The sequence below is a fragment of the Dermacentor albipictus genome, chromosome 2, assembly GCF_038994185.2.
Source record: "Dermacentor albipictus isolate Rhodes 1998 colony chromosome 2, USDA_Dalb.pri_finalv2, whole genome shotgun sequence".
Taxonomy (NCBI): Eukaryota; Metazoa; Arthropoda; class Arachnida; order Ixodida; family Ixodidae; genus Dermacentor; species Dermacentor albipictus.
The window spans coordinates 111208478-111496835 of NC_091822.1; the positions used below are offsets into that span (position 1 = coordinate 111208478).

General features: G+C 45.2%; 11 protein-coding genes across 12 annotated transcripts in view; 5 read left to right on the top strand and 6 right to left on the bottom strand.

The window, feature by feature from the left end:
• Positions 1 to 15367: 15367 nt before the first annotated feature.
• Positions 15368 to 34872, bottom strand: LOC139056041 (transport and Golgi organization 2 homolog). The gene is made up of 8 exons (XM_070533854.1): positions 34664 to 34872; positions 34301 to 34443; positions 33170 to 33295; positions 29563 to 29677; positions 29392 to 29465; positions 24541 to 24697; positions 18948 to 19055; positions 15368 to 15747 (listed from the first exon to the last, which is right to left on the bottom strand). Exons 2-8 carry the CDS (start codon positions 34440 to 34442, stop codon positions 15618 to 15620), a joined length of 852 nt encoding a protein of 283 aa, XP_070389955.1. The 5' UTR covers position 34443; positions 34664 to 34872; the 3' UTR covers positions 15368 to 15617.
• Positions 34873 to 36463: 1591 nt separating this feature from the next.
• On the top strand, positions 36464 to 48142 carry LOC139056042 (protein HGH1 homolog). The gene is made up of 5 exons (XM_070533855.1): positions 36464 to 36737; positions 39461 to 39887; positions 42554 to 42675; positions 46508 to 46698; positions 47862 to 48142. Exons 1-5 carry the CDS (start codon positions 36653 to 36655, stop codon positions 48096 to 48098), a joined length of 1062 nt encoding a protein of 353 aa, XP_070389956.1. The 5' UTR covers positions 36464 to 36652; the 3' UTR covers positions 48099 to 48142.
• A 5060-nt stretch (positions 48143 to 53202) lies between these two features.
• On the bottom strand, positions 53203 to 64903 carry PIG-L (phosphatidylinositol glycan anchor biosynthesis class L). The gene is made up of 7 exons (XM_070533858.1): positions 64403 to 64903; positions 59982 to 60081; positions 58556 to 58646; positions 58397 to 58464; positions 57603 to 57634; positions 57380 to 57510; positions 53203 to 53963 (listed from the first exon to the last, which is right to left on the bottom strand). The coding sequence occupies exons 1-7, from the start codon at positions 64632 to 64634 to the stop codon at positions 53841 to 53843; spliced, it is 777 nt and encodes a 258-aa protein (XP_070389959.1). The 5' UTR covers positions 64635 to 64903; the 3' UTR covers positions 53203 to 53840.
• A 113-nt stretch (positions 64904 to 65016) lies between these two features.
• Positions 65017 to 128055, bottom strand: LOC139056043 (Fanconi anemia group J protein homolog). 2 transcript variants are annotated; one of them, XM_070533856.1, is made up of 26 exons: positions 127812 to 128055; positions 127220 to 127335; positions 126302 to 126413; positions 121837 to 121881; positions 119391 to 119981; positions 118704 to 118807; positions 112213 to 112412; positions 109100 to 109189; positions 105159 to 105258; positions 99924 to 100046; positions 96904 to 96999; positions 95987 to 96122; positions 95119 to 95165; positions 93582 to 93734; positions 92356 to 92516; positions 90188 to 90230; positions 89545 to 89628; positions 87067 to 87207; positions 83412 to 83531; positions 79245 to 79316; positions 76157 to 76283; positions 74053 to 74159; positions 73892 to 73927; positions 66241 to 66371; positions 65957 to 66021; positions 65017 to 65593 (listed from the first exon to the last, which is right to left on the bottom strand). In XM_070533856.1, exons 2-26 carry the CDS (start codon positions 127328 to 127330, stop codon positions 65379 to 65381), a joined length of 3210 nt encoding a protein of 1069 aa, XP_070389957.1. In that variant the 5' UTR covers positions 127331 to 127335; positions 127812 to 128055; the 3' UTR covers positions 65017 to 65378. The 2 variants fall into 2 exon arrangements, with proteins under 2 accessions (XP_070389957.1, XP_070389958.1); XM_070533857.1 differs by having other exon boundaries at positions 99948 to 100046; positions 127812 to 128054.
• A 3440-nt stretch (positions 128056 to 131495) lies between these two features.
• On the bottom strand, positions 131496 to 181549 carry pasha (partner of drosha). Its single transcript, XM_070533860.1, has 16 exons — positions 180381 to 181549; positions 179814 to 179956; positions 176654 to 176759; positions 171047 to 171136; positions 167123 to 167192; positions 166473 to 166533; positions 162154 to 162235; positions 160556 to 160657; positions 160345 to 160443; positions 157561 to 157649; positions 156495 to 156595; positions 149687 to 149786; positions 148145 to 148201; positions 144046 to 144129; positions 140775 to 140885; positions 131496 to 137671 (listed from the first exon to the last, which is right to left on the bottom strand). The coding sequence occupies exons 1-16, from the start codon at positions 181066 to 181068 to the stop codon at positions 137582 to 137584; spliced, it is 2073 nt and encodes a 690-aa protein (XP_070389961.1). The 5' UTR covers positions 181069 to 181549; the 3' UTR covers positions 131496 to 137581.
• Positions 181550 to 181722: 173 nt separating this feature from the next.
• Positions 181723 to 185471, top strand: LOC139056045 (BLOC-2 complex member HPS3). Its single transcript, XM_070533859.1, has one exon. The coding sequence runs from the start codon at positions 182156 to 182158 to the stop codon at positions 185435 to 185437; it is 3282 nt and encodes a 1093-aa protein (XP_070389960.1). The 5' UTR covers positions 181723 to 182155; the 3' UTR covers positions 185438 to 185471.
• A 4819-nt stretch (positions 185472 to 190290) lies between these two features.
• slx1 (Nuclease slx1) lies at positions 190291 to 200572 on the bottom strand. Its single transcript, XM_070533861.1, has 4 exons — positions 200241 to 200572; positions 199413 to 199464; positions 198692 to 198877; positions 190291 to 192947 (listed from the first exon to the last, which is right to left on the bottom strand). The coding sequence occupies exons 1-4, from the start codon at positions 200405 to 200407 to the stop codon at positions 192591 to 192593; spliced, it is 762 nt and encodes a 253-aa protein (XP_070389962.1). The 5' UTR covers positions 200408 to 200572; the 3' UTR covers positions 190291 to 192590.
• Positions 200573 to 200814: 242 nt separating this feature from the next.
• LOC139056048 (uncharacterized) lies at positions 200815 to 202192 on the top strand. The gene is made up of 2 exons (XM_070533862.1): positions 200815 to 201385; positions 201681 to 202192. The coding sequence occupies exons 1-2, from the start codon at positions 201111 to 201113 to the stop codon at positions 201778 to 201780; spliced, it is 375 nt and encodes a 124-aa protein (XP_070389963.1). The 5' UTR covers positions 200815 to 201110; the 3' UTR covers positions 201781 to 202192.
• A 28706-nt stretch (positions 202193 to 230898) lies between these two features.
• Positions 230899 to 251766, bottom strand: LOC139055508 (uncharacterized). Its single transcript, XM_070533015.1, has 6 exons — positions 251717 to 251766; positions 245929 to 246084; positions 239107 to 239219; positions 235862 to 235938; positions 235675 to 235746; positions 230899 to 231117 (listed from the first exon to the last, which is right to left on the bottom strand). Exons 2-6 carry the CDS (start codon positions 246067 to 246069, stop codon positions 230930 to 230932), a joined length of 591 nt encoding a protein of 196 aa, XP_070389116.1. The 5' UTR covers positions 246070 to 246084; positions 251717 to 251766; the 3' UTR covers positions 230899 to 230929.
• A 5069-nt stretch (positions 251767 to 256835) lies between these two features.
• Positions 256836 to 277237, top strand: LOC139056049 (Na(+)/H(+) exchange regulatory cofactor NHE-RF2-like). The gene is made up of 4 exons (XM_070533864.1): positions 256836 to 256892; positions 265159 to 265431; positions 273208 to 273465; positions 275817 to 277237. The coding sequence occupies exons 1-4, from the start codon at positions 256863 to 256865 to the stop codon at positions 276819 to 276821; spliced, it is 1566 nt and encodes a 521-aa protein (XP_070389965.1). The 5' UTR covers positions 256836 to 256862; the 3' UTR covers positions 276822 to 277237.
• Positions 277238 to 282258: 5021 nt separating this feature from the next.
• LOC139046637 (uncharacterized) overlaps positions 282259 to 288358 on the top strand; it is a 57148-nt gene continuing 51048 nt past the window's right edge. The window contains exon 1 of the mRNA XM_070533866.1: positions 282259 to 282470. The gene's annotated coding sequence lies outside the window, so the exon portion shown is untranslated. The remainder of the gene's footprint in view (positions 282471 to 288358) is intronic.

Sequence of the window (288358 nt, forward strand, 5' to 3'; positions counted from 1 at the left end):
ATAAATCTGTTACACGGATGCGGAAAGACAGAGCCCTTTCCCAGCTGCCGTTTGAGGCATAGTTTGAGGTCTGTCTGAGTGTCCGTGGCTGTTAGATGGCAATACCAGTAGCGATATTACTTTTTTATTATTAAGTAAAGTAACTAGTGTCTCATTTCAAGAATCGGCAGCCGCTTGTGCGCAGGCGCGAGTACGAGCAAGTGTGAGGGAGAAAATCTGGGGGCTTTTGTGCCTTGATTGTCTGAATTTGCCTAGGTACTACTGAAGAGAAGTTTCTTTCAAGGAGGTTACATTTTGTTTCTTTGCTCGTTTTGTATGCGTTTGTCCCTAAGCGTCCCGAGATTGCTGTTTGAGTTCGCCTGTGTGTGTGTAGATCGTCCAAATTTTTTCATCGTGCTCCTTGGATGTTGCCGGCGAGTTTATTGCGTTTTCTCTTTTTATATATTCTTTTAATTTTTGTTCCTGCAGCGGCAACACAGGAAATCGTGTGACAGTCGCGTGGGCACCACTGAACCTGTGATATTGACGACGAATCGGATAACCTTAATGCTTTGGAGCCAGAGCACTACGCCGTGCCCGTGTATTGGTTATCATGGTTATCAGTGCGTGTGTACATGTGTTGACCTGCTTCTGCTTGAATGTTGCTGGCGCAGTGCAATGGCTTGGGCAACTGTTGGCAAGATTGCGCGCGCTGGCTATGCCCATGCACAGTTTCTTTACGCTCCGACGCTGGATGCCGGCATGGCGAACCAGGTGACGCAGTGAGCACTGACTCCCCATTTGGTGATCCGAACACGCGTGCACTTGCATTGGAGCGTATCCGAGGTACGTGAAGCAACTTACATTGCTTCAGGATGCGCTACGCAACACTGTGCAGAGGTTGTGCGCGTGCCTTTGACAACGCTATGCCCTCGCTGCCGAAAGCCGCTTCGCTCCGTTTCCGACGACGATGGAAGCATTCATGCGGAAAGTGGACAGCGCAAAGGAAGAAGACGGCGAGACGGTGGAGCCATGTGGTGAGGCCACAACAATAACGACAAAACGGAAACTTTTTGTTGCAGTTCAAAGTGCATATCTCCGAAGCGCAAGTATATACGACTGCGTAATACTTACGTCGCAAACGTTACGCAGTGCGCGCACTTATCTGAAACAATTCGAAGACACACAGAGTGACTGAGCATATGCGATGCGGAATGAGAAGCACGCATATATTTGCGGATGTGTAACCTTGAGCACTTCAAACCATAAGCACTTCCTGCTGCCACTCGCGAGGCGTGATGACCAAGACGGTACGCTGTCATTAAAGGAAAAGCACGTGGCCATCATCTAATTGTCTCGTCTCTAGTTAGAACAAACGTAGAGCAAGGATGAAACTCTACAAGTTTACAGAGCTTGTTGTGATTCTTAAAAGTTATGGAAAAAGGCGAAGCACCGATTGAGATAGCAAATTAGTAGATAGCTGTACGAAGTAAGGATAGTAGATTTATCGGCCGTATAAACGTGTAAGCATTCGCTTACTAATTAAATTCGCAGATCGCTTCCGAGAAACACGAGAGCCGGCGACGCGTCCGCATACGGCGTCCGCCAAAGGCGTCTACTACGGCGCCCGCCTTTTTTATGGCGCGACAGCGCATATGCCCTGCCCTCTAGCAGATTAGTCTAGAAACGTTTTGGAAGAGCCGCGATTGGGGGAGAGTCCCCCGAAAGAAACGCGTGCAGACGCGCACTGCAGCAAACACTCGTGCCGTGTACCGCGTTGGAACTCCACTGGTATATAGCTATACGTTGGTGCGGGTGCATGCTGAAAACGTGCTGACGGCAGCTCCACTTGAAAACAAGTTACCAACGCCGTAGTAGACGCCACGGTTGTCTCCAACATCGAGGGACCCTAGCAGCCAGCGGAGAAGAACGCCCCTCCTCCCTCGCCTGACCCCCTGCATCGCGCGCGACAGGAGAGGGCACGCATCCGGGCCTCGCTCCCGCACGCGAGATTGAACCGCGTTCGCCGGCTCATCCTCACACGCTTTCACCCATACGGAACCTCACGGCGACGCCAACGGCAGAAATGTGCCTCGAGTGTCCATATGATTGCTGTCGCAATAAAAGAAAAACGGTAATTAGTCATGGTTTCAATGCAAAGCAACTGTGCGATGTGGCGAAGTATTCAGTGTATTGCAGTGAAGCGAAGTGAGAATTTTTGCGCGTGCAAGTGTAGTTTCATCTCAGGTGCCCACCCTATAGGTCTCCGCGTGAAGCATACAGCGCATTGCAGTGAGGCGAAGTGAGAATTTGCGTGTGTACTAGGTGTAAGCAACGTATTATTTTCTCAAGTATGCGCAAATTCTCCCGTCGCTTCACTGCAGCTGTATGCTTCAGCGCAGAGGCTTCGGGTAACGCCTGATATGTTGCTTACACTTAGTACGCGCGCAAATAGTTCGCTTTACTGCAATACACTGTATACTTCACCGCGGATGCCTCGGGTAGGCACCTGAGATAATAATAGTAATAACATGTTGCGCGCACTTAGTACGCGCACGAATGTTCACTTCGGCTTACTGCAATACACTGTATGTTTCATCGCATTATACATATGCAATGCATTGAAGCCATGAGAAATAAGTTTTCGTTTCTTCCCATAATTTTCAAGAATCACAGCTACCTCTGTGTTTGAGTAGTTTCCCCCATTGGTCTACATTTATTCTAATAAGAGACAAGACAATAGCCTGTTGGCCACGTGGTTTTTTTTTTCGTTTAATGGTAGCGTACGGTCATTCCTCCTCAGGCGAATGCAAAGCCTTGCAAGTGGCAGCAGGAAGTGTTTATGGTTACGCTTAGGAAGTGTTTATTCGTGGTTCTCATTCCGCATCGCATGTAGACAGTCACTCTGTGTTTCGCCGAAATATTTCAGACAAGTGCGCGTAACGGTTGCGGCGTAAGTCTTACCTCGTTAGTACTTGCGTTTTCGGAAATATTCCCTTTGAACTGCACAGAAACCTACCGTGTCGTCGTTATCGTTGTGACGTCAACACATGGATCCATTACCCCGCCGTCTTGTTCCTTTGCGCTGTGGCCGTAGCCACTTTCCGCATGAATGCTTCAGCGTCGTTAAAAACTAAATGACGCGGCTTCCGGCAGCGTTGTCAAAGGCATGCGCACAACCCTTGCAAAGCATTTCCTGAAGCAATGTAAGTTGCTTCACGTGCCTCGGATACGCCCCAATGCAAGTGATGCGAGTTCCTATCACCAAAAGTGGCGTCAGTGCTCACTGCTTCACCTGGTTCACCATGCCGGCAGCCAGCTTCGGGGCGTAAACAAACTGCGCATGGGCATGGCCAGCGCGCGCAGCCTTGTCAACAACTGTCCACGCCATTGCACTGCGCCAGCACCGTCCAAGCAGACGCACGAGGAAAACTAGTGGATGGCGCAAAGCATCACCACACGCACACGACCCAACACCGCAGTGCCGACACGCCTATGGAGAAACGCATTCAAGACGAGCAAAGAAACTTCTCCTCCATAGTACCTAGGCAAACCAGACATTCAAGGAGCAAAGGCCCCCACATTTTCTCTCTCACACCCTTTTGTACTCGCGCATGAGCACAAACGGCTGGCGATACCTGAAATGAGACTCGTTATGCCAGTACTTTGTAACAGTGAGTAGTTTGTTGGTACACTCTACTAGTAAGTACCCCGAGGTGTGGTATTTCCGGAGGTGCTCAATGTTTGTGCGCAGGCGCGAGTAAGAGCGGGTGCGAGCGAGAAAATTTGGGCGCCGGCATTGCGGACGGAGGACGCATGCTGGCCAGGCCCAGAACCAGGTGAAGCAGTGGGCACTGACGCCCCATTTGGTGATCGCTGTGCCTGAATGTACGCCGTACAGACCCTCACGCGCCTCCGGCGCTCTACCTTCAAAATAACATCACTGATTTTCCCGGGAGAGCAGTAGGGACCGTTGTATAGACGCCGGGCCTGCTCACTTGGAGCAGCATCGTCGCTCACGCCAGATTAAAGATACGTCGGACGTGCCCGCTTTGCTTCCGTTTCGCTAGCTCCGCGGCTTCCACTTTCCGATTTTCCCACATGTTTGTTCACGAATACGTTTATTTCGCTCAAAGGGGATCATTGAAAAATGCTCCTGAAAAGTCACGGACAGCAGCATACGAAAAACCAGGCTCAAGCGAACATTCTGCTCCAGGAAAGTAGACTACCACTACGGCCCCTACTCTTCCTCCGGGAAAATCAGCGATGTTATTTTGAAAGTAAAGTGCCCTAAAGCGCGAGAAAGGTGTAATCCGGCATGACTGGCTCAGAACACGCCCCACAGGCGCGGGAAAGTCTGTCCGACGTACCTTTAGCTTCTGGAATTCGCGTACGTCCGGCGTACCTTTAGACACAGCGATCACAATATGGGCCATGAGTGTCCACTGCTCTATCTGGTTCACCGCGCCGGCAGACAAACTGGACCCCACTCCGCAATGCCGGCATGCCTGTAGGGACAAACGCATACAACACAGCAAAGAAACGTCTTCCCCGTATAGTACCCAGGCAAAGTAAGATGTTCAAGGAGCAAAAGCCCCCAGATTTTCTCTCTCGCACCCACTCTAACTCGTGCCTGCACACAAACTTCGGGAGCCTACGGAAATGCCACGCCCCGCTGTACTTACTAGCAATCCGCCTTTTTCACGGCGCGACGGCGCATATGCCCTGCCCTATAGCGGATTAGTCTCGAAACGTTTTGGAAGGGACGCGCGGCCGCGCAGCCTGATACCGGCGGAAAGTCCCCCGAAAAATATGCGCGCAGTCGAGCACTGCAGCAAATACTCGTGCCGTGTGCCGCGTTGGAACTCCACTGGTATATAGCTATACGTCGGTGCGGTGCATGCTGACGACGTGCTGACTGCAGCTCCACTTTAAAACAAGTGGTCAGGGCTTCGTCCGGACTGCACCGTGAACTACGTAATTTCCGCCTTCCATTGATGGCTAGCAAATTTATTGATAGGTCCCTGCGCTTCACTTTGGCGACGCTTCAAAAACATCACGTTGCTGACGAAGCCTTCTTGCAGCGTCAGCCCTCTCTTGTGGTGGTGGCAGCGCGTGCCTGACTTCGGGTACTCGTTTAAGGCGCGGTAACACTGTGTCGATACGACACCGACAAGATGCTGACGTTAACTATTCAGCATAGTGTGTCGCTGGGACAATTTTATCCTAATAGGCCGACAGCGACGCAACCGATGGGCGTGAGTTGTCGTAGCGCGACGGGCTTTCTTGTCGATGGCACCGACAATAGAGAGAGAGAGAGAATGAAGAGGAAAGGCAGGGAGGTTAACCAGATATGAGTCTCCGGTTTGCTACCCTACACTGGGGATAGGGGATAGGGGTTAGAAAGATGACAGAGAGAGAAAGGAAAAAAAAAACGAACGCGCACACATGGAGACACATACACAAAAGGCGTTCCAGTTAAAGTCGTTCACACAGGCCGGTAGATCGCAAGAAGCGCAAAAGCGCTTGCACGGCCTTCTTCTGTGACGGTAGGTCCTTTCGATGTTGCAGAATTCTTTTTTCAGATAGCGGTTGGTCGTCCAGTTGGTCTAGTTCCTGGCTGAGGCATGCCCTCTGTGGACTGTACTCCGGGCAGGTGCACAAAATATGGCGAATTGATTCTTCATGGCCGCAGTGGTTACAGGTTGGGGTGTCGGTCATCCCTATGCGGAAGGCATAGGCTTTAGTAAAGGCAACGCCCAACCAAAGTCGATATAAAAGCGTGGCGTCTCTACGGCGAAGCTGTGATGGCGCTCGAAGACTTAATGTTGGATCAAGTGAGTGCAGTCGCGGATTTCTTAAATGTGGCTCATTCCATTGCGACGCGGTGCACTGCCGAGCAAGTAGGCGGAGCTTCCGTGCAGCGTCAGTTCTAGAAAGAGGAATGGGGACGTAGCGCTCCTCAGTATGGGCTGAGCGGGCAGCGTGATCCGCCCGTTCATTGCCGACAATCCCGCAGTGACTTGGAAGAAAGGTTATGTCGTGGCCTGCATCACTGATATGGTGTAATGTCTCTGTAATATGGAATATTAGTTGTTCGTGCGGTCCGCGTCGTAGAGGTGACAGTAGAGACTGCAGTGCCGCCTTCGAGTCACAGAATATAGTCCATTTGTGTGGCGGTTCATCACCAATGTGATGAAGAGCAGTAAAGAGAGCTGCGAGCTCTGCTGCTGTCGATGTTGTCGCGTGGGTCGTCTTAAATTTGATTGTTGTAGCTTTCGCTGGTATGACGATTGCCGCCGCGGAGCTGCTTGGAAGGACAGATCCATCAGTGTAAATATGCGTAGAGTCACGGTAGTTCTCGTACAAATATAGTAGCGTGAGCTGTCTAAGGGCTGGTGATGACAGATCAGCTTTTTTCGAGATACCAGGTATTGCGAGGTTGATTTTCGGCTGAGCGAGGCACCATGGAGGGATCGAAGGTCTCGCAGCCGGAGTGAAACAAGCTGGCAATGATTCATCATATGCAGTTATCGTTTGGCTGAAAGATGTGTGTGGCCTGTCCGCTGGTAGAGAGGCTAAATGGTGACAAGGAGTCCTGGCTAGATGCCTTATATGGGTCCTGACTACTTCAATGTCAATGTGGGTCTTGACAAGGTGGTCTCTAGCGATTGCTATCGTAGCCACTGTTGAAGCACTCTGAGGCAGGCCTAGACAGATCCGGAGCACTTGACCCTGAAGACTTTGTATAGTGCGTAGATTCGTTTTGCCTGTGTTGATTATTGCTGGCAAGCTGTATCGCAGAAATCCCAGAAAAAGCACCCTGTACAGTTGTAACATGGCACTAGGCGACATTCCCCAGGTCTTGCCAGCGAAAAATTTGAACAGGTGGCATATGCCTGTCAACCGTTTTTTCACGTAAGATATGTGTGGGCTCCATGACAAGTCCCTGTCGATTATGACACCTAGAAACTTGTACGATCGGACCCGTCGTATTACTTGGCCATTTATCGTTACACTGTAGTTTGCCATGGGTTTGCGCGTAAATGGCACTAGTGCGCATTTCTCGGAGGAAATTTCCAGGCCTCGACTACGGAGGTAGACAGCAGTTTGTGTCGCGGCTTTCTGAATTCTCGCTCGCAGCTGTAGGCGTGTTACTGCAGATGTCCATATGCAGATGTCATCCGCGTATATTGATAGCCTGACTGTGGTTGGCACGTGCTCAAGGAGAGCAATTAGTGTTAGATTAAATAACACGGGGCTAAGTACACCGCCCTGGGGGACTCCGCGGTAGCTATAATGTAGAGAAGTATGGCCTTCCTCGGTGCTTACAAAGAAGGATCGCATGGATAGATAGCTCCGTATCCATTGAAACATCCGACCACCCACTCCTACCTCTGCGAGAGCAGAGAGGATGGCTTCATGCGTAACGTTGTCATACGCCCCTTTAACGTCGAGGAATAAGGATGCGCAGAGACGCTTACGGCGTTTCTCATATTGAATGTAGGTGACCAGGTCGAGGACGTTATCGATCGATGATCGACCGCGTCGGAAGCCCGCCATGGCATCTGGGTAGGTGTTGTGGTACTCCAAGTACCACTCCAGGCGTCCTAGGATCATCCTCTCCATTACTTTGCCCACACAGCTCGCCAAAGCGATCGGGCGATATGAGGAGAGCTCCAACGGCGACTTGCCAGGCTTCAGCAGTGGAACAAGGCGACTTGTCTTCCAGGTTGTTGGTAGCGTGCCATTTCTCCAAAATTCATTGTACACCTCAAGAAGAACCCCTCTCGCTCGCTCCCCCAGGTGACACAAAGCTCGGTAGGAAAGTCCGTCAGGTCCTGGCGCTGATGTGCGCCTACACAAAGCTAATGCTGCCTTAAGTTCGTGGATCGAGAATGGTAGATCCAACCGGTGATCACGTGGTGGGGCACCGACAAAATCAGCGTGCCGACCATGATCCCTCGACCGAACCACATGCGATCGGCCGTCGAACCTACTACGCAATAGCCGCAGTGCCTTGAGTCGAAACGTGCCTTCTAAACTCCCCAAGCTCCCCAAGCTCCCGTCCTCTCAAGCCATGCACATGAAATTTTAGCCAATGTTGATCCATGTTTAGCGAAGGTAGGGTTAGGCCTTGCCCTGTCGAATTCGTGTGTTCGCTATACCGATGGACCTGGACTTAAAAATAAACTGTTACGACGAAAGAAACTGCTCCTTTAGTTCAGTTGTGGCAATGTAGCGATTAGATATCAATTACTGCTCACTTCTCACGGAGCGTTTCCAATAAGCGGCGAGCGGCGACACAGCGCTATGGCAACATATCCGTATACGTACACGTCACGGCTGTTCCCGAAGAATGCCGGTCGCATTTGCTAGATGTGTCGGTCTGTACGTGTTGTTATGCTGACACATTTCTCAATTCCAGAGAACTGCTTACCTTTACGTCAAGCGGGAAAGAATGAAGAGACAATTCATTCGCTACAGCAGCACCAAACTCGCTCAGTTACCAAGGATGTCAACGATGGCGTCCGCGTTTTCGCGAGAGAACTACACGGCCTATAAGTGAGCGCTTATGCCGAGCACAGCTTTCTCTAATAATACTTTATGGCACGCGCAAACTGTAAGTATGATGAAGTTAAAGCAAAGCGATAATCAGTAATAACATCCCGTAATAAATGTGTCTTGATAATAGTTGCCGTTGTTTAAGTGTCTGGGCCGCTCATATTGCATCGTCTCAGGATGGAACAACGTGGCTAATATGCGCAGATATGTATGTTTTGCTACGTTCTGACATTATTCCATATCAGTGAGGCGCCGTTTCCACAATATCAGAAGCAAACAACGATCTGTGGCTGTATACGCCGATGTAACCAAATGCACCGGTTTTGCAAATACGACGCGGAAGGCTGCGTTCTTAGACTTCTTGAGTTTGCGAAATGTGTAATGATCGTGCAAAAGAAATACAAAAAGCGAGGTGCAAGAGCACACATCGGCGACAACAAACTCCAAGGCAGCCGCGTCGGCAGACGGAACTCAGCGTATACCTCTACCGGCCGCGCTGTTAGCACAACAGCGCACTCAGGCCTGATCACCCAGTCGTCAATGAGTGCTACATGATTTCCAGGAACAAGATATTGCCCCGGAGAAGCCACTAATAATTAATAGCGATCCACAAAACGCACAACACAGGAACATGGAAAAGGCGGATTGTAAAAACGCCGTACCGGTAGCACAGCATACATGTTCATCCTTGTACGCCATCCGACTAGCGCAAGTGCATTATTGAACTAATTTAATTTCTGAAAGTAAATGCGTAATAAAATTCGTAAAGTACGACTTAACACAAATTGCCGACATGTTAGCATCGTATTGTAATCGCAATATACGAGAAAATAGTTCTCTTACGCGGAAGCTCGAACACATACCCCTTTTCCAGCTGCCATGCCACGAAAAATCCCGACCAACTAGAGGCTAATAGCTTCGCCGTATAAAAAAAGGGGGGGGGGGGTTACGTGCCAAAGTATGGTACAATCCGGATTAAGTTTGACAATCTCGGGTTCCTTGCCGTGCTGTTGGCATCCCACCGATGGCACCGGTTGTTGGAACCTCAGTGCTGACACCCGTTATTGCAGTCGGACCGCTGGCGCCCGTTGTTGCAAATGGGTCGCAAGCCCCAAGGGTAACGTTGGCCTGGCGGCCTGGGGCACTACTGGAAGCATCCGAAGGTCCTGGCAAAGCATGAGTCGACTGCTAACAGAACAACTTGTTTATTCTAGCATCGCAAAAGAGCGGCCGGTCAGGTCGACCGAAGTGGAGAGACGGGAGAGCACGCTTCTCGACAGAAGAATTCGGAGCCTCCCTCTTGGCGTCCGGGGGCAGCTGCTTTTATACTCTTGGCGTCGCGGGCAAGAAGGAAGGTCACAGGATGACACCACGTGACAGCGAGGCACGGACGAGCTGAGAGACATGTAGAGACGAGTGTAGTGACGCATCAGCCGGGCCGGCGCCGGTCACACCTCCTCGCTTCACACTTGGGGAGCTCCTCTCCCCGGCTGCCGCGCTTTGACAAGCGTGGGCACACACACACACACGCACACACAAAGACACGTGGCACTGAACATGCCGGGACGCGCTCGGCGGGGATGCGTCGCGGCCGCTCCGAACGGGCCAAAATGTCCGCCGCTTTGAACGAAGCCCCGGCGTCCGTTGCATCCGCGCCGGCTACACCGCGCGTCGTAGGCGAAACGTAACAGTGCACACAATACAATGTACACGAGCGTTTTTGCATTTCGCCCCCATCGAAATGCCGCCGCCGTGGCCGGGATTTGATCCCACGCCCTAAGGCATAGCAGCGCAACGGCAAAGCCACAACACGGAAATTCCGTGACCTGTTTGTTGCGCGATGCTTATAAACTCAATGTCGAGAGCCAAAATGTTTTACGGGCCTTATCTCACTGTGTATGCGACAAATGTAAAGCAAGCGCGAAGCACCGTGTGATGCTGTTGGGCACTGTTACGATCACCCAGCGGGGGTATGTGACCTTCTGGCCTCTCCGGCCCCGCTGCGACGATTCGCTTCGTGAAGCAAACAATGCGCCCCCTTCGGACAGCCTACGGCGCCATAAGGCGTTTGGCGTACCGTGTATCGTTAGCTGGTGCGCTGTAGCCTTCGCGACCAACTGGAGCGAGATAACTCCTGGACAATGGTGTTCTACGGCGTTACCCCAGGGTCTCCGGTAATCGTCACGGTCGTTTGACAGACGCGGCGGCTAACTGGGGAGTCATCTCAGGAACCAAGACGTGCCAGCTTCAGTCAAGCGTAACAACCCATGTCTACGAAGCTCCACTCCTTTCGGTGTGTTCAGTGAAACAAGTGTGCGAGTGAGAGTGTGAACCCTCGCCCTTCGACGACTTTGAACGCTGCGATAGAACAAAGGTTGGACGGCAGTTTCCGGGGCCTAGGGATCTAGGGAGGACAGAGGGGGTTTAAAGGAGCCGTTTTCGGCTCTTCGGTGTGCTTCGACTTCAGTCATGCTAGACTGATGAAATGTACCGTTCTCTACCATTCATGCAGATATATTGTAAATAAATATCGTACTCCTCCTGTACTTCTCCGTACTCCTCCTTGGCCTGGATAAGTGGGACGACGACATGGGCCAGCCTACCCCTTTTGACATGCCCGACCCCAACTCTTACAGCACCCACGAATCTAAGTGCCTCAGAGATAGCAAAGCAGTGCGGCATTGTTTCAGAGTTAATGAACAAAAACATTTGTCCGATTTTGGGATCGAATCTTAAGATTCGATTGGTATCCAGCAGAACTTCCTGATGCTTTGTAAGACCGCAATCGTTTTACCCCCAGCCTACGTATAAGAACGTCTGAAATTTCGGGTGGAAGAACCCTTGGCCATCTGACTTTCCCAACTTTTTGCCGTGATCGCAAGTCCTAAATGCCGCTAATCACAGCCACCACCACCGCCAATTTGATTACATCGGCGCCTCGAACGGCGCTCTCGCACGCACATCCGCTAGCAGCCACCACCGCGGCTACGCTAAGCCTAGCTATTTCGACGTTCGCTATTTAGCTTCTTGCCATATTGTGCCGTGTTTTTCATTGAGCGAATTCGCCGCTGTCAGCAATGACACCGACTCCGCCTTTGTGGTTCTCGCGAATGTCTTCGAAGCTCGGAAAACACGACGCGTTGCATAATGCCGGTTTCCGAGTCAGCTTCGCCTCGATACAGCAATGCTACCTGGTGAAGCATACGCAAAAGTATTGCAGTGAAGCGCAATTGTGTGAAGAGGGAATTGTCACGGGAAACTGTGTATTCCTTCATTACACACGCGTGCACCCGCCATATCGTGTCACAGTACAAGCACCACTATGCCTATTAAGTGTGCTGGCAGGCATTCAGAGCTTTTTCGGATGTGCCTGCGGCGAGTTTAACCCTTAAGGGCAGTAAAAGACATGCATTCATTTTTTCCGACTACCTGAATTTTCGGACGTTTTCGCGGCCCCTAGGGAGTCCGAAATATTGGATGACTGTACAACTGACTAAGAGGCTGCTTCTAATGGTCCGTGGGGCGAACGCGCGTCGGAAGGAGGACGATAACAGGAGGGACCTACGCACTGAGGAATGAACGGGAAAGAAAGCATGCTGCCGCTTCTTTGAAGGAGCTTGAGCTCAAAAAACAGTCTTGGGTGACGCTGAGATGCAGATGGCCCTAATACAAAACAAAATAAACTCTTTAAAGCAGTAAAATGCAGCACTGAGACGTTGTGCACTGGCTGCGAGAGTATGTCAGGTCAGTTGAGGTTCAGACACCAGCTGTTGAGAGAGGATCTCACCTGTGACAAAGTTCGGGCGTCAATGAGCTTGCTATCAGTTGACAGAAATAGCTCACCTTCGAAAATATTTGCTTCTGTATGCATCTCCGTTTTGTTCGTATTTGGGGAATGTTCGACAATGGGTTTTACCATTTTCTTTCGATATTTTTTTGCTGTGCATTTTGCTAACCCCTCCCTTCTGCTTTTTTTTTTGAATAAAATAAGCACTACTCCTTACTATTCAAGCTGGATTAGGTCTTTTTTATTGCGCTTACTAGAGAGTGACACCATCAGGTGACATTGTGTCAGCCTGTCTTGACATAAAGTTGTGTGTCACTCAGGGAATTTTGTAAAACCACTCGGCAAAAACCTGGAAAGCTCAAGGGATTTGGAAATGTCAACTTGGTAGACACCCTGTAGTTTTATCGCCCGTATGAACTTGTAAACATTCACTTACTAAGTTAACAAGCACGGTGTCACTCATGCACAAGCAAACTTGAACACTTCTCCCTCGATGACCGTGCATACTCGCTGACAAAGCGCTGGAGTGATAAAGTGCAGCAGCAACAGGCACAAATTGACCTTTGTGCTGCCTCTCACTTAAATGCGAACTAAGCGCACATGAAGCCACAGTACTCGGCCATCAGTATGCATTCGGCGGTCGACAGTATGTACCAAGTGCACCAATTCTGTTCGACACAAAAACTTTGTCTTGTCCAGTAGTGATGGACTAGTGCCTGAGTTCATCATCTACACAGATAAAGGAAATGTTCATGAAGGCAACACAAATAAACTTGACCTTGAAAGGGAACTTATGAAGCACCTTCTGGGAACAGTGCTGATTGAGCAGCCCATCCATGTTTCTACCGACTGCATTTTTACAGGCGTGGAGGTGGCAAAATTCCTCCTCGGAAAGATGTATATCTTACCGGCACAGTATTGGCAAATTTGACTGGAGGAACAGCATCAGAAATTACCAAATAATAGAATATGCAACAAGGTAAATCATGTTCCCTTGTCTACATGGATGGGGAAATGTGTGGTAAAGTGGACACACATTCGTCACATTCCATTTGCGGCACACGTGTGTCACAAAGTGCAAGTATCGAACATCAGCCATCACTCTTTCGACAGCTTCTGACATTACCCCAGCAGAGACATGTAGCAGGCAGTGAAAAGAGAAAAATGAAGTAGATATTTCACAGCCACGCTGCATAAAAGCGTATTAAATGAAGATGGAGAGGTAAAGATCTTGTGGACAGGTATGTGTACCATTACAGGACAGCAATCCATACAAAGAAGTGGATCACTAATGTCTTTGCCCACTTTCTCTAGGTGTCATCCAGGTGTCACAAACTCATAGATCGAGAACTGGAAGGACTGCAAGTGCACGGATGTTGTAGCAAATGACGCACTCAACCAATTTGAGTTTAAGAAGGAAATTGCGGAAACACCCATTGACGCATATGTCAAAGAAATGCCACAAGGGCGAAAATGTAGTAGAGAGCTGGAAGATTACATCGATAAGCCTGTTGCAGTCTCCCAAGCACACAAAGGCGACTTAATACCACCCTATTAGGTCCAGTTTGACATGCATGGACATTTTCCCGAGCATGTGCTCCTGAAGACTCGGATGAAATGCTGAAACCAAGGTTACAGCGGAAAAACCTGTGTTAGATGCACTACATGCAGACAGTTTTTTTTTCCATGTAAACAGAAACTGCTTTCCAATTTTCACTCGCCTTAAACTTGATGTATCCAAATTGGCACAGCCATTTTCTCTTCAGAAATTATAGTTTCAAGTTTTCTGTCTTGAAGTATTCTTTCATCACCTTAAAATAGTTGCAATAGACTGTTTATAGGAGTTCATCTCGACTGCCTTTATCTCAGGTCAGAAGAAGTTATCAGACGGCAACAGCTGTGACGCACGACCACGCACCAGGAAGGAACATATGGAATGTACTCGACCAGGCCACTGTGACACTGCCGCATTCGGAAGCACCGACACAACCATATCAGCACACAAAGCCTATATGCACAATGGCAGTTTCTGGTGGTTGCTTTTACGCTCGCCACTGTCTAATTAGTATCACTTGGCGTTTTCTACATTAGAACAGTTCTGCAGGACATACTGAAGTGGTTTGTCAGCATGGTCAGAGTTTCTGCTGGGATTGAGGCACTCAGAGCACCTGGCGCAATGTGTGTGCGCGTTCAAACCTACAATCAGCCTAGAAGATCAGTTGTGCACTTCCAAAAATTTGTTTCACAAATTTGCCGTTACAGCAAAATTTTCACTGCGATTCTAGGCTGCAGTTTAGCAGCCACAACTAGTTAAGAAACACATGCGACGATCATAAGAGCACGGTACACCGCTCTGTTACGAAATAAGTTGTGCTGTTTACTTTCACAAGCATTCTAATTGATCCCTGCAGACACACTGCAAGACTACCTCATTCGTTGCAAGTGGCTTCCGCCCACGAATAAAATTCTTTTGATTAGAAATAACAGCGAACCGTGCAGTGTGAATCACACTTGTCGAGTGGTTGAGCAGCTCGCTGTGTAGACGAACAGTGGCGTGCATGCTCAAACATTCGCGACCACCAGTGATCACGCTGGAAATAGCCAGCGCATTTGACTCGTCAATCAGATTTCAACAACCCATAACAGTGCTCATCGCCAGTCCTTAAGTGAGAGGCATATAGGAAAACTGAGTGCCTTTGGCGCCACCTCTCGGGGAGGAATATTTGTTCATGCACCTCCAACAGGAGCTTGTTTAATGAAAAATGTTTTACTCAGCTTGACAGTTTCAAGGACAGGCTCCACATTACTAATTTATATTAACCAGCTATGCGCAATAAATAAAAAGTTAGTGGAACTATATTAATTACCCACATAACTGTGCAAATTATTAATTGTCTAGAGACTGCCGATCTGTACACTCAAATGGTAACAACCAAGTCACCAAGATTTATATTGCTCCAATTTATAATTTTGGTAGTTAAATAAAAAATTAACAGCTTGCATAAAAAATTAAAATAAAGGCATGACCATTTCCAGTTCAACAACACGCATTTATAAAATCTTTAATTGCCAGCATAACAGCAAAGATCTTCATAAACACAGGCTCTTGGCTTCACATACAATACATCACATATATTATATCCTCCCAGAGTATTCAGCAATATCTAAAAAAAGGTGTGCGATTCCACCTAAAAAAGTAAAACACAGTAAGTATAACTACGTACACTGGAACACATCCAAGTGAAAAAATGGTGACCTAATTTTGTGTCTAAGAAATATCCATAAATTATGCAATGTCAAAGGTGAAGGTCCTTGTCTCCCACTCTACTTTAGACCGGATGTCAATAGGCTCCTTCATAGTCTTCTCAATAAACTCTGCCTTGCCCGCACCGTTCACAAAAAGAACACTATGTGTCCTGAAAGAAACAAGAAGTGAAATGAACATACATGAACTATGCATTTGTTCACACTTTTCACACATTGTTATCATTGAAGTACCCATAAAAGGTAATCCATAACTAGCAGAAAAAGCTAAGAGTAATAAAAATGTCAGAAAAAGTGAATACCCTATTTTGGCGCGCATAACCCGCCATCGTGCATAACCAGCACCCCAAATTACAACAGCCCGGTAAGAAGAAAAGAACTATCCCCATGTATAATCCACGAAAGTAACTGCATACAACACTGCTCAAATCTGTGCAAAAGCAGTCTCCATTCATGGATGCACGACTTACGTCGTATCTTCAACCAGCGGCTCTGTCCCCCCCATTCTTCAGCGATGCTGAAAAAGCTGGATTCACGCGCCAGACATTTCTGCGGACGAATCAGTCGCATGATATGTGACGTGAATCGGATCACTCAGCAACTAGCCCTCGCACGACAGCGGATAACAGCGTGGATGGAGAAGCCCTAGCGTCGGCGATGGCGATGAAGCAAACACAACCGAGCCGAAAATCTGAACAGTGACTTGGCTTACCGCCGTATCGGGAAGCGCTTCACGCAGATTGAGGGAGCGCCATGGGAGTGGGTGACGTATGAGTTTGCCAGTGCAGTGTGCATTATTTCCTGAGTACTAAATGCAAAATGGTGACCCATAATGCGGAGGAGAATGGCAGACGATGACAGAGGGGAGAAGAGTGCTTAAACACGCAGGGGCAAGGAGAAAGTGGGGTTCCTTAGGAGCTAACGAAACTGAATACCGGAGAACTTTGCCTTTAGCTGTGGCTTCATGGCAGCGCGGCACATGGTGCAGGTTATATGCGGGAAAATATGGTAAATTTGTCACCGGCAGCTGGCGCTTCAGTTGTGTCTCTGTTAATGATGATATGTGGCTCTACCCTTAGAAATGAGTGGACATCTATATGATGTGATAGCAAATGTTGGGCCACAACAGCAGCATCTCTTGGTGACAAAGGGAACTACTTGGGTCATAAGATATTTTCGTTACATAAAAATTGCCATTCCTCTGTGCATGTCCGTGAAAAAAGCACCTAACAACACTACATAATGTAACTTTATTAAATTTTTACATCTGCTACATTTCGGATCATCCTTAAGATACATTTTGAAAACTAAATCACTTTTATGAAAAAATTGCAGCCGATCTAACAGCAAAGTTAACTATAGTCACCAAAGTTCTGCAAGCCTACAGACTCAATACTTATTACAATGTCACAATAAACTGGTGTGCCTTTTTATGCTAATATCATAGTTTCTTGATAGTTTTTCTTTCTACCCGCCGTGGTTGCTCAGTGGCTATGGTGTTGAGCTGCTGAGCACGCGGTCCCGGGATCAAATCCTGGCCACGGCAGCCGAATTTCGATGGAGGCGAAATGCGAAAACACCCGTGTACTTAGATTTAGGTGCACGTTAAAGAACCCCAGGTGGTCAAAATTTCCGGAGTCCCCCACTATGGCGTGCCTCATAATCAGAAAGTGGTTTTGGCACGTAAAACCCCACAATTTAATAATAATTTTTTTAATAGTTTTTCTTTCTGGTCAAAAAACTTCTATGCCAGAGTTTCAGTTTTCAGCCTAAAATTATCCATGACACTGTGCAGCATCGTTCAGACGATGCGAACTTGAGTACATAGTATTCGCACAAGCTGTGTAAGGCGTCCTATTGCATTCCTATAGCATGTATCAGAAAACACAAGAACCACAGCATTCAATCAACTATGACAAATTTACAATTCGTTAGACACTACGAACCGCTTGGGGCTCTAATACATGGCAAATTTCAATTCAGCTCTACTCATGGAGACTAAGTTATACCAAAGTTGGCGAAACATCGTCGCTACACAGCTCTAATGCGATGTTTACTACTGTGCATTTCGTACTTAGCAGGCAATGAAGTAGAGTGATCATAGGAATCTCACTTTGTGCCTTTCACAGCGCAATTGCTGTTGATCTGCAAGACTTCTTAAAAGGAAGCTTTAGCTCGGGTGCTCCTATGTAAATACATATAAAAGGAGATTTCGTTTTTCTCGGCAACCACTGCACTAAACTTGACGGGGTTTGTTGCATTTAAAAGAAAAACTTAAAATCTAGTGACTGTTGGTTTCGAATTTTCGATTTAGGTCGTCAATTTTTTATTAAAAATTGGCAAAAATCGCAAATTTTCAGAAAACGAAACTATCAAGTTTACAACTTCGTAACTCAGCAAGAAAAGATGATATCGCAATTCTGTGAATTGTACCTAATAGCACATCTAAAGCGGACAAATTTGACATCTTACACATGAATCTCAAAAAATTTATTAATATGTAATTACAACTTTTGCAGAACCCTCGTAAACAACGTAACAAACTCACGTAAGATGTAAAATGACATGTGAAATTTGTCCCCTTTGAATGATCTAATGGATGCCATTTACAGAACCGTGATATCTGTTCTTGATGCAGAGCTATTAGTTTGTAAACTTCATGCTTCTATTTTTTTCAAACTTCTCAATTTTTGAAAATCTTTTTAACAAAATTCAAGCCCTAAATCAAAATTCCGCTTCTAACAGTCCTTATAATTTAACTTTCGATCTCAAATGCAACAAATTTCATTAAAATCGGTCCACGGGTTACCTCAGAAAAATGTTTTTGCATTTTTACATGTATTCGAATAGGCCACGTCGGAGTTGGGCCCGAGCTAAAGCTTCCTCTTAAGGAATAACTACTCCATATATATATAGCCGCAATTTTTATAGCAAGGATGTTGTCTAGACAGCATAAAAAATTCACTAGATTTGGCTAAAGATTCTCACGAATCTGCTGAAAGTGAGCTAAAGAAACTTCATGCAAATTACATTCTATATATATATATATAATAGTAAGAAGCCACCAAGGACAATTAATGGAATTGAAACTGGACGAAAAGACAACTTGCAGCAGGTGGGGAACAATCCCACATCTTCGCCTTACGTGTGCAATGTACATGTAATGCATGCATAATTTTTTGTACGGAGTGAAATTTGCATGAACTTTCTTTAGCTCACTTTCAGCAGATTCACAAGAATGTTTAGCCGATTCTAGTGAATTTTTTATGCTGTCTAGACAGTATCCTTGCAAGAAAAATCGCGACGTTGGCAGTGATGATGACAGACTACTTTGTTAACAGAGAGGTAGTACCTTGTGCCATAATTGTAGTCGGGCAAGATGTACTTCATCTGGTTCATCAGCCTCAAGTTTGACTCAGGCTCTTGTGACTGCTTTCTCATGGCGTCATCCACTGGGTAGCTACAAATGAAAACTGCACATCAATGAACTGTAACATGAAATCTCAAGAAGTGACACAACCTCAATGGCTGAATCCTAGCCCCAATATCGCCTGCCTTCTGCTCCTCATTCATTTGCACTCTGCTGCAATATTTTAGTTTCACATTTCCCACAGACTGCATAGATACTCCTATTCTGACACAATCTAATGAGTAAAACCTCATTAATATGGATTTGCCGGGATCGTAAGAAAACTGACTGAATTAAGCAAATGTTGAATTATCAAGGGTATTAAGAGAACAATAAACAAATGCTTACTGCATGAACCCACTTATTTACTGAATGAAACAACAAATCTGGTAACCCACCGTGGTTGCTTAGTGGCTATGGTGTTGGGCTGCTAAGCACGACGTCGCGGGATCGAATCCCGGCCATGATGTTCGCATTTCGCTGGGGGCAAAATGCCAAAACACCCGTATACTTAGATTTGGGTGCCCGCTAAAGAACCCCAGGTGGACCAAATTTTCAGTCCCCCACTACAGCCTGCCTCACAATCAGGAAGTGGTTTTGACACATAAAAACCCCATAATTTAATTTAAATTTAACAAATCTGGCTTTCATTCAGCACAAGAGAAGTGCGGAAGCCGCAGTTCTTGTCATCACGTAACTGCTTAGGGCTCGCAACGGCAAAGGCCTCGCAACTTCATTTGCAGTGCGGTGCAAGACCCACACTTTTATCTGGCGCATGCTTTTCACCGTGCTTATTTTTTTGCCAGTGAGCTGGTCAACAACATATCGTTCATCCAACGCGATTTAGCTGGGGGGTGGAATCGCTTTTCATACCGGACAGCTTCCCTGTATTTGTGACATTTGCGCAGGCATTGCATTTCAAAGTAAAACCATTGCTCGCTGCAACCACCACAGACGAAACCATGGTCATATCGTCGCAATCATGGATGGTGACTACACAGTTCTGCAGGCCCGCAGCCAACAAGTAGTAAGTTAAAGGAAACTACGGTTTGCCACAACCATTGTCGCTATTGACATGATCGCAGATGGTGCCTACGCAGTTATCAAGGCATGCAGCCAATGCGCACTGCCATGATGAAAATAAATGAATGTCTGCCACAAGTGCTGCTGTGGATGAATCCCCAGTCATTATCAAAGCAATCATCTCATGGATGGTGACTATGCAGTTTTGAAGGCTTGCAGCAAACAAGCACTGGTCAACACAAAACACCTTAATCGCTGCAGACGAAAATGTGACTGCTATCAGTGCTACCATCAGGGTGTCTACCAAGTTGACATACTAAAATTCGCTGAGTTTTCCAGGTTTTCCTTGAATGCCTTTGCAAAATTCCCCGAGTGACACAGAATTTCATTCTATGTCAAGACGGGCTCACAGCATGTCGCCCGATGCTGTCACCTTCTAGTAAGCATGCTAAAAGATAAAAAAAAACAGAGTTAATCCAGTTTAAACAGTAATGAGCAGCGTTTATTTTGTTCAAAAAGAAGGCGGAAGAGAAGGGTTACTAAAATGCACCACGAATAAAATATATTTGAAAAAATGGTACAGCTCATTGCAAATCTAGCCGAACGTTCTCAAATATGGATAAAAAGAAGATGCATACGGACACAAATATTTTTGAATATTCCTTTCAGTCACAAATTATGATCGACCGTCGGTACATATGCGAAGCATAGATGGTGCTTGAGACTCTACTGAAAGCAAATCAAGGTGGCAGAATGACTGTTAAAGCATTTTATGATGAGTCATCATAATTACAGAGTAATTAAATATTTGAATATTGTAAAGACAATCATGCTATGTTTCTTCATCAAAATGATTAAATCCCCTGCTCGAATTCAAGAAAGAAAAAATATATTTCAAGGTTGCTACCGACAGGCCCCTAGCCAAACATCACGTAGAACATGATAGTGCGTTCACCAAAGTTGTATTCTGTAACGATACATATCATTCAGAAGTAAAATGGAAGTAATTTAGATTCTCAGAATGTGCAATTTACCCTACACTTAATGTCTGCTTTATTCCTTGCTACCACTGCACAGAAAGGGCAAAAATAGGTCGCGTCCACAAATGTGGACGCTGTGACTGAAGGGGATATGAGCTATTTCTATCAACAGACAACACGCTTATTGGTATGAGGCCTGAACTTCGTCACAAGTGAGCTTCTCTCTCAACAGCTGGTGTGTCAACCTCAACTGTCCTGACATACTCTCAGCCCGCGCAAAATGCCTCAGTGTTGCATTTCACTGCATTAAAGAGTTTATCTTGGTTTGGATGAGCTACATCTGCATCTCGGCATCACCGAACACTTTGTTTTTTGAGCTAAAGCTCCTTGAAAGAAGTGGCAGCATGCTTTCTTTCAGGTTCATTCCACAGTGCATAGGTCCTATCTGTTATCGTCCTCTTTCCACCATGCATTTTACCCACGGACCATTTGAAGCATCCTCTTGGTCAGTTGTATAGTCAACGTCTAATTTTTCTGACTCCCTAGGCGCTGCAAGAACGTCCAAAAAATCGGGCAGTTCGAAAAAATGAATGCAAGTCTTTTATTGCCCTTAAGGGCTCAAATCGCCACGGGCACATCCGAAAAGGCCTGCCAGTAACTTATTACACATATCGGTGCTCACACTGTGACAAGAGACGGCGTGCGGTATCGTGTATAATTAATGAATACATACTTTGTCACGCGACAATTGCCCCTTCCCACGCTAGTTATGCTTCACCGCAATATCTTTGGATATGTATCACCGCACAATATTGCTGTATTGAGGCGAAGCTTACTTTTGGGACCGGCATAATGCAACAAGCTGTGCTTTCCGAGCTTCGAATCCCATCGCAAGGACCACAAGTCGGAGTCAATGCCATTGCTGACAGCGGTGAATTCTTTCAATAAAAAATATTCACCGAACGGCAAGAAGCTTAATAGCGAACGTTGAAGCAGCTAGGCCTAGCATTTGCCACAGTGGTGGCTACGGCTGCCAGCTGATCTGCGTGCGAGAGTGCCGGTTTGAAGCGGCGAGGTAATTAAAATGGCAACAGTGGTGCCTTTGATTAATGTCGTTTAGAGCCTGCGGACTGCAAAATGTCTGGAAAATTGGACGGCGAAGGGTTCTTGCGTCCGAAATTTCAGACATTCTTAAACAACATTGACTCTATAGGATATGGTGATGCCAAGAAGCCGTCCGAGTTATCGGGCGTCCGGAAAGTCGGTCGCTGACTGTACACTGGCAACTCCTCAAGCCGACGGCATGGCATCCGAGACGATTCATTACGATCCCTATCTGTTGCTTGAGCCAGCAATACCGCGAGTTTTGTTCCCTCTCAATAAAATTACAGCTAATTTTCCCTGACAGAAGCACAAATTCCCCGAGTTCTTTCCTGAGTATTTCCAGACTATTCCAAGATCCCTGAGAATTCCCGATTTTCTCGGTTGGTAGACACCCTGATCATGGATGGCAGAGTGTGCAACTCTGAAAGCACACAGTCAATGCGGTATCATGCGTGTTGGTAAATAGAAGAATAAAGGTTTGACAGGCCAAATAGGCACTAAGCATTCCTGCATTCTTGTCATTCCCCTACGATTTCCATTGATGGCCATGGTGATGTGGAATCAGCCGCTTTGTTTCAATTTGAATCTAGCGCCACGTTTGCTTTTTGGCATCACCAATTCGGGTGCTCTAAGGGTTGCCTGAATTAACTGGAGTGCAGCCAAATACGTCCGAATTAACGAGAGTTTGATGTTACTGAATAACGCATATGCCTGCTGGGACCAGAGGACTATGAATTATCCCACTTTCCCAATCAACAAGGGTCGAATTAACGAGGGTGCACTGCATTTGATTTGGGAGAAAAAACTTAAAATTTTGCTTAAATAGACATTTTAAGAGCATGCATCGACGTTACTTCTGAAATCTTCATTCATAAGATGAGAAATATGGCATGCTAAAGAATCAATTGACATAGATTTTTTTTTAAATGATGTTTGTCCATTCAGTGTCACTACTAAAGCTCAACTGTGCCAGTCGAGCCCCACATCGGGTGCTGTGGCCCGCATGCGCTGTTGTAATGCATAGTTCATGGCGCTGTGGTAAAAAGCCCTATTTTAAGTCTATCGTAACTTTTATGTGCTCTTTGTCTTGTGGGCGGTCAAAAGTACCCTTTCACATTATGATTTGGGCATACAAAGTTGTTTAAAACAGCAATACTGTACACTTCCTTTAAGGTGAACCCCGTTCACAATAACAAGCTCTCTGACAAGTCGAACAGTTTGGGAACCCAATGTCATAGGTCAGCATACTGAGCTACCAGCACACCGACATACTCGATTTCACAGACGTGAGTTACAGCACTATTGAGTGATGAAGGGTGGGAGCATGAATGGAAGTCCATGTTGGCGAGTTTGAGTCGACATTAATATGAACAGGAGCGACTGCTGGTTAATGGGAGTACAAACAAAGGTCAGTGACGCTGATTCTGAGTGAATGCGAGTATGTATGTACGTGAGTGTGAGCGAACATGAGTACAAGCCTGAGTGGGTGCCAGTAAATGCAAATGGAAGCGACTATGAATGCAAGTGAGTGTTGGCCAGTGTGAGTATGCATGAGTCTGAGGAACTGGTACATAGCCTGCGAAAAATACCACTGAGCAAGTATGAGCAATGATCTGCCTTATTCTGCACCCCTAACCCCACTATTCAGTTTCCCAAGAACTTGGAGGACTTCTGTATGGCTGACCTTCTCGCAAGATGGCCTTCTCGTGTCCTAAATGAAAGGCAATTTTAGATGGTACTTCTCCCAGCACATGATGCTTCCTTCATTCCTCATATCAGAATGCACAGCAATTTTACTGCACGATGATGACAGGTTTTCAACTGAGGTCGAGGCTGAGGCCTCGCCACGTAGCTACCTGTCTTCATCACCATTACTCCGAGCTAATTCATATTTACTCACATAACACTCGCACCCCCCGTATTGGCCATCAAAAATTTGAATTCCTCTTTCCTCTCGTAACCATCGCGCCATCGAAAATTACTGCAGCGGCAGTTGGCCGAGTTTCTCTATATCAATATTGGCATCAACTACGAATAAGTTGGGACCGAGCCACTTTATTTATTCGTTCAGTGACTACGTTTACTTGGCGCCTGCAAATAAGGTCCTTCACCATTCCTCCTTGTGTAGAACCTATGCTTTTATTATAAAAGCAAGTGGGTTTTCGAAGTAATATTTCGTTTGAGTTTATAGTAGCTGGTGTGCAAAACCTGACACAAAGCCGCTTCATTTTTCCTTTTTTTTATATTCAGCACTTAGAACATCTTAGCAAAAAATTTTAGCCACATAATTATTGCACACCCCCAACTTCACATCAATTTTCCGTGAGAAAAGGTGCGAGCATCATGTGACAAAACATGGTACAAGGAAAAACAGCTACAACGTTCACAATTGGAATAACTGCACTGGAACAAAATATGGCAAGCCTCACGACGTTGGGTCGTCCAGGAAATCGTATATCTTCTTCAGAAGTTTATCCTTTTGAGAGAACCGGTTGTTTTGCCTGATGAGCTCCTCAAACTTCTGTTTGCCATATCTGACCTTGGCCCAAAACTGTGGGGGTACGCTGTTGCCAAACGCATAGAAGCCTGGGAAGAAAGAAAGAAAGTAAGTCAAGTCAGAACTTGAAAAAGCCATTCCAGGTTTTCTACATATAGTTAATTTATAGACCTACTGAAAACTAGCTAACAGTACTAATTAGATACTGAACTTATCTCTGCAAAAATCCATTACACAGTTATGAAGAAGTGTAGAAACATTATCATCGCTGCTATGACTGCTCTACTCAAGGAGGACATAGTGAATTAGCACCAACACCAAATAATTAGTGCAGTGTGCTTAAAATAAATGGAATGTTCCATCTTAGTGACATACATAACGTCCTTCTAATATGAAAATAAACGTTGTAGAGCTAAAAACGTTGTTGCATGTTTTGAAAGCTGGATGAAATTGTTAACTCTGACAAAAAAATGAACAAAACCTTGTCATCACAGGCTCGAGAAGCAACTTGCACTGAGCAATAATGGGGCACAGATGCTCTGCAGCTTTTCAAGGAGATAAACTTAAACAAGTGCTCTCTGTTAGCGGGGAATTCTGTGAAGGGAATGCACTTGCAAAACTGAAGACGTTGTTATAGTGCAAAGAACACAGAAAACGCTTTTGTGTTAAGGTCAATGTCCTCATTTCAATGAGGTGTCAAATTAGTCTTAAGAACAATAGAAGCGGGCACAATCTTAAGCTCCTAAAATACGTAACAAGAAATTGGAGATTCCCATAAGTGAGCCAGAAAAAAAAAAAAAGCAAAGTCCCTCTAAAGGAGTAATGGCACAGCATTTTCAACTGGGCATATTTTTGCATTAAGTGAAGATCCAAGCCCTGGTAAAAAGAAAAATAAAGGCAAGCGTCAGAGCACCCATTTACTTGAATACTTATTCTTGTAAACCAGCTTTAGTTCTGGCACCCAGGAGGTTGGTGCAAAGCACTGGTTCATTCTGTCCCTGCAGCTGCCATGCGAGATTGCTGCCAGAAGGTGCACTCTGTTCAATGTTTTTCATAAGCAATATCACCATGCCTAACTTCGATGCTACACTATGTCAGCAAACTTGGCTCTTTCTCTGTGCCATGACACTAGGTCAGGCATTTCGAGACCAGCCTTAATATTAATAAAGTGAACATGTCAGGTAGCCTTGAACTAGGGGATAGCGTAAAAGAAGAGGATTCAGAAGAGGCACACACTGTGTGGTTGTTGTGTGCCTCTTCTCTGTCCCTGTCTTTCGTGCTGTTCCCTAGTTCTAGGTTTAATATTAAATTACCATCCTATCTTGCATAAGTGTATCCTAACCATTATAGTACTTGCTAAGCATCACCCTTTTATGTATGAGAAGCACATAGTAGTTGTTCAACAACTTCAAGTGTCAAAACTCCTATAACATAAGTGGCTTTGGTGTCCTTGGTTGTACAGGTTAGAGTGACCATAACTATCTTGTTTTGTTGTTCCTTTTTACAGGGATATACAATCTCATATACAGTCGAACCCGACTATATCCAACCCGTTTATATCAAATTATTCTATATCTCGAACAATTTCTGGTCACGGTATAGTTACAATGAGTATATATAGCAAAAATCACGCTTACATTGAATAAAAATAGCGACCCCCGATATATCGAACGTCAAGCGGCGGTAATGTACCCCCAGAAGTTGGCTTTCCCTCGCAGTAGCGGGGCAACCCGGCGGCACGGCTCCATCCAACTGCTCTCCCTACCGTGATTGCGCTGCCTCGGGCTGCTCGCGACACCCCCCAGCAAAAAATTATTCTGGCTCGCCCGCAGCACTTGCTCAGACAGCCAATCAGAGGCTCTTGTGCTCTCATCATGCAAGATGGCAAAATTGCGAGTTGTGTTGGTGCTTTTCTGGTTCATTGTGTTTGTGCCTTATGGGCCTTCTCCCGCAGTGTTGCTGTGATGAAGCCTTTCGTCGTGAAGCTCGAAATCATTAATCGGGTCAAACACGATGGGAAGTCCGATGTCCCTGTAGTGTGCAAGATTCCGAGGAGCACTCTCGGCACGATCAGGGCTAAAGCGGCCAAACTCGCGACCCGGTGCCCGTGGCGCCCAACGCGTACGCGCGGCCGTGTGCAAGTGGTTCTTTATACGTGCCGGTTTCCGCGTGCTCAGTGATGACTAAATTCTGATGAATACGACGAAGCCGTTGCCGGTGTTGCCAAAGTTTGGAGCGAGCTGTCAGAATTTCCGGAAGCTGTTGACGAATCAACAGTGGACGAGTTTGTGAGTGCAGATGGTGTCGCAACCGCGGAGGAGCCCGAAAATGAAGACTACATCACCGACATCGTACCGAGCACAAATGAAAGTGGGCATAATGAGGAAAGCAACGACAGTCCTTTGCCCCCATCCTCCGAAGTGATTGGTGCCCTCGCACTAGTCTGGTGCTTCTGCGTGGATGCGGAAGGTTGTGGCCTCAGCTGCTCCGACTCCTTTTCACGATGTGGGGAAGTGCTTGCGTCACAGGCAGCAAAATTGTCCAAGCAGAAGAAAATGCAGGACTAATTTATGTGAAACTAAGCTATTTTCATCAATAAAGTGATTTGATAAATGGTATGTGCTTTAATGACATTCCAATTATTTAGCAGGCTTATATCGAATTATGCTCTATATTGAACTGATAGGCGTTTTCTTGCGAGTTCGATATAACCGGGTTCGACTGTATTACTGTGCTCATCATTTTAACATTAATTGTAAGCCAGCATTGTAAGCTATTAATGCATAAAGCAGGGTAAGAAGCTGGCTTTTAAACTGATGACACTACTTCCTTTCCTACTCCTTCTTCTGATGCCATATACAAGTTACCCTGCATAGCATAAAGGATTCAATTAATACCCCCGCCACATGGCATAAGTAATGTCATTCACAGCGAATGAGATTAAGTGTTAATGCTATTTTTGTTGCTTCTACACGGGCATAGTGAATGACATTCACAGATAATGGCATTCACCCCTTGAATGAGTTCCCCGAGCTCATGCAAGCGCGACTTGAGTAATCTTGATGACAGGGGCTTGGCAAAAATTACGAAATTGATAAGTAAAACTGAAACGTAATCAGAGTAAAGGTTGTCATAATTGCTGTTATGAATGTTTTAATATTTTTATGATGCACAGCGCGATTTCTGAAGTAGTTTGTGCAGCTATATTCTTATTCCCAGTCTCCGACTGGCCACTAGCACCTCTTTTCGACCATGTTTACAAACGCTCATCTGTGTTTTTTTTTTTTCATTTCTGCGTATTGTTTTCACAGTTGAGCTACACAATTGAGCTACACTAAAGCCTATCCACCAACCACGGAATCCAGCTCCACAGCTTTGTCAGCAGAGAATGAGAAGCGAAAAGTGCACTGGACCGACGATGAGACGTGTGCGCTGCTGAAAGTGAGCGAAGGCCACCTCACCGATTTGCGCAAGCGCAATCTGAAAGTATACATGTAGATTGACGAGTGCCTGCGCGCGCAAGGTGCTAATAACCATCACCATCAATTGTGAATGCCATTTTGTATACCCGTGTAGATAGGGAATGCAAGACTGCAATCACATTCGGTATGAATGTCACTTACTGTGAATGACATTACATGTGTCATGTGACAGAGGTATAAGAGTGATCTCAAGATCATAAAGACCATTTTTGTTTACCACCAACAGCTGTCTCGCACGTAGGCTGTTCCTGCCAACTCCTCAGTTGTTCATGCAATGCGTTCCATAGCTTTATCATGCGTACTAAACAAAATAGCATGGTGCTGCTTAATTTCTGACCAGAGTAAGCAGCAAAGTCTGATTTTGAGCCACTTCCTTTCTTGAGGCCGAAAACTCAAGTGAAGGCACACAGCTGCTTGCAATTGTTTGATCCGCACCGATGGCACCGGCTGTTGGAATCTCAGCGATGCCACCAGCTGGTGGATCCTCAGTGATGACACCCGTTGTTGCAACCGGACCGTTGGCGCCCGTTGTTGCAAATGGGTCGCAAGCCCCAAGGGTAGCGTTGGCCTGGCGGCCTGGGGCACACTGGAAGCATCCGAAGGTCCCAGCAAAGCATGAGGCGACTGCTAACAGAACAACGTGTTTATTCTAGCATCGCAAAGAGCGGGCGGTCAGGTCGACCGAAGTAGAGAGACGGGAGAGCACGTTACTCAACAGAAGAAATCGGAGCCTCTCTCCTGGCGTCCGGGGGCAGCTGCTCTTATACTCTTGGCGTCGCGGGCAAGAAGGAAGGTCACGGGACGACACCACGTGACAGCGGCGATGGACGGACTGATAGACACGTTGGGACAAGGAGGTGACGCATCAGCCGGGCCGGCGCCGGTCAGACCTCCTCGCTTCACACTGGGGGAGCTCCTCTCCCCAGCTGCCGCGCTTTGACAAGCGTGGGCACACACACACACACGCACACACGAAGACACGTGGCACTGAAACATGCCGGGACGCGCTCGGCGGGGATGCGTCGCGGCCGCTCCGAACGGGCCGAAATGTCCGCCGCTTGGAACGAAGCCCCGGCGTCCGTTGAATCCGCGCCGGCTACAGCGCGCGTCATAGGCGAAACGTAACACAATGCATGAGCCTGCTAGTGCTCGTAGGTCTTATTTCACATATCTTGTTGCTTTCACGCTGATACATATATCACATGCAACAAAACTATTGAACGGCAACTCGGCTGTCTTTCAAGAGACAGCAGCACTAGTAGGGCAGCAGGCACAAGCTCTCAAATTCATGCAGACCTCACCTGGCTCTGTTTTCACCGGTTTGCCCTCTTGGAGGTTGCTGTAGTAAGTCATGGAAATCTTCTTCTGAAGAGGCCTGCAACCAAAAGATCAAAATGTGGTTGAGTACACTGGGGCAGGCATTCTGCACAGAATCTACACTATGCCAATGTGAATAGTACTACGAAACTTACTTGGCCTCAATGGCGACAAACAGAAATCCGTTGAACTCGTCCTTCTCCTTCATCAGTTTGGTCAGGTACGTGTTCCCATCCACTGCAGACTTAATGAAATCCACCACTAGGAAGCCTGCAAAGAAGTTATATACCAAAGTTATGACAGTTTAGTTTCTCAACCAATGTTTGCAAACGTGTACCCTCTGGTTGACAAGCCTTTTCGGGATGCCTAGGCATAATCCAAGTGTACAAAAATACAAGAGAATGGAAATTCTATTTGACATGTTTGGTGGGAGAGAAGGACACAAGAATAAAATACTTAATTTCAGAAATATTAACAAAGAACAAAACCAAACATCAAGAAACAACAAAAATGCAGTCAAACACTGCAGTGTGCTTCAGGTGGACACGAGGAAAAAAAAAATGTGATGAATGGTTAGAAAATTATGATGGGTCATATCACACCATCAGTCTAAATACAAGACAAAGGCCACTCACAGAGATTTCCAATAACCCCTGCCCTGCATCAGCTAATAAAATCTATGCCTGCAAACTTACCACTCTCGCCACTCGAGCTAATCCTCTGTTGCCCAGCACAGCATCCCCAATTTCTCAGCACCCATTCTGTTACCGAGACAACCATATGCTCTATGCGTTAGATGACCTGCCCTACCCTACTATTTCGTCTTAGTCTTAACTTCAAAGACATGCAGCTGTGTTTGACCCATGCAGTTATCTTTCTGCCTTTTAATGTTATGCTTGTCCTTTTCTGTTCCACTGCTTATGTTGCATTGAACTGCGACACAAAAGAGCAATGAACAGTGGGCAAAGGTGGAGAACGCCCTTTCACGTCTTTGTTCTAAGCATAACGCTGAGTGTTGCTGTGCTGCAGTCCAAATGCTGTCCCTCTAGGCTGGTTAGTATGGGTCACGTCTGAAGTTAATGTTGTGTCATGGCCACCTGTGGCTAACTGGTGAAATTACTCTAATCCGCCACCCGCGCCATCGTTGTAAGTAGTGTCGTCTCACAACCCTGTGCGACTAGTGGTATTGCTGCAAAGAGTAGTCCTGCAAGTTGGCCACAGGTGGCACAACATTTAACCTCAGCGTTGAAGTGAGCCTTCCGAACTAAAACTCCTCTGCCTTGTCAGTATATGCTGCCACATAAGGCATTATTTAGTGGAACAATAATTCTGCAAGAGCAAGGCAGCTGATTCACAATAATGGGTCTTAAAGATGGTTTGCAACAACAGTTAGGTGCCAGAAACAATCATCATTGTCATTTGTGAGAATTGCCAAGAAGGTAAAACGTAAAGTGGTGCATTGCCTGTGCATATCATCAGACTTATTTAGTTCTAGAGTTATAGAAAAGGTTTTTGAAAAGTATGGCCTTTCCTTGTGAAGGCCAGTAAAGCAGTGATTACACATGGGGCAAATTAGAAGCTGTGGTTCTTGACTTTGCGTTATTGTGCCTGCTAGCCTTATATCTTCAGTCAGTTTCCCTTTTGACGAGAGATTTCAGCATTGCAAATAGCAGTGGCACTGAACAACGCTCATTGTATAGCCCTGTCCTTATCTCTTTGTTATCAGAGCTGCCAAGAGAATTCTCCTTCAGCGCGTGAACAATGTTTGCTGACACTTGAGTTGGCTCCAAAGTGCTCAGCCCTGAATCAGTAAAGTACACGGAAGTGAAGAGACCATACAAGCAAGCCCCAGTAACAGCGCACACAGGTCAGATTCCTGCCTCACATGCAGTCTCTAAGGCTTTCAGGTCATAAAACAGAATGGTAAGAGGGCCACTGAGAAACCACTTAGAAGAGTGTGCAAGACATTGCAAAATATGTTTAAATAAATTATGTATAGCACTAGACTCACCCAGAAAGTGGACTACACTTTTCAACAGATACTATCAGTGCAAGATTATTTGTCTGAAAAGTACCCAGTGCTTGTCAGCAACAAGCGTGACGATTTCACCATAGGTACACAAACAACTGCCACGCAGACAACGGCAGAAGTAATATGCTGTGTTTATGACTTGAGCCCCTCAACAACATGCACATTTCAATATGGTGAAGATTGTTGTGAGCAAGTTAAAGAACAGTTTCCAGCTCATCAGAGGAGAACAATTTGTCATGTAAGACTGCAATACAGCAGCTAAGAATTCAATGCCACCTGCGATGTGATGTGCCCAAAATTAGAAAAGAAACTGTAACTGACAAATGAGAAACTGTTCCAAATTTAACAGTGCAATTTACATTTCACAATGGACAGATTGCACGAAACAATACAGTGCAGGCAACATATATGTCAATAAGGCTTCTTCGAAAAGACAACTTGATATGTCAACAAATACTGAAAAACAGGTGTCGTGTGCTTTAGGCACTTCCAGTGACATTGCAATTACTCTAACCCTTATGGTTTAAAGTAGTGAATCTTTCCTAGTTCGATATGCATCTTTGATTCCTGCAGTGTTTTTATCAGGGGCACAGAGACTTTATGGTCCACCAGTATATTATGAGAGTTTCTGGCACTAGTCTCCAAAGGATATAACCTCACCTCTTACGTCAACTTGATGCTAATTTCTCATAAAAATTTGTTATAATAGCAATGACTAGTTACACTTACTCTCTGAGGGCTATAAGTTCACTATTTTCAGTTTTCACATGCACACTTCAGAAAGAAGCAATTTACTTGAGAACCCACGGTGCTTGGATAATTAGTTGTTAATTTACCAAGGTTTCGTAACATACCGGCCCGAGTTCAAGGCATTCTGGAATGAGGACGCCTCTCTAAAGCTACATTCACATCATAAAGATGTTTATTCTCTCTCTTTCAGAATATATGGACAGTGAGTAATTGACATTTATTGCATCAAAAATTCGGAAAGAAGCTGAATTATCATTTATGGTTATTGATTTAGCTACAACTACTACCATGGATAAACAAAGCACTAACAGGAAAATACAGAGCAGCATACCTCTTAGGAAAAACAACTGGAAAAGACCAATTTGACAACACTACATATCCTGTTGTCAAAGATAGTGCAAGCCTCAAACCACGCATACCAACCGAAATAATGCCAAAATCTCAAAAAGTGCAAAAGGCAAAATACGAAATAAACCATTCCGGTTAACCACAAGCTCACATTTCTTTGTCTGTGACAGTATACACAGAAAAAATAGGCATGGTGCCAGAGTGCTCTCTAACGATCTCTGATAAAGGCTTCACGCAATATGTAGGCAGTTCTTTTTTAGGCCCTTTATAAAGGCAGGAGCATACTGGACACCAACGTTTGACTATCATGTGTTTCAGGCAGCCAACTTGCAGCCACGCAGCTCACTTGCTATGCTGTTGCCCCTTTTCTAAGCCACTTTCCACTCTCTACATTGCACAAACAGAATGCACAATGTGAAAATAATCACCCTGCTGTTCTCACATTCCATTATGGCACTTATGTCATTCCTGCACTTGCAGTTCCCTAGCAGTCACTGCTTTGGCCTGCACCTCCGCTGATACCCCCATGTGAAAGCCAGAACTGTAAGCCTCAGCACCCAATGACCCTTTCTTGATTTCACTCATAAGCACTTGGGTGGCAGTCACTGGATGTGGCCCAGATGGAGGCTCACCTCGGCCGCGCTTTGTTGGATCCATGCAATGGGCTGGCTGGAGGATGTTGAGCAGCGCAGCGATGCGGCCACTCTTGGACACAGCCATCCACGTGCCCCCTTCACGGCCCTTCTCCTGATCCTGGCCTGAAAGATGACCACAACTGTTTAGGAAAACGCTATTCCATGCTTTACACATGATTCTTGGAAAAGCAGTGAAACTAAAATGTGTTTGTATTGGTCAGACAGAAATGAACAATTTCCAAGACAGCATAGTAGATGAAGAAAACTACACTATATGGCAACCTGCAAAGAGGTAGAGAACATCAGAGGAAAAGGCCAGTATGCTGCCCATACATAGAGGAAGGTAAATGCATTTTTCACAAGCTCATCTTGAAGCGTAGGCTCCGCACTGGGATTGACAAATACACATCATGTCTTAGACACGCTGATGCGCCCTGTAGAAGACCAGATGTTTCCCTGACAATGAAAACACCTCGTTTAAAACTTGGTCCTTGAACTAAGGCTCATCTCTTCCATTTTAGTTCTACCCCAACTGCACAAGTTTCTCCCTTTGGAAGTTACAGTAGCTTACATTTATCTCTTATAAGAGCCATGACGGAAAGGCTGAACTCTAGCCAATAAGCGTGATTGCGATGGCAGGAATGGCTGCGTCTAGGGAAACCTACTCGGCAACAGTGCTTGCACTAAATTAACGATAGCCGGTAATTCAGCTTGTCCTGCGTCAATGCAATTGAGAGCAGTTGCCTTTTAGATAAGGTCTACGGCAAAATAATTTCACCTGTATACAAGCAGTGTCAAAAGTTTACGAGATGCTGACCCCCCCCCCCCCCCCCAAAAAAAAAAAAAAATTCTGAGCCTGAGCATGCAGCCTGTACTTCAAATGTGGTACTACGGATGTACATGACTAACATAGTGAAGTACTGTGAGAATGGCTGCAAGCGAAAGCTAGGCTGACATTCGACTTCTTATGCGAAACCAGTATCGCGTAAAATTTTGCATATGCATCCCGCATATAGCTCGTAGATCAGACTAAATAGGTCGCACTTAAGCGGCTAACTGGCAGTTAAAACGCCGAATGCAGTAATGTTGCCGTAATGTAAAATAACATATGTTTCACAATTAATGTACCTCCGACAATATTAGGATCGTCCTCCCAGAAAGACGCTGGCTTCGTGGGGCGATGGAAGAACTCGTCCCTGACGTTAACCAGCACCAAGCTGAATTCGTCATCGTCCGGGTCGGGATTAGTGTAGACGAACAGCAGGCACATCCTGAAACGCCGTTAGGGGGATGACAAATTGCAGACAGCGGCACAGCAAGTCATGCAGCCACGGCTTCGCGATCGCTAGCTGCCGCTAAGTGTCACGAGATTTGCAAACAGCGGCAAAACCGCTGCTTTTTCAACGCCGAAAGACAGGGTCACGCAACGCACGAGATCACATGCCAATATGCGTTCGTTGTCATTGCGACAAACGTCATCCCGCCGCTTACGTGGTAGCCGAGAGAAGACTGCAGCGAGGAAGAATGAAAAGGCCGTGAGAACCAGCGCAAATTCCGCATTTATCACGCGATACAGCGTGCGACTACCGTTATGCGCGACGAAGGTCGCGCCAAAGTATTGTTATCGTCACAGAAACGCATCGGACGCTTCTGCGGCAAACCGGCAAGCTTTTTGGAACAGCTGCGACTGACGTGACGGGAGTAACGGGAGATAGACTAGAGGAACGACACTCGCATTGCTGGCTGGAATCAAGATTGTAACTAACGCCAAGCTGTAGTTCTGTGAAACTGCTCACTTTACTTTTATTTGCCCCATATAAACTATAATGTCAGCCTAATGTTTTAATTATCTTATTTATTGTCATTTTAACGCTTGTAAGCAAGCCAAAGGCTTGCTGAATTGATGTGCACGACCTACTGAACTACAGACCTGCACAGATCTCCCTCCTCCAGCACGCCTGGTCTAGTTCGCCCCTTTTGCCGCTAGGGAAAGAACGTACGAGCAGAGTGGCGCTAGTCATAACCTGTTCGCTGTCGTCTGCTTCTGCGATCTGTTCAGCGCTTGTCTTGCCATTTCGGCAGGCACAAAGCGCTTGTTTTGGCGGTAAATGAATAAATTCACAAATATACAAAAGAAGACATATTTGCGAATGCTTTGCGTTTGAATAGTGAAACTAGAAGAGGATGAGCGGTGCAAGAAATGTAAACAACGAGCATAGGTGGCCGCTGCAATGCTAGATCAACGGCATAAATTTCCCTTTCCTAGCCTCCTTAAGAGACTGGAAAAATTGTTTAAAAAGATTCATAGGATAATCCAGCTTTCTTTAGTTGATTACAGACAGCCTAATGTCGTAGATGACATTAGGATTTACTACTGTGTGCCGTAGTGAAAGGAAGATGATCTGGTAAAAGTATAGTAAAAGTAATCACTAGTAAGTCCTCCACCCGATATGTGCAACAGTCTGATCGATTCTGCTTCAAGGGAAGGTGAGCATATCTTGTTTTTAATATCGTTGGATGTCTAGCGCAGTAGAAAGCACGCAAAAAATTAAGCGATCCCAATGCTTTAAAACGTGCTGCAGTGCAGGCCTTAAAAATCGTGTCACGGAACTCTTTTCAAACTGTAAAGCTAGCTTTTCCGCGTAGTACGGCGGCAGCATAACGGTGGTGCTGAAGATACGTACGCAGTGAAGCTGTGTGCGTAATTCACTTTTTGAGCTCGTGACGCATTCACGGATAACATTTAAGAGTTAAAATGAGTGGTAATCGTTCTGTCGTCGAACATTACGGTGGCTTCAAGTTTCTAAAGAGCGCAGACGCGAATTTTACAACGTGTACAATGAAACTGTTGGGTACGTTGCGAACTCTATACACAATGGGATTTATAATAATCTCCTTTAAAAAGGCAGTGGGAGCGGCTATTTAACGCTATTTTAGAGAGCAGCGGACTACACGCTCCGACATTTTTTAGGTTCGGTGAGTCAACTTTTGGAGCCAAGTGACCGATCAAAGCCTTGTGACATCTCTGTCACTGTGTTAGCAAAAATCGTCAACTAGAGAAGCAGTTCGTGGCAACACAACAGCTGCCGTACTACTTACAACGCCGCACAACAGCCCACCTCGTAGCAGACGAACAGGTTATAAAAGCGCCACCTACGGCAGTCGGTTGAACGAAAGTGGGCGCAAGCTGCTCCCATAGAAGCCGGATATCTGTGCAGGTCTGGAGTTCCAGTAGGTCGTGTTGATGTGCAGGTGTAGTCGTGTAGTAATTATTTGCCCTGTGGTTTTTTTGGCGGAAGTGATCAACCGGAAGTCAGTCAGGTGCTCTTGCTTCGCACACAGAGATGACAGAGATGTGAGCCGTGTGAGCTGTCGGCGTGAGGGTGGCCTTGTAGCCAGCGACCCAGCACGTGTTCGCATTTGCTCGTGTTCATTGCCCTGGGTCTCGATTTTCGCGAATGCGATCGATCTGCGATTAGCATGACACCAGTAAATGAACTGGTTAATTTTTTGGCCCAGAGCGCGCCGACCGAGGCGAAGAATCAAGCCCTTGCATACATAGCAGGTTTGTGTATTCTCTGTTCATAGAGAATCTACCAACGACATTCTTGCTGACGTATTTTGCAGCTCTACGTTTGCTGGAAATAGAGTGTCTTCGGTGAAATAGTTACGCGGCACAATTTCATTGTTGTAGGTGCTTTAAGGCCGCTATAAGAATATCAAATTTGTGCTAATTGATATCAATGCTTGCTGCTTGCGAGAATGGGTAGTGACAACATTACCAAAGTTTTAATGCACGTCTGAGCGAAGATAAATACAGAAAGATGTCTGCAGGATTGTAAACCGAATACACATTGGCGACATAGAAATTAGTTGTCTTTGACAAATGACTGCTTGAATATCTAAACCGGATCGCCCAGGATCTTGGCGCAAGCAGAATTAATGCCTTCTTGTTCATCTTATTCTACCTCTGGCTTCATCGGCTTCACGCTCTGTAAATCGCTAATATTGCAGGCATATCTAACGTATGTGCCCAGAAAACTATTTGGCTCTCCTCCACAAAACCCGTAATTTGCATGCCTGGCTGATAAGGAGCAAGAAGTGAGTGCCCCAAAATTTTTGTGCACTGCATTCAGTGCTACATATATATGTATATATATATATATATATGTTCCGGCTTATAAGCGTTTTATTTCTAGACACAGCACCACAAATTGCGGCTAAATGTGCAATGTTTTCTTACTTTCCACTTTCGTGAAACCTTACATCCATTAGTTTGGAAATTTTGATCTGGATGTATCATGATACACCATGCAATAGGAATTTATAAAAACACAATACAAAAGTAATTTTACAGAGCTCAAAGGTACAAAAAGGCGTTGCTGTGTGTGGTATAAATGGGAAGCAAGAACGTGATCCTAGGAGTTTTAAAATCAATTTCTAGAGTGGCAGTGGGCAGCCCCCGATGCTTCTAACCAGCAGAGGTGGAGCCAGTGCTTGCCCCTGCTTCACCGCGGAAAGAGAGCTGTGCCTGCTGGGGTGTTATTCTGCAAGTGTCCACATAATAAACATCTCCATTTCGTCTGCTGCTGAAGTTGGGGTACATGTGAGAAGGAGACAGGTCCCCCTTGCCAATCAGCATTTCAGTAGCAGACGAAATGGACATGTCCACTAGGTGGGCACCTACAGGATACTTCTCCCTGGAGTCTGCTCACAGTCCAAATGCGTTTGCACTGTTAACGTAATTGCTGGACTAATTGGAAAGTAATGCCCCAGTGTTGTTCCTGGCCAGAACATTACTTTTGGCTGAAATGGTACCTATATCATGGTTTCCCATAACATTTTTCTGGACGTTAAGGTTCCATATTCTACAACCAGTCACACAAAGGTATACACATGTAACAGGATTTGTGCAGCAAAATTGGCCATCTTAAGCTCGCAGGAATTGAGAAGGGCTTCCCATTCTCCACCATATGCCATTTTTAAACCAACTCGCACCACAAGCATGAACACCAGAGATTGGCTGGTATTAGGAAGGAGAAAGCTCGCAGCACACACACACACGTGCAGTAAGAAACGTTTTGAAAGGTATTCTCAGCTTCAGCCACCAAAAATTAATTAATAAATGGCTAGTGCTTGCTGGTGCGTTGGCTTATGATGAGGCGGCCAGCGGAATTCAGATATGGAATAGGGTAGAAAGGAAGGGTATATTGGTCATGCCCCACCACAACCCCCCATGGAAGCGCTGATCAAGAGGTGAGGGGGCACAGCAGCCAGGAAGATGTGCCATAGAAGGCCGAGTTGATTCCTTGCAGACATAAATATTGACTGTGTCGAATAAACACCCCCCTTCCCCGACATGAAAGAGGGTCACATCACTATGGCACAAAATATATTGACTGGCACACATTTTCACATTTTTCCCTTTGAGGGGCATTTATCATTGTGCACCTAATTTAACTTTATTTTGCTGTAGTGCAAGTGATAGAAAAAAAATAGTGGGGTTTTACATGCCAAAACCATAATTTTATTAAGAGGCACACCATAGTGGAAGACTCTCGAATAATTTGGACCACCTGGGGTTCTTCATCTAGTACAAATGATATTAATAGGCAGATGACAGTGTAAAAAAATGTGCATAGTTTAGGAATTCCAACGCTGCATTTTGGCAACTTATCTCTCACATTGTAATCATGGTCTCTTAAGAGAATGCCTCAGTAAAAAAAATGGGCTCTGCATGAAGTGATGGTAGATGCTATCCACGTAACTATAGTGTGGTGGTACAAATCAAGCATGATAGAAGTGTAACCTCGATCCCACAGTTTTCTTGGCAGCACACTGCAGCAATTGGCCTGACAGCAGCATATCGTTTCCGTGAAAAATAAGACCATTTTTGCCTTTCTAATGCACTTTCTGCATGTTTTGCAAATGTTGGCTAGGAGTGATGGTAGGCATTCATTAAGCCACAATAGATGAGTGGCCGAGCAGTGGTCTTGGAACACGCAAATCATTCACTTTGCATTCTTACGTACAGCATATGTGGCCCTGCTGGGTGCTTACAGTTAGTGTCATTAGTGTGCACGCAACTGCCTGGTGAGCAATCGCAATGTTTACACTTTTTGTCTTGGCCCCAACAATTTATCCAAAGTGGTCTCGTGCCCCACATTAAAAGAAGAAAGAAATAGGGAAAGGGGTAGGAGCGAAGATGGCAAGTGAAAGTGACATGATAGGATCACACCCGACTACCTTTCGCTGCCCCCTACAAGAATAACGAAATTATGTTTGCAGGCCTCCCAGACTCGGAAGATGGGCGTTCTCTCCTGCTCAAAAACTCTGACCTAGTGAAAGCAGTGGCCCTGCTCGTGCAGGATGAAAATGCAGAAACTGTCTCAAGAGTGTGCAAGTGCTTGACAAACTTCACGTCTGTCCCAGCCATTTCGGAACACCTTGTAGAGCACAATTACGGCGACCTTTTGGCACACCTGGTGGACCGATTGCTGCGGTCCGAGAGCGAGGACTCCGCTGCTTGGCAGTGTGCGGCCACACTGTCGAACCTCACCAGAGGCAGGCAGGGTGCTGAAAAGGTCTGGACGCTGCTGAACTCGACCAACAAGTGCGACGACCTCCTGGCGGCGCTTTGTTCCAGCATTAACAAGAACCACGACCACCTCAGCTTTGTGTTCTCAAACCTCTCTCAGCTGGACGAGGTCAGGAGGTGAGGGAGTCAGGCCGAGTATGTGCAGTGGTCAGTGATGGGCCGAAATCGCCGCAGCAAACGCTTTTGGAAGAAAAAAACCAAATGAAGCCAACATGCAAAGCAGCCTTGAAATATTGTGCGAGGGTGTATTGGCTGGATCTCTGCTCAAAAGCTCACATTACGCTTGCAGTTGGCAGCACGTTTCACACTCGCCACCATGGCTATGAATGACGCTGGCAAAACACTCTCACATGTACGTTTGCCACACAATAAGTAGACGGCAGAGACAGCCGCCACCGTAGCTCAATTGGTAGAGCATTGCGTGCATTGTGCAGGCATGGATCTGGCTCCCATTGGTGGCAAATCGTCTTCCACTTTCACTGCTCTTTCTACACTTCAGTAAAAAAAAAAACTGTAAATTCACTCTGTGCTTCACTTGGCTTCTTTGTTGGCTTCATTTGCTTGTTACAGTAAATTGACCCTTTGATTCTTTTGATGCCTCTCCCTCATTCTAAAAACAAACTTGCTAGAGCAAATTTTTGCATCTTACTGTCTGCCTCCTTTCTCTCTGCTGTTCGTAACCCCGCACTGTTGTGGTGTTTAAAATAGCTAAAAAAAAATAACTGTTGAATTCATAATGCATCACCCATATTTCAAATTAGTTTTCTATGCATTGCTTTGCATTACCTCTTTTGTGTCTTCCTGGCTTGTATACCAGTTGAGTGTGCACAGACATTTCAACTAAGAGGTCGTAGCACATGCAATATTATGGGGTGCCGACTACCCCCTCACATTAGTCATTCTTTTGACACACACATACGTTCTGCGTGAATGTTGTAGAATATGTGACCTGCTTTTGTGGCGACATATTTTTATTATTATGATTAATACGGCCATCTAGAAAATTCACTAAAGCAGTTCGTGACAACCTGTTGTCCTATGCAAATATTGGTGGCACTTTCCAAATTACGAGGCTGATCATGTGATAGAGAGCACTTAATGTAAGCGTAGCAGCAGAGACGAGAAGTGGGCTCGAGGGTAGACTGAGAAAGGAAATCAGCCCTCAGAAATGGTAGAAAAGTGTTGGCATACACGGTGGTGTTTTGCATTGCTTTACATTTGTATCAAGCAGAGAAAGGTGCTGGCAGTCCCGTGTTGGCATTTAGTTGGCAATTGTTCGAACTGTTAGAGATAACCACTGTCGCTTGTACCAAATGCTATATTATATAAACAAGGGAGTTACTCCCAACTAAACCATGGGCCCACTTGTACTCGAGCTTTGCACAAACACGGTATTTCAGTGTGTTGCACAACTTGCCTATTCTGTACAGGATAAATCACAGCCACCTGTGGCAGGTACATGGCGATGCAGAACAGCCTCAATGAAAGAAACAGCTTTGCCATCTGTTATCATTATGGGCACGCAACATTTGCTACTTTAACCATTCTCGGAGCTCACACCGCTTGGTTTATTTGATCGCATCAACAGGACCAACAACGAACAGGCAGCCATGTTGTAAAAACTTCTCTGTGTACACAATGGGCACTTAACGTTATTGGCTGCAGTAGTTAATGTCAGTGGGTTGGTGAAATCAGCGAAGGATGGTGCCGAGCTTAGCAGATATGTGGAGTAACAACGTTGTCGAATGTATGTTCTTGTACGGCCAGCACGAGTACGGCACGAGCAACTGCAAACAAATGTTTGTTCACGTTTCCGGTAATTCGCTGTGCCACCAGTACCACCCACTTGGTGCAACGGCTCGTTCGCACTCAAAATTCCCACAGAGACAGCATTTACCGGTGGATGCAGTTTAATACCATGTCTGCATGTTGCCTGCTTTATCCAGAACAATTCATCATTAAAGTAGAGTCTGCGCTGACGAAATGGTGCATTGTTGGGGCAAAAAACATCCTGCTGTAGAACACACTTTACGCAAAGCACGTTTGTTATGTTGTCTTCTGATGTAGGCCATAAATGAAACGACTGCAAACATAATTTTTTTTTCCACCATACTCTCGCTACCGCGTGAACACAGAGGGTGCATTATACCATTCTTATAGTGGCACAGTGGTATTATACATGAACAAAATCTATGCATCATGACAGTGCCATTTAGGAAGCTTTCTCGGATGTGCTAACAGGGCCCCTCCGAGTGCCTCAAGCTCTGTGGCATGATGAGCAGCAAGTGAAATTCAGAGTTAAGCCCAGGAAACTTAGTGCAAAGCCCAAAGTAATGTTTTTGATATGCTGGAACAAGATTTCAGCTGTGAATAGTTATGCAAACCATTTGCTGATTAGTTATTTACTATACTAATTAACTTTTTAGTCAGTAGCCTTTCATTGCTTTCTTGTACAAATGTACCCCACTCTATGGCCAGAAACAAAGGTGAACAAGTTCTGTTTTTTCTCGACGGTGGAATGGTGTTCGGGCATTGCAAGGTTGGCGTAAAAGCTGCAACTAGACGTGTAGTGTTTCTCAAGGGATTAGTGGTTCTTAGCACGGTGGAAGATAGGCTTCCATCGTGGTTCTTAGCTACTAGAGTTGCGATATTGCAAAACCATTCAACACGTTTTCCACTTTTAACGTGCGCTAAGCTTACTCCTTTGCAAAATGTCCCAGAAGCTTGCTGTTCTCGCTCCACTGGGATAGTGCCTGGAAACTAAAGGTACGCTATTGGTGCAGGTGGCTGCTGGACCAGGCGGCCAGGAGGATACACCAGTTTTTTCCTTTCCTCACCCTGGAGACTTCAACGGTTCGGAAGCATGGTGCAGCCGCAGTACTGCGCAACTGCTGTTTTGAAACCGGTATGCACTCAGTTTTTCTTTTTTTTCTTTTTGCCGCCAGAATTTACGCATTTCCATTTTTGAAGGCTGGTACGACTTCTGACTGAAACACTGCGTCACCTCTCGGGTGCATTCATCAGCAATTCTGCTAATTCCCACTGGCCAAGTAACTGAAGGAATACCAGAGAGAAAAATTGACTACTTTATACTAGTAGAGTGTTCTTTGGAGATTGGTACATGTGCATTTAATTTGCAGATAATGGTCTACAATTAGTGGAAATTGCGAGTGCCAGACTTTATATTTTTAATTTCTCGCTGAGACAAGAGCTCTAATGTCTTCAGTGTGGTGTGATATATTACATGGTATGCAAGGTTTCTTTTTTACCCTATTTTTCACACAGACAAAAAAAAAAGTTTCTAAAAGCTCCCATGCCGAGTTGCTCCTCGCTTTTAAAAGCAGTGTCATGCGAATAGGAAACAACTAGGAGGGAGCATTGCACAAACTTTTACAGCGAAATGAGTCGGCCCCACGCATGGTCATCACGCGAGAGCATGCGGTAGGTTTGAGTGCTTGCGCTCTGTAGGCAGAGCTGTCGAACAACTGCGCATTGGTTAAAAACTACCGAGGCCAACTTTTTGAGGGAAAAGAAAGTGAAGGGAATGACTTCACAAAGAATTGCCTTGCCAAGGCTGGGCTGCATGGCATTTCCTTCATTTCCTTCAGTTCATTTCCTTCCTCTGTGAGCAGTGTAGTCCATTTCTTATTTTCATAGGCAACTAGTTAGCCCCAGACAGCCGCTATAACATCACAAAGAGCTTGTACAGGAGTTTTATGGTGGCAGCACCTCCCATCTCTTGCTTATTTGTTCCTTTGTGGCTTATGAAGCTTTAACAGCAAGGTAAGCCTATTTGATGCTCTATGTATGCTGTCCAACAATCTAGTTTAAGGGAATTACTTTAGTGGCCCTCAGATGTTAGTTACTTTTCATTGATCCTATCTGTTTGGCATTGTTAGCACATCACTTTTGTGTTAACTTTCCTGAAAATTCATACTGCCGGGGCGAGATTCAACGGCACAGTGACAACCATACTCATGTTAAAACAACTATTGGAGCAACTATGAGCAAAGTTGTGTGTGTCCTTTCACACTACAGCACAATAGTTTACGGGATGCAAAGCTTTCACCAAGCCGAAAATCCAAGCTTAAGGAAACAGCGACATCCACAGAATGTTATCTAGGCCTCCCTCTAGGCCTCCCTCTAGGGTAAAATAGTTTATACATATTCCAAGCATGCAAAGACAGACCTTTTGCCGTACTTCACAGTGACCCAAAAGTCTGGGCACCTGCCTTTAGAAGCTAGTGTCCGTTCATGGGTCGTAGGAAGCGTGGAAACAACTCCGTCTGCTTTGTCTTGCTGGGGCGATGGTGCATTGTGCTTGGTACTCAATATGTGGACATACAGAGGCCCTTAATGATCCCCAGCCACGCACCATTAACCGTGCTTTTTGTGTATCATGCAATTTGGTGGAAGGGCATTGGGCCTACAGTGTGCGTGCATGTGTGTGTGTTACCATTGCTGCTAGAGTAGTCTTTACGCGGTCCTTTGCCTAATTGCGTGTGAAGATGGTGCGCATTTTTCTCATTTGCATAACAAATGAGGCTTGGCGAGTGCCCCGCCAGTGATAGTAAAACAAGACCAAAAACAGAATGGGAGAGTATGGCTTTGGCCAAAGTGCTGACCAGAAAAAATTTTCACTTGCATGAAAAGCCGAATTTCATATAACACAGATATAGAGCGGACTGCCGAGCGAAATTTGACACGTGAAAAGACGAGTGGATGCGTCACAAAAATGGATGCTTTCCATGCCAGAACTGGAAATGAACAGCAAAAGAAATGCTGCTGTTACCGTTTGCCAGAAGTGATGCGTAGCCCGGAACATTGAGAACCAGTACAAATACTCAGAAAGACATGCAAGAAAATTGGGCAGTTACCATCCCTGGCCGCTTTGGTAAGATTGCTTCAGTATATACTGTTGATTTGTAACCAATTTAGCCTAAGTGAAATTTTGTTGCAGTTAGCCTTTGAGCATGAGTTACACATGAGTAGTGCAAGTACTTGTCACGGTGGCACTTTACTGTATCGCATCTGAAAGTTGTAGTATCATTGTAGCCCTGCCTAGTTGTGATGTGGTCAGTACTTTCATTGATTACGGGAAGGCCAAGTGGCACTTAGATTCGTGCTCATCTGGTAGCAGCGACGAGATAACAGGCTGTTGGTCTCGTGGCAGTGATGGTGGCAATGAACTTCTGTCACAGCTGGAAACGGTACTGTACTCATCTTTCCAGCAGAGGAAATGCAGAATCACATGTAGCGAACTTATGTTTTAGCAATTCACATTTGTTGCACACAGACAACATACAGGTGCACTTCAGTGCAAACCACAGATGGACGGGACACTGAAGTCACTGAAGTGTACGTGATACCATACTGACAGTTCAACAGTCTGTACTTTTCAACATACAGGTATATGCTTAGACGTTGCTCGCATAATTACTGTATCTCTCACAAATATCAAGGACTGGCTTAGTTTGTTTGGATCAATAAACAACTAAGAAGTAGGGGGCGTAAAAGTCATGCGAAGCGATGGCTTGGCAGGAAGAAAATCAATTTATGGTTATCAGTGGCAGTTAATATTTAGTTTATTAATGTGCTGTTTTGCTTACAGTAAATGTGCAGCAAAGACAACTTACCCTCAAACCCACTTATAACTATATTCAAGTGCCAAGAAAATTTATTTGCTATAGCTGATAATTCTCATAACCAAGTTGCACGAAGACAAAAAAAAGCAGGAGACGTTTTTTTAATTGACCAAAACAAGTACAGTCGAACACACAACGTTACCAGCTTTAATTACTGCCACGTTACTGTGAACTTTAATGTGTGTTCTGTAGGCGCCTACTATGCACCGTAATGTTTCAATTCCACGTTACTAGCTATAACAATTAAATCTGGCTACTGGGTGTCTGTGCCAAAAGAAAAAGGAACGCAAAATCCTGGAAAATAAAAAAAAATGCGAGCTGCCAGGCACACTACGCATCACATGCCTCTTTCCTATCTCACATCCACTCCTCCGAGAGGTGACTGTGCCCCCTCCCCCCCGTCAGCGAGTGTGGGTGTTGGGGCAATTGGCACAGTTGACTTGTGTTTCGGAGGGGTGGAAAAGAGACGGCAGAGAGGTGCGCGAGGCTGGCGATGCAGCAAAAATGTGCTGCGTGCACGGCACCCAGACGGGTGCAGTGGCTTGCTGTGCTTTTTTTTTTCTCTTCTCCAGGGTTTTGCATTTCTTTCCCTTTTAACACAGAAACCCGGTAGCCAGGTTTAATTTTTAGAACCAATAACGCAGCATGGGAACATTGTACGTAGTAACCGGCTTTTTTACCATAGGACATACACAAAAGTTCACGGTGCCGCAGCTTCTTGTTATTGCATACAATATATTGTTTTCAGTAGGTTCAACCGTACTGAAAAGCAAAAAATAATGAAAGGTCATCAAATATATTCCAACTTCTTACTGCTTGCCACGACTTAGTGACTGGCGTTTCGCTGCTGAGCACAACATCAAGAGTTCATTCCTGTGCATTTTAGTAAAAGCGGCCTACTGATATTTTGAAATCCTGCATAACTAGAATTAAAATCGGAGCTCTTTTTTGCACTGTCTGTCATGCCGTAAGTGTCATTCTGGTACACCAAATCCCACGATTTTTTTTTCCCCCATTAATAGGCTATTCATTTCACTTAGTGGATTTTTCAAGGACTTCACTTTTCTCATTTTGTTCCACCCGTGTCGGCAGAAAGCAACGAATGGCTCTTGAGTACCGACGTGGACATCTTGTCCCGGCTGCTCTATCCACTTATGGGCCCCGAGGAGCTGGACGACGACGAAATGGAAAAGCTGCCCCTTGATCTTCAGTATCTGGGCAACGACAAGCAGCGAGAAGGTAGCCCAGAGATTCGCCAGATGCTCATCGAGGCGATCACACAGGTGCGAGACTTTGTGTTAACTTAAGCTATCACATATTTGCATGGTCTCACTGGCCCGGCATATAATTACGTTTTGCTTAATTAAATGTTTCTGTTAATTTGAATCTGAGTGTAGTCCGTGGTAAGTGTCCATACATTTCCATGGGCCAAAAGTTCAGAAATTTTGTTATTTCAATCTTGAAATTGGCTTTTGCTAGATAATTTGAACTTGAGTGGTCAGCGCCCATGCACCTAATGCCTTTGGTGACCCTTGATCGTGACCTCAATGGCTGCAGCGTCTATCTCGGCAGCACTTAGAAGATGCTGCATTTAGGTATAAATCTGTGTTTAGCACCAGTTTTGAAAACCAAGTCTTCAAAATATGTGGCATTGGTGTTCTGGTCACTCCAGTTGCCATAGTGCAGTGTGAACTGAAACATCAGTGCATTATTTCGCCACAGATTTTCAAGGAGTTATTTCTCAAAGCTGTTATTAATCACAGGATTTCTGCTAAATTAATAGTATTACTTCATTACTGCTTTGAGAGGCTTCGTTTAACCACCCCTGATGTAAAAATTCAGTTATGACCTACACACCCACATTGTGCTCAAATTTCTCTAGACGTTATTAAAGCATGATAGTACAGGGTATCTACGCTGCAAATAAAGTTTAAGCATGCTCAGACTAAGCCAAAGTGCTGATCCAATGTGATCGCACTGATTGCATAGTTGCGCTTTAACATTGGTGCAAAACTCGTTTTTGCTGTTAAGCATTGTTCACATGCTATGTACCAGCATGCAAGCCGTGATCAAAGAGACCCTTTGCTGCCTCATCGGGGGCATCACATTTGGCATTTCTTTACATATACTCCATCACATTCTCATTTCTTTTCCTTCACATTAGTACATATATAATGAATATAGGATCTCACAAGGGTACCTATGTGTTGCATACGACTGTTATAAGCAAGACTTGTCTGCAATTTCAGCTGATACAAAATTAAACGGACACTATAAAAAAGTGCCAGAACCAGTGTACAAGAACATAGACTTGGAACGTCTTGAAAGAAGTGTTTGTATAAAGTCGTGTCGGATTTTACTTTGTTGTAATGTAGTTTGACTGTATAGCTACATTGTTTACAAATTGCTATTTGCTGTTGCCCCCCCTCCCCCCCCTCATTTGCAGCTCTGTGCCACGAAAAAGTGTCGAGAGCACATCAAGAACTCGGGGGCCTACTACGTGCTAAGAGAACTGCACAAAACAGAAGGCTGCCGCCCTGTGGTAGTCGCATGCGAGAACCTTGTAGACATCCTGATTAGTGATGAACCCGAGCCTGGTATGGAAAACCTTAAGGATGTCGACATACCCGAGCACCTTGTGAAGAAATTTGAAGCCTTTAACGAAGAGCTGCTCAAAGAGTGAATAACGATTGAGCCGTACTCATTAAAGGAGTTAACGATGCGATATTTCTGAGTTAATTTTTTTGTGCGCTGGAGGTCCTCGATCTCAACATCCTATACAGTGCCGAGCCTCAGAGCACACCAAACGAGTTACTCCCAATAGCTTTTCAACAACCTCAGTTTCATTTCACGAAGGTGCATGTGTCCTGACTTGAAACCGGGTGTTTAGGCTATAAAGAATGCTGTTTTAGATGCCCATAACAAGCAGTAAAGCTGTCACTATGGCGACGTATAGGCACCAAATGCTATCCTTTAGGCATCTATAGGCACACATAGCAACTTCCGCTGTGCAACTGAGGATTAATTACGATTATACTGAGGAACACTAAAGCCCACTAAAGCCCACTAAACCCGTTTACTTAAATTCACTATTTTCTCAATCAAACGGAATTAGGCAAGTTGCATAGGTTACAAAATTTATATGAAATTGAGTGTGCCTAGACACCACGAGAAAAGTAATGAAAGCAGTAACAAACAAGCACCACCTTAAGATACTCTGATTGCTTGTTGCACCTTTTTTTTTTTTTTTACTGAGTATTGGTTTGTACAGCAGAGCTCTGTTAATTCAATTCTGACTGAAGGTCCTAGCCGGTGCCCATGTATTTCTACGGGCTCGAACTTACATTATTTCGATCCTAATATTGCCCTTTGCTGGATAGTTTGATCTGGATCGGCATGCAAGTGCTCGACCCCAATGGTGACCCACATAGCGACCTTTCGCTGGCCGCATCTGTCTCGGCAGAGCTTAGGGAACAGTGATTGCATTGAGCACACATCAATCTCCCATCGAAAGCGCCTATTTTTAGCCTGCCCTAGGAAGATCTTCGAACAATAATGGTAGCCCTTAAGGTCTAATTACTGTGTTTACTCAATTCTAAGCGTACCTTCTTTATTTTTTTCCCAAGAAAATTGAGCCAAGAACCGCGTTCGCAACGTATGCTTAACACTGCCGCAGTGCAACAGAATTGACTTTAGGAAACTGGCCGCCACTGTGCAACACGTATTAGACCCTTGCCCATTTTTCTTGCTAAAAAACCGGGTGCAATAAATTTATACTTCATCCCTTTCACACACAATTTTATCCCATTGATTGAGAACTTGCTTTCACCATATCTTTTTGCAATTTCAAAATCATAGAAAGTGTACAGCTACAGAAAAGATTAAGAATTTTCAGTTGTTTAGGGAGTTTTGTCAAGTTTACAGAATGTAGACTCCATGTGAAAACTGACTACAGGAACTTGATATCAAATATGAAAACATGTAGTACTATTTTGTGTTTTGAAAAGCTTGAAAAGCATTTATCCAGACACTTAAAAAATATGCCTGGTGCATGACATTGCAAAAAACAATGAAAGATGTGAACCCACTACATAAAACATACTGACACTGAGTAAAAACACCCAACCTTCTACCTTCCCACTCATTTTGCTAAAACATTGTTCAACATTGCAGCACAATTCCAATTATAAGTGTTTTTCAAAGTGTATGCAACACATTTTAATTATTACTTTGCTAACCCTCGGGCACCTGGAAGACCAATGACAGCTCGTCGCCAGGGCCAAGAGGGCAGTCGAAGCCAGAGGGTTCCTGGACTAAGGAGCCTTCCCACCTTAGGGTGATACCCGTCCTCGCTCAGGACACCGTTTCGTATAATAAACGTTTCTCTCTCTTCTCTCTTTCATCAGTGCTTTTGCTGTTGATGCACTATCTTGCTGTACACAATTGTGCACACAGCATCTGAAAGGGTTATTTAGGAGCTTTAACTTTATCTCTAAATTAGTTTTCTACTTTGGGCAAATAGAAAGTTTGCACACATTTCATTTGGAGGCAGGTTAGATTTGGGCAAATACTGACAAATGAATCAGCAGTGCGTTTTCAAATTTTTTTCTGGAACTTGTTTATGGTAATTCGACCAACCAGACAATTTAATCCATTTTGTCGGTTCCATTAGGGTCAAATTGACGGAAGCCGACTGCTACAGAAAAGGAATATTCAACATCCACTGAAGCTAAGAGCACCTACTCGAGGAGTTATTTATCCCAACTGTTGTTAATCACGGGATTTTTGCTGAATGAATTGTATACTTCATTACTGCTTAGGATGGGATAGGCATAAACTCTATTTGTCCAACAGTTATTGCTGTTGGTGCCCGGGGCTAGGCTGCCAGTATCCATTGCTCGAGGAAAATCTCCCGAGAGCCTCGGCAATGGCCCTGGCCTGCTGGACGACCTACTCCTGGCCTTCGGGTGCCTCGCTGAGGAGGGCGGCTTGCCATCTCAGTGAGGCACCCCGCTTCAGATGGTCCTGCTGTTGTCTTCCCCCTTCCTCTTGGTCCTTCCTCGTGGTGTTGGCATTCCCAAAGCGCATGGGCCATATTGGCCCATTCGTGCTCGCACGAGCATCTTCATTAAGCCACCCCCGATGCAAAATGGAATTATCACCTACACATCAACATTGTACACAAATTTCTTGAGTTTTTCTAGAAGTTATAGGCATGATAGCACAGTATATGTAAGTGAATAAAGAGCAAGCTGAAGTGCCAATCAAGTGAGATCGCATCAATGGCATAGTTTCATTTAACATTGGTGCAAAACACATTTATGCTGTTCAGCAAAACGGGAACTTGGGAACCTTCAATGATCCAACACCCTCTGTAATTCCAGAATGCTCTTCGGTCAAAACCTTGAGGTCTTTCATTACTGAACAATCTGGATTTTCGTGCGAGGCAGATTGAATATTTGAACTATCAGCAACAGGTCCATTGGGTATGGTGGCAAGCTTTTCCTGAACATCCTAAAAGCTGCACATTCCTGGTCAGAGTTGCGCCCAGTCATCACAGTTTCTCGATGATGGCGGCTAAAAACATGAAGCATGCTAAGTCACCTTCAAGTGCATTGTCACGTAGCGCTGTTTGAGCCCTTTTTCACAGCGATGCTCTCATCTACAGCAAAGATGTTAAGAGCCTATACAACAGCAAAGTGTTTATAGTAGTAATCGGCTGGCTTCAGTGAAGTTCCCCAGCAGATAACATTTTAAACAAAGGGCTAGGATAAAAGAACAGAAAAGGGCATTTTCAGGCTCTAAAAATCTGACGTAGGTATTAACATCAAAATAGGCATTTATAGGCACAATAAATATGCCCTAAGATGGTTCTAGACCCATAGCTTGTGCTTATATGTTATACAAGGTGATCATGCTTAAGCTCTACGAAATTTTAAGATTGCCTGTGGCAGATAGCATAAATTTTGCCGGTGAGCTGGATTATTCGAAGAGGCAGACATAACTAGCGTGCAAAATTGAAACACATACTAAGTTAGCAAAAGCTAATTACTTCTTTACAGCACATACTGGAACTTACAAATTGTAACCTGCGAGTTTGCAACATGCATCCACTTGAAATCAATTTCCAGGATTACACCAGTTGGTGATATTTTCCAATATGCGATACAAAATACATGGGCATTCCAATTTTGTGCTTCAATGCATAAAAGCGTCTTGTTGAAAAACTGAGAGGACCAACAGTGCATTTTTACGGCTAGTTTGATGGCGCATCTCTCCAAACTGGTGTCACTTTGGAGCTACGTGCCAAGTGGATAAGCCTGACGATCTCACCTGCTACAATTTGTAAATTGCAATACATGCCGTAATTAGGAAGTTAATTATTGAATTTTCATTAATTAGGTCAAAATGCATTTTGATTTTTCATGCAAGTAATGTCAGCCTCTCTGAACAATCCAGCTCAAGAACTAGGAGTATGACATCTTCAACCAGCGATTTTTAAAAATTGCGTAAAACATAAAAATGATCACCTTATATAGCCCAATAAGGACGTAAGGAAAAAAATAGGCATCTTGCCTAAAGTTCCAGTCTCTGGTCGGAACATATAGAAGGTTTTTCATTTGGGAGAATAAGATGGAACGTTTTGGGGTTCTAGCTGTCTGCTACATGGAGCCACGCGACAAGCAGCAGCACAGAAGACGACAGAGCGAGTGGGAAAATGTGGCGTGTTCTGCTCCCATGTGACCACCATCTGCAGCACGACTACATACACCTCCTGGAAACAAAGCCAAAACACCCCTATGGCTGCACATAGATTTAGAAATAGTAACGGCGGTGCCGCTTGGCTTAGGTAACTATTTCTGTTCTGGCGACGAATGATTTGACCTGTGAATTTTTTTCGACAGATGGTACAGCCTGGGCCATGTTTATGTGGTACATATATGCCTTTCTCACCATTCCCACAGCTTCCATGGTATTCCGCTTTTCCACCTGGCCCGGCAGTAGCTCAGTGGCTATGTGACTGATGATCAGCGACTGATGATCACAAGCTCGATCCCGGCCACAGGGGATGCATTCTAATGGGAGCAGAATGCAAAAAACGGCCGAGCACCGTGCGTTGGGTGCATATATTAAGGAAATCTAGCAAGTCCAAATTAATCTGGAGTTCCCCGCTATGGTGTGAGCCATTAATTAAACTGTGCTTTTGGCACATAAAACACCGGAATTTTTTAAAATTCGATTCTTTCACTCAGGAATCTTGTGTAGCACATAATATGCGTGGCCGAACTACAGCTTGTGCAAAACAAGTGGATGGGGTGTTTCGCTGCTAAGAGCAAATTCTAACGGGGACAAAGTAGCAGTAGACATCTGTGTGCCAAGATTACGACACTTGTTGTGGAACTAGACATTCATCTGGTTGCGACAAAGCGCCAGGAAGGAAGCTCACTTGTTACATCAGTGTTGTATACTGGAATTGGTTGTGTGACGCCATTAGAGATGGCATCGCGACCTGTAGCCAGTGATGCGATGTATGTAAGTGCACTGTGCAATAAAGATAGTCGGTCGTCGGTAGCTCACGGCGGCGTTCAGTGTGGCAAGCCAATTTCACCTGAAAGCAAGCTTTGCAGCCTAATAATTGATCATGAAGCTTCCTTTGTGAGGAATTGAGGGATCGGGCATCGCTACAATTTCCTTAGCATTTTCTGCATGCAAAAACCAACTTAAACCCTTTTTTTCAAAGTTACACTAGACTGTCATACGCGACAGGAAGTCCCTTGAAACATACACAAAATATTGAGCACTTTATTGTATCATCTCCTTCAAAAATAGTTGAACATGATACAGCTCAACCAGAGAGATCAATTGTGTAAAAAAGTAATAACACTAACCTATGGCATCAGCCCGCACACAACAGTGCTGGCCACTTGGATTTCTTGAGTACCGTATTTTCCGGTGTATAAGACGCGGTTTTTTTCCAAAAATCTTGCTGGTGCGTCCTATACAAGGGTGCGTCTTATATGCAAATTTTTCGTTTTTTTTTTGCGGGCTCAGAAATTACTCAGGTTCATGCTCAAGCTTTTTTCACCGAAAAAATATCACGACCAATGATGCGGTAGTAGCACGGTTAATACTTCAATACGGGGACCGCCGTGCGCAACTTTTTTTAGGTGAACTTTATCATGAAACGGCGGGGATGACGGCGGGTGCGTCTTATACACGGGTGCGTCTTATATACCAACTTTTTCAATGAGAGCCTTCATATATGGCGAGTGCGTCTTATACAAGGGTGCGTCTTATACACCGGAAAATACGGTACTAGTATTCTGCGACTAAAGTGGGCGCAGCCTCGGTACTTGGTTGACTACGGAAAAAACAGGGGCGTAATAGGACGGAGAGGGTTTGTCTTTCCAGTAAGACTCGCTCATCAATTGTCTTTGCTTTGGTCGACTGTAACTTCTGACAGCGTGTTGACGACCATGTAGCGAGAGAAGCAGCTGTACAGGTGACGAAACCACAGCATCTGACTCTTGTGCTTGTGAAGCGCAACCTGGAAAACCCACGGCACACATTTGGTTTGATGAAGTCCGACGAGGCGTACACAATGGCACAGCAGCACTAGGTCAAACATTGTGGATGCAGACAATTCAGGGGACGTATTCTGAAACGTTCGCCGCGGCGAAGTTTCGCACTGGCCACGCCTCCGCTGTTGCGGCGCGCGCTGAATGGCTGCTTTCACAAAACCGGAAATTCACTTGCGCCACCTGAATTTCCGGTTTTGTCAAAGCAGCCATTCAGAGCGCGCCACAACGGCGGAGGCGTGGCCAGTGCGAAACTTCGCCGCGGCGAACGTTTCAGAATACGTCCCCAGTACACGACAGACAGAGGGCCTCTTCGATTTGTAGTCCAGGACTGCTCAAGGCATCGCCTTCAGCTAATGAATGTTTGCATATGCAGCTTCTAGGACAGTCCGGAACGACAAATTGAAGAGACCTAGTGTGAACAGTGATAGCTAAATAGATTAATAACATATGGTACAGGACAAGTGGAAGGAACAGATGAGTGCACAGGCCATGTTGCTACATTCCAAAGAAATTTCGCCTCTTTCGCATTTAGGAGAGGCACCCAATTTATGTTTTATATTTTGCCCTGCTTGTTTCTTTCTCTGTTCTCCTTTTCAGTGCCTTTACACATTGCCTTATGCACAATAAATGTTTGGTACAGAATTTCATCCGTTGCTACGCTTTGTGCTGTCCCATTTACTGTTACAGCGTTTACCACAACATGTACCAACCAGTGTCAATGAGAAAATTGTAGAGTAACATGAAAAACTCCTGATACAGCTTTTTGTTTCTCAATATGTGCTACACAAAAGTGTTTTTCCGAGCGTGAAAGAAGCCCGCGAATACGCGCAAAATGCCTCGAGTGGCCAGTCGCGCGGCTATTTTGCATGTATTCGCAGGCTTCTTTCATGCTCAGAAAAACACTTTTATGTAGTACATATTGAGCACCAGAAATCTGCAGTGGCAGTATTATGTTGCTCTATGACTTTCTCATTGACGCTTTTAATCTAATTATAATATTTCAGAAACTGATTGATTAATTAAGACTAATTATGTAATTAGGCAGAATGCAAAATAAATAATCTGAGTATCTCCAAGCGACGGCAAATATCATCACCTTGGTTCAGTTCAGCTGTGTGGCATTTGCACATTTTAATATGTTGGTGCATGATAGTTGGGCCACACCGTATAATGAAGCTTATTCGTTGATGGCTGTGGACGTGTCACTATTGCAATTGTATAGCGACACTCTCAAAGGAAGGTATCTAGGATTATTTGCCAATGGACAGTGTCCATGGCATAGCCCCTCAGCGGAGTTTGTCATTCCGAGTGTTCGAAAGTCACCCCCCAACCACCAGTCCTCACATGTATACATAAGGTGTTTCGAGGGCCCTTGACTCTCTTTTTCCAAATTCAAGGGTTTTCAAGGAGGTGCATTGCAAGAGCTGCACTGGGCCTGATTCAGTGCGGGTCAGCAGCACCGGTGCAAAACAGTGCCGAGGCCTTTGATATAAGGAAACCAGTCAGTCCACTTTTTTTTGCAGCAGTCCCGCTTGTCCCAATGTTGCTACGTACTGGCCAATTTTCCCATCTCCTGCGAGAGTCAAGCTCCAATCCAGTTAGGCATCGGCAAATTCCTCTATCTGCTGAAGAGGAAGCTTTAGCTTGGGGGCTTCTATCTAAATACATGTAAAAGGAGAATTTGTATCTCTCAGTAACAACTGCACCAAATTTGACGAGGTTTGTTGCATTTAAAAGAAAAACTTAAGATCTAGTGACTGTTGGTTCCAAATTTTTTATATAGGTCATGAATTCTTTACTAAAAATTGGCAAAAATCAAAATTTTTCAGCAAACGAAACTATCAAGTTTACAACTCTAACTCAGCAAGGAAAAACGATATCGCAATTCTATGAATTGTATCTGATAGTACATCTAAACCAGACAAAATTCATATGTTACACATGAATCTAAAAATATTCAGTAATATGGAAATAAAGCTTTTGCAGAACCATTGCACACAATGTACAAATTCATGTGATATAGACTGACATGTTGATTTATCCACTTTGAATGATCTAATGGATGTCATTTACAGAATTGTGATATCTGTTGTTGCAAATTCTTTAAAATCTTTAAAATTTAGGCGCTATATTGAAATTCCACTTCCAGCAGTCTGTAGAATTGAACTGTCTCTCTCAAATGCAATAAATTTCATTAAAATCGGTCCAGGGGTTATCTCAGAAAAGCATTTTTGCATTTTACATGCATTCGAATAGGCCGCATCGGAGTTGGGGCCGAGCTAAAGGTTCCTCTTAAGTGCTCACATACGAACCTCTTAGTTGTGCTATCTCCACTATCTTTCTTTCGCAACGCGATCTTAATGGAAAGGACAATATTAGGAAGGAAGCAGATTGCACATGCTCTCTTCTACTGTCAGCACCCTAATAGAAAGAGAAAATGTAACCAAGGCAGAAATTTGTACACACAGCCTTTTCCGGCAGCAGAGTGGAAAGCAACATGTCACACAAAGGTTCCCTGCTAGTTCAGCTGCATGGCCAGTGCACGAGTTTTGAGAATAACAAATATCCACAGTACTAAACGGTGAAATTGTGGAGTTCTGCCACATATTCTGCCATCATGCCGATGCTGTAGCAGAAACTACAAGTACGATAGACATGACAAACACGAAGGACATAGGAATGGCCTACGAGGCTATAAATTAAGCATTCTGTTCACTGACAAACTTAAACCTTGAGATAAGCCTCACCTTCAGTGCACATGATCCCTCCTTTAAGCCACTGACGACACCTGAATGTGGTCACTATGTCAGTTTAACCTTTGCAAGATGCGACATTTAACGTGACGTGTGAACACATGAATTATGCGCAGTAATAATAGTTTCCTTCCCGACTCTTAACTTGGCGTGCTTTATCACTGCTGTTATTTTTTTAAAAGCCACATTATGTGCTATACTACATTATGCTTTCCCAAATAAAGCCAACATCCTATATATACACCACTGGTTCTTATTTGTGACTGACACACACTTTATGCTTTAGCGACAGCCGATACCACAACTTTTCTATTCCGAAATCTACGACCCATTGTTAGACTGACAAGGTGCCGCTTCTACTTCACACTGGAACCTGGCATGGCAGAAGTTCTACTTCGGGCAACAGAAGCCGAGGGCTCAAACAAGAGCAGACATGCAGTGCTCACACCAGTCGCTGAAGCCATCGTGGAAGTTTCTTGGGTGGAGGGCATGTATAGTTATGCCATGGAGTAATGTCACGTTACAATGGCACTGATAACACGAGCAGGCTCAACTTTTAAGTGTGGCTGCAGATTCAAGCTTTCAGAGTAAGTTTCAAAGTGGCAGAGTAATCACGAGATCAAACTCACTTTGACGAGGGACACCATGCTCCAGGGCAGCACGTAGGCGTGCTCCGAAAGGAGGTAGCTGAGCGGTACGTCCAGTAAGCCGACGTACTTTCTCAGCTTGTTCACCGACTCGAGTACAAAAAGTCTGCAGCCTTTTTTTTGGGGATGAAAGAAAAAGGCAATCAGGGAAGCCTGTCTCGAGAAACCTTTCCGAATTTGCAACAGTGCATTTGCCAACACCTACCTGCGGGAGCGAGGTCCTTTTTAAGTATGCCCCTAAGAGATAAGAAGAATGATGCATCAATCATCACACAGTTGCACTAAAACCATACAAGATTATGCAATTCAGTGCAAGCTGAATTTTACTGGTTTGTGAATTAACTATCATAAGGTGCTAACAGATTGCAAGGCCATGATAATGTAACGATTATAGTATATTCCAATTCTATTCCTTTTCCGCACTTTGTGAGTGGCTTTGGTTGCGCACTACCTTTCTTATCACTACAATAAGTTGGCCATTCAGAGCAAGCTAACGCATATTACACTTCAGGAATTTACTATCCTAAGATGCCAACAGATGCTTATCCCATGGAAAGGATAGACGAAATCAAGGCCAATATTCTAGTATTCCAATTCTATTCCTTTCTATGCTTTTGTCACAGATCTGAACAAGGCTCTGCCTATGCTATCGCTAGGATCAGCTGATCGTGAGCAATGAATGATAAGAAAGGAATACAGATGACTGAAAAGAATAGTTTACATTATATCTTCCAACCTAACTTTAATTTTAACTGAAATAAAATATTAAATTTGCTGCACTTCTTTTCAATTCAGAGCTAAAGGGGCATGAATGCAAAAGGAAACACCTTTTTTGGCTGAGGTTTAGACTTGGACATGCCTTGCTGCCTCAGTACCAAGCCAGAGAGCTAGTACTTTATGCATGCTATACTATAACAACACATTACTGCTGCACACATTTATTGCACATCCACTAAATAAGTGGAAAATGTGTTTCTGCACTTTGGCATTAATACGTACACGACACCCTTGTGAACTGCTATGTGATTAAGGTGGCCGCTCACTCCAGACTGGTCGAACGTGATGACCTGCAAAGTGCAAGTAGTCTATAAACGCTTGCAGTGATAAGAGATGAAGTTCTGGCTTCACTACTGCGCCAATACAGCCGACTAGACTTACAGAGTCTATGCCGAGGCACTTCACGTATTTCTGCACAATCCTGCCCACAAGGTTTGAGTTCCACATGCACTCTGGATCATCAGGCATGTTGCTGGAAGAGAAAACAGAAATGGAATGTCAAAATAACGACAGCAAGGCGAATTGCATAAGGTAATGAACTAGTGACAAAAGCTCAAAGCTCACTAAATGGCGTGCTGATGTAAAGGACTATAACATCACAAAAAAATTTTTCACATTACTGTTTTTGCAGTTAAACATGTTTTATACTACATTGTACTGTTCAGATGTATTGTAGCAAGGTACATGTTATTTGCTGTTATTATGCATAAACATGTTAAAATTGTCCAAATTATAGTGTCCTTGTAAACGATATCACTGTGTAGATCACCTTGTACATCTGACACTGCAAGTGTTTGTACTGGAATTTCCAAGGGGAGGCTGAGTTTTTGCCATGCTGTGATGAAATGCCGTTAGTTCAATTTCCCTTCCCTTGGTTTGCAATGCATTGTACAATATGAAACTTTATTATAATTATAAATACAGCAGCGGACACGTTCCACGCACAAAACTGCACTTCATCTGCCCTCTGTGCCTCCGCACTCCAAAATGTAGTTCCCAAGCGACGCTGATGTTGAAAGAAGTTATAGAATTACATGTTTCTAACTAATCGACTGAGTGGAAGCTTCATGGAAAAATCAGTGACACACAGTGGGAAGGACCCCCCCCCCTTTCCCTCCTTTGTTACCCGCCGTGGTTGCTCAGTGGCTATGGTGTTAGGCTGCTGAGCACGAGGTCGCGGGATCGAATCCCGGCCACGGCGGCCGCATTTCGATGGGGGCAAAATGCGAAAACACCTGTGTACTTAGATTTAGGTGCACGTTAAAGAACCCCAGGTGGTCGAAATTTCCGGAGTCCCCCACTACGGCGTGCCTCATAATCAGAAAGTGGTTTTGGCACGTAAAACCCCATAATTTTTTTTTCCCTCCTTTGTCTTAGCAAACAGCTGACCTGTGTTGACGCTCTTATTCCTCTTCATCAATCACCCAAACGACAGTTTCCCCCTATTGTCATCACACTCATGACCTTGCTGATGTCGCAATGTGCAAAGATGGGACTGGAACAGCCCAGATTGGAGACTGTTTTTTTTTTTTTAATTGTAGCTTATCCGCTGCACTAAGTGCTGCCACGTTTGCCTAAGCTGGTCTTCAGGGCATTTTGCACAAGATTCATGTTTACTGAAAGTGTGTTCAAAACGCCAGATGTGGTTAAGGAGCCCGTTAAGTATTTTCTTCTGCCAAAGATGACAAAAATAGCTTTGAAAAAATAACCTGCCAGTCTGAAATTATTTAGTTTCTCTCCATTAGTGCCTTTCCTCACAGCTTTTACAGTCATTCCCACTGCTTTCAGATGATTCAATGACACAAACCTGTGTTGTACTATGATCAAGTTTTCACTTGGGATCCCCAAGGAAACACAGCTGCTCCACAGTTCTTCCTTCCTTTCACCGCCTTGGTGGTAGTAGTTGCCTGCAAACATTACCAACACTGTGTTAAAGTGGACTGTGTGCAGGTTCTACAGCGCACAGTAAAGCCACACCAAGGTCAGCTCCTCATATTGTGAAGCTCCCTCTACAGACCAGATGCGCACCTGAAAGCAAGATGAGCATAGTGTACTAAAGCACCTAGTTGGATATGGCAGTGGGCCTAAAGTAACAAATAAACATGTGCACCGTGGCAGCTCTTTTTGGAGTCCCCGTACCTGCGCGTGAAGACGCACCAATGGGTCACTTGTCACATTCCTCTGGTGCATCATGGCCCACAGATGAGTTACCGGGGAGTTGTGCTCCTTGGAAACTTCCTCAAGGTGCGGAGAGATGGCACCATGGCACGTCAAACCAGAAGCAACAAGAATTTTTCTTCTTCGTCAATTTTGCACAGCAGGGAAGCCCTACACGGCAGCACAGCGGGAATAACTGCCATGACCTACATTGCAGTGAACATGTTACACTGACCTCACTGTTCTGCACCTTTTATTTCTTTTATTTATTTATTTTGTTTAAACCTGTGGCAGAAATTTTTTAAAATGTGCTCCCAAGCATTAAAGGAGTACTGACATGATGTTTTCGACTTGCCATACTTTTAAAATGTTAAATGAAGTCCAAACCATCTAAATCCTAGAAAAAATACTAGCAAGAGTCAGATCGCCCTAGATAATTTTCTATACACAGTGGAAACTCGTTGATACAATCTTCAAGGGAACCGGAAAATAAAATGTATCTGAAAATCATTATTCAAAGAAAGTTCGAAAAAGTATGAAAATAGGCATACTCAGTGACAAATTCAATATCAAAGGTTCGTATGGCATCAAGTAATGCTGCTCCACATAACACGTTATACGGAGCCGCATCACTCGACACCACACAAACCGCAGCCAACCCAATTTTATTCAGCAACGTTAAACTAGCTCGTCAGTTTGCGTTGAACTTTCTTCTTTTCAATGCCCATATAAAAAGTTCTGGAAGTTAAAAAATTATGCAGATCCCACGCACTGTGGGAACCGATGTAAGCGAAGCTTCCAATGCTGGATGCTTTGATTGACGATAATTAGCGGTGACATTGACGGTTAAACCTTAATTTCTTCGACGTTTAGGCTCACACAGGAGTGGCGAGTTGATGTTAAACGTTACCTTGCATGCACCACAGCCGGTTGTCTGCATAGTACACAGAACACACAGGGAAAGATGTTTGCTTGAGGCGTTGTTGTGCACCATATTTTATAACCTTTCAGAGGGTCGAGCATTATTATTGCCTCACATGGCACATCGCATTGTGGCAGAAGTATTAAACTTGAATTGGATTATGGGGCTGTACGTGCCAAGACCACAATCGGATTATGAGGTACGCCACAGTGGCGGACTCCGAATTATTTTCACACCGTGTTGTTCTTTAATGTGTCCCAAAATCTAAGTGCACGTGCATTTTTTATTTTGTTTCCGATGAAATGTGGCTGCCACAGTTGGGATCAAATCTACGACATCTAGCAATGCCATAGCCACAAATCTACCATGGTGGGCACAGAAGCGTTGATTTGACAGTCACCCGCTTCCATAGTGTCTCTTGGACTCTGCAGTACGCTTTAATTAATGTGGCTGTGTTTCTGCACGCCCTGCCTAATTCGCCCACTTGACATATTTGCATGGCGTTTATTTTTCAGACATAGCAACAATGAACTGTCGATGGCCAGGGAGCTCCAGAGGGCATTGTGCACATTTGATGCGGTGGGTGAAAACGAGTTTCTCCCATCGCCTTTCCTCTCCGACTCGCGCCTGTCATCTATATACACGCTCTGAACCATCCCTCGACGCAGTGTGCGAGACAGCAGCAGCAGAGGTAGCAGCAGCAGTGGGAAAGTCGAAGGAAGAGACAAAGAAAGCTTCGCTTTAAAAAGGAAGCCACCATTTCCTTAATGAACTGAGCAGCGGCGAACCACCAGTCGGTGTGGCTGCAATGCCACAGCAGCGTTTTACCGCCATCAGCATGCCGCGTGCGTTATTGCTCCAGTGTGGCTCGGGCTTAACATGTTCGTGAGCCATTGGAATGTCATTTAAGCTAGTACACTGGAATATAAAGCTAATACCTTTAGAAATAACAGTAAAAGCTCACTTCTACAGTCATATTATCCAATTTCAGGTGAAAATGCAATTGCAAAAACCGTATGAAAATACATAGCCAGCAAAAGATAACTGTATTATCCAAAAAAATGTATTATGCAGAATCGTATAGACGAGATTCCACTGTACTCGTTTCTATGAAGTGATCAATGGCAGTCAAACAAGATGTCTCCACAGTCTTCTGGAGCCCACATTTCAACAAAGGGAGCTAGCTGTCTTTGTCTGGGCCACAAATAAATTTCAGTACTCAAGTATAAACTGGTTTTGGTACCTAGGTGGTGAATGCATCATGACATCATGACATACAGGTTTACTCCATTCGTGCGACTGCTGCATGCAAGAGCAGCAGGAAAAGCACGCAACACTCTTGTTTAATTTTTTTTATGGGCAATGTAGTGTAACTAACCTTACTGCCACACAATAGCAGTGAGTTTTCGTCTGTATCATTACATTGCAATAATGTCAACGATACCTGCCATGGGATTTCTACATCAAATTTAGTACAGAATAAAAGAATTTCGAGTGTTTCTCAACTTCCTACCTAAGTTGCTGTCACCCTTCCATATGCAAGAAGCATATAGCAGAGTTTCTAAAACTTTAAATAAAAACGTGTGTCAGTACTTTAACTCCTAATCTGTGCAACAGTGACTATTACACGAAATATCAGGAAGAAACAACTCTGTCACTAGAAAGCTTCTACAACCCTCTTCCTTCCACAAGGAAGTGTTTCTACAACTTCGAAAACGTGTGTCCAAACTCTTTAACGTTGTCTACTGAGAAAATATATGACAGTACAAGCTCGTGTAAATTATATCGCAAGCTGATGCATGGATAGTTGTCGCGTGACATTGCGACTGCAGCTTCTCACAGTGCCAGTACCCAAACATGGAGGCCGTGACGACATCAGTGCACCGCGCTGTCACAAACATTGTTTTGCTTTTCGATGGGGCGCATCTGTCATGCTATCATGTTTGTTGATTACACAGCTTGCAAACATGCTAATACACCAAGATGACAGCCACGAGAACGTCAATGCAAGCCACGTATGCATGAACCAATAGGAATTATTGTTTTACCTGGGCTGAAATAGAATCGCATCACATCATGCTGGAACTTGTGAGCAGTAAATGCAAATGCCAGTCTCAACAATCTCAACAATTACAATGCTTCCAAAGGCAATCTAATTACTTGCTAGAAAGTCAACACTGCCCAGCTGTTGCGATAAACACTAGAAGCGTTGGTGGCTGTATACAAGCTGTAAACACTTTGCAGCAATTATTTATGTCAAGCAGCAGAGCTTGATGTGGGCTTGTTGGTCTAAATACTTGAAGAAAAAACAGTGCTAAAGAGACCAGGATGAAAAGAACATACATACATTGTACATGTTCTTTTCGTCCTTATTTGGTGCTGTTTTTTTTCTTTAATATGTTACTTTATGTCCATGCTCTCAGAGCCACAATGTGAGTGGCATCTTTCAAGAGAATCTTCAGTTCACCTGCAATCAAAAACAGAAAATATGTTTCTGACGTGCTTTTCCAATTGCCCTTGAATGCGCAAGCATTAGCTACTCAGCACAAATTCATTTATCGGTGCTTCTGAATTAACTGCTACTAAGAATGCTTTTCATTAAGCACCGGCGCTATCGTGGTAGCTACAGCAAGGTCTAGAGTGATTTCGTTTACAAAGCTTGAACTGTAGTGGCAGTTTCGCTCAGTCCACACACTATGTGCCCATATCACTCTTGCCATGAGAATAATGCACAAAACGATGCTTAAACAAGACTTTCAATGTGACAAGTTTAGAAAACGCTCGCCTTATATAACACCACTCGGAGACGTTAGTTGAAGCGGGTTATCTTTTACTGGCATCTTATATACCACTGGTGCTACACATGTCGCGTGGTATGCTCAGTACTAAGCTGATTTCCAATTACTTCGCGAGTTTATCAGTTTACGAAGTATTTTTCAGCCCTTCTGGACGAGCGACTCGGTACTCTGCGGCGAGCAGTGCATACGAACCGCACCCACTTCGACATTCCTGCGTCTTCCGAGGTCGTCGTCCGTAAACATTGGCTCCAATACTGTCAGCTACGAGAAAAGTCACTACACGCAACACGCACACATCGAGTAGAAGCACCACTACAAAGCACAGCGTAACACGTCGCACCGGGGGCTCACCGTTGGAAAGGCACAGGAGATGGAGCTCGCATTTCCGCTGCAGCAACCCGAGCACGGTCGGACCAAAGAACATGCACTCGTCGTCCGGATGAGCTATAACAAGCAGCACCCTCCCCACAGAACCAATGTTCTTGCGCGTCCTCAGTCGACACACGTTGCACACGAACAGGTAAAACAGAAGCAGCACCGACACAACAAAAACAGCGAGCGACAACCACCACCCGTACTCCATGGCCACCGGGTTCGGCGCGAAACCAATTTATCTCCGGCCTCTCGTCGTCGAAGGAATACGAGGCTCGAACGCTACGTTCATCGTTCGCTAGGCTTCGTCGAGTGGCATAACTAACCGGCGCGTGCCGGTAAAGGCTCTGTCGATGGCGAGCATCGGTTTGCCGCAACGAAGAGAGCTTTCGAAGAAACACATTTGACAACACATGCACGCCAAGGTCCTTTTAAAAAATGGCTGCTGGACGTCATTCATGTTGCCAGACTTAGGGTGGCTACGGGCCAACCGTAGCGAAATAGCCAACCGTAGCGAAATGCGCGTAAGCAGTGCAAGCGCGCACAGAAGCGACGCACACGTAAAGTGCGACACGAATTCCTTGATACGAAAATACAGTGGATACTCTTTATTTGTATACTGCGTCCAATAATCGAAACAAGGCGTTCAGAATCAACATACAAGATAAAATTACACAGATTAATGTTAGAAATTTATACGACGATTTGATGCAACTCTAAAATAGATTTAAAAAAAAATGATAAGAGGCTGAACCAACGAGAAGCAAAGCTTCTGGTCACAGCCAATATCTTAATGTTTACAAATATTCGCATTCTGGGTAAACCATGCACATCTGTACATCTGTATGTATGAGTTACTTCAAATGATGCAGATCACAGTCACTGCTGCAAGAATACAGCCACAAGACATGTCATTAGTCCAATGTGACTACAGGCTGACACTGCCAAGCCCATGTCAAGACATGCCTGACATGAACATTTCTTCACTGCTATCATCAGAGAGTTCAAAGGGCTCTGCTTGGTCCACGGACATGCTTGACGTTTCCCCTGCTGGACAGGACAGCTTCCTGGCTGCGTTCATTTTGGACTCCATAAACGACTTCAGGGAATCAATGGCTTCATTGTAGCATGGAAAGCACTGGAACTGTTCCCGAATCCACTTCGACAGTGCTGCAAAAGGGAACAAAAAGTATGGTCACTTGAGTGTAAAAACTGTTCCTGCTTAAGCCTTAACTAAGTAAATGTTCCTTTGTACAGGCATTATAAATAAACAGTGCAAACATGGAACGACGGCTAGATGACACAGGATACAGCTCTTGTACAGATATTGATGCTGTAGGTTTTGTCTTTACTGTCATAAGAAGCATTAAAGGGACACAAATCAAAATGTTAAACCAGACTAGTGTGGTTAAACTGCCCTCTCAGAGGCCTCTCAACAGAAAAATAAACAAAACCAGGCAAACATTTTCATTTGAAATTTCACTTCTGTGCCTGCAGAGTTGCCATGCTGTCCTTTCCTAACCAGCTTGTTACCTTTTTGAAACTTTGGTTGCTGCGAAAAGCGATGGTCTATTATAATCAAGGCACCCCAGTCGTCCCTGCAGAAACAAGAGAAACAGGGAATGGTGAGGCAAGAACAAATTGTAGGCATTGTAATTCGGTACAGAGCCGTTACAACTGATTTCGAGCGAGGGCATCTCTTTTGCGGTGCATCAGAGTATTGATTAATAAGTGCTTACGTTAATATTTATGGCACATGGACTATTTCTTTTGCATGGACTATAACAGTGATGTCTACACAAACCAAAGCAAGTCACCTGTGCCGAATGCATCTCCCCAGGGCCTGATTAAGAGCACGGAACGCCTGCGTCTCATACCAAGAATTTCCATTCATCACTGGCCTGCCAGACCTCAGCTGCTGGTCATTATACTTGCGTTTCAGGTCAACCTAAAAGAAGAAGAGCAGGCATCCATAACAAACCTTGCGTTCCATATGCAAAGCAAAAAATAAGGACAGCACAGTGCACAGATTTTATCTTATGCAGTGTCTGAGACAGAAGAGTGGGAAACAAGTTCGAAATACAATTAATACCCATGCACTTTTAGAAGATAACAACAATAATAAATAAATAAGATCCGAGGCGCTTGAAATGTCATAAACTTGTATGCTTTCTTACAGGGACAAAGAAAGCAAGCACATATTCAATGAAACAAAAGCAACAGGCCAGTGTTTCACGATGCACTAACATCACTTTTACCAAAAACATAGCTGCCACTATGAAAATATAGTACGAGCCACCGTGACATAACATGCACTGTTTATATATGACAAGTTGTAGCCAGCTACTGATAATAAAGTAGATTAGTATCTCATATTTCAACATATTTCAGCTTCTGGGTAGGGGTCCAAAAGTGTTTGTGCTTCCTGTATGAGCTTCTGAAAGGCAAGAAAAGAAAGAAGGTGAAAGAAAATGCCATTTGGTTACTTTTACCAGATTTTTCTGCAGAGAACTGATTGATGCTGCATGTTCACACCAGCCAGTCAGATCTATCTACAGGGATCTGGTGCCTGCTCCAAGCGTGCCTTGGACTCAAGGCAAGTTGTAGTGCCCGATCTTAACCTCTTAAATAGCTGGCACAGCTTCAGAGACCTCTGTACATTACTACAGCAATCATGAGTGGCTTGAACTGTAGAGCAATTGTGCGGCCCCTTTCGTTGCGCTTTTCTCTGCAACTAGGTCGCCTTCTGGGACAAAATAAACACTATGAGGTTTCTAGAATGGTAATCTGATGTTATAGGTTCATATAGTGTTTGGCGGCACTGGCACAAAAGCCACACCCAGAAATTGCCAACCCAAAATTGAAAATGAAAAAAAAAAACACATAACTGCAGATAAAGTCACTGCAGCTTGTCTGAGCTTGGATTCTGAATGCATGGTGGGGAAGATGACTGCATCCACAAGCCTGCTGCCGAACCAAGGCTGAGAAACGGCAACACCGACAGTGGTGAGGACCGTATGGGCATCATCAAGTGTGTGAACAAATAAATGCATCATGAAAACAATAGCGTTCTCTGTTTTGGTGCAAACAGATTATGGGCATTATGCATAGCTGCAAAAACTGGACTGAAATGGCCCGTTCCTGCGTAAGAAGCACACCTCATCAAGATAGCAGAAAGAAAGTGCAGCCCTTGCAGAATTGTACACGATGTGTTAACAGTCACTAAAAATTTTATCTTACGTGTCCGAAGATAAGACTGAAAAATTCTATGTTGGGCTGTCATAATGCCCTAAACACTGCGTGTAAAATGCAATGCAACAAGAGAGAATTGTACCACACATTGAAAAAATTTTCATTGGCTCAAAAGTTGCGATTATCATTGGGATCAGCCACTCAGCATTACAAGCAATTAAGTGAAGGAAAGGAAGCATTGGACAACGAAGTGTCACAACAGGTTGGATTGTCGTTGGGCCTTGTGTGCGCATGATGTGGATCAATCAGAGAAGGCCCAATATTGGTGGCACTACGTGATAGGCCACAATTTGGCCACATGTGGGTAGGGCGTGCCTAAATGCGTGGTGATGGGACAGGCAGCCAGCGAACAGGAGATGGTGGCCATCAGCCAATGAGTATAGGTGTGGCTGAGATCCCTCCAGCCACTGGACCAGATGTCCTCAGCAAGGTCCGTGGCTTTCGGTGCCACAAAAGGTCTGAAGCCGACGACCAAGGCACCCAACCAGGACCCAGTGAGCAGAACTTGGTTTTGTGCTAGCGGGTTAGTACATAAAGCAATAATCCAAGCATTTATATGACGGACATAAAAAACTGACAGAATGAACCCTACACTCTCAACAGGTGAGTGTAGTGACCCACCACGAGTGTAGCATTTGTCCCATCTCCTTTTACAGTGAAGCTGTGAGCGCCTTGGTTGTCAGCATTTTTTGTGTCCGCGTCCGTTGCCGAAAATGTGGGTCGATCTCAGCGGCAGTGCAGCGCCAGGACCAGTGGCTTATAACCCCGTAAGGCAGAGGCTTCAAGCACTCAGCAAAGTGAAGCGAACAGTGCATACATTCTTGGGAATCACGCATACCACATACAGAACAGCATTCTTTTCAACAAAAAACAAGCATAAAACAAGCACCCGAGCCACATAATTTATGATAAGGTACTTCTGATAACAATGTAAAGCATGTAGCACTCCCCACACGTTTCCCGGTAAAGATTCGTGTTGCGCAAGCTGCCGCGGTGACAGCAGCTTGCGATGTGGGGAGTGACGTCCCTAGCCTTTTGCATATAAAAGAACCAGCCTAGTAACTGATTTCATTGTTGTTGTAGCACCGCTATGGGTGCACAATGCATAGTTAGGACTCCCAAGGAGCAGCGTGAATACAAGGAGCTGCAAAGGGAAAACAAAATGGCAATACAACCAATGGCGGTGTGCTGTCAAAATTACCATTACTGCTATACTATCATTACTCTAAATTACCATTACAGTAAAAGCTCATTAATTTGAACTCTGTTAATTCGAACTTACAGTTAATTCGAACTGACCCCTTGGTCCTGGCACAGCACTGTCTATTTCAATGGAGGAAAACTCCTGATAATTCGAATGCTTCAGTATCCACAATGGTTAACTTGAACTAAGAGTCCCTGGTTTAGAGCCCTAAGTTTACAAGGTTAGCGCCATCTCTGTGTCTGCGAGTGCAACTTCATGGCTGCGGCCAACAGCTGTTTCCATAGTGCATGCGCGCTCCCTGTCTTGCATGTGCCCGCACCATTTGGTTAGCGCATGCGCAAGTTGCTGCAACAGCTACGCTTCTGCAGGAGACAAAGAACTGCAGTCGTCGAGCTCAGCTGTAGCGTGCGCTGGTCGTCGTAGTCCTGCTTTTGTTTGTGCCGCGGTGGGTAGCCAGTTTTTTGTGTCACCTCTTTCGCTGCCTCTGCAGTTCGTCAGTGATGCCTCATTGACTATGCCAGTAATGGCGAGTTGGGGAAAATACTCAGCAAAAGGACCTAAAAACGAAGATGTTGGAGGAAGTAGAATGTGGTCTCATACCCAAGACTGAAATCGCAAGATACGACATCCAGAAGAGCACGCTTTCGGCCTACCTGAAGAACAAATAATCAATCGTGGAAGCGTTTGAAAAGGAGAATATGGAGCCCTCGCGTAGAAGGCTACAGACATCGGCAATTTCGATTGCGTTAACCCTGCCCTGTAAATGAATGTGTTTTGGAGCATAAAATGACTTAATATATTTCGACATTAAGGTTCACTCCTTACATGAATGCATGTCGGTGCTTGTTTCTGGCGTACAACTGACTGATTAATTTTGTTTGCCGTTCGAGCTACATGAACTTAATTTATGAAATGACCTGCCACAAACGTGTAGCAGCGCCTATTTTGCGATAACGAGTCCAGAGGTGGCTTCTTTGGGTTCTGTCCACGCAGCGTGACGTGATGGCTTTTCATTCTAGCACCCGCCCGCTAATTCGAACTCCGCTAAATTCGAACAATTTTATGGTCCCCTTTGAGTTTGCATTAATGTTTACTGTACTCCCATTACACTAAGCAATAAAGCATTGCAAAGCCCCCTCACCAGTTGTGGTGGTGGTTTTCCAAAAGCTTCGCTGGACATCCACTTTCACAGGGCCGAGATGGCAATTCAATTTTTCTTGTGTCTGTTGTTTATCGTGTTAATGCTACAGTTACTGCTTCAGGACTTGCTGAATGGGAACCAGGTTCGGGGCAGCCAGACTACCCTTGCCTATCCAAGTTCATGTGAACTAGCGGTAAGAGCATCAAGCTTTTTTTTCTTTTTTATCCCGGCTTGTAAGCCGCACAAGTTTGTATATGGCAGTTCACATAGTAAATCCTATAACCTTTTATATTGGTACAGACAGCATTGTTGTATTGCTGTGTTTTGCTTATAAGCATGTTTTCTTTTTCTTTATTGTTATTAAGCCTGCATGTCTTTCCTGATGACCTCCCTGCAAAGCACCACAGAGAAAAGCCCTATGGAAAATGAAATGGATTGTTACAAAAACCGGCTTCTGCTCAGTTTCCCATCAAAGTGAGCTGTTGACACGAAGTGGCTTAATGTAATTCTGTGGTATTACGTACCAAAACCAAGATCTGATTATGAGGTCCGCCGTAGTGGGAGACTCCGGTAATTTCAACCACATGGGGCTCTTTAGAGTGCACCCAATGCACGGCAATACAGGCGTTTTTGCATTTCACCCCCATTGGAAAGTGGCCGCTGGGGCCAGGATCTGACTTCACGACCTCGTATTTAGCAACATAATGCCAAAGCCACTAAGCAACCACAGCGGGTACAAAGTAGCTCGCAACCTGTTACAGAAAAAAAATTTGGTGTTTCACCAGCTCTTTTATTTATTAAAGTTTATTACTGCTGTCACCTCAAGTGATTTTTTCAGCTAACCAATGGCCATTTCGGAATCGATGCCTCAGATATCCTTGCTCATTCTGCAGGTTATGTCACTTGGAAACAATACAGCAAAACAATAACACGGTTAACTTGAAATAATGTTGCAAGTGATGATGTATTACAAGATACACTTTTATTGTTTAAAGTCACTTCTCTTACTCTTATTTTATGTTATGTATTGATAGGTAAAATTGTTCTTTTATTGTTTGTTCTCTTGCAACGTGTCCTTCTGTGCCCACCTTGCATCTTGTACAAAATAGCAGCCTTCACAAATTTAAAATTTTAGGAAGAAAACACCAAAGATGATTGGGCGAGTTGGCATTGCACTCTAAAACTGGCACAGCACAACACAGAAAGGAAGAAACAAGCCGAGCCGGCCAGATAAAGGAACAGAGCGCTGACTTCCAACTGATCTCATAGCAAGGGCTGGCGGCATGTGCGTTAGCGCGCCATCTTTGTGCCTATTTCCACTGGAAGTAAGATTTTTTTTATCAGTTTAACCTTGCATGACAGAAGTGCGCATTCTGTGACTCATGATGGTGTAGCTTTCTATCGGTGTGATGCTTTGTGAAGTGTTGTGACGACATGTCCCGATGCTTTCTTGTAGCTATATATTTCATGCACCTTGCCGCTAAACCACTACAGTTAATTGCCACTAAGCCAAGCAGATTCGGTCCCAAAACTAAAAAATACCCTACTGTTGTGCGCCGAGTACATCGCTTTCTGCGGGGTTCAACACCCGTTCGCTGCAGCAGTTCAAAACTCCCATGTCCTCGCTTCGAATACTTTGTCGAGCAACACTGGTCTTTTTCACCACCGCACGTAGCTGCATGCCTTTGCACAAGAAGCAGCTCACTATCGCACTTCTCCACTGACCTCTCTCTCTCTTGCGTGTGCCTGGCTGTGCAAGACGTACAACAATGTGAAAGACAAGCAGCAGTGCAAAAGGTTAGTGCATTCACTTCTACTGCGCGCCGCACAGGCAGCAGCAGCTGGGCGTGGCCTCCGAGGTGTCCCCAGCACTGTCTGGGGGGTCATGCGGAAGTGTGCACGAGTCGACATCACACGGAAGTGTGTGCAAGCGAATTTTAAAGCAATTATTTAAGGAAATCTCGAAATCTTACGCAACTTTCTTAACATACGGGGTGTTCTTTTTAGACCATAACGTAACTCTTTAACAATCGCCTGTAGCAGAGTGTAACAGCAGACCTTGAGCTGGATTACTAGAAGCAGCAGACATTACTCACACAAGAAATAAACATGCATGATCGACTAAACGAAAATGCACTGATTAATTTTCTAAATTAATTACTTTATGGCAAATATTGCTATTTGTCAGTTGTAAATGGTGAGTTTGCATGTCATAATTGCTGGTTTTGAGATATTTGCCGTCAAACTTGCAAGAAAATGCACGGTTTTCTACTTACTTTTCTAAGAAGACATCGTTTTATGCATTGACACACAAAAGTAAATGGAGCACCAATGTACTTCGTCACCAACTTCAGGAATTAATAACTTGAAACTGGTGTATCCTGAAAATTTGTGCTAAGTGGATACACCTTGCGAACTCACCGACTACAATTTGTAAATTATAATATGTGCTGTAAAGTAATTAGAAAGTTAATAAGCAAATTCTGCCTAATGAGTAGATTATGCATTTTGATTTCTCATGCAAGTAATGTACACCCGTGAGCAAAAGTATACGGACCACAAGGTGTTGAAAATTTCAACACTAAGAAAACCAGATATGCCCTGAACAATGAAACCTTTTGAAGAAGCTCCCTCCACGTCAGTACTGTGGAAAGACTGACAAGTTCATCAACCAGCAGCAATATTTGCTGCCACAAGCACAAGTTCAAAGATATATGCGAGAACTTTTGGCCCAAAAGGAAGATCCATGTGAGTGTTGATGTGAACAAGGTACCCACTGTTAGCTTGGGGAGATACCTGCCAATCAGACACCAGTGTGTCCAGTGAGCAGCTATTTTTGGTGTATGAAGGAACTGTGATGTGAAAAAGGGTGTTGCTGCTCCCTGTACATGTTGAGCAGCTATCCTTCCTTCATGACAACATTAAATAACGGCGGTTACGATGCTGCCAAGCGAAAGTGTCGTGCTAGAGAACTTTGTTGACCACAAAGCATAATTTTCCAGTATATATTATTTGCTGTGCAACAAACTCGTTTTATTTTTTCACACCTCTGGTTGGTGAATAAGATTGCTTTCTGCAAAACCAATAGTACTGGTATCCAAATAATAACAGATTCAATTTCCACTTAGTTTTCACTACATGTATTCCAATTCGATTGAAGATTGAAAATTCTGCATTCACACACCCTTAGTCAAAACACCCGTCAAAGAGATGCCATGTTGAGTTTGACTTTAGCGTAGTGGTAGTCTCTGCTTTTCACTCAGAAAGCATGGCCTTGATTCCGGATGTCAATGTACTTTTTTAAAATTTATTTATTTAATCCTAGGGTAGAGAAAATATTATAAATAGTCAATTTCACCGCATTCGCAAGTCAGCCGCAGCTTTAGCCTAGCTGTCTGTAGCAGTGCTTGTTTTTACTGCTGACGGCTAACAAGAAATCTTGCGTTCACAATAAAGAGACAATCATGAACATACATTTTGGATATTTACATGTTATTTACATATTATTGAGCCAAAATAATACTGCAAACAGCTGCTTTGTAGTCTCCATCTGCCATGTGGGAACACACTCGGTTTAATTCAACCTGAAGTAGACAATACTTGTAAAGCCGCATGATGTTATGGCCGAGGAGATGGGACACAGCGATGGCCACACGGAGTTAATGTTCAGGGGAACGCCACAGCTTGAGAGATGGGCGATGTTCAACCGCTCTTACTTGTTTTATTACAGTGTGCTGACACAAAACTCTTGTGAGAAACCGTTCCGTGACATCTACGTCTACAAACGTTCCGTAACTTTTACATCTAGACATACAACAAAAATTGTTTAAGAGACCCTTTAATAAATAAGCAAACACAGGCCATGTCTTACCTGCATATCCTTTACATTTGGAAATGGAATGCCAATCTGCAAAGGTGAACCAAAGTACAGCTTAGACCCAAGAGTGTGAGCACAGTGCTACTCTAATCCGCATTCAAACAATGTGATTAACAAGGAGGTGTTGCAAAGAGGCAATTCCACGACTATCTTACCGTCACCACAGCCCTCGCACTGTTGTCTGCAAAGTCTAGGCCTTCGCTCACTTTGCCCCGACACACCGCGAGCAGGAGGGCTCCTCCCCTGTCATCGTCATCACAGCCTGAGGATGAAGGAAAATATGAGGACACTGTGAACTGATTGAAGCTCAAGAAAATGTCACTAGAATTATATCAATTTTACGACAAGGAGAGAGACAATGACAAAAGCTACGAAAGCCTGAAACAAACAGAACTGAAGAAAGAAGCTTTTCGCAGTGTAAAATTCTTTCTACAAATAGTACATATGAAAAACAGAGCGCAGTAATCACAAAAAGACCAGCACAAAGTTATAGTTGCAATGTAATTGAACTGCATGTAAGATATAACGAATTATCAGATATAGCGAAGTAAATTATTATATTTACTTTATTCTATTCTAATGGGCCATTTCTTTCCGGCAAAATTTGTTTAAAACATCACATGCGCATTAGGACCAAGTACGAAACCGATCCCGCAACAGTGACAAGCTATTGTGGGTGGCATTCAAGAGTGCTGTAATCCAAGCCAATCCACACACTGGCTCCAACACTGTGTGTGCCCACTTGGGAAGTTTGTTAGGCTGCCATAGTCTGCAAGGTATTTATGCAGAGTCTAAATTGCCACGGACAGCACTGAAGATGAAATGCCATAGGTTGTTTACACAGTAGACTTCCATAAATTTGACTCCGGTTAATTCGATCTTTCAGTTAACTGAATCCCAACCAGACATCCTGGCTGGAAGCCATGCATATTTATGGGCCCAAACTTTCATTATTTCGATCCTGAAGTTGTTCTTTGCCGGATGATTTGAAGTTGACCAGTCAGCACACTGTGCCTGATCCCTATAGTGTCCCAGTAGTGGGGCACTATAGGGGTCAGGCACGGCAAACGACAGCAGAGACAGAGAATGCATTGAACACGTGTCATCTCTTGTCAAAAACACCTCTTTGTGGCCCACCTTGGAAAGATCTTTAAGCAATAACCATACCTCAAAATGTCTAATTACGGTATTTATCTGACTCTTAGGTGCGCCTTCCTGTTATTAAAGAAAATTTAGCAATAAATTGCCAGAACGGTGCAGTTGGACACAAAACCAAAACCGCCTTTGCAACAGTCGTATGCTTTACTGAATAACCCAGGTTACTGTGCGGAGCTGACTTTGGGAAGCCGGCTGCCATCAAGCAACCATTCTTTTTGCTAAAAAATCAAGTGCGCGTTAAATTTCCACTTTGTTTAGGAGATTTAATGCCATTCCAAGGTTACTTTTCTACTTTGGACACATAGAAGGTGGGTGCCCGTTTGATTCGGGAGCGTGTTTGAATAGGGCAAATACTGCCAACTGAATCGCAGTATGTTTCGGCGTTTCTTTGAACACCGTTTAATTTGACCTGCTGGATAATTCGATCAATTTCGGTGGCCCCGTCAGGGTTGACTTAACGGAAGTCGACTGCATATTGATAAAGAGGCTTCTGACAGCGGCAACTAGTGATTAGTGTTGCTCAGATGCACCCAAACTTTTTCTTCCAAGTGAGAACAAACTGTCATTGCTTTTTCTCTCACAATGAAAATCTGGTAAGTTAAAAATCAAGATCATTGTATTATTCATTTATGGCTGTGTAAATAAGGTGCATGCTACAACCGAGCGCATACAGTAAGTATGATAATTAGTATTCTCCTGCTGCAACAAAATTAAAAATGTGGGATTCAAAGTGGTATCAGTTACAGCAAAGCAAATTTTTGCTTGCACGTGGTTTATGATATGTACCTATACAGTTGCCGACCATTTTTTCTGACGCCCGATTTTTAAAACTTGCTTGATTGTATTTCATTGTACCCTCTGGCATTGCCACTTGCAGTAAAAATAATGTATAATGGTGGCTGAAATTTTGGATGCCATATAGTGTGCTGCATGATTTTTCGGATAAGACCCATGCATGTGATGCCTTAAATATAGCAGCTCTGTACAAAGTTGGACCATGTCAACTTGGAACCAAACTTCAACTTTACCAGAGACTATAAATAAAAATCAAGTAAATAAAGACAAGCATACTATGCTATTGTTATGCTGGCGGATAATTACCATCACTGCATCCAGAGGCGTGGTTGAAGTACTCAGTCATTGTGTAGTCAAACGAGTTGGAGTCTCCCTTCTGAGGTTCCACAGCGATGTGCTTTAGCCTTTCCAGCCTGTCCCACAAACCCGTGTTCTGAAAAGTCAGGAATACCAGACCGTGTTTAACACTAATTCTACAATATCTTATAAGCAGGGAGAGAGCCGTGAGATTTCGCATGTATGAAAAGAAGACACTATGAACAGACATGCCAAAGCAGTTCAATGAGCCCTGAAAAATAGTTTGCATGTGAAATTCCATAAGCAGGCTTCGCTGCGCATGTTCACGATCATCAGAGAGTCTGGCATCGAGTGCTTGGAACCATTGGCCAGGAAGCCAGGCCCTTGTAGAAGCAATAACACATGGCACGACTGGTGGTGAGTTTTTAACTATGCCTGCTAACCACGCCTGCTAAAGAGCCCGCTAAATAAGGACAATTCTGCAAGTCGCACATTCTAACACAAAAGCAGTGCTTCCACAGACATGGAAATCTGGAAGATCGTGCTAATGGTGGTGTAAATGTAATGCCCATTGTTGGCTCGGATTGTGAAGAGATACCTGCCGATACCAGACACTGGTGTGCCCAGTGAGCAGCTCTTTTTGGTGTCTGAAGGAATTGTGATGTGAAAGAAGGTGTTACCGCTCCCTGAACAAATTGAGCAGCAATCCTTCCTTCATGACAACATTAAATAACTGCGGTTACGATGCTGCCAAGCAAAAGTGTCGTGCTAGAGAACTTTGTTGATCGCAAAGCATAATTTTTCTGCACGTTATTTGCTGTGCAATAAACTTGCTTTCTTTCATACCTCTAGATAGTGAAAAAAAAAAACTTTTGCAATATCAATAGCACTCGTATTACAAAAATATTACAAAAGTGCTCTATTCGATTCACATTTGAATTTCATTATATCCGAATTCGCTTCAAAATTGAAAATTTGATATATGCACACATCTAGTAAATATACTTTTGTGTCTTTTTCACGTACGCGTGCATAATCCTCGTCACAATATAGTAGTTAACAAGAATATGAGGAACAGAGGGGCTTGGTTTTTGTTAGTCTCAACCATATGAACCATGTGCACCAATCATATTATACTGGGTGCACGAGGCATTCGAGAGCATAATGATGACTTCAATAATAGCAATAATATTGCAATCAAGAATTGAAACATTCATTCCCAATTTGACAGTGTTTCTTTTACCGTTGTTTTTTTATTGACTGATTTCAACTTCCATAACAGCTGCATGCTCGAATCACCTAGCGCATGTTAATGTTAGGTAGCGCTTCCCCAATAGCAGCCATTACAGTGAAACCTAGTGACTACAAACACCATATTAACAAATTTTTCAGATTAATGAACATTTCAGAAATCTCCTGCTGGCTGCTTATCGTTTCAATGTAAAAGTATTGCAGTACTGTGAACTTTAGAATATGTACCGACCTTTTCGGAACAACGATCTTGGTTCAGTTCTTGCGTCATGTTAACAATGCCTCGGTACTACCAATTCATGTTCCAAGATCTGGGGAATCTTAGATTACAGTGTACCCTTCATGGCAGTTGCAGCAGAGGGTTAGCAGACGACACCGTGCAAACAGTGCACGCCATGGCGCAAGGGGTCGGAAAACACGAGACGACACAGGAAGAGAAAAACGCTGGAGGGGATTCGTTTTTCGATGTCGGAGGCGATGAAACAGAGCTGCAACTCTTTCCTCTATAGTCCATCTTTCTGTGCGTGCCTCTTCAGCTGTTATGCGCAGGGAAATATGTAACCTCGAAGCTCGCAGCAAGGATGACACGCAGCCTGTCCTTTCTGGACAGAGTCAGTTACACGCGCTTGTGCTGTGGAATAGTTCAGGTGTCTGCCTCAAGCAAGACAGTTGCAGCGTTTGCAAAAAGGGATGTAAAAAAAAAAAAACAATCACTGTACTTTGGAGGCGACATGGAGCTTCCTTTTTGTCGGTGGTTTTGTAGGTGTCGTCGTTTTTTTTTTGTGTGTGTGCACACCACTGCTAGTATACGGTGCATTGATGGTGTGCAGTGGCGAAATCTATGAAAAATGGCAGCAGCGTGAGCCGAGAGCCAACACTGACGTTTTCGTGGACGGCCCATACTGTGAAGGTTTGATAGGTGGAATGGTCAATTTTGGAGCTTTCACTATAACGCCCTTTCAGAATAAAGAACAATTTGCCATGGTCCCCTAAGGTTTGTTATATCGAGATTTCACTATGATGTGTTTTTAACTTTTAAGCATTCTGTGGCTGCTTGTCAATTTTCATCTAAGTAACGCGACCCATACATAGCTGCGTAGTAGGTTTATGTTGGGGACTAGGGACGCCGCATTGAGGACGACATGGCCTCAGAGATTCAGAGCCGGCCCTGTAGGAGCAAGCACACCAATTACTTGGAAGTGGCACGTCATGATATCGAGCACAGAAGGTTTGGCTGTTGACTCTGACAATTGGTGGAGCTCTGCAATGGCCACAATTAGCTTTTCAGCATTCCCACTCATAATGGCCTCTACCTGCTGAAGAAATTCCAAGCGCCTGAATAGCATCTTACCACTGGCAGAGCTTATTTATATTTGCACCATCTGGTAATTTGCCATAAGCTGTTTCATCAACCCAAAATCAAGAAGGTGGCAATCTCCAAGCTACTGTGGTATAAAGTCTATGTGTAAGGCAACTAGGACAGCTTACGGTCCCGTCTCCTGTGTCTGACTGGACCCTGGAATAAGTGTGCTGAATAGGTGACAGAGGGGTTTTTGTGAAGATGTAATTAAAAGCCTAGACAGATGAAATGAGAATGTTGATGTCTACGGCGCTTAGAAGCCGTGCCCTCAAATGTGTCGCGTACCCATTAGTAGTTGGCTCATGAAGAATATACTAACTATAAGCGTCCGCTCGCATGCAAAATGCATGCGCAAGTGCGTGCGAAAGCATGGAGAACCAAACTTTATGCTCTAGCCTCTTCCCTGTACCAACTCAGTGACACACACTGCGCATAAACAAGAGATTTATCATTCTAAAACTTATTGGCAAAAGGGAAGATCACTACCTGCCATCGCTGTGACAGCTTGTTCATCATCCCATATGATGGGAAGAAACATAGCACTCCATAAGGGACAGCCTGGAAAAGAAGAGAGCAAGAGAGATTTATCGCACAAGTTATTGCTTGGGCAAAATTCTTCTTTAAGGGAAAGTCAGAAAACAAGCTCATTGTGCCACCTGCGTCATATAGCAAAATTACAGCCAGCTACTGGAAAGGCCCCCATACAGTGACCATTCCCTTCCAGGAGAGGAGGAATAGTTCAAAGGAGAAGTGTTAATTAAAGGAGTACTGACATAAAGATCTGTCGCCCCGCTTTTTCCGCTTCTTTAGATAGCTGTTGACGTTCTAATTAGAGAGTTTTAGAATAGGGGCCCCAATAGTTTGGGGCCCCAAAGAGCTTTGCAGGTGTTAGTGTTGGGGCACGTAGGAGAGAAGAGCTTTAGAATAAGGTTTTACGTTCACGGATAGCGTCTTGCGCTGACAGCGCCACTACGGCGTCAAAGAAAAGCTATCAGAAATAATTAAATAAAGTATACCATTTTATGATAGGAATAATAATTTTGACTTTCGTGTATACGCATTTAATTACAATTTAGAGGTTATTCTATAAGCAGCAAACAATTAGTTGCGCTTAGTTTTGAGCAAACCAACTTTACTAGCCTTCACCAGCTAAGCTTAGCCGTGTTAGGCCTACGAGCCATAAAATCCACAATCGAATTCAAAATCAGCGGCATCTAATGAGTCAATCTTCATAACACACGCTAGTTGAGAGAAAGTGATAACCGCAGTCACTTCTCCTAGCTTGCGAACTTCACGCGTTACCGCAAATCGAACCCAGTTTGGGGCTAGGTTAGAGTCGTCGGTTCGATGGGTGCCGCCATGTTTGCCGACGCAAAACTTTTGGGGCCGCTATTTGGGCTCTCGCTAAATCGGTGAAATAGTGTTCCCAACGCAAAACCCAAAGGCAGTTTGCGTCTTGCGCATGCGCAGTGGCTTCGACGCTATTTCTTTGGGGCCCCAAAACGTTTGGGGCCCCTATTCTAAAACTCTCTATTATATAGTATGAAACCTCATTTCCATGAGAGTGTCACACATAAGTAATTAAAGCACCTTTCCAGCAACCTGTTCAGAACACGCGCCAAGTGTAACGCGGCTTTGGACGTGAAAAGGAGACTATATTCACTTCACCGAAAGAGAAGGTGGCGGTCGTGTGGCATGATAAACAGCTCAAGGATGCACCAGTCAGCCCGGCACAGATGTTGAAGTCCATACAATGACCAAGTTGTCAAAAGCTGCCAAATTGACCCCTCCAATTCTGCACAGCAGAACCTGTTCTCCCCTCGTGTGTTATCAAGTGGCGAATAGACTTGGCTTTTGGTAGCACAGTCATAGCATGCGTGTACACGTCAGAGGCGTCTGGTGCCACAAGATCACCACATGGGGTTTCAGCGACGTGAATAGACTCCTTTCTCAAGTTCAAAGCCATGCTGCACTTGACACACTCTGCACTGGTACATTAAAACATTGAAAGGTGACATAATTGACTATTTGTTACACTTTTGAGGCATTGAGGCTTCATGGTGTAATTACCGAGTCAACAGCTATACAATAAAGACATAAAAACGAAACAACAATATTGTCAGTACAGTAAAATGCCGTTAATTCAACCCGTCCTCTGGTCCCCGCAGAAGTAAGCATCATTTATTAGAATCAAACTCTCATTCATTCGGACACATTTGGCCGCACATCAGTTAACTGGGAAAACTCTCAGAGCTTGGCGAATGCAGAGCGCCGCAAATATGCAATGCAAAAGAGCAAGAACAGCGCTAGCACCCCACCAAAGCGAAGTGGCGCAGTTTACATCGCCATAGTCATCAGCAGAAATCGTATGTGAATGATAGCAACGCTGGAACACTGCGCCTATTTGTGCCTTTAAAGCCTTTATTGTTGCGTTTACCACCGCGCATAACAACATGCAGTCCTTGAGCCTTCATAATTGCATAATTACTATCCACGATCATGTTGATAGCCACCACAGTTTCATCCACAGCAGTGATGGCAAACGGTAGTTTTGCTTTTCCTCCGTGCGTGTGTCGGCTGCTTGCCTTCATAATGGCGTAGTTGACACCCATGATCGCTTTGATAGTGACAACTGTTTCTTTCGCAACAGGTGCGGCTAACAGTAGTTTCGTTTTGACTTGGTACACCTGCTAGGCCACGTGCCTTCAACACTGCGCAGTGATGATCACGACAACAGTGACCACGGTTTTGTCCGAAGCAGTTACATTAGTTTTTTAAATAGACTTTTTGACTCGGTGCTGTTGGGAATGAAGAGTATCAGATATATCGCGATGGACAGAGGAGCTGTTGGTGATCAGCTCACTGGTGACAAAAATAATTGGGATGCACGCATGGCAGTGAAAAGCCTGTCAAAGATGAACGTGCCCGCCGCAGCCGCGCTGCGAAGGAAGTCGCGAGGGCTTTGCCGCTGCGAGAGCCAATCAGTTACAAGATGACGAGAACTGCAGCTTCTGCACTGCTTTCATTGTAAAATAGAAACAGGCTTTGCTCTCCTTCAATCGGTAATAAAGGCGTGTTGACGTAGTAAGCATTTCTTTACAGTTTTCTTGATACCCTCGATAATTTGGCACCCGGTTAATTCAGACATTTTATTCAGTCCCGTGAAATCTGAATTATAACAAGGTTTTACTGCATTCACTTAGAAAACATAATAAAGACATAATAAAAACAATCACTGAGGATTGCAGAACAACACACTTGCACACACGCAAGTGGAAAGGTCCTCAAGAGACACCTGCACACAGGGACGTGTTTGAGAAGTAGCAGTCAACTGGGGGGCCATGGAACAGTGCAAGGTGAGCGCTTTTGTATTAAGCATACAGAACTGTCGTACCGTCATGCCTCATAATAATAAAATGGGTTATAATGAACTAATGGATCTAATGAAGTAATTGTAATTCCCCTGAAAATTCTCATGAAACCAAGGTATTTAAGGTCTAGTTTTAACGAAGTAACCATCTACTAACAAACCTTTTTCTAGTTCATACGAAACATTTTCTAATCATTGTGCAGCGATTAGGTCGAAATCTGTCGGCGTGCTACACTGCTTTTAACTGATCTGGTTCAGCAGTTCAAGGCTGTCACAAGGATATCTGCAGAATTTGTTCTCTCTCTTTATGTCCCACGTTGGCATGCAGTTTATATCACTGATCAATAAACTGGAAATAAAGAAATGCAAGTAGCACTGAAAAAAAAAAAGCAATCATACGACAAAGCGTATGAGTGGGCCAATCGGTACTCCTAGACAAAGCATGATATTAACACGTAAACGGCAAGGGAGACAAGAATAAGCTCCAGCCACTGAGTTTTCTTACGTGAAAGCAACACGATTTACATAGGGTACAGGGGTGAGAACAAGAACTGTGCTGCACGCTCTGCGATGGTCGTGCATTTGCTTGTTCTTCTCACATCTGCACATACAGGGTGTCCCGGCTATCATCCACCACGCTTTAACAAAAACGGAAGCCTTCTATGTGCATTAAATCAATCGCATGCCATTAGCAGTTGCATTAGCAGTAGCATTAGCATTTTTACATCATGTGTCACAAGCACCGACGACCGCACACTTGAGAACCATCCCAACGTGAGACACCGCAGGGCTTTACTTTCTCACTGAGTTCATCAAAGAGTGCTGTCGTCACTGTGTGCGGGCACATGGTCACGTGGTGTATTTTTGTATCTTGAAGGTTTTCTTTAACATGCAGAAAAAGAAGACCTGTGCAAAATATATTGTGTCGAAAACTATTGAAATTGATGTTTCTGAATTCACTCCGGTACCTATTATTGACATGTCTGCTGTAAATATAGTAATTAAAATATTCACTAATTAGGAAGTAATTAAGTAATTAGGAAGAACATAAAAAAATATGCCACAGTTCTTCTGGTTGCTGCTAACAACATGGAATTGATTTCATCCACATTGAGGGTCTCCTAGTTCTTAAAAACTTGGTGAATGTTAGCTGGGAAACTGTACATGTAGCCACATTGTCCTCACTAACAAAATTCGGCTCGAACCTATAGCTGGGTTATGTCTATTCAGCTATCCCCAGCTTCAACTTGCACTCCAAGAACGGTAAAAATTGGAAAGCTTACCCGGCAGATGTCCCAAAGAATGGACCCTATCTCATCCTGAAACTCGAAAGTCTCCGCAGTCCTAAAGTTGGCAGTGAGATTTACTTTATTGGGACCAAACGCAATGCCTCCAATCCATACCTAGATGGGAAAGAAAGCACAAGGCGTATGTCAAGTACTGTAGTGCATGATTGTAGTGCTGCAGTACTGCATGCATGGTGCATGCATGCATGTAACCTTGAGTGACATTGATTGACCTTGATTGCAGAATAAACTTTGTATTTGCTCTAACAAGGATCTACTTCCATTTCCAACTCCAGTTCTGTGTGAACGATTCAAACAGCTCCCTCAATTCACTGTGTTGGCCTCTCATACACAGCACACGAGATGCAACTCATTTGGCAGTTGATATTCACAGTTACTGATGGCCTCAATGGTGTTAAAACTTGCTGGGTACGAAATTCACTGCCCCGACGTACTGTATATACTCGTGTATAAGCTGCCGCCGTGTAAAGCATGTACCCCCCCCCTTTCGTACGCAAAAACATGGAAAAAAAAAAACACGCCAAAAGCGCACCTATTCGCACAAAGTGCTACAAGATGGCATCAGTTAGTTTTTCCCACTCACCACATACTATTATCATCATCGTTGCGCGTCGACCTAACAGACTGAGTGAAGGCTTGGCTGGCCAACTGCCCTGGCAAAGCACCATGAAGAAAAAAAAGGGGGGGGGGGGGAGGATACAGTAGAACCTTACCCATAGTATAAAAAAAATGCAAGAAAAAACACTTACCAGAAAAACGTATGATCTGAATTCAGTAAAAAATTTGGCAGACTAAATTTTAGTTGATCTCTACGTAATGCAAAGCATTGTGTGAATTGTTGCAGCACGAGACACCGATGCTCACCAAGCTGGTGGGGTCCGAGTTGCCGGAGACACGCATTGTCATTTTTGCAGCTTCAGTAAGCCCCCTTATGTCTGCACTCCTTGAATTCGGCCTGGGAAAGCAGCCTCTTCAAGCAGGGCATTTTAACGAGAAGCTTTGGCGTGCCGACTCGGCGCAAATCGTTGTGGCACGAGATGCCGACACGCCTCAATCAGGTGGACCCCCAGCGACCCAAGATGCATTCTGTCATTTTCCAGTTGTATAGTGTTTTAAGATGGCAATGGGAAACCGAAACCAATTCAAGCTCGTGGGCAACGCCGGAATTTGATGCTGCCAAAGCAAAACAGGATGCTCCCTTCACACTGCCTGCAGAAGGCTATGGCAGCATGTTTGGCTTGTCGCCTATTCAAAATGTGAAGTGCGCTTCCAATAGCACTACTGCATGCACTCTGACACAGATAACTAAAGATGCTTAAAGCTATAGGGTTGGCAGCAATAGGTGTAAACGTGGCATGTGACAACCCTCAAGGAAATTTGCAGGTAGGAAACTGAGTGCACACTGGCGCTTTCAGGTTACACCGGCAGGCGAGTACTGCGGGGAAGCTAGCTGCTGCAGCATATAGCTACTATGCACCTCGTGCCTTTTCTTGTTTGCATGGGATCTAATGAATGAAAAACGTATCATACCATTGCGGTTGAGCGATGTACTGAATGTTGGTGCCAAAAGATTGTGTTTCCCGGGAAGTTTTCAAACGGTAAAAAAGAAATGTAACTGTATTATGCCATTTATTGTGTTCTTGATCATGAACATTGGCACCAGAAAACTGTACGTAACAGAATCATATCAACAAGGTTCTACTGGACTCGCTGTGCTCACAGTGCCACTGTAAGGGCTCAGGTTTGATGGGGGCCTAGCCATTGGTACGTCTGCTCCCTTGAAATTTAGATCCTGGGGTTCTATTCGGCAAAACCACAATCCGATTATAAGGCATGCCGCAGTGGGGGACTCCAGATTAATTTTGAAGGGACACTAAAGGCAAATATTAAGTCAATGCACACTGCGCAAAAATCATACTACAAACCTCGCAGCGCTTCTTTCGTGCCACAAAAAGACTTAATTTAAGAGAAAATCGCATCTGAAGGGTCCGCATATATTTACCGCAATTCAATTCATCTGCTTCCAAGCGGGGAGTGGCGAGGTTGCATACGCCATTATCCGCACTTTACTGCTGTCGAGGAGCAAAATGCCATCTAACAGACAGTGCTGCGTTTTTGTTTTTTTTTTCCACAAAAAGAGACCAAGTCAAGACAGGGTGTCAGATTTGCCATTGCAGCTGCTCTTGGTCAAGTGGTGTGGACTGTTCGGGCATCTCACGACATCACATGGACGTGGAATTCTCTGCTACTTTGCAGTTTGTGTGAGTTTACCAAGCCAGCAAAATCAGGGCAGTGCTACGCGATAACGAGACTACTGAAATGCGAAAGCGCGGGCAGTGCAGAGTCAAGCAAAAACGAAATATTTCGACCACCCACGTTGCTGTCATAGGTAACGTAAATGAGTACCTTTTTCTAAAAATTGAATAGAACTGGACAAGTAGCATTTTCTTTTGTCTTATAATGCAATGCAATGATCTTTTCATTATGAGTGGCTCAGTGCTACAAAATACTAATGAGGACTGCCTATGTGATTGAGCTAGTACTTGAACATCCCGGGAGAGTTTCTAATTGTGTCTTGCATTTACCTCAATTTTTCTATAACTGAAGGCCGACCCACATGGAGTGACTTTCTGCCAAAACAGTGTTGGCGTCTGCCCGGAGGCCGGCAGCCAGAATGGAGCTATTCGCCCCCAATCAAGCCGGGCTTGATATCGTCAGCCGGCAAACAGTTGCCCGCCAGAAGTGGTGAACGCAGGATGTAGCGCAGACCAATCAGGGCTTGACTGCATCCAACTTCCAGTTGCCAAAATATGACGCACCGAGCCATAAAATGAGTATGGCCGTGAAACCTACGCATGTCACATCGAACCTCGTTGCCGCTACACCCAATCCCAGTTACCACTGCACAATGTGCGCAACTCAAGCAATTTTATCGCCTTCTGCAGTTTAGGTTCCGACAAGAAAAGGTCAGATTTGTAAAATTAACATGAAAGCTAAGTAATAACTCATTCTCCATGTTGCCACTATATAATAAATGGTCTGCCTGTAAAAATAAAGCTACTTTTGTTTTCATTTTATGGTGTAACAAACCATGACACTTCTAACAACACTGAAATCACAGCAGCTGCCACCGGGTTTTTATTGCATGTGTGTGCGGCTCAACGAAGGCACGCTGCCGTGCCGCTGTGCCGTGGCTCGCCGCCAAAAGTTCGCCAGGAAAGGTTGCTCTTTATGGGTCGGCCTTAAAGCTTTGTTTGTGATAATATTGACACCTTAGCTGTTCTCGAACAGTAATTTCTCACTTTAGCTTGACTTAACTTTTGCCTTTAGTGTCCCTTTAACCATCTCGTGTTCTTTAACATGCACCCAGTGCACGGTGCACGAGCGTTTTTGCATTACACTCTCATCAGAATGCAGCTGTTGCAGGTGGACTTGAACCCACTACCTCGAGCTCAGCAGCGCAGCACCATCGCCGCTGAGCTATCGCAATGGATACATCTGCTCCCTCAACGAAATGAAGCCGTCCTTAAAGCATCAGGATTCTTTGAAACTCAGTTCACAAACTCCTGTATTAAACAAAGGAGCAAACAACCACTGAGATTCAGCACTAATATAGAATGCTTTTTCTCACCCCCTCACGTGGAATGACATGGTTGGCCTGCAGCTGGCTCTTGAAGGGCATGTCCAGCTCCGACTCAAACGACTCCATGGGTGTTAGCGTTCCTGATGCCACAATCAAGGAGTGCACCTTGTCCTTTATGTCTGACATGGCCTGTTTTTTTTTGTTTGTTTTTTTCGGAAACGAGGAAAAGAGGAATGAATGAAGGCATGGTTGCTCTTCTTGGTGTGCAACCATGCCAAAGTGGTCCAAGCACAGCATGGTCTGACACGGGCGTTTGTTAAGTTTCAATATACAGTAGAATATCATTGCTACGATCTCCACAAGAAACGGAAAATAAAATGTATAATGTGAAACTCGTATTATACAACGCAAGCTCCAAGAAGCATGAAAATAGGCTTACTCAGTGACAAACTCAATAGCAAAGGTTCGTGTGGCGCCAAGTGATGCTGCTCCGCATAAAGCGTTATGCGGAGCAGCATCACTCGACGCCACGCGAGCCACAGTCAACGCAGTTTTATTCAGCAACATTGAAATAGCTTGTCAGTGTGCTCTGAACTTTCTTTTTGTCAATGCCCATAAAAAAAATTTTCTACAAGTTAATACAAGAAGCTGCCGTTTCCTCAATTAAATGAGCAGCGGTGCTTCACCAGTTGGTATGGCCGCACTGCCGCAGCTACGTTTCACCGGTGGCGGCGCACCACTTGTGCTTTTCTTCCAGTGTGGCTGGGGCTTAACACGTTCGTGGGTAGTTGGCATGTTATTTAATTAAACAGAAAGAAGTACAGGCAAACCCACTTACAAGTATTACCACTTTTGACAATAGTGAAAGCAATAAGTAACAGCTTGGGTCCCTGGTTTCCCGAACAGAGGAATTTGGAAGTGGATATGTGCAACTGGGTATGTGCTACTGGGTATGCACCCACTTTTGGTGAATCCCCAGAATGGATGTGCCAATGTGGCACTATGGGTGTGAAAGCTCAAATGTATTTAGGTATGTGTAGCACACTTCTCTGTGCATACACTTCTTATCAACATTCTTCCCTCGACAAGCATCGCACATTGCCTTAGTCCTCGTGACACAGGCTGCTAACAGCTGTACAGGCTGTGCTTGCACCATCCGCTACTGCTGCTACCCCGCCAACTCAGAAAAGCTTCGCGTCTTTTAGATACTAACATGGCGATGGATCTGCATGTTTTCCCACTATCAATTAGGACGTTGTTAGTGGCACATCAATGTGGTTACAACCTCACAGCCATTCATGCAGAAAATTTAGCACTAAAATCAGACAAAGACGAAGGGTGAGAAAACAATATGAGCGCTTACTATTAGCTGAAGATTTATTTTGGAAAGATGGGTACACAGGCGACTCTGAATAGTTAAACCCTGATAGGACCAACAAAACTGATTGAATTATCTGGTGGGACGAACTAAACAAAACATGGAATAAACGACAAATGGCTGATTCATTTGGCAGTATTTACCTGATTTTGACACGTCCCAGAATCAAACGCGCGCCCGCTTTCTGTGTGTCCGAAGCAGCACACTAACACAGAGCTAACAATAAAGCTTCTCAATTAAGTAGAAATCCAATGCGCGCCCAATTTTTTAGCAAGAAAAATGGTCAAGAGTATTACGCATGTTGCACAATAATTGCTGAAGTCTTCGCCGCAACGCATGTGTGTTATGCGGCAAAGCATACTACGCCGCGAACGTGGTTTCCGGCTCGATCTTCTTGGGAAAAAAAAAAATTCAGGATCCAATTAATGAGCGTTGAAGCCTATAGAAATACGTTGGCGCCCCCCTGAATTTTTAGTCGGGTACGAAAGAACTGAAAAATCGAATTAACCGGAGTCGAATTAACGGAAGTCTACTTGTATAGAGAAAAAAATTGCACGTGCACTTACATACGGTGAAAAAGACGAACAATAGACAAGACAAGCTTATTTCTTTCATCCCTCTTTTTCTGTCTGTGTTACAGAGTGCTGTATAGTCATTGCTACGAATCTACGCCAACTTGCACACCGTTCGACCATTACGCTTATTAATCGTGACTTTAAGCAAGATGATCAGATCAGTGCTTTTGAGCGTACGTGATCAGGTCACAAGCTGCACAAAGATGAGGTGACCATCAGAAGAACAGACTAATGGGCTATAGAGATGAACATGCAAGCCCACAGTATAGTTGCAGCAACACCGTGAGTTGACAAGGATGCTCACTTTATAGTGCGATGGTGAGGCATAAGCATGTCACTGTTTTTCAGTGTGTTTTCAACAACAGGCACAATTCATACCATGTGTTTAATAAACTGCCTCAAGATACTTTTTTTTCTGTGGTGTGTATGCGTTCTGTTGTGCACACGCTCAAAAATGCACCAAGTTCTAAGACCTTCAATCAAATAAAAAAACATTTTTTGGTGGGAAACAGAGAAGCCCATGAAATGCGCTTGTATTGGGAGCCACCAAAGCACGGAAATGGAGGAACTCACAACAGCAGGGTTGAGGCACCAGAAGCTCAGACTATGCGTCCAGGTCACGTTAAACGTGCTGCCACCTGATGACCGCCTACCAGCCTGACAAAGACAAAAGTGTAAAAAAAAAAATGTCATCAGAACAACATCATTAAAAGCAAAGCCTTCAAGCATGTCAGAATGCTGGCAGAAAACAACTGCTCCTTTAGAAGTAAACGCCTTTAACATGAACCCTACAAATTTTAATTCTCTGTTAAGCTAAGGTTTAGGAACCTTTCATTGATTCCTGATGATTAAATACACTTCTCTTAAAAGGCAAACTTTTGATAAGACACACAAGTTTTCACAGTTCCTTTGTGTTTATCTCGAAAGCAATCTACAGTACAAGACTTTTCACAGCATCAGTTTGTCTCAAAAATTGTATGACACATGTTGCGCTATTAAAAAATTAATGATTTAGAGGATTTAGAGATGCCCCAAGAAAATCTTCCAGGTGATTCAAAGAAAGATGACGCGCAACATTCAGCAACCATCGCAGAGAAACACGGAAGCACAGAACAATACAAATTGCACTATGGAAATGCGTCTTCAGATGACGAACAGTCGAGTTTGCTCTAGGATTGTCCATGAAATTAACAGGCTCCAAGCAGCTCCCACGCACCTCTGTCTGCTTTTTCTTCGAAGGAGCCTTCACCATAGCAGCTCTGGAACAAGAAAAATGAGTCACTCGGTGCAATTAAGAACAGTCATGAATATATTACATTAAAAGAAGGTCTGCAAGAGTAGATAAGTCTTCACTATGAACTTACGCACCTCGCATTACACTGAACGACAGAACCACATAAGTAACCATATGACAGTGCAACAAAATGCCTTCACAACATATGACATGACCAGGATTACTTAGCATGGCTGTCAATTCCATTCCTATTCCATTTTATGGAATGTCGCAGTGGCATAATTCCGTAGCTTTTTATTCTGTGAATGTCTGGAATGAGTAGCCGATGCACCGTCAACTTCTGCATGTGTTCTATGTCGAAACAAGCCACTTACTATACAATGTTCCTGGGCTGCATTATTGTCTACAACAAGTAAGTCCGCCGACTGAATGTCTGCGCCAATGAGAAAGGAATACAAAATCTAGGAAAAGAAAATGTGTCCGATGATTACGATACTCCCCAATGCGAAATTTGAGTGCAGCTCGATATGTGTTTTCATTCCGCACTATATTGAGGCAAGAAATTTGACACCGAAATCACCGCACCGACTGGCAGCGGGCCAATGCCGTCATCTGCTTTGCCGAGGAAGGGGCAGTATTGGACATTGACATGTTCAGCAGCCCCAGAGCCAGCCGTGTGAGAAGGCGACAATGAACGTGCGAGCAGTGGCACGAGCACGAGGGGCAGTATGAGAAAACTGGCATGAAGAGTGGCAAAAGATGCAGCTTTGGTAGAAGACGAAGACGAACACGCATTTACGTGGTTACACCGAGGGACACCGGCTCTCAACCCAAGAACAAGCACCTAAGAGCTGTGCTCTATGTGTGGGACAGTGCACTGCACTCAACTATTCTCAGCCACCTGCGGCATGTGTGAAAAATGCCCTTTCTGTTATTGCAGACAGCCGATCTTATAGCCAAGCACAACCCAGCACACTCTGACCTCAGTGGGCCCAACCCACAGACCGCCAAGGTTCCAGCTTTGATCCTCCCGCTTCCCCTTGGGTGCCCAGAAGATCCTGCACCGCCCATTTTATCATAATCTCAAGTGCTCTCTTGAAACTTTTATTTGCCAATTTTATTTTTGCGAGCCAAATTAACTACAATGCGTATCTGTATTGCGGTGAAGCTTACTAAACCACATCGACCATTATGGAATGTGTATAAGACCCACGCCCTTGCTTGCTTATGGGCCACGCTTGAAACACGTAAATTTAAGAGGAAGCTTTAGCTATGGTGGTCCTATATAAATACATGTAAAATGAGAATTCGATTTTGTTGGCAACCACTGCACCAAATTTGGCGAGGTTTGTTGCAATTAAAAGAAAAACTTAAAATCTAGTGACTGTTGGTTTCGAATTTTTTATTTCGGTCATCAATATTTAATTAAAAATTGGCAGAAATAGAAAATTTTCGGAAAACGAAACTATGAAGTTTACAACTCCATAATTGAGCAATGAAAAATAATATCACAATTCTGTGAATTACATCTACAGAACATATAACGTGGACACAGTTGATATGTTACACACGAATTTCAAAAAATTTAGTAATGTGTAAACACAGCTTTTGCAGAACCCTCATACAGAATGTAACAAATTCATGTAATATGCAAATTGACATGTAAAATTTGTCCGCTTTGAATGAACTAAGAGATGCCATTTCCAGAGCAGTGATATCTGCTCTTGGTACGGAGTTATTGATTTGTAAACTTTGTGCTTTAATTTTTTTTGAACTTTCACATTTCTGAAAATCTTTGTAACAAAATTCAGGCCCTAAATCGAAATTCCACTTCCAACAGTCACTAGAATGTGACTTTCTCTCTCAAATGCAACAGATTTCATTGATATCGGTCCAGGGGTTATATAAGGAAAGCGTTTTTGCATTTTACGTGTGTTTAAATGGGCCACGTCAGAATTGTGCCCGAGCTAAAGTTTCCTCTTAAGGGAAAAAATTCGCAACCCTTGTATGACCATATATAGATATGCTAAATGCTTCTCTAATATTGTATAAACGATGACGTGCAGCTTATAACAACACCGTCTTTTTCTTTTATTTCTCTCTCTCTACATAACTGCAAGCAGCGCATGATGCTATAATATGAAACTTACCTAAAATCACCAAGATACTTAAGATTGTCTCTGTATATAAAGTCCAGGATGATGACAAGATTTTGCAAAGTCGCAGATGTCGCTGCATTGACTGTGGGGCGAAGGAGCTCCGGATCCTTATCAGGCCCTTTTTCAACAGCTGTGATGACAGTAACAAGGTTCTAAGGAAAAAAAAGAAGGAATTCACAGTAATCAACAAAGAGCTGCTGCACTGAACAACATGTCAGGTAAATGTGGTGCGCGCGACTGCCACACAGGGGAAAAAAATGTTTTAGACCTGACCGCAACAGGTGCGAACACCTTTCGAGAAGAAACATGTATTAGCAGTTGTTTCCTACATCCACCAGGTATCTCACAACTTAAATAAAATAGCTGCACAAAGCAATGTTAAATTGCTTTTCAGCAACCAGTAAGATAGGCAGTTTGTGTAAAATAACAGATCCCACAAGGAATCTGAAGGGTGCATGTCAAAAAAAGCCCAGAAAAATTTTCATTGAGTGCAAAACATATGTCACCTATCGTATCCTGTTGTCCTGTAACCTATATTACCTCAGGAAAACAGGACGCTGCATAAATGAATGGCTAAGAGAGGCTAATAAAAGGTTAATAAAACACCACATGATGGTTTTCTTGTGCTACGTTGCCAGAGGGGTGGGTACAAACTCTCTTTTAATAATGCAGTTATTGCTGGCAGAAACAAACGTGAAGTCACTTGCTTAATAATTGAGGTCTATCAAATTCACTATTATATTGACGCATGTATCAATAAAGCTTCCTTAACCTTGACTGACAAGGAATTTACGACGGTTTATCTTTTCTGAGTTTTTTTGTTTGCTCTGTTTGGTTCTTTTTTGGTTTTTGATTGTAGTGAGATTCACCTGATCTGTGATGCCATCCCCTGAAAGTAGCTTTATTTGGCTTGCGAAGAAATAAAGATCATTGTTGTCAGTAGCACCTGTGTGTCTAATGTGCCTTCTTTTGTCCTCGAGTTTCCTTGTGCTACACCACCTTTAGTCAAAATGCACAGATAAGCTCACATGGCTACCCTCGTTGCATACTTCGGCTTGTTTTAATTAAAAAGGCTACTACCTAGCCCCCTCAACGTTGCCTTAGTGGCATGATGAACTTGTACCTTTAGTGCCATGTTCATGTAAGAACATTGTGAAGCCTGTCCATGGCACGAAGATTTACCCTAAATGGTATGTGTGTCTCTTGCCAGGACCAACCTTGAAATCCTTGAACCTGTCTGGACTCAGGCCAACGTCAGTCATAAAAGCAAGGATCTCAGTGCCAGCCCAGACTTTTCCAGACTGTTCAAAGCTCTTGTAGTCGTTCAGGTGGTCCGAATGTTGCGTTATCCACAGACTGAGTTTGGACATCTGCAACGTGGGCAAGGTCATTGTAAAAACAGCAACAGGTAGGGCGGACACAGAACGCAATTTGTGTGACCTGAAACCGGCACAGCCGATTAAAGAGATGCCACTACGAAGGGTTCTGAATTAGTTTTGACCATCCGAGGTTCATGAATGAGCACCAAAATTTAAGTACCACATGAGTGGCTTCGCATTTTTCCCACATTGATGTGTGACTGCCATCAAACCGTTGACCCCATGCTCAGCAGCTCAGCTCCTAGTTTTCTGCAATATGCATGCGGAGGGTGGACCTGCCCCTTTCACTGCAGCCGATCTGGTGGGGCACCGAGCAGCTAGACACGCGCACTGTTGTTATTGTTAATTCGGCAAGGTTACATTCGCGCTCCTCAAATTCGGCCTGAGTCAACAGATTTTGCGGGACAGTTATGACGTGCCCTCTTGGCGAGAATTGTTCCAGCACGAGAGGCCAATGCGATGCGATGCAAACCAAGATGCATATAGTTGTCTTAAGGAGGCGACGGGAGACCGAAATGAAATCGACCTGGTGAGCAATGCCGAAATATGATGCCACAATGCCACCAGAGAGGAACGTGACACTCGCTTTGCCCATCAAAAGCATGCAGTACCCTTATAATGGCGCCACGCCCCACGTGCTGTGAAACAGATAGGTGAAAGTGCTTATCGGCCATCCAGACCAATAAAGACGTGTTACTACACTGCACGCTACTTATCACTGTAAGGTTGGTGCTAATGGCCGCGAATGCGGTATGTGGCTACCCAGGAGGGGATCTGCTCGTTGAGTGTCGAGCAAAGTCTGCAGGCGAGTTGCACACACACCTAGGTGGGATGGATTTGATTAATTGCGGGGCATCTTTCCGCAAGCACGCCGTACTGGCAAGCAGGTGTTAAAAGTGAAATGCACTGCTCTACTGTCTGCCATCCAAGTATGGGACCCTTTCTTGACACGAAGAAAAGCTCTAAACAATCAATAACATTCAAGTACTCGTTCAAAGGCAGTAACACTAGCGCTGCTACATGTCCCTGCGTTTAGGACCTCTTGGTCAGTCATGATGAAGTGAACTTATATGAATGATCCCTTTAATTTTTTTTTAATTATGGGGTTTTACATGCCAAAACCACGATCTGATTATGAGGCACACCGTAGTGGAAAACTCCTGAACTTTCGACCCCTGGGGTTCTTTAACGTGCACCTAAATCTAAGTACACGGGTGTTTTTGCATTTCGCCCCCGTCGAAATGCGGCCGCCGTGGCTGGGGTTCGGTCCCACGACCTCGTGCTCAGCAGTTCAACACCATAGCCACTGAGCAAGCATGGCGGGTATATGAATGATCCCTGAAAGCATCTACGCAGCCATAAGTGAATGACTCACCACTCTCGCAATGGCATGGTGTTCCATGGGCATGATCTGGATACGCTCTGAAAGAACATCGTTTTTATTTGATCAATTGCGAGCTAACCCAGTTTCACTCGCAAGCAAAGAAAGAAATATTCTTTCGATGAAAAAAGAAAAAAAAGCTGTCCATGTTTGTCAGCGCCCAAAAGAAAACGAAAGTCATAGTTTCATATTTAGAATTTCATGCCACAACACCAGCGCCGATACGGCATGATTACGTGAGAAATTCTGAAATATTTTTTTTTTGTATGTGGGTTGTTGTTATTCGGTAAAACTTATTTAAATGTGTTAAGGGCCGTTTTCAGATCTTTTAGAATACAATGTATTCTACCTTTGGCGATAAAAAATTAACTAAGCCCGGGCAGATGCCATACAAATCTGTAACATCACGGCGTGTTGGTGCAGGAACGTCAAGGCACTGGTGCTGCCTGTATTAGATTTTGTGTCTTTTCTTACTTACCACGCCTCTTCTCATGGTAGGTTTTTTTTTTTTTTCAGTATTGCACAAAGGTTATATATATATACAGCTCAAATGGCTTTTTTTTTTCTTTAGTGTCTTTTATTATTATTATATTATTGCTAGTGCAATGAAATTCTCTGTTGACTTCAACCCACAGTGAAGATTGTTCAAAGGCAAGGAAGATTGTTTATCAGCTTCCTTGCCTTTAGCTCAAGTAACGTAACACAGCTGGAAGGCACATCTGTGCATTTGAGCAACAAATTGAAACATATGGTATGTTGTCTTGTTTTTGTTTCTTGTGGTGGTTGTGAACAGAACATTTCACCTCGCCTAGAGAGGAGATCAGCGTGTGTGAATGCCACAGCATTAAAAGAGGCGGCTCACGCATTTCCTCCAGGTCCATGATGATGTCCCGAAGCTGGTCTTGCGTCACTGTAATGCTCATCACTTCCCTACTGATATCTTCAATGTTGTGCGCTTCATCAAGAACTACGACAGCATCATTCAAATCAATGGACAACTAGGAGGAAAAAAAAAAAAAGAGATGTTTAGAAGATAGGAGGCAAATGGAGACAAGTGAGCGTACTCTAAAACTGAAACTGATTTAAACACTCATTTACTTGGGACCCCTCATCAGGGCAGTCACTCGTCAGAATGACAAGCACCATAAAAACGATGCAGCAAGGCTGACAGGCACTTCCCAGTACAATACGTGGTCTGATCAGAAATGTTTGCATGTGTAAGTGTTTTGTACCACGAGGCAAAGCATCATTCGGAGCCCAGGCACGGTAAAATGTTCTGTCAACTTGGAGTTCTCGAGCGTATGCCTAAATCAATGCACCACACGGCTGGGAATCGAACCTGCGACCTCACACTCGGCAGCAGAACATCATGGCCAATGAGCCAAAGCAGACGGTATGTATGGCTGCCGAGATGTTGCCGCTTTGACGAAGGGCACAAGTGGCAGCTTTATTCATTTAAATTTTGTCCTAGGTCCCCATAGCACTCTACAATTCAATATTTACAACTGATAGGGTACCATGACTACACCAGTATAAGATATTCTAATACTAGTGCCACAGAAAAAATGATCAAGACAACAGTGCTCCTGTTACATTCAAAATATTTGTTGCCATTACAGTAACAGGTGTTGTCTATTGTAGCTACGTATATTCCTACTTAGTGCCTGGCCAGACTCTTGTAAACATCAGCAATGAAGCATTTGCATTAGAGAACGATGCACAGAACGGGGGTTGAAGAAAAAAAAAGCAATGGTACGTGCAGGAGCAGCTGTTTCTTACACATTTCCTGATCACTGGATCGATCAGGTAGTTATAGGGGCAGAAAATGATGTCCGCGCTCGGCATCAGATCTAGACTCCAGTAGTAGGGGCAAATCTGAAATAAAGGGGAAAGCCATGCTTCTGTTCACAAGTGCATTCGTATACAGTGAAACGTCGATATATTCCTGCTTACATTTTCCTGGCTTTTACACTCTGAAATCCTGGTCCCGTTCTGTTCTCATAGGGTCATGCGTATATTAGCTTTCTACTTGTTACATTTGCCTTCCCAGTTGTTACGTCTAAAACCAGCGAATGTGCACCATAAATGCGGCACCATCTGTCTGCAGTGCCTACGTTGACTGTTGCAGGTCATAACTGAAAACGGCCACTTCTCCCCAGCGTAGGGTAGCCAACCGGATTTTTTTTTCTCTGGTTAACCTCCCTGCCTTTCCCCTTTCCTCTCTCTCTCTCTCTCCAGGGTTTTCAATTGTTTGTTTAAATATTTTCAATTTACCTTGTTTTCGACAGCTTGTTGGCTTCCTGTTCAACTTCAAGTATTTCTTATGAGAGTGTAGCTTTCTGTGTAATCTGTAGTGTTGCTGCAAGTGTTTTGGGACATTACAGTTCCTCAGACAATGTGCTGATTTCCTGTGGTACTCTAAGAAATGTATCAATGGGATTCTACTATAGTCAGACACTGTGATAATCAAGCACACAATACAGTTCATTACTGAATTCACCAAGCTGTTATGATCACATCCAATATTGCTAAAGAAAAAGGCACATTGAGTGTGCTGAAAGAAACTTTCATCAAAGCAAACTCAGAAAACATTTACTGAAATTTTATCAGCAAGTTTTCCTTGTTCTGGACACTTCAATTCGTGTACTTATCCAAAAGTTCAACTTGATGTTGTTGAGGCTGCCAAAAGCCCAGACTATAACGTTTTGACAAGAAAGCTGCAGAAAATCAAACGTGTCTTTTGCCTCACTAGTTGTCATCCTTGGGCGAAACACATCATCACAGCATAAGAGATTGCTAGCATTTTGCACACGTGAAGTGTCAAAGCTGGCCTGCAAGATCTATGACCACGGCATAGTGGGCTCAAGTTTGTGTTGCCATGATGCCTGAAAACCATGCAGTCATTGGCGCCAAGCCATAGCCATCAAGGGACAGTGGCAGGTAAGAAATAAGCCCTGACCTTCACCATCACTTGTGCTGCGAGATGAGCTACCATGCCATGCCACGAAACAAAGGAATGCTCTTTCCAGCAGTCTCGTTACACTGGCATCAATCATTGTCGCATGCTTTCCAACAACGACAAACGAGCCCTCCAAGAAAGTTTCGGAATGCACCTGATATTAAAGGGCAGCGCTTCACAGATGCTTTCCAACACGTAGTTTTGAAATACACCTCACAAGAGCAGAGCTGTTTGCAATCAAATGCTACCCTTGCTACTCCTTCAAAGGCCACCTCTCTATTTTTTTTCTTCTTGCTGTACTCGAAACTCTTTCGCTGAGTTGACGCCCAGTGACGTCTGTGTCACTGCGTGATATGGTATCAGCATGGCCTTAGAGATTTGGTCACACAATAAGTTGATCTTCGGAGGCTGTACAAACCTGTACAAACTTGTACAGAACCTTGTTCATATGTTTTGGAAAAGAATGTGAGAAAAAACGTACTAAGTGGGAAAATGCATGGCCCAAAGTCGATAAAAAATGTTGCCAGACAATTGTCGCTGACATCTACTCAATTCGAAGTGTTGCGCAAATCGTTGCAGCACGAGATACCAACGCATACAGAGCTGGTGGGGCTCAATCAGCCCGAGACATGCATAGTTGTTTTTGCTACTTCAGCAAGCCCCCTTATGTTTGCACTCCTTGAATTCAGCCTGTGTCAGCAGTTTCTTTGGGTGGGGCATTATGGCGGGAAGTCTTCATGAGCCCACTTAGCGAGAATTGTTGCGGCACGAGCCGCCGACGTGCATTGAGCTGGTTGGGCCCAAGAAGCCTATGACAAGCTTTGTTGTTTTAAGACGGCGATGGGAAACTGAAATGAAATCGAGCTGGTGGGCAATGCTGAAATATGATGCCACCAGAGCAAAACATGATGCTTACTTAGTGCCACCTGGAGTAGGGAATGGCGATGCGGTTGAGTTATCGCTTAATAAAAGCGTGCAGTACGCTTCCAGTGGCACTATGCCGCATGCACTGTGAAACAGTTAGGTGAAGATGCCTATCGCAATAAGGTTGGCAGCGATATCTGTGAATGCGATGTGCGGTGAACCACGAGGAGATGTTCTGGTACCAGGAGAGGAGACCGAGTATGTGCTGGTATTTTCATGTGACATGTGACATGGGGGGGGTGAGCACTGAGGCAGCAGCCATGGTGGGTGCCTGCTTGTCTCAACCATGCATGCTTCGCACCTCTTCTTGTTAACACGGAATCTAGCGGCCGGAAAATGCACCATGGGATCACAGTTTGCCAATGTACTGAACGTTGCTGCCGAAAGATCGTGTTTTCCAGGAACGTATTAACCAGTAACAAAAACTGCATAGGGCCATATCTTTTGTTCTCAATCACGAACGTTGGCACAAGGAAATCCCACGAAATGGGATCGTATCAACAAGGCTCTACTGTAGTCTGGACACCTATCCTCCACCTATTCTGCAACCATTCTGCAATTCTCTTATTTTCCATCCCTAGATGCTTTGTCATTGAACATATTTCTGTTTTTAGTCCTTCTAGAAATGTTGCTTAGACATAAGTGTCTAAAAAATTCAGCCCATCATTAATCATGCTTATCGATGGCTCTTCATTAAAAAAAGGGAGTATACATAGCAGAGGAAGATGATGAAGGAAAAGGCACGTGCCTGTTTGATAGACATTGCAGGCCACCTGCTGCGTGTGCAATAATAATACTATTTGTCCGAAGTGCTCTGAAATCATTGTCTAGTGACTAGGCAGGTTTACTTGCAAAGCTTTCTGTTCAGCTGGTTTTGAGCGTGCTCACAAAGCCAACTGCAGTACCAATAACGTACGGCAAACAGGTAGGCCAAACCAACCCCGATCTTTCTCCCAATCTTGACAAGCTCTTCCAAATCGTACGGCTCCATTGCCGGATTGGGGGGCGCCCTCTTCATGTTGCTGTGGAATCTGCAACCCTAGAAGAAACATTCATCACATGCGTCAGACAGCCACACCACGAAAGATAACCAAAAGCTAAAAGTGAAAAGAACTGAAATGTTTCACATTCGCATACCTGCCAACCTGTGAACTTTAAAATTGGTAAAAATCCCACATACACAATGCAGGGAGGATGGCATGCACTTCTTTCTTTAATTTGATCTGAGCACAGACGTTTTGTGGGATAAACACACACTTTATTATAAATGATGATTAACCTTCAGATGCAGCATGCGAGCAACAAAAACACTTGTAACAGCAGAGACTGACTGGCAACACGCTGTTTTTAGATCACAGTGAATTTTTCAGCAACAATCTTGCTGATGTCACCAGCTTCTAGAACTTTTCTGAATAAACATGCCCCAAGCAGGTACCCCACAAGGGTCCTCTCACACTCGTAAGACTTTCTGGGGTGTGGTTGAAGATCGACAAGCAAAATTTTTCTGGTACTAGAACGTATTTGTGTATAGCACAGTCCGCTCTTAAAGGCAACACCAAATTAGTATTAGGGCTGGTTACAGCTGTTTTGCACAAAGGTATAGCACGCAATTCTAGGCCATTACGCATCCACTAATGTGTCACATCGAACACTGTTGTGATGTGAAGTTCATGGTACACAAAACTTATGTTGATTTGAATACTGTGGGTCGCGCTGCATGTTACTAGTACCGAGAATTCGATGGCCCACTGCAGTGGCATAGTGGCTTTGGTGTCGCGTTTTTAAACTCGAGGGCAAGGGATAAAATCCCGGCTGTAGCGGCCGTATCTTGATGGGGGCGAAACGCAAGAAGGCCTTGTACCATGTACTGGACGCACATTAAAGAATCTCAGGTGGTCAAGATTAACCCAGAGTAATGATGTATCATGCATAATGTATCAGTATGCTTAATTTATTCCCTTCGGGCCCCAATATTCCCGTCTGTTAAAATTCAGCTTCAGGATGCACCTTGCATTCTGTACCTATCAGACTGAAGCATACCGAATAATAAATTTTGAATTTTCGTGCAAGTTGGGCATAAAGTCCACAAATGTAAACTTGACTCCCTATGCCTGAGCTAAAAAAAAAAGAACATTTTATTTATGAAAACCATGGGGCACGCTCACCAGGACAAATATTTTGCCCACATACACTTGACAATTGCCAGCCATTTAAGCGATTTCCCTTACATAAGTTTATACAGTCAAAAGCAAGGAAAGAAGTGAATATACAGCACAAGACTATGCCCTGCCTCCAGCAGCAATCAACTAGGAGCCATATTATGTAAGGATTCTTCTTTACTTCTATTCATCTTCTGCCCAAAGGCATGCTCCCGCACTATCCAGGATGAAGAGCAAAAGAAATGAAAAAAAGAAAAATGGAAAGAATTATTACATAAGATGGCTTCAGGCATCAACTATGACTATGGTACTTTTTTTTCCTTAACATGCTTCACCAATACGATTAACCTTTGTAGCACAAGTCTAATCCGAACCATCATAAAATGCATGCAACACGTTATAGTAAGTGGAATAATTTTCATCAGTCCTTGTGCCTCCGAGGCGTTATCTTGCAGCGGCAAAGCTTTGGCAACAGCGGCGCGTTAAGCCTAGCGCACCCACACTCCATCTTACGCACCCACTCGCCAGTTTCTTCGAAGGCAAGCTTGTGCACGAGCAAGCTTCTTGGCCCTTGCACGCGAATGAGCACATGCAATTCAGTCGGTGGTAGACTACCGAGACATCCAAGCTCAACCTCCTCCAACTTTTATTCAAAAAGGTGCGCTGAAACACTTTTCGAACACTGTGAGAGAACGTTCCTGGTCTGCAGACAATGCTGCCGTGAGCTTGCGGGCCAAATATTGTTCCAAGCCAAAATATTCCAGGCAACCTACAATTTTGTATAACAGATTGCTTGCTCTCTCCTGCAGCTTTCCAAACACCTGCTCTTTCTCAACCTTAACAACCTTAAGCAACATTAGCGATGATGTTACATGAACTACGACAACCCAAAAATCCAGTCAATGGGCACATGCATGCATGCCCTTCCAAATCTGCTAAAAACTCAAAAAGTGGAGGTCGTTAATGCATCTCAGGTTTCAAGAAAAGTTGTCGTAGTGCCTCTTTAAAAACTGTGATCAGTTATTCTTAAGAACATTTGTGGAGGACCTGTAAAGAAAACCTATCACTTTCAAATTTATTATTGGTGATGTTTCCAGATTGTCAGAATGCCATTCGCGAAAAAAAAGAAAAGAAAAATGTGTGCTCCTCGTTTTTATTTATTTTTAAGTTTTCTATTTGAAGTCTGCCCAGCAGCACAGACTCTTGACTATCACTATCACTTGACTATCACTCAAATTGAACAAGCAGGTGCTATATTTACTCAATTTTAACACACACTTTCCCGAGGAAAAGGTCACTCAAATATGAAATACACGTTAGAATGGAGTACGAAATCAAAACTGCAATACATGGTGCCCAAGTCCCACCCCCCCAAACCCTAAGGGCATGCTCTGCCATAATGTGGGTGCTGGAAGCTTCTGCTAGTGCCAAAAATTTGACATCGAACGCCACCTAAAGCTCCTGTCAAAATCTCAGTTCCAACGGTCTTAGAGTACTGATAAGTTATCTCAATAGCTTCGCAGTTCCGTATTGCAAGCACTGGAACTCCATCATGGCTGCTAAATATTGCTGTCACACAATCCAATCCATTCCATACGTTGTTGCAGCTGTAGGAGATTCTTGAAGCAGGAAAATAAGTGTGTGCATTACAATTGAGAGCATTACATCGTCCATTTCTGGCCGTGTAAAATTTTGTGTGCGTTAGCATCGAGGGCAGGCTGGAATAAAGTAAATACGATACAGTTAAACATTGATAGAACTAAGTCAGTAAAAGCGGCACTTTACTTAATTGTACCAACATTTCTTTATATTGAAATTTGACCTCTTATGCAAATAATTACAGTAGCCAACCTGTTTTTCTTACACGCAAGGGGCCATAAAAATTTCCGCATTATCTGGCAATCTAAAAAAAAAGAATTTCAATGTCAAAAAACAATTCTTTAGTTGAATTGGAGAGTCGGCGACCAAAGGTACAGTTTTATGCCGTTCGAAAATATATTCGCATCGACAGCAAGAAGCAAAGCCTATGAGGCCTTCGCGTCTACTCCGCTGCCACACCTGACAGGCACCCGCAGGGGGCGATGCTATCAGAGGTCCACTCTCCACACACTCCAACCGACGCAGCATCAAACCTGTCGGGCGCCACAAAGAAAAGCTTTGCTTTAAAAGTGCACGAGATTGAGGCAACAGGTGACAACCCATTGTTCACGCCTGCCAAGTTTGCTGTAAATTTGTGGCATTGCGTGCATGTGTCATGTATGAGAAATTGAGCAAGATTGAGCATGGCATTTGAAATTTCGCTAGCCGTTACGTGTTGTTTTTATGGCATTGGTTCTACGAGTAAAAAAAGGTGTACTTTCGTCCAAAAGGAGAAGCATTGATAACAATACCACTGTGTTGGGCAACTAACAAAGGCTCATAGTTTTATCGGCCACATAAGTTGCAGTAAACATTCCCTTACAAACTACATTAACAGCATTGTGGCACAGCAAACGCTTCTCTGAAATGCAAGATTATGTGTCCTCCAGCACTAAACACATATTCAGACAGCACATTAACTCCACGAATAGAGTGCACAGGCAGCATATGCTCCCACTCATCGTTTTTTCATGCCTGGGAAGGCAGCACGCCTCAAGCCACCAGCCTTCTCAGCTCACACTCGCACGCTGGGCACGTTCGATTCGCCTGCACCACTTGAACCAGTTCACGAGGTGCTGCACCCTGCCATTCGTTTCAGCGGTGCAGCAATGGCGCCCGCAGAACCACGACGTTCGTTTCAAAAGGTGCAGGAAAGGTGCAGAGCTGGTTCATGATTTTGCTGCACCCGCTCCACTGTCGGTGCCGACTTGGTGCAGGCATAGAGGTGCGAAGCAGCGGCTCAGCAGACGACGCAGCACACGGGCGCGAGCACCGTTAAAACCACGCTTACGCACGTCTGATGTGTTTACGCAACCGTGGTGTGTATTTAAGCCCCAGAAACCGATCACACCTGCAGTTCAGGACCTGTCAAACTTACGCACTCCGTGCACATTAGTCTGACATAGCATAACGCCTACACCGCCTCTGCACCTTTGCATTCGTTTCAACTGTTTCGCTGGGCCTGCACCTCCGGAATCGAGCTGCACAGTTTCTGAACCTCTCGTGAACCGCCGTGAACTGGTTCACAGTGGTGCAGGCGAATCGAACAGACCCGCTATCTCTCACACTCACAGCACAGGTGCCATAGGGCCTTATCGCACTTGGACCTTATACTGAACATCAAGGCAAGAAAGTTTTGTGTTGAGATGATTGTGTACAATACTAGTACTGCTACTCATGTTTATCAGACACTACTCCACTTCGGCAGCCGCTCTCTGTCATGCTGCACGTGATTTCAGGAGTATGTTTGCAAACATGTAATTCAACTATTTGACCACCTGTGCCCGCAGCAGTTTCCATTTATTGCCTCAGTATTCAATCTGTGAAGCTCTTGCGCCGTCGCATGGGAAGGGACAGCGCAATGTTGGGTGTCTGCAGGCATGATGGCTTCCCTGGCAGCTTGCCAAGATAAACTACCTGAATGAGGAGAATCAGAGGGAGCCAAGAGCCCTGATTTATTGTTAGCAACGACCAAATGAAGCCAATAGGCAGTGAAGCTGCTGAAGAAAGTATAAGAAAAATTAACTGTAGCTTTATAAACTCACATGTAGAAATGTAATTCATCTGGTGAACCAATGACTCACATTTTAACTTCTTACTCAAATTTAAAAATTTTTGGTGTGGGTTATACAAATGAAAATACTGCATTTGATAACCAAATGCAAGTGTAGCAGACTGTTTGCAGTGACATTTGATGTGCTGCTCAAACTATGTACTAATTTGTAAACGTTTCTCATTTTCTATAGGTATGACTTTATTGAACACGCATGCTCATTTGTTCCTGTAAAGGCTGCTAGATTCAAAACATTTCACTCAAAGAGCGTAAGGGAGAAGCAAGTCAATTCATAACTGACCATGTCGTCAAGCAGCTCTTTGCACAACTCGTTCTTGTTTGGTAATTTTGACACTCTTGGGTGGATGCAGGTCCTCTCACGACTGGACAGGATACACATCCTGGACAACGGACAAAGACGGCTAGGGTAAGCATTACATTACACAAAGTGCACTGGTGCGCTACAATGCACGCACTAAGCAAGCTTGACAAAATGAAGTTGAGAATTTGTTTGTTATGCGATTAGCATTCCTTAGTATACCTAACACACTTTACGTGGGCTAACTTTGTCTCCATTTTACCGCCAACACCGGTAACTGTGCAATCCATGGTCCACCAGATAGCACGTTGGGCTGCTGTGCTGACGGAAGTGGGTTCGAAACCATTGGCCTAACTTGGGTCACTGGGTATGTACCACTGAGTATCTGCCAATCATTAATGACAAAAAAAGATCCTTTAATATTTCTCCTGTGCTGGGCAGAATTGAAGCCACACCGTACATGTTTAAACAAGCTTGTCTAAATATATATTCACACACACGCCATGTGCATACTTCACAGTCGCAGAGCTAGATGGTGCCGAGAGTCCAGAGGGAAGTGCAAGAGAGGAGCCTGACAGCATACAGGTCTCATGCATGACGTGTTACGGCATTGGGAACATGGCACGTCGCCACACTGCTTTCAAAGCTAATCGCATTAATGACAACATTCATTGCGAGATGGGTTCTGTCGGAATCTTAATGCGTTAGCAATCTTAGGGTACTTCACATGGGCTATGTTTGTAAGTATGTATGCATCTAACCATTTTGCTGCCTACCTGGGTCACTGGGTAGTCTAATGGGTAGCGCATCGAAGTGCCGTGCTGAGGCAACAGGGTTTGAAACGAACCGTCAGACCAGCTTGTGTGGCTGAGTGGGCAGCAATGTGTACATATGTGCCGGTCCTCTACGAACCTATTTCACGTCGACCTGGGTCACTGTAGATGCGGGACTGGATAGGTACCACTCTCTTAATGAAACTCTTCGACGCCAACATGGAGCACTGGGTATCCGCCACTCGGTCTGTGGTCTTCCATGAACCTCTCTGATGCAACTTGACTCACCGGGTATGTGCCAGTAGGTGTTTGTCACTCTTCAGTGAACGTCTATGAAGTCAACTTGAGTAACTAGTTATGTGCCCCTGGAAATACGCTACTCTACAATGATGAAAAAGATCCCTTCAACTTCTCCGATGTTGAGTGGAATCAAACCAAAGTCACAAAGGTTCCTCAAAGACAGCCACCCGGCGTTTAGCAGGCTGCGCCAGAAATGCACTGGGTAAGTGCCGCTCTCCAACGAACATCTCGCCAACTTTGACTATGTGCCAATGGGTGTGCGGCAAGTGAGGGAATGATTCTCAGAGTTCACAGGCACCTGGCACTATGCTTCTCCTCTCAGAAGACACACGTGGACTTCTTGGCAGCGCCCCTAGATGACGCAGTGCGTCCAGAAAGAAGCATGTGAGAGAAGCCCATTTGCCGCGTGACGCCATGGTTAGTGTAACTGCAGTTATTGCCGAACATGGTTAGCACAGTTACATAGCAGGCGAAACGACAGTTAGGCCACTAACCATAGTTGACTTCAAACTGAGCTTGCCGACCTCTGTTCAGAGTAACCAACATTTCCCAAACGGTCAAGATGGCAATCAACAGAGTATAGCATGCACCCCTCGCAGGTCTTTTAAAGCAGTATGAACTGATTTGATGCAACCATGAAGGCCATGATAATCAGTTGGAAGGTACTCTGGCCATTCTGTGCTGAACTACTTGGAATGTGCACTTCTGTATGCCTAGACGATGCTACTTGTAATTCAACCATTTGACTATCTGTGTTCACAGAGGTTTCACTTTACTGTCTTGGCATTTCTTCGCAGTGGCAGTGAATTTTCGTTATATTGAAGCAATGTATAAACACACTTCGTTATATAGAAGTTTTATATACATGGTGCTCCATGGACAAGAAGTTAAAATACTTCATTATATTTAAAATTTTGTTATACAGTAGAACCTTGTTGATATGATCCTGTTAAGCATGATTTCCTGGCGTCAATGTCCATGATCAAGAACACAAAATATGACCCAGTACACAAAAAATCACCCAGTACAGTTATACTTAATTTTTACCAGTTCATACGTGCCCGGAAAACACAATCTTTCGGCACCAATGTTCATTAGATCACCAAACTACAAACGTATGATACGTTTTCCGGCTGCTAGATCCCGTGTACACAAGAAAAGGCGCGCACATGATCGAGAGCAATAGCTGCCCACCGCGGCAGCTTCCCCACAATAATCGCCCACCTGTCTCAGGTGAAAATGGTGGTGCGCACAAAGTTTTTTACTCTGGCACCAGCAAATCTCCTCCCGGGTCGTCACACAACACATTCACAGCTGTTGCTGCCAATCCTATTGCGATAAGCATCTTCCCTTATCTGTTTCACAGCGCTTGGGCCACAGTGCCATTGCAAGCATACTACATGCTTTTAAAAGGCGATAACTCAAGAGCACCACCATTCCCTACTGTGGGCGGTGCAAAGGCAGCATCATGTATCACCCTGGTGGCACTGTATTCCGGTGTTGCCCACCAGCTCGATGTTATTTATATTCCGATGAATCTTAAAACACTGCGCAATCGGAAAACAATAACGTTGGTAAAAATGACAATGCGCATCACGGGGCCACTGGAGCCCCACCAGACTGGCGCACATCGGCGCCTCGTGTTGCAATGATTCACACAACGATTTGCATATAAAGTAGATGTAATCTACAGTTGAGTGAATTTTTTAGTGATTTCCGATCGTACGCTTTTTCGATTAGTACGTTATTTCTTGCATATTTTACAAGATGTATGAATGAGGTTATACTGTACTGAAGTTCTTTATAGTGAGGTTTAACTCTGCGTGTGTGTGTGTCTGTGTGTGAGTGTAATTTTTTTTTCACTTCAATTGTGTTTTGGCAGCATTTGAGCTTATAAATTAAGAACGTTTTGTGCTACAAAAAGAAATTTTGCACACTAAGAACGCTAGTTGGTCGCAGCGTTTTTTTTGTGGCACTGTCGCAGACATGAACACAATTCTCCCATTGTTTTACAGTGCAGATGACACACTTCACCATTCCAGAACACCATACCCATGTTAGAATAAAGTCAGAATTAAAAAACGCACATACAATAAGACTTCATGTGATGTTAAAGCATCTGAGATGGCCAAGATTAGCCTGAAGGTCAACAACAACAGGACAGGATGGCCTTGGTGGCTATACCAGCCCTGCCTCAACATAGAGTCAATCCATTCTTTAAAAGCTTGCTGTATTGGATTGTCATTGCACAGCATCATTCGTACATTGCTTCAACATGTGGATGATAAATCAACACTTCTTTTCTTAGGCGATCTCTTGTATTAAAATGTTCATTTCTCAGTGACAAAGTCGTCCCTTGGTTCAAACTAATGCCGAGACATTTTGCGGATCATAATCGATCACTATGAAAACCTAATGTTTGCTTGCTCTTTGATGATCCTTTAGGAACAGACACCCCGTGACATGCTTTCCTCTGCGACAAAGACATGCTACCCAAACTTTACATCCTGCATGATTCTGAGAAATCATGTGGCTCTTCGCCGGACTAGATGAGAGACCATGTGAAACTGAAATCACCCTGTAGATAAATATCCCATGAGTATTTACTGCCCGTATCATTCGTTAATACACACAATTACGATATTACTGCTGAGTGAGCAATTGCTTCCCAGTGTAAACCACATTGTGTTCAATGTTGAGTAATGGCAAGTTTAGTATGATTCTAAACAGGAACACACAACTGAGATTTCAATGTATCTTCTACTCCTACAACAATTTAAAAAATTGCTGTCTGGAGTGCTTCTGTGAACTTTTGATTTGTGGCATTGAGAATGAGCACTGACGTCTCACCTGACATTGCCATAGTCAGTTTTCTTCAGCTCCTTCACTACCTGCGCTATTTGCTTGTGGGTTCTCGTGCCATAGTAGATGGTGGGTACCCTTGAAATAAAAAAAAAAAACACGAATATACAGCAAACGTCATCAGGAGAATAAATTATGCTTAAATAGTATTGACATGACATCTCTGAACAAGCTTTTTTTCTTATGCTTGCATGTGTTAAATGGAGGTTCAAGCCCTTTAATCTGTAGAAAAAAATGCTGATAAGCCTCAGGACACCCTAAAAAAGTTAACCGTAGAACTTTTACTTGTTTCTGTGAATACAAATGAATAGTTTCTAAGAATATCTTTACTAACAGTTTCAGTAAAAATGAGGGGGATGCATCATGATGTCATGACATTCAGGCTCACTCTATCCCTGCAAACGCTGCGGGTGCTACACACGAACTGAGAGCCACAAGATACGCACAAATCAGTTTTTGTGCTCACGAGGGTCTCGAGAGAAATTCAGGGAGCAGGCTTCTTTCCCAAGCGTATCAACCCTGAGAAAAGCCAAATGCCAGGCTGGGGTACACTTGTGTGCATTTGAACCAGTGGGCGCATGGTGGTGGTGGGAATCGAACCCGCAACATCCTGCAGCCGAGGCAGGTGCTCTACAACTGGGCCACGGTTGCGGAATGTTAATAATGAGTAATGACATCATACGGAGCCTTATTGCTACACAGCTTCAGAAAACTTTGCTCTGTGTCGTGCAGTCACGATAACGTTGACGATGCTCGGCATACCATTTTGAGACCAACTTTAGTGTGAAATTGAAATAAATGAAGTATTTCGCCGCACTCACATTTGCTAACTGCCACCCTTCTATGTATGAGAAGCTTGTGACAGATTTTCTATAGTCTATGTGTCAGTACACCTTTAACATTTCGTCTATGCAACAGTGGTATATATTACATGTGAGACTTAATCTGGAAAAAGAGAACTCTGTCAATATGATGCTTAATCTCTGGATATTCTATGAAAATACACAGGAGTGAAGAGGATGTTTTGTTTGTTTTAGCATTCAATGAACTAATCTAGATGAAATTTGCAGCATATAAGAGCGAAAAACTAGCAATTACTGGACGTATACTTTTTATTTGGACCATAGGTCTTCTTATAATAAAAATTTCCGATAATCAGAAAGTTATGAAAGAAAGAAAGGAACCCAGTTCACAAATCTGAAACTCAACAACGAAAAGCAATGCATTCGACTTCTGTTAAGTTGCCCTTGATGAGACCTCCGAAAGTGATCGAATTATCCGGCAGGTCAAATTAAACAAATTGCAAAGAAAATGCCAAAACACACAGCTGATTTTGCAGTAGTTGCCCAATTCTAACAAGCCCCTGAGTCAAACGTGTGCCCACTTTCTATGACTCCCAAGTAGAACAATAACGTAGAAATGATATTAAAGCTCCTAAACAAAGTGAAAATCTGACAGGCACCGGATTTTTTAGCAAGAAATATTGTTGCACAATGGCGGCTAGTTTTTTGAAAATTAGCTTCGCCACATAGTTTCTTAAAGTTAGCTTCGCCGCATAACTTCCCGTGTTATGCGGTAAAGCATACATAAGTTGCGGAGGCGTTTTTGGTTTCTTGTACGATTTCACAACGCAGGCAATTTTCGGCCCAATTTTCTTTTTTTTTTTGAAGAAGAAAGGCGCGTGCTAGAAACGGGTATATGCCATAAACAGCCATTAACGACAAGAAAGGGGGGTTAACGGATGGGCCCGATTTTTGTTAGTCATATCATAAGAAGCCAAGAAACACTGACACCAAGGGCAACATAGGGGAAATTACTTGTGCTTAATAAATGAAATAAAGAAACGATAAATTAATCGAAATGAAAGTGGAAGAAAAAACAGCTTGCCGCAGGTGGGGAATCTAGTTCTGCAGTTTCGATTTAACGAAGTCCACATGCCTCGCATGCATGCACGCTTGCATTTTTGATAAGCAAAAAAGAAAAGGAATGCCACCCAACAATGAATTGACTATTGGGGTGCATTCTTTTATGTGCAAGCGTTACCAGCGAGTAGCAAAAAACATCGACCATCGAGTGCAGGACAGAATGCAATGCTCCACTATTTGTTGTGCCAATACAGGAACTGCATTGGACCTGCACCTATCCACTACACCCTTGCAGTCTTGTTGTTATGATTCCAAATATACGCTAGTGGTCAGTCAACGCAGCAGAATATGGACTGATGTAAAAGTAAAATAAAAATAAAAGTTTATTTATTTGAAAATATGCACCACAGCAATATGTACTTGTCACAGAAAGGCACAGGAAAAACATGAGATGCTTGTTTTATGACAAAAAAATATCATATCAAGAGTACTAGTTACATTTGTTACTGACAGGTGACACTTCAGCTGCTCCGCCACTTCCCTAGGGTCACAACAGTGCCACCTCTTAATGACAAATGGAACTATTCTAGCTACAAGATTTTCAGTCGCTAAGAAAAATCCCACTTTCTTCTATGTATTGCTGCAAAAACGACATATTGATATGGTTTATAATTTTTGAAATGATTAACATTTTACTTTTTCTGTTACTCCTGAGTCACCCTGTACATCATTCCTTGGATTTCTATGGTCAGATTGGTTTCAAGCTAGCCATCCCACAGACAACCTCAACAGGACATCTAGCCTAGTGATCCAACCAAACTTAAGAGCATGGGGGCATGGTCTTCACCCTAACTCGCTTTTCTCGTACATAATGGAGACTGACCTGGATTCTGCATTGTAGGAGATATTAAAAGGAATGAAATGCACGAATGTTTGTTGTTTCTTTGTGTATTTTCATAGAGAACAGAGTCGTTAACCAGCAAATCTGCAACGATAGTATAGGTGGGCAGCAAGTACGTCTTAAAGAGCTATAATAGTTGGCGTTCAGTAATGAACACACCCCGCAACTCGGGTGCGCGAGATCACCTGCCTTTTGCATTAATGCCTTGCATCGGCAGTGAAAGTCGAACCACCACCAAACACAGACCACGAAAACGGGTGAAAGAGCCTGAGAAAGCTATTCAGTATGCACTTTAAAAGGCATTTATATGCCACCACCACCTACAGACAACTCACTTCTCCAAAGGTTTGTCTGCAATCCCCTGAGGCCCTTTGGATGGAGTGGAAGGCTGTGTAGGAGGAAGCTGCTGCTGTTGCTGCTGCTGTTGCTGCTGCTGGTATAACTGGTCAACAACTGCAGAGATGCTGGAGGCACTGCTTGTTGTTGGAATCTCCTGCTTTGGCGGTGCAAGGCTTGCGACACTATTAGGTACAGGCTGCAAAAGGAATCAATATCTACATAAGTAAAAGCAAGGTAAGCTTGCTCACAAAAGCAAACAAAGTTCAGTTCAGGTCAATTGTGCTGAGTGCCATAAACAGCATCCTATACTCCATAACTACTTTGTTTAGTGCATAACAACAGACACAAGAAAGTCTTTCTTGTGTCCGCTGTTTTGCGCTAAACAAAGTAGTTATGCTAGAATAGCAGCTTGCACTTGTTGGTTTTCCATCCTGGTGTTAACAGGAGACGAGAGGACACGAGACGAGAGGACGACAGCACAAGCGCTGAAAGTCAGCGCTTGTGGTGTCGTCTTCTCGTCTCGTGTCTCGTCTATGTTTTGCACTGTTAACACCAGGAAAGGAGTTATGGATTTGCACCAACTAGCCTGCCAACGCATTGTGCTATCCTGTACTCCATTTCATGTTTAGCAGGCAACGCTGTGGAAGCTGCGCAAGTAATGCGGTCGTAGAAGTCTCACTTTGCACGCTTCATAGTGCAGTTGTCCTTGATCTGCAACACCTTCTATGGAATAAGTGCATACTTCATAAACACTATAGGAGTCATGCACTGATGTCGTCAAGGTCGCGCTACTGTATTACATCCAACAAGGTGAAAAGCTGCTCGTTATCTCCCACGGCACACTGAAAGCTGTGAATAGGACCACAACATGGCTCCGTGTGACGTCACGTGAACACTCCCTATTACATAACTTGCGGATATAAGGCTTTGCCAAATCACAAATTTTGTACCTCTGCGCTTCCAGTATGCAATGCACTTATGCTATGGTCACAAATGCAGGTGGCGGCCGCTAGTGGCAGACATGCGCCACTCTACGCATTCAATGGTAAGTGGATTCAGATCTGCCATGCCTTACATCTAATAATTAGGTCGTATTTCGCAAGATAAGAGTATGAGACTTAATGTCAGATTAAATTAAATGACACATGCGTTTATCTTTCGTTTAAAGAAACGCACCATGTTTTAGGGTGAGAATACAAGCAGGGAGAGAAGGCTAGAGCCTTCGTGCTGTTGCCTGCTATGTATGTAATGGAGTATCAGGAAGAATGGGGCTAAACATGCACATATGCTTAAGCCTACCCTGACAAAAGAGAGGAGACGTATCATATTTATTCTAAGGCACCTTCGACTGTAATATGCACCCAGATTCTCATGCTTTAATAAATGATAAACGATAAATGCAACATTCTTGATATACCACAAACTAGTTTTTCCTGGTAAGAGAGATAAAGTAATGACAATTTGTCACGACTTTACAAAAGAAAGTTTATAGCATCTGAGCTACAGTGAACCGGGCATTGCCTATTGTCACTGCCAGAGGCCTTCTTATCCCTAACAGCCCCAGAGCATCTCGTTTTTCATGCCATCTATTGCATTTGAGATGTCACATTTCTTAAAGGGTCCCTGAAAGGATTTTGACAACGTAGTACAGTCAAATCTTGTTAATTCGAACACGCTTAATTCAAAATTTCGGTTTATTCGAAATGACACTGTGGTCCCGTGAAAGTTATGTGTATTCGAATGGGCAAAACGGCCAATAATTCAAACGCGCATGCATTTGCGACAGTTAATTCAAACATACTGCGCTCCGTCAATGCTCTCAGCAGTGTGCCAAATCACATGGTGGCACCTCCGATTAGCATTGCTCTGATCCAACTAGAGGAAAAGCTTAGAAGAGACCCCTCAATGCCGCGGGCAAAGAAAAAAAAAAAACATGGCGGAAATTTGTGCGCAGGCTTGTGCAGACGTGCATCCCCAATTACTTCTGTTAGTGACGGGTGTACTGTACAGTCAACGGCTGGTTTTCCGGACCCCCAATCTTTCGGACATGCCCGATAATTCGGACGCCTTCCCGGCAGTGTTATACCCTGTAGAATCAGTGTAAGAGAATGTCTGAAATTTCAGACTCAAACAACCTTTCCCGTCCAATTTTTCGGACTCTTTATTATGACCGCAGGTCCGAAATAGTATTAATTGAAGCCACCGCCACCGCCATTTTGATTACCTCGCCGCCTCAGGCCGCCGGCCTCGCACGCACATCCGCTGGCAGCCGTAGCCACACTGCGGCAACACTAGGCCTAGCTACTTCGACGTTCGCTACCAAGTTCTTGCTGTTCACTGACGTGTTTTTAATTGAAATAATTTGCCGCTGTTAGCAATGGTACCGATTCCACCGTTGTAATTCTCGCCAATGGCTTCGGAGCGCGGAAAGCACGACGATTTGCATAATGCGGTTTCCATAAGTCAGCTTCTCCCCAATACGGCAGTCTTAGGCGGCAAAGCATACCAAAAGTTAGAAGGGGCAATTGTTACGGGACATTGTATGTTTCCTTGAATTATACACGCGTGCACCCGCCGTCTCTTATCACAGTACGAGCAAGATGCGCCTAATAGGAGCACTGGAAGGCCTTTAGAGCATTTCGGATGTGCCTGTGGTGATTTGAGCTCTTGGGGGCAATAAAAGACATGCATTCGTTATTTTTTTTTTTTTGACGTTTTCGCAGTCCAATTAAGGGAGTCCGAAAGATGGGACGTTGAGTGTAGTTTGCAAACACGTGTGACTAAATATTCTGGAACTTCCCATTCATGTTTTAGCTCAGTTCGCATGCGCCACTGCAAGTAAGTCCTCCATTCAATTAGTTTCCTTTAATTTGAACTTTTATTTCGAACGAATTTTCAGGCCCCCTTCAAGTTCGAATTAAGGAGATTCGACTGTAGAAACGAACTGAGTCATTAGGGTAGGTCCTTCTGATCATTAAGTGACACAAATATGTGCTCCGCGAGAGCGTGTAATTTATTATAAGGTCTTAAATATGCGCATTGCTACCGATAGCAGCGACGCCATTGTCCCGAGTTTTCAGTTCCCTGCTACGCTGCGGGAGCGTGTGACAACAGTTGGTCGACCTACACGATTGGCTACCTACGTTGCGTCATTGGAAATGCTTGAAATATGCCACTGCATTAAGCTTATTTTTAACACAGGGTGTCTACCAAGTTCACATTTCCAAATTCCCTGAGGTTTCCAGGTTTTCCCTGGGTGCCTTTGCACAATTCCCTGAGTGATGCAGAACTATGCTGTATGTCAAGACGGCCTGAAACCATATCGCCCGATGCTGTCACTGTCTAATAAGCATGTGAAAAAAAAAACGATTCAATGCAATTTGAATACTAAGGAGTAGTGTTCATGTTATTCAAAATGAGAATAGAAGGGAGGGGTTAAAAATGCACCGCAGATAAAATGTCTTCGAAAAAAATTGCAAATTGAGTCGGACATTCTCAGATACGAATAAAAAGGAGATGCATAGAGAAGCAAATATTTTCGAATATGAACTATTTCTATCAAATGATAGCAAGCTCAGTGGCATGAAGCCCGAACTTTGTCACAATTAAGATTCTCTCTCAACAGCTTGTAAGCCAATCTCGACTGTCCTGACATACTCGCAGCCCGGGCACGATGCCTTAGTGCTGTGTTTCACTGCTTTAAAGAGTTTATTTTGGTTTGGATGAGGGGCACCTATATCTTGGCATCAGCCAACACTTTGTTTTTGAGCTCAAGCTCCTTCAAAACGGCGGCAGCACGCTTCCTTTCCCGTTCATTCCTCAATGCGTAGGTCCTTTCTGTTCTTGCCCTCCTTCCGCCACTCGTCCGCCCCACGCAAAATTTGAAGCATCTTCTTGGCCAGTTGCACAGAACACCTCCGATTGTTCAAACTCCCTAGGGGCCGCGAAAACGTCCAAAAAATCGGCGAGCGGGAAAAAAGAAATGCATGTCATGTACTACACTTAGGGGCTCAAACCACCACAGGCACATTCGAAAACTCTCTAAAGGCCTGTAGGTGCACGTATTAGGCATATCCGTGCTCGTACTGTGACAGGAAATACCGGGTTCACGCGTGTATAATTAAGGAATACATACTGTGTCCCGTGGCAATAGGTCCTTCCCACGCTTCTTATGCTTCACTGTAATACTTTTGTGTATGCTTCACCAAGTAACATTTCTGTATCTAGGCGAAGCTGACTTTCGGGAACCGGAATTATACAACGCACCGTGCTTTCCAAGCTTCTAAGCCAATCGCGAGGACCACAAAGAGTCCGTGCCATTGCTGACAGCAGCGAGTTCTTTCAATAAAAAACACGGCACCCAACGGCAAGAAGCTTCATAGCGAACGTCGAAGCAGTTAGGCCTAACATTGCCGCAGTAGTGCACATGGCTACGGCTGCCAGCCAATCTTTGTGCGAGAACGCCGGTTCGAGGCGGCGAGGTAATCAAATGGCAGCGGCGGTGGCTTTGATTAATGCCGTTTCGGATCTGCGGTCACAGCAAAACGTCCGGAAAATCGGACGGCGAAGAGTTTTTGCGTCCAAAAATTTCAGACGTTCTGATGCATTGAATCTATGGGGTACGTGATGGCGGTGCCGTGAAGCTGTCCAAATTAGTGGGAATCCGGGAAGTCGGTCGTTGACTGTACACTGAAAACTCCTCCGGCCGACAACAGGGCGTCAAAGGTGATTCATTACGATTTCTCTGTGTACTCGAGCCAGCATTACCGCGACTTTCGACCCTTTCATTAAAATTACAGCTAATTTTCCCTGATAGAGGCACAAATTCCCTGAGTTTTTCCAGACTACTCAAAAACCCTGAGAATCCCCGGTTTTGCCGGTTGGTAGACACCCTGTAACAGCGTATGTATGCATAGTAATTTGTGTACCCTTAAAAATAACTACACAAATGTAATAAATTTAGATGCTACAACTAATGGCAACTTTTAGCCTGAGAATGAGCTGTCTGTTACTGCTCTGGCAATGGGGCAGCCAATGCGGCACAGAGAGATTCTCACATCAAAATAGGAACAGCGATGTCTTCTTTGGCACCCGGAACATGAACGGCACCAACGCTGTATTACGCTCGTCTTGCATTGCCAGTGTGTGCAGGGAGTAAAGTGCAGTGACTAAACTGGAGAAGACGCGAGTGCTGCAGGTCAGTGTGAACACCAACCTTCTTGGTCCATGCAGCCATCACCCGCAGTTTTGAGTTTTGAAAACAAAGTCGCTTTCAGCGGTAACCACAGGTTCAGCATTTTTCAGAAAGCTAATTATTAGTATATAGTAATTTGCCAAGAACGAAAATAGAAAAATATCCAACAAGCTGAGATATGAAAAAGAAGCATTGCAAAAGGTAGTTGAATGTGCTTTACAATGCGTTAAAATGTCCATCAGAAAGCTGCCATCTTGACCTAGACTTTGGTGTAGTGGTGCCATCTTTGCCTACCACGCTGAAAGTGTGGGTTCGATTCCCGGTGGATTTATTCTGTCTTTTCCCCCTCAGTATTTATAATTTATTAATTAATTTATTTATTTTGTATTTTATATTTATTTTATTAGCGAAAATGCTGTAAACAGACCGTTTCACTAGACTGCTGACGGCTGCAAAGAAATGTTACGAGCGTAATAAAGAGACAATCGTAAACACACATATCAGATATTTTCACGTTACAGGGCAATTATCAAACTGAAATAATACTGGAAACAGCTACTTCATAGTTTGTACATTGTGTACACTCTCGCAGCAATGAGGCAAACACCAACGGCAGCATCCGTCTCTTATTGCTTCCTGTAGCATTAAAAAATAACAACAAGCCAGCGAACATGGTGCACAATGCTGATGCGCCTGCATCCAACGCACATAGTTCGTCTTTAAATTTCACTCCATGTAGTCCCAGCTTAACGATAAGTACGGTGTAGAAAAGACACGCAGGAACGCACTTGTTTAAAATGAACTGGAAGTAGACAACACTCGCGTCACTGCTTGAAGGAGACGGGACATAGCGATGGCCGCATGGTGTTTTTTTAAATGTTAAGGGGGAACGCCATGGCTTGAGGGGAGGATAATGCTTAACCCCTCATACCCACGTTATTATAGCATGTTGACACAAAAGTCTTGTGAGAAAGCATTCCTTGAGAGATACTCCCTGTGTCTAGGTGTACGACAAAAACTGTTTCAGAGACCCTTTAAATGTATACCGACTGGTTAACAGAAAGCAACCTTAGCCACTACAGCTGTCACAATGTGTGGATTTGATCGCGAGAATGTTTAATGCCAACGACCACAGCTTGTCGCTACTGCAATTATGGTTTTGTGGTCAAATTTAATGCGCGCACAGACATTTCGTCAATCTTTCAGTGAGAAATATGCACATTAGAAACAAGTAAATATGGTACGTTGCATCACGGAGGCAATATGGCTAAATACACTGAGGGCATGGCTCACAATGTTTGTAGATTGGCGTATTTTCTTCGCTGGCTTAAAGTCATCATCGTCGTCATCCATAGGTGGAAAAGAAGTTCGAACAGGCTGCACCTTCGCTGGTTCACCTGCAAGTTTTTGCAAAGCATAGTACTCATGCCTCAATACATACATGCCACAGTCCATAGTGAAGCGAAAAGCATGACAGCAATAACAAAAATTACTTGGCATTTATAGCTCGCCAAAACAGACCACAGCCTTTGGAAAAAGTGCACGGGCCACTACGCGTGTGACTGAGGGCCACAACTTCCTATTGATTACTTTCAACAATCTGACTTGGCAAGCAGACCGATTAGCAAAACCTGTGGAAGAGAACAGAAGGAAAGAAATTTACAGGCCCTCATCAACGCCTTTTACAGTTCACGTGTTTTGCATTTGGGACACTAGAAAACATGCACAGCATCAATACTGCTTGCCAGTGGACTTGGAGACTGCGGGTATAAATACACAACAGCTGTCACAGCAAAATATTATTGGCATATCAATTAGTGCTTCCTTTTCTTCTTGTTCTTTGACATGAAAAAATTATCATCAAAGCAGAAAAGTACAGGAACAGCGCAGTGCACGTAAGACAGCCCAATATGCATCCATGGTCCCAAGCCTGTCAGCATAGAATAAAACAAAGCAACACAAAAAGCATTTTATACAAACCAGCCAATTCCTGTTTGGCAGGTGTCATTCGGCTTGCCTGGATGACGACCATCTGCTTACTTGTCTTCAGCTCAGGCAATGACAGGATTGTGTTCAGGTCCAGTGCTCGGTTGGTGCAGTTGCGAACGACGACATATTTTGCGCCTGGCTTTGGGGATGCCGGCAGCATACCTCCAAGGGCCACAGGAAGATGGGCAGCTAAGGCAGGAGGTAACGCAGGCGACGAACTTGCCGACACAGACATGTGGCTTGTTGAAGCAACAGCCTGGCTCACCATGACATGCTGACTTGATACCAGCATCCCCTGATGGTTTGATGGCTGGATTGCTCCACTCGACACAACGCGAGATGGACTGTTTGCCTTTTCGGAGAGCTTGCTGGCCAACGTCACTCCTGGCTCGCTTGCTGCCATGACAGAATGATTTGGGTGTGTGAGGGGCTTCACAGTTTGTGGCGACTGCTGCTCCTTCAATGGTGTGGCAGAGCTCACGCCTCCATGCACCCTGGAGCCTTTGCTTGCGGCACTGCCCAATGCCACAGCTATGCGTCTAGGATCATTCAGGGGAGTGCCTTCCATGTCATACTGCCTGGCTGTGAGTAAATGAAAAAAAAAGAGAAGGAAGACTAAGATACCAACGCCCGAAAAATGTGCAGTCACTATCAGATTAATTAGCTGAATCAGAAAGGAAGAGACTATTAGAGTTGACGAAATAGATATATTACTAGCGACTCTACCAGATGGCGGATAAAACTTTATGCAAAGCTCGTATAGCAAAACTAGCAGCTCTAACCAAGCTGTCAACTGGCATGCTGGTTTAATTGTTGTGAATTACCTATAGTTTACAAGAAAAACAAAAACTGACACTGTGCATGACTCACGAAGCCCTGCTTACAGATAGTTTGCACCTGCATCACTGCCAGAAATTCTGGGACACCGGTCCCCCATGACGAAGTGCCACCGGCAGCTCAGCTGACTCGGCAGTGAACAAGCACGAGCGTGTTTTCTACTGACGTTCTCGCTGGCCATGGTCCTCCGTGCTGTGCTTGTGTGCTCAAACCACAGCAAAATGACGAGACGGGAGTCAGTGAACACAAACCTCTTCTACCTGCCAACAACTGTACACGATCAGTGTGAGCATTAGTGCGAAGCAGCACATTTGTGGCTGACACGCACGCCGATCTGAACCCCAAAGGTTGCTGACATCTGAATGTGTGGGGGTGCCTGCATGAAGTGGGTGGCCACTTCACGCAGTGCACGGTCGAAAACATTTTTCCTCACTAAAACTCTGAGGCACCGTGCAAGAATAGCACAACAGGGAGGCCATCTAAACTGTGAGAAGAGAGGAGTCCAGGTTGGACGTCGATTCTTCTGCTGGGATACGGCGGGCACCACGAAGGCCCAGCAGGCTAGAATCGTGCAGAAAAATAAAGCACTACTAAAGATGAATAAGTGTGAGGCTTATGTGGTGGTGGTGGATGCGACGGATTGAATTGGCAATCCAGTAGGAGGCCAGCACCAAATTAGGTGGCACTTCGTGGGGGCACAGCAGAGGGTGACAGCGGCACAGGCACTCACATCCCACCCTGTTTACAGCTAATTATCCTCATTTCTGAATATATTCTTTGTTGCTGACTATTGCTGTGTTTTCAGCATGGAAAAGAATCAATTGATACCACTGATGCCATTTTCACGTTCATACGACATCTACAAGTCACATAACCAACCATTTTTTTTTCTCGAAGTGGCTGCAAGATAATGAGATCCCAGATACACCAACCCTGTGGGGAAGTCTGCTAAGAACATCTTGTCTTCAAAAACAGTCACCTAAAGAAAATGAACTAATAAATGCATTTCACTGAATATTTACTGTTTCTACTCAATGGTCTCAAATGGGAAGTTTCATAACTCCAAAGTTCTTTCCTGTAAAACAGCAAGAAATTTAACATAGAAATATTTTTCTTCATTTGACCAGTATTTCGCATGTATGAAAAAAAATGAATGAAAATGAAAAATATGAAAAATGAAAAAATATGAAATGTGTTATTTCTCGTACTCTATGAAAACACTGAATAACAAAACTTGTCTTGGGCAAGAGTTATTCTCACAACTCATTATAAGTCCTGAATAACATTCTCTCAACGCATGACAGCAATGTAAACAGAAAAATAACACGCACCAAGTGCTTAAACTTGGCAGTAGGTGGCAAGTTGAGCCACAACATGTGACTCAATCACAACAAGCAAAGGAAAGGAAACTGAGCCACGAAGGAGTAGGATTTGTCCGTGACGATATTGGCACAAATCTGTAGGACGCGTGCAGACAAGAGCACCTATGCAGGGCGAACAGTTACGAAAGGCTATGGACAACACAGTCTGCTACATCAAGGCACCTATGTATGCAACAAAAAATGTGAGTGGACACGGGAAGGCAGAAAGTGTGACTTGCCTTGCATTTCCTGCATCATCTTTTCCACCTGAGCTTGATAAATTTCTGAAATGCAACAAAAGATGGGTCGCTGAGCAAAGAAGAGAGTCGGCAGTGCACCACAACTATCACTGGCAAACATTTCATAAAGCCTCGTAACATGCAGATGAACTAAGGAAGCGATAGCCGAGCGTGCCCTTCTTATCAGCTACTTCTGTTATAGATGTAGTAAGAGCACATTTCTTTCTTGCATACATACGCAACAAAAGGACCAGAAGCAAATGGTGCTTGTTGTACCTGACAAAGGCTTCTGTACTCGTAGTTTGCAATAGGTACACATTTTGCGCACAAAATAACATGCGATGTATTATTGCAGGACAAAATTAAGGATAACAAAGTGAGGTGCGAGACACAACAACAACTGCAAAACTAATGACAGACAGTTTTCATACTGAAGCAGACAAAAAAGAAACACACAAAATGCACTTGTGCCTCTGCATGAGAAAAATAGTGTATCTTAAAAGTCAAATATGATCAATACTGGCTAGTGTTCACAAATAATTTGTTTCATAAACAAAATTTCTATAGCCAGATTCTTAAAAAGCATTTGGACAAACACCACAGTACCAGCTACTTTCCAAATGGCTAATTAACCACATTTTCTGGTATTGCATGGTTTGTTTTCAAATATTTATCAAATAGCTTTTGGCATTCCTTCAATGCAATTGCCCTCTGGCGGGATAAAGCTATTTTCTTTGTGTGTGTACAGCGTATTCTTATGCACCTCTTTTAGCAATTTACATTATTTATGTGTGGCTTTCGACAGTCGATACGTATAAAAAGTGTAGACGTGTGCAAACAATCAAAACTACCATTATAGTTTTCATAACAATGTCAATACAGTGAAATGCTTCTGCTGTGGATGCCTCCACAACTAAATTACCTCTGTAACAAGGCATGCCGTACGTCCCAGCCAAATTTCATATCTTTCATATGCACCGCATATGCCTCTACAGAAAAGCCAAAGCAAGTTTCCTTGTACAATCATGGAATTTCCTCGACAGCTGATTTGTTACTTTACAATGAATGGATGTAGTAGTTGCAGCTTCAACAGAGCTTCAGTGCTAGGTGGTTGTTAGCACCCTCTGCTAAGTTGCAGGCCTGACCACCACCTCGGTGATGTGCTCCTCAGCTGCTGGAGACTGAGGGCCAAGGGTTACATGCAAGATTCGTAAGGGAGGCAGTGCCCAAATACTGTGCCAGGGAGGCAAATTTCTATTTTTCTTCTTTTCTTTAGGTTCAACGAAACTTTCCGATATGGTTGCACCATGAATAATATAGCCCACTGGCTCTCAGTGTTCATTTTTGCAGTTTCAGGTCTCGCTTTAAGCCTGAAAAATGTAGTGGCCTTGATGAGGCTACGCACTTGGGCGCATAGAAACCTGATGCTGTACCTATGCTCCATGACACTGTGTACAAGCTGCTGCACCACCACAGTGCCAAACATTCCAAGTCTGCTGTTATCACAGATAGATTCAATATGGGTACATTTTAATATACAAGGGCGAATCGTAGTCTTCAAACCTATTTTATTTTTTCTAAACCAAATTACAGGTGCAACTGTGAAATCAGCATATCCATTCCAAGTGGTGGACCTTTGATGGAACCGCCCGGCCTTATCTGCCGGCAGCTCCGCAGCCCAGCGCTGCTGTCAGTTGTTGAAGGTGAGGGTTGTGCTTCGCAAGTCCACAGCGTATGAGTAACAAAGTGTGATTAGTTTTCTGTGGAGCAAGAGATGAACACCCATGGACATCCACGTGGAAATGCAGCCTTTGTATGGGGAAAGGTCTCTCGCTTTGAGAAGTACGAGGTGGTGGCGTTGTGAGTTCACAAAAGGCCGTGAAGACTTGCACGACGATAAACATTTGGGGAGACTGCGTGCGTCGCTGACTGACATCTCTCAAATTTAGCGCTGTGATGGGGCAAATGTCTGAACTGATGTGGGGACTGTGAAAAAATAGTGTAAGGTACGTAGAATTGTATGTATATTTGCAAATACCTGTATGCACCTTATTTTCGCTGATAAAAAATAGGGGCAAGGACTTTCTGATTCACCCTCGTATAAAGCTGTGCCTTCAATATACCGTAACTGTGCCTGCACGGCACAGCTGCCCACGTTCAAATTTAATAAAACTTGGTAAATCATTAACACGGACATTTAACTGTGGTGCAATTCTACAGTTAATGAAAACTGTGAGAATCACACCCTTACATAAAGCTAGTACACGCAAGAAGGTTGGAAATTACAGATACAAGTATTAGAAAAACATTTGTTAATCATTATGACAAGCTTCTTAGATAAGCAGAGCCTTATGTCCCCCCAACAGTATGGTTTTCTAGAAGGCCATAGCATGCAAGCTTTGTTAGATCATTTTTCTGATATGCTGAATTTGGCTTTTGTGAGCGATGAGATAGCCTGTTCATTTTTGCTTGTTGGGCATAAAGCGTTTGACACTGTGTGTCACACTATTTTGTTAAAAAAAGCTTTCATTGCTTGGATTCAGAGGGCACTTTCTACTTCTCTTAGAAAATTTTCTGCAAGGCCAGCAACAGTACGTCTACATAGGAAAATTCCGAAGCTCTCTCTCCAAACTAAAGGTCGGGGTTCCACCAAGATCAATATTAAGGCCATTGTTATTTAACTTGTAGTATGTCAATGATCTCGCCAACGCTATACCTGCTTTTGTTTATCAATATGCTGATGATACTTTTTTATCAGCGCGGGCATCAAGTTTATCCAGATGCCATTTCCACTCTGAAAACTGGAGTTATAAAGGCAGTGGACTGGTGTGCAGCTAACTACCTATATTGCTGTAAATGTTTCTACAACAGAGATTATTTCGTTCCATAACATTTACACGCGTTTCATTTGTTTGCTATGCAAATGTGAACCTGTGAACATCATGTCTAACTACGAAATAACTTGGTCGTTTTTTTTGTCAGCAACCTTTCATGGAACACCCATCTAGCTTACATACGTCAAAAGCTGTGTATTGTGCCATGCATCATATATAAGATACCTTTTGACCATTATTGATCTGAAAGACAACTGCACATGCTTTAGCTTACAGCATCATGCGGTATGGCATGACGGCGTACTGACATTGCTCAATTCGATGGCAAAACATAGTGGACTGTCTTTTGCTTTCCTTGTTAAAAATTATTGCCCATGATATAGATATCTGTAATCAAAAACACCTATGTTGCGTACTGCTTTAGCCTGATTTCGATGCGTTGTTGACAGAGACAGTTGTTTTCAGGTACTTTTGGGTAAGCTGCTTTAAGGTTGCCATACTCTGTTGCTTGCAGTCTTAAACCAAATCAACGCTATTGAATCCCCAGGTGTTCAACTAGGTATGGAAAAAGGTGAGAATTTTATACACACTTCTTTTTTAATCGACTGTCACAAAATGTACTTGATGCTGCTTCCAAGGACAAACTTAGAAAGATCCCTAATGCACACTTCTAATTAACCACAATTTTGTGCTTGAACTTGTCATGACACATTTATGTACTATCATGTCACATACCTTTTATAACTTGATCTTTTCTTGTGAACTTTGCCATACTTTTATGCTGTTTCCCTTCACTATTTGCTTTGCTGAAAGTTTCGACTTAGAATTGCAAGCATCCCCTTGCGTTTTCTCGCTGACTGCCAGTCAAGCCCTCTGTGGCTTCGGCAGGCCTGACTGATGTATTTTATGTCTCATTGTTAATAAAGGTATTATTATTACTATTATCACAATGGTCTGTAATCCCTGTTTCAGAGAACATAAGGATATATAAAAAGTTTCAAGACAGTATTTCTAGGAACGTTCTGATATTGTTGACCTCCTTTCTAATGCTTCTTGCATCTACATCATTGCAGACAGAAATTATTGCATAGACACCTGGAATTTACGTCAGCAACATTGTGAAAACAGTACAAAGGTCTTCTTTTTCCTTTGTAGGTAGTCATCATGAAGAACAAATAGCAATATTGAAACACACAAGAAAGGCCACTTTTAATTTTGTTTTTTAATCAGCTTGGCAAGCAACACAGGTCACAACAAAAGACACATCTCTACAATCGAGCACCCTACCACTGGAAGGCCAAACAAATTTCCATTTCCTTCTTCTTTTGCATGACAGCTGAAGGCAGCCCCCTGTACGTGCGTTAGGCTACGACTGCTATGCACTTGATGCCTTAGGCCAGCAATATTGGTACACATGGAGTTATGTATGAAAACCCCGATGGCCTTGACACATGCCTACCAAGCCAGGGTTGCACTCCAATATAACAACTGCTGGGATATGGCACATCAGACCTTAATCAGAACACGTTAATAATTGTTGATACTGTTGAGCAAAACAGTGCGAGTTCTTGCTACAGCGAGGAACACACATAAGAGAGCATTCTTCCAGTAAAACGTGTGCTCTTGCGTACCCTTCTTTTTCTTCTGCCAAGCCAGGCATGAGCACAGCAGGGCCAGAGTCTTTCCACTCCCTGTGGGCGATTCGATGAGGCAATTCCTTCCATTCCTCAAGCCCTGCAGGACCTGGAAGGCACAGTGGAACAAAGCACTTGTGCAATGTTTTTCCAATTTGAAGTGAGAGGCACAAATTTAGAGTCATCACCCCTTGTAAAAAAAAGAAAATTGCCATTTGCACTGTCATTTATTACTCTTGATTTGCCATGATCCCAACTAATGCACATCAGTCAACACGGGTTTATTTAAAGTACGTTAGTAATAGACACCCCTATTACTTGGGACAAACTGGTAAAAAGCCACAGGTCTGCACGAATGAGAACACAAATGACAAAACAGAGTAAAATGAAGTGATACCTTTCTTGCACATAACAATGCACAAAGACTTTTCTAGTGCAGCTTTTTAGGCAGTGTGATAAATAGCCGAAAACACAAAAGTGTTGCTTCTTATGGAAACAGACATTTGTGCCAAAAAGAAAAGCTCTATAGAGAAATGCTTAGGTCAACTCGTCTCTCACCAAAGTGTTTTACCAAACGTCACCTAACCTTCATGAAGGCTTGTATCATGTTTTGCGCATCTGCACGCGCTTTGCAATGTCAAAGGCTACTATATAATCGGCTCTACACCTACAAGGCAGCTCCTTTTAGCCGAGCTGCACCTGTACTTGGACCTTACAGCAGTGCTGGTGTGAGCAATGGTGGCGTTCTCAGCCTTCTTCGGAGAAACTGGCCCGCGTGCGATTGCGAATGTGGTGCGCAAGTGTGCTAGCTATGTACGAATGCATCATTTCATGTGTCACCCTCGTCATTTAGAGCAGCCTGCTAGGCGCAGGGCAAACGTCACCAGCACAGATTAAAGGATTTTTCGCTCTCACCTTTATGATGACCATCTTTTGGGATTGGTACGGTGTGTGTGGAAAGTATACAGCGTGCGACTCGATGTAGAGGGGCTCCTTTTTAGCAGAGCTCTCCGCTTCCACGTCCATCGTATCTTTAAGTCAAAGACCATAAAAAAAATTAATTAGGTTAATCGAAACCAACACTGGCAGGGCGCTAGTACAAGCTCTTAGTTTGTACGACCACTGCGCCGAACTACCACAGAATGAGGACGACCTTATCGCGTAAGTGAACTTTAAAAAAAACACACAAAAAAACTGACCAACCATTTGCATGCACGCACTTGGGAACGGCGGAAACATGCATGCAGGTGACACAAGCAACACACGACGCCCGTATATAAGGGCATATTCGGCAATACGCTGGCGCGTTACTGCTAAAGTTTATTGTCACGCGGGCACCGACGAACGCGAAATGACACACGCCGTCACCGAATTCTTTTATTATTTTACTTCGAGCATGTACATACAGATTCTATCGCGTCAACGAAACAGCTCCTGTAAATTAAACAACTACACAGGCCTCTCCAACAAGGGCGGCAGTGACGGAAACCAACATAAACTTGTTTACCTGACGCTTTTCGACTGGCAGCCGTCAAGCGCCAATTTCTCCAGATCTCAAACCGCTGGGTCGTGCGGGCATTTTAACCATCGATAGGTTGCCCCGCCGTAGAATCAGGAAGCAGCCGGAAGCGGTCGGTCAAGTCATAACACGCATAAATCAGCGCGAAAAATTGCGCGCCATAGATATCATATCACACGGGAATGGAATCGTAGGCTGCGACCACGGCTGCGACCGTGGATACAAATGACATTGCATGCGACTGCGCTTGGATTGGCTCTGTTCTGTCTTGACAAAAAACGTTTCGGTTTCGGTCGTAACTTGTGCGTGCCCAGTGATTGAAATGCGATACTCGGACTGCACGGCGGCCGGCGCTTTTTCTTTTTGCGCCACCGGTGAGTGTTGAAGGATCGCTAGTTGGGGGAGGTGGGGGGTAAGTCACAGTGCATAAAAAAGAAAAAGAAACTCTCACTTACATGTAATACAAAAATACATCAACTGAGTGTCTCCAGCGTCCAGCAGTGGCGCAAAAAAGTGCCGGCCGTCATGCTGTCCGAGTACTGCGTTTAATAGCTGAGCACTTTGCATGCTTGTATAAAATGCGTTCATCATTGACGCTGTATGGCGGTCAGGGCCGGTAAAAATAAAAGGAGTAAAAGCTTATCAGGACTCTGGTGCGCGTTAGTCGGTTCGTGATCTTGAAGCAAACCTTCACCAGCGCAAAGAAAACGAGACAAAGGACGAGGAACACGAAGAAACAGTATACTCTTTAGGCCCCATCTGCAAGATATTTATTTTATTTCACCCTAATTTATTAAAAAGAAATTGCTGACAGTTCCTTCACCGCCCGATTCATGACCGAATCCGCGGAGTGGGTTGCACCATTTCACTAGGGAACAAGAGCACAGACGAAGCGCTGTTTCCAATTGTTCATTTCATTTAGTAAAAGCAGCCCCGAAGCAGCTTGACCAGCCCACCGGATGATTATCCAGGCCGCTTCTTTGTGCATCTCGCAGAAAAGATGGCGCCCATCAAGCCACCATGCTTCTCCGTTCACCTAAAGCCCCTAGATATTTTCTGCTAAAAATTATCTAGGGAGTTTAGCATCACCCTCTTACGCTTTTCAATGCGCAGAGGGCGCCGTGGGGCGCGATAGGATCTTACCATACTTGGACTTAATTTATACGGAACACCACGGCGACGACGACGACGGAAATTAGCCTGGAGTGTGTCTATGACTGCCATTGCAAGAAAAGTTGTATTCTTACTAGATGTATTTGCGGATCAGGATCGTTTCTTCAAATCTTTCTGACCATTACCGTAGCCTCCTCCCTAGAGTGTGCTCCTCACCAACTGTTGTGGTGTTCTGTGATAAACGGAGTATACTTTTCGTTCCCTAAGGAACCATCATGTCTTTCAGGGCAGTGCCTGTGCAGGCCAAGGAGATTGTTTAGCATTACAGACAGTTCAATCTGACGGTTGGGTAGGTCCGGCAGGAAGGCTAGTGAAAAATGATCCTTGCCAAGGGAGGTGCACCTTTAGCCCCCCCTAAATTAAATATTATGGTAAGCTTTCCTTTTTAAGGTCAATAGCTTTCTTTGGCTCCTTTGCGCATTTTTGTAGTCGGTGGTTGGCAGTTGCTGATCGAAGGCTGGAACAAAAGTTCCCACACAAATAGTGGACATGCAGATGTTGTGGAACACGTGCTGCTACCACCAGAGACGTGCTGGTTAACGGCTCTGTTCTCGACAGAATTATGCAAAGAAATGGCAAACCCTACCTAATATCTCCATGCAGTGCTGCGAATGTTGTTAAGCACATCAGTCCTTTAATGAAATTGACAGTCCAATGACTTTTGCACAGATTTCTTTGTGCCTTTCCCGCTTTGTTGCACATTTACCCACGCTATACTCAGCTTATTACATTGTCCCAGCTTTGAGCAATTGCGACTTCAGAATAGACTCACCGACTTGATCCACTTATGTTCATTGTCTTACCAATGTGGGTCTTCTCCAATCTTATTGCATAGCTATATCTTTTGTCTTTTCTATTAGACTTTGGCCTTCAATACTTGCTCCCACTACTAAATACATTTTTTTATGAAGCGGAAAAGGCCACCAGAGACAATTCTCCATCATACAATACACCAACTCAAATTTTCGTGGACAAAGTCAAAACAATCTCTACCACCTTGAAACCACTTATGAATTTTATATATAAACCAGTTCAACGACCTATGTTATGTGAAATACTGCAGATTCCTTATTCAGTTTTTGTGGTCTATGGTACCCTCTCCCTCCCTCCCAAAAAGACTGATTGTCCAAAGATATCCGAAATTGCCTTCAGCAGAAACGCTGTGGGCAACTCCAGGGATACTTTTTGGGGGGGATTCTGAGACAATGAATACATCACAACCCCTTTTTTGCACTATAAGTAAACCTAAAGTCCAGGAAACTGTGAACTGAATAGAAAAATGTGCTGCATTCTAGGTCATGACATCTGGAACCTTGCTGGTTGAGCTTTCTTGCGCACAGGCAGCATTTGCTAGTGATACAGTTTTCTTGTGTCGAGCCTCAAACAAGTGAAAATGAACAACGTCCTTTCAGAGCTCTCGGAATGTCACAATGTCAATGTACTGGTGTCAAGAATGGCGAGCTGCGAAACAAGATTGCCACACAGTTACGACAGGGCGACACGACGCGCACCTCCCCCTCTCCGTCGCTGCAGCGGGGAGGCGTTCGAAGAAGCGGCCTTTGTGCTGGAATCCGCCGCCTTCCACCCGCCCCATCGACATTGTGGCGGAACGAGTTCGGTGTTTGAACAATGTTTCCGGAGTTCCCCAACGCGGAGCTGATTTGACACGCATGGACAAGCTGCCGCGGGAACGACGTATTTTTGTGCTTCTCACGCTTCGGAGTGGCGCAGAACAACGAGCGACCCTCGAGCGGCCCCAATAGTTCCCGGAACGGCACCCCGCCAACGCCGTCGTCGGGCATCAGAGCGCGGTTGCCTTTGTGTACGTAAACTGATCTTCAGAGCAGCTGCGAGTTGGTGATGAGTAAACGGACAGTCGCCGCGTCGTATGACCGGCGGATCGAGTGTATAAAAACTGTGGTTGTGCGAATGCTGAGGACACTTCTCTTGAGCAGTCATGTTAGACTGAGTCACTTCTCTCATGCAGTCATGTTGGACTGTTACTCTTTTTCTCAAGCAGTCATGTTAGACTGATTTAATTTCTGTAAATAAACCCTTTTCCTCGTTCTCGATGAGAAGCAGTTCTTCACTTCATCAACGATCTCAGCGTAAATAAGTTGGACGACGGCATGGGCCAGCTACCTTCGAATTCATGCCGTACTCCAATCTTGGCAAAGGACCACGGACGATGGGATTGAGCCCCCAATCCTGACACTGGTCACAAGTGAGTCAACAGAGAATGTTTTCGAAGTGCACGCACGTCACAAACTTAATTTTTGTGTTTTTGCAGAAACAAATGCTCCATTGCTGTGCAGTTTATCATGTATGATTAGGAATCGTAGCAAAACATGCACTAACAGTACATACCCGCAAGATGAACTCTTTGAGGCTATGAATGGTAAGCCTGTTCAGAAAGATATGCTGAAACAGCAAAATATTTGCCGTACAATGGACTCAAGGGCATTGCAAGATGCTTGCTAAGTAAGAACACCACCACTCTTTCACAAACGGATGTCACTTTATTGTGTTTAATCCACAAAGGCATAAACGCATGACAACTAATTGCTAAGGTAGACTAGACACAAAAATTCAAGGGCGATCTATAGCTGCCTGACACAGGGATGGGAACAAAGAAATGTGGATTGTGCAATTTCTTAGAAAATTTATGGCTCACAAACAAGAAACACAGAGCCAACCACCAGACAACGATCAAGACAAAGACAATTACAAAAAGCTCATTTGACAGATAATCACACAATCCATGTGTACAAGGCTGACTTAAAGCGATGGCTTTGCTCCTGTTGCCTGGAAAATGTGATTGTAGGCAATGGTTGCAGCGATCGGTTAAAATATTCATCAAAACAGTTTTCAAACACCAAGAAAATGAAAGAAAAAAATACTTATACGCAATGGCTGACATGAACAGGTGGAGTTCAGAGGGCAAAGGCTGCATGTATATTGTCAAACACCACTTTTCACCGAATCCCGAAGCGTACTGAATTACAGCAGCAAAAATCGGCCTAATACACACACAAGCAAATGCAACTGTAACTTGACTCTCCTGAGGTGAAATTTACTCAGATGTCCCAAACCACCACACAGCTTAAACCAGTTGCAGTAAACCCACAACAAGAGGCTGTTGCAATAAAGAGAATTTACCTTTCTAAATATTAAGCTACAGAGTTCAGTCGCTAAAAAAGAACATGGGTAGAATTGACGAGAGAAAGGGGGGTTAACCGAGGGGCCCAATTTTTATTAGTCATATAAGTGTTTATTGGCTTCTTATGATATGGGTAGAATCGAGTTACTTTCAATTAACTCCTAAATATGCAGGTGCTTGAAACAACATTGCATGCTTTGCCAAGACAAAAATCACACAGCAACCACCAGGTATACAAAAGATTGTAAAGTGAGGTTGAACGGTCATTTAAAATTTTAAGAGATAGAAATTAAAATTGGCTCTGAAAACCACAGGCCAGGTGTCCTGTATAAGCTATTCTTTGTCTCGACATGCTGAATATTTGTGCTCGCATATACATGGCCCCCAAAGCAGAACAGAACTACGGCATCATCGTTAACAGCAGTGTCTGCTGACAATGACATGGCTGACTATCTGGCACTACTTCATGGATTGCCACCATGATGACCTTCTTGCTATGCTAACCTTACCCTTAAGTCAAAGCCATGCAGGGAAATACCTTCTGCTATTAGAGGCCAATTACAATATATTTACTACGAATTATTTTTCACAGCATGAAAAAACATGCTACATAGAGAACATGACAGACACTTGAGCGTGTCGTGTTCTCTGCGTGGCGTCTTTTTTTTTTTTATGACCGCTAAAAGGATCGTACTACAATCAACAACAAAATTTTAGATAGCGCAAAAAGCCTCGCTTCACACAGTGCAGTTATAGAGCCTCGTTTCTAACCTACACATTCGAAATATGAGCGGCTGCATTACGAAAAACTTGGAAATTAGACATTTTGATATAAATTAAAAGAAAAAAGAAACACATGCACACACATGGCCATTGCTGCTGGTTAGGCTGCTTATCAGACGTGTAATTATTCCTTATCTTCGTTAATATAGCGGAATTCTTGCAATAAGTTTGCTCTTTCTGTGCCCATTAAATTATCTTTTCTTGCTTCAAATGCATCAATGTGTGATTAAAAAGCTACCAAGGTATGGCTCCTGCATTTAGCTGATTCGATTGCGAAATCGCATAGTCCTACACTTTCATGAATCACAGCTCTCAAGTCATATCATCATCATCATCATCATCATCATATGTGCACTGACTAGGGGTAAGGCAACTGCTGCATTTCCTAAGTGGTTTTGTTTTGTTGCTTCTATTGCCGCTGCTTCCATCTCTGTGTACGACATAACCGTCCATATCCCCGATGTAGTTGAAGAAGGTTTGCAGTACTTAAAAACAAAACAGCCTAGTAAAAACGGTATAGACTTCCATTAGGATGGCGAAAGTACTGCGCATACAAACAGCAAAAGGTTCGTACGGCGTTTCCGCAACCATCGGCCACTCCACATCACGCCAGTAAATGTGCGGCAAGTTCAATGACAAAGTAAGAGCTCACTAAGTAGCTGTTATTTTGTCATCAAATAGAAAATTTAATGTGCTTGAGAAATGGAAGGGCGATACAGAATGTACAGGGTAACCGACCCCTTATGCTTTGTGTGAATGACTCTTTGAAGCTCTATGCCGCATCAATCCGTGTAGAATGTTTCGCGACATCCAAGATGAAATTAAAAAAGTCATTTGCACTGTTTCCACATTAAACAACACGTGAAGGTAACAAGCAAAGAACTAGAAAAATGTTAACTGTGTATATAAGAAAAAATGGCAGGCTAAACAAGGCACCACAACACAAAATGAACAGAGGCACACACGCATCAATATCGCCATCTTGTGACAAGTTAAAAAGCAAGCAACTGTGACAGGGTCTGTGACACCTGATTATTGATCATTTCCTGATGCTCGTGAAGCTTCTACCAGCGAGTGACATAGGAACAAGAATGCTCCCAGAGGACCCGAACAAGCATGTCTCTTCACGCAGTGAGAGTCCATAATGGAATGCTGGCACTTAAGTAGTACATGCAAAACCGCAAACTATTGGGTAAAAATTCATATTAATCGCAATGAGGACTCTCACACTTAATGACAGAAACAAGGAATGAGTTTTTGAACAGGAGACACAACAACAGACACACTGGTAGCAATGTTTTGGAATGCGCAATCAACCACAAAGCGCTAGAAATGTTCTTGTGCTACACAAGTCATCTCATTGAAAGTCCTGTTCCGGTGATCATGTTGCTGCCAATACATTTACTCCATCAATGATTGGAATACCTTTGGTCATTTAAATACAATTCTAGTGGATTTTGGTTGATTAAACAAAGAACCCCGAGATGCCCCCACTGGTGCTGTTCCCTCATGCCTACGACCCCACGCATCTGGGAGAGTACTTCCACTTCAACAATGCTAAAACTGTCTAATATAATGATTTGTGCTTTTGACTGTAGCAGACTCGCCGCACCATTACCACTTCAACCAACACAGTAAACCATTCAAAAGGAGGACAGGACACTCTCTTTGACATCCTAGCTACGGCACACGACGTGGAAGCCTTTACAAGTGGAAGAATTGTTTTTCTACGCACGTGTTGAGACAGATGCCAGAACAGCATCCAGAACATTATTTGGACTGGCTAGCACAGAAAATGAGCTTCACTTCCACACAACAGGCACACTTGATACTCCGTATCTGCTCCTATTGGCAGGATGTGTAAAATCAGCATGCAATTGTTTGATTGTTAAAAGCTGATGAAGCAGCAGAGTACATTTTGAAAAAAAAAAAATAGTAGTAGTACTTAAACCCCTGTCACAAATCCTGAAGCTTCTTGGAAGCAAGGAAGAGTGACACTTTTAACCCTTTTCCTTCTATTTGTACCGACAAAGCCCACGAATTTATAATTGTCACACACACAAAAAAAAAGATGCCTCACAGTGTGAACGAACAATGATATATCAGTCAACTTGTTTCTAGCTGCAGCTTCCGACACTAGATGGCAATGCTTGTCAATGTTACTGGCATTGTATGAATATTATTATTGGCTGCTTGAATAATTGAATTAAAATCACGACTGCCTGCGCTGCATCTCAGAAATTTCAGCAAATTTGGTACAATTTTCCTTATTTCCTGTGGAACAAAAGGGTTAAAGGAGCATAAGCTAGCTCAAGGAAGTTGTGGCATTTGCCTCATGGTTTTCAAACCAGAGTGCTCTTAACATCAACTGCTGCCCCGCGTAAACAAATGTTTTTCAGGAGGAAACAGTGCAAGTGTGCTTCAAAACCCAGATGGCAGCTCCCTCAACTCAAATTCCTTCGAACTAGACGTTCCTCAATGCATCCTTCTGACACTGCGCATTCTTCATTGCTTCAAATGACATCAAAAGTGCTGCCGTGACAAGGATTTATCGCTGATCTTCAGTAGAAACAAAGTAACTTATTGAACCACAAGCATTCGTAAAGGGATGTAGACATGAAGCACCTCAACAGCATGCTTATTTGGGCTGCTTTGTACATCTTGGTAAAAGGCAGATTCAACACCACGACACGGGACACAGAAAAAAAAAAAAAAATGTAAGGAGACAGCATTATGTCCTTGTGGTTCTTTGTGTTTGGCGTTGTACTGTCGAATCTCCTTTTCATTGTGGAATGCCTTACATCTATTGCACACACTAGTCATTCTCTAAGGTACGAAACATGCCTAGCCACATGTTCGTAGCATTGAGCGAGACTTCACACGTTTTCGGCTAACCTTTTAACTACAGGACACTGCTGCTTATTGAAGCAATCTACGCTGCCAAAAAAAAAAAAAAAGGAAAAGGACGGTGGGGGGGGGGGGGGTTTACGTGCCAAAAGCACTTTCCTATTATGGGGCACTGGAAATTTCGACCACCTGGGGTTCTGTAACGTGCACTTAAATCTAAGTACCCACGGGTGTTTTTGCATTTCGCCCCATCGAAATGCGGCCGCCGTGGCCGGGATTCGATCCCAGGACCTCGTGCTCAGCAGCCCAACGCCAAAGCCACTAAGCGGGTCTGTCAATAACAGTCACGACTGGGCATTGTTGGAAATTCAAAGCGCAAACTATCACTAGTTCTCCACACTGTGTGGAAGGAGTTTCACAAAAACGGAGTCATGCCACAGGATAGAATGATGTCCAGTGAAGTGTAATACCTCAGTCACATGGGCACTTTCAAAGTCCTTTGAACCAAAGATCCTTTACTTCAAGGGAGAATGCGCACTGTCATACAGGCACAGCAAAGGCTCCCTACTGGAAGGGAGCTTTGAGTCAAAGGTGTGCGCATTCGTCTTTTGAAACCTCAAGGCAATACTCTTGAGCCTAGAGGGCATCCGACAGCAGAAAAAATAATCTCTAAACATATGGAAGCTCAGTTTTTTACCTTTTCAGAACAAGCTTATAAGTATTGCATACTATTACTAAAGTACTAGACACTTTCGGGACACCCGCAATTTCCATCATGAACGCGCCTGTACAGCAGCACTGGCACGGCCTGTCGTCAGCAGCAACATTGACACAACACAGGTGGCATGTGTGATTTGGTTCTTTGGTTTGCGGCTGCTAGGCATCCTCAGTCTCCTTGGTGTTTTTCTGCGTGCCTTCTTCCCTTGTCACTTTTGTTTTGTAGTTCGTTATTTTACTGCATTTACGCGTACCTACCACTGCCTAGCCACAAGGAATGAAACAAAGCAGCTGAAGCAAGGGCAACACCGAATAACCCACGCCAACATCTGGTGTACGAAGCGGTACACATGGTGGCCATCATTACAATAAATACGTTCTGTATTTGGTAAAGTAATGCCTTTACTACGCATGCATTTGGTTTTGATGTTTCTATGCATATTAGGAAAAATAAATATTGCTGAAACAAAACAAAAAAAGACGAATTTATTATAAGACGCATTTGGGTCATATTTTTTTTATTACTTTCGAGGCGATGGCAGCGCTAAGGATACATTGCGGTTTCTGTTAAAAGCTTCAATGGAGACCATCTGGAGACCGTGTAACACCGATACATACCCCTTGAACTAATGTACCTTTGAAAGTTCAATGCTACTTAACTTTAAAGGACCTTTGGCATGCTCGTGTGACTGGGGTATTATAAACAGCTAAGGACAGAAGGATACGAAAAATGGCACTGGACACCACTGACAAAAATCACTAACAGATGACAGCCCTGTAGGCCCCCTTTCAAAGTTCTGCTTTGGGCACTCATTCCTTTCTCTTAAAACAACTTGTGACTGTGCTTCGTAACTAGATGGCTCTGTGCTGGCAGCTCCTTCCTTGCAATATATAAAAGCATGGGGCATTCGTTGCAAAAAAAAAAGGGACAAGTGAACGCAAAGCTTCAACATATGTGCGTGTGGTCGATGAGGCAGAAAGCCACTGATGGGGGGGGGAGGGGGTAGAATGAGCACTGGAACTTGGCGGTGAAATCCGCGTGACCAGAATATGTTTGACTACAACCGCTGCAGCAGAGTCACAACTCAACGACTTTCAGGTCTGCTGCTGACGTTGACGGGAACTCCGCCTCCTGAGGAATGAACTTGCCAATGGGTTTCACTGCCTCCTGCAAAGGTTAGAAAAGAAGAAGGTAGAAGAGAATATTATTGTAAAAAGCATGAAAACTGCTGATTTTCGTTGCATATTGAAGAACGTTTGCGAAAGGTAGACTCATTCCACCCAAATTCTTCAAAACTTGCGCTTAAGAAATGCTTGATCAAAGCGAACAGTTAAATAAAGTTTAGTGGGGAAAATGCCGACATTGAAACCATTTTTTAAAAGCTTTTAAAAATGATACTATTAACAAATCTTTACATCCCTGTTCTCTCTTTGCACTGATATCTAACATGGTATTTATTCTTGTGTAGGTTTCATTTCACTTACTTCCACTGCTTGAGGTCACAATTAAAAAAAGAATTCCATCGTGAAAAATCACTTTGATGGCATGGTTAGATGGGCTAAGGGGGAAGAAATGAAATGCTGCAAGCAGATTTTTCAGTCTTCATTTCACAAATTAATAATTTTATAATGTTCACTGCCCCAAGGTTGCCATAACTAAACAGGCTGTAATACAGCTAATTATGGTCAGACAGAAAACCTGCCTCCACAACATTTCATTCCTTACTCTTTCAGCTGAAGTTTTTTATCGTATGGGTTGTGGGGAGCACACGCACCTGTTTCCTCCTGTGTACTCAAGCAGGCACGATTGTACGCTGCGGACAGCTGGCCTTCAGCCCTAGTAGCAAGCCTAGCATACCCTCACCGGCTTTAAAGAATGGAATATACAGACGAACCCACTTATAGCAACATTCAAGTGCCATGAAAATTCCATTGTTATAACCAGGTTGCATGAAAAAATCAAAATAGGAGAATGGCAGGGATCATGTGAGAAAACTATAAAGGCGGGCAGGCCAGTGCCCCTCCCCACCACCTCCCTCTATGCGGCTGCTGATTGTGTTCACTCGTTTAACTGCTTCCTGGGCACTCTAATCGCGTGTAACAAGCCGTGGGTATTGGCGTTAAAGAATGTCACTACTATAGCAACTGCAAAGAGGGGTCAGGGGTGGCAAGTGATATGCGAGCACCGCCAAGGCATCGCTTTGGTGGTCCCAAAAGGGGCCTTTTAAAAATTGCGAGAAGGCTGCTGTGGCAGCCTGTCAGCTTGAGAAATCCAGAAGAAACGCTGAGGAGAGATCACTACAAGCATCTTGCCACGTACTTCTCACTGGCTTGCACGAGAAAAGCCTATGTCCAACAGCCTAGCATGCTTTACGCGAAGCTTGCCGACATCCTTCTTCAAGGTATCCAAGTGCTCCACATAGTGCAGCGGAAGGTTCCTTGCGAAAACGAAACCCCGGAAGGACTGCTTTATCTGCCAGGCCTCCTGTGAGGACTCTGTTGAGGAGCCTGCCCTACTGTGTCATCGCTGCCGTCGTCACCATCGCTATTTGACGCAAGCGTGTTCGCGACAATCGTCTCATCGGTTAGAAGCAATTCGTTTACAAATCTATAGCCGTCTGCTTTCTTTTCACCAGCAACATCGTACATGCAGATAATCAGCGGGCGGATCAGCCATCTTCCATTTAGGCGGCGAATAAAGCGAGGCTGAGAAACCGCATGGCCAGGAATGACTTCGACACAAACGACGAAGACAAACACGGGCGATTTAGCTGTGTGCAGAGCTGTGCTGAACAAGGAGCCAGCGAGTAACATGCGAGCGTTCTGCTTGCAGCGCAGTTGGCACGGTCCATTTGTGTTTCAGAGGGTGGTGTGGCGTAGAGCTATGGGCGCAGCCCACTCGTGTTCGGAGGGGTGGAAGGGCGATGGGAGAGAGCCGCGTGGAGATGGCTGGAAAATGAGCACGGCAGCTGTTGGAGCAGCATGCAGTGGCTCGAATTTCTCATTTTCTTTTTTTTCCTTTTCAAGGATTTCACATGTGACTACATTGTGGCTCGGACACCCAGCAGCCAGACTTCATCGTTATAACCGATAATGCGGCATTAGGGCATTGTAGTAAGCAGGTTATTTCACCATGGAAAACATACAAAAGTGGACGGTGCAGCAGCTTCTCATTGTTATAACTGATATATTGTTAAAATGGGTATCATTATAAGTGGGTTCGACTGTATGTTAATTATCTTATGAAGTAATTGGCACACATCAAAACTTATTACAAATTAATCTTTGCAATAAATTTAACAGGAATGTAGTTTCATTATTGATAAAAAAACAAAATACAAAGTGATTTTAATGCACTAACGTGCACCCTTACTAGAACATGTTTTCACTAGTGAAAACCTAGAGCAATCCCAACTCTGCGATTACCTGCACATAGAGTAAGGACTAGCAAAGATCAAGGTGTCATTAGCAAATGGAACCTCAACGTAGACCAATATCACATGAACATGCCACTGGTAGTGAAATGGCAATTACTACCCCTCCTGATTGATTCTAAATATTGCTCCATTACATTCAAGCTTCTTGCCAGACCATGTGTATAATACGGTCCAAATCGCAAATCTTAGCTGGACATTACAGAACACCACAAAATATGCGAGATGCAACACCCATTTTATGCCGCAGGGCAAACATACAAATTAAGGAAAGAAAGGTATTTCTTACATTGCCACATTGCGGTGAGCAAACAACAAGGCAGCGCCAGAACTGCGAGCTACCAATCCAACTCTTTATTGGGAGAACTTGCGCCAAGAAAAACAAGTGGCACCAAAAAGTACAGATTCTGGTTTCTGAAACCTGATCTACGGGTCAAGTATGCCAGCTATTTGTACATAATTCAATGTACATTTCAGCATACTCACTGGTGCTTGCAGAAGTTCTAGAATGTACAGGCGCCGACAAAAGTGGTGTACTCCACGCAGCGGGAGCCGGAGCAACGGCAAACTGCATCGCAACGCCATCTACAGGCAGCATCTTGGATCATGTCTGCCAACAATAAAGGGCACCCATTGGCTGTCTCGATCCCAGATGCCGCCTGTAGATGGCGTCGCGATGCAGTGTGCCGCTGCTCCGGCTCCCGCTGCGTGGACTTTTGTCGGCGCCTGTACATCACTACTTGCTCTCTGCATGCTGGCAACTCTAGTTGCAATGCCATCAATGTAGACTGCCTAGGCACCTGTAGTACCCCGAGATACACGTGCAGACCCACTCACCCGCCGCTCCTTCAGCTTCGCCATCTCTTCCTTGAGCTTGTTGAGGATGCACAGGTTGGGCCTGTTGGCACTGGCTTTGCTCTGCAATTCTGTGATGCGCTGCTCTTCCTCCTGCAAGGCGCCAGCGCCCATTTGTACAGTACTGCTGCAAGCAGGGCTGAGGCAGTTAACTTTTCCGATTTATTAATTGACAATTTAAGTGCTATTACATTCACCATTGGTAGTATTATATGCGCAGCCCTTTTCACTTGCGGTGCTATGTACAACGTTCATTCATTGCTGTTCTTTTTTTTTCAACCCTCTATGTAATGCCTGTGGAGGGCCTTTAGGGCACGTGAATAAAAAGCTGACAGGTTAGTCAGCTGAAATGATGTAGGCCGGAGGAGCTGCACCTGGCTTCTTAAAAGGATTGTATAGCTTAGCCCTGGAGAAAGAAAGATGGAAAGAAAGAACGAACAAACCCATGCATGTATCGAGTTTCTGTGCTATTGTTTATGGCGATTTGAAGCCGTGTTCTCAAATACCTCACATACCCAGTATATATGGCTTTCGGGTTGCCCATTACACCAATTTACTCATCCACGTACCATAGTCGCCTTGTTCATACAGTAATCCCTCGTTACAACGAAGTCAGCGGGACGGCAAAAAAAAAAAAGTTTTTAAAGCGCTAATTCGATATAAGCGACGACTCGAGAAAAGCTAAAGCAGTCGAGCCTTAATTGCACCACAACTGCGAGGAAGTCAAAATACAACGTATTCAATGAAGCAAAACTTTATTCAGGTGCAAAAAGAAGGCAGAGAGCTTTGGCTGTTTCAAGTTCTTACAGGGCGTGAGCAATCCCCGCTCTAATTTGATCAAGCATTGCATGAGGCCGTGGTCGCCGCCCTGCATTCAACCTTATTTCGAAGCAGGCCTAGGTACTCCCGCGCTTACACCATAGTTGGCACTTCACGTGGCTCTTCATCCTCGTTGGGACCACACACTGTGTCAATTAGTATCCCTGCATCCGTCGCTGCGGCAACCAAAGAGCAGCAGCATCAGCCAGAGCGAATGTCTCAAAGTCACCTTCTAACATCTTGGCCAGCAATTTTATGAACAGCCCCATACAGATCGCTGCAAGTCCGGTCATCGTCAGGCTGGTCATCTTTCTGTTCCAAAGCCGGACACTTTCGCCCAGAGACTGACGCAGCGATTTATCGCTGTCGACCACAAAGGCAGACACGAGGCACACCTAATGAAGCACTCCGAATAACACACAATTGCATAGCCTGCAGCATGGATCCAAATGCATGTGATATTGGCGCAAAAGTGGGAGGCAAGGAGTAGACATGAAGGCGTGTGAGAGAAGTGACTGGCATCCAAATGGTTTGCAGATTGGAGAGCAAATGAGAAGGGGAGGGCAGTGGCTGCTTTTATAGAAGGGGTGTGGAGGTCATGGAAGACTACCAGATTATCGTGCTAGAAAGGGCTGCAAATGCGATGGCTCGAGTTTGCGGTTGTGTTTGTTGTGCTCAAAAAATGATTAGCCGCTCGTTGTGGGTATGCAGTGCGGATGTGAAAACTGAACGCTTTCGCAGTAAGGGCTCTGCATGATCACTGGGCAATTTTTTTTTCCCAAGGTGTACAGCAGTAAAGTTCGCAAAACAAGAGTTTTTCGGTGCATCGTTATTGACGACACTGCACCAATTCTGCGGTTTGAGTGTCGGTGTTTGCACACCGTTGTGTCAGTGTCATTGACAAATGTCCAGGAATGAAATTAAATGACCCTACCACGCATTTAGACTGTTTGTCTAAAGTTGGATGGCGCGAATTGAGCATGACCGGCTCGAGAAAATCACCGGGGCAACACCAGCTTGCGTTGACTCGCCATATTGACAGGCTGACTCGCCGCTGGAGACGCTCAAATTTTTCGCGTTGTCGAAAAGCTATCTGTCGATTTTCACCGTCAAAAGCGAAACGAGGCTAGAAGTGGCGTTTCATTGTGATGCAGGCCGATTATGGTGAGCAGCAAGCAAATTCCTAGACCGGCTTCCCCAAAGTTGTCTTCCAGATTTGTTAATGTAGCTCCTTGCATCGAACATGGCCCTTATAATCGGAGAGACAGTTCTTTTGTGCTTTCCGGCATGTTTCAGTGCCAGAACTGCTCTATAGAGTGGTAAAACATTGCTCATCGAGAGCACCCCATGGACTGCCACGGTGCAAGTCTGCCTCTGGTCTTTTGGCCACTTGTTGCCAGTCCAAGAGACCGCAGATTTCTGGCATCACAAGGTGTCGGGAAAACTTTACTTTTTGTGTGGACTCTATCCCGGGGAACACCGGCAATGCGACTGCGACTGAGAATAACGGTTCAGGCGCGCAGCACCATGGAATTTGACCGCTTTCGTTCGCTCCGCTGTAAACAGTTGGGAGTACTCGGCACTCCCTTGGTACCCGTTACTAGGTGGTCATCGGTCGTGGGTTTGGTACCTTTGTGGCCTGTTCTGTGCCTGCATGAGACTAATTCATCGGCGGTATTAATTTGATGCTGCATGCGCAAGAGGGTCGCCACCACTCCATGGCGGCGATGCCTACACTCGCCACTTCTCTAACCGGGCTAAACGCTTCGTGCACTGCATGCATGCGTTTGGATCGGGACTTGGAGAAATTTTGAATAAAGCGATTTCATTATAACGAGGGATTACTGTAATTTGTGTTGGACCATAGCAATAGGCACACACTATTCCCTTTACCTTTATAACCTATGGACTGGAAATCTGTTGCCCCGGAGTCCAACCCCTCGTGAGGCACTGCAGATTTTATTTATGAACTATTCGCAAAGCACTTTGACTGCTGCGACGGTAACCACTGGACGCCGACGAACGAACAATCAATTAGGCGAGTGAGCCTATGAAAGCTATAGCTTTGCTTTGCTTATCGGTCTGTTCACAACAAAAACACACTACCTTGTCCAGAAATTTCAACTCAAACTTGCGTTTTGAGGAGTCTGAATTTACTGCCAGGCGATCTGTAGTTGTGCTACAGAGCGGGGTTTAACATCCTGTTACTGCAAAGTGGATTATGAGGGATGCTGCAGTGAAGGGCTCTGAATTAATTTTCACCACCTGGGGTTCCTTAACGTATGCATGAAGCAAAGTGCAAGAGCGTTCTTGTACTTCGCCCCCATAGAAATGTGGCCACCGCAGCTGGGTATCGCACCAGCAACCTCGCACTGAGCAGCAGAATGTCACAGCCACTGAGTTGTCGAGGTTGGCACAAAGTGAACGGACTCACCTTCTTCTCCTTGAGCGTCTTGCAGGAGCCCTTCCCATAAAGCCTGAGTAGCGAGCCCCATGAAGAGATATGAGGATGCAAGCCCTGGTTGAAGAGTCAAAGAAGCAGCAGTGAGAGACGTACAAGAAATGTATAGAATGTACAACACTGCATAAGGTTTCTCGCTGAGCACCGTAAATACCTACGTACAATACGATGTTTTTATTCTGACACGTTAAAGTTGGACCCCATATTGTGTACGAAAGCAAACAATTTTCAGGCCGAATCTGCGGTACAGGTCCTTCTATAGCCAATATCATCATTAGGTTTACTAATGAGACGAGGCACTACCGCGCCATTTTGACCACCTTGTCACAATCAGCCCAACTGCCCAGGTCGGGACCAGGGAAGCAATGTTTAGGTGCTCTTAAAAGAAAAGTTACCTTAGTCGCTGAAAGCACGTGCGAATGTACCGCAGGTTCTCAAGTGTTTGGTGTTCATGAGGAACACATGATTTGAAACACACTCGATGGCACCAAAGATGAGTTTCTATAGGAGGACATCTCTGACAAGAGACTCTCTTCCGAAAGCGCAACCAATGAGCATGACTAAGGTACAAACAGTCATCAAATAATATGTTTATGTCGAGGGTTTTCAGCTCTGGTGTTGTCAATTTTCTTGACTTTCATTGTTGCTGTAGTTCCTTTCTTTTTTGAAAATTTTCACGACTCGTTTATACGTCACATAAAACGTTTCTTTTGCCCCCATTTTTACTGTCCCCAGATGTCATCTTGTCACATTCAGGTCTGTATTTTACAGGGGTCTTTATGGCAGTACATCTATGCAGGCACTAACTGCACTACAATGCACACAAGGCAGCATATAAGAGGGGAGGGGGGGAGGGGGAGCAACAGTAAATCATAATTTTTTTTCTTAAGTTCGAAATAGCCCAAGACGAATCAGATTCAGTGCACTTGTCCCAGTGCTCTATACATTGTTCACAACTTTACTGGGACTCTTGTGAACCTGTGATGGCGCTCAGTGGTCTCGTCATTTTCCTCTTTGACTCCTTTGCAGTTTAAAATTTCCCTGTAAGCTCTGGTTTCAGTCGTGGAAAAGAGAAACCGCAGAGGGCAAGATATGGGGGGCAGGGAAGGTGAGCCACCATTGTCATCCCATCATGCCACGCTTAGTCGGGCAGTGCCGCACACTCAGAGCTGTGCGGGCGGGAGCAACATTGTGGTACACAAGACACTCACCTCAGTTCCACAAATGGTGGGATTTCCTTCGTAACCATACATTCCCCAACCGTTTGGGTACTTCAACCTAAAAATGCTAAATGACTACCTGAAGTTGTGATACGAAGTTGAAATCAACAGGCTTCTTGATATCAAACCATTTTCCAAAAAAGGAACCTAACTCGATGCCCAAATGTTAATCGATATCCATCATCGCAGGACAGACGCAGACGGCAGCAGAGGCTCAAAAGAAACGCGACGAGCAGAAGAAACTTCATGTAAGGACACAGCTTGGCCAACTGATGAAGACCACAGTGTAGTACGTCCGCCTGGTGGCACGTGCAAGTATTATGTCCCACTTCGCCCAAGTGAAATAATTCGTGTTACTTTTGGGTTTCCCCTTTTGCAGTATCAACATTCACGCCACATACCCATTTTACACTTTTGATGGGACAAAAGTGCACCTTGGATGCTGCTGCTGCAACTAGCTATAAACGGGTGAGGTGGGAAGAGGCTCGGCTCCCAGTGCCCTCAATTTAATAACTGAACAAAGCAAATGCAAAGACAGACGACGTCTCACGGGAACACGGGGGTTATTACGAGAGGCAGCAAAGCGGAGAACACCAGATCAATTGGCCACACATGGTTCTTCATTGTGCACAAGCACTACTGCGTTCTTCTCCCATCGAAGTGTGGTTTTCTGGCTGCCTCAGTGAAAGAAACTCGCGCAGGGTAAGCCGCAGTAGGTGACCTAATTTGCAAAATAACTTAAGAAACAATAAATACAGTCGAACCTTGATATAAGAAAGTTGTGCTTGCAGCGAAAAATTTTGTTAAATTGCGAATTTCGTTAATTAGAGGTTTCAAAGTTTCAGCATTAAAAACAACTTCCAAAATTCCCAGAGCATTCCGGGTGGATAACATCTTCTTAGTAAGCATTTGTAAACAAATTGCAAGAAGGTCAGGCTATAATAGCGCGGTTATGAGCACCAGGGCGTGCGGTGCAGATCACACCGAGAGCAATGCATCGACGTGGCTCATGGCGTCTGAGATTTGTGTGTGTTGCGTTGAGCAACGCCATATATCTCGGATGCCATATCTGACCGCTCTTAGCGTCCTCAACCAGTGCCCACACAAAAAAATACGAATATTGTTCCTGAGGGGGAAAAAAAAAAAGTTATTTTCGCCTGAAAGGTGGAGCACTGATGACTATAGCAAAGAGAATACACGAAGAAGGGTTCGTAGTTTTGTCGGTGTTGCAAGCACTGAGGCAAACATCAACAATCTCACTCGGTGACCACAAACTCGCAGTCACAATGCGAGCTGGCGCTCCGTACCGTGCCTCAGAAACTTGAGATTGCGTGACCGCCAACACTAGATGCGCGGGAACAACAAAATAGAGGCACCATCCAATTTGGCTTGCCATGGAGAGATTACTGTACCTCCAAGATCGATAAGGCACGTGGGCCACGTGCATACGTATGCACAGGGAAGAAGGCAGATATGTATGCATTCCTCCTCCCCCCCCCAGCACGTGCTCCATCACGTTACTGCGCTTTCACTCCCTACCAATCCTTCTTGCGCAGAAGGAATCATCACTCATCAGCTCAAGTGTTTTTTCCGAGTTGTTTACTAACGCGACAAATAGCGCAACGGTGTTTCCTGCCAACCGCGTCTAGGCGTGGGTGCTTTGGCAGCAGTTTTGCCACTCAAACTTTTCAAGCAGGACGCTTGAAATAACTTTTGCCTCGGCCGACATAGTTTTTTGCTAGATTTACTAGCCATACAGGCTCCAAGTACACGATTGAAATGGCCGAACACCTTGTTAAATCGAAACTGCGTCACGCACAAGATTACTTCGTTGAATCGAAAAGAATAAATAGACAGTTTTCAATGGAACTAAGATCGGGAAATGAAAATAGTTCTTTAAATTGCAAATTTCGTTAAATCAAAGCTCGTTATATTGAGGTTGTGGTGGTGGTGAATTGTAGCAACAGGCGGGTTTAGCCTGGCGATGAAGGCCAACGTTTTACTGATCAAGGTTTGACTGCATGAGCTTTGGTATAACTTGTGCCTGCCTCAATCTAAAAAAAAAAAAAGAAAATCAAAACCGATTCTTTGGGTAGTGCCTTGAAATCCGCAAACTTCACAACTGAACTTTCAATATGCATTGTGCAACCACATGCAATGTATTTCCAATGCATTTTGGCATTAAAGTTGGCCAACATAGGCACAGCTATTCTATGCAGCGCGACGACAATGTTGCAAACTTGTCCCAAAGTGTTCTGTGTGTTCACTAGTAAAAGCTGAAGCCTCGACACTGCTGCGAATTTCGCTTACGTAAACAGCATGGTTACTGTATGGTGCAAAACGTGCCACGCTGGTGGGGCAGTGAATCTCTGCTGAAAATGTGGTGCAAATGTGTTCCGCGTGGTTGTTGCTCCAGGGAGTATCTTCACCGGCAATTGCCACAGGGGTCACACGAGCTAGTACAAGTGCTGACCAAGAAATGATGCCCGACAACCGGCGGTCACACCAGCAAGCACGACCTGCCCGTCACCACCTTGAAATGTATCGTGACTGGTGCTGTTTGAATCTGCTTGCACTATTACTTTCCATTTAAAATAATGTTAGCCTATTACAATGTCCTGCTCCTCCCGTTCTGCAGCTTTGTGACTGTAGTCACTGAGCTGAAAAATCGGGCAGCAAGCAAGGGACCTAAAAGAGTCACCTGTTGATCAATGCGACTACTCGTGACTTCAATTTTGTTACTAACTTGGTCGTGTGACTTCTTTGGCTCGTCAAGGTGAATGGCCTAATGAGCGATAAAATAATTCCTTCGATAACTGTCTTTCATTCTTCTCGCATGATGCACGACTCACCTGAAGAATTGCTTGTGATGCCCTTTGTTTCCCATCTTTCTTGTTTCTACAAATTACCTAAAGGGAAGAAAGTGCAAAGAGACAATGCATAAAATTATCGAGAACGGCCAAGACCTCTGTGCAGATAAAGTTAACTGCATGTTTTTAGCAGACAGTTTTAGTTTAGCGAACGCAGCTGTAGCGTATGCTATACTATAGCGTGCAGCGTATGCCACAGCTGCGTACGCTAAACTAAAACTGTCTGCTAACATGGATTTAGCTTACAAGTTTTTTAGTTTTAGTTGGCCTGTGAGATCTTCGGATCTCAGAGGCCATATGCCGTAGTTGTGGCTATCTCCCGACTGTGGCGATAGGTGGTGCTGACATCTCGAATGTTTCTTTCATTAGGCTTCGACTCGTTCGAAATGAGAAGTGGTTTCGAAAACACCACAAGGTTATCCATAATACTCTGTCATCGAAGCAGCCCGAGACTAAGCAAAAGTCGTTTACACAGTCATTTGTTACGAACGAAGTGAATTTTACAAAAGCAATGCCAAATTCTATTCGAAGCGGGCAGCCGGGACTGCCCCCATGTTTCACGCAAACTCTGCAAACCAGGCAAAGACGCTAAATCTGAGAAATAGTATGTGCATGCTGTACGCTATGGGTCGTTTAGCCATCTGCGCCATATACAGTGACGACCCGCTATATTATAGCGTACGCTAAATTAAAACTGTCTAGTGACCTCCTGGAGAGTAGTTTGTGCATTTTTATTATTAGAGTAATAATTAGTACTGATGAAAACTTTACAGCCACAATGTCGGTACAAGGTTTGAAGGACATATATGAAAGGATCCACTTCAGTTTTTTGAAATGCATGAACTTTTGCAGAGCACTTTCGTTTTCGCCAACCCTCTAAATAAAGCTTGTAACCCCTTTATAAAGGCCCAGCTGGCCTGCTGCTTATGCAACATAGCAGCCTTTTCTTTAAATGTGGAAAAAAAGAGCTATGCAAAAGACAGCACGTCGCAAACTGAATGTAGCATTTTCAAATGTGCTCTACGAACCTTGCACTGACATTGTGGTCATAAAGTTGATAATTTGAAAATTACTGAATTTTTTATACCTATTCTGTCAATAAGGGCACAAAAGATACTATTTTCTCCAAGGTGTTGTTAATATCTTGAATTAGTGTTGGACTAGAGTTTAGTGTTAGCTAAGATGTAATTAAATGAAACAATGCAATTCATTCAATTATGTCTCGTCCAACACTAAACTCTTCTTAAAAATTCTTGTGGCAGAATGCTCCCAAAATGACACCATAAAATATCCAGCGCATAACCAAAATTTTCGAGGGAGCCTGGTGAAGGGCCTTTCTTTTAACACTGCCATGAAATAAATCATGACTGGGTTCCCTTCGCAGCGGCAGATTGGTTCTTGTTTACGGTATGTGTGCTGAATTTTTGCTAGCTTGTGTCAAAAAGTAGGATTTTCTCAAAATAAAGGTGCAATGAGCACTCCACAAATAAAATTCAAGCTATGCCACATGATAACAGTGCTTACGCTAGCTGTGTGTTTGCCGACTGACATGATGAACTCATTTCGCTGATGCTTCATGTTTTTCATCTCCTGCTTGATTTCTGTGTCCCCCATGCCATAGTTCCTGCATGAAAAATGAGTTTGTGAGGTGATGAGACATTTCTACATAGCATTCAGTTGCTAAACATACAAAAATAAAGAAAGAAAGATAATAAAGGTAGAAACAGATGCAGGAATGTGACTTTTCTGAAGACCAACAGGTGCACAAATTTTGCGTTCGTGTTTTAAGCCTTTCAGAGCCAATAAGCCAGTACCGTATTTACTTGCATAATGATCGCACTCACGTAATGATCGCACCCCGAACTGGCCGCAGCAATATGTTGTGTGCCAAATCTAGCTAATGATGATTGCGCTTACCATCTGTCAAATGCTATGGAATGCTATGTGAACGACTCTTCCAAGGCATACCCAGCAGTCTGCACACACCAAACATTCTTAAGCAGATGCCCCATTTCACTCTTTTCATCACTTTCCGCACTTCCATGAAAAAGAAAAAGCTACAACCAAACTTGCCTTGGCTTTATTATTTGTAGGCTTTATAATGGTTGTCGTCAGCAACAACAACAAAAAAGGCGCCTTTTGATTCTTCTCGTCTGCACTCATGGGCACGCAACAAATCGCGAGCGGCATTGATAGCAGCCACGTTTACACTGATAGGTTAGAAGTGTACCCTATTCATATGCATGCCGACACTTGTAACACAACTAAGATATTCGCCCACCCTTAGCGGAAACGTGCTGTATAGACAAAAACGGCACCGAGAGCGGCGCTGCTGCGCCGGCGTTGAGAGCGCCGCATGCGGAGCAAAATTCTATTAGCGGTGGTACCCCTCTCCCATCTCTCGTTCGCGCCGCCTTGATTGCCTCCTGCACTGCGCGTGTTTGGGCACGTTTCGCGCCGCGCGCGGTGTGTGCGCGTGGACATTTCCTTCGGAGGGCGGTGTACAGTCTCTCTCACATTTAGGGGAAAACTCGAAGCGCAGCAGCTCGCGCAGATGCTCGAGGGGCGGGATCTTGAACGGCGTCGTCTGCTACGGCGGCGCACGCTGGCCGCATTGTCGAGAAACGTTCTACTGTCAGGTGCAGGGCGCTGATCACATCGTTACTGCGTGAAAGGAGCCGGTATTCTTTGCTAAGCGTTGCGCGACGCCCACTGACACGCCTCGAATGTAAGTTCATCGCTGCATGGCAGTCATAGACGACGTACTGATTCCATACATTCTTGACGGCCCGTTTCTGGAAGGCGACTATATATTCTAACGCGATAGGACGCCGATCCACACTGCTCGTGCTGTGCAAGAACTGCTAGAAGAGCGCGCAGTCACTCTCTTGGAGCGGCCGCCTCAATCCCCGGGCGCCAACATCATTTAAAATGTCTGGGGCTCGTTGAAAGTATCGCTGGCGCAACATCCCCTCTATCAGTCGCCCGAGGATAGGCTTCGATCCACCATCGTCAGTGACTGAGACGTGCAGCGAATGAACACATCCCTGATCAAGTCATTCTACACTTCACTGCCTTCCAGGGTGAGCGCTGTCATCGCTGCCGCTGGGGACATGACGAGATACTAACTGAAGTTCCGAGCGTGACGTGTCCAATTCCCCACCGGCGGGCAGGGTCTGTCTGGTGTAGCGAATGATTATCGAGAAAAATCACTTCCAGCTCATTGTCTGAACCTAAAACGTTCATTTAATCATGTCCGTTTGTTTCACCGTGTTCGACTCCCATTGTTGAGTGCTTTGTTTTCCTTTCGAGTCAAACAAAGACTGAGCACGTTGCGCGCACATCTTGGTGCGTTTTGTCGCTGCTCATTACGGTAGCACACACAGTGAAGAAATATACGTGCACACGCTCAGTACTCCGGCCCTTCGAAATTACAAATGAACCATGTTGTCAAAAGACGTTTGTGGAACTCCATTAGCGCCAATGAAGGATCAGAGTGTGGCGACGCACAACGTTTAGTAAAGAACATCAGCTCAGTTCCCGCAGTACCGATGAAATCGGTGCACTGCCCCTGACAGTACCACGCTTCCCGAAAATGCGGCCAGCGCGCGCTGCCGTAGCAGACGACGCAGATCACGACACCGCCCCTCAAGCGTGTGCGCCTGCTCGAGCTGCTGCCGCCGCACGACTCCATTGCTTGCCGCATCGCGATGCAATACGTTCCGAGTTTTCCCCTTAGTGTGAAACAAACTGCACACGCTATATTTGCCTTTAAGAAGATCGGTACGCTTGACGATTATTTTTATGGCTGCAATGCGGCGAAAGGGCAGCGTCTGCTTAACCATGTAAGGGACGCTGAGCAGGTAATTGGAAACGACATCGTATGTGCCGCCGGAAAAATCGTCAGCACATACGATGCGGCACATACATACGGCACCTACGAGCTAAAGTCATTTTTGCAGTTTCTCACATTATGTTTGCTACAAATCCGTGTTGTCTCTGATGACGACAACGGACTTCTATCGACACTGTGCGGAAATAAACAAGATATATCGCTGCATAGCACAAGTACGACATGCGCACACAACTACGTTGTTTATGCGCACACAACTACGTTGTAGTACGTCCCCTACAATATGGAATAGAGGCAGCAATGTAGACAGCTTGGTCATTTTTTAACAGTACTCAAGAGACGGAAGTTGAAAGTATTATTAATCATTCCTGCTTCAGCAATGCCGGCGCGACCAAGACGCGGGTGTGTATCGTCCAGTAACCCGATCGATCGGTGCAGTGGTGAAGCGGGAATGAACTCCGGTCATGTTCAATACATCATGCACATATTCAATTTCTCGGCACGCGTGAACTTCGGCTACTGCTAGCGCATACAACAGACGTGGTTTCCATTCTCAGACAGCGCACACACAAACGAAACACGAGAAAGAAGACAGGACAAGCACTCGTTGAACTTAAAGTTTTTGTATGAATAAAAGGATTATGTACCGAGTAATTATTAATTTCACGTGGGTTAGATATAGAAACCGTCATACACTCAGGAGTGATCAATAAACGATCTCGCTTCGTTTGCCAGATGTTTACTTCGCTCGGCGCACCGCAGTAATCCATGTCTGTCGTCTGCTTCTTTCGTACCATTTTCTTGTGAATCGGTATAATTTCACTGGTGGCATCAACCTTTTCATGTTTACATTGCTGTCGTGACAGTTAACAACACAATAATAATTTCCGGTCATCTGAAGAGGCGCCGTCGCAAACAAGAGACGTTTCGCGCGCAGCGCGAACTGAACGCGGGCGCGACCGCGAAGGGAAGCGGCGACGGAAACCTACACCTTCTCGCATGCAGCGCGCGCGAGAAAGCCTTCTCTCGTGCAGCGCGCGCTCAGCCTGGCCTCCTCTGGCTCAGCGCGAGCGAAGGGAACCGGCGGAAGCAAACCCCCGGGGGATTGGAAACCGTGCCGCCAGGGGAGAAACGGGCGCTGGCGTCTCGGGCGAAACTTGGCGTGCGCTCGTCTATTAGGATAGCAGTGAAGACAAATGCCACAGTTTCCGCAGCATGCCTGCCATGTGTTTCCATGTCACTGGCAGCTAAGCGCGCCCATCTCCATTGCCGTCGCCTCAAAGTGGACATGGCTATGTTATTGCCGCAAGCTTGCCGATATTAAAGATATTATTCATTACTGATACGAAAGAAACTGTTTCAATGCACGTAATGCACTCACAAGAAGAAAAAATGGCTGTGGCTTAGGTAAGGTTAAGCCCAGGATGCGAAGCATACTAGCCTTTATTTTAGTTGTTGAACCACTGTTTAGCCTGGTGAACTGCTGTTGCTTGGCTATATTTGGTTCGGCTAGACGAAGAAACAACTCATGCATTACTGCTGCGCCTTCAAGAGTGGAACGCGACAGCGTTCCCGTCGACCCGCCAAGGGGTGTGAGACAATGGGCTACAGGGCAGCGACTACGCGCCCCGCATTGGACGCGGTGAGCGTCGAGCAAAGCAGCGTTCGGCGCGGCAACGAAATGTGCGCCTGAGCAAGAGACGCACGCCTTAGAAACAGCTCGTTTCTAAGGCAACACCGCATTCACTAGAGGCGCTTTTGTACCGCTTTGAAGCGTCGTACTCGTGGCTCAGTGGTAGCGTCTCCGTCCCACACTCCGGAGACCCTGGTTCGATTCCCACCCAGCCCGTCTTGCAAGAGTTGAGCCAAAGCCACTTCTCCTCTGTCGTGACGTCACGGTGTCACGTGGTTTCATGGTGACACCGCCGCGCCTGAGGAGCTGGGTTGAGCTCTCGTAATATGCTTCGCAAAAAAGAAAATCTCGTTCGGCACGTTCGGCTTGCCCCGCCGGCCGCCACTTTTGTTTTGGTGTCCCACAATATTACAGCAGAAGCCGCCTGTTTGTTGACCTGTTGTCATCCCGCAGTAAAAAATGTGGGATGAAAAAACATGTTTTCTTTTCGCACGAAATTTAAGCCCCGTAATGATCGCACCCCTGAATTTGCGTCAATTTTTTTTTTACAAAGAGCGCGATCATTATGCGAGTAAATACGGTAACTGTTGGGGGACTCGGCCGCTTGCGACGCGGCTGCATGATGGCCTTGCGAAGGAGAGAGGAAACGATTTTCCACCATTCTTGACATGAGATCGTAAATTACTGGCAGCATGCAGTGCAATAATATTTGGCTCGCATGTTCACACGAGCCTTGTCTACAGATTGGCAACATTTTTTTTTATGTAAAAGAAATAAAACGTTGCAGTTTCCACAAGAAAGGCGAAGCATCGATTCCAACAGCAAATTAGTGGACTCAGGGTGTCTACCAAGTTGACATTTCGAAATTCCCCAAGTTTTCCAGGTTTTCCCTGAGCACCTTTGCGACATTCCCTGAATGAGCCAGAACTTTGCTTTATGTCAAGACAGGCTCACACCACGTTGCCCGATGCTGTCACTCTCTAGTAAGCTGCTGAAACAAAAAAATGACTTAATCCAGTTTGAATAGTAAGGAGTAATATCTATTTTATTTAAAAAGAAAACAGAAGGAAGGTGTTAGTAAAATGCACAGCGAAAGAAATGGTAAAGCCCATTCCAAATTGAGTCGAACATTTTCAAATACGAATGAAAAAGAGATGCATACATAAGTACATATTTTTTAATATCAGCTATTTCTATCAACTGATAGCAAGCTCATATGTATGAGGTCCTGAACTTTGTCACAACTAAGGTTCTCTCTCAGCAGCTGGGAAGTCAACCTCAACTGTCCTGACATACTCTCAGCCCGTACACAACATCTTAGTGTTGGGTTTCACTGCTTAAACAATTTATTTTGGTTTGGATGAGGGACACATGTGTCTCAGCGTCAGCGAACACTAAGTTTTTTTAGCTCAAGCTCCTTCAAAAAGGCGCCGGCACCCTTCCTTTCCCGTTAATTCCTCAGTGCGTCGGTCCTTTCTGTTCTCATCCTCCTTCTACCACGCTTTCACCACATGGATCATCGGAAGCATCTTTTTGGTCAGTTGTACAGTCAAGATTTGATTTTTCGGACTTCCGAGGGGCCGAAAAAAAAAAGAAAAAGAAAAACGGGCAGTCTGAAAAAAATTAATGCATGTCTTTAACTGCCTTTAAGGGCTAAAATTATCACAGGCACGCCTGAAAAAGCTCTGAAGGCCTACCAGTACGCTTATTAGGCATATCAGGGCTCGTACTGTGACAGGAGACGGGGTGCACGCATGTGTAATTAAGGAATACATACTATGTACCGTGACAATTGCCCCCTTCCCACGCTTGTTATGCTTCACCGCCTAACACTAATGTATTGAGGCGAAGCTAACTTTCGGAGACTTGCATTACGCAACGCGCTGTGCTCTGCGAGCTTCAAAGCCAATCGCGAGGATTACAAAGGCGGAGTCGGTGCCATTGGTGATAGCGGCGAATTCTTTCAATGAAAAACACGGCACCGCACGGCAAGAAGTGTAATAGCGAACATAGAAGCAGCTAGGCCTAATGTTGCCGCGGTGGTGGTTACGGCTGCCAGCGGATCTGCCTGCGAGAGTGCCGGTTCGAGGCGGCGAGATAATCAAAATAGCGGCGGTGGCGGCTTTGATTAATGCCATTTCAGACCTGCAGTCAAGGCAATATACATTGACTATATGGAGTACGTGGTGGTGCCGCATGTGGTGCCGCACGTGGTGGTGCCGCATGTGGTGCCGCACGTGGTGGTGCCGGGCATGTCCGAAAAATCGGGCGTCTAGAAAATCGGTCGTTAACTACTCTGGCAATACATCGTGCCGATGACACGGCGTCAATGACGATTCGTTGCAATTCCTCTATTACTGGAGCCAGCATTAACACGACTTTCGTTCCCTTTCAATAAAGTTACAGGTAATTTTCTCTGATGGAAGCACAAATTCCCTGAGTTTTCCCTGAGTTTTTCCAGACTGTTCAAATTCCCTGAGAATTCCCGGTTTTCCCGGTTGGTAGACACCCTGTGGACTGCTGTACAAAGTAAGGATAGTAAATTTATCAGCCGTACAATCTTGTAAACAATGGCTTACCGACTAAGTTAAGCATGGTGTCACGCGTGCACAAGCAAACGTGAACATATCTCGCTCGATGACCACACACTTGTGCTATCAGAACGCTGGAGTGAGGATGTGTGGAAGCAGCAGTGAGCGAAGTGACCTTCGCGCTGCTTCTCGCTTCAGTGCAAACTAAGCAGCGAGAACGCAGCACGCACGAAGCTACCAGAACTTGGCGGCGCACTCTGACTTAACTGCTTGTTTAATAAATACTAATGAAAAGAGACAAAGATGCATGGCTACCTTTTGAGGCACTCCAGAAGAATCTGGTAAGGAGAAAGTTGCCCAGTCTTCGCACAAAGGTCATTTACACGGGGATCTTCCACTTTGATTTCATCAAAGAACTGCAAGGAGGGAAAAGGACAAGCTATTACTACATCTCACCCCACCTTACAAAAGCACAGTTATCAAATGAGTCAAAACCAGCAAAGCAGGCTTACCTCAAGATGTTACTAACACAGGTGAATACTTATGTAATAAAAAAACATCCATGCTAGATAAACAGTGCCGCTTGCTAAACTAATTACCGACGTTCATTGAAAAAATACACACGGCTGTGTGGCACTGGCTCCCAACCAAGCAATGCATGACTCCACTGCACTAAAGTTACCCAGAACATATAGGCTTTCTTAGCTATGCAGATTTCTTTCAACATTGTTGTTCGGCTCTATGGGGTACAAACCAGACTGGAGCAGGGTTCATCGCATAAAATAACGCTCATAGAGGGAGCTCTATGGACCTTGAACATTTTCCATGACTGTCCTTGGTAAAACAAGAAATTCCACGACAATCCCATGGCCTTTCCAGGTCCTTAAAATTTCCCCGACTTTTCCAGGATTTCAAAGTCTTCCAGGTCACTAGACACCCGGACACATCACAAACTTAATTTGGCATCATCACTGATGTAATAATTAAAAACACTGGTGCAAAACTTGACTGTACTTTTTGGCAGCGACAAGCTGTGCTAGCTTGGATATGCTTTTTCTGATCCTTAGAGAGTACAACTTAACTTGCAAAACTAGGGTGTACAGCCAACAGGAAAAGTTAGCCAAGGTCCATGATGTAGCATGCCAGTGCAGCAGCGATCCACATAAACTATAATTTCACAGCTTGCTATGGCGTGCATAACAAAATCATTTTCATTAACTTGGTGTTGCCCAAGTGTGTCTTGCACCCCGCCTCCCCCACCTACACACACGCAAGCCAGCAAGGCCTTTGATACAAGTTCACTGCAGCTTCACCTCATTAAAGCAGTGTTTACAAAAATGAGTACACAAAGCAAAGTGCAAACGGAGACCACAAAACTTACGGCAACGTCCTGGAAGAAGTCTTCGCTCTTCTCACTCTTCATGTTTGTGTCCTTCATTTGCGGAATGAGGATTTCCAGTGTTGCTTTGGCTGGAATGAAAATGCAGTCAGAGAAGGACAACTGAGCAAACAGAAAATGGTGCTCATCAAAGAAGTACAGACCTGAAATTATTACGTTGCAATTTTTTTTAGCTAAATGAACGTACTAAATGTGCAGTCGTTAAAATGTGAATGGTGAAGTGCAATGTTTTTGCACAGCCCAGCGAAAAGAATATGACTACCTGTGACATACTATGAGCGGTGTGTCTCTGACACATCAAAATTAGTTGTACATACTTACGCCTTTACCTTTTTGCAGGGCTGTGCAAGAACCGCACACTCTGCTGTTCATATTTGAATGATTCAATACAGCACAAGCCGTCCAAGCTATTAAAAAAAAAAAAGAAGAACAGAAGAGAAAGACAGCCACATATGAGTGCAGTCAGAAGAAACGCACTCAGCTATGTTGTTCATTACTGCACAAGAACTATGCACTCTGCTGCTGTCCATTTTTGAGTCACTGAATTTATTTGGTCATACTGTTAATCTTCCAATGAGGGTCGTTACAGGGAGGGAAGAAGCACATATACATTTCATAAGCACTTCAATGAGTAATCATGAATCAGAATTCAAAATATGTACACCATTTCACAAAATCATATCATCAATATACAGCCGAATATATTGACAATATACAGTCGAACCCGACTATATCGAACCCGTTTACATCGAATTATTCTGTATATTGAACAATTTCGGAATACGGTACAGTTACAATGAGCATATATAGCAAATATTACGCTCACATCGAACAAAAATAGTAGCAACTCCCGATATATTGAACAACAAGCCGCGCAAAAGTGCCCCCAGAAGTTGGCTTTCCCTTGTGGTGGCGGAGAAACCCGGTGGTGTGGCTCTATTCTCCATACTGTGACCTCGCCTAACTGCACTGCGTCGACACGAGTCGTTGACACCCCCCTGCAGATCCTGGCCCGCCCACAGCGCTTGCTCAGACAGCCATTCAGAGGTGCTTGAGCCCTCGTCGTGCCATCTGGTGCAAGTGCGAGTTGTCTTGGTGCTTTTCTGGTTCATTGTGTTTGCGCTTTGTCGACCATCTGCCGCAGTGTTGCCCCTGATGAAGCGGCAGAATTCGGCTTTTGCCGTGAAGCTCGAAATCATAAATCGGGTCGAACACGGTGAGAAGTCGGATGTCCCGACAGCGTGCAAGATTCTGAGCAGCACTCTCAGCATGATCTTGAAGAATAAGGGGGAGATTAGGGCTAAAGCGAACAAACGCGTGACCCGGTGCTCGTGGTGCACGACGTGTGCGTACGCACAACTGTGTACAAGTGGTTAATCTGAAATTGCTTCAGACGTGCTGGCTTCCGCTTGCCTGGTGATGACTGCAAATTCTGATGAGTGCGACGAAGCTGTTGCCGGTGTTGCCGAAGTTGGGAGCAAACTGTCAGAATTTCCAGAAGTCTTTGACATCGTACCGAGCTCAAGTGAAAGTTGGCACAATGAGGAAAGCAACGACGGTCCTTTGCCCACATCCTCAGAGGTGATTGGTGCACTAGCACTAGTCCGGTGCTTCTGCACGAATGCGGAAGGTTGTGGCCTCAGCTGCTCCGACTTCGTAGACAATGTGGAGAAGTGCATGCATTGCAGGCAGCGAAACTAAGTTAGTTTCATCAATAAAGTGATTTTATCAATGGTATGTGCTTTTATGATGTCCAATTCTTTAGCAGGCTTATATCGAATTATGCTCTATATAGAACTGGTAGGCGTCTTTTTGCAAGTTCGATATAGCTGGGTCTGACTGTAGCACAAGCCCTCCAAACTATTAAAACAGAAAGAAAGAAAGAAAGAAAGAAAGCCACGCATGAGTGCAGTAAGAAGAAATGCACTCAGCTATATTGTTCGTTACTGCATAACCAATGTCATTCTACCTAGTCTTATTCCTACAAAATGCCGACAAACTCAACTCAATGTCACAACGTTATGGTAACGTTGATGACGCCAGGTCCAGGATTTTGAGGAAATCTTCAGTATCAAATTAGGGCAGTTCTTCACAAGTGGTGAACAGTGAACAGTGCAGATAGGATGAAACAATGAGAAGCGCTTGTCCCGTGCACATGTTTCATTGTCTTTCATTCATTTTGCAGTGTTTCAAATCAGATCGTTGTGTTTCCCAGCTTCCATGCTTGCTAATGACATCTCTGGATGGTTGTTTCGAGCATTCTTGATGGTTCAAAATGAGCGCTCTGGCTATGCTCGGATGGTCATCTTCGATTGCCCGACGCTGCTGAGAGGTGCTTCCAGTCTCACTTTCAGAGCAGCTGAGAAATCTGGTTGGTTTCCGGTCCCCTGACCCTGCTCATTCCCTGTTAATGTTTGTGCTTTCTGCCTTGGCTTTTCGGTTGCCTGAATCGCGACTGTACGCAGGCAGCAACAGAGCCGAATGCATTGCATTAATGGAAGCCCCCTCTCACGTTTTGCTTTCTTCCCTCCCTCACTGCTCCGAAAAGCAGCCAGCTGTTCAGTTGGAGCAAGACACCTCCCACCACCTCCTGCTCGGATTCGGAGGATGCCAGTGACCATCAGAACATGTCACCTTCTATGTGCAAGGAGCTTGAAGAACATTTCTACAGCTTCAGAAATACGTTAGTGCTCCATAGAGGAAAGGACAATAGAGAGAAGGAGGAAAGAAAAAGCATGATGCCACCAAGAAGTGGCTGGCACCCACCGGCTTCTGACTTGGCTTGCTTTTTACTGCTTCCAAAGCCAGAGCCATACTCGATGCCATTGATGACCACGGTGGCCCCGTACGGCATGCTTGAGCTTTCTGCAATCACGAAACAAAGCATTCGATCACTGTCCACTCGTGTTGTCGCTAAGCTGGGCAGAAGCTCAACTGGCGAGGGGAAGTCACGAGGAGTTGCAAAAGGCGCACATACCGAGTTCCTTGAATGTGTACTGGGGCTGCGTCCTCATGGCGTGTTGCACATATTCGTGAAGAATGCACACGTTCGACTTTCCACTTGGGTTCATGATGAATTCTGAACAAACAAAACAAAACAACCACAGGTAAGCTTAAAAAAGACTCTGCTACTGCAAGTAAACAATTGTAATTACTGCAATTGTAAACAATTCAGTGTATATTCAGTCATCACTCACTCCCATAGATGATCACACATGAGAGAGAGTAAGGTGCGTGATGCCTTGGTGCAAGAACATTGTAAGTTATTGCAGTTGACCCTCATAATAAAGAAATCACATTGGACACAAGAAATACCTTCATAACTGATATTTAAGTGTATATGTAGATATTGAAGGAAAAAGAAGAAGACATTGCTATCAGGCCTATGCGAAAAAAATGCAAGTGGAGTGCCTCCGACGGACAAAAAAGAGGGTCTCCTGCAAATTTCGTGACCCGTCGAGATCTTATTGTGGTGATGCGAGGCACGGGAGCAATAACACATTACACACACATGCTCTGCAATGTCGCAAATATGCAACTGTGTGATCAGTGTTATCACGCAGAATCCGTATGTTGGCTTTCGAACTGCGGTCCTGCCAAGCCGCTAGCCAAAACCAAACGCTAGCCACTACTACGGCTACCAGTCTGCCCATGCATCTGATCTCAGGCTTGCATCGATGCTAACGCCTATGAGTACGAACGTATTGGCGGCGGGCTTCCCGCGATATTTTGTCACCAGCCACTCCACTGACTGCACTGCTTAGGCTGCTCTGTTGGGCGCTGGCAACAAAAGTTCCAGTATCGTGCCGGTTGACATGATGGCGACTTTGTCCATGCCTGCCATGTTTGCGGCATTGCACAAGCAGTTCATGCCCGAAACAGTGTGCGGCGTCTGAAATTTCAGTTATTGCTGCTATATATTGTCATGTGGTAGTGATGGTGAAGAAGGCAGCAAAACTGTGAATGACGAAACTAGCATTTTATTGGGTGAACCTGTGCCTTAAAGAACAACGATAGCGGCGAACACAGTCGGTGAAGTCTGATCAGCGGATCAAGTGCGTCGGCTTTTATACATCAGTCATCGAAGGCTCCAGAGTAATTGCTGATGCCCGCGTGTCTTCCACAAAGTTCTACATCATTCGATTCATGAAATCAGGTTACACAAGGTTCGGTGACAAGAGACAGCAGAAATAACCATTGATAACGTTCGGGAAACTTCCGATACGTGCGGGCGCATCCCACGTTGAGAGATAACATTCGTTACATGGTGCAGAGCGGTCCCCCGAAAAAGACAAAGTACGCGTGTCAATATTGGCGCTCGGGGTAGGTGGCAGTGATGCAGGAATCATACACAAGTCCAAAAAGTCGGGCACCTGAAAAATGAGTCGGCGACTGTGTCCAACATTTTTGTTACCAGAATATGTATTTTGTGGCACATGCAAACAAAAACTTGCTGCGCTGCAAATGATACCGCGTTGAATCCCGCACATTTAATTTTGTGCAACCAATTCTGCAACCAATTCCGTGAATGTGCAAAGCTGCACATTTGCACACAAGAAAAGTTTGACTGCTCACCTCTCTTGGAGTGCCCGCTGGTGATCTGGCTCGTGTCCGTAGTTGGCGGCAGTGAGCACATGATGAGCTTTGTACTCTCCGGCTGGAGAGAGAAAGAAAATTAATTCAATGAAAGGAGGAGAAGAAGAAAAGGTTACAAACTGTCAAATCATGGGCACACCTTGCACGGTTGTGAACAAACTAAATCTGAACGATGGAGAGTAAAGTCGAACACCTCTCATGAGAATTGAATTGAATTCTGGGGTTTTTTACATGCCAATACCACAATTTGATTATGGGGCACGCCGTAGTGAGAGACTCCAGATTAATTTTGACCATCAGGGGATTTTTAGCGTGCCCCCAATACATGGTACGGGGGTGTTTTTGCATTTCCCCCATCGAAATGCCGCTGTTGCGGCTGAAATTTGATCCTGCAACCTTGTGCTTAGCAACGGAGCACCATAGCCGCTAAGCCACTTTGACAGGTCACCTCTCATGAGTAATAAGTTAATAACAAGATATAAGAAATTTCACTGCTAGGCTGGGGCTGAATTAAACCTTTTCAGAGCCACTATTGTTCTTTATCTATGTAGATAAATAAAGTTAAAATTTTCAATAACGATCAGCCGGAAGTCAGTGATTCTTGTGTGGTTATGTGACGTAACTTGGTTTGATTTCGTTAAAATTTTTTTGCAAGCTGTACCTGTTTAAAGAAACACTAGGAATAGCAAATAAAAACATAGCCCTTTTGTAACTCCGAAACCATCGCCTTTAGTGCGCGTGGTGAGTTGGTAAGCCAGAAGAGGCACAGAAGTGAAAGACTTACTTTGCACAAAAGCAGCCTGCAAATGTGAAGATAGTTGAAATCGGTGCTGCAGTTTGTGAACATAATTCAATATGAGACTTCTTGAACTTCGTTTTATGCGCTAGTAATGAGGCCCTTTTCCACTAAGTCAATGAAGCCATTATCTTAATAGAATATCCCACATTACTAAAGTGATTTTAGTGTCCTATTAATGGGGGATTTTAATGGGGTCCTTTTAATGGGGGATTTGTGACTGCATGAAAGTTGGCACACATTTGTTTTTGCTATAGTACGAACCAGGCAAAGTATTACTTTCCCGACCCGAATACTTTCCAAGCTACAACACTTTTCTTTCACTAATCTCGTTGATACTGCAGAGAGCTTATAAAGTACGCTGGAAATGTGGCTGATCTCTTTATGCATTCTCAGACGTATGCTACATCTTGTGATATGCTTGCACTTTCCAATTTTTGTGTGATGATGTGTAGTTCACATTTGTTTTTACCTATACTGAATAACCAAGAATGACATACATATAATAGCCTGCATAATAAATTCACAAATGACTCCGGGATAAAAACAAGTGTGTCAGAGAGCACAGCATTCTTCAAGGAATGTAACAACACAGATTAAAAATAACCCAAGTGGTTGCCATGATATCAGTGCCATGAGCAAGACAGATAGAATAAAAAAAAAGTTTTGGGAAAAAGGACGCCTCAGCTTTGCATGCGTTCTTTGTACCTTAGAAAGCACCAGGGCGGTAATTCTTGGTGTACTTTCCTAGGCATCACTTTTTTCTCTTCTGGCCTTTTTTTTTTTTCTCATGCAATCTTACTGCTTTCTTTTTTAGTTTGGCATCTTCTTCTGTGGCCCACTGAAGCGAGAGTCCTCTAGGAAGGATGCCAAGGGAAGAACAGAACACACTGAAGGCATGGATGCTTCCAGAATTAAACTTACAGGTGGCCTCACTGACTACTGTCTCAGATGCAATGAGTGATGCTTGCTGTTTGGTGCTTGCACCAGCCTGGCAAAGTTCATGATGGGGCTGGCCATTTGTCGATGTCGCATGATAAAACACAGCCATGACGACTCCACGCATTTTGTCAACCTTGCAATGGTTTTGACAGCCAAGCCATAAAAGGTGGTCAGCTTTTTGACGAGGTCCTGTTTTAGGCCTCCTTTGCCACCAAGAGGCTCGCTTTCCTTGCTTCTGGTCACAAGTGCATAAACAGCAGATCGCACTCTTTTCTGCACATGGCTGATGCAATCTTTTTTTCCTAAAGGGGATCAACCCATAACTTGCATCTTCACTGAGTGCCACGAATGTGCGAATGTCACCATAGCATCCTATGTTTGTATAATTAAGGTCATTGTTGGCAAGTGAACACCCAATGAGTTGTAGTGGCTGCTTCAACCCCTATTCTGCTTGCATTTACACATCCGCATTCTTTTGACGCTCATATGCCTGCTTCCATTGGCTGTCGCCCAAATCACCTTCCTTAGGCCCCAAGACGCACCCATTTCATCGGACTGATAGAATAATACATTCCAGTACCAAAGCCGTATAAAACTCTATAACAGTTCCCCCGCCAACATGAGATATGTGACCACGTGTCATCCATGTGGCATCATACACAACAGTCACATTTTTAGTGAACTCTGGCTATATTCCTTCATATGCACCGTGCACAGCATCCACGGCATCCTTAAACACACTTGCTGCAGCTGCTTCTGCAGCAGGCCGAAATGCTTTCTTCAGATGATCCTGATAAGTCTTGTGGTGCAGCCCCCTAATTGTGACATGTTCATTATTGATGAAAAATCTGTCAGCACTGTTGAACTCTTGCAGTGATTTCAGATTCACTCAAAATGTTCGGCTCCTTTCTACGAGCGGCGAAGACCACTCGCTTTCAACAGTGCCGCTTGTGAAGCTCGTCAACGGCACCTTTACAAGGAAATCAAGTCTGTTGCCAGGCTGCACGCTGATTCCAGGCTTACGGCAGCTTTGGCATGTGGCGTTCCTTAGCAGTGTACTCAGTGCTGCGATTCGAACCACGAGAAACTGATCAGCCAGCTCTGCAGCAGGAAAAGTTCGATTCTCGCTGGTCAGCTGCGTTTTCCTATGGGTTGCTAACACGGAACTTGGCGATGTGCGGACCACCTCGGCACGCTCGCGAGACGCATCTAGAAAATGAAATATCATTTCCAAATGCAACTTAACGGTGCAATTGGCGCTCGTAGCTGGTGCACCTTCCGCGACGCAAGTGATACGCGAAACAGCATCCGAAGTCTTCACGAGAAAGTGCACTTCGCCAAAGTGCACTTTCTGCAACTTTCTTTCTGCACTTTCTGAACTTTCTGCACTTTCAGCAACTCCCGGTGAATGAATGTTGAGCCGCGAATGATTGTCAGTAGTCTGACTGGCACCAGTGCAAAGCGCTTTATCAACAGCGCACTTTCCCCTTGCAACTCGCTGGCACGATCGTGGGACCGCGGCAAAAGGAAACCTTGAATTGGAAAACATAACTGGTGGTTGTAGGCAGCATTTTGCCCAGAGTTCTGTCATGTGAAGCCCAGGGAACAGCATTCAAACCATCTGTGTCGCTGGCATGCGCACGTGACCTCGGCAAAACGGAACTTTGAATGTGGCAAACACGATTGGTGGTAGTGGGCAAGAGCTTTGTGCGAGGTTTCGCTGCATGAAGCACACGGCACAGGATTTGGGCCGTCGGTCACGAGGTGATCACACATAACAAAGTGACAATTATTTTCCTGACTAGCCTTTTCTTGTCCTTTCAGGGTTTTGTCAAGTTCCATTTTCGGCTGCGGAAGCGATGAACTGTTCTATACTTCTTTTTGAACGATTGTTGTTTATTCACAGTCGCGTTAACATGATTATAACCACCCAACGAGAAAAGTAAAATGCCGTGCTGAGACAATTTAAGCTGACGGTATAGCACTCGCACGTGGAATGACGCACCGAAGGAAGATGAAATTGCAAGGGCAACGGCCCACTCGGCCAATGGCGGTGCGTGCTGGCCATCACTTGAAAGGAATGTCAGCTTGGAAACCGCCACGAGAGAACGAGAGACCTCGACCGTTTCCTTTGCTGTGTGTTTGCATGGCATTCAAGGATGGGGCCGGCATGAGAGAAAAAAGAAAGAAGCAGCTTTCAAACGATACCAAGACGGCAGCACTTGAGAGCAGGATATACGAAATATGGCTATATGGGCTTTATTGTTCTTGTGCAATTAGTGAACTCCCGTCTCACCGTCCATGCAGACAAAATGACTTTTTTTTCCAGTACTTAGAATGCGTTTTCAGCCTAATTGTTCTGCTACAATGCAGATTAAGTGCTAAGGATGTCCAAACACACGATCTTCAAGAATCAATCTTTTTTCCCTGCAATTTTTGCAATCTGATCCCCACGTCCCCTCTTAACCCTGTACTATACTACTATAGCGTACCCTGCGCTCTGCAGGTGGTCTAGCCTTTGAAAGAGCCAGCAAGTATGCAATCACACCAGGCTACTTACAAGCATGGGTCGCTGCATCTGCTTCAGCTTCTTCTTGTGTTTACGGCGACCTGCCCACGTCCTGCGGGAGGGGTTGGGGTGGGCAAAACAAAAAAGCATGAGAGATGAAAGCAAACAGCTGCTTGCAAAACAGTTATGACATGACTTTTTAACATGGCACGCTGCAAGCTGCATTGTACGACAGAGAGGACTGATGGAATGCCATCTCATTCTATGGTTGTTGGTGCTCACAAGGTTGATGGGAGTTCCACGATTCTCATTCATGAGAAGTGTGCCCTGGGCAGCATTTTTTTTTTCCACCGCTGAGAGGTAGTGTGATCCCACTCAACCGGCTAATGCAAGTAAAACACAAACAGCACACAAACAGTGGCAGATCTTTTATGAAATATTTTACCTGTCTCATACCACTATTCCATTTCATATTTTGCACTTTTTCTTAAGCAGACCTTAAATTGTCATCCAGAACTCAAGCCACAGCTGTCTGTACTTCCTCTCTCCACGGAGATACTGTTCTAGCTCAGCTTCCGAGTTTGCCAACTGAATCACGCGTGCCACTTGTCAAAGCAATCAAAAGAGACAAAAAACACAGCAAAAGCTTTGCAGGCACACAGTGTGGGCAGACAGTGCTAATGAGCATGCGTGGAACTCACTTGAACTTGCGCAGCTGAATGATTTGAAAGTCAAACACTCCCTCACAGTACTGTCGAAATGCCAGGGCATCTGCAACAGAAGCAACAATGGTTCACTACTAGAAGCAGAATAAATTTACAACACTGAATGAATCTGGAAGGCTCCTTTAATGGAGATACTAAAGACAAATATTAAGCCCAGCTTGCGAGCGTCTTCGGGTCTCACAGGAGTACCTACCACCGCGAGTCCGAGGCTTAGCCAGCCACAGGGCCATGTTAGCCATTAGCCTCTCGTACTCCAGCGCGCGTGCTCGGGCTGCAAAGGTGTTACCAAGTGCTACGCGTGCAAGAGGATGCAGTATTGCCTCGAGTTGGCGGAAGCCACTTGTTGTCTACGGTGGCGCCCAACGCTGCACAAATGCTGGGTCCCAGGGTTCACGGGAACCAAAGGGCTCCCGCGCCAAGGGTGAAAACACAGGCAAGGGTGCTGATAGCACATCGCTGCAAGAGCTACGGCTCACCGCAACACACCACTGGAAAAAGCCCCTGCAACTATGCTGCTTGTCCTCACGATAACCAACGTGCGCACTCGGAAGAGGTCGGGCACTCTCCTTTGGCTTGGGCCTCCGATAAGTGTGGCTCGGCGCAGTATGTCTATGCGCGAATGCAAGGCACCGCTCAATGGCTTAGCGTTCAGAAAGGATCAACACAATGTACCTGCTCACCGTGAGTGAAGCGGCTCTGCTGACAACCGTCTTGAGTGGAGGGGAGGCGCATAGGGACGACAAAACAGGTGAATGCCCGTGCAAAGGTGCCGAGGCATACCTCAATCCCAATAAGCTGAAGTAAAGATTACTGGCTGAAAGTGTCCAGAACTTCTCTTATAGAGAAGAACAACTTTATTAAGCACGGAAATTATGTTAGGTAGCACAGGATTGGTGCCGCCACTGTGAAAAGTGAGATAACAGCTCTCATGTTGCAACATTTATGCTATATATAATTGGTAAATTGATGGAGTTTCCAATAAATATGTTTAAGGATCCCATGCACTGGGGGATCTGTTCAGGCAAAGCTTCCATTGGTGTTTCTGAAGAATGCTATTCCTGTTTAGCAACCATTTGCTAGTACCGTATTTACACGATTGTAAGTCGACCCCTTTTTTAATATTTGAAAGTCTGAAGTTGGGGGGTCGACTTACAATCAAAACCAAAACATGGCCCCGCCAAAAAAAGCGATACAAGCAAGAGCTACAACGTAGTTACAATTTTATGTTTGCTCTATGGCCCTACCCGTATCTAGCGCCACTGTTCCCATTTGCGGCGGCACCCTCACAACGGTGGCGCTTGCGGGGAGTATCGGTAGTTCATAGAAGAGCAGACACCGCTCGTGGGTTTCTGTTTCTCTGTTTAAAGGCTAGACGCGTTCCACTTGAGTGCCGGCTACGTGCTACATCTCTGCTTCCCCAGTCGTCATGAGTGCTGCAGGCCCACTAATCGTTCGGCACTCGTTCACAGCAGCGTTCAAGGGGGCTGCCATCCTTTACGCCGAAGAAACAAATCACTGCGCAGCGGGCCGCAATTTCGATGTTTCTAAACGGGTGGTGCGAGAGTGGCGACTGCAGTGAAGCGAAATTTTCACCCTGTGACAGCAAGTGACAAATTTCCCACGTGCCGAAGTCCGGATGCTTTCCGGAGCTGTACGCTAAGCTTGCGGCGTACGTCGCTGAAATGCATGATCGGTCCCTGCCATTGAAGTGCGACGTGATCATGAAACAAGCCCGGACCTTCGCCTTAATTTTAAGGTTCTGCTCCGCCGCGAGTACAACGAGTAGCTGGCGGCAGAAGACTGTGAAATTACGCCAACCGGACCTGTCAAAAGAGCCTCCGTGATGACTGCATGTGGTTGGGTGCATTTGGCTTGGGCTGCTGTTCTGCAAGATGTCTTGGTGCAGTCGTTTGCCAAATTTGAAATTTCGCTGGACCACGACGCGCTGTGGGACCGCAGCAACGATGACGATGGCAGCACTAGCGAAGACGAGTAGTCGAGTGACCATGTCAGCTACTAATAAATTTTCGTTATCGAATGCGCCCTCGGGTATGCTCTCTTATTTTTTTTTTCGGTCAAGCGATGTGGGGGGGTCGACTTACATTCGAGTCGACTTACAATCGCGTAAATACGGTATAGAGCACACAAACAAGTTGGGAACATTTTCACTGAGAAAAGCCTCGCTGCGAATCGAACATGCAGATCTCATGCATAATGACGAAGGGATAACAACAAATGGAATGCACTGAAGTAATTACTATGACAGAGTGGCGAAAATGGTACGACGAAAATGACGGAATCACCATGATGGCATGAGGAAGGGATGACAATGATGGGATGACAATGTTATGGTGTCGATGGCATGACAACAATGGGATAGTGACGATGGAGTGACGGCGACGGCTTTATGACAACAGGACGACAAAGCTCGAACAAACATGATGGAATGACCACAAGGCCATCAGAACGATAATACGGCCATGAAATCATGATGATGCAATGACTACAATGGCATGATTGTGGTGGGATGACAGATGCTGCTACTATCACGGCTGCATGATTATGACAGTGTGTTGGGTTCCCACCTGTGCTCGTGGGACAAAGAAACGACAACACAGTAGTGCAGACAATCACAAGAGCATTTATTGCACCTTTCATAGACTAATGCCTGCTAGCCGAGTTGCTATCCCTAAAACATGCCGATGGGCACGCGACAAATTGCAGAAGTCCGACTCACCGTGACCGAATAACGAGCGAATACGTTCACCCCATGCTGGACACACACGCCTAGTTGTTCACGCGTACGGTTATGCAAATGGTGGTGCACTCGAACGATCGTGTTCGTCCATTCCGGGGTAGGCCTCATGGGACAGTCTCGCAGAAGCATGGATCGGCGCATGCCCAGAACGTCCGTGCCCTTTGCCGACCCCGAGTCAAAGAGAAAGAGTCTTGTCCTTTTTGAGCCCAAGTAACCCCACCATTAGGTAGTGTTACATGAGCAACGCTCGCGCCATCTCTCGCACTATCCTGCAAGCCTACTGGCTGCCGAGTAAAGCCACGCAGCGAAGCTGGATTACAGGACACTGGAGCTACGCGAGAAAACAACATACCAGGGGACACGTGAGAGTCACGCATCCCCACAAGTGTTACAACAATGGCATGATAACATTAAGTTTGATTGCACTCACACAGGCAGTAGAACCTTGTTCCAACTGATCCAACTGTGAGGCCTGAGCGATTTGAGACGCACGCCATCATTTTCCTATTGAACAGTGAAATAAGACGGCGACAAGAAACTGACGCGAAATTGAGCTGGTGGGTGACGCTAGAGTACGGTGGCCGCGATACTGCCTGAGCGAAACAAGAGAACACAATTCTAAGCTGCAAGCGGTACTACACTCCGAAATGCTGTAAAAAAGACAGCTGAACATGCTTATCGCAACAGCGTTCGAGGCGGTAGCTATGAATGTAACGTGTGATGAACCACAAGGTGATTTGCTGGTACCAGGAGAGGAAACCCAAGTGTGTGCCGGCATTTTCATGTGACACGGGCAGGCAAATTCTGTGGGGAAGCAGCCGTGGTGGGAGCCTACTGCTCTCGATCGTGCATGCCTTGCACCATCTCTTGTTAACATGGGATGTAGTGGATGGAAAATGTATCATTTGATTGCAGTTTGCCGACGTACTGAATGTTGGTGCCAAAAGACTGCCAAAGAAGTGTAACTGCACAAGATCTTTTCTATTTTTGACAGTAAATGGTGGCACTGGGGAATCATACATAATGGGACCATATCGAGGTTCTACTGTATATTCAGAACATGTCAACCCAAGAAGTATGGCGGGGTTTTTGTCAAATTGTAATGAATAAAACCAGAGTAGGGGGAAGGCATTCGACATTACCTAGTGACCGTTCCTTCTGGCTCTCTTTTACACTCTCCACCTTTGCAGTAGGGATTCGCCCTGCCAGTTCAGCCACTTTCTCTGGCACACCTGAAAGGGGGGGAGGGGGGGGAGGAGGGAAACAAATTAAAGTCATCAAGGGTCAGAATGGCACCCAGGAAGCAGATGAAAAAATGAAAATGACGTAACAAGAGAGTGAGCAAATTACGCAGGAATAAGCTCCTACCTATCATGTAATCATTTTACACCTGCAACTAGCAGTATACAGTGAAACCTCGTTAAACCGTAGTTGGCCGCAGCTCGGAAAAAGTACGTACTAAACGGTCGTACTGTTTAACCGAAATAGCATGAGATTGCCCGCTTACCTGTTGAAAACAGAACTCGGAGAGAGAGCGATGAAAGGGGAAAAAAGCATACAGAATTTATTCACTTCGCGCGACAAAAGTGTTATTTTTGTTTGATGCCGCGGTGGCCTAGCACGACGACAGCGGCGTCAAACTTCCTGAAGCTGTGTGCCAGCTTTTTAGCCAGCTCCCTCTTCTCGGCAAACACTCGCATGGCAGATTCCTCGTTGGCATTATGTATTCTCCGTGCAAGCGCGCAGTAGTGCTGCAGAAGTCCTGGGGCGCCTCTTCCATTGCTGGGTGCCAGAGTTCGGAATACTTTTCGTTTGGAATAGTTATGTTATCGCGCCCTGTTCTCGTCGTGACGATTGCATTCATGAGGCTGACGTAACGCGCAGCTTCTGCCACTGTCGGGCCTGAATCGCCCGTGCTGTCGCTTTCCGTGTCATCCTCATCACTGTTGATAGTCAACACTTCGGCAACAACAGAGGCAACGATGGCGAAAAGTCGAACCTAGTAGTCAACATCTCTTCGCGGTCACAGCAACGCTGCCGAGCAACTTCTTCACATTCCAAATGCCACACACTGTCGTCAACAGTACATCCCTGTCGCGTGCCAGCGCCGATGCCGACTTTTTCGTGTCACATCCAATAGCACAGACAATGTCTAATTTTTTTTCTATGCTGAGCACCCAGCGTCTTTCTTATCTGAGCTTCGGCATGACACGAGTCCTCGCTTGCATGATGTCACAACGCTCTCCATAGAATAAAGAACCAACTTCCACCGGCACGGCGTCGAAATGATGTTGATGTTCATATGGCTTCATGTGCAAATGCACAGGGCGCTTGGAGGCCGTTGTTCATTTCTGAGATCTCTGTTCCGATCTCTGCTGGGCCGCCCAATGGAGACCATGCAACGCCGTGTTTGCGTGACGAAAAGTGGAAACGCCATGTTTTAACTGATGTGTACGAAATAAGCTGGTACGGTTTATGCGGATGCAAAACACATTATGTTCAATGACCGCTGAGTCGGGGATTCAACTTTACTACTTTTAAAACGAAACTACTGTTTAAGTGGGTATGGTTTAACGAGGTTTTACTGTAGTTGAGAATACACATTTAACCCTCTTTGACTTGCACTCTGATAAAATAATGGTTAACTCGCAATTTTTTCCTGCTGCCAGTGTCGCCACCATTTATTTTTCACCTCTTACAACAAAAAATGTAGGTGACGGACTCCGGATATCTCGAAATCTAAACCACAAAAATACAGTTGCCGACTGATAATTCAGACTTGGTGGGGAATGCCAAGATGTCCGAATTATCAAACCTGAAACACTGTGTTCGCACAAAGATAAGCAACTTTATTTCATAATTGGCCAAAGAGATGTGCTGTATTCTTGGTTCATCCATTTCAAAGATACCTTCAATTTCGCGTGACTACACACATACAGTGCGAGATGCTTCTACATCTAGGACGGATGACATTCTTGGCCCAGTGCCAAGCATGCTATCTTATCACAGTGTGGAAATTCTGCTCTGTCCATCAATGCATCCGGTGCTAGTCACAAGAAAATGAAAGTATCTTTTGAAAGTGACTGTCCAAAAATATGACCCTAGTTTGCCAATGCGCGTTGTTGCTGGCACATACTTGGCCTTGGCCTAGACACTCTGTGGCTGCGCTTGCCGAGAGAGAGATTGTAGATAGAGCGGGCGTCACCATGCTGCTTCTTCGTATTTTTTTTTCTCTCTCTTCTATGGACATGTATGGACCACAATCGTGGCCGACGCGGACGCAAAGCAGCTGGCGCCATCTTGTGCTGCACTGCACCAAGTGGCGATGCTTCCTCTGGCTTTCACGATCGGCGTGCAGGCAGCAGATAAGAACTCGAGTAGGCTAACTTATTGCCCTGTTTTGGTGTCGTTTGTCTAAAACGAACTTAGCCACAGAAATGTCGAGTTCAGTCTGCATGGAAAACACTCTACAGAAGGCGAAATTTTGACTATCCGGTCATGACATATTGTTATATACCGTATTTATTCGAATCTAGGCCGGCAGTTCTTTTTCAAATAATCATATTCCAAACTTTAGGGTCGAGGATTTTAAAAAACGCGCCAGTTTTTCATTGAAACTGCTAAATATGGTGCATAGCTAGCGCCTCTAGAAAACTCAGTATCGCAGCCACTACTAGCTGTGCCAGTAGTCAACCGTACACAAGCAAGGTCGCCATTTTGACCTGTGACGTGTCGGCCGTATCGGTGTGCGGCGTGGTGTTATCGCATTGGCAACAAGCAGGAGATGCCACTACAGTGCCGCTTTCAAGCGAAAAGTTGTGATAGCCGCAGAGGCATCGTCGAACCTTCAAGCCAGGCGGGACGTCGGCGTCAACGAGAAAAACGTCCGTCGTTGGAGGGGACAACGGCAACAGCTTTTTGCGTGCGCCGCAACAAGGATGGCATTTAGCGGACCAAAGAAAGGCCATCACCACAAAGTGGAGACAGTTTTGGCTGACTTTGTTCGCACGCAGAGAGCAGCTGCCCTTCCAGTGACAACATAAGTGCTCCAAGCGCAAGATAGGGAACTTTCGAGGGAGCGAGGCCTAAAGACAAAGGATTTTAAAGCCAGCCTGGGCTGGCTTCAGAAATTCATGAAGCGCTTCGGCTTCAGCCTCCGACGTCGCACTTCAATCACCCAGAAGCTGCCAAGCAATTTCGAAGAAAAGCTGATAGCTTTTCAGCGCTACGTGCTGCGAAAGAGAGAAGCGGCAGGCTACAACCTTGGGCAAATCGGCAACGCCGACCAAACGGCTATGTACTTTGATATGCCAGTGTCGTACACCGTGAACGAAAAGGGTGCCAAGGAGGTGAAGGTGCGCTCTGCGGGCTACGAGAAGCAGCGCGCAACTTTGATGCTGTTCTGCATATCTGATGGATATAAACTCCCTCCTTATATGATATTTAAAAGCAAGATACTGCCTGCTCGAGAAACTTTCTCAAGAAATGTCATTGTGCGGGCAAATGAGAACGGGTGGATGACGGGTGCGATGGTGGAAGAGTGGGTTAAGATTGCATGACGACGGCGTCCAGGAGCCCTTTTGACGAAGAACTTGCTCCTTGTCGTCGACTCTTACCATGGGCACTTGACCAACAACGTGAAGGCTGCGCTCGCCCAAGCGAACACGGACCTCGCTGTCATACCGGGTGGCATGACGGGCCAGTTGCAGCCACTTTATGTCTGCATCAACAAACCTTTCAAGGATCGTCTGTGGAAATATTACACCAACTGGTTGACTGACGAAAACCACATGCTAATGGCAACGGGCCGCATGAAACATGCATTGCTATCGCAGCTGGCGGGCTGGGTAGCTGCAGCATGAGACAACATCCCAGGTACTTTGATCGTGCGCGCTTTTAAAAAGTGCAGCATATCTAATGCACTTGATGGTACCGAAGATAGTGCACTGTTTGAAGGTGACAGTGACAAGGAACACAGTGACGAGTCTAGCAGCAATGACGACGTTGAATGAGCTCTGCACGTCAGATTCAATAAATGTTGTTTGCATTTTGTGAACGCTGTCCTCGCTTTTTTTTGTTCTGCCTACATTCTAGGTAATATATATATATGTATTTTTGTTGGCTTCGGACTTTAGGGAGTCGGCCTAGATTCGAGTAAACACGGCATATGTTTTTTTTTTCTCATAGCTCTAATGCAAAAGTTGATACTCTTAAATTGTTATAACCGATATATGGGCATACTGTATGTGGCATCATTATAAGTGGACTGCCCTGTAACTGACAATCGTTATAACTAGGTTGCACTAAAAAATTCAAGATGACAACGATGCAGACATTTCGATTAGAAAGTGCAGGTGAACCCACTTACAACTCGGATGTAACAATAGGCAGCTGCTGCACTGTGAACATTTGTGTGTTGCATGGTACAATGTTCCCATGTGACATTATTGGGCATAACAATTAAATCTGGCTACTGGGTTTCTGCGCTGAAATGAAATGGAATGCGAAATCAAGGAAAATAAACAAAAACATCACTTCACCATGCCCGTCTTTGATGCGGCATGACACCCCTTCTTTGCTGCTCTTCCCTCCCCCTTCCAACGCTCCAACATTTGTGAGAGGGTGGAAGGGAGTGGGGTGTGCGAGGTCAGTGATGTGATGAAGGCATGCCATGCGGGGTGAGCGGCACAAAGGCAGGTGTGACAAAGTGGCTCATGTATTTTATTCTTTTTTTTTTTCAGTCAATGTGACGAAGGCATGCCATGGTGGGTGCATGGCACAAAGCCAGCTCTGGTGAAGTGGCTTGCATATTACAGCAAAGCTGTTAAGGGCTAGTTCCCCCAGGATCGTACCCATGTGTAGAAACAAAACTTCCCATGCGTGGGCCGATCCTGGAGATAGTGCGAGCCGACCCACAGCAGAAGTGAAGCAGGCATTAAGCACTACCCATACGCTGGCCAATCACAAAGATAATGCAATACCAAGCTGACCCGCGGCGGAGGTAAGCAGGCGTTCAGCATTCTCCATACATGGGTCAATCCACGGCAGAGATGCAGTTCACCATTAAGGGGCCCCCATACACAGCTTTGCTGGTCATCATTCTTCAGAAAGGAAGGGCATAGAGTTTTTCTTTGTTTTTTTCTTCTGCCAATTCTGTATTTTTTCTTTTGGGCAACACACCCAGCAGTCAGATTTAATTGCTACAACTGGTAATAGTACATAGGACCATTGTAGTAGGCAGTTTATTTTATCATAGAACACACACGAAATTGACAGTGCATCGACTGCTCAAGGTTATATGTAATATATTGTTCAAACCAACCCCATTAATGTAAGTTCGACTGCATTTTGCAATGATACCTCAACACTGGTACATAAGTGCAACAAATTATTCCTTCATATTTGGGCCCTTGTCAGCCAATAGATGTTTTGAAACTCGCCAAATTACTACTATGTTCTTGGATCTTTTACAAAACAAAATGGTCCATCTTCACTGATAAAAAAATTAACTGGACCTCAGCAAATGCCATCAGGAAGCATGACATCATGGCAATCTGGTGCTGGAGCTTCAAGGTAGCGTCACCACTGACCCATCTTTTGTTTTTCGTCTTTTCCTAGCTTACCCTTCTCCCACATTGAAGAGTGGCTTTCTTATTTTGGTAAAGCAGGAGAGTAAGCGACAAAAACAGTTCAAATTATTTTTCACTTTGGTGTCCCGTTAAGAAATCTTAACTACAAAGTGTGCGTACCTTCGGTCCCATCCGACACCCCATTTGTGACCGGACATTGCTCTTCCTTCTCCTTCTCCTTCTTGTAGTGCAGGCAGGGAATGGCAGAGATGGGCACTTCGTGTTTCTGGAAAAGCAAGCACGCGAACTTTGTTAACGTGGCATGGAGAATTAATCAAGTGCATATGTACTAGTGATACCCACTCGTGCTAACCCATCAAGTTCTCTCATGAAGACCACAAAGGAAGAAACAGTACAGGGACACTGAAACACTTCTTGAACTCAGTAAGATAACACAGCAGATCTGTACACAATGCTGGCACGAACGTGTGGGCTAAATACAGTATAACCCCACTGATGTATTTCTCAGGGAACCAGGGGAAAGAATGCATGGTCAAGGAAAACTTAAAATTCGATAATGCTTGCGACAGCACTCTATATGAAGCAAAATACAACTTTAAGATAAAAGCTTTATTTGAAGTCAAGTATAAAGCCAACAAACTATTCAAAACATGCTAAATCAAGACTACTGAAACAAGCTATTAAAAACCTGCGAAGTTGGCATTTTCAGTGGCGACATTCGGCGGTCAAGGTTGGTGCCGTCAAAGAATGATGCTGCATCAGTGGTGGGAAGTCACAGTTTTGAGATGTAAGAATCAAGAGGGCAAACGTAACAATTAGGAAGCTAATACACATGACAATATGAAAAATGGGACTATCATTTAGAAATGCAAGAGCAAAAAAAGAAAAAAATGAAACAAATGGCAACGTGTTAACAAGGTTGTGCTGTATTGTGCCATTACATGCAGCAAGGAACCTACAATCTCGCGTAATAGGTTGCTTACTCTCTCCTGCACCTTTAAAGTGCCCTGCATTTTTTTCTACCCTGTGTGATGATGCTACAGCGAGCACGCTGGCCCATAGATATCAGCTTTTGGACAGTCACTTATGACCCCTGATTACATGCGAGCAGGAGCTTGCGCACACATCCACACCCTTCCAGAACTTCTCGAGATGGGGAATCGGCAGCTGTTAACATGTTGCACCCACTCTCTCGCCGCTTCTTCATTGCTCACCTGGTTTCCATGTCGGATGCCAGCTCTGAAAGGTTATCATAAGTGTGCCAAGGAAAAAAGAAAAGGAAAGAACGATGTGATCGGCAGGGAACTGCTACTGGCACTGTCAAGAAACTAATGAGATGAAGGGCACGTAAATATTGCGTTCATTATATCTGTTTTTCCTGTTGGCTCCTGCGGTACAGCTGCAGGCTGCTATCACTGCTATGCTAGCGGATAGAAAGAAGGAAGGGAGAAGAGGGGTTTGTGGGAATGCACGAAATACGAGATGCATGGCATGGGATCAGAAGCAATAAAGACAGAAAGAAAGTGATAGTAGTAACCGCTTGTCTTGCTGCTTCAAGGCCTTCGTCCACCCCTACGACGATGCCTGCTACATTCTATTGAAGGGCTCTTGCCTTTTCATTCATTTTAAGTTTACAGTGAGACACTACCGCCATGCTGACAATGATGAAGCTGCGCCTCCAAGTTGCTGAGACACCCAAAGTTTTTCCACACGCTACCTGGCTCAAGTGCGGGGAGCATGAGGAGGTGCAGCATTGTTGTCATCAGGCTGGCAGTGACGGCTCACCATAAGCCTTTCAGAAAATTTTCTTTTGAAATACAGTCCTTGAAAGGCATTGCACCCATTCCAGAGTGGTGCTCAGTTTCAAGAAAAGGTACTTCAAGGACCCATGCCGGTAAGTGGCAGAAGTAGCACAAGTGATGACGGCAGCTGGCCAAGCAGTGAGACTTGTCATAGATAATGTTCATATTGGCAAGTGCAGCCCGCTGGAAACTGCTATTAGGTGTCCAAGAAAAACTGTCAAAATAAGAGCTGTTCGCGCAGTCATGCCTGTCCTAGTGTTGAATGAGCCTGTCTTCGTAACCAACGAAATCCGAAGAAAAGACGGGGTACCAATGGAATATGTATGTTACTGCGTATGTATTCATTCATTACTGCATACGTACTGCAACAAGCCGCACAAGTGTTTATGTCTAAAACTGCAGCCATTCTTGTTGGCTCCTGTTGCTTTTACACTTGTTCTTCTTAGGTTATGAACACATATTTCAATAACAGCGTCGTCACAACCATCTTGAAATGTGCTGAAACAGTGTAAGCTCTGGCAGGGGCGATGCGCCTCCGTTCGTGTGAAGCTACACGTCAAATAAGCATCCACACTTTCTCATATCCAGCTTCAATGTACTGCTGAGTGGTTCAGCTGCTTCGCCACTCCAGTCACAGGGTTGCAATGTGGGCTTGTTGGTAATGCATCTTCAAGGGGAGTACAGGTGCTCGATTGATGATCTGATGCAGATGGTTGCTTTTTAACCAAAGCAAGCACCTGTGGTCGTCACTTTGCGTGCAAGTCGTATATGCAACTTCCATGTTGCACGAGTACGAATGTGCCTAAGGAGGAGGAAGTCTGCTCTCTGGTGCAGACATGTGTAACAAAACGTTCCACGAAACTTGCAAGCCATAGTAAGAAGATGCTATCAAAGCTGAAATGATATTCCAATGGTTTCATTCTTGAGTGTCTCTGGCTAAAGTGACACGCCACTAACGTTATCATCAAAATTGGGCCAATCTGAAGCAGCAGGTGGTAATAACGAAATAGAACTGGAAGCAAAGTTGGATCACATCAACCAACCCACAGGGCAGAACGAAACTATCCAGTCCTCATAGTTGCCATGGTAATTAAACCAGCTGCTGTCCTATGCCATCAGATAGTGGCTATAATAAACTTTGTACGCTGAGAGTAGCATCTACCTGCACAGTAGTGGTGGGAAACACAAACCAGTATGTAGCACTGTAGGATGCTGAGCAAAAGATATTTGCACTATACTCCAAGTTTTCCTTGTTTTACAGGTCATCAGAGGTCAACACTTTATCAACCATGGCAAACACCCGAGTCTATTTTCCAACAGCTCCGAAGTACACACATTGCCTTTCACAAAGTTTGTATTCCACGTAACAACAGCACATGCTTTGCGCAATAAGGTTTGCTTGAGAACTGTGTGTAGAAAAGACAAACAAAATGCAGCACATGTTCTCAGCTAACACTATCAAAGAACAGCTTCCCCTTTATTTGCTCTTTGACCTGTGACTAAAATGGTGGCCTTACCCGAATGCTGCCAGGACCGAGAAAGTATGGCTTGGACAGTGTGCACACTCTGGACTGCTTATGGAGGTAGACGGGCATCCCGCTGTTGTGCGTGACCTGGATCCAACCTTCCGGCAGCACGTCAAAATGGTCATGTCCCCGCACTGGGTAAAAAAGAAAGAACTTGGCAGTGTACTTATTTCAAGACTGCCTACTCTTCTACAGCCCCGATAAAACTTTTGTTTTCCCTGATTAAGTTTTCTTACCTTCAACGATCTCTTTAACACAATAACCTTCTAAAGAAAATGAGCTGTTCTTCTAATATAGCACTACAGTGAGAGATGATTGGGATAAGTTATTGCTCTTGTCTACATTTTCATGTCATGTTAATTTCCTTAGTTAAAAAAAGCCTTTCTTCTTCCACATAGTGAATGCGGTAATGACTGGTGCACTTTGGGGTGCAACTTTATCTACAAAGAAACCATTTTCCAAGCACAACCCACGGTCAGACGGTGCTGGACCCCAAAGCTCCCTTCCACGGTAAGCTCAATAATCGTCTCCGTGGCGATGTGCACCTTCCCTCCTCACCTTTGAGGATCACCTTCTCCTTGACCTCGTGCACGACATCCTCGTCCTCTTCGACCTCCTGCCTGCTGGGCGAGTGCATGCCAGCCTCGAGCATGGCTTCGATCTCGTCGTCCGAGATGTCGCTGTCGCTCGCCTCCTCTCCGCCGGGGTTGCATCCGTTGTTGGCGCTGTCTTCATCGTCCATGTCCTCCTCGTCGCCCTGACCCGGGCCCACTTCGTCGAGAATGTCGAAGCTCAACCCCGGGCGATCGTTTCCCTGCTGCACGCCGGTCGCCGCCGCGTCGCGTGTGTAACCGCTGCGATCGTCCTCGCCGAAGCCGTCGACCATCTGGTCGTTCTGGAAGAACTCATCGCCCAGCGACAACGTCGGTGCCAGGTCACTGCCGCAAGCGTGCGCGGCGTTGTCGGGGGATGAAAACAGGCCGCTGCTGTCGCAGCGCGCCTGCTTGGTTGGCGGAGATGGCTGGCCACAGCCGGCGGATTCATCGGCGACACGTTTTGGCGCCACCGTTGTCGACGTTCTCGACTCAGCGCTCGCACCGTCGCCATGCCCAAAGTCCAACCCTTCGACTATCGTCCGATTGGACATTTGCATGGACAGGGGTGAGGCTGACGCTTCCTCGGAGCCGGTGGCCACCGTAGAATCGGGACGCCGAGAGGCGGGACTGTTATTACCGTCGTCATCCATCGTAGGAGAGACGCCGACGAAAACAGACACTGCAAGATGCGCTGGTAAAGAAGGGGCTCCTTTCAAGAAGTAACGGCTCCTTCTTTATGAGGACATCTGCAGTGCTGCTGCTCAGATCGAAAGACGCAAAAGTTTACGCTTCCCAAGAGGACAACGATTGTGAGAGCTACACACTAGAAAAGGGACAAGGGCGGAGATGATAAACGTGCTGTTAAAAGTAGCGCGCGAATGCCTCCCACTAGCAAAGAACGCGTCTACTTATCTAAAATGGCTTCAGAGATGCGATTAGGATGTGAAAGTGCGAAGCTGACGATGATGCGCTGTTGAAGAGGTGAAACGATCCCATCTTGTCGAAGGTAGATGCTGCGGAAACACCGAAAACACCTTGTTGACCTCGCGATTACCACCGACCTCACCGACTGTAACAACGATCATGGCAGCCCACAGAGTTAGCCATACAGTTCAGACTGCGGCTCCGCAGCACCGTATATATCCATCACCGTATTCTTACATAATTAACTGTATTTGGAACTAAACAAAATTATATTTAATGTAATTAGTGCAATATATTTTTTGAAAGTTTGATTATTAAACTAACATAGCTTGCGCCTTGCGCAGCTCATTTGTCAAAGTGGCTGCAGTGCACTGCGGTGAACGCTTCTATCAGGAGTCTGAGGAGCTGCGGTAGCCGTGTGAAATGTGCAGTTCAGAAGCGCAAGAACGTATCGCTAGCAACGTATTCAAGTATTTGAGCGAATCGAGCGATTGGTGGGAAATCGAGTCGAAATTCTGCGAAGGCTGCAGCACGCACTACCTGACGGGCAAGCGAAGTAAGGACGCTGAAGCTATGCTCGTGGTGCCCCTCTCCGTTAACGTCATGTTGGACTTCGGAGCCATAGAAAGCATTCTTTCTTGCCTTCCAAGCGTGCCAAAAGTGACTCTGGCTCTGCAGGACGGCGACACGAATGTGATTTTCTACGACATCACTTCAGGAATCGCGCATCCTTCACAGTTCAGCACCGCAGGAGACGACGAACCTTCGACCGAGCACTGAACGTCGCGTTTGCCTTTCCGAGTCCGTAACATCATGAAGAGCGCTGGGAAAATGCAGGCGGCTGCGGACAGCGTGAACTGGCGCCTGTTGGCCTGCCACAACTTTGTTTCCCAAGACGTTTTCGTTACGCAGGACAAGGATATCGTAGCTATGTGCGCGGCTAGGGACAAACTTCTAATCGCCACTTCCAGAATGAACGTAGAGGTTCGCGATCTCAACTCAAAGGGATTGCTCCTGTTCGCGTTCCCGACCACCGACCAGGCGGTAATGATAGACTACTGCGAAGGAGCCAACTTTGTGCTAGCTCTGGAGAAAGAAATGACGCGGTCAGTGGACGTGTTTCATGTGCGCGCATACTTCAACTGGTGGGTAGAGCCCTGCAACCAGGTACCGAAGACGAGGGAGGCCGGCTCCGAACCGGAGAGCAATGGCTGTACCGGCAGGCGCCTCGAAATAGTCGAACTGCCGGCGAAAAGGCACGGCTTGTCTTGCGTGGCGTGTTGCCGTCAGGCGGGCACAACTCTTGTTGCAGCGGGCCGTGCCATCAGTGTGTTCGTTCTGAAGACTGCGTATGACAAAACAAAGAGACAGTTGTACAACGACTTTGAGCGGTTGATGGTTCTCGAAGTCAGCTTTAAACCAAACCTCGTTTATGTGTGTGAAGATCACGTAGCCTGCTGTTCCAACAGCGAGATCCTCGTCTTTAGGATTATACTTGAGACCGAAGCAATAAAAAGCCTAGAGGCGCCCGCAGAAGCCACGACCGCTGGCAGCCAGAAGAAAAAGCAAGTGGCGATGAACATTCACGAGAGCAATGTCATCGCAGATGACCCAAGCTGTGTACAGCTGAGATTTGAATCTGACGAATCTACAGAATGGGCTAATGCAAGTTGGGAGCAGGAATTGAAAACTGTCCTGCATCCTTCATGCTTTCCCGTGGAACTGACCCTAAGGCCGGCCGGCAAGCCTCGCAAGAAAGATTTGGAAGACTCGGATTCTTTTGTTCTTGGGCCCAGGGTTAATCCTCCAGATTTCTGTAAGGTTGCTGTCACTGTCGATCCTGACACTGACCTCATTACCTCGCTTGAAGTCTCTGCCATTATGTTACTGTACAGAAATTTTAGCGGCAGAGACAGCGGACCTGTGATAGCGTTCCATTGGATGCCATATTACATAAATGATAGCACGGCACACCCTCTCACAGAGGCCATGTCAAATGCACCAAAGACCGCATCGTTTGTCTTGCACTCTGGCATTTTTACCAAGCTGAGGACATTGGCCTGCCTGGTCTCATCGGGAAAGCGTGGCTACCTTTACAGGTTGAGTGAAATTCCACAGCTTGTGAGCATCTACAGGTACTCCAAAGAAGCACAGAGTGTGGCAGTTGATGCATTCTTCCTCCACGCACTCACAACTGTAGGGCTAGAAACCTACACTGTTCCCATTCTGTATGAGCCAAAGGAACCTGTTGACACTCGTAAAACTCCATTAGGAAAACCTACAGTGATGGTTGGCTTACGACCGTTCCTGGGTTTGAAGACTTTACTCATGTCAGACCAGCATCTAGTCATGGCTGCTGCTGCTGCTGCTGGTGACTCCATGATGAGTCAAGATGCAGGGGAACCATCATGCACACTGTATTCTCTCATGAAACCTTCCACGGATCAGTTCTTTTCAGATCTCAAAGAGGCCGCGAGTACACGCAAAGATGATGACTTGTTGTCTTACATAAATGCTGTCAAGCACGGTTTCCGTCTTCTAAATCTCAGCATTGCACTCAAGGGCAGGTATTCCTGCAGTTCTGAGTTGCTTTCAGCATTCTCCGATGCATGCTGCATTCTGGGGGACACTTTCCTAAAGAGTGAATCACCTGCCGAAAGAGAGAATGCCGCATTGTACTACAGCATGTCTGAGGAGTGCATTGAGACAGTCGTTAATAGAGTACTCTTTTTCAAGAGCCTCGTAAACAAAACTCATTTGGCTAAAACTGTTGTGCAGTACATCAAAATTGTCTGCGAAAAATCCACTGTGCTGTCTTCCAAGAAGTCGATGCCCATATCGTCCACCCTAGCAGACACCATACTTGAAATATTCTCGGAAGAGTGTCCGGAATACTTGCACAAGCTCATTCTTTGTACAAGTTTTGCGGCCTTCAGGTCAGAAAAAGCGCTGAGCCTGCTGAAGAGCAATTTGTTTGACAAGAGACAAAGTCAAGCCCACGCTGCGGACAGCTTGGCGTGTGTGCAGTTGCTGCTGCTGAGTGGAAACACCGAGGCAGGGAAAGTTATCCTGAAGGTGCTTTCGAAGGAGTTCCTGATGCCCGTTCTTCTGGAGTTGCATGAGCTCGTGCACAGGAATCAAGTCCTTACACCACTGGGCGAGCTCATCAAGGCCACCAGGCCCGACGTGTACTTTTCCTTGTTAGTGCACCTAAAGAACAACGGAACGATGGCACCGGAGCAGATTGTCCTTATCCTTCAGCACTCTGCGAGCCCTCAGGCTGAGCCTCATTGTGTCCCGATGTTGAGAGAGTTCCTCGAGGCCATACTGTCGAGCAAACGGACCAACGCCCAGGCATATCCTCATCTCCTCATGACTCTCGTGAAGGCGTACGTCGGCAAGATGGCACCGTACAGTGGCTCCGGAAGTCCCCAGCAGGCACCAGCACAGCTGGTTCACACGAAACCAGCGACACTGTTTGGGAACCGACACGCTTGGCTTCTGGAACTTCCCCCGTTCCTGGGCCGGACCATCCCGAAGACCTGCAACCAGTACACAACTACAATGAACCTCGCTGAGTGCTGTATCTGCTCCAGCTGCTGGGACGAGCTGCTGCGGATGCAGTCGCTCCTCTGCTCGGACCTGCTGCCCGCCTCGCTGCGACCACGGGTCCTGGAGCTTCTGGAACAGTCGTCGCTCCTGGAGTCCGAAAACTACGTGTCACTGAAGGCTCTCTGCTTGCCCCCTACCAAGGTGCTTGCGCTTCTCCTCAAGTCGTACCCGAGCTCTGTGTTGGGATTCATGGAACACAAGTTCCCGGAGGACAATGGCGAGTGGGTGTCCCTGTACACATCTGTGAGCATTAAACTTCAGGCGGCTAGCAAGAAAAAGAACACTGCCATTTACAAGAGCATCATGGAAGGTGCACTGTCTTACCTGAGCGAAGCGCTGACGCCTGAACAGCTTGTCAATCTCCTTCCACCTGGCAAGCAGGAGTATGCAGATTACGTGAAACAGTGCATGGAGCGCTACCAGGCAAAACTGTTGAGGGAGAAGATCATTGCACTTGGGACTGAGCTGAAGGACATGATGTAATGGTGATGTAAAATATAAGAGTGTCATGACGTAATTGTATATCTATTATTTGTTTTATTTAGCTTGTGTCAGACATTTTTGAGGTAGTTTGGCTACTATGAAATTGCATGCATAAAGAAATCCAAAGCACCGATAACTATACACATTATTTATGCGTGATTATGTAATTTCTACAAGTCTTAGTACCTCCTTGAGCACAGGGCTTGCACATTAGGTTATATTTTATTTATTTAATTTTCAATACTGCTGCTCTCGTTCGAGAGCATGGCACGTAGGCAATACAGAGCGAAAAGGCAAATATTTCAAAAATAAATAAATAAAGGGTAACAATCAGTTAAACAATGTGAAAGGTGTACGGACGAATTTACCGCAGCTTCTCAAGAGTGAAACAGTAGCAGTTCATCGCTTGCCTTCAACGAAAGATAAGACACCTGGCATAGTCTGCTGCTTCACAAAGCAAGCAAATGGATACAAATGGTGGCAAAGCAGAAAAGAACCGCACAATGCGAAGAGCAACATTTTCCTCCTTGAAAAGTTAACAAAAATAACATGAACATTGCTGTTTGAGACAAAATACTGGGCCAGAGCTAACAACTTCAATTACGTTTGGCATAGCAACAACACGGTTCTTGTTTGCAAGTGTGATGGTGAACGAGCGATAGTTATTACCAATGTTTGCGATCGTGGAAAGCTTGGATAAGGTAGCAACTAACACAGCTGTTATGGTCACCATTTACGATGGCTTACTCGAGGGATGAACAGTATGTACTACCGCACCCTTTTTTTGGTTTTTAGAAAGTACTTTTATTAAATCATTTGTGCGTGTGCAGGCTAACATACAGTCTATTAAGAATAATAAAACTGACCCAACTCCTCATCGAGGAAGCTAAGCATTCATTTGATACAATCATGCTAACAGAGACATGGTGCACCAATAACAATGCATTTCACTTGATGATGTACAACCCTTTCTATCTCAATTGTTCAACTGGTCGTGGTGTTGGAGTGAATCTTTAGCATGACAAACTCACGCTTGTGACATATTAAACCAATATTCTGCAATCATACATAATTAAAAAATTCTAGCAATTCAATTACTGTGCGTTGTTTACCTATCCTGTCATGGTTCTGTCACAGTTTTTATGTAATACCTGGATAGATTTCTTAGCTTTGTTAATGACAACAAATTAAAAATACTTTTTTATGGTAAAATTAATATTAATATGATGAAAAACGATTCACCTAAACTACAGTTAGAAATTGTGTTAAATTTATATGCCTGTTTGAATGTAATTAATCTTCCTACAAGAGTAACAGAAGAATTCATCCACTATTATTTACTTATTGGTTCTAACATAAACATAGAAGCCACAAAATGAGGTGTTTTTACATCATATGTAAGTGATCATTTACCAATAGTTCTATGCTTTAAGAAACAATTCAAAAACAAAAGGCAACAGATAATGCATCTCACACAATTGATCACAGAAGCAAATCTTGCCAAATTTCGTGACACAATTGAGCAGTCCTTTCGGGACACAGTCCTTATGAGTGATGACGTGGAGCATAAGGTAACATTTTAGCATCTTCCAAGTCAACTCATGATGCCAGCTTTCCATTTAAACATTTAATAAAAAGGTAGAAAAATTCGTAAGCTCTGGGTTACAGTCCAGCTAACTATAAGAATACACAAGCAAAATGCATTGTACAACAAATTTATAAGGACCAAGTAACACTTGAGTCATATAAAAAACTTCGCACTTGCCTAGATAAGAGCTTCAAAAAAGCTAGGCATGAATACTTCGCTAATTCATTCACTTCTGCTGCTGGGTCTACAATGTGGAAGAGATTAACCTCCTTGTTAAATTGTAAAGTACCTGCAGCAAAAATGGGTGCCTTGGAAATAGATGGCATTCAACTGAAGGGAAAGGCTCTAGCAGATGCTTTTAACAAGCACTTTGTTAATGAAGCTTGTAAAACCACATGTAAAAATAACTTTGAATCCACACCATTAAAAGTTTTCTTACATCTTGTACATGAAAGTAAGGTAGTTAATGTAATCTACAATATAGCAAATAGCAATGCCCGAGATATTTGTGGCACCTTCAAATAAAGCCAAAAGTATGTAACTGATCTCACAGCACCATGCATTGCGCATATTATTAATCTTTGTTTGAGTAAAGCTATTTTCCCCCAAAGTATGCATAGTGCACCTATAACAGTTTTGTTTAAGAAAGGCAATAAAAATGACATAGGCAAACTATCGCCCAACTTCTATACTACCTGTTTTTTCAAAAATATACAAAAAGGTTATTTTAGAACGTTTTACTGAGTTCAGATGTAAACATTACCTGTTATCAAACTCCCAATATAGTTTCCGTAAAGGCCTCGGTACCCAGCACACGCTGCTCTCTCAAAAACAATACATACTTTCCCAATTATAAGATGGAAATATTATACTCTGAATATTTGTGGACCTGTCAAAAGCTTTTGCCAACATTAATCACGGCCATTTGATCAGAAAATTCGACCGGTATGGCCTACGTGGGAAGCCTGCATCTCTCATACATTACTTCCACGCACGCAAACCGTCTCAATTAATGATTCACTTTCCGACTCACTTCCTGTATCTTCAGATGTACAACTGAGTATTATGAGCCCGTTTTTATTTAATGTGTTCATTAACGATATTTTAAGTTGGTGCAAGCAGCAAGTTCATCATGTACACAGACGATACCAGTTTGTTTTTAATGAGTAAGTCATTTCATGATTCAATCGATGCAGCAAACTTGCTTTTAATAAAATTACGTGAATGAACAGAATGCAATAGCTTTTCAGATTAATATTAGCAAAAACCAAAGCGGTAGTATTTTGATCCAAAGACAAGAGTATATCCACTAATAAATCTGTTTTATTAAGATCAATGCACATTGAAATTGTGCCCTACCTCAATTTGAAGAGAGAAAGAGTAATATTGGTCAAGAAGAAACAGACCAACCTAGATGCAGTAAGGGTAAAAGCAGACCAATTAAGGTGGGCACTTGCAAACGAATATGCAGCCTTAGAACAAAGAGATGACGATGACATAGAGGCAATGAATGAAACCGTAACGAGGCTGGCTTCAGAAGCAGCAATTATTGAAGTGGGAGGTAAGGCACCAAGGCCACCAGTAGGTAAGCTCTCCCGAGTAACAAAGGACCTAATAATGAAACGACAAAAAACGAAAGTGTACAACTCAAGAGATTAGATAGAATCCCCAAACTGTCGAAATTAAACAAGGAGCAAATAAGGGTTATTCGAAATTATAGCGTGAGAAAAACTGAGGAAGCAGTAAAAAACGGATGCAGCCTGAAAACAGCGAGAAGGAAACTAGGCATCCGACAAACCAAGATGTATGCATTGAAAGATAGACAGGGTAACGTCATCAGCAATCTCGAAAATATAGTAAAAGCAGTGGAAGAATTCCATACTGACTTGTACAGTACCCAAAGCAGCCACGATACCTCCATTCGAAGTAGTAATGAACAGGCTACAGAGGCTCCATCTGAAACTAGTGATGAAGTTGGAAGGGCCTTGCAAGGCATGAAACGGGGAAAAGTGGCAGGAGAAGATGGACTACCAGTCGATTTAAGCAAAGATGGTGGAGGCATAATGCTTGAAAAACTAGCAGCCCTTTATACAAACTGTCTATCGACTTCAAGGGTCCCAGAGAACGAAGAATGCCAACATTATACTAATCCATAAAAAGGGAGATGTTAAAGAATTGAAAAATTATAGGTCCATTAGCTTACTTCCAATAAAATAAGGGCAACACTGAACTTTAGTCAACAAAGGGAACAGGTAGGTTTCAGGAACGGATACTCTACAATGAATCATATCCATGTCATCAATCAAGTAATTGAGAAATCCACAGAGTACAATCAATCTCTCTATATGGCTTTCATAGATTATGAAAAGGCTTTTGATTAAGTCAAGATACCAGCAGTCATAGAGGCATTTTGTAATCAAGGAGTACAGGACGCTTACGTAAATATCTTGGAAAGTATCTACAGACATTCTACAGCAGCCTTAATTCTACACAAGAAGATACCTGCAAAGAAAGTGGTCAGACAAGGAGGCACAATCTCTCCTATGCTATTCACTGTGTGCTTGGAAGAAATATTCAAGCTATTAAACTGGGAAGGCTTGGGAGTAAGGATCAATGGCGAATATCTCGGCAACCTCCGATTTGCAGGTGACATTGTCCTGTTCAGCAACAATGCAGACGAGTTACAACAAATGAATGAGGACCTTAACAGAGAGAGTGTAAGAGTGGGGTTGAAGATTAATATACAGAATACAAAGATAATGATGAATAGCTGGGTAAAGGAACGAGAGTTCAGGATCGCCAGTCAGCCTCTAGAGTCTGTGAAGGAGTACATTTACCTAGGTCAATTAATCACAGGGAACCCTGATCATGAAAAGGAAATTTACAGAAGGATAAAAATGGGTTGGAGCACATTTGGCAGACATTCTCTAATCCTGACTGGAAGCTTACCATTATCGTTAAAAAAAAAGGCGTACAATCAATGCATTCTACCAGTGCTGACATATGGGGCAGAAACTTGGAGACTGACAAAGAAGCTCAAGAACAAGTTAAGGACTGTGCAAAGAGCAATGGACCGAAGAATGTTAGGCATAACATTAAGAGACAGGAAGAGAGCAGTGTGGATCAGAGAGCAAACAGGGATAGCCAATATTCTAATTGACATTAAGAGAAAGAAATGGAGCTGAGCAGACCATGTAATGCGTAGGTTAGATAATCAGTGGTCCATTAGGCTTACAGAATGGGTGCCAACAGAAGGGAAGCGCAGTCGAGGACGACAAAATACTAGGTGGGGTGATGAAATTAAGAAATTCGCAGGCGCTAGCTGGAATTGGTTGGCGCAGAACAGGGGTAATTGGATTTCGCAGGGCGACGTCTTTGCCCTGTAGTGGACATAAAATAGGCTGATGATGATGATGATAAGACGTTAGGCATTGTATTGCAAGAACATATGTCATGGAATGTCCATGTTGATCTTATGCTGACCAAGCTCGCACAAATGCTTGGTGTTATTTACCACAAATGCCACATACTGCAATCTAACATTGTGATACTCATTTACAACACTTGTTCTATTCTAGAATTAATTACTGCCATTTAGTTTGGACAATCATGATGCATGAAAATTTACATAAGATTCATAAATCACAAGAAAGGTTCCTTAGGACTGCTGAAAATGTGCCTATGTAATATCGCACTGACAGCCTATTCATATGATGAACTATTTGTAACACAACTGTTTGATTATATTCTTTGCAAAACATTTAAAATGGAAACTATGAACATGCAAACAGTCTCTTTCCTGTAACAAAATAAATATTAAAAATTATCAGACGCACAGCACAGAACCATGGAAAGTGAGAACATGCAGAACAAGTTACGGTTTACAAACACTGCAGAATAGTCTAACTTAAATTTAAATTCTGGGGTATTACGTGCCAAAACCACGATTAGATCACGAGGCATGCCGTAGTGAGGGACTCCGGATTAATATTGACCACGTCGGGTTCTTTAACATGGCCCCGCTGCACAGGACAAGGGTGTGTCTTTTACATTTCACCCACATTGAAATGCGGTCGCCGTGGTCGGGATTTGATCTCGTGACCTCGTGAATAGCAGCGCACCAGTGTTTCAATGCATAAGACAGCATTCTGTTTAAAATGTAAGTGGAACAGTGGATTTTTATGGTAAGTTTGATGGCGCATAACTCCAAACTGGTGGTATTCTGGAAATTTATTCCACGTGGATACGCCTTGTAAACTCTGGCTACAATTACTAAGTTACCATATGTGCCGTAATGTAATTAAATAAATATTTAATTAGTGATCCGTTGTCCATTCGCTGAATATGTGTTTCAAGTTCTTATGGAAGTAATGTCCGCCTCTCTGAATAATTTAGCTCAAGGACCAGAATTATGTTGTCAGCAACAGGTGACCTGTCAAAAATTCTGTAATACTTAAAAAATAATCGCCCAATATACTGGGTGTTTCTGCGCAGACTGCCAAAAATTCCTTAATATTGCCTGTGACAATTATAGTCCTTGAGTTGGATTACTTGTAGAGGCAGAAGTCACTTGCACAACAAACCAAAATGCGAGAACTAATTAACGACATTTTACTAATTATGTTTTAAATAACTACTATACAGCGTATGCTGCAATTTACTAATTGTAGCCATAGAGTTTGCAAGGTGTACTTACTTGTAATTAATTCTGGAAATGACACCAGTTTCAACATATTCATTCCAAAAGTGTGTGATGGAATACACTAGTGTTCCGGTTAACTTTACGCTTAAATGGATAAAACGGCATTTTATTGAAAAGGTAGGTGGAACGGCGCATTTTTGCCTCAAATGTGATGACGCATATCCTGAAACTGGTGTCATCCTCACAATTTGCTTCAAGTGGATATGCCTTGCAATCTCGCCAGCTACAACTCGTACATCCTTGTTTGGCCTACTGTTGACCACCTCAAGTTTTCATTTTCCTGCGAAATCTTTGTCTTGTTTAGACTCATACATAGTAGTATAATATGAACTAATAATTTTAGATTAGTGTATACTATATATATATATAAAACATCACTGCAACAAAACCATGAGTCACTTCACCGCAGAGTTAAAACCATTTCTCTAAAATGCATTACATATGCAATCAAAGTAAATGCATAATAGAATGGCAATGGCACTACGAAACCATCAGTCATTTGCACCATCTGTTAAAAATAATTTCTCTAAAGAGTCTTAATTGTGAGCTATGTATGTAGCGTAATAAAAATAATGGTACTAAAACAACCAAATGATCGGTCAATCCGCAGTCTGCCAAAATCATTTCTCTAAAAAGTCTCAACTGAATTCTATGTACAACGCACAACAACATGACAACACTCAAAGCGCATTCACACGAATGAAATTGTCAGTACAGGCCACGGATGAAGCCTGGCGGGGCACCAAATCACACTTCAAGTGGCCAGTCAGAGCAGCCACTGAGTGTCTCATTACGGTCGGTGCCGGTGAGGTAAGTCGTGCTTTATCCATAGAGTGAGCCATTGGTTTGGCCTATCATTTCACTCAATATCCAACAGTCTGGGGGACAGCTTTCGACTTCATGTAGTTGCGCCTGTTGTGACGTACCAGTTCACCCCAGAGCAACCAGTTGTTGCAGCCGGGGCAATAGCCACTCACGGGTATGGTCTGATTGCACTCATTCTTGAGGAAAATCTTAGCAAGACAGCAGAGGTGAGAAACGGCACCGCATTCGGGGTACGGGCACTCGACCAAGCTTCTCCTTCGCTCAACCAGCTCACCACACACCGTGCACGCTGGTACTGAGAGGGCGCCGTGAACAGATTCACGGACGGCAGGAGCCCGAACAGCCTTGACTGGTCCGTATGCGATGGCCATGTGGAGTGGTGGGTTCAGGTCGGGCTGCAAAGGTATAGCAGCAATGCACCACAGACCAGAGTTTTTTTTCTCTCCTTTTTTTGCAGCTCCCACACCTTCTAAAGCCTTTTGATGTCAGCAACACACCAACAGCCATTTCTTACAAGTTAATTTGGGAGTGACTAAATGCACTGCACAGCCTAGGACTATTGACCTCAGGTCAAGTGAAGCAAGCACGTCATGTACTAAGTGGAGAAAAAGAAACCAGAAAGGCTTTCCTTAGTAGCTGGAAGTGAAGCTAGACTTGATCATCAGCCTATCTTGTGTTCGCTACAAGATGAAGGCTTCTTCTATCAATCTCCATGTTACATCAGCCAATTCCATCCTAAGCCAGTAAATTTCCTAATTTCAAGGCACCACCAAATCTCGTACTGGCCTCCACTGCACTTTTCTTCCCTTTGTACACGCATTCTGCTACCCTAACAGACAAACGGTTGTCTGCTCTGCACATCACGTGTCGTGTCCAGCTTCACTTAATCTTCGTATTAATCTCAACTAAAATATCAGCTATAGCTATGCTGTATAATTTATACCAACAAAAACTATTTGTCTAGCAAGGGATACAGAGACGAGAATGGGCCACGTGCCAGCTTCCGTGGTTGGGGTTCCTTTCTCTCTCATGTACAGACAGTTGGGCTGTGCTAAAACGTAGTTGTGCTGGTGGTGTGGCCCCACTTTATGGGGGGACATCTGCAGTGACACACACCACCTGCTTGTTCTCTAATCTACGCTGCTGTATCCCCGATTCCAGGAGCAGGTCCAGTTTTTTTTTTTTCAAAGAGGTGGGGGGTCTGACTGAGATGGTGATTGATGATGATGACAATGACTGCACAGATGCTTATCAACACCACTACTACTACTACTACTACTACTACTACTACTAATAATAATAATCATAATAATAAATTTCTTTGCTTCCCAAAATTTCCTTTTCAAACAAGTGTTGGTCATTCAATCGTGCCGCTTTTATTAAAAATGCAAGAGACTAACTCGAATGCCAAGGGTCCCTCGAACTTTATCCTCCTTCCCTCTTCTCTAAGAGCGCCCATTCTTTCTTATAGCATTTTTTATTACATTATGCCGGCCCGAAGAAACAGATGTCATCTCTAGTTTGTACAGTTTTTGCACAGGCCCTGTTAGCTTCCCGTCCAATGTCTGAACTTGGCAGGCTCTTACTAATTCGTCATGCCCAGGATAGACCTCGGTCATTCTTCTGAGTGACCAAATGAATCATGAGGCAATGGGTTCCTCGACAATCACTATGTCATCCACCCTTAAGCCTTTATTTGTCGTTGCCGAGTAATGATGAAGCGAACGAAGTTCGAGTGGATACTCTTTCTTCCAACGGGCCACAGGTGTTTGAGAAGCTCATTCATATATTGTAGTCCTTTAATTAGGTCTTCTTGGCTTGTCTGTAAAATTCTGCTCTGGTATTCCTCACCACTGTACTCCAGTTCAGCCAATAAAGATTTTATGACTAAAAAAAATTTGCTGGACAGATCACAGCAAGTTCTCTTGCATCCGTGTACATTTAGGTTAGCGGTCTAGAATTATGGCTTCCACTTCCACCAGTAATGTTGTTAGCACTTCGTTATCAAACGTGTGTTTTCCAAGTGTCTTGTAGTGTCACTGACTTCACTGACCCTATCAATCTCTCCTGCCCAAAATCTTCGTCGCACTTGCATCATTGTGCTTGACATGTTACCATGTAAAACACATAAGTGTGCGTCTGTCATAATCAGTCTTGTAAATGCATGCTTACATGGAAGAATGACATGATGTTTCTCCTGGTAGGTACCATCCATCTCTTGAAGTCGTCTGCCAAGGTGAAGTTCTCCTTTGGAACCAAAGGATCGATGCAGATCTCTCAGTGCAGAATTCTTGTTAATGGCATTTCCGAATGACAATTGACAGATATCGCCTTCGAAAACTTCCCGCTGGACCCGAAGAATCCACAATTTTTCAGCCTGCCTAATTTCTCCTGCAGAAATTATTCCTTCCTTGCCAGGGTTCTTGCATATGACGGCATCTATAAAAAAACTGTAGTACTATTGCAGTGATATATGTAGTAACTTCTGTAAACCACTGAATCTCATCAAGTCAATGAACATGTCATCTTCCTTTTGGGCATGTACGAGGACATTGAACACTGTAGGCTCAGATCTTAGCTCAACCTTTTCCTCACATACTACAGTTGGCTCTGCGGGCTATTCTGAACTCACTTGCATGAGTAATTCTGGACCACCCCACCAGATGCGGCTTTCCAAAAGAGTCTGCGGATGTGCCGTGTGTGAGCATGTCTGCCGGATTCTTCTGTCCTGGACAGTAATGCCACTGCTCAGGGATTGTTACACTTGAAATTTCCCCCACTCTGTTCTTGGCAAACAGGTTCAGTTTATCCCCGCTTCCTCAGATCCAGCTGCAGAGAACAGTAGGGTCGGTCTACATAATACAAGGAAAATGTCGGAAGTCCCATGCAGACCGGATGTACTTCAGCAACCTTGCTGACACAGAAGTGCTTGTTGTGGATGACCAAAGCACGAAATGACTGCAGATACACTTCCTTGTCCTTACCGTTTACTCTTTGTTCACTACTCGACAGCCCTCTGGAGCTGTCGATGATGTATGATCGATTGATTTGATGTTCATCGATTGATGTTTCTGGGGAGACAAATACTGTTGTGCATCTTCCTGATGCCTCTGGATCGATACACGTTTTCCGTTACAAGGGTTCACACATACTCGTTGCATGCCTTCCATGGCAAGATGAGCACATCAGCTTAATTTGACAGGTTGGCACCTGATGACTTCTGGATGTGCAGCGAAAACATCGGTTGTCCTTGGAGAGTTTATCCTTCCTTGCAGTCAGCGAGAGGTTGCTGTTACAAGCATGTGTACCATGTTTCTCTGAGTGGCAGAAGAAACAGCCCACTTTCTTCACAAATGCATTATGGAAAACAGGAGCTGTGGCACCTCTTACTGTCGTTTCAGCTTGTTCACAATGCTCACGACTCTCCAACTCGACGCGAATGAATGCCAGTAGTTCCCTGAGCTTGGCATCCAAGGAAGCTGCTGCTGAAGCGGATTCCGATACAACTTGTGTGTTGTCTGATGAGTCCCACCTCAATGCTTTAGTTTACTTCTCTCTATTAAATGCAAGAAGGGTATCGTATGGTAAAGCCTATTGCAGTATGTCAATAAGCATGGCCGAGAAACTTCATGTAGGCCTGTTGACAGAATTCAGACAACGAATGTGTAGCTGCATAGCATCATACAGTCGTCTGAGGCCTCGCACATCGTTACATAGTTTAACATGGCCAATGTTTCTTAGGTCACTTAGGTGATGCTGCTCGATTCTGTTTCTGTCACCAAAGCGCTCCTTGAGTATATCGACAGCATCATCACAACAAGACTCGGATGTTGGCAATCCTGCAATTTCTGCAGTGGCTTCTACCAGCGAGAGGTCGTCGTAAATAAAAGAAGTTCATTGTTGATAAGGAGGCGTTATTTAAATGAACTGTCTGTTCGAACTGCTGCTAGAATCCAGTGCACTGATTTATGTCTCCCTTAAATGGCGGCATATCGAGCTTTGGAAGACTCGGTCGACCAAAACTGTGCGCTAAGGCAGCATTAGCTGTGACGTTAGGCTGCGCAGATGGTGATTGCGGAGGAGTGCCGTAGGCTCACTCAGCTCATTCTAACGCCTGAATCCGACCAGTTATTTCAGCAAGCATGCTGATTGCCCGGTCGTTGTAGTCACCAGTAGTCACATATCGAGCATTGAGGGCCCGCTCAAACTTCGTCTTCCTTCTGTTTTCTCTACGAGCATCCGTTCTTTATTACAGCATGTCTTTTTCTACACTTCAATTCTGTGCAGGCCACGACGCAACCGATTTCCTGTGGCATACAGGGACAGCAATAATGCAGTTCTATGTTAGTTCTGGCTCGATATAAAAGGAACAAGAATATTTTAATGTTAACATATGCAGGCCAGCTGTGTGCACTCTGATAGTGAAGGGTCAAAGTAATATACATTAATATAGTCAACGCCAAGCAGGATTTGTAGTATGGTTGATGTAGGTTGGTGAGGAGAGCCGTGGACAACATCTGTACCACCTTTCTTTAGAGTGAGTTTTTTTATTTGCTGGCAGGTTCTCTTCAATAATCAATAAACTGTTGTCTCTCCAGAGCAAAAGGACAGTAACAGCTGGGAAGAACTTCATGAGTTTGTCATTTGTCGCATGCTGGCACTGCACACATAAATTTTAATGGGTGGGGGGAGGGGGTCAGGACATCCTCCCTAGATACACACATACCTGACTTTCAGTTTTGCACCTATCATCTTTCATTCCATAATTGGCTGATAATGGTCCTTAGTTTCTTTTTTTTGTTTTTTCTCAAGTTAATCTGTTATCCTCTGAGTTTAGGCCCCTTAGAATGTGTACTGGTAGAATGTTCTAAATATATATGCATTTTTTTTAAAGATATAGGTGAATTGCCATTTATGAACTGCTTAGCTCAGCACTGTCTTCCTTGACTGTACAGGTAGTTGAGACACGCAGTGTGTCGGAGTCAATATTGTAATGTGTTTGCGACAGTTCAAGTTCCACTGAGTGGGGCATGTCCACAGAGTAGCTGCCAAGCCCGTCCCTGGAATTATGCACCCGTACTGTAGCCTCCAATGAAACAGTTGCCTGAGGGCACAGATCAAAACAGCCTCATAATCTGCATCTAAGGCTAAGTATGACTGACTGAGAATGATAGTTTATAGGCGCCGCCAACAAATCGTTTAAGTGTATTTATATAAAGTAACAATTCCTAAGCCAATCACCTGAGGTTAATCCCTGGTGTAGGATAGGTGTGGAATGTTTTGCAAACCATAAATAGTTGTCTGCTTCCTGAAACTTGCCATAATCAATCCCACTCATTCTGCAGTCATTTGTGGTACCCATAAGCATGTCATGATAATCAGCATCAGCTCATACAGTGCATTCTTGCACAGCTTGTGGATATTACCGAAATCACGTCAGCTGCTGACAGAAGCGATTAATGCACAACCGTCACTACATGACGGCGCTGTGTTTACAAGTATGCATAATTCAGTGGCTGCAGTTTTCGCAAAAGACTCTTCATGTGATGTTACACACGTTCCAAAGAAAGTACGACGTTCAAGGCTTTGTAAGCAAGCAGTGGAACAGCTCAAGGAACATGCTGCTATGAACAACTGTATGCAGTGTATATGCATGCAGAGTGCGCTCACCAGGGTCAGCGATAGCCTTGAACCTAATTTCATTGATGTGAAATGTGTGACACTCTTTGATATGAGCGTCGCTAAGTCATTTGACTGATTTCGCGCGCTTAGCTTTGTACTTGCATGTTGCAGAGTTTGCACTAAGTTTGATATTAACTACAATATTTTGTTTTGTGTGCCGACTTTTCCTGCTTATGAAGAGCTGGGATGGGATAACATAAAGCTATTCTACTACGTTTTCGTACCAAATCAGCAATTAGCCCTTTGGGAGTAGACAAAATTTTTTTGCTCATGCATAGTGTAAGAAATTTTGACCAATCACAGAGGGCTAATGGCAGATTTCGAGAAACATGGTGGAACAGTTTTACATTATCCTGGCCACGCTCACAAGCCTTTTATGAAGCCAAGCTGCTTCAAGCTGCCGTGCCTCCTTGCAAAAATTGCGTCAGTTGAACCTATGCGCAAGGTTCACACTCACCTGGAAGTCTAGCTGATAGTCTTCAATGAGCCATTGAATTGTAAGTGGCAGTCTAACCCACGGGACAGCTCTGAGCATGTGAGAGACGACCCTGAAAGCATATGCAAATCGGCTTTCCGTGCGAAGCTTCTTCCCCACGTGGCTGAGCCGGCGAGATCGCTCTGGGTGCTGCCAAGCCCACTCAAACTGCAGTTTAGAAATAAACACAATGTGCCATTTGAGGCCATTTAAAATGAGTATCAGCTGTATCAATTGCACTCTGCGTGTATCACATTCCAAGAAATGTATATTAACTATTAGCATACAGGTAGGTCCAGCATGACAAAAAAGGGCACTCAGATGTGGACTTTAAAATATATTTGTGCTGAAGAGTCCATCAGAGCTTTCAGTGAATGTACAATTTTCTCCTTGTCCTTCCAATAAGTACACAGCTATATATGCTAACCAAAGGAGGTATTTTAGATGTAAACGATAGAGCAATGTGGCATTCACCAGTAAAAAGTGTAGCATAAAAAATGAAGCAGGAAAGCAGCCTTGATGGTTATAAAGCCCATGCTTGTTTGAAAATTAAGGTAATTAAGGAACCAGTCCCAACATCATCTGTAGTGTGCTTATTCTTCATATGTACACACTATGTTGCTGTATAGGTGCTCACACTTTTAGTTTTTATCATAATGCTGTATGCTTAGTCACAAAAGGCACACAATGTAGAAACACGTACACGCAGGGCGGATATCTCATTTGGGAAGCCATGTACAATCAGTGCCATGTCCCTGAAACAATGAAAATGCAACATATTAGATCTCCTCACATATATTGACGTATTAGTGTCTCGTCACTTTATATTTCTGTGTCGTCCATAATGTGGGAATAAGTTTTCGTTTGTCACCAACAAAAACAAAATAAAAACGTGCTCGTGGCACATAGACTTAGCGAGCTGTGCAGTTATATGTAGCATTAAACGAGATCCTGTGACATTTGTCAACCTATATATTGCAAACAATGTGATTATAACGGAGTGTCATAACCGTCGTGTTCCCAAACTGTATTAACCAGCATGCCCTACTGCATGCACGTCGTGCTCTCAAACCGTAGTACCAGCATGCATTATTCAAGTTGAAGCATTGTTGCACTATTAGGAACAGGTGAAAGTGCTTAACTGGTCTAACTGGTTTATTTTCATAGTCTGACACCATATTACGAATAAGAAAAAGGCCAGCGCCTACATTTGTGATTTGAGGCGTGAACAAGGTTAAATTTGCCAGTTTTCTCTGGGAATTATACGTATATTAAGGAAAGAAAAGAGATTAGGTACACCTCGAAAATGGCATTTAGTATGTGACGTGGATCTGGAAGTTAACGGCGCCAGCCCAAGGAGCGCTATTTCATGATCTCGATGTAATTCACTCTTTAACATTAAAAGTCGAGTAACTTCACTCTCGATAACGCCGAGAGTGAAGTTGCTGACCATGGATACGATTCGCATGTCATATGCACAGACGAATGTAACCGCTTTTGGAGCTGGTCTTTTTGAACAATCTCGACTCACCATGGACCTTTACGGCTCGTGCGCCATGCTCCTCCGGCTTTGAATCCCTTATTGTGCTGCTTAATCCGCCTGTTTGGGTCGACTGTGAATCCGATGTAAGTGTGCCCCTTGTACTTGGGATTAGTGCAGTAGAGTAGGTAACAACCGTAAAACTGCTCGACCTCCATGCCGCGGGGGCACTTAGTATAGACATTTGAAGACAAAATGAAAGTTTCTGGAAGTGATGGGCTGTGCTCCTTGATGTTTGTCGACAGTCATGACTACAAAAGGAGCTTCGCGACTTCATTAGAACATCGCATGCCTACGCTCACGTTTGAATTCGATCTGCCCGCCTCGTATTATGTTATGACGTAAGACGACATCAGCGACGCCATTGGCGAAAAACGAAGCTTTAGTTTGGTTTCAGTTTTGTTTTCAGTTTTGCTTCTGAATTTCACATAATTTAATGTATGGCAGCTAAATAAATAAATGAGTAAATAAAAGAAAGACACGCTACGTCGAATAAACGTAGAAGCTCGGAAAGTAAGTGATGTCGAAACCTTTTACTTGATCGAGCTCGTTCACGAGCACGATGCACGTACGGTGGGCGCGTGCAGCGTCGCTCGCGCAAGAGATCCCGTTCGAACCGTTCGAACACTGCGCGATTGTGTCGTTCCATCCGCAGAGGTTACATCGTCTCTCTGCCAAGACGCGTGGGTCGTCCGGTCCCTCTCGGTCCGTTCCATCGTGCCGCTGTTCACGCAGCCGAAAGCATCGCGCGTCGCGGGGCAGTCAAGGAAGAAATACATCTTGCGCGGTAAGACTGCGCGTTGATAACCTTTTGCTTCTACCACCTAAAGGACAAAGACAGACAAAGCGTTTGCCGAAGTCATGGCCAGAGGATCTGGAGACATGCCCGAACTCGCCAAGTGCCGCAACGTGTCGCTTTTGCTGGACGCGTTGGAGCTGCGCGGCGACAACGAGGACGTCAGGCGCTTCTTCCTCCAGCCGAGCCGTGAGCGCATGGAACTGCTGCGCTGGGTCCTCATCAGCACGGATCCATCCGGGGCTAGTAAAGGCTACCTCACCCTTCCCACAGAGGAAGACGAGTTGTGCCAGTGCCTCATGAATGTGCTAATGCAACTCAAGTGTCTGCCAGAAGATAAGTACGTATGCCCGCCAACCGTCATTGTCGCTGCTTTGGCTTATTGTCTACTTCATGCGATTCGACGCCTGAGGTGGAGTTTGAAAGAGCGCTACTGGAGCACTTTCCATACTATAGTATATTCTAAGCAGCAAACCTTCTAGTTAGGCGGTGTCGGTTCCATGCTGTTAACCATGATGTATTTCCGCTCCAATCGCGCATCAACGCTGCGCTTTCGAATTCTCTCACAGCGCGTCTTTTCCATCTTGCCACGGTATATGTACCATATGCTAATCATCGCACGTACGACCTTGCAGGTGCGAGGAGTTTGTTCGTGGAACCTATGACAGCGAGGAGCAGCTTCAATTGTGGATTCTGCTTCTCAAGACAGCAGAATGGGCACAAGACAAGCATTGACCGAGCCTCTTTCCTTTCTTTTTCGACCAGTCCACATTTCTGCTGAGGACCACAAGGGACGACTCACTCCTGAAATGGGCAATGCTACATTTTTTTCTTGTTCATTTTAAGCCTAATCCAGTGGCGACACTGCAGGGTATGCGCACAAAGTTCCAAGTCGGGAGGAAGCGGGCAACCTTGCTGAGCGATGGAAGACCTGTGTGTTCCAGCTCGTCTGGGTCGGTACACCGAATGCCGTGTCAGATGGGCGGGAAGTGAAGCCGTCTGGTGGCTGGTGGGCTCCGTGTTCCTCGCGTAAATTTCGTGGCGTTGAAGAAAGAAAAGTCCTGCTGCTCATGAGCATTGAAGCACATTCACGCTGTTCTGCCCTCTGTAAAACTAAGGAGAAAAATAAAATGCAAAGGAAAACGAATACTGTCGTCTGTCGCCTCATTAGAGAGGTTTATCTGAGCGCTTGTGGTCCGCTCCACTCGGACACACATGTGTATCCTAGCTAACGCTTTGCAGTAAGCCGCTCAGCGAACACGGTAGTGCGCTTCCGCACAATGCCTGCAGCAGAAGGCATGTACGCTGTTCTCCGCTGCCAAACCGATTGAGCGGCGCGTGGCAGTGCGTCCGCTTTGGTTTCTCCGTAGTTCTGCACAACATGTCTAGATAGCACACTTAGTCTACTAGCGCAGTAAAAGCTCACTCAGCGCTGCTACCGTCTCTGCGGTATGCGCTTATGAAAAATGTGCAATTATATAACGTTCTTTGCAGCGCCTGAGCGCGTGAAATTAATGACGCGGGCCACAATCAATGCTCAACTAAATCTGCTCCAGCCGCTGAGCGGAAAGCATGTGTACAATAACAATGTCTTTAGGGTAGACAGGCTTGGTGTGTTTAGGCACCCCGTTCCGGAGCACACGAGTGTTGGACCCTCCCGCGTGTAGCCGTGTGAAGGGAAAAGGGGATCCTGGGGGCTGAGCCGGTGCCGAGCGTTTGGGCCTTTATGGCCCCACGGCGGAGGCCACACACCTCCTTGGCCTCCGCTTCTCGTAGATGGCACCCCCGGACTGACCAACCCCGGGGAAATCTGTAGTTGCCTTTTCCCGTCTTGCTCTCCACTCTTCGTCTTTCTCTTTCAATCTTTCCTGTCTTCTCTTTAACGTCCGATTTTCTAGGCAGGGAGGGTTCACCATGTGTGACGCAACCAATCTAGGTTATGTCATATTAGGTCATAGCAGTAACGTACAGCTGGCGTCTGGAACGTTTGTTTTACACTTTCTCCGGCGTCCCCTCGTTGGGCTCCATGGTGGGTGGCTGGCGTTACTGCCGAAGCAGAATCCATGCATGGCAAGTTCATTCCCTCGACCCCCAGATGGCACCCAGATCGCCCCCAGCTACGGGGCACACCGAAGACGTTTTCAAGTTTCTTGGCCACCAGAGAGAATTTCTCACGCTACCGTGTAGTACACAGTGATAAACCAGAGAAGACCGTGAAGATGATCTCACCGTTTCTAGTTTCCAAATGTATGACCGAAAGTATAGGCCCCAGGGCGCAGGCTACGAAGTTGGCCAGCGGTCACCTGTTGCACCACCGCGATAGAAAGCAGTATGAAAAGCTGTGTAATTTAGTTTCTTTTGGACAAATCCCAGTTACGGTCTACCCACACCGTACCATGAACACGCACCAGCCCAGGTGTAATATCAGACGACGACATGATGGAGCTCACTGAGGAAGAACTTTTGGAAGGACTGAAAGAACAAAATCTGGTTAACGTAAAACGAGTTAAGATGAGGCCCAACGGAAAAGAAATTCGGACCAAACATATCGTTCTTGCCTTTGGAACAAGTGTGCATGGCATACAAAACATACTCATCTGTAGATTTAAGTATAGCATCAAGTACACTCATGCCACACCTTGAATGGAGCGTTTTAAGGAATCCCTGGGGAAGTGACCACTTCCCAATAATTTTGAGTTTAAGAAAACAAGGTGGATGCTTCTCACATTTTCCTAGATGGAAGGTCGACACAGCGAAACCGGAGCTGTTTCGAGAGCTCGTGCATTTAGACCCAGATCACGTTGATGCGGCTGATATCGACAACGCTGTAGCTTATTTAACAGGTTTTATCGTCGACGCTGCTGAAGAATGCATACAACAAACTAGTGGACTGGCTAACCAGCGTTGCTTGCCTTGGTGGAACGACGAATGTCAGAAAGCACGAAAAAAAAACAAAACAAAACCCGTCGATTGCTTCGCGACTCCCCAACAGTCGAAAACCTGATTGATATTAAACAATTAAGCAAGATCGCAGGGCAGGAAAACGCATCGACGTGCTAAGAGAAAGAGTTGGGAAAGGTACATCTGCAATATCAGTTCGTACACAGATGAAACGAAAGTCTGGAATAGGGTAACTAAATTAATAGGCCGGGAGTCGCACCCCTACCCTTAGTAAGTAGCCAAGGTGAGAGCCTGGAAGACCAGGCAGATTGTCTAGGCGAACACTTTAAATATGTCTCAAGTACATCGCGCTATACAGAAACTTTCTTGAGGTTCAAAGAATGCGAAGAGCGGCAGCCCCTTAATCGCAGAGGTTCATTGAGTGAGGCTTACAATCGTGCATTTAGCTTAGCTGAACTTAAAGCACCTCTCACTTGTTGCAACTCGGCGCCAGGTGGTGGTCGTATTATGAATGAAATGATTAGCTAACTGCATCCTGAAGCACTGAAAACACTCCTGTCTCTTTTTAATGCTATGTGGGCGGCTTTGTATATACCGCCCTCGTGGAAAGAAGTCATAGTCATCCCGATACTTAAACAACGCGAGGACCCGTCCTTAGCCAGCAGCTACAGACCAACAGCGCTGACAAGCTGTCTGTGCAAACTGTATGAAAAAATGTTAGACCGGCGCTAAATCTAATAACAAATAACAATATCAAAAAATAAAAAAAAATACTGGACCCCTTCCTGAGTGGGTTCCGAGAAGGTAGGTCGACGATAGACCGCCTTGTTCGCATCGAGGGAAACATTACAGATGCGTTTATACATAAGCAGTTTTTACTTTCGGTGTTTCTAGATCTAGAGAAAGCGTACGACACGACATGGCGCTTCGGGATTTTGCGAGATCTTTCCGCGATGGGGGTCCGTGGAAGTATGCTAAACCCAGTCGAAAGCTACCTGTCTTAAGCGCACGTTTTGTGTATGAGTGGGCAATGTAGAATATTCACCCAGAAGGCTGGTGTGCCGCAAGGGGGTGTGGTTAGTTGTACACTCTTTGTTGTAAAAAATGAATTCCCTGTATACAGTCGTACCACGCACTATGTTTTATTCTTTGTATGTCGATGATGGGCAGATATGTTTCAAATCATGGAACATAGCTATCTGCGAATGACAGGTCCAGCATACATTAAGCAAGTTGTTAAAGTGGGCGGATGCAAATGGATTTAAAATACACGCACAGAAAAGTACGCGCATACTCTTCTCAAACAAAAGAGGAGTGGCACCAATGCCAAATCTCCCGATCAATCGAGAGGAACTATCTGTGAGCAGTGAACGCAAACTGCTGGGAATAATTATAAACTCTAAGCTTACAGGCGAAATCTGAAGGCAATATGCCTGAAGACGATGAACCTTTTAAAAATTCTGTCGCGCGCAACGTGGGGTAGTGATCGAAAATGCTTCCTGAACTTGTATACAGGCGCCTTGTGCACTCTCGCCTCGACTATGGTGCTGTAATATATTAATTTGCAACGCCAAGCGCGCTAAAAATTCTATACCCAGAGCACCATTCAGGTGACTGCCTCACGATTGGTGCCTTCAGGACAAGCCCTGTAGAAAGCCTCTATGCTGAATCGAACTAGTGGCCGCTTCGTCTACAGAGCCATACTACAGCTTCACATATTACCCGAAAGGAAACTCGAATCCTGAACATCCTTCTTAGACGACTGTAGAGGATGTGTCCTGTGCCATACTGTTTCATAATCGGCCCACAGCAAGGGAGCCCCTCTTACTGCATGTTAGGAATCTCAGTGAAGAAATGCGTGTCCCACTTCTAAAACGCCATCTAATGCTTCCAGCGAAGCTGTCACCGCCCAAGGCAGTGTCGACTCGTGAAATGTGACATGTTGCTTGTTGAAGTCAGTAAGCATGCCCTTCAGATGCACATTCGAATTCACTTCCTGGAACTTCGGTCAAAGTACTGCTGCCCGGAGCTTCACACCGATGCATCGAAGTCACAAGCCGGCGTGTCTTATGTAGCAGTCGGTCCGTCATTTTTGTAATCCGGCATTCTGCATGCGCAAACAAGTATATCTACGGCTGAAGCCTACGCACTACGGTCGGCTGTGAAGCACATCAAACAATTAAAACTAGAAAAGGCAATTACATTTTACAGACTCTTTAAGCATTGTCAAGACTTAGCATCGCTACAAAAGCATAAAAATCCTGTAATTATTGACATTTATGCACTCCTGTGCCCTATTTATGCATGAAATCAACGTGTCATGATATGCTTGGTGCCTGTGCACAGAGGCATTGAGGACAATGTGCTCGCCGACGAAATAGAAAAATACACAACAAAGCATTTCAACTCTTCCATAGCTGTTCGCGCCATAGATTTGAAAGCTTTCATTCAATAAAAAAAAAGAAAACAATTTAAGAGACTATTGGCAATGCTTGTGGGACGCCCAAACTTCGAATAAATTTAATCTAGTTAAGCCACAGTTAAGCACTTTTCCATTGATAATCAAATCACGAGAAACCGATGTGCTGTTACGTCGACTTCGAATAGGGCACACATACGGTAAGCACAACTTCTTGATTTGTGACGCACCTTCTACATGTGGCAGATGTGGTAAAAGGCTGACCGTCCTCCATGCCCCTGTCGAGTGTCGGGAAGCAGAAATCGAGAGGAAGGAATACTTTCCTTTAGCATATCCGCAACATATCCCATTACGCCCAGCATAGTTTCTTGGCACAAACCCCATTATTTAACACCACATGTTCTAATTTTTTTCAGTGGCATTCTTACACTGCAAATTATCAGTCCAAAAGTTACGCAAGACGGCCTCTTACCAGACGCTGCTGCTGCGTTAGGTACACCTAGCACAGCACGTGTCTGCAGGCCTCTGCATTCAAGGGCCCTGACGAGGCAGTAGTGCTACGTTCACCTACATGTTTTATTACATTATCCCTGCGTAACAAAACATTTATGGCCATAGTTCGCATCTCTGGTCATTGTAATTGCTTTATTTACATTTTACGCAAGTGACAGCGACTCATTTAAGGCTTATTTACAGCCATACCCTACAACTATTTCTCAAACTACATTTCTCCATTTCATAAACGGTTTATTGAAAACCAGTCACCATGTGCATGGCGCTCTTTGGCCACATCTGGCCCTTGCGCCATAAAACCCCATGCATAAATCAGTCAATCAGACTAGACTACGGAAGGGAGAACGCCGCGCGGAGCTGACAACCGAAGGCGGGGGGGGGGGGGGGGGGAGGGGAAGGTTTCACGGCTCCCGCCTATGAGTGCAAAATTAGCGTACTGCATGTCAGAGCCGGTATGACGTAAAAGTATTCCAATCTGTTTTTTTTTTCCAAATCGGCTATTGGCCCACCGTGAAAGTGCAAAATGCTTCGCGCTCCGCCCACATGGGTGTGGCGCCCATCCATGTGGTTATACGTTATGTCGCGGCTCAGACTTGACGATGAATTTCGCGACACGAAGCAAGCGGGAACGGACACTGACCCCCGCTAAATGGAGATCAGTGGGAACGGATATGACTTGATGGGCGGAAGGCGCGTCGGCCACCGAAATAAAAAGCTATGAAGTAAATGTAAGTAAAACATCTTCGTGCCTAGAAAAGCAGTAACACGGCCTGCTAAAACCGCTGCGCGCACGAGGGGGCGCTATAGTGGCGGTTGAATTAACCGACGCGACATGCTTTCGAGTTCGAACAAAAATTTTCTTTCCCAAGCAATGTATAGTTTTTCGACAAAATTTTCCAGTGCGTGTGAATTAAGCGATGCATTAAACCAGATCGAATTAACGGGGATTGACTGACCATGCTTCCTGGTGAAAGTTGTGCGGACCAAAGCGCGTGATAGACTATAGAATATCAATAAAATAGAATTTGCGTAACTAGAGTAAAGGTTGTATTGAAGTTAGCTATTACTTAACTTTAAAGACCACACACGCAGCGCACGCGTCTTCTGGCACACGTGCACGTGACACTGCGCGAGTAAGGCTGCACAAGGTGCGAAGCTCGTTGTCGACGTTGCTTTCCTCCAAGAATGGCCCCCACGCGCGATTTGACGGACAGGCCAAAAATTGGGTGGCATTGCGACAAGTAAAAGATAAGCATATATAGTAAAGAAACCGACAGTATATCAAACAGAGTATAGTGAGCTAAATGTGAAGACTTTTTCGGAATAGTTTCGCGATTTGGCTCATAAAAAAACTATGGTTGCGGCGCACGCGAGCTATGTTTTTGAATCCTCCGACATGTTATCAGGCATGCGACGCAGCTGGCGAAGCGAGCGGAGGCGAGCGCAACGACGAGGAACGCGTGTGACGTCATATGCCTCCTCCGAGCACCGCCACAGTGAAATCGCAATTTCGCGGCCAGTAAAGCTTTCGCTTTAAAATGTTTCTTTATTCTGTGGTGAGCCGTGTCCGCCAGAACGACGAAGGCGATGTTGCGCGTCCGCTTAGCTCCCAGCGCTCGAGCCAGGTGGTGCGCGAGAAGATCCAGGCATCGCGGCAGCGGAGCAGTGGCTCGCGCGCATGGTTGCGTCTATACGAGAGAGAGAGAAACTATTCAAAGTCCTTGCTGGGGTGGGGGGCCGGGAGACTAGCCCCACCGAAGCCTCCCTTCCTCAGGCGGCGACAAGACCTTGAGTCCTGGCGGCGTCGTCGGCCAGCCGGACTATACCCAGATTTGATCCTCCGGGCATTCGCTGAGCCACATCGTCTCGCACTGCTCGGGCGTGGTGATTCTGAATGTAGGATCGGTGCTGTGTTTGAAGGTGTGTGGTGGTGCGGGGTATTCGAAGTAGGAGCGAATAAGAAGTGTGGGACACAGGTCGCCTCACGTCTTCCCACAATTCTACTTGCAAACCAGTGACTCTAGTAGTAGGTCAAAGTATAGTTCCCTCGGATATCTATACGCACAGCTGCCGCCATGTCTGGATCGAGTTTCTGGAAGCAAGCAGAGAAAGTTTTATCTGAGATGGCGTGCAGCACATTAACCACAGCAGTTTGGGTCGCTGCCCTATACATTCGTATCGCTTCCCTCTCACTTGCAGTTTCACACGAGGAAACAAAACAAAACTTTAAATTCTGAATAAAATCCTGGCGTTTTAGGGGCATAAACCACGACATGATTATGAGGCGCGCCGTTTGGGGGGACTCCGGATTGATTTTGACCACCTGGAGTTCTTTAACGTGCACCCGACGCACCCAATTTTGTGTGCAAGGACTTTTTAGCATTTCGCCTCCATTGAAAGGCGGCCGTCGACATTAGTCAGATGATTGTATTATTGCACCGGTACTACTCATATTCCTCTAGTTTTGTATGTTTACCTCTTCGCCTTTACATTATTGTGGAGTAGAAGGCAAGAAGCAAGATCCTCCGGCAAACATCTCCGCCTTTCCCCCGATTAGACCTCTCGCTCTGCTTCTTTTCTATCATTAACCAAGCGTTCTTCAATGGGTCTCGTCTGATTTCTCCGTTATTCGCTGTTATTGTTCGCTGCTGTGTTCGTTTTTTATTTTTGTTAAATTATTATAGTACTTTTTTACGTTTCCTGCTGCCACATGATCATTCGCCAGCAGTGGAGTTTGCATGCCGTATTTTCCGATAGTCAGGATCATCATAGCACGAGAGAAGACGAAGTTCTGCAGCCGCATCGCAATCCGTTCATTCCACCTCTCTGCGAGAGAAAATTAAATAAAATGACAACTCCCAAAGCCCTTAATAACTGTGACCCACTTCAGTACGACTACGAGCAACCGTCACCGCAGTGCACGTTCAAGGCCAAGGACCCACACTAGTTCAACGCTCAGCCGCCTGCGGCCATCTTCGTCTCGGCCGAGGAGAATAACATACGAGGATGGATGGATGGATGGATGGATACAACTTTCTTGTACGTCCGGCAAGGTTTAACACGACCCGGGCTCAGGTCTCCCATGGAGGAACGTCAAGGCCCTGCCTCAACGCCGCCTCACGGGCTTGCTGGACTGCCCACGTCTGGATTCCGAGGTCTGAGCTGCGCAGAGCGGCGGCCCACCTCGACGACAGGGTCTCCGGAGTAACTGCCATCCCTCCTATAACTACATTGCACTCCCACAGCATGTGTTTGAGTGTTGCTGGTCCTTCCTGGCACAATTTGCACGTGTCGTCCTGATGCTTATCTGGGAAGATGCGTTTGAGACGGAATGGATTAGGGAACGTGTTTGTCTGGAGTTGTCGCCAGGCGACGGCCTGCCTCCTGTTCAATTTGGGACTCGGCGGGGGGTATATCCTTCTGGCGTTCAAATATGCACTGGTGATGTCGTTGTATCTTGTGAGCCTGTCCCGTTCTGCTCGAGAAGCGTTCGCTATCGTACGAGAGGCGTTGCCCTGTTCGGCGCGGCGGGTCATGTCTCGCGCCGTCCGGTGCGCCGTCTCGTTTAGGTTCGGGAGCGCGTCGCCTTCCGTGGTGACGTGCGCGGGGAACCATATGATCCTCGAGCTCGCGGTTTTGGATCTGCCCGCTTTGGCCAGAATGGACATGGCTTCCTTGGAAATTCGACCTTTGGCATAATTCTTTACTGCCGTTTGTGAGTCACTTAGTACGACTTCGCATTCCTGTTCTGTGAGGGCTAGCGCAATCGCTACTTCCTCCGCTATTTCTGAGTGTTTGGTGTATACACTACATGTGGTTCTGATTTTTGATTCTGCGTCTATGACTACGGCGGCGTATGTTTGGCCGTTCGCATATTCGGCTGCGTCAACAAAGCGCGCGTTTCTGTCCCTGCCGAATGAACGGAGCAGAGCCTCGGCTCTTGCCTTTCGTCTACCTCGGTTGTAATCGGGGTGCACGTTTCTTGGGATGGTTGCCACCGTAATGGTCTCTCTGATTTTGTTGGGGATTTGCATTTTCTGGCCGTGCTGGTTGTGGTACGTTATGCCGAGCGTGTTCATAATGTGTCTTCCCGTCGTGGTGGTCGACAGGCGTTCGAGCTGCGAGATGCGTTGTGCTTCGGCTATTTCTTCTATGGTGTTGTATATGCCCAGCTGAGTCAGGAGCTCGGTGCTCGTCGATTCCGGTAGGCCCAGGGCTATCTTGTACGTTTTCCTTATGAGCGTGTTAATCTTGTTCTTTTCCGCGACGTACCAGTTGTGGTAGGCGGCTACATAGGCGATGTGGCTGACAACGAATGAGTGGATCAGCCGAATGACGTTGTCTTCCTTCATGCCCGCGTGTCTATTGGTTATTCTCTTTATGAGTCTCGTGGCGCTGATGACTTTGCCTGCGATCTTCCTCACGGTTTCGCCGTTAGCTCCGTTGGCCTCAATGATCATTCCGAGGATTTTGATCTTGTTCACTTTGGGGATTGCGTTTCCGTCTTGGGTGTACAGGCGGATTTCCTCGTACTCCCGGGGTCCTGCGTAGCTCTTTGGTGGCATGCCTCTGCGCGTGGGCCGGTAAAGGAGTAGTTCGGACTTGCTCGGGGAGCATTTGAGGCCCGTTCCTTGTAGGTACTCTTCCACTTTGTTAATGGCCGTTTGTAGTGCGTGTTCAATTTGCCCATCACTGCCGCGGTCTGCCCATATCGTTATATCGTCTGCATATATAGCGTGGTGGATTCCCTCGATTTCGCGTAGTTTGCTGGGGAGACCCAGCATGACTAAGTTGAAAAGGAGCGGAGATATAACTGGCGAATAAAAACTTCTTTGCCCCTATGTTTTTAGCCAAATTACGGCTGTCATCATCATCCCTCATCACATCTTTATGTCCCCGTTCCCCCTCCCCCTGTGCAGAGTAGCAGGCTAGAGCACCTTAGCTCAGGCCGACCTCTCTGCCTTCTTTCAATTAAATTATCTCTCTCTCTCACGGCTGTAAATGCGAAGTCAACATATCCATTTCCAGCGGTGGACTTTTCTTGGACCGGCCCGGCCTTACCTGCCGGTAGCCCAGTGGCACGGCGCTGCTGTCATTTGTTGAAGATGGCAGTTAATTGTGGCACTACACGAACACGGCGTACGAGCAACAAAGTGTGATTCGTTTTCTGTGGAGCAAGCGAGGAACGCCCATCGAAATCCACATGGAAATGCAGCCCACGTATGGTGATAGGTGTCTCGCTTTAAGAAGTGTGAGGTGGTGGTGTTGTGAGCTCGCTAAAGGCCGCGAAGACTCGCATGGCAATAAGCGTTAGGGGAGGTACGCAGTTGCATGGTCGCGTCTGTTCGAGAGAGAGTGATCGAGAGAGAGCGATATATATATATATATATATATATATATATATATATATATATATATATATAGATAGATAGATAGATAGATAGAGAGAGAGAGAGAGAGAGAGAGAGAGAGAGAGAAACTATTCAAAGTCCTTGCTGGGGTCTATGGTCTCCAGTACCTTTGCATCAGAGAGGTTCATTGCAGACCAGGGGGCACATTCTGCAACGCTCACCTTCGACGACAAAGTCGTCTCGGAGATAGTATTGGCTGATTGAGCTGCTTGGCTCTACCAGCCAATCAGCGCGTGTCTGACGGCCAAGGCGATAGTATCGCCGAAGTGGATCGTCGCAGAATACACCTCCTGCATAGACCGAGTAGCACCTATTCAGTATTCCATGTTGGCGTCAGAGAGTTTCTTCGAACAGCAGTACCTTACCCAGCCAGTCCCGCATCTACGATGATCCACGTAGGCGTGAAAGAGGCACGTTGAAGAGCGGCACGGATGTACACATCGCCACATAATCAGTGATCCATGTTGGGCCGTTGGTGGGCCGTTGTTGGACCATGTTGGGCGCATGAAGGGCAATGTTGTTGGTTCCTCTCGAACTCCGTACTAAAGATGTACTCCACGCTTTCTATCGCCAGGGTCCGGATCTTCAGCTGCCAGCATCGTCTTGGACGCTGATCTCTGCCACGGAGGCGCTCATGAAAGATCTCGGCGTTCTGCTAAGCAGCGACTTCACAGATCGGTCCACATTGAACTGCCTTTGTTGCCGGGTGCTGTATGCTGATGTGACAGAAAGATGGTACCAAAAATGGTCGACGGCGCAAAGAGGCTTGGATTGACGTCAAATTTCTCGGGGAGGTTCCTGTAAACAAAATTTAGTACGTTTCGGTCTGAGTAGCAATCGAACCTGGGACTCCGAGGAGCAACGCGTTCGAGCGCGCTTCCTCGACGCCACGGTGGCTCCACCGTGGCGGCTTACTAAAGATGTGCCTGGCGCGTGCGTCGTTGCACGCGTCACGTCGCAACCATCAAGCTGACTAAAGATGTCGCCTAGAGCCTGCGTCATTAGTCACGTGATGGCACCAACAATGGGGAAGAGGTGACGCCACGTCATGAGGGCATAAAACGAGCGTGTTATGACGTTCCTATGTTTATAAACGGTATAACGGTACAATCATTCCGAACCACAACCACGCAGGCCATCCGAGTAGCGCAGAGGCGTTACTGAACCTACTGAATTCTTCAAAATAACGTGCGTCAGAAAAATCGTAAAGTACAATCTAAACACAATCTACAGACAGGATAGCGTCGCATTGTAACTGGAGTCTACGAGAAAACATTCTGTTATGTGAAAACTCAAACACGAACTCCTTTTCCAGCATTTCTACCATTCATAGGGTTGCCAAGGCTTCCAAGATTTGCGCGCACCAGCCGCCGTGTGCTCGCGCGCCTATCTAGGAGGCCATGGAGCGGCGGCCGTTTCCTTGTAACACCTCCAGATGGCGCTCGCCTCCACCGCACCACGTATATGTGGAAATGTGTAATGGTTCGAGGACTTGTTTACTTGAAATCAGGGGTCCAATGAGGACTCGATGGGAACGGAAGGTCAGTGGTTCGCCTCGCATTGGGCGCTCACGGGAAGACTACAAATGAAGCTGTGTAGGGCGATATGGGCTGGACTAGTTTTGAAGTGAGGGAAGCTCACAGCAAAATTGATTATGAAGAACGACTGAGGAATATCATCATCATCATCATCATCATCATCATCATCATCAGCCTGGTTACGCCCACTGCAGGGCAAAGGCCTCTCCCATATTTCTCCAACAGCCCCGGTCATGTACTAATTGTGGCCATGCCGTCCCTGCAAACTTCTTAATCTCATCCGCCCACCTAACTTTCTGCCGTCCCCTGCTACGCTTCCCTTCCCTTGGAATCCAGTCCGTAACCCTTAATGACCATCGGTTATCTTCCCTCCTCATTACATGTCCTGCCTATGCCCATTTCTTTATCTTGATTTCAACTAAGATGTCATTAACTCGCGTTTGTTCCCTCACCCAATGTGCTCTTTTCTTATCCCTTAACGTTACACCTATCATTCTTCTTTCCATAGCTCGTTGCGTCGTCCTCAATTTCAGTAGAACCCTTTTCGTAAGCCTCCAGGTTTCTGCCCCGTAGGTGAGTACTGGTAAGACACAGCTATTATACACTTTTCTCTTGAGGGATAATGGCAACCTGCTGTTCATGATCTGAGAATGCCTGCCAAACGCACCCCAGCCCATTCTTATTCTTCTGATTATTTCTGTCTCATGATCCGGATCCGCAGTCACTACCTGCCCTAAGTAGATGTATTTCCTTACGACTTCCAGTGCCTCGCTGCCTATTGTAAACTGCTGTTCTCTTCCGAGACTGTTAAACATTACTTTAGTTTTCTGCAGATTAATTTTTAGACCCACTCTTCTACTTTGCCTCTCCAGGTCAGTGAGCATGCATTGCAGTTGGTCCCCTGAGTTACTAAGCAAGGCAATATCATCAGCGAATCGCAAGTTACTAAGGTATTCTCCATTAACTTTTATCCCCATTTCTTCCCAATCCAGGTTGACTTGACTGGTTGACTTGGTTGGTTTGACTTGGTTGACTTGGTTGACTGGTTGGTTGACTTGTGGTTGTGGGCCTCTGTGAGGCTGAAGACCATGGAGTACTCCGTTGCGGGAGAGACTATACCGCCCGAAGAGTTCGAGGCGGGAGAATGGACCTGGGTTTTGCGGGCTCAAGATAGATTCAAGAAATCTGTATACGGGAACCATCCCGAGAGTAAGCCTAGCGAGAAGCAGGCAGGCAGCGACGGGCGCCAGACGCACGGAGCAGAACAAGTCAAGCGCGGGAAAGCGCCGGTGTGGAAGAAACGGGGACCGTTTCTGAAGATGCCAGCGAAGGACTTCAAGGTTGTGTGCCGACCCAAGAATTGGGACTTGAGTATGGTAACGTCGAGGGAACTCGGATATGCCTTGAGAGCGGCAGCGGAGCTGACGAATGCGACTGCGGTGGAGGAAGACCTGGTGCGGGTCAACGAGACGAATAACACGATGACGGTGAGCACGCCGTGTATGCATCGCTGTGGGGCATATGCGAATGTGAAGACGCTCAAGCTGGGTGGTCATGACCTTGAGATTTCGGCGTACGTGGCGGCGCCGGAGAACTCTGTGCGCGGAGTCATTTACAACGCGTACAACGGATGCCCACTGGCAGAAGTTCGGGCGGGATTCCTGAAGAGGAATGACGGCATAGAAATTTTGGATGCCAGACCTTTGGGGAAGTCGAAGGCGATTCAGATAACGTTCGGGGGGAAGCATGTTCCCTGGCAGGTTATTTACTGGAACTGTTTGTACGCGGTGATTCCGTACAGAGAGTTAGTCGAGACCTGCTATAACTGCAGACGAGTGGGACATCGGGCGGACGTTTGTTATCGTCCGAAGACTAATCTGTGTCGCCGTTGCGGAAAGGATCATCCTGCACCACCGGAAGGAGAGCCGCTGACCTGCACTCCAGACTGCATCGTGTGCCATGGGGCGCACAACACGGGGAGCCGGAACTGCAAGTTTCGTCTAGCCCGTAAGCAGCCGACGGGCCTGCAGCAGGGCATTGAGGACAACGGCCTAACTCACAAGGAGGAGCGGCGCTCGAGGCCAAGGAAGCGGTCATCCAGCGGTGCGAGAGACGATAACAAGAGCAGGGACCGGTCCACTTCCTTCCCACCACTGCCCGGACCCGAGCGTGGCAAAGGAGAACAGGGTTCCAGTCATGGAAGAAGTCCCAGTGCCACGAGAAAAAAGGTGAGCTGGCCCTACGTGGCCTCCCAGAGTGAGACTGCTCGAGGGAAGGAGCTACAAAGGCAGGTGCAGCAGCAGGCTGAGACGATTAAAAAGATGGAAGTCAGGATGGCAGAGATGGAACGCGCGCTTAAAAGCGACAAAGGACAAAGGGTACAGACGCCGGTGATCCAGGCCCCACTGAAAGCGGCACAGGCGACTGCTTCTCGCGAGAGCGAGAGCACAGCTATGGAGGTGGAGAATCGGGGGAAGCTTAAGAGGCCGCCATCGGCGGATGAGGGAGCTAATGCAAAAAGAGTGGCAGAAACTTCAACGGCGGACACGCCGCTGCAGCCAGTCGTTAAAGTCACTAGTCTTAGGGGGGAAATGTCTGCCCTTGCGGACAGAATAGGAAAACTGGAGGAAAGACAGGATAGGTTGGAAGCTCGGGTCGACAGGATCGAAGCCAGACTAGACAAGATTGAGGAGCGTCTTGACGCCTTCACCAATGACATGCGGGCTTTCCAAACACAGGTTATGGGCATGTTTCAACAGCTCAATGCTACGCTACAGGCTAGATTGCCTCCCGTAGTCGGCCAAGCGCCGATGTTAGTAAACCTAGTGCCTAATCATGGCCCCTCGCCAGCAAATTGAGGTTTGGCAGTGGAACTGCAGGGGCTTCCGTCGCAAGCGGGGGAACCTGCAATTGCACATACAAAATCTGGACAGTAAGCCTGACATTATAGCTTTGCAAGAGGCTAGTGGCTGGGGGAAATTACCGGGATTTAAGGCATTTACACCGCCAGAGATTGATCGGGGGGGTGTATCGAGCGTCTTCACGGCCGTGCTAGTCCATCGCAACGCCACGGCGATTCAGCAAACCATAGATAGCAGCAGAGAGGACTACGTCCTGCTAGAGGTTCTGCCCAAAAGAAAGGACGATAAGAGTCTCTTTGTACTTAATGTATATTCTTCTCCTAAAGATAAAGGGCTAGGCTTGCCAGACCTCTTGATAAAGACGCAACGGCTAGCGGCTAGGGCTCAACTCATCGTGGTTGGAGATTTCAACGCGCCTCATCCGGAGTGGGGCTACACCCGAGCCACTCCAAAGGGAAATAGGCTTTGGCGGCTAGCTCAGGACCTACAATGGACAACCTTGAACAACCCGCTAGATCATACGAGGATAGGCAACAGCGTTAGCACAGACACCTCTCCGGACCTCACATTTGTTAAAGGTATTAGGGATGCAAAGTGGGTAAACACGGGACAGCCACTGGGCAGTGATCACTATGTCCTTTCCACGGTATTTAGTGGTGCTAAGCACAAAGACAGGGTAAAAGGAATTAGAGTGACGGATTGGGACAGATTTCGGAAAGTCAGGAAAGACACAGTGAGCGGGGAAATCGAGGACTTGGGAGCCTGGGTTGAGGCGCTCAAGCAGGACGTGAAGGGTACCACAGCAGAGGTTCCTACGGTGGAGGAAGGTTTTACGGCGGACTCTAGACTGTTACACATGTGGGAAGCGCATGCGAGCCTCCTTCGGAGATGGAAGAAACAAAAGCATAATGGGGTCCTCCGTAGGAAGGTGGCCAAGCTAGAACGAGAAATCGAAACCTACACGTTGGACTTGCAGTGCAAACAATGGGGTCAGATTTGTGACAGGATGAATGGGCAATTCGGATGCAAAAAAACATGGCAGTTGTTGAGGCACCTTTTAGATCCGGCGGCAACCAAATCGGCGCAGAAGGGTCAAATGGCTAGGTTAGTTCATCAGTATCAAGGCACGACTGGGGAGTTCATTCAAGAACTCCGAAGTCGTTACATAAACGGCGAGGCGGGCGGTTTCTTGCCGGATTACTCGGGAGAGGAAAACCTCGAATTAGATGCGGACTTTACTGTGGCGGAGGTGGAGTTTGCAATGGGGCAGCTTCGTACTACGTCGGCAGCGGGTCCAGATGGGGTTACTAATAAAATGCTGAGGAACCTGGATTTCAAGTCAGTGGGGGCGCTCACGGATTTGATGAACAAATATTGGGCGGCCGGAGAGATCCCGGCAGAGTGGAAGCATGCTAGGATTACATTTATTCCTAAATCAGGGAAGAAGATCTGTATTGAGAATCTTCGACCCATCTCGCTGACGTCCTGCTTGGCCAAATTGATGGAGCATGTGGTCCTCAACAGGCTCCAGGGTTATGTGGAGGACAAGGAGTTGATACCTAAAACGATGATTGGCTTCAGGGCTAATTTATCAACGCAGGACGTCATGATACAGCTCAAAAAGGACGTGGTTGATCCTGGGTACGGCACGGGCACGAAGGCTATCTTGGGGCTCGACCTCACAAAGGCCTTTGACAATGTCACCCATGAGGCAATATTAAGGAGCCTATCGGACATAGGACCGGGGGGTAGAACCTTCCGATACATCAGATCATTTCTGGAGGATAGGACTGCGGAGATTGTAGTCGGAGAATTTAAATCGGATCCTTTCCCGTTGGGGGGCAGGGGGACACCACAAGGGTCGGTTTTATCGCCGTTCTTGTTTAACCTCGCCTTGATCAAGATACCGCCCAGGCTGGCAATGATAACGGGACTTAAACATACATTTTATGCGGATGACATTACTCTATGGGTAACAAAGGGAAGCGACGCACAATTGGAGGAAACTTTACAACAGGCAGTGGATATTGTGGAGGAGCTAGCGGGGGAGGCAGGACTCTCGTGCTCTCAGCCCAAGTCCGAGCTTTTTGTGCTTAGGGATAAACCAAGAGGGATACATGCGAGGCACTATGTGCCGCCACCACCGCTGAAGGTGAAAGTGGGGGGTGCACCGGTCGCTGAGGTCCAAACGATCAGGATCCTGGGGCTGTATCTGCAGACTAACAGGAAGAATAGGGAGGCCTTGGAAAGGCTCAAAAATACTGTCAATGCTACCGTGAGACTTATCAGGAGAATCGCCAATCGTAAACAAGGCGTCAAGGAAAAGGACTTGTGTAAGCTGGTACAGGCGTTTGTGCTCAGTAGAATAGTGTATGCGACGCCTTATATGAAGATGGACGCGACGGAGAAAGGCAAGGTGGAGGCTATGATTAGACAGGCGTATAAGGCGGCCCTTGGGTTGCCTAACAATACTTCCACCGAAAGGCTGCTGGGATTAGGGGTGCACAACACCTTGGAAGAACTGCGGGAGGCACACTTGGCGATGCAACTCAGTAGACTTTCCAAAACGATAGTAGGGAGGGATATATTGGAAGGGATCGGCATTGGAGTTGATCCTCCAGCTGGGGACATGAAAATTCAGGTGAAGCGAGAAATGCACAAGGGCTTGTACATAAAACCTTTACCTAAAAATATGCATCCGATACATCACGAGAACCGTAGGAAGGCAAGAGCCAGAGCTTTACATGCTAAGTACGGGAAGTACAATGGGGCGGTCTACGTAGATGTCGCCGAGTATAAGAACAAGGACGCATTTGCAGTTGCGGTGGTGGATGGGCGGGGACGCTTAGTCACCTCTGGATCAGTCAAAACCCGCTCCTCAGAAACTGCAGAGGAGGCGGCGATAGCGCTAGCTATAGGTAATACTGAAGCTGACCTGATTTTCAGCGACTCTAAAACAGCCATCCGAAATTTGGCGAGGGGCAGAATCTCTGTCACAGCGGCAGGATTACTAAATCGGGCCACGGGGCGAGGGACTACGGAGGTGGAAATTGTCTGGGTACCGGCCCACTCTGGGAACCCTGGGAACGAGGCGGCTCACATGAATGCTCGAGGTTTCGTCAGCCGAGCAGGTGAGCCGGACGTTCCGGGGAGGTCCACGAGAGATGGGCTGGCGTCCTTTCACGACATTACTAACCATTACAAACTTGAGCGGAGAATTTACCCTCCACCGGACAAGCAATTGGTGAAGGCGCAGGAAAGCGTCTGGCGAAGCTTGCAGACGAGATCATTCTATAATCCATACGTGTTAAACAAAATCTACCCGGACGTTCAGCCGGAATGCAAATGGTGCCAGGAACTGGCCACCTATGACCACATATTATGGAGCTGTAGCATAGCGCCGCCACCGGCGGATATTATGCGTGATCCTTCTCTCGAGCAGTGGGAGGCCGTGTTGGCCAGCTCAGACCCGGTCGTCCAGACCAGGGCCGTGGAGTGGGCCACCCAGGTCGCCGTCAGCCATGAGCTGATGGCCATCTAGCACGGAATCGTCCGCACATGCGTTCTGACGAAAATAAAGTTTTTCCATCCATCCCAATCCAGGTCTCTGAATACCTCCTGTAAACACGCTGTGAATAGCATTGGAGAGATCGTATCTCCCTGCCTGACGCCTTTCTTTATTGGGATTTTGTTGCTTTCTTTATGGAGGACTATGGTGGCTGTGGAGCCGCTATAGATATTTTTCAGTATTTTTACATATGGCTCGTCTACACGAGCCGAGGAATATGGAAGAAAGTAAATGGGCTGGGAGAGTGTTGAGGTATATGTACACGAAAAACATTGATTCATAGTTTAGGAAAAGAACTAGGCAGCTTACCAGCAAGTACGCGGCCTGCAAGGTGGGCAACACAACAACAAAGAACGTCAAGTGGAAAGTCAGAGAGGTTGAAATAGTCTGATGGGTGGCGGCAATGGAAAAGAAACCTGCCATGAGTAACTACTTAAGAGAAAAAATCAAAATAAGGAAAGAAACAATTTATGATAACTAAAAGAGAAGCTCATTACTTTTCGAAGCGAGATCAGGATGCCTTAGAACACGCACCTATAAATGGGTATATAAGGAAGAAGCATGTGCTTGCGGCGGTAAAGCTAGGGAAACGATGTAGCATGTTTTATTAGAATGTGAAGACATATGCCCAGCGGTCAATTTAGGCGCCACTGGCCTCCTTGAAGCCCTTGGGTTCAGCGAGAGCAGGGTAAAAGTAAACATGTCCGCAGTAGAGATTACTAAGAGGCGATTGGAGGATTGGTGAAACTAGGGAAGCGACAAAAAGAAGGATACGTACAAAATCACAGTTCGCAATAGGGGATCAGAAAACTTGGTTGTGGGAGTTCATAGTGTTTTCTTTTTTTTTTAAAACCCAAGTAGGACATTTGGCAGTATAATAGCAAGAGTTTGGCGGCGCAACCCACCGCCCCGTTCAAAAGGGGACGCTCATAATATTCATCCATCCACACATCGCGATACTATGGCATGCAATAGACATTGCAAAGGTTAAAGCCGTATTACATCATCATCATCATCATCATCATCATCATCATCATCATCATCATCATCATCATCATCATCATCATCATCATCATCGCGTGCCGTTTCTACCAGAAAGCTCACCTCAGTGCATAGCATCCGGTGCCAGTGTTTCCCGGTAAACATTACGGTTACGTATAAGCTGCAGTTGCCCAGAAGCATGCGAAGCAGTCGGGGATCTTTGAATGCTATCGCGTTCCACTCTTGAAGGCGAAGCTTAGGCGTCTTCCCTTTTTTTTTCTTCGCGCGAAGACAAATTAGTGGTCACAGCGACTGGTGAAGGCGACTCCGCTAGCTGTTCTTCTTTGCTTTTTTTCTAGTGCACTTCCTTTCTCTCTCCGCGACTGCGCCATGAGTAGATGTCGGAGCCGCTCAATCCACAACTCTCAACCGAACGCCGAGACACCTCTTCACGCACGTCCTGCGTGTAGTAGGGACCCAGTCCCACGCCCATTACACTTGTCTCACATTCGTTCCCCACTTAACGGCCTCCTTCTTATTGATTGCTCCAACAACGCAACATAGGGTAGCAGCGGAAAGACCGTGCATTTTTACAAAATCAAGGAACAGCGACTAGTATGCCTCGAGAGCCTGCCGTAGTACGTGTGCTCACCACGTCATCCTTGAGTCACTCCATCGGTAGTATACCACCGCTTGGTACAAAAAATGTTACGGGAATTGCAGTAACTAGTTACTTTTAATTGCCGCACGGGTGATGATGACGATGAAGCCTCAATTTATGGCCCAAACTCTCTGCGGGGGGATAAGCCACGAACCGGTTGGTGATATGATATAAAAATCAAGTATAGGAATTAACAAATAAATAAATAATAAAAAATAAAATAAACAAACCATCGAAGATGAGAAGTAAACCAATAACAAAGAAAATGAAATATATAATATAGTACAAAATATTGTATGATGTACAATAAGTGTGTAATAAAGTAGTCAGCCTTACCAAGATTGAAATAGTAATACGAACTTGTTAATAAAACACATAAAGGATATAGACGTAAAAAACGAGAAAGTTTTGAATAATATTATTATAATTCGTCACGCCATAATACTGCAGGTTGTTCGCCGTTTTAACTTCTTTTTGGCCGCGAACCGAAGCTTCCCTCGTATACATTACTGCCATCCGCTCCACAACAACAATCGAAGTACACGCAAGTACGAACACGGCGCGTCATGTCACGCGTGACCGCCTTAATATGTGACATGCATCACAGAATTTGCGTTACGATTGCCGTAATAATAATAACATTACAGCTATGAATTTGTGTTCTTAGTTTTTGTATTTCCTATATTTATAACTTATTGAAGGAGAAATAAATCAATCATGGAAAATGCGAAATATTGTAGCCATCTTTTCGTTTCGTTTCATTTTCCTTTTATGATGCCGCATACCCATTGTGGGGGTTCGCCAAGATTCGGATGGTAGTAGGAAATGGCAATTGCTACCAAAACTAGTAAAATTGTCAGGAAGAAATGAACAAAAGTTAAGGTATGAAGAACTTAATGAAATATCTCTGAAACAGCTATAACTTCCTTCACGGCTGAGCAAACATCCTCATGGCAGTTTCCAAGAGAGGTAGCTTCTAGACAAAGAGTATTCAGAATGGAAGAAATTAAAACCAAGTGAACCAAACAAGAATTCTAAAGTGTTTTCTTGTTAAAGAAGAAACACGGTGGGAGAAAAAAAATGATATATAGCCCCATCTTCTTCACAGATTGGGCACAGAGGCGAGGACGCCAGACCGGCCCTATCACGATAAAAGTTTAATATCGGTATCCCCGACAACGTAATCGTGTAAAAATTACTTCAGATTCTCTGGTGTGAAAGGAACTTTTGTGCCAAGGAAATAGGATTTGTTGACACTCTGAATAGTTTGGTTCAAAAAGTTTTGAATAATTGCATATCTCCTGAATCTAGCCGTAGTCAGGTAAGGTGATGTTGGAAGTAACGATAGCACAGGGCCATTGAGGGCCGCTCTCGCAAGACTGTCAGCCATTTCACTGATGAACAATCCCTTATGTCCAGGCACCCAAAGCAATCCAATTAAATTTATGTGGACAGACACTAGAAAATGAAATTTACGCCAAAGGTTAGTTCGATTATTTGTCGCGAGCGATGAACACAAAGGTAAAGAATCCGTTATTATGACTACCGTCTGTATTGATTAATTTATTTCGCGCAAGGCCAACACAACAGCTAGAAATTAAGCCATAGATACGGATAAGAAGTCAGAAATCCTGATTGAGAATGAGGAGCCTAGAGCAGGAGCGAAAATGCCAATTCCAAATTTTTCTTCACACTGTGTAAGGCGACTGTCGCAATGGTCGTATTTATAGCTAAACTCAATAAATTATCTTGTAATAGTCCATTTAATATATAGTGAGAGGGACGTTTCACGTTGTTTCGGTAAATGTCGTCATTGATGATTTGAAGACTCTTTCACACATCACAAATAGTAGGTACGTTAATTTAAGGGATTAATCAATGTTTGCATAAAGACAACCTGTGGTGTATAAAGCCGAGGCCAGTATACTCGAAAGAATAATGCAGGTTGGGAAATTGTTATGGTTTCCAAACTTATAATAGCGGATTCATACATATTTGAATATGTTTGCGCCATGAGTAAACAAATCTTCACATTATTGAGGGAAGCTGACTATATAGTACGCTATTGGCAACCAATTTCGCTAATGCACAGCACAGCCGCAAGGCTTTTCGCTCAAGCAGAACAATGGAGCGTACTTTATAAGCTGGCGCAGGAGAATATAATACACAATCAAATACTAATATGGGCCGCACATACATTTCGTGTGTGATTAGAATTGGGTCCCCACCCCACCTCTACCGGCTGATGCATAGCTTACGTAGCATGCCAACTGTTCTCACTCCTTTTTATGCGAAGCATATTACGAGAGCTCAACCCAGCTCCTCAGGCGCGGCGGTGTCGCCTTCAATACCACGTGACACCGTGACGTCACGACGGAGGAGAAACGGGGCTCCAACTCGCGCCGTCGCTCGCGGCGTCGCGGCGGTATATAAGCAGCTGCGCTTGCCTCTGCTAGACACTCACGAGGTGAGATGCCTCCTGGAGACAGCTGCTCGTTGGAATAAGAAGCGAAGGTTGCGGCGTGCTACAAAGAGGCTTTGGCTCAACTCTTGCAAGATGGGCTGGGTGGGAATCGAACGAGGGTCTCCGGAGTGTGAGACGGAGACGCTACCACTGAGCCATGAGTACGATGCTTCAAAGCGGTACAAAAGCGCCTCTAGTGAATTTGGTGTTGCCTTAGAAACGAGCTGTTTCTAAGGCTCAGGAGTGCGTCGCTTGCTCAGGCGCGCATTTCGTTGCCGCGCCGAACGCTGCGTTGCTCGACGCTCACCGCGTCCAATGCGGGGCGCGTAGTCGCTGCGCCGTAGCCCATTGTCTTCCACCCCTTGGTGGGTCGACGGGAACGCTGTCGCGTTCCACTCTTGAAGGCGAAGCAGGGTAACGCATGAGTTGTTTCTTCGTCTAGCCGAACCAAATATAACCAAGCAACAGCAGTTCACCAGGCTAAACAGTGGTTCAACAACTAAAATAAAGGCTAGTATGCTTCGCATCCTGGGCTTAACCTTAGCTAAGCCACAGCCATTTTTTAACTGTATGGTCAACATGGCCAAGCCAGCTAAGGGAAACATCATAGACTACACCAAGATAGTTCACTGGCTCCACTTGAGGTAGAGTCTCGAGACGGTAGCGTAGCGATATGCTAGCAGGATTCTTAAGAGCAAAAACCAATATCGAGCGCTTTCTAACATTAAATGAAAGGCGAATTTTGTTTAACCAGCTTTCTATGGCGTAGAGGTAGTTCTGCAGTCGATAATAAAGGAAGTAAACATCACTGTCTGATGCAAAGAAAGCAGTATCATCTGCATGTACATACTTCTGTATAACTTGATGACGAGGAATGGAACTCGTCAGAATGTTAAATATTAACGGCAAAGTGAAGGCTCCATGATAAATACCACGTGATTGCCTATGTATGCCTGGAAAGAGCAGACAGAATATTCCCTCCAGTCGACGAGATAATTTGGAAACTCTAGATTTCGTAATGTATCCAATAAATTTACGTATTATACACTGTCATAGGCTTTGTAAATGTCTAGTGTCACAATAGCACCTATCTGCCTCTATCCCCGTTCTAATTTTATTCCACTTTCCAAATCCACGTGAGTGTGCCAGATCGAGCATGATGTTGAGAATCCAATTTGGCAGGGACTAACCTTCGGCCATTCTTCGTCTTCATCCTCCGTCTGTGCTCTCCGTCATATTTTATATCCATCATTATTTTCTTCTACCCATATCGTACATAACAATATATAAAACTTACATGCTCTTAATTGTTTGCGGCGTTTCAGTAACGTTACCTTTCAATTCATGATTGTATTGCGCTTAGTGTTAATATGACGAACATAAGGGACAAGACGCGGACGTACGTAACGCAATTTCGCTACGTACGTCCGCATCTTGTCCCTTATGTTCGTCAGTGTAACACTAAGCGCAATACGATCGTGAACGTCAACCAACTAGCCCCGTTCATTATCATTACTTTTCTAAAGAAAGAGAGAGAGAGACAGAGAGAGAGAGAGAGAAAGAAGGATGGGAAAGGCAGGGAGGTCAACCAGAAGAGCATCTGGTTTGCTACCCTACACTGGGGGTGGGGGAAAGGGGAATAGAAAGAGGAAAAAGGGAGAGAGCAAGCACTGAGTGCGTGTGGGGGGGACACTATAGACGGTCTCTTAAGCCGGTGCACTTCAAGTATTGCACTAGTGCACGAATCGCTTTTCGAGCCGGTGACAGGTGTGGCCACGGTCCGAGTATCTTTGACTCGGTGCACGGTCTCGAGTCCAATTGGTGTAAACTTGCCCGCAGAGAGAGGCGTTGGACATCGTAGCGATTATATTTCAACGCCGAGCTGGTCCCCCAACAGCCACTTCATCCAGAAACGCATCGAATGACTCAAAGGAAGTTCCACTAAATGCGGCCTCGCATATCGCTGCCAGTTTTGTGCCACTGGCCCGGTACATTTGTGCTTCGGTATCTCTGACTTCGAATGACCTACGGCGCCATTGCATATACGTGTGTTTCAGGTGTAAATCATTTATTTTTATTGTTAGCTACGAGAGCCCACGTTCACGCACTGTTATGCAGTCTCGCCGGGCAAGTCGCGCCGTGAAAGATGATAGAAAGATAGATACCGGCAGACCGAAGAGTGCTAGAACTATTCAAATAGTGTTAATCGCAATAATTATTGTCAGTTCCAGGAAAAATTCTCCAGTACGCTAGTTGTTTAACCGTATCTTTTGTTGCGCAAGACCAACGAATGGACAAGACTGGAGCGAGCATGCATACGCAGGACACTGAGCGCAAACTATGAACTGTTCATTAAAAAAAAGAGAGAGAAATATATATTAACGTGATTGTGCAGATTTTGTTCACCTTTTAGAATATTTTCAGTTGTCTCAACTTATCGAAATCCCTACGCGGCACAATGCTATTCCTAATCTGCTTCCAACAACACACCCGAACGTGCTACCGTGGAGTATATCAGTCACCATCGTGTCATGCGTTGTACCTTTTAAACGCCACCAGATGTAAAATTACTAGCGTATAAGTCACTCGTCAGGCCTAAACTGGAATACGCCTCAGCCATCTGGAACCCGCATTAAGCATATGTCACAGACGCATTAGAATCAGTTCGAAATCGTGCTGTTAGATTCATTCATACCTCATACTCATATGACGTCAGCGTTTCATGTCTGAAATCATGATCCGGCTTGTCAATGCTTTCATGTCGACGCCGCATTTCCAGTCTTTCCCTGTACCACACGTTCTTCTTTTCTTCCCTTAATCAAGAGGCTTACATCACAGCAGCAGCACGCATATCTCATCGCACCAGCCATCCAATTCAAGTAGCGAGCCCACGTGCACGGGCAACCACCTTCACAGCCTCCTTTTTCTTCCGTACCGCCACAGACTAGAACGGCCTTCCCACCAGCATCGCTACTACCACTTGTCCATCTTCGTCCACAGAACTTGTAACCGACCATTTTGTTAAATAATTATTTCTCACGATGTTTTCGCTATTTTTATAAAAACCTACCCCGGATGTAATGCACCTGCGGGGGACTTTTAAGGTAATAAACTGAACTGAACTGAACCACCGTGAAGAAACAGCGACAAAAAAAAAAGATTTATGACTATTCTAAAGCAGATCCCGAAGGCTTCAACTCTGAGCTTTTTGAATTTTACCTGTCATTCATGCAAACGTATGAAAACTGTTCGTTGCAAGATAACTGGATTCGTTTTCGTGACGAGTTGTTAAGATTGCGGGAGAGATACATTAAAAAAATGCATCTACGAAACAGCAGAAAAGTCATGGTCTACTAGAGAGATTGAGCGATATTTGAATAAAAAGAAACGTTTGTTTCGAAAAGCAAGAAGCGCAAAATCTATTGAAGCTAAGTCAGAATATTTATCCTTTTCTAAAGAATGTGCATTACATATTGAGGCTGCCAAATATAATTTTCTCAACCAGGATATTTCGCAATTTCTAAAAACAGATACCCCAAAATTTTGGAAAGTCATTTCTCCCTCACCTACAAAAGAGTTACCTGTTTTTGACACTGAGTCTGGTGCTGCAGTTGATGTCACGGATGTTGCTTATCGGTGTAATTCATTTTTTTGTAGTGTATTTAATGACGAAATCCCCTAGATGTGTCAGCAGTTTTCTAATAGTTCTCCATTTATGGAATGTATTAATGTGACAAGTGATGGTATTGTGGAAGCTATTGAGCGTTTGCCATCGTTTTCTAGTCCTGGTCCTGACAGTATTTGTACTAAGCTACTAAAATGACAAAGCACAATTCTGCTCTTAGACTATTGTTTCAACAAAATCTCAACACCATCGAAATTCCAGGCGACTGGAAATTGGCACATGTGATACCAATATATAAAACAGGCGACAAAAACAAGCTAGCAAACTATAGGCCTATATCCCTTATGTCTGTTGTATGCAAACTATTTGAACACGTGTTATCTTCTCGAATCATGCAGTACATGGCTAGTAACCACATTCTATTTGCAAACCAGCATGGTTTACAACGAGGCCGGTCATGTGAATTTCAGTTTCTTGAACTAACTGCACACGCTCACCTTAACCTTCACGAACTTACACAAACTGACGCCACATTTACAGATTTTGCTAAAGCCTATGACCGTGTGACTCATAACCGCCTCATATATAAAATGAAGCTGATTAAAGTTTACGAAAAAGTAATAAACTGGGTTAAAAAATACTCAAGTAACAGATGACAAGCTGTCGTAATTAATAATGTCCGTTCGTCATTTCAACCTGTTCAGTCCGGTGTGCCTCAAGGTTCCGTTTTGGGACCCACTCTATTTTTAATTTGTATAAATGAAATTCATCAGGGTATAGACTTGGAAATCCGGTTATATGCCGACGACTGCGTTCTGTATAGGCCATTAATATGTAAGGCTGACTGTGATAAATTACAAAATGACTTGAACATTATTCAAAGATGGTGCTCAGACTGGTAAATGAGCGTAAATACCTGAAAAACTAAACTTATGAGATTTACTACTTGCAGTGAAATTACGAAACACACATACTTTCTTAATGGTGAGGCTCTGGAAACTGCAGAATCATTTAAATATCTAGGTGTTCATCTTTCTCCGACTTTGTCTTGGCATAATCATGTGGGTTGTACTGTTTCAGCTGCATGCAAATCTCTTGGCTTCATTCGTCGAATGCTTCGTCAGGCTAATAGTGATACCAAGCTTCTTGAATATACCACCATACCTCGTCCAAAGCTTGAGTATGCCTCATCTATATGGAAGCCGCATCAAACGCATCTTATTAACAAATTAGAATTGTCACGATCCACCCCGGGTCGTGAACAAGGGAGGGCTTGTGGCACCCTCCGATAGACGGACGCTCCACAGCGTGGTGGTGCTGAACGATGACTGACCGGCGAGCTGCCGTGCTCGTCGGTGTTTATTGTGGTGCGGTGACCAATGTTGCCTGCCGAGCTATACGAGGCCACCGAGCTTGGCGGGCGAAACAAGATTATGTCCGAGGGGGCGTCACATACTTGCGACAAGAATCTTTTCGGAACAAGGCAACGCGATTTATTACAGGTAACTGTTCACAACATTCAAGCACCACCAAAATAACACATGACATAGGACTCATTCCATTGCAGACTAGAAGAAAGATATCTCGGTTAACTTTCTTCCATCGGCTTTTTCGTCATCCAAATATTTTCTCTCAGGCACAAATCCTACCAGCCAAAAGGAAATTCCAACGAATTGATTACGAATTTAAGGTCGAACAACCATTTGCACGTACTAAACTATCGCAGTTTTCACGTCTGCCCTTAGCCTTTTCAGAATGGAATCATCTGCCAAGTAATATAGCCGAAATAACTGACCATATTATATTCAAACGCCTAATGAAACATTCGGAAGTTAGAAATATTAACACTTCTTCCTGCATTTCTTCAGATGTCAGAGGATGTAAGATTATTGTAAGAATTATTATAAGAATTAAGAATAATGTAAGAATTATTGCCGTACGATGTTGTCGAATGAGAAGTGATGTAAAGGTTGCATAGCATGTACGACTTGACATAAGGATATTCGGCTTACATGCACGTTGCCCTATACCTATGTATATCAATTGTTCTCCCCCCCCCCCCCCCCCCCTCCTAAGTAATGCCTATAAGCTGGGCCTTTAGGGTAAATAAATGGAGTGGAAGAAAACCAACTCGCATGCCAACTTTTACTGTGATATCAATTATACGTACACTCCAGACGAGTTGTCTTCATCGCTGCAACGTTCCGTATTAAGTCATGAGTGTGAAGAGAACGAGTGGCCTGCGTACCGTAAGCTGAGGGTGCGAGGGCAAGCGTGCCAAGATGAGCCGAGGAAGGGCACACGGTGGCTTGACGCGCACCCTCTTCCCGCGCGCGCAGCGTTGGAGGAGGTGATGCGATCGAGCGGGTGGGAGGGGAGCGAGCGTGGCTCTCTGCGCGGCCGAGCGCACACCCGTCTAGCGCGTCGTACTTGCAGGTCACGTGAGGCTGGTGTCATGTCTAAGGCCGAGCCGAGATGGCTTCCCGCGCGCTGTTTTCTCGCGCGCCTATAGTACTGGAGGTTGCGTAGTCGAGTTTTCGAAGACGTCACCGTCACCCTTGAAATCGATGAAGTGAGCGGCATGCGCGAAGCGTTCCCTATACAGCCGCTACCGGCGCGCCCTTGTCCCGCTAACGTTGCGAGAGTGAGTGCACATGGTCATTGGGTGGCGTCTGTTTATGTTTATCTGCGCCCGCGTGACACCGTACCTTTTTGAGTCAGTAAGCGAATGTTTATTGTAATTTAGTTCGCCTTGGGAACTACGAACTTTCCTTCATGTAATTGTCTAATAATTTGCTAAAAATGCAGGAGTTTTGCCTCTCAGGTTAAACGGCGATCGGTTATTCTTTTCTTTTTGTTTTTATCCAAAAACAGTGCAGGCTGTTGCCTGCTCTACGAACGAGTCAACACATTTCGTTCAACGACACCCCTTTATTGCTGCTCTATGGCACAAGTCCATCCGCTGTCGCGAGCTCTTGAGCATCTTTCGGGAGCATACAGCGAGAACGCTTCCACCAGTACTTCTTGGTGCGCCCAGCCTTAGTCATTGACCTCTTGACTCTCGCCATTATGTATTCGGGTATCGTCTTCATTGGTTCTCTCAGGAGAATCATGAACAAGGATCCTATGGCTGTCACAGAAAGTGTCGTGAGTCACATTTACTAAATGTGTACATAAGTAACAACTTCATATTGAACTGCATTTTGAACTCTGGAGTCGTAATTTGTGATTCAAGACTGCTGTTAATATGCCGTTGATAGAGAAGCGTAGAGAGGCGTGAATAAATATTTGGTTTTATGTGCGCTCATAGGGCTTATTTAAAGAGCCATAGGGCGCTATTCAAGAACCACCTAATAGTCTGTACCATATGATCTACGATTTCACCAATAATAATGTCACCACGCTTACGCGATGCATGGTCCATACGCCTGTAATTTATGGCCAATGCACAATTTTTCACTGCTTGAGATGCACTACACAGCGAGGGAAGGTCCTGGTTTGACGCTGATATGCCGCTTGATAAGAACACAAGTTTTTGGGCCAAATTAACGCAAAGCTTTCTGTTTCTTTATTGCGGTAGCAAATATATGGACACTCCAGGCACATTTCTGCCGCTGGCGTCGCCGTCGCCGTGAGGTTCGGAATAAAATCCACGGGCGATAAAATCGTCGCCGCGTGCCGTATGCTGTATGTGCGAGTGAAAGAGTGCCTGGCTGATCCGGTGATTGCAGATCAATCTCGCGCACGCGATGGCGAAAAGCGGGTTGGGGAGGGGGGGGGGGGGGGGAGGAGAAGCGCGCCGCCTTTCGTCGCGCGCTCCCGGCCGGGCCGCAGTATCCTTGAAGCCAGATCTGCGTCCGGAACAGATTCCACGCTGGGTTTCCAAGGCGAAGTTGGCGTTGATGCGAGCGGCTCCGCGAAGGTCAATTCACTCGCGTCTGCTGTAGCGTTTTCACAGCGAGATTCCTCGGTCATCGAGTGAGATGCGTTCATGTTAGCTTGGACGCGCGCGACACCACGCTTGTTAATTATGCTCGCGGACAACTTTTTGTGGCTATGAAGGGAGAGTTATGAATGCAAAGCGTGCGCAAGTGAGAGCACTTCCGCAAACAGTCTCGCGTTTTATTCCACGTTAGTTTAGGCTGAGGAGCGCAAAACATGAACACCCTATCAGCAACAGCTATATAAGACAGAACACACCACTTAGTGTAAAGGTTTTCTTATTTGGCGGCTTTTCCTTCCCACGTCTGGGGAAACGCGAAAACGTCGCACGTGGAAGCTGCGTCAATCCGAGCAACGAAAAGCACTGTCAAACGCTGCCGGACTGTTTGGCGCAGTAACACATTTGCAGCAGCCACACGCGCGTAGCTTTCCCGTCATAGCCACAGAAAGTTGTCCGCGAGTAAAGTACGCCTGTGCTTACAAGTTTGTACCACCGATAAAGCTACTGTCCGTACTTCGCATAGGTGTTCACTAATTTGCGATCGCAATCCATGCTTCGCCTTTAGGGCGACACTGCGACTTTTTTTTTTCTTGAGTGATGTTTCCCATTGGTCGGTCGCTATCGCTATTGATATGCGCAACATCGTAATTCACACGCATTCGCACTTAAGAACATCTGTAGCGTGAAAGCTTTGTTGCGAATATTGGTCCTGGGCCCGTATTCACAAAAAAGTTCTTTGGCTAGAATTCTTCGCGCGAGAAAACATCAGCCAATTCTGATGTTGGACGAATTATCTGCGAAGGCGGCCGGCCAATGGGGACTAAAAGCCCTTGCGTACGAAAAACTTTGCGAATCTGGCCCCTGGCTCACAGCGAAAGCAGTCGCGATTGCATGACTACACGCGCCGCGGTAAAGAATATATGGCTGTGATAGTGCGAAAGAGCGCGCGCGCGTTCCTCAATACTGTAGCGTACAACATAAAACTACAAGCAGGACACGAAGGAGGCAACCAGATGCATGGCTGACGTACGACTGAAGTTTTTATTTACGGCACAGATAGATAGCTAGCTAGATAGATAGATAGATAGATAGATAGATAGATAGATAGATAGATAGATAGATAGATAGATAGATAGATAGATAGATAGATAGATAGATAGATAGATATTTTGTTGCAGGAAAGGCAGAGAGGTCGATCTGAGCTGGTGCGCGCTAGCTTGCTAGTCTGCACTGGCGAAGATGGAAGGGGAGGGAAAGTATACAGGTATGAATGATGGTGAGGATAAGATAAGGAATGAGCGCTTATGTACATTAGATAGCGGACTTACTAAAGCCACCCGTCTTGTTCCCAGTCATGCAAAAACTTCAACCAGGCTTTCGTTTTCTACCTTGCAGGTGCAGTACCAGGCCGTGGGCCCAGAATAGGCGTGCTCCGACAGTGGTTTCCCGTCAACGCTGGCTAGGAAACTGTCCAGCGTCCCTTTCTACAGCATATATGCTGGACGATCACATAATAAGCGTTCTATACCGTTTCAGGCGTCTGACAGTGTTTGCAGAACGGACCCTTTGAGCGGCCAATGAGTCGAGGACATACCTTCGAGGACATACGGAATTGCCCATCTGGGTCGATTGCATGCAAGCATGTGTGGGTGTTGTCAGTACGAGCCCCGTGTGTCACTGCATGATTGACTTGATCAGTGAATTAGTGTCAGGTCGCGAGTAAGCAATCTGCACCTAATCAGAGGTAGATAATGCCAATATTTCCTCGCCATCAAGGAATTAACTGCCAACCACTCCACAGTGACCAGGAACTCACTGAAACATGATGACTTCGCTGGTCACTGTAATGGAAATCTGAGATTTCTAGGACGAGCATGTGATAGGGCTCTTTCTTCCGAAAGCATTCCAGCGACTGCAACGCTGATTTGGCATTACATAACACCGTCTATTTCCGACGTACTTGAGGTGTCTTAAAACTGATAGCCTTCCGTATTGTCTAAGTCACAGGAAATATATAAGGAAAGCACTTGTAGATAGTAATAAAAAAACGCACATGTAAGAGCTGCTGGCTGGCTTGTCATACATTTGTTATCTGCTTTTGCTGTTTTTGCCGCATTGCATTTGAGGGGGGGGGGGTGCTTATCTGTACCCACTGCGCGTTGTAAAAAGTGTGCGCTGTTGCTGTCTACGCCGGCGGGCAGTTACATTTGTCTGCTGAATTTAATGTGTGTGTTTTTTCTTATATTCTTCCTGTGCCTTGAATGAAGATTTGAAGTGCTAGTCAGCCGTGTGTCCTGTTACCTCCTTCATGTCCTCTTAGTAAATTCAGGCGATACGCTATACAGTAAGCATGAACCAACTTCCCGAGTCGAACACGTACGCAGCCCATCTTCAAACAATGTCCTTGCGCACAATTGCGCGGCCTATTGTGAAACGCAGTCACCTAGAGATAGTGCAAAAGATACAAGGAGACCAGTGCCAGTATTCGCAAAACAGTTTGATACGCCGCTCGTAAAAGCACGTGCCAGCCAGTCTTGCTGGCCGAACCGATGGCCAAAAGTTCGCACAAACGAAAACCTTCGTGTATCTTGGTCCCGTCTTACATCTTTCCTCTGCTGCAACTGCCATCGCTCCTTTCTCTCCTTCCCGTCCACCTCTTCCGACGTAGGAAAGTTGCCTCTCCCGGTGCCGACACCTACACTTAGGCATATTTATAGCTGTGTACTCTAGAAATAAACGCTATTTAGGCGGCTATATCGTGACGCACACGGATATTACCGCGAAAGCGCAGTTTGGAAATGCAGTGCTGACGGCAGAATCTCGCAGCGATATGTTTTTAGTGTGCCGTGTTTTATCACATTAGTATGTTTTACGACTTTTCTTGGCGGGGGAAGTTACGTCTGTGGCGAAGCCATATAGCGCCCACAGAAAAGTAGAACACGTTCTCAAATAGAGATACTGCGTGTTTAACCGTTAAGTAAAAAGTCTTAAAAAGTGGTTTTCAAACGGGACTGATGCTTCGGGAGGCGTCACTGCATAGCGGGAAAACATGGTAACGAAATTACTCGTAATGGCGTCATGCGAAACACTGAGCGCAATATCCATCAGGACCCCAGCCGTCAATTCCAATAATGAGTGAATTTTAGTTCGCGACATTTCCATTGGTGGAACTTTTGGACGTCCTACAACAACCTAGAACAGCGGGACGGCCAGACTGCTTGTACATGCGCGCATGCGCAATGCGAGGCTGCGACTTGCGAATAAGGATACCAGAAATCTTTAGAGGTCGCGTTTACCAGAGCGGGCTTAGCGCACTCCCAAAACCCAAGCTCAAATCTTTCGCACTCTTTCTGCGTTGTTTTGTGCCCCCGGCCGACAGCGTTCTCTGAAAACTTTGGCTCCCCCATTTCTAGTATTCCCTGTGTAGGCAGGGTTTCATGACTTGCTTTAGTCACGTAATTTAAATGCTTTAGGGGCTAGCGTCATTTTGGTTTCGCTGTTGAGAATTAAAGTGTTTCAGGGCAGCACTGAGGCGCCAGCGTAGATGTAACGTGGAAGATTGGAAGACATCGATAGGAAGAACAGCACCAAGTGGCGACCATATTGTGATGCTGCATCCAACTTACTAAGACGGAGCAACTGCGTATGCACTCCGCTGCTGGCGCAAATGAATCTGCGGCAAATTAGCCATCGTAAATACATACTTTCGGTTAGAGCTGGCTTCGTCGACTGTCTCTTACTCACCATCTTCCCAGCAGTGGTGGAGTAGGGCCCACGTCGAATAGTCGGTATCTAAAACCTGTTGGAACTTTTTGTCTTCGCAGGTTGGATGACGATATATAGACAAAACGAAGAAACAACGTAAAAAACATGAGATACGTTAGCGTATGGCTTTTACGTAGTAGCAGAGCTGCTTACGCTATATACTTACAATGTTTGCCCCAGTACTGCTTAGTGCCGTTTAGTAGAAAGGTGAGTTGAACTGGCTTTTTGTCACGGCTATAAGGTCTGCCGTCGACAACATATGAAAAGGAAGAAAATTCCGCAGTAAACGTGGCGAAATGTAACACTTCAATTTGGTGTTATCAAAGCAGTGTCCCGGGAAGTTTTATTAACAGTGGCTGAGCGGTTGCAGATCGCGAGGCCCCGGTATTGATTCCTGCTCCGACAGCCTCATTCTGATTGAGACGAAAGGAAAAAAAAAAACAAGAAACAGAAAACGCTGAAAGAAACCTAACAAAACAGAACAACAAAATAATTAAAACACACCCCCGTGTACTGCCGATGATGATGTTTTATTAAAGGAAAGGAGGAGAGGTCGGCCTGAGCTAGTTTGTTGTGGCTTTGCTACATCTGTACATGGAACGGAGGAAAGGGGAGAAAAAAAAAAGAATGGCGAACGATGGCGATGATGACAGGAAGAAGGGAGGCTTATATACAACAATCGCGTAGCAGTGCGGTTTCCTTAAAGTCTGCAGTCTAGTCTGGTGCTCTGCAAATATTCCATGGCAGCCGTTGTGGCTGTTTGTGCTGCTTCGGTGGTGCCCTGAGATTTCGGTGTACAGTGGCCCTCCGGGTGGACAGAGATATTCCAAACTCCTCGTTACCCCGATTTTGTAGACGCTTTGTACGTTTTGTCCACTTGCATCATGTAGCGCACCGCGACGCTTCCCTGAGTATGCTTCTCGATTCATAATTCGCGCGATGACATGAACAGTGGTGCAGGTCACTGTTTTTCATCATTATAAGAACATGATCAGCTACCATGGCAAAAAAAAAAAAGAGAATCTTTACTAGAATTCCACTATGGAGAACACTCTTCAGCGGCATGGTGTTCTTTCCTTTGACCGGCCATCTGGACATGTTTTTGATACCTTCTCAACCCAGCTTATTTCATCTCGTCAACAACATTATGTAGTGTTAAGTGCGCATATGTAAATACAGTTCTTTCCTCTGGTTAGGATACGAAACCGTCTTTGATTTTCGTGGAATGTTCATAAACTTTAACCAGTGAAAGAGTGACTCAGTTCGATTCAACTCCTGGATAGCTATCGGATAGCTATCGACAATTTACAAGTAGTATACTGTATTTTTTCACTTTCTATTGTTCGGTAGCGATATTTTATAGTCAGTGATTTATTTGGGTTAAATTAGAAATGTTGGCGACTTTTTTCTTCGTCAGCTTATCAATAAACAATAATTTGTCCACTGATCAAAACAGCGCAACGAAAGGTGCGTGCAAAAAAAAAAAAACACGTTCGGGCAATAAAGCGCATTTTGCAAACATGCTTAAACCGCCCCAATAGAAAAAAAAGGCGGCAATAAAACGACACATTCTGCACGCTATGCAACTAAACACAATCAATCAATTCAATATAGTAACACAAAATCAATAAACGAACTCACAAGGACATATGAAGAGCTTAACACAAATATACAATGTCACTTTAATTTCACCAAAGAAAAAAGGAAAAAAAAATCTGGCGACACCTAGGCACTTGTGAGTTGTGCATGCGCAAAGCGTTAATTTCCGCTTGAACGCCTCTGAGCGGTTCTTCGAGTTTTGCGCTGCGAGAAACATTTTCTAGTTTTGCAGTGTGGCACGTTATCGAATTTTGCGATGAATTTGGTGCGGGCTATTCTTTTTGTACACTTTCTACGTTAGCATGTCGGCTGTAGACCGGAATCATTTGGACGATATACAGCTGGGAAAACCGCGCGCTGCCCCTTCGCCTTTTAAGCGGCAGCGCACCTATGACTGTCTGGGCGCGGAACATTTGGGAGCAGTGCAATCACGACGCGCAAGCGGGCATGTCACGTGGTGTTTTGTAGTTCGCGGGCATCGTCAGCCGGCTGAAACAAAGTAATACTTAATAGATGGAAACACAGAAACTGTTTATTCGGACGTTTCGCAAAGCGCTCCGCAACTTTCTAATCGGAATTTTTCCCCAGCTTCGTTACTTCAGAAGTTGGTTAATTAATCTTCACTAAAAAATATAATTAAGCAAAATACAAAAAATAGCGCGACACACCGCAGACAGAAGTGAGCAACATGCATTTGGTCGCGTCGTCTTAGAGAGCGTCGGCATATCTTTAAACTCTGGCTAAGGTTAGCTGAAACACCTTGTATACTGTGATTTTTGCTTAGCTACGTAGATACATTGGTGACTTATACGTATAGTTAAATATCTTGTTGCGAGGTTTTGCGGATGCATGAAGTGAACTGCTTTCCAGTGACACCTTTTTGCCCTTTATCAAACTTTATCTCGCATTTGTGTATTCCATTGTATCTTCGCATTTCTAATGTATATTTTGCAGAACTCCTGCTTTTTATATGTGATCTCTGTCGCGAATATTGTTTCGGTAGAATTACATTACACGACCGGTGACAGCTGCTCCTGCGCTGCCACCGTTGAATTGGAACGAAGGACAGCGTCATTTAGATTTTTCTCTGGCCGTCGCATATTTACAAAAATACAAACAAGGTTCTTGAATGACAAATTTCATAATATTTGTCCTGAACTTGTTCATTTCGCGGACTTTACATTTATAATATCAGCGGCATGCACTGCTTTGCTCGTTTCAAACTGATACAGTTTTAAAGTTCGTGCGATATTTTGATTGCTTATTAAATAGAGAAAAAACATGGAAGCCTTGATATTCCTTTCTTCTGGGACAATTTTTGGGACGTGCGAAAATATTCTTTTACGAAAAAATACATACTTTTCTTGACAGGGTGTAGCTTCCAAGAATTCGTTTGCAGCATCTTTGGCAATGGCGATGCAGTTATTATTTATACGCTTGATCCCTCGACAAATTCTCCAAGGAGGAGGCCGAGCTCCAACGTGAGACCCCCTCCCGACCAAAATGTCTGGCTACGCCAATGGCGATGACGGAAGTGACACAGCCGCCATGTTTTAAGCCTCTCGGTGCGAAGTGCGCAGAGGAAGGCAATTCGCTGTCTGTTTTCTTGCCAAATAAGGAAAATGACAGCGCCGAGTGCTATATCGATGGATTAGAGCCGTAATATGCGATCTCGTTCTGAATACGCAGCAAGAACACAGGAGTGGTGGGCGCAAAGTTTTAACAAATCTTGAAAGAAATACGCACGTCTTTATATTCGCTCATAACTGCACTACGAAACCGCTTGACGTGGTCAAAATACCGCCATCTTACCCATCAGTCAATTGCATAAACAGAGTTTGGTTATGTGGATAAAAGTTCAGTATGAGGCACTCCTTATAGTCCACGGGAAAAGTGGGCCCTTGCAGCCAATCGACTCCTTCCATCTGGCAAACGACATCGGGTGCAACAAAGAACAAATAAATAAATAAATAAATAAATAAATAAATAAATAAATAAATAAATAAATAAATAAATAAATAAATAAATAAATAAATTTCACTTTCACTTTGAAAATAGGGGACAAGACAAAACCTGCGGGGCAACTTCCTGCACTTTTTTACTACGGACAACTGAGCGTCGCACAGAGAGATTGCTAAAGCATTTGCACTTTCCGCGAACAACGCGAAAGCAAGCAAATCAATTCACGAGTGAACGTATACTTGTATCGACATTTATGTTTATGGTTTACAGGTATATCTGCGAAAGGAGCATGCGATACACAATACTGGCACTCATATGACTTAACACGTCATGACACGTAGACCATTAAAAAATTTATCTATATCGTCTGCCTTCACGCACACACAAGTAAAACACAGACACTGATGGGGAGGGCCCAACCTGTGAAGCGGCTCGAGGGAACCAGTGCTACAAAGATGTATTGCGAATGTGGAGCATGTAATGCTGAAGAGGCGTGAACGTTTCCTCGCGTTTAAGGAGCTGTTTTCATCGTTGCACAGTCGCTGTCGAAAGTCTGGACTTCACTGCTCCGCAGTAGTATTACCGTAGTAATAATAATATTATTATTATATTATTATATATTACGTTATATATTATATTACCATTATATATATTATTGCCGTAGTAGGAGTAGTATAGTAGCATTCGTTGTAAATTTCCACAGGAGGAAATAAACAGGCTTCATTACTCTCCTGTGTTTTAGAGCACTAGGTCCGCGAAATAGATCAGTTCACAAGCTAAGATGGCCTAGAAACTTTTGACAAATACTTTTGTAACATGCAGGCTATACTTATTTCAACACTTAGCAGGCAACGCTGCGAAATCTATGCAAGTAGTGCGGTTTCTGAAGTGTATCGCTCCACGCGTTTCCTAGTGTACCGACCTTAGATAATGCCTCTTACGGTATATTTGAGCTACAACGTAAGCTGCTAGCGTTACACGAAATTACGTATTCTTGTATGGCTTGTGATAACAATGCAGGACGCCCTATGTTTTGGTCGCGAACGCGAGCGGGGCGCTGTGGCAGCTGCTCAGTGGGCGCGGCCGTACAGAGGTGTTACTCCGCTCCTCCTTCCGAGGCCCGTAGTCTCAGATCTGCGACGTCTTCATCCTGCAACAGTCGCTGCATATGTTGTAACTACAACTTATGAAACGAACAGCGCGCCAAATTACGTAGGACGGTCTGGATTTCTTATTTGATGTGACACGCACTATTTTGTGTTCGCGAACTTAGAATGTATAAAAAGTTGCTCTAGCTTGTGTCGTGGTGCCCGCCAGGTGTAAAACGAAGTATGTGACTATATGGAAGATAGATGGAACTAAGACAACGCATGGCTGTCATTTTGCAGAGTCAGCCGTCTAACGGAAGTTAAGCACTGAATCCGTTAGTCCTATATACCAGTGAAACAAATTCAAGGACACCTAAGCACTTATGAGTTGGGAATGCGAAATTATTAATGCCCAATTGAGCGCCGCTGAGCGGTATTTCGAGTTATGCGTTGCGAGTAATGTTTTCGAGTTTTGCTGCGGAGCACGTTACCGAGTTTTGCGTTTAAATTGGTGCGGCTTATTCTTCCTGTACAGTTTCTACGTCAGCAAGCCGGCTGTATAGACCGGAATCATTTGGGCGATATTGCTGAGAAATCAAGGACGCCGCATGCCACCGACGTCCGGCGCAACGATAGGCCGAGGAAGCAACAGCGGCCACCAAGACCGGCAGGCGGCGCGCGTGCCAGCTAAGCCCATTGTGGGTGAGAGAGAGAGAGAGAGAGAGATACGGACAGCTGGCACGCGCGCGTCACGCCACCGCCTCGCCGACGACAACCCGTCTCGCCCCGCGGCGTCGAGTCACCGTGTCTGCTCTGTCGAGGCTCGCTGGTGACGTGGCGTCGCAGTGATGCTCTCTCACCTCACGCAACACCTGGCGCGCTAGAGCAGTAGCAAGCGTTCCGATTCACCCGCTCTGCTCCATAGAGGCGCGCTTGTAACGTGGCGTCGCAACCAATGAAAATTTAGGTGCCATTTCGTTGCTACAGACGCCGCATTTTCAAGCGAAGCTTGTAATGGCTCACAAGTAGCGTTGTCGTGGTTAGCCAAAGAAACGCAGTTGCTCCTAAAGCAGAACAGCTGCGGGAAAGGGCAACTTGATGAGTTGACATCTGCGCTGGCCCCAGAGCGTGAGCCATTAGAAAGGATTGCAGCTGCATAGGCGCGCGCTCAAGCCATACGCGCAACCAGCCAGAGCCGTTTCGCTTCATCCGGAGGAAGGAAAGGGCAGGAAAGGGTATCGCTTTGTTTCCCTACAATTCAGTCTGAGGAAACGGATGGGACGGCCACACGTTGTGAATTTCCCAGAGGAACAGGCAGCGTTCGACGAGCGGCGGCGAGAACTGGCTCGTGAAAGGACTCGCCGTCGGAGCGCTGATCGAGCTGTTATAGCCGCCCGATCGCAGGCAATCCGACAGCAACGAGAAGATACCGAGTTGAGGGAGCAGGAGGTCGTAGCAAACCGGCACCGTTACCTGTGGGTTATTTAAGCGTGACGAAGGTAAGGTGCACGCAGGGCAAGCTTCGCTTACACCCCTTTTCTGGTACGGGAAGCGTTGGTCATATTTTTTTTGCTTAGAGGGCCATTTGTCGCTTTCGCCTAAAAAATCATAATTATTTGTTTTGCTACAAGAGGTAGTGATTTAGAATAGCAAGTAGGGGGTAACATCCATTTCGTAGTTATCACGCCTAAACCACAAAGTCGGGAGCGTCATTTTGCAATGCTTCCCCTTAGCATGATGCAGGAAAGTGCCCAAAATGTTAGCTGCCTCAATCTTCCCGCTATAACATCACTCAACAATGTCACGAATTATATTCGGTGGGCTAAGTAATATTAGCACAAAATGACAAAAGGCAAATGCAGAAACGATCTTCGCAGAGAAGATCTGAACCTATTTCAGTGACACTTGTTGCACTCGAGAGACCAAGGTAAATTCTAATGACTCTAGAAAGCATGCTTTTTCATGTAGGCCCTCAAATATTTCGCAAGAAAAATGCCGCAAATCTCCAAGAAAAAAAAGCGCCAGATATAGAAATACATTTAGAAATGTGCTCCAAAATCAGCTATCGCACTTCTGTAAATTGCGCCTGCTAGAGCATGTTAAGCGGACAAATATAACATGCCCATTACGATTTACGTCAAGTTGCTTGCTACAATGTTTACGATGGTGCGGCAAAAGTCACATTATCACAAGGTAAAGGGAAGCTGAAGCGGTTTTCAATTTCCATGAATTGCTGGGATTGGGAAGAACAGACCTAATAATTTACGGTTCCGAAATTTTTTTCTTCGTTTTGGTAATATAAGGGGCGGAAATCGCTTTCTAAATCACCCCCGCGGACACACCCCCATCGCTTCCCGGAGCGCCGGGTGAGGAGGTTACCAGAGGAGAGAACCAGAGAGAGTGACGTCACTGGCGGGGACCGAGCTGCCGGACCGGCGTGCTGGCATGCGCTGGCATGCCTCCTTCCGTCCTGCGCTTTACTGAACGACGCTACGAGAGATTTGCCGCCGCCGCCACTCACGTTTGTTTTGCGATTTTCGTAGACTGTTCTTTCCTTCTGTGCTGCGTGAGTGCCTACAGCCAAGGGCGCTCAACATGCCCTCGTTCTGTGCAGCAATCGGCTGCGCGAACACACGCGGGCGAGACGATGTGGTGTTTCACAGGTTACCGAAGCACAAGAAGCTTGCAGCGCAGTGCGGTGAGGAGAGATAAGTTCGTGCCGACGAAATCAACTGTGCTGTGCTCGGACCATTTCCGCGATAGCCGGATAGCCTTACGACAAATGCGGAAACGCGTTGTTGCTAGCGTTGCTATACTCCGTTTCACACATCAGGTGCAACGCTGTGGAGGCTTGAGATACTTCTTGCAGTGGCTGCGTTCGCACTTAGAAAAAGTTCGGTGTTTCTTGACTCGATTTTTGAGAAAACTTTTCATATATAGGCCCAGTTCTGAATGAAAAAGAAGAATTTACCCATAGAAACAATCCGTGTACTTATACGGCTGCTAACACGTTCTTTTAAATCAATTTTCTTTTCGGCATTCTTTAATTGCAGCCCGTCGCGGCAGCTTCACGTGCATGCTCGCGCGAGCAAATGCCGCTGGCACGCTGCGAACCATAGACGGAAACGCGCGCAGTAATAAATTTTGGTAACCGGACTTCGTGCGTAGCTTCCACAGCGTTGCACCTGAGGTATAAATTTGAGTATAGGCTTGCCTAGTGACATTCGACGTACGGTTGCAGTTATCATGTTTACCACACGGCGGTGCTAAAACTGCCTAATATCTTTATGTCAATACTAGCATGGAGCGCGCATACCGATTCTTGATCGAGCCACAATCGCAAAGTCGTCGAACCATATTCTGAATAGTGCACATATAATCCCCCTGACCATCTCGATCTGGATGTGTATGATAAGCAACTTCCGTGACTGTACCTCGCAGCACTGCATGTGCGCGCCTTGAAACGCGGCACTTATGTTCGCGATCGTGTATCAACGCTCAGAAAACCACGGGACTTCAGACAAGCACCGGCAGGGTGCTTGACATCGCGGAATTGTACCCGTGTTTACAATCTAATGAGAAGTTAGAGCTTCGGCATTCTTCCAGCAGCAAGTTCCCAGTGACACTTTAGCGCATTTTTTCTCCCGTCATTGGAACGTGCAGCTACATGAGAAAAAAAAAAAGCATACGTAACAGCTAAGATTTCCAGCGCGCGAGAAGGTGTACACATCGTTCTCGCTTTTGGCACACTCAACATCGTCGTTGCCGCCGTTGCCGCCATCGTTTTCCGTATCGGCTGTCGGTTCGGACATGTACGGCGAAAATACAAGCTGTCCGAGACAGCGAGAACGTTCCATAATGCTTACAACTCAGCTATGCAGCCAGAACAGAACAGCGTGCTACGCTCTCAAACGGCGGCGCCGACCGGAGACTGCCGCCACTGACGTCACAGCGGCTCCGACCAATCACGGGCAACAGCGGCGTTCGCGCGATACCCCGAGGCGCTGGTGCGCGTTTTCATGAAAAAACAGCCGCTTGCGCTTGTTTCCGCCCTTTTTGAACGAGATATTCGTGTTCAGGGGACTCAAAACTGTAGAATGCCGCAGAGAACTCATTTTTTTCGAAAAGTGTTTCAGCTTCCCTTTAACAGTGTGTTTGGAAACGTTGCATTTGTACTTCAATTTTGTCCGCCATAGGCGTATTTGGCAGATTTATGATATGATTATTTTTTTTTGCTTAGGTACAGAGTTCCATAACTTGCTATTCGAGTTTTTTAAAAAAACTTTGCAATTCCCAAAGAACGCTAAATATACATTTGCTTAGTTAGTACAGTTTAAGTTTTTGCATCAAATAGAACAATCCTTAACAAATTTCGTGGGTGGTTGCCGAGGAAGACGATTTCTCCGTGGCCATATATTTTGATATCAGCTCACCCTCTAAACCTTCTTAATAGTAGGAACCTACCATTTTAGCATGAATTGCTCTACGAAATACATTGGCGTTCAGGTTAACAATTTCATAGAAGCGTACTTCTAACAGTTTGACACAGCCTTAACTGGAACGGTGAGGCCTTATTTACCAGATTTTAGGACCGATATCTTGAAGGTGGTGCTATAGTGTTTGGATTTCTGTTAAGCAGACATGACTTCACTACTCGTGGGCTTCAATTTCGCACTTAAAACATGCGCCCTAAGTAGAATAATGGAAGTATTTATTAGCACATTTTCGTTAATTATCAGATTTGTCGAACATGTTCTTGTTGCCAATATCCACCTAGCCACGTAGCCTATGGGCGAAAATGGCAGGTTTCTAGACAATTTCTTTTAAAACAAAATGTTTCGCGAGAAAAGAAATACTTATTGCTATATCGGACTTACAGAGCTGTGCGACTCGATTTCACTACTGCCGATCTTGTTTACTGTTTACTGTTGTCATTTACTGTTTCATTACTGTTGTCATTTACTGTTGTCATTTACTGTGTCATTACTGTTTACTGTTTACTGTTGTACTGATGTATCTTACTGTTGTCATTTAAGTGTTTCATGTCCTTCCGGGAAGACGTTTGCCCAATAACGAATCCGATTCATTGAAGATTTCTCTTGTGTAATGTATTCAATCTCTTCACCGTCACTGTGCCTCTATATTATTCAATAGTTTACCGGGATATCAATTCAAAACTCCAAAACAGGGTTTGCTTCATCTGTTGAGTTATACTCTGCGACGTGTGACGGTGTCATAGTTTGACTTTGCTCACAATTCAGAGAGCCTAGACACGCTTGCAACAATTTCGCTCACACGAAATAAGGGGGGCGGGGGGTTATTGGATATAGTCTAGTGGTCGAGGAAGTCATTGTTAAAATACAGGGGACAAAGCTGCAGAAATAACGTGACTTTTCTTGAGTGCGTTGCACGCTGTTGGTTAGGGAGTAATTTACTAAGAGAATACCTGGCTAACCTACTATATAACTAAAGAATAATTGATTAAATATTAAATAAATAAGTTGGAGTTTCCGGAGCCAAGCTATGGCCGCCGAAATCCGATGAAAAGAAGCAGAAGGCGAAACCACGTTCCGGCGACCGTTACCTTCTTCCAGTCGACCTTGATGACGGGTTTGAGCACCGGACATTTTTGACCCATCCTAAACATTCCATCCTTTCCGTGAGCGAGCGCAAGCAGCGTCCACGCCACGAGGGTCAACGTTCGCACACTTTGCTTCCAGGTCATTACAGTCTGGTGACCCTGCATATCGACGTTGCAGACGGCTGCCATTAGGCTTAGCTTGGTGGGTGAGTGCATGGTTATGGCTTCCTGGTGCTACGCACAAGGACGAAGGATTGAATACCGTTCGCAGTGGCAGCATGCTTGTGTGATGCGAATGCAAAACGCTTCTGGGCTTAGGTTGAAAAACAATCTCCCAGGCTGTCAAAATTGTCTCCTTCACCTAGAGTGTAAATACGTTTGTGAACACGACTCTTCTTTGCCAGTTATATCCAAGGGTGACAAGCGAAAAAAAGAACCCTTGGCATTGCTCTGAGGGTATATTGAAGCTAGTGGCTAGACAATGTGGCTTCATTCCAATTCAGTGCCCTGAATATTTCTACAACACCATCCTCTCTATGAAGGCAGCATACAACATTACATTTAGAGGGATGTTTGAAGTGCGGTGCTCCGAGTGAATGAATTGTTTTTCCTTTCTCGTAACACTTGTAGCCGATCACTAACTTGTCTGTATACTTTGAGTAAGTCAATCGGTTCTTCTTTTCAAAAACAACAAACAATAGTCAAGTAAAATACATTTAATTACGCTGTATTTATGAGTGCTGACTGCAAAATTTACAAAGCATAATTCTACTGCTTTGGGTTCAGTGGTGTCTGCAGAGCTTTAGAACAAAATTTTGTGACTTTGACACATTTATAAGCATTAAATTCTAATTAATGACTAAAGGGGATATAGCAGAAGCCTGCACTCAAGCGTCTTTCAAAGAAAATGTGCTGAATTGACAGAATAAATAAATAAATAAATAAATAAATAAATAAATAAATAAATAAATAAATAAATAAATAAATAAATCTGGCAAGTTTCAGCCATGTAATCCATTGAATCGATGCTTTATTCGTATTGCAAACGAAAGTCGTAAGTGCACCAGCACGCATTCACAATTTCCGAATTGATGCTAATGAATAATTTTATGAAGATTCCTTTGATGAAGCTTGTCGAAAGACGTCAGTCTAGCGATCCGACGGTCGCAGCACCTGAGATGAAAATACTGACGTGGAGAACATGCAAGAAAGAAAAAAAGAAGCACGAAGGCTTCCAGTCGCTGAACAACAAAAAAGTAGTCGACTTTTTGGAACCAATGCGGGTTTCTTGTTCCTAATTATGATTTTGAACAAGAAAGCCGTATCGGTTCCGTAACGTCTACTGACTTTTGATTTGGTCAATCACCAGGAGCCTTTGTGTGTGTATATATATATATGTTAATTGTGAGGTTTTACGTGCCAAAACCAATTTCTGATTATGAGGCACGCCGTAGTGGGGCCTCCGGAGATTTGGACCAGCTGGGGTTCTTTAACGTGCTCCTAAATCTAAGTACCACGGGTGTTTTCGCATTTCGCCCCCATCGAAATGCGGCCGCAGTGACCGGGATTCGATCCCGCGACCTCATGCTTAGCAGCCCAACACGTTTATACTTTATTATACGCTACTTGTCTAGACGAGCTTTCGTCATACTCTGGACAACAGATGCACCGAAGAAAAGGGATGGGCTGGGATATGCGTAACGATTCAGTGGCAACCTTTTCTTTTTCGTCTGGCGTGTAGGTGATCTTAGACATGAGTGAGTAGTGGAGTATGGCTTCAGAGATGAAAAAGAAAAGTTACATATGATGGAGCAGATCTTATCTTTAAAAAAGTCTAACAGTTCCTTTACCGCCTGATTCATGGCTGGTCACCCAGAGTGGGTTGTGCCATTTCACTAAGGAACAAGAACAAGATTTGGTGTGCCCATGTCGACCTAGAAAGTCGTATTCAACTAGCTCGATGTAATAAAAAAATATGCAGCGTTAGTCGCTTTGGATGTCACCATGGCGTATGACAGTGTAGAACATGTAAGCCTAATAAACGCGCTTCAGAATGCAGGTCCGTCAAATTATTTTGTTGCGTGGGTTTATGAATTTTTAAACGGCATGGAATTTTACTGCTGTCTGCAGGGACTGTCTTCATTAAAGTATCAACAGTCAACAGGTCTACCACAGGGATCAGTACTATCGCCGCGACTGCCTAATGTTTTACTGAGTACAGTACCTTTTCGACAGGATGTGCATGCGTACGTATACGCCGACGACATAGCATTCTTTTGTTGCATCGGTAGATTTACATGCTTTGTACCAAACTCTACGGTCTTATATGATCTGCTAGAAGTGTGGCTTAATGGCATTGACCTCTCTCTTAATATCAGAAAATGAGCCGTTCTAATCTTCCCCCAAAGCGTTCCTGCGGAAATCTCGATTCTTTATCGACAAGAAAGCATCCCACAAGTTAATTCAATTAAATATTACGGTGTAATGTACACAGAAAATCTTAATTGGAGTTCGCATATAGAGGATTATATTTTAAAGGGAGCGGTCGCAGTAGGAATTCTGCGTAGACTTAGCATCAATCGATCAGGGTTGTGTCGGCATTCCCTCATTAGGATATCTTGCATGTATGCTCGCCCACTACCAGAGTTCAGCAGCGTTTTGTTTCCTGGCGCATCTGCATACAAAATTAGGCCTCTGGTTCTATTAGAACGAGAGGCATTACGTTTATGCCTTGGGCTTCCTAAATTTGTCGCTAATGATTTATCATATTCGAGAAGCACGCCCCCTGCCTTCCCTTTTCATGCGATTTCATATCATAATAGTACAAGCTTTTGTAAATATATATATGCAGCACCACAGAGAAGATCCCAATATGTTTTCATTATTGATTTGGCTTCATTTTTTTTTAACTCTCAGTCGTATCGCTCACGTCGCCCTCAAGTTGTTTTCGTACCAAAACTATTGGACCCATTAAATTTTAACCTATGCGAGGTGGTCTTACTGAATTCCTCTGTTCCAGTCGCTGAAATTGAATTTGATGGTATTTTTCCAAACAATGCTAAACATTTTCCCTACCAATATCTGCATAGTATTTTGGAAGACCACCTTGCACACCTGGATACAAAGACAGTTATAGCAACTGATGCTTCCGTCTGTGAATAAAAGGCGGGTGTGGGCATTGTACCACCACATTTAAATTGGTCTTTTCTCACTCGGCGATCTGACTTCGCGCCTATCTTTTCAGGTGGAATTATTGGCAATTGTCTTAGCTTTTCCCAAATTACCATCATCTCTGTCATCAGCTGAAATCTTGACTGATTGCCTGTAGGTCTGTTCTTCACTAACCACATACAGATAGTCAGATTCATTAGAAACTTTCTACTCTCCTCTCCCAAGACAATATGTCTCATTCGTTTAGTGTGGGTGCTAGGCCACAAAGGTCTAGCCCTGAACAAATATCAGATGCACTCGTGGTAGCATCCCACGATGATCCTATAATCCCCATTTTACCTATGTAAGCTTTCATCACCGCGGTACGATTCAGAAAATATACCACTACAAATAACTTCGCGCAGTCATCGTTGTCAACACCTGATTTCCCGCATCTCAATTTTACTTGGAACAACAAATGGCCCTCGACTACAATAATTGAAGTAACGATAAGAAGACTATGGTGCCTATGATAGAAAAATGCATCGAATGAAATACCAAAAAGGGGTAAAGGCGTCCATTCAAAACGAAGCATTAGGCAACTAAACGCTACTAGAAATTTCTAGAGGGTCTATACCTAAATTTAGGATAAATGAAAATAAAGTAAAGCGTCCCAGAGTCGGCACCCTAGGAGTGAATCCTTCCTGACCTGATGCTTCAGTGAACTTGTGTACAGCAGTAATGTAGATGCTTGTGATCTAGTGGCACGTACCAACTCTGGGGGACTGGCCAAGAATCGGATAAGGCATTGTGAAGTGTAAAATATGCCAAAATGTTATAATAGGTAAGCTATAATTGAAAGGTAGAGATTGTAGAGCATGCACAATTTTATGAAACTTAATATCATTGACCCATGCTTGGGCCCACCTGTGGCAAACATTTCTTTTTCGTCTACCGCGTGGATGGTTCTAGACATGAGCGAGTGGTCGGGTATGGCTTCACAGATGAGAAAGAAGAGTTATAAGTCGATCAAATGAAGGGACGTACAAATAAACCCATGTGCTCCTAATTTTGCTTGGTTGTTCAACAATTCCGTTTCAATGTGATTCTTTTTTCGCGCATTCACTCCCCTTATCACCGGTATCAGTCGGTTGGGAACGGTGGATGATAATAGAAGACAAAAACCAGGCGAAAGAAATCTTTACATTATACCGTCTCTGAATGATTGCATCTGTCCTGAGTGATTATGGTCGAAGTATCATTATCATCACCATCACTATCATTGGCCTATGTTATGTCCCCTGCAGGACGAAGGCGATCTCCAATCACCCCTGTCCTGATCCAAGCGATTCCAACTAGCGCCCACGAATTTGCTAATTTTATCGCTCCGCCTAGCCTTCTGCTGTGCTCGACTGCGCTTCCCTTCTCTTGGTACCCATTCTGTAACCCTTATGGTCCAACGGTTATCTAACATACGCATATGACCGCCCCAGCTCCATATTTTTCTCTTAATGTCAAGTAGAATACGGGCTATACCTGTTTGCTCTCTCATCCATACCGCAATTTTTCTGTCTCTTAACGTTATGCCTAGCATTCTCCATTCCATCGCTGTTTGCGTGGTCCTTAGCTCACTCTCAATCTTCTGTGTCAGTCTCCAAGTCTCTGCCCCATATGTCAGCACCAGTAAAATGCACTTATTGTACACCTTCCTATGCAATGAAGTGGTAAGCTTTCAGTTAGGAGCCGACAATATCTGCCGTATGCAACCCAACCCATTTTTATTCTTCTATGAATTTCCATCTCGTAATCAGGGTTCCCTGCGAATAATACAGTTAGGTAAACGTGCACCTTCACAGATTCTAGAAGCTGACTGGCGATCCTGATTCCCTTGCCCGGCTATTGATCCTTATCTTTGTCTTCTGCATATTAATGTTCAACCCCACTCTTACACTCTCTTTGTTAAGACCCTCAGCTTGAATACTTCTTCCAAGCAAGCAGTGAATAGCCTTGAAGAGATTGTGTCTCCTTGTCTGACCCCTTTCTTTATAGGTATCTTCCTACTTTTCTTGTGGAGAATTAAGGTAGATGCGGAATCGCTGTAGATATTCTCCAAGATATTTACGTAAGCTGTCTGCACTCCTTCATTGCGTAATAACTTTATGACTGCTGTTATCTCGACTAAATCAAATGCCTTTTCGTACGCTATGAAAGCCATATAGAGAGGCTGATTGTACTCTGCCGATTTCTCTATTACCCGATTAACGACATGGATGTGATCCATTGTAGAGTAGCATTCAAGCGGGAAAGCTAAGATTGTCTGGCTAAGAAACCAACGCAGAACACAAACATTGCTTCAATAGAAAGAAAAAAGGAAATAAAGCTGCGTAATAGTTGAAATTCAATGCTTGAAAAATTTCGCGGGAACAAAGAAAATTGTAAACAAATTAACCTTGCGTTACAATCTAAGTCAAGGTGAAGGCAAGATATGTTCATGACTAAGTCATTCGCATGCAAGGGATACGAACATTCAATATTTGGCAAACGTGTTAATACGCGCACTGCCCTTGTAGACGAGAAAGCAAGTTACTGTAGCAGAAAAAAAGAGAGAAAAACAGCGGAAGGAAACGAGCGCATTCATTACCTTTAGCACACGAGCACTCTGTAGTCTTGAAATACTTGTAGTGATGTGAAATCTAATGTCGAAATAATGCTCTTTTCTTATTACGAGTCACAGACAACACCTTTGTTTCCGAAATTGTCTACGAGTTTACTTATCTTTTTTCTCTTTTTCTTGCCCCAGGACTTCCATCAGATGCGTTAAACCATTGTTCAAGTGGGGAATTTCGCTCTTCGGTATATAGTTGATCTGTGCTGTTTAGATTTCGCAAGAGCGTGAGCCCGCCATCCCGAGCGAAGACAGGAAGCTTGAGAGAAAAAGCCATTCTTTGCCACGCGCTGTCCCACTGCAGTCATTGTCAAGTGCTCGGGAAACTCCGACAAACAGGCTGTCGCTGTTCTTTGTTCACGATTTCATTTTCACTTATGTATTTTATTGCTGTGTTCCATGTTATTTACGCTTCGCGGCAGCTTAGTGCCTGTGTCGTTGCGCTGCTAAGCTCGACGCCGCGGGTTGGATGCCGACCACAGCGGCCGCGTCTCGATGGGGGCGCGTTGCAGAAACGCCCGTGAATTAGATTTAGCTGCACGTTTAAGAACCCGAAGTGAGGAAAAAGATATTCTGGAGCGTCCCACAACGACGTGCCTCATAATTTGACCGTGGTTTCGGAACGTAAAAACCAAGAAATAAACTTCAGGTATTTATAGACCTATAGCGTGGTACACATGCGTGTCATAACCATCGGACCCGTCGAACCAATGAGCCGTTCGACCAAAGCCCACTTGCCTTCGCGTAGTGGTATGAGCGGCCTTCGTACACGCCGTTAATGCGTCCGACACACTTACAATTTTCCATTACGTTTCCGAGAGGTATGCCAACCGGCTTCAACAGATGGGGCAGACGTCTTTTCAGGGGGTCGCCCGAAGCTTCGGACGGTTTTGGCGCATACGTGTTTACCAGTCTGGCCCAGCTATACGTTTTCACGTTAGCCGTTCGTAGCCACGCGGGTTAACTGCGGTGCGCTTTCCCCATTTTTGCTGGAGGGAAGGATTTGTCGTCGGACCAGGGGCTTTTCCCGTATAGGGCAATTCAGCACTGTTAACGGGAATTTCACCCTACCGCCGTGCCATATAATCAGTACGAATTCGACACTCTGGTGCATAATGGCTACTTCATTCTGCTGCACGGAAATACCTAAGTAAAAGCGTCGACATTTCCTTTCCGGTTGATATTAAATATCTTCTTACACTATATCGTCAGCCGAGATAGTCTGGAGCACTGACGGTACGCACAGCTGCGCTGGGGGGAAAATTCACAACTACAATTGTTGCCGCCATGTACAGGGTGAAAAGTTCGCAGCCAGGGTCAAAGTCAGCGATAGATTTCTTGAGTAACAAATCCTCTTCGTAGAAATACGAAAGGGCTGTCTCGCTGCCAACCACAATGCCAAATCATCCCACTAATCAGTGTATTATTTTCAACCAAAATGTATCGCCGACAATTCCGCGACAGTCCGGTCGCTATGGCGTTGCGCGGTCAGGCTCGAGTTCACGAGCTCAATACCGGCCGGGTCAGCGGCACCTTGGTGGAGGCAAAACGCGAAAACGCTCGTGTACTTACAGTTAAGGTGCATGTTAAAGAACACCTGCAGGGTTAAAATGAATCCGGAGTCAGGGCGTGTCTCATAATTACGCGAATCACAATAAACACAATAATTCATAATCACCTCAAACCCCCACGAAAACAAAGACAGTATCCTGCCATGCGAGAGGCCAAAGTCGTGTCCTCGGGAGCGCATACCCAGTCGCCCATGTTGGCTCTGCTTCTTGTTTCAGAGCGCAGCTCTAAGGCACCCGCTCCTGCGGCGAGCGTCAGCGTTTCCCGGCGCGCGGTGCGGTGCGCCGAATTCCGGCCAAACGCAACCCAGCCCATTCTTATTCTTCTGATTATTTCAGTCTCATGATACGGATCCGCAGTCACTACCTGTCCTAAGTAGATGTAGATGTTACCACTTCCAGTGCCTCGCTACCTGTCGTAAACTGCTGTTCTCTTCCGAGACTGTTAAACATTACTTTTGTTTTCTGCAGATTAATTTTTAGACCCACCCTTCTGCTTTGCATCTCCATGTCGAAGAGCATGCATTGCAGTTAGTCCCCTCAGTTACTAAGCAAGGCAATATCATCAGCCAATCGCAAGTTACTAAGGTAGTCTCCATTAACTCTTATCTCCAATTCTTCCCAATTTAGGCATCTGAATACCTCGTGTAAACACACTGTGAATAACATTGGAGAGATCGTATCTCCTTGCCTGACGCCTTTCTTTATTGGGATTTTGTTGCTTGTTTTATGGAGGACTATGGTGGCTGTGGAGCCGCTATAGATATACTTCAGTATTTTTACAGAGGGCTCGTCTACACCCTGATTCCGTAATGCCTCAATGACTGCTGAGGTTTCGACAGAATCAAACGCTTTCTCGTAATCAATGAAAGCTACATATAAGGGTTGGTTATATTCCGCACATTTTTCTATCACCTGATTAATAGTGTGAATATGGTCTATTGTTGAGTAGCCTTTACGGAATCCTGCCTGGTCCTTTGGTCGACGGAAGTCTAAGGTGTTCCTGATTCTATTTGCAATTACCTTAGTAAATACTTTGTAGGCAACAAACAGTAAGCTAATCGGTCTGTAATTTTTCAAGTCCTTGGCATCCCCTTTCTTATGGATTATGATTATGTTAGCGTTCTGCCAAGATTCTGGTACGCTCGAAGATACGGTTAGCTAAAAGAAAGAAGTTTCGGCCCTCGTCATACTAGAAGTTGCAAAAGCTTATGACCGCGTAGAGCATAGCATTCTACTGAATGAACTTGCTGTCTTAAACCCTCCATCATATATCATCGCTCGGATCAAGGATTTCTTGCACGGAAGAACATTTTTCTGCACAGAAGGAAAGCATCATTCTGAGTGGTTCTCTCAGACCAGAGGTGTACCTCAGGGTTCAGTGCTTTCCCGCTATTGTTTAATATATTACTACATGATATTCCAATTATGCAGGACCTCACGCTGTTTGTGTATGCGGATGACATTGCATCCTTTGCTTGCACTAAAGATACTCAGATGCTTTACCTGTGTTCCCCACGCAACAATCGGTTTCTTTAGCTCTTGTGCATCAGAATAAACTGATTCTGCAGGTAGACAATATCAGGTACTTCCTGACTTGATAATCCTGACCTAGATTGGCGTCCCAATGTAAAAAAAAAAACGATCTGAGAAGAGGTGAAATTGCTCTTGGCCAGTTGACAAGAAAATGCAACAGGAAGTTTAGTATACGTAGGGATACTCCACTCTACGTTTATCGCGCTTATGTTAGACCCGTTCTGGAAGTTGGTTGTGTGATGATATCTGGCTCTCGAAATTATATGTTGCAAACTTTATTTATGATTGAGACGTGCGCGTCATCAGTCTTTGCATTCCTAAGTATTTTGTGAATTCTGTGCCGTATTTAGAAGCAAGCATACCAGATTTAGTGCCGTTATTTCAGCTGCTAACAGTGAAAACTTTGCTTAGAGCATACGAACATGTTCCCGGGGCAAGTTACCCGGTGTTTGTCGCACAAGCGGAACTGTTTCTTGATTCTATGTGGCGAAGGTGCAAGCTCCCCCAAGTCGGGTTTACGCAGAGTGTTTTAGCAAATAAAAACTTTAACCTAGGATCAGTTCAATCTGCCACATCAATAAAAAACATGTAATACTTGTAAGTTTGATAACGTCTTTCCAAAGAATGCTAAATTCATAGCCAAACAGACACTAGTCGGAATCTTGAATAAGTATCTGGAAGTTTTCTCTCATACAATGTAGTGTACACGGACGCCTCACAAAAAAGATGAGAAATCAGCGACAGGCACTTGCTCTCAAACTCTATCATGGAGCTTTGCTATCCGTCTTCCCGATTACACTCCCATTTATGTGGCCGAATTCATGGCCATATGCTTGGCCGTATACAGAATTCCGAAAAATAGCTCTTATGTCACTAGAAGGCACAAATAATTCACGATTGCACCGATCACTACACCTTTATTCATTCCACATCAAGGTGAAGAAATTCGGTATTTGTAGATACCTGGACATTCTGTACTAGCACTTAATGAGATGGCAGACCGCTTGGCAAAAGCAGCGCTTGGTGGACCAGTGAGTTTTTTTATACCCAGCCTTACTCCGCTAGCGGTAACACACTTTAAAAGGCGACAAGTCTTAGGTAGAAAAAATTAGCCCTTCCTTGCTGCAACGATATTACGAACCTTTGGCGTTCCCCTAGAATGTGCGTGCTTGTCCCTCTCGGCAATGCGAAGTTTCCATTACACTATTAAGATGTCGAATACCGCAACTAAATCTGTACATGAATAGGTGTGGATTCGTACCATCGAACCTTTGTGCATCATGTGGGGATATAGAATCACTGGACTATTTCCTCCTCTTTTGCCGAAAACATAATTCCGAAAGAACGACCTACTTAGCGTGGCAGTTTGGGTGAGTTGATATGTCATGGCATTTTTTAGGCTTGTAGCTCAGGTCAGAATGAGCAAAAAAAAAAAAGGAAGGTGGAAGGGGGCAATGAAAAGGAACGGAGAACAAGGTGAGCGCCCCCTACCCTGTTCTCCGTTCCTTTTCATTGCCCCTTCCACCTTCCTTTCTTGCTCGTTCTTAGCTGAGCTACAAGCATAAAAAGGACCTACTTAGATCAGCCCCTATCGCGTATGGGCCTTCCTCTCTCGGTGATTAACATTTTTTCTTTTGGGGCCAAGTACCCTTGGCTAGGCCCGAAAGGAATTGTGTCAGACTCTACATGAGTACGTCACTGCGACTGGGAGACTCTCATGTGAAGCACATTTTTCCCATTATTAACGCTGAATCACATTATTTACATAATATATAGCATCTTCGTAAAAATTGGCACGGCCACTATTCAAGAAACGAAAACAAAAAATAATTTATATTCACTAATAATTAAATATGAATAGTACAGATCAATAAGTTAACACGAAGCAAGAAGTTCATATTATGTTTCCACTGGGAACCATGGCCAATCCCCCCTCGTGGGTACATGCCAGAATTTTAAAAGAAGGCGAAGAAGAAGAAGAAGAAGAAGAAGAAGAAGAGGAAGAAGAAGAACGGGTAATGACCTCTTCAGCGCCAGGTTCCAGTAAGGTAAGCTTAAAGAAAGAGCCTCTGACATTTTTAGTGGAAGCTTACAGTCGACATATATGCGAGACTGTTGTTAAAGCAGTGTCACGTCGTTGGAGACGACTACAGACCTTTCTGCTTTCGGCAGCAAAAAAGTGCACTATGGCGACCAACTTAACGAAAGAATACGTGAGGGTCGGTGGAGATCATGCTTAATTGTTAGGCTGCCACCCAGCGCGTCTGTGCTTATAATATTGAACGCTCACTTCGACTGAGTCATTGCGACTTTTTCCACTCAAATGCGATCTTAGAAATTCTGAGAGAAGCGGTTCAGCTCCAAGCAAACTGAAATCAGGGCGAGATGGTCCTTTCATTGCAAAATCGAGGCTGCAGATAAAACAGCGATGGAATGACGTGCCCACGTAGTTCAGGTAAGTTTGTCTCGGTGGATGCCAACGTAAAAAAAAAAGGCGCGTCGGCACATTGTCCATCGCTCGCCCCCCCCTAATTGACAACTACAACTTGCAGTCACATTGAAAATTCCAAGGTAACTTTTAAAATAATTAGCATTCTTAGAATACATCTTAGAATGCATTCCTTTGTCAATTTCTCCAGCCATTATCCCGCCGACTTAGGTCCCTGGGTAGTACATGGTCTGAAGGGTCGCGCATCAAGCAGTTGTGCTCGGAGAACTGGGTTCGAAGCTAACCGAAGCACCAGCCAATTAGGTATTTCTGTTTGTGACATGTTTACAGGAAGTATTCAGATACCTGGATTGGGAAGAATTGGGGATAAGCGTTAATGGAGAATACCTTAGTCACTTGCGATTCGCTGATGATATTGCCTTGCTTAGTAACTCAGGGGACCAACTGCAATGCATGCTCTCCGACATGGAGATGCAAAGCAGAAGGGTGGGCCTAAAGATTTATCTGCAGAAAACAAAAGTAATGTTTAACAGTCTCGGAAGAGAAAAGCAGTTTACGACAGGTAGCGAGGCACTGGAAGTGGTAAGGGAATACATCTACTTAGGGCAGGTAGTGACCGCGGATCCAGATCATGAGACTGAAATAATTAGAAGAATAAGAATGGGCTGGGGTGCGTTTGGCAGGCATTCTCAGATCATGAACAGTAGGTTGCCATTATCCCTCAAGAGAAAAGTGCTTAACAGCTGTATCTTACCAGTACGTACCTACGGGGCAGAAACCTGGAGGCTTGCGAAAAGGGTCCTACCTAAATTGAGGACGACGCAACGAGCTATGGAAAGAAGTATGATGGGTGTAACGTTAAGGGATAAGAAAAGAGCAGATTGGGTGAGGGAACAAACGCGAGGTAATTACATCTTAGTTGAAATCAAGAAAAAGAAGTGGGCATGGGCAGGACATGTGATGAGGATATATATATATATATATATATATATATATATATATATATATATATATATATATACACCAAGTACAACATAGGGGAAATTGTATGTGCTTAATAAATGAAATGAAGTAATGATAAATTAATGGAAATTAAAGTGGATGAAAAAACAACTTGCCGCAGGTGGGAACCGAACCCACAACCTTCGCATGTCGCGTGCGATGCTCTACCAATTGAGCTACCGCGGCGGCGTATCCCCATCCACTTTCTTGGGTATTTATGTGTACTAGTAGAACCCTGGGAGTGTTAGCCAGCAACCCCACTCACAGACCTTGGCGGCGGACGTGGAACGTCTTTTTTGCCGCAGGCGTCACGAGAACGTGATCTTTTCGGGTGAAGGCAACTGGTCAATAAACCCACATATGCTACCTGAAGGATATGCTACCTCGGGTCCCTCGGTTAACCCCCTTTCTTCTCGTTTATATATATATATATATATATATATATATATATATATATATATATATATATATATATATATATATATATATATATATATATATATATATATATATATATATATATATATATATATATATATATATACATAGATATAAACAACATTCAGTGGCGCATATCGATGAACCGTACACGTGCGAATACATGGGGAAAACATATACTGCAATGGTTACAAAGATAAACCAAGGAATCGTGTCTCCTTTTCAGATAGCAACACTGATGGCTTGCTCATGCACCTTTCCTGTAATTTTGCAATTTTGTAGGCTTCCACAATCTCTGCTGTCATCCTGCTTTGAGCCCTATACAGAATGGAAGTATTTTCAAACATGGGTTTGCAGAAACAATCTTGGCAATGAATACCCCAAATACCCGGGATTACCTTAGGGACGTTATATCGATGCTCATTGATGTATCTGCCGGTTGGACCAACATACGTTCTTCAGCACGAAAGTGGAATGGCATAGACAACGTTATGAGTACAGGTTACAAATTGTTTGCGATTTTGAGTAGAACATGCGTGCCTTTTGTTATTCTCTGTATTAACCTGTTTGCATAGCTTCTGTAGACGCTCAGGGGCAGAGAAAACCACGTCCATCTCCACTTTTGTCCGGGCGAAGTCGGATTACAGGAAACGAGAGCTATGCGAGAAAACAACATATCAGGGGATGGGTGAGAGTCGCGAATCCCCACACAGTATGTGTTTTCACCATGCCTTACATACGTTGCGGTTCATCAATATGCACCACTGAATGTTTTCTTTTTTACAGTCACGTTTGTTTCCACTCGTATGCTATTTTATTTTCAATACTGCCACTCTCAGTTGAGAGCATAGCAAGTGGGCATAACAAATACAATCATGTTTAAAAAAAAGAAAAAAAAGAGAGAATCGTCAAGAAAATATCGAAGCACATCGGCCAGGCTAGCATTAAAGAAATAAATGGGGTCTAAGCAGTTTCTCAAGAAGTAACATCAATACTACAATAAAGTTTAACAGTGCACAATCAAGCAAATTGTGATAAAAAATTTAAACTACGAAATATTATTCGAGAAAGAAGCGAAGAAAGCTAGCTTCTATACAGAGTATTTAAGGCAAAGATCACCCACAAATTCAAATTAACATTTCGAAAATGTGCATGCTGCGCACACAAAATGAAGCACAACCACGAGGATGGTTTACAACCAGTTTACCATGCAAAGAGAATCAACGCCGTATCGACCATGTGCAATGTGCAAACATCACAAAATAATATTGCCAATAAAAAAGCGAAGCACAGCCGGGCACAGGATTGCAATCTGTTACAAAATGGCAATGGGATAAAAAACAAGCAAGTGATAGCAAAAGAAGAAAATTATGTGCAATAGCATAAGCAATCTCTTTCACCAAGACAACCGGTACACATTTCAGCGGTCATCACCAAGAAATATTAGGAAAGGAGATACTTTGTAAATGTACAGGAATCTAAAAAGGGAACTAGCGTTCAAATGAGAGAGGGTGCACGACGATGGCACTAGACGTTAGATGTATGTTCTAACTTTGCAGTGAAAGCGGACACTGTTTCGGCATCCGTGACACCGGGATTTAGCCGATTCCATTCGCGCATCGTAAGTGGAAGAAACGATTGCACAAACGAATCATTGCTGAAAGAATAGTCAGTTAATGTGTATTTACGCTGATGGCGAGTTGGGTGCGACAGTGAAAATGCGATGTACTTAGACACATCTATCTTATAGATGTGATGCAGCAGTTGGTACAAAAGCTTGAGACGTGCCTGCTTTGCCCTTGTGGATAGATTCCTAATGCCAGAAGAAGCTAGAAGGTTAGTGGGAGAGTCCGTGCGTGTATACTTGTTATACACAAATCTTATGGCTTTGCGCTGTACTGACTCCATTTTCGTTGTACTAGTTAGGGAATGAAGGAACCAAACTGTATTAGCATATTCTAACACTGGTCTTACGAATGTAGTGCGTGAGAGTAGGTTTTGCGGACGCGGGTCCCATTCTTAAACATCTTTTCACATAGAACAGCTTGCGTAGTGTGGCTGCCGTAATTTTGGCAACGTGTGTGCCCCATCTGAGGTCAGAGGTCAACGTAACTCCTAAATACTTATGTTGTTCCACATTCGCTAGTGGTTTACCAATAATAGTGTAAGTGAATCGGGACGCGTTCTGTTTACGTGTTACTGCAATGGTTACGGATTTTTTTACATTAATGGACATTTGCCATTTAGCGCACCAGTCTACTAACTTATCAAGGGATCTACTGAGTTTAAGGTGGTCTGTGATGCTGTGAATCTCTTTGTAAATGATGCAGTCGTCTGCGAAGAGCTTGATACTGCAGTCAATGTTTTCTGTAATATCATTTATAAAGATTAAAAATAATAGTGGTCCCAGGACGAAACCTCGAGGGAACTCCTGAAGTTACAGGAACTGTTTCTGATTTAACACCTTTGAAAAGCACGAACTGTCAGGAGTTTGTTAAAAAATATTTTATTAATGAAAGAACGGATCCCTCTCCGATTACACTTCTTAGTTTTGCCATTAATTTAGTGTGACATGTGACATACGCAATGAAAGGTCTATGATAAATCAAGTAAGATCATGTCCATTTGTCCGCGGTTATTGATGTTAAGTGCGAGGTCATGAACTACCTCGGTTAGCTGGGTAATAGTGGACAAAACGCTACGAAATCCATGCTGATTAGCGGGACAAAAATTTAGTTCCTCAAGAAAAACGCTTATGTGTTTTAGGGTTATGTGTTCGAATAACTTACACGAACTGCTAGTAGGAGATATCGGACGGTAATTTGGTACTGAAGACTTAACTCCAGACTTGTGAATGGGCATTATTTTTGCAATTTCCCAGTCGTTGGATAGTTGAGACAAAGTAAGTAATTCGCGGAAAATTTGCCCAGGATACTTAGTACACCGTTCCGCATATTTCCTAAGGAACTCGTTTGGTATACCATCTGGGCCGCTGGATCTTTTATGATCGAACTTAAGCAGCAGGTTGAGTATTCCTGCATCTGTGACTTCAAGGCAATCGATGCTTGAGGGACCAAAGGATAAAATGGGAGGAATGATACCATTATCTGTGGTGAAAACTGAGCGAAAAAAAATTGTTGTATGCATTAGCTTTTTCCTCTCTTTCCTCGGGACCCGTGTGCGACGTCGTGGAATTATTAGTGCGAAGATGCCTCCAAAACCTGTTAGTATTGCTTTTAATAAAACTAGGAAGGGTGACGCTGAAGTAGTATTGTTTGGCATTTTTTGCTTTCTGTCTGAACTTTGCTTTGGCACTGTGTAGTTCGTGCCAAATGGAAGACTCACAGTTTGTGTTCTTCATCACCCTTCGCAGCCTTTTTATTCTTCGCTTTGCCGGATCACTTGATGTGTTATCCAAGGATTATTCACTGTTGATTTCCTCAGTTTAGTTTGTATGAAATTAGTAACACAGTGGATAACAGCAGATTTGAACCTGAGCCAAAGTAGATTAGTATCACTGGCTGCGTCGGAAGCTAGCTGTGAAAAAAATTCAAACTCATGTGCGAGATAGGTTAGCACACTGTTATCGTCTGCCCTTTTAAAATCGATTACAGTTGATCCACGCGGTTGATCTGCAAAACTAAAGCCGAGCGGCAGCAAGGAGATAGCTATGCTATGGTCAGATATGCCCTCAACTACATCACTTCGATCCTGGTCTATTGGAAAGCGCTGACTGATAAGTATCAAGTCAAATATATTTTTAGTTGTATTATGTGTGCGCGTTGGAGATCATACAATATGACGAAGGTTAAAGTTCAACATTAGGTCTATCAGTGCGTCCGCAGCAACCGATGTGTGGTTAAGTGTAGTCCATCAATGTCTGGAATGTTAAAGCCTCCCATTAGCAGGACACGAGAGCTACGTACGTAATATTGCATGAAGCCTTGAACTGTGGTGATGCACTTGTAAGCTGATAACGGGCTTCGGTAAATGTATCCCACAAATAGGGGGGTGCCATCACAAGGAAGCCGGCCGAAAATGGCCTCGGCGTCTGTCACAACGGGAAGGCATACATATATATGAAAGGCATTTTTCAATGAGTAAAGTGCCGCCACCACCACGGGAAGGTCGGTCTTTGCGAATAATGACATGATTGGGAGGAACAAGCTCATGACCAAATATTTCGGGAGAGAGCCATGTTTCCGTAACCCCTACTATATCAGGATGATGTTCCAGTAGGAGACTTTCCAGTGCTTCTCTTTTGTTCAGAACGCTTCTCGCATTAACATTTAAAATGGTTAGGGCTTTAATTTTAGTTGTTGACGAGTTTGGTGAGTTTGCAGCCTTAGTGGTACTTCGTCCTCTTTTTTTGGAGAGGGACTTTGTCGTTCTTTTCATTGCCTCAAAAGAAGGCTCGATTGTTAATGAACAGTTTATCAAATGCTAGCGATACTTTATCGTTCTTCTCGCGGTTTTATCTGGCGGTATTCCACAGCTTTCTTCTAATGTCTCTGATTCTGGGTGAAAAATCTTGTCCAATTGAGAGGTTCATTTTTTTCAGTTTATAACCTTCTTTAAATATGGCTAATTTCTGCCTGAGATGTAGCAGCTTGAAAATTACTTGCCTATTTTTGTCCCCTCTTGCTCTTCCTAGACGATGTACACGTACGATAATAACCGGATTTAAGCCGAGAGTGTCCTGAAGGACAGTTCTGTTCGCTGTCCGTTCAAGAATTTCACTCGTCTCTCCGTTAGTTTCTGGCACACCGGAAATAATTAAATTTGATCGCCTACTCTGATTTTCTAGGTCGCCGATTTTCCTTTCCAAGCTTTCATATGCGCGATTCATGTTGACAATTTCCTCTTGACACAATTCAACCCTCCCTTCGAGTCTTCTTAAGGCATCTAGTTTTTTACCTATATAAGCAATTCGCTTTTCCTTGATGAGTTTAATATCCGCAGCGATTTCCTTTAACGAGCTTGCGATTTGGTCTAGGGTAGGTCCTGGATCCATTTCGATGTCGCCACACAGGAGCAGTAATTTTCGCAAGAGCAGTTTGACGTTACATAGGACACCTAAGCACCGTGGGCGCGGCAGCACAAGTAAGAAAAGGCTGTCCAAGCGCATACATTTGCCGTATTGTTACCTCACCTGCTATATATCGATGCGTGGGAAAATAAAATCGATAGTTGAAAGTGAAGCGCTGTCCCTGGGTATCTGTTTCTTTCTACGTCCTCGGTCACCCGCCGTGGTTGCTCAGTGGCTATGGTGTTGGGCTGCTGAGCACGAGGTCGCGGGATCGAATCCCGGCCACGGCGGCCGCATTTCGATGGGGGCGAAATGCGAAAACACCCGTGTGCTTAGATTTAGGTGCACGTTAAAGAACCCCAGGTGGTCAAAATTTCCGGAGTCCTCCACTACGGCGTGCCTCATAATCAGAAAGTGGTTTTGGCACGTAAAACGCCAAATATTATTACGTCCTCGGTCATTCGCACTTATACACTCTATCATAGATTCTAAACAACTAGGCCGCTAACGTGTTTTAAACAGTGTTTCCCCGCTTACTGCGCTCCCAAATGCTTCTCGTACAAACGAACATAGCATTTAGCCAGATGTGCTGCCACTGCACCTGCTTATCGCTCTCATGAACCACCACGAGGGAAGCTCATCGGTGGCGTAAATCGCACAGCCAACGCCTGCGTCACTGCCTTGCCGCCTTTTAAGCGGCAGCACAAGCTACTGGATTCTATGTTAGTTTGTACGAGAAATTTTTAGGAGCGCTGCGATCATGACGCGCAAGCGGGCAAGTCACGTGGTATTCTTTATTTTTGTATTTCGCGTGCATCTTAAGTAAGCGGAAAAACACTAATACCTAATAGACAGAAAATTAGAACCTGTTTAGTCGGACGTTTTGCAAAGCGCTCCACAACTTCCTAATTGAAATTTTTTGCCTAACTTCGTTGCTCCCGAAGTTGAATAATTCATCTTGACTAACTATAAATTTAAGCAGAATAGAAAAAATTATGTGACTTACTTCATATAGTATTCAGCAACATGGATTTGGTCGCGTTGTCTTAGAGTGCATCGGCATATTTTTAACCTCTGGCTGAAATTAGCTGGGACAGACTGTATATACCCACACAAGCACGCGCGAACTTCACGGCGGCGATGCAAGATGGCGCAGCCTAAACAGAGAGAAGTGCGAGGAAGGAGCTGGGCTGCATACACGGCTCATACATGACGTGGTTGTGGTGTTGGCAACCCGATGTGTCACTCAAGCGTTTCAATAGCCAAGCATTAACGTTGGAGTTTCATCGTGAGATGGGTTCTTGGGAATCTTTTCCTTTTCGCTTTTTATGCACCAATGCGCGGGATTTATAAACGAATATATGTATTTTTTTCATTTATATTCTCTCACCATCAGAAAGAAAATGGCGGCAAGGCGGCGGCGGAAAAGGGCCCAGTCTCGGCGCCGAAGAAAGGTGTTCCGTCATCCTCCGCTTCGAGTAAAGGGGCGGAGATCCCGGCTGGCGCCCCGCCCGTTCGGCAGTGCCACCTCGTGCGTCGGCCCGGCTTTGACGGCTACGGCTTCGGCGTGCTGGTTGACGAGAAGGACAAGCTGGCCACCGTGACCTACGTGGAAAAGGGAGGACCAGCCGAGGCCGGAGGTCTTCGAGCAGAGGAGTGCATCGTTCTGGTGAGCTTAGCCTTGCCGACAGATTAGTAGTTTAATAAAACAAAATGAAATCGTTTATTTCCACCCTTCGTTAACGGCCAAAATAGAGAGGGAAATTTTGTGCCTCACAGCTTAACGGTGGAAGTCACGGGATGTTCTTTCTTTTCTTCAGAAGCAGGAGTAACGGACGGTCATTATCTGACAAGGGTGCAGGGTTGGGCTAGTTGGTAATTCATGGTAGAAACGACGTACAGCGCGAAGGACAAGGACTGAGAGAGACGACACACACTGCCCTGACTGCCAACAATATTTTATTGCCGTTGCCAAATGATGTCCATATAGACACGAGTGGGCATGCCCAGAACACGAAAAGCGGACAAAAAGGGTGCTCTAGCACCAACTCATTTGCGCTAAGTACATGGTCACGTGAAAAAAACACACATTGTTATCGCCATAGAGTTTGTCACTATAACACCTAGAGGGAAATTCGGTGCCACCGTCTATGGCAGTTTCCTAAGGGACGCTGTGCCGTCATTGGAATGACGATACATGTGTCTGCGAGGCTTGTGTTGGCTGGTGTTGTAAGAAGCTTCGTGTAAAACGTGGATATGGCTACACAAATAACGCGTTCTTAAAGTAAAGTCTTCATAAAAGGTTTTCATTCAACCATATTAAATCTTCCAATGAACTTCACTCAGCTATAATGCATAGCCAAGCGAAGAAAAGCAAGAACAAACGACAAAATATTCCACAGCGAGCGCGAATTATGTCGCCTTTCCTCCGTATATGGCGGCCCGCTGATACTTTATACGGTTCATATAATTGTACATGCGATAACAAGTTCTCATAATTAAACAAAACATGTTTTTGTGTAATAATAAAGCCAAAACAGCTTTTTTTCGTGCTGTTTTATTAAAGAATGAATCATTGTGACAGACGGAAGGGTGCTTGCCAGGCAGATGTTCTGGCTCTCCGAGAACGATGCCGATCCGAATCCACAGTATACCGGCATTCCCATGCATACCACAGCGCAGCAGCGCCAGATTTCCCTCTGGGTAATATAATGAGAAACTCTATGGTCGTCGCTTATCTCTTCAGATGCATGACATCACTAGGAGCCAGTGCGATAGAAGGGGAACTAACGCGCAAACTACCAAGTGTTCTGATGAAATGTGCCTCTATTATTTCCCGCGTTAGACGTAAGCTGTGTCTCACCAGAGCTTCCGTATATTCAAAGAGGGGCACGCAGCCGCAATCTCGGCAATGGATGCCCAAATGGCCTTGTGTAGTGTTGTGAACATTGTTGTAATGCTCCCTTAAGCGCCCTTTTAAGTACCTGCCGGTTTGTCCAACATAGTTACTGCCGCACAACAGGGGAATCTGGCAAACCACACCTGTTGCGCATGTCACAAAACATTTTGTGTGCCAACAGAGCAAAAACTCTCACGGGATGTAGACGCATTGACACGCTTACAGAGCTTTGCCAGCTTTTTGGGAGCTTAGAAAGCCGCAGTGATTGCTGCGCGCTGCCCAATATTTTTTTTAGCCGATGGGGACATAAACATAGGGAACCACTGCAAATCCACGCGTTTGATCAGGCTGGCCCAGTGACTGAGCGGGTTCATCAAGTTTAGTGCGCTTAAGAAGCTGCTCAAAAATGAGGGCCATTGGGTATCCAGCACAAGAAATGCGACCAACCTGTGCGGCAAAACTATGTTACATCGCGTGCGGGCATGATTTCTTGAGGCCATTATAAGAAGGCATGTATTTATAATACCTCGTCTAACGAGTTCTGAGTGTGCCGAGTTAAAGGACAAGAGTGGCTTCCAACTTTTCCGTTCGAAGAACCAGCACGCATGCTTGTTCGAAAGGTACAGCCTGATATCTAGAAAACGCAAGGAATTATCCATAGAAGCTCGTGCGTAAGTTCCAGAGGCCGCATCTCTTTTTTAATAATTTATAGAACTCCATATCTCATACAGTTATAAAATAAAAGAACTCTCCTACATGAAGAATAAAACTAATACTGTTACGTTTTGCGCCAGGCGTGTCGAAAAGGATCAGACAAGTTCCGGGTGAACGACGTTTATTAACCCATGCTTGTGGGTTGAGGCTCGGCAAGAAAGAGAAGGCCGCTAGCAAGGGGCACTCTGCTTTTAACACTTAGTGGCGCATGCGCACTTCGCAGAGTGCTCTTATCAAGACGAGCGCCAGCCGACACAACACCACTTCCCCTTTTAATGGAGCACACAGTCACTCAGAGTCCAGCTTGGAATCTATCCGGTGGGCGACGATCTCGCATGGGGTAGCGTCTTGCCTCGGCGGGTGCTGGTGTTGCCTGTTGCGCAACCGGAGTTACCATGGGCGGTTGAGGACTGGAAGGAACTGGTGCGCCTGCAGTCTCAGGATAAAACAGGAACTCGCTGGTCGTAACTTCGCCAGCTGTTCCATGCCTAGGGGTAACGTCCTCTGCAGGCCTCTGTAACAGCTGATCCTGGTGCCGACGCCAGGTGAATGTGCCCCTCGGGGTGGTTGCACGTACTTGGAAAGAGACAGGTCCTGTTTGAGCAACAATCACAGCGGGAGTCCACTTTGGTTTTCCAGAATAATTACGTGCTAACACGCTGTCGCCTACCAAGAAGTGACGTTCGCGACACGGACGACTTAATGCCTGAGTGCACTGTCTGTGTGCTACTCTTTCCCCCACGGAAGGCTTTACGGCATCTAGCCGACTGCGTAAGCGTCGTCCTAGGAGCAATGCCGCCGGTGATTCACGAGTCGTCGCATGTGGCGTGTTGCGATACGACAGCAAAAATTTATGCAGCTTTACCTGCAATGTTCCTCCTGTGCCGTCTTTGCGCAGCGCATTCTTTAAGGTCTGGATGAAACGCTCTGCCAACCCATTGGAGCTGGGGTGGTAGGGAGCCGTGAGGACGTGGCGCGCTCCCATTGCCTGCACGAAGTGCTTGAACTCCTGCGAAGCAAACTGAGGTCCATTATCGGAAACAATTGTTTCAGGGTAACCAAAACGTGCGAAGAGCTTAGTCAAACAACGAATCGTGCTTTCTGTAGTTGTCGATCTCATTTCGAAAACCTCTGGCCATTTAGAATGTGCGTCGACCACCACTAAAAGCATGGTATTCTGAAAAGGTCCCGCAAAGTCTACGTGAACACGCTGCCACGGTGAAGTCGGCCATGACCACGGGTGAAGAGGTGCGTTGATTGGAGCGTTACGTTGCTCTTGACAACTAGCGCAGCTTCTGATGCGAAGTTCCAGGTCCGCCTCAAGAGTTGGCCACCACACGTAGCTGCGTGCTAGTTCTTTGCTGCGTACGATGCCGGGATGGCCGTCATGGAGTTCGTCCAGAACGAACCCTTGTAGCTTTGCAGGCACGACTACTCTTGCGCCCAGCATGACGCATCCCTGATGCACCGTCAGTTCGTTGCATCTGCGAAAAAAAGGCTTCAACTGTTCATCCTTGATCGACGCGGGCCATCCTACATTTGTGAATTCCTTCACTTGACAAAGAATTCGGTCTTTACATGTGGCAGCCGCGATATCTCGACTAGAAGCAGGCAACGAGTCCAAGCGCAACGAATAAAATGTTTCCTCTGTTTCTGTGGTTTCCGCTTCAAGAACTGGCAGCGGCAGACGCGAGCAGAAATCGGCTTCAGCGTTCTCGCTCGATTTTTTGAAGATAAGATTGTAGAAATAGGCTGCCAACGTAACGGCCCAGCGTTGCAAACGAGCAGCCGCGATGGTGGGAATACCGGTTGTCGGGCCCAATATTGTTTGAAGCGGCTTATGGTCTGTGACCAATGTGAATGAGCGCCCATAAAGATAGAAGTGGAACTTCTTTACACCGAAAATGATGGCTAACGCTTCTTTCTCCAGTTGACTGTATTTCTTTTCCGCTTCAGATAGCGTGCGTGAAGCGTAAGCAATGGGCCGCGCCCTTCCGTCATCGTAGACATGAAATAGGACCGCTCCTACACCATACTGAGAAGCGTCGCATGACAGCCTAAGTTGTCTTTCAGGGTCATAGTGTGCGAGCGTAGGTGGTTGTGCCAATAGCGCTTTCACTTGGTTGAACGCTTTTCTAGCATGCTCGTCCCAGTGCCACGCTACCTTTTTTTGCAGAAGTCTGAAAAATGGTTGAGCTATCGTTGCTAACTGGGGCACGAACTTACTGTAATAGTTCACAACGCCCAACAAAGACTGAAGCTGCTTCTTTGATTTTGGTTCTGGAGCCTGGAGAAGTGCGTCAACTTTATCTGACAATGGGGCAATGCCTTCAGCGCTGATTTTGTGCCCAAGGTAGTGAAGTTCGCTTTGAAAAAACGAGCACTTCTCTTTCTTTACCCTGACACCTCGGCTTTGAAGACGCCCCAGCAGCGCTTCGAGATTAGCTAAGTGGTCTTCTAGGGTTTTCCCAGTTACCAAAATATCATCTAGGTAGCAGCAAACACCCTTGAGGTCCTTCAACATCGTGTCCATTATCGTTTGGAAAATCCCCGGCGCGGAAGCGATTCCAAAAGGTAATCGGTTGACGACAAACAATCCTTTGTGCGTGTTCAAGGTTAGGTATTGCTTTGAGGCATCAGACATGACCACTTGCTGATAAGCGCGGTTTAGGTCGATCTTTGAAAAATGAGTGCCACCAGACAGAGCCGCGAATAAGTCATCGACATTCGGCAACGGGTAACGTGTGACGTCAAGGCACGGATTCACTGTCACCTTATAATCGCCACAGAGACGTATGCCACCGTCTTTCTTGATAACGGGTACCACTGGCGTTGCGTAATCTGACGTGGCAACGGCCGTTATGATGCCCATTTTTTTCATCTTCGAAAGTTCAAGCTCAACCGCCTTTTGCAGTGCGAACGGCACGTTTCTTGCTTTGAGAAACTTCGGTGCCTGATTAGGCTTGAAATACAGCTCGGCCCTTTCTTCTGTAATCATGCCTAACTCATCTTTAAATAGAGAGTCGTACTTTGCGATCAAGGCGTGTAGCCTTTCCTCTAAACGACAAGAAAAAGGCATCTCTGACCTTGGCAGCTGGTGGACGTTCCAGATTTTGCTCCACTCCAGCCTAATTGCCTGAAGCCATTCCCGACCCAGCAACGGCGGCCCCTCCTGGTCGACGACGTGTTGCCACCGTGCTGCACCTTGACTTGCAGGACGCCTTTTGGGATCACCAGGGCTCCTGTATAGGTGCGGAGCTTCACTTCTGTCGGGTTGATCCTGGCTGATGAAAGAAATTGGCGGTATTGTTTGAAAGGCATGACTGTGACGGCGGCACCTGTATCTAGCTCCATATGGACTGTCACATCATTTACTTTCATCGGTACCATGATGGGCTCAATACTGGGAGCAGATACGCCCTTTACGGATACCACTTCCGAGCGGGATACTACCGATAACTTTTTTACAGTGTCTTTGAGGGGGCGTTTCCCTCGCGACGTGCTGGAGGTGCTACGGCAAACTCGTTGTAGGTGTCCCCTTTTGTTGCACTTATAGCATTTGTCATTTACGTGGGGACACGCTTTGCCGGAATGTTTCGGCGACCCGCAGCGAAAACATGCCTGCGACTGGACACTCGAAGTCGCCTGTACCTTATGCATGAGGTTGGCTGTAAACACCCCTGCACGGGCTTCCGCAGTGCTTTTCGTTGCCGCCTCCATAGCCACAGCGCGCTCTACCGCTCTCTGAAACGTAAGCTTGCTATCCTCCGTGAACAGCACTCGCTGTATATCCTCTCTTAACAAGCCGCAGACGAAGCGATCCCGGAGGGATTCATCTAACGCGCTTCCAAAATCACAGGTGCATGCTAGCTTCCGTAGCTCGGCAATGTAATCAGAAATGGACTCGCCTTCGACTTGCTGCCTCCTGTGGAACTTTGCTCGCTCGCCCATGACAGACGGTTTCGGCGACAGATGGTCCCCCAGCGTCTTCTTTAGTACCTCGAAGCTCTTGGCTGAAGGCAGCTCCGGGGCAACCAGCGATTTCAGAAGACTGTAGGTACTGGGGCCTATGATGCTCAGGAATGCATGTACTCTGTCACCTTCGGGAATGCGGTTGACGATAAGAAACGACGTCAGCCGTTCTTCGTACGACGCCCAGTCATTCGAGGAAACGTCGAATGGTTCCATGTGGCCCAGTTGAGCAGCAAACTGCGTCGAACCTGCACTGGCTTCTTCGTTCATGGTATCAGTCAGCGAAGAAAAGAAAAAGCAGTACTCTTCAATCGTCGATACTGAACAGAGGCTGAATGCCGAGAACACTTGCCTTCCTTGACGCTGCGCAGCTCTTCAAAGTCCCACCCTCGTCGCCACGTGTTACGTTTTGCGCCAGGCGTGTCGAAAAGGATCAGACAAGTTCCGGGTGAACGACGTTTATTAACCCATGCTTGTGGGTTGAGGCTCGGCAAGAAAGAGAAGGCCGCTAGCAAGGGGCACTCTGCTTTTAACACTTAGTGGCGCATGCGCACTTCGCAGAGTGCTCTTATCAAGACGAGCGCCAGCCGACACAACAAATACATAAGCAGTTAACAGTGTAGGCCTACGCGACTGTCGTAACCGGCAAGTGTCACAATATACGTAAGAGCCCACTTAAGAATACGTAACGGTCATGTAAGTTTATTCGGAGATTTACATAAATCTCTAGAGGCGCCGGCACTAAAGGCATGCAGAATTTCCGGACGAGACCCCGGTCCCGAAGACTCACCCTCGCAGTTAAATCAAGCAATAAACAATAAATCTTTCAGACGCAGGAAGGGGCGGAAATCTGCCTATGACTTTTCCGCACAAGGACAGTTAATGACAATAGTAGCACATATTGTAAATAATTTAGCATTACGTGAGGATATGTTGACATTTCATGCAGGGCAGCATCAGCCGTTCGAATAGTTTAAGGGATTTCAGAACATTAGGCACCGTGTATACAATGAAAGTCAACGTTCCATTGGCAGCTCCCAGCGCAGCGGCGTAGTTCGTTAAAATGGGGCAGCGCGTCGAATGAAAGCTTTAATTGCAATATTTGAAAATTAAATGGAATAATAATTCACATAATCTTATTTGTGAATCCAGACACATGATTTAAATACGGATAGATTATTTCTGTACGTGAACTTCGAAGACAAGGTGCGCTATATGTATGAACGGTGTATTTAAACCCAGGGAAAGTGCAAGCACCATTCCAAATCGAGTGGAATTCGAAAACTTGATTATTCCCCGTTATTTCTCCTATGGAGACTTCATCATAAAAAAAGCAAAACAAACTATGAAATGATTTTTTGGGGGACAAACGTAGTTGGAATAGCGACTACCTATTAAGTAATGGGTTTGCCGGTGTAGTGGTATGTACACCAGCAAACCCATTTGGTATCTCGTAACAGCGTATCGAAAACGGTACTATGCGCTTCAGCTTCACTTTAGCCCACCCAAATATGAATTTAGAGGCACCTAACACGGCTCCATACCCCATCCCTGCTTATCTCGCACAAGTACTCTAAACGGTGCTTCGTTCTTTCAACCGCTGTAGAGTTAACAATCTCATCAGCCTAGAACTACAGCTTCTCCGGAAGCTGGGCGTTCTCCATGATCCTGGCTAGGATAATGTCCTGGCATTGCGTTAGAATTCGCTCAGCCGACTCCTCACTTTTGCTGCAGCAGACACCTGCCTCTCGTCATATTGCGAATCTGTGATACTTCTTATCCCGAAATGTGGCGCCCTCTCGTTACCGCCAGCACTAACCGAAACGCGCCCCAAACGCTCGCTGCTCGGGTTTCTTCCAGGTGAACGGAGTGAACGTTATCGGCGCCAGCCAGCAGGACGTCGTGGAACGCATCAAGTCTTCCACTGCCGAGGTCGACCTTCTGGTGACGAGCAAGGAAGCCGTGGCCTGGTACAAGGAGCGTGGAATAGCCTTTAGCAGCAACATGCCCAACGTCATCCGACCGAGCGGCGGCACAGCGGCCCCGCGAAAGGCCAACAAGGACAAGGGACAAAAGGCCCTCGCCAAAGGCCCCGCCGCCGAGTCCTTGGCGCAGCGCGTGAGTGCCATTCGGTATCCACGATTAGTGCACAAACTAACAAACTAACAAAACACACAGAACTCCGAGAAATCGAAGAAAAATGACTGAGTGGATCACGTACAGTCCCCATTTGTCTTTTGAGGTATTTGCTTTGCCCTACAAATAAACCATCGTTTATCGGTTCTAAACATTACGCTAATTGTGCGGTTGCTCGTCTTCCTGTAGTTTGAACTAAAACTTCGTTACTCTCGTTCAATTTCAAAATTTTATCGTTGAACTTGAAATCAAGAATATGACGGAATCCCATCCGCCCTGGTTGCTTAATGGCTGTGTTGTTGGACTGCTAGGCCCGAGGTAGCGAGATTGAATCCCGCCCACGGCAGCCGCATCTCGACGGGGGCGTAATGCGAAAACACTACTGTACTTGGATTTGGGTGCATATTAAAGAGCCCCATGTGATCAAAATTTCCGGTGTCCACCACTACGGCGCGCCTCATAACGAGCGTCATGGTTTTGGCACGTAAAAACCAATAATTTAATTTGGTGGAATCCCCTTAGGTCGCGGAAGGTAAGAGATGACAAATGAAGATAAAATATTAGAAACTTTTGCCTTATCTGTACTCGTGATGCCTGGGTCACGGTATGCGATGCACTTAGGACAGTTTTAACGCCTTTCAGACTCATTGCGAAGAAGGTTTCTGTGCACAGGCGCCGGAACATACTTAATTGAATCTTTCGTGGTTGGCGTTTATCTTCATTTTCATTACTGTTGAAGTTCTATGGGTTATATTTGGGCGCATAAGTTTTATTTGCATCCTTTGTCGTGTGGTCCCTTCGCTTCGTTCACGATTCTCTCTCTCGAAGTTTTGGCTGCGCAAGCAATTTTCGAGATGCTGGTCCAAATGTAGAAAATGAAACGGGCGTGTGAGATTAGTAACATCGCGGGAGTTAGAAGTGCTGTCTATGGTCGCGCAGACGAGGGGTAGCTGAAGGTAACTTCGAGTCTTTGTCCCGCAATTGACCAGGTTAAGGATGACGTAGGCGATGCTTAAAGGTGTTGAGGGCCTGGTTTGGACTTGGAAAGATGGCTGGTCCGGTCTGCAATGCCGAAATGGGCATATTCAAGATAAGCTATAGCAGCCAGTCACATTAGCTGCAGAAGTCGCCGATGCAATCGCAACCTAATAATCCTCGAGAAGTACGAATATGACTGTGAATTGTGCAATTGTATTATTTTAGAAATTAAAGATTAACTTGGGCCGCATAATATTATCAATGTTAGGTAATGCGTGACATCGCTAGGACGTAAATTTTTTTCTTCTTCCAATATTATGCATCCTAAAGGTTAGCATCCGTTACAAATTTAACAAGCCTGTCACGACCTATAATCACGTAGTCTCTTGCACGGAGCTGATTTTGTCGGCATGTCGTCTGAGGATAGGTGGGAGCCCCGACCTGCTTGTCTAGCAATGCACTCTGGCTATGCAAATAATTGTATCGACGACGCGTCGCCCCCAAATTAAGATTCACCAAGGAAAAAAAAGTTGAACTGGGTCGATAGATTGTTGGTCTAGAAGTCTATTATCCTTTTTTTGTGTGCGAACAGGTCAGTTTGTTGCATAGAAAATTGTCGCCGAAGGTTTCGCCGCTGCTTTTCAATTAGAAGCACCCGCACGGTGGAGAGAGGAACCCGAGAGAGGAACCCTTTCGAGGAACCCGTATGGGTTTCCTTTGTAGCAATTGCTACGAAACGGGTGGATGTCTGATTTTTCCTTTATTAATTACTTCTCTCCACCTTGCGTGTTTCTGCAGAACTACTACGTCAAACACTTGCCTTTGCTTCGTGTGTTGTCGACAAATTCGACTTCGCTGTGCCATCTGCTAGCCGCCTGGTTAGCTCGGATTGTAGAGCGGCTGCCCAGGAAAGGCGGTGGTCCCGGGTTCGAGTCCCGGACCAGGACGAATTTTTCTTCAACTCTGAAGCTTTTCTTTCGAGGAACCCGTATGGGTTTCCTTTGCAGCAATTGCTACGAAACGGGTGGATGTCTGATTTGTCCTTTATTAGGCTGACATCTTAATGAAGGCCCCAACCGCAACGGGCAGACAGAGGGAGCGAATGATCTTGTGTTACCCTCCCTCCCCCCCCCCCCAACTGTTTTCCCGTATTCTATAGGTTGTTTATCGAAGCTTCTTGGCTGAAGTTCAACTGATTATTAACATTCAGCAAATTGGTGTTTCTGCAAATATCACACACAGCCCTGATCGGATACGCAGTGACATAAACTCGCTGTAACGTACGTTGCCAGTGTAAAAATTTGCGCACGCTGAACGAAAGAATTGTGTAATATGCACTGTAACAAATATTGCAGCGGCCGTCGATGACGCTCTCGAGCCAGATCATGAACATCGAGGAGCAATCGAGTAGCGACATCGACCACGAATTATTTGTCCCGCGCGGCAAAGGGGCGAAAGCCGCCAAGCCGACCAAACCACCGGTCAAAAATGTCAAGCCATTGGCCGCCCTGGGCCCAGCGGCTACCATGTCCAAAGACGAGCAGGACCTCCTTCGGAAACACGAGCAGGCTCGCACGGCCACCGACAAGACCGAACAAGATGGCAACAGCGTGCCGGGTCCGAGCAGCGGGAGGGGCGCAAGTGTTCAGTGGACGGAGACCACCCGCACCGAGCCGCGCACACCCAGGGGCCGTGGTGGCAGCGGCAGGAGTCAGGTGCGTTGGCTCCCGGTCCGGTCTCCCGAGGCCACGGGTTCGCCTCCCTACACGTATTCGTCGCAAGGGAACGACTACGAGGCCTACATGGAAGGGTATATGACAGACCAGGAGGACGGCTTCGGCTGGCCCGAAGACGCGTACTCCTGGAACGCCCCGATCCCTTTCGCAGCCTCGTACGGGGCACCACCGGCCTTTCCGCCTCAGTACGAAGCCTTGACGGTTAACCCTTACAACGCATATATGCCGTACCACCCGCAGGGACTCTACTGGTCGCAGCAGATTCCCTACCAAGAGGTCCATGTACCGCCCGTGTGGGGGCCGTCCTACGGCTACCCCAGCACGTACGCGCCGGGATACTCCGACTTTTTCTCGCTTTACCCGGGTTACGCCAGCTACGAGCCACTGCATCAGGCGAGCGCGTCGCCAGAACGGCGTGAAACCCGGGCGGCAATTCGGCCAGCGCAAGAAAGGCCTGGATCCCAAGCGTCGAGCGCAAAGTCAACCACGCGCAGCTCTGCTGGGACTTCGTCGAAGACCAAAAGCAAGTCAAACGAGGCCCAAGGCTCGGCGCCCGGTGGCAAACGCGGCGAGAAACAAGACGGCAAGAAACAAGACGGCAAGAAAACGACCAACCAGGCCTAACACTTACTCGCGCGTCCTTGTGTAACCCACCTCATACTGGATACTTCAAGGAACAAGTATGATATCATATATATTTTAATTTGGACAAAGCGCGATATCCCACCGCTTTTTGCCCATGTGAGTGTCATACACAATGCGCTTCATCACTAAAGCGTGGTTTCACGTAACCTATGCCGCATCGCGCGTGAATTGGCGCGCACCAAATCGCATAGTAGACGGCTAGCCACCATAGCCCATGTGGAACGCATGAACCGGCAAGAAAATAGGCACTCGAATGACGTGCTGCCTCGTAAGGCACTATTCTATCGCGTAAATACAATGTTGTCAGTGCTTCCTGCAACAACGCCATATTGTCACTGTGTTCCAAGCTTTCTTTTTTTGCGTTGGCAAGGAATCTATTAAACAGAATATGTCGATGAGGCATTCTCGTTGTCGCCATGACAACTGCTAGCGCAGTATTTATTTGGCGACGGTGCATGGCCGCCTGACATCACCACCGCTGGCGATTTTCCATATGTGGAGGGACCTGTGAGCCCTTACGGCTTGAGTGTGTGCTCTGTACAAGACGTACTACAGTAACCCTGAATGAACGTAGCGGTAGTTATAAACTCACAAATATCAGTTCTAGGACCTGTTTGCTGCGTATTCGATGCTTGCAGCCTGCTCACTGCCGTCATCGCCAGACGTGCTGGTTTCTTCGGCATTTTTTGTTGTTTGCTTTGACATTCTGATGAAACGTTAATAGACAGTTTCTCCGTTCTCATCGGCGTTGTATGTTCAAGATAGGCGTCACTGTAATAAATCAGAGGGATAAATAAGTGTTTATTATTCGTTAAATAATTCTCCGACGGTCAATTACGACGTTAGGGAGCACACACGTGACTCATGAAACAAGGGTGGTCTCCAATCGTGCCCGATGGACGGAATGAGAGAGACGTCAAAGAGTATATGCCAGGGAGCGTTGCAGTATAACAAAGAAACGCGACACAGCGCCACCACCATTCAACGTATCTAAACCTTCGGAAGCCACAGTGGCGTAGAGTGCGCGAATCTAAAGGATTGTTTTCGTTCGAGAACTATGCGCCCGATTAACGCCACATGCATCTAGGATGATTAAATTCTCGCAAAGAACTAACGAAGGCCAGATGTGTTACACACCGCACCACCGCAGTCACCTCATTGCCTTTGAAGCCGAAGTACTTATAAGCTCCGACCTGCCTTCCTACATCAGACCCGTCGCGATGGGTCTCGCCCCTTTGTAGGGCATTAACTATGCACACACTCGTGCCTGCGTTAAAATTGAAAATCGCAGCAGCCACATTAAAATACTTCGCCAATATCTTTCATATGCTGGCCTAGCATACGGATTGTAAGGATACACATGGCAATAAAACACATCATTGCAGTTTAAAGCTAAGAGTAGACCATATTTGGAGTTCGGAAGATTTCCTTACCCATAGGCCAAAAATAGACAGATTTGTCTATCAGTGGGGCTGGATAACAATACACCGTGAGTTCATCGCGACAGTGCTGCCGCTAATTACTTACACATCATTGTGTACACAGAAATGTGCCTGTCTATGACCGAATACTGCAGCACTTAGCTTTAGTTCTTCTTTTATTGTGATAGCAATTATTTAGACACACCAGGCACATTCTTGCTGTCGCCGTCGCCATCGCCTTGATGTTCCGCAAAAGACCAATGAGGGCAAAAGCGTCGCTGCGCGCCATTTGCCGTTTGTGCGAGGGAAAGCGTGCGAGGGGAGCCGGCGGTAGGAAGCGCGTTAGGTTCCAGCGGGGGGGGGGGGGGGGGGGGGAAGGGGGCGGCGACGTCGCACAGCGTATTCCACGGCCGCGCGCGCCGTATCTTGAAAGCGATCTGCGTTGAGGGAAGAGGCTCGGCGCTTGGACGGATCCTACATTCGTGCGTACTTCGTTCTCGCCACTCAATTTGCGTTGAAGCGATAGACTGCATTAATGTCGCTTCGCTCGCTGCTGCTGCTGCGCTTCCTCACGCCAGCATTTTCACGCCAAGCATGCGCTTTCATCGGGTGTGATGTGTTCATGTTTGCGTGTGCGCTCTGACACCACGGTTGTTAACTTAGATATTAAGTGAATGTTCGCAAGCTCGTACGGCCAATAAAACTACTGTCCTTGCTCTGTACAGCTATGTGTGCTTTGCTATCGCAATCGATGCTTCGCCTTTCAGTTGAAACTGTGACTTCTTACAACGGAGTTATCTATGGCCAGGATCTGGCGGATCGCGTCCGCGCTTAGACCAACATACGTAGGCCGATCCCGAAGATAGTTAAATGCCTAGCCGACCCACGGCGGAGGTGAAGCAGGCGTTAAGCACTCCCTATAAGTGGGCCGATACCGAAGATAGTGAAATGCCAGGCCGACCCGTGGTGGAGGTGGAGTAGGCGCTAAGCACTCCCCATAAGTGAGCCGATCCCGAAGATAGTGGAATGCCAGGCCAACCCGCGGTGGAGGTCAAGCAGGCGGTAAGCACTCACATAAGTGGGCCGATCCCGAAGTTAGTGCAATGCCAGGCCGCCCCGCGGCGGAGGTGAAGCAGGCGTTAAGCACTCTCCATACGTGAGCCGATCCCGAAGGTAGTGTAAAACCGGTCCGACCCGCGGCGCAGGTGAAGCAGGCGTAAAGCACTCCCTATACGTCTGCCCTTCCAGAAGATAGGGCAATACCAGGCCAGCCTGCGGCGGAGGTGCAGTTTGTCATTAAGGGTCCTGCATACATAGCTTCGCTGTTAATCCTTCTTCACATAACGGAAAGGCACTGGATTTTTGTTACAATTCAGTATCTTAGTGCTCCCACTTGATACACCCACGATGCCATTGATTAGGGACCCAAATGTGGCTCTTCTTCTGAATGGTCATTTTCTTAAATAAAAGATGATGATGGTGATGATAATACAAATCAACACCATGACTAATTCTTGGAGAAACTATGGAAATGGCTGTCAAGCTAGGGGACAAAAATTGGAGGAGACTTAAGCTTTGCGTTTAAGAGTGGAACGGGGTAGCAATCAAAGATACCTGACTGTTTCTTACACTTCCCGACAACTGCAGCTGATACGACCGTTATGTTTAATAGGAAACGTAGGGGGTGAACTTTATGCACGAAGGCGAGCTTTCTGGTAGTAACGCGGTCTCTTGCGTGGGCCGATTCCGGATATATCGGAAAGCCGTACAAAGTAATGACATCATTTCGAGGTTGCTATTATTGTTTCCCACTTTTGATATTTCAGACAGATCATTTAACATAAAAGGCATGCGCTGTCGGTGTTTTGTTTGATGATATTTGTTATTGGGCTAGAAGAAAGGGGGGTTAACCGATGGGCCCGATTTTTATTAATCATATCATGAGAAGTCAACAAACAAAGACACCAAGGACAACACAGGGGAAATTACTTGCAATAATTCAATTAGTAAGCACAAGTAACTTCCCCTCTGTTGTCCTTGGTGTATTTGTTTGTTGGCTTCTTTTGATTTGTTTCTGGGCTGTCATTCTAAAAAAATTATAGGGGGAGGAGGAGAAATAACTTTATTGAACAGTTAATTGGGGTTATGGCAGGTCTGGGTGCGGCCCTCAGTCCAGGGCTCCACTGGATCTTGCGGCTCGCTGAACTTGGTCGAGGACGGTCAATTGGCTCCCCCGGTGCTCGCTAGCGGGCAGTGCCTCCCACTACCGTACGAAGTCCGTGGCCCTTAGAAAAAGTGAATTGGCGTTGCGTGGCCTAGCCGCAAATTCCCACGTTATGTGGGCCAGCGTGGGTTTGCGCCGCACCACGGGCAGCTGTCTGTGTATCAAGTCGGGTGCTTCATGTGTAAGAGGGTTAGGCGTGTGTATGAATTGGTTTACATGCAACCCCAGTCATGTGCTTGACTTCTGTTTAGATTGGAGTGCGGAGGGCCGTAGTTCCATCTCTCCCCTCCCCGATTCTCTGATATGTCGCGCACTGCGGACGGAGGTGCCTTCTAGGGTTCTGGCCGCTGCTCGGTCGTTGCTTCATCGAGCTATGTGGTCTGCCCTTCCGTTGCCGTCCAGTCCGTCGTGCGCGGGGCACCACATAAGTCCGTGGTCCAGGTCCAGGCGTGATCCGAGCATTCCTTGGGCGCTGCGCGGTAGCATCCCCCGCGTGAAGAGTCGACACGCTGCCTGCGAGTGTTCAAGCACATGAACCGACTGACCTTCGAACTCGACGTCTCGTATCGCCAGTGCCATTGCCGCTGCCTCTGCTGTGCATACCGAGGTAGTCTTAACCGTATACCGTTTGTCGTAGTGAATCTGTTGGCTGCGGCGATCGTGCAGAAGTCCCTGCGAGTGATTGCACTCGCGTCCGAGGAATAACTTGGTCAAGAATGTCAAACAAAGTATGAGCAACATGAGTGACATAATGCTGTGGCAATATAACCCCCATATACCGCATGTGATATAGCAAGGTATACCGTGTACGTATGCCTATCGCTATGTACGGGAATTTTCGCTCATGGGAACGCCGCCGCCGGACACTGACACCGGGTTTTCTGCGGCACGTAGCCCTTCACGCTATGGCGTCAAACTTATGCAGACCGCCGAATGCAAGGTCATGATAACGTAAAACCATTTCACTCTATCCTTATTCGAAATCCGCTGTCAACCCTCGGTGGTTGCTGAAGATTCTGATTAATTACAGACGTCTAAAGGCGGATATAGCATAAAAATGTCGCGCAATAGTTCTACGTTATCGCCGATCAAAGACTAGCACTGGTACTTCAGAAGTTGAGTGGTGACATCAATGACGGTGAATGATGATGGGGACACAAACTATCGTGAAAATGTTTTGGTAGGCGGCACGACAGCGCGGCGATGACCGAGAGGCGACGATGGAACGATGATGTTGGTGAAGTTGACGGAGCGAAAGGAATGCGTCATGACGACAACGGAATGACATCAACATGACGACGACGCGAGAATGACTACGCAGATGCGCTTTTTCAGCTGCTTTACCCGTTGGGGGCGAGGCGCTCACGCGAACACCGCTATAAAATTTGGAGGACGCTTAAGCTTTAAGAGTGCAATTTTAAAAGTGGAACGCGATAGCATTCAAAGATGCCTGACCGCTTGTCACGCTTACCGGCAATCGCAGCTTTATTGCGCGTGCGCGGAGGCAAGCCATGTGTTGGTGTTGGAAGGAACCGAGCAGGTCACGCCTCTCTATGAATGGCAGAACCGCTGCAAAAGGGGTTTGTGTTTGAGTGTTATGTTTTCCAGCATATTCAAATTAAGCATCGACGCTCTCATGCTTGTACGTTGCATCTAGGTCGCACTTCACGAGCTTTCTGACGCATTTTACCTTGAGCAATTGAATTAGTTCAGTAACGCCTCTGCACCATGCGAAGGGCCCGCGCTGCGGTGGTTTGGAATAACTTTTTGCGAAAGCACGTCTGACGCCGACAACGGATTTTTCGCGACACTGGGCCCTGAACGCTTTCGCGTTAAAATTATGCGGATGCGACGCACCGTGAGGGTCCTTCTGGGCGATGCTCAGTTTAGCCGGCAAGACGAAACGGCGCATCTCGATGACCGACGCGTAGCGGTCATATACGCCGCCACCGACGATAGCATTTGAACCTTCAGACACGGAAGGTGAGTACAGCATTCCATAGCGAACGTGATGCAATAATGTTCTCGCGGGACAACAAGTGCGTCACAACAAGCAAATAGTTGGGTTTCGTCGATCAACGCACCACTTAGAGCGGCAGCACGAGAGAGAGAGAGAGAGAGTAAAACAGTTTTATTAATAATATTTGAATGGCGAGAGCAGTGGGAGAGGAACCCTCAGTTCAGGGTCCCTGAGGTAATTCCTGCGATGTTTCGAGCCCGTTGTATAACAGCTCGGAGGACCTAGGGAGGTCCGTCGCGGAGGGCATCGTCCCACAGCTCTTTGTTGCGTAGCGGGTAAAGGAGAGTTGGCAAGGTAGGAAAGAGGTTTGCAGTGCACTCAATCGTGACGTGGAAGATTGTGGGCGAGCTGCCACAGCCAGGGCAACGATCTGCATAACAGTGTGGGTAGAATTTATTGAGAGAGACAAGATTTGGAAAAGGTGTGGTTTGGAACTGGCGTAACGCCACTGCTTCCTCCCACGAGAAGGACGGCGGTGGTGCGGCATGGGTGCAACCAATGGGCGCACAATGACGGAGTATGCCTTTGCAACGGAGCAAGGGATCCCCCCACTCTGAACTAGTCGCCTCACCATGCCGAGTCGCCCGGAGGGAAATTTCTCAGGCAACCGCATGTGCGCGTTCGTTACCCGGCAGCGAGGTATGACCAGGGGTCCAGAGTAAGCGGATTCGGGGAGGTGTGGTTGGTGTATTTTGCGGGATCTGTTTGACAATTTGGTGCGCCGCTCTCGGGATGCCATGTCCTAATAGGAACGCGCGGCATGCTTGTTGCAAGTCCGTCAATATATACACTTCCTCAGGAACACGGATGGCGTATCGAATTGCAAGAGCAACACCGAGAATTTCGCCGTCAGCGGCATTTGTTCCGCGCATTGCAGCAGAGTTTCTCAGGGATTCGGTGCCATCCAAGACTACCGAGGTAAAGCCCTCTTGAGTGCGTGATGTGTCCGTGTACAAAGTATGTGTTTCCGGGATGTTCGCAAGCATGCGGCCAATGTATCGTACACGGGCTTTGCGCCGCCTCTTACCGAGTATCTGCATTGACATCAATGGTATACTAATAAAAAGTGCATAGACGTCATACATAATAGTGCAAACAAAACCTGAAAAAGCATACATTTCATCTTTGAGTTCCTCAGCAGGCGATTGGCTCGGACAAATGCACGTAGTTTTTCTATGCTGAAGGGATATTCCTCACAATATCACATGCATGCCCAGGTACGTAAACAGAAACAAACAAAATATCGGTTGACTGTAACACAGATGGTTGTGCCGTCCTCTTCAGCCTGCTGCAGGTGTCTGTGAAGGTAGGAACCACAGTTTAAACACCTAAATTAAGCCTTAATCATCATCATCATCATCATCATCATCATCACCCTGATTACGCCCTCTGCAGAGCAAAGGCCTCTCCCATACTTCTCCAACTACCCCAGTCATGTACTAATTGTCGCCATGTTGTCCCTGCAAACTTCTTAATCTTATCCGCCCACCTAACTTTCTGCCGTCATCTTCCCTTGGAATCCAGTCCGTAACCCTTAATGACCATCGGTTATCTTCCCTCCTCATTACATGTCCAGCCCATGCCCATTTCTTTTTCTTGATTTCAACTAAAATATCAGTAACTCGCGTTTGTTCCCTCACCCAATCTGCTCTTTTCTTATCCCTTAACGTTACACCTATCATTCTTCTTTCCATAGCTCGTTGCGTCGTCCTCACTTTAAGTAGAACCTTTTTGTAAGCCTTCAGGTTTCTGCCCCGTACGTGACTAGTGGTAAGACGCAGCTGTTATATACTTTTCTCTTGAGGGATAATGGCAACCTGCTGTTCATGATCTGTGAATGCCAGCCAAACGCACGCCAGTCCATTCTTATTCTTCTGATTATTTCAGTCTCACGATCCGGATTCACAGTCACCACTTGACCTAAGTAGATGTGTTCCCTTACCACTCCTCTCTACCTATCGTAAACTGCTGTTCTCTTCCGAGACTGTTAAACATTAGTTTTCTGCAGATTAATTTTTAGATCCACCCTTCGGCTTTTCCTCTCCAGGTGAGTGAGTATGCATTGCAGTTGGTCCCCTGAGTTACTAAGTAAGGCAATATCATCAGCGAATCGCAAGTTACTAAGGTATTCTCCATTAACTCTTATCCCCAATTCTTCCCAATCCATGTCTCTGGATACCTCCTGTAAACACGCTGTGAATAACATTGTAGAGATCGTATCTCCCTGCCTGACACCTTTCTTTATTGGGATTTTGTTGCTTTCTTTATGAAGGACTACGGTGGCTATGGAGCCGCTATAGATATCTTTCAGTATTTTTACATACGGCTCGTCTATACCTTGGTTCCGCAATGCCTTCATGGCTGCTGAGGTTTCGACTGAATAAAACGCTTTCTTGTAATCAATGAAAGCTATATATAAGGGTTGGTTATATTCCGCACATTTTTCTATGACCTGATTGATAGTGTGAATATGGTCTATTGTTGAGTAGCCTTTACGGAATCCTGCCTGGTCCTTTGGTTGACGGAAGTCTAAGGTGTTCCTGAGTCTATTTGCAATTACCTCAGTAAATACTCAAGTAAATACTCAAGTACTAATAAATACTTAAGCCTTCAAGCACATCATAAATTATAGGATTCCCATTTACCCTTGTAGTAGAGAGTATTTGTAGTTAATTTGGAAAAAAACAACACACCAAGTGTTAAATTCTACGCTACACGCACATAGGTGAAATTTTATTAATTGCTCCGCTATATGGATGTGATTCATTGACATTCACTGACATGGATGGGATTCATTGTAGAGTGTCTCTTCTTGAAGCCCGCCTGTTCTCTTAGTTCACTGAAGTCAAATGTTGCTCTTATTCTATTAGAAATTATCTTGGTGAATATTTTATACAATGCTAAAAGTAAGCTAATGGGCCTATAATTTTTCCCTTCTTTAAGATCTCGCTTTTTTTGGATTAGTATAATGCTGACATTCCTCCAGTTCTCTAGCCCTTGAAGTCGTGAGACATTTCGTATAAAGTGCCGCAAGCTTTTCAATCATGATATCTCCGTGATCTTTGATTAAATCGACTGTAGTTCCTTCTTCTCGTGCCGATTTTCCCCGGTTCCTGTCTTGCAAGAGCCATCGAACTTCATCGATAGTTATAGGAAAGACCTCGGTATCCTGTTAATTACTACTTCGAATCAAGGTACCGCGGTTGCTCTGGGTACTGTAAAAGTCAGTTTGAACAATTCTGCTTCTTTTACTATATCATGGAAACTGATGATGATATTCCCCTGCTATCTCTCACTGCATACATCTTGACCTGTATGCAAAATTTCCTTCTCGCTGTTTTTATATTGCCTCCATTTTTTTTACAGCTTCATCTGTCTTTCTCACGTTATAATTTCGAATATCCTGCTACTTTTACCTTGTTGATCAGTTCCGCGAACTACATCTGGTCTCTCGAGTTGGACACTTTCATTTTTTGTCTTTTCTTTATGAGAGAGCTTACCTACTGGTTCCCTAGTTCCCTTGGTGCCTTACCTTCTACTTGACTTGTTGCATCTGAAGCCAGTCTAATTACGGTTTCGTTCATTACCTCTATGCCATCTTCATCGCTCTGTTCTAAGGCTGAATATTTGTTTACAAGCACCAGCTTGAATTTCTCTGCTTTTACCCTTACTGCATCTAAATTGGCCTGTTTCTTCTTGAATAATTTTACCCTTTCTCTCTTCATATTGAAGTAAATACTAGACCTCACTAAGCTATGATCACTGCCCTTTATTGTACCTAATACTTCTACATCCAGCACTATACGGGGTCAGCAGAATGTACGAAATCTATTTCAGTTGTTGTTTCTCGATTACGGCTATTCCAATTCCACTATCTGTTGCTACGCTTCCTGAATAAGGTATTCATAATTCGAAGCTTATTGCTTCCCGCAAATTCTACCAGCATCTCTCCTTTAGTGTTCCTAGAATCAATGGCGTCGTTGCCAATTCCTTGTTCACCTGCCTGCTTTTTGTACACTTTTGCATTGAAGTTGCCTTGATGAAGATTACATTACTTTGGTTTTCTCCAGCTGCGTGTCACTTGCATATTTCGAAACTTTGGCACAAGTTACGTGTTAACGCCCAGTATATGACGCGGTTAAGATTCTGCACAACACCGGAGAAATTTTAACGAACTCTCTTTTTTCGTCGCAGAGCAGCGGCACATGTCCAGTGACCGAATATGGCTTCAAATAGGTTCATTTAAATATGGCAAATACTCGGTGACTCATGCCCTATTACGCATATTCAATGAACCAAGTTGGTGGCAATAAGGCCATTGAAGATCGGCACGTGTTCTGTTTCATGTATTCGGTGACCCAAGTAGACTCACTGTGCCGCTTTCCCTACATTTTACCTCGTATGGCATATATATTATATATGCGCTAATAATAATGGTCTATCATGCACGTGCTCTAGCACGAGCGCACTCATAAGCAGTCGCAATGCGATCAGTCTTCACCAGGGCCGCGTGGGGGACGTCGGGTGTTTCAGATCCGATGTCGGTGAATTGTGTATTTGGCCCAGGTCGTTTGTTCGGCCTCGGCGGTTTCGCAGCGAATGGGCCCAGGATGACCGCGATGAGCTTCGCGAATGGTGCAAATTCCTGTATAAGAAGGCTTTGGGAGCACCGAGGCAGTCTTATTCGAGATGACGGCGTGAAAGTCATCGCTCGTGGGGCATATTGTTCCATCACATTTGCACGGGGGCTAATGTCCAAAGGCGTAAGCACTCGTTCGAATTGTTGAAAGGTCAGCTGCGTATGTAAACAGTTGACCTCGGGTGACCACAGCAGCGCCGTCTCCTGACGGGGGTGCACGCTGCCGCTGATCGAGGAGACGCTCTCTCGCGGCTCTGCGGTACGCGGTAGGAGGCGGGAATTGAGTCGGGAAGGGTTCGCGGTGGCAAGTCGCACTCGCGGAAGGTAGGCATAAGGTCAGGGCTCGAACGTCCCCTGAAGAACGGTTAGGGGGACCCTTCGCACAATTCTTCTCGCGAAGCATGTTTTACGAGTGACGTCACTGATGTGAATTTTTTTTGCCTTAATTTAAGACCCCCTTCGGTCACGGCGCACACATTCGTGCACGGGACTTGTTTCTGCCAGTTGTGTTCAACCATCACCATCATCATCAGCCTGGTTACGCCCACTGCAGGGCAAAAGCTTCTCCCATATTTCTCCAACAACCCCGGTCATGTACTAATTGTGGCCATGCCGTCCCTGCAAATTTCTTAATCTCATCCGCCCACCTAACTTTCTGCCGTCCCCTGCTACGCCTCCCTTCCCTTGGAATCCAGTCCGTAACCCTTAATGACCATCGGTCATCTTCCCTCCTCATTACGTGTCCTGCCCATGCCCATTTTTTTTCTTGATTTCAACTAAGATGTCATTAACTCGCGTTTATTCCCTCACCCAATCTGCTCTTTTCTTATCCCTTAACGTTACACCTATCATTCTTCTTTCCATAGCTCGTTGCGTCGTCCTCAATTTGAGTAGAACCCTTTTCGTGAGCCTCCAGGTTTCTGCCCCGTAGGTGAGTACTGGTAAGACACAGCTATTATACACTTTTCTCTTGAGGGATAATGGCAACCTGCTGTTCATGATCTGAGAATGCCTGCCAAACGCACCCCAGCCCATTCTTATTCTTCTGATTATTTCTGTCTCATGATCCGGATCCGCAGTCACTACCTGCCCTAAGTAGATGTATTCCCTTACGACTTCCAGTGCCTCGCTGCCTATTGTAAACTGCTGTTCTCTTGCGAGACTGTTAAACATTACTTTAGTTTTCTGCAGATTAATTTTTAGACCCACTCT

Coding starts and splice junctions, on each gene's coding strand:
- LOC139056041 (XM_070533854.1), bottom strand. CDS start 34,442: ATGTGCCTGCTGTTCGTCTACACTAATCCCGACCCGGACGATGACGAA. Junction 24,698..29,391: donor ACCGGTGAAAACAGAGCCAG/GTGAGGTCTGCA, acceptor CTTTCTTCCCAG/GCTTCTATGCGTTTGGCAAC. Junction 19,056..24,540: donor TTCCTGGACGACCCAACGTC/GTGAGGCTTGCC, acceptor TTTCATTTGTAG/CTACCCAGTGGATGACGCCA.
- LOC139056042 (XM_070533855.1), top strand. CDS start 36,653: ATGACACCAGTAAATGAACTGGTTAATTTTTTGGCCCAGAGCGCGCCG. Junction 36,738..39,460: donor AGCCCTTGCATACATAGCAG/GTTTGTGTATTC, acceptor TTATGTTTGCAG/GCCTCCCAGACTCGGAAGAT. Junction 39,888..42,553: donor CAGCTGGACGAGGTCAGGAG/GTGAGGGAGTCA, acceptor CTATTGGTGCAG/GTGGCTGCTGGACCAGGCGG.
- PIG-L (XM_070533858.1), bottom strand. CDS start 64,634: ATGGAGTACGGGTGGTGGTTGTCGCTCGCTGTTTTTGTTGTGTCGGTG. Junction 60,082..64,402: donor TCTCCTGTGCCTTTCCAACG/GTGAGCCCCCGG, acceptor TAATGTTTGCAG/GCAACTACTACCACCAAGGC. Junction 58,465..58,555: donor AGTGCCTCGGCATAGACTCT/GTAAGTCTAGTC, acceptor TGCACTTTGCAG/GTCATCACGTTCGACCAGTC.
- LOC139056043 (XM_070533856.1), bottom strand. CDS start 127,330: ATGGACGTGGAAGCGGAGAGCTCTGCTAAAAAGGAGCCCCTCTACATC. Junction 83,532..87,066: donor ATGTCATTCCACGTGAGGGG/GTGAGAAAAAGC, acceptor TTTCCCATCTAG/GTATGGATTGGAGGCATTGC. Junction 66,372..73,891: donor CAAATGTAAAGGATATGCAG/GTAAGACATGGC, acceptor TTCTTCTTTTAG/GTTGACCTGAAACGCAAGTA.
- pasha (XM_070533860.1), bottom strand. CDS start 181,068: ATGGATGACGACGGTAATAACAGTCCCGCCTCTCGGCGTCCCGATTCT. Junction 167,193..171,046: donor CCAGAAGGAACGGTCACTAG/GTAATGTCGAAT, acceptor CTTCTGTTGCAG/ATGCCCTGGCATTTCGACAG. Junction 149,787..156,494: donor CTTCTGGAGTGCCTCAAAAG/GTAGCCATGCAT, acceptor TTTTTCATGCAG/GAACTATGGCATGGGGGACA.
- LOC139056045 (XM_070533859.1), top strand. CDS start 182,156: ATGAAGAGCGCTGGGAAAATGCAGGCGGCTGCGGACAGCGTGAACTGG.
- slx1 (XM_070533861.1), bottom strand. CDS start 200,407: ATGGAGGTCGAGCAGTTTTACGGTTGTTACCTACTCTACTGCACTAAT. Junction 199,465..200,240: donor ACGAGCCGTAAAGGTCCATG/GTGAGTCGAGAT, acceptor TCATTGTTTCAG/GGACATGGCACTGATTGTAC. Junction 192,948..198,691: donor ACTATCAGCTAGACTTCCAG/GTGAGTGTGAAC, acceptor ATACCTTTGCAG/CCCGACCTGAACCCACCACT.
- LOC139056048 (XM_070533862.1), top strand. CDS start 201,111: ATGGCCAGAGGATCTGGAGACATGCCCGAACTCGCCAAGTGCCGCAAC. Junction 201,386..201,680: donor AAGTGTCTGCCAGAAGATAA/GTACGTATGCCC, acceptor ACGACCTTGCAG/GTGCGAGGAGTTTGTTCGTG.
- LOC139055508 (XM_070533015.1), bottom strand. CDS start 246,069: ATGACCTGGAAGCAAAGTGTGCGAACGTTGACCCTCGTGGCGTGGACG. Junction 235,747..235,861: donor GCAGTACTGGGGCAAACATT/GTAAGTATATAG, acceptor CAACCTGCGAAG/ACAAAAAGTTCCAACAGGTT. Junction 231,118..235,674: donor CCACCACTGCTGGGAAGATG/GTGAGTAAGAGA, acceptor TTTCTGTGACAG/CCATAGGATCCTTGTTCATG.
- LOC139056049 (XM_070533864.1), top strand. CDS start 256,863: ATGACCTCTTCAGCGCCAGGTTCCAGTAAG. Junction 256,893..265,158: donor CAGCGCCAGGTTCCAGTAAG/GTAAGCTTAAAG, acceptor TCTCACCATCAG/AAAGAAAATGGCGGCAAGGC. Junction 265,432..273,207: donor CAGAGGAGTGCATCGTTCTG/GTGAGCTTAGCC, acceptor GGTTTCTTCCAG/GTGAACGGAGTGAACGTTAT.